The sequence below is a fragment of the Emydura macquarii genome, unplaced genomic scaffold, assembly GCF_026122565.2.
Source record: "Emydura macquarii macquarii isolate MOO-44397 ecotype Brisbane River unplaced genomic scaffold, CSIRO-AGI_Emac_v2 contig_1644, whole genome shotgun sequence".
Taxonomy (NCBI): domain Eukaryota; kingdom Metazoa; phylum Chordata; order Testudines; family Chelidae; genus Emydura; species Emydura macquarii.
In genome coordinates this window covers 9,315,295-9,603,652 of record NW_027131781.1, presented here as the reverse complement: position 1 = coordinate 9,603,652, position 288,358 = coordinate 9,315,295, and the positions used below count along the sequence as shown (strand labels likewise).

The following is a 288,358-nucleotide window of genomic DNA, read 5'->3' as shown; positions in this document are numbered from 1 at the left end:
GTGAAATCAAGGCCAGTCTCTTATTGAGCAGATGAAATAAAGTGGGCGCTAATTAAGATATATATAATATAGATACAAGGGAAATATCTTTAACACATAGGGTATAACAAGTAACTGCCCAGCTATAGAGGTGTTCCAAGACATGGTACAAGCTAATTCATGATAGAAAAAAAAGAAAACAAAAGAAAAAGCTAGAAAAACAAAGTTTTATAATATTTACCAATGGCCAGGTTGCTCCACCCTTCCCTACACTGATGAACCTTCACACAAGTAATCTGACTTCCATTAGTGAGTGAGTGCTCTCCAAAGTGCCAAAGAGTTGCTTAATTTACAGGCCAGATTCTGCACAATAAGCAATTCTTTAGTTTACCGGTAGTCCTGTTGATTTCAGAGGGAACAGTCATGAAGTAAGAGGCCAGTCAGTGTTTGTAAGGGTCAAAAAATCTAGCTCTAAATGAATTGCTCCTTTTTGGGCACTGAGATGAATTGTTTGGAAGAAAAATGTATCCTGAAATGCTAAACCTAACATTTGCAAACCTGGGTGCCTAAAGCTAGGCTCTCAAATAAAAGTAATTTAGGAGTCAACAGGAAAATTTAGCTGCAGTAAATTAAATAAAAATAAAAAAAATGCTGTTAGATTGGTAATTCCCCCTGGTGTCCCCAAGGAGTGGAAGCCTAGGGAAGTGTAGCTGGTTGTCTCTTCTATGTCTCCTTTACCTGTTTGTGCCTTAGATACAGCTCACGTTCATTGAGTACAAGCCTTTATTGGAATGCATTAAAAATTATATTAAGGGAAAAATTATATTTCAACATGGAATTGAAAGATGTCAACATGTTTTCTTACAGAGGGTCATAATGCTGTGAATGTCTACTAGAAACTAAAAGACGGTTTCAGATCTGGTGTGTAAATTGCTACGGTGGGACCTTACACAGATTCAATTTGACTTTTCAATTGCTTATTTAAAACTTCATTTTTTATACCAGGGTCTACGTTTTACTCCATAAAATATTTTCTTTGTTTCAAAAATAAATAAATATCCATCTTAGTCCCATTTGTAGAATACCCACTCGTCGGCTTGCTGCTCTTTCACAGCCAATAAATCTGGCAGTAGAATATGAACGATTTGAAAAAAACACACACAATGATTTATATTTATGCTTACAATGCTGATGTCATTTTACAGTCAGGACAGAGTACATACACTGCACTACACTGCTGTAAGTACTAGCTTGGTATAGTAAACTCAAAAGAGCACACGGGGGGTTAACAGTTACAGCTGAAAGTGAAAATCAAGAAACAGCAGTGGCACAGCTTTTGTCTTCAGAATGCTCTTCAAGATGTGAGAGGCTCCAGTGGGTGGGAGACCTGCACACCACCACCTCTCAATTCTGGGGATAACCCCGGCAGTTATGCTTTACAATTACCTTTTCTTAAAATACCAATTAACCCTTTCAGTGTTTTATGGCATACTGTGAGCAGGCAGGAGAGGGGCACTCATTTATCCCTTATATTGAACATCGTAACCAATTACTAGGGGGTTGAGAGCATGAGGAACAGGTCTCTCGCTACTGTAGATGTCTCTGGAGTGCTTCATGGGCTTATCGTTTTGGTGCTTAACGTCTGATGGGGGTTGGTTGGCTTTATTTTTGGTTTGTTTTAAAATCAAGAATAAAACAAATGTATCAAAATCTTGACTCGCTGGTAAACATAACAAAGACCTGCAAGACACAGATCTTATTCTTGAGAACGGAAACAGACAATGGACTTTAAATATTTGTTTGACAATTTTGCTTATATTTAGTGCATCTCACCAACTCACAAAACGGCTCTGTTTTTAGTTTTGCCACAATGTTCCAAGTGTTAAAAAATGTAGTTTCCTCAGAAAAGGTAGCCAGCGGCACAAACTCAGCCTTGATACTAGCACAGTAATTAATACCAGGCTATTTGGAGATTCAGATTTGTAATAAGCAATTTAAAATAATCAAAAATACTAGAGGTTCTTATGGGAGCTCGAATGTTACTGAGTTTGCAGTGTCTTCATTCAAAACCTGCAATGGCATTAATTAGCCTAAAGGTGAACTAAGACCACTGAAATGTACGCTGCATGTCACTTGGGATCTGATTCTTCAACCTTCCCTCACACTGAGTAATACTCACTCATGTGTAGAATCCCATTTAAGTAAGTGCTACTCAGAGAGGCTAAAGGTTGCAGAAACAGGCCCTTAGAGGGGAGACAGTGGGGGGAAAAGGTAAAAAATAGGTTGGCCAAAGCTTGGAGTTTGGTCACACCCATAGGAGGTGTGCCCCAGCATATTCTGGGTTTAGTTTAGTTTATTTTATCTAAATGCCTTTGATTTGTAAATTGCACTGGGCATCTTGTGAAATCAAGTTGTTGCTTACTGCAGATTGTAAATTAGATGGGAAGGGTGAGACAGAAGAAGGGAAGAGGTGCTACAATCTATTGAACAGATTTTTAATACATCAGCGTGGAGTAGTTCTAAAGGGCATTTTAGCTTCCCTGATCCTCATCAGTAGTAATTGCCCTTGAGAGTCTTCTACACCCTGTCTTCTTAGGTGATGAGTAGGGCCCTGGTACTCTGATCACACCTGCATGCCCATCTCCCCACCCCCCACCCACCTTCTCCAACCTGTGGGTGAAATTCCACTGTAACGCTACAACTGCTAACTCCAGAGTTCAGGGTGCACGTTTTACCAGATTGTATGTTTATTCATGGGAGTCTAAAACATAGCACACATGCCTTAAATTAAAGGCCAGGATGTGACTGCTCCTGGCTAGCCAAGGCAAATGGTGTAGAAGTACCATGGAGGAGGCAGGCCCAGAGCTCCCCATGCGTGAAAACAATGCTTAAAGCTCGCACTGGGACAGGAGGATCCGCTGCACTCTCAGCACATGCCAGTGTCACAACTGAGCCCTATGACTTCCACATGCTCACCCCACACACCCAATTTTTTTATTTGTGACAGATGCCACCAAAGTTCTTTACCAAATGTAATGGACAAAAATCACCCCTGCTCCAAGCAGGTGCAACTCCATTGAAGTTAGTGGATCTACTTCAGGAATAAATTGGACCCAAAGTGGTAAAATTAGCACGGACCAGGTCTACACTACAAACATACATCGGTATAACTACATTGCTCAAGAGTGTGAAAAATCCAAACCCCTGAGTGACAAAGTTATACTGACTGAACCCCTGCTTCTCTCATCAACATAGCAACCGCCTCTTGCAGAGGTGGATTAACTAAACCCGTCAGCTCTCCCACTGGCATAGTAGTGTCTTCACTAAAGTGTGACAGCTGTGCCTCTGCAGGACCGTACGTGTAGATAAGCCCTCAGTCTGGGCAAGTGCACGAACTTGTGTCTTATGTCCTTACTTCAACTCAAAATTTAATGAGGAATATTTGCCAGTCTCTATGGACGTGCAATGTCTGGGGAGGAAGGGCCCTAAAATGCCATACAGACAAACTTACCCCCTGTCTTTGCAAGGATGGGTTCTCCAAGATGAGATGGAGGCACTGGTAAGCTACAAATACCAAAACAATACCCTCATCTATCTCAAAAATGTTAATAAATTTAAGTTGCCCAGGTCGATGATTATACCATTCTTTATGTGAGGGCAAACGCTGAACACAGTGAAAGGAAAATTTCCATTATAAAGTTTTTATAATCAGCAATCACAGAGTACTTGACAACGAATGAGAAACATTTGCTTTGTCAGCTTAGAATATAAAGGAAAGGTAAAATGATTATGCAACCTTTCCCCAAATATATGGCTGTGTACCTCATGTTTAAAATACACAATAAAATAGCCACGATAAAGCCAAAAGCTATGTTTGTGGTGCACACATTTTGAGAAAGCACAGTACCTATTGAATTGGAGAATTTTAAAAGCATTTAAATATTTTATTGAAAAAAGCAGAGATATATATATAAAGGTCTTGATTGCTAGGAAAAAAATTGTTTACTGTAGGCACCATTCTTACTCTGAAAGAAAGCAGTGGATTTAATACAAAAAAAGAAGGGGGGGAGAAGTGATATTAATAGTCTGACAAAAGGAATCAAGTGGAGTCTACCACTGTCCTAATTCATCCCCGAATGTCCAGCTATAACACACCTTCTGAACACTAGGTGATCATACATGCCATCTATTGTGCAATACTAAGGTAGAGCAAGGTGAATGAAGAGCAGGGTTGGCATACTGTGTCAATTTAGATAGAAAGTTCGGGCCTACCACAATGACTCCCTATGGAGATGTATGCCAATTGAAGGGGAGAAAAAAATCTCTGAAGGAAATTTGTATTTTATTCTTGTGCTGGCATCAACGTTTCATCTCAGTTCTCAAGAAAATAGCAGGGAGGTACATATATATGTCTGCATGCACACTCACATATACACACACATATATATATATATACACACACACATACATGAATTTTTCTACTGCATACTATATAATAATATCTGGGCTTTTCATCACCTGGGGTTATAATGGAATCTCTTCGGACAGACAGAGCCCAGGGAGATGAAATGTTTGGGGTCATGTCTCCTAGAGGAAGGGGGAGATTCTGAAAATGGTGATTCTGCAAGATTGAATAGAATAAACATAATTATAGGGTGGGAGCATTGCTGTAGCATTTTGGAACATTACTGATCGGACACTCTTGCAGGTTAACCAGAAGATGAAAAGAATTAGGTAACACTTGCCACTGTGCCATTAGCAGTGATATACTGACTAATTGATATATTTAAATAGGCACAATAGAGTGTGCATTTCCATATTTCAAACTCTATCTATTCAGTATTTCCCATATGCATTATTGTTTTCCAGTTCTACATCATGTTGTTTGTATAGTTTCCTATCTTCATATAGTCACCATGTATATTATTAAGCAGAAAAGAGCTCTGCACTTTTTAGGTACTGCCAGCTTTTTAATATGTTTTATTGTGTATTTGATTGCATTAATTGTATTTTACATTATTGTGCGCTGCAGAGGAAAGGCGAAGACTGTATAAATAAAATGATTAGACTCACTCTTTAGTTAACCCATATACTAAAAATAAAATGCAAATCTATAGCACAGACCATGGCATAAATCCTATCGCTGTTCAAACTGTCTATATCTTCTTTAATGATTTCAATTTAAACAGTTAGCAAAATACAATTATCTCCTTGTTAAAATAAACAAAGTCTTCAGTGGCAGCAAACATAAAAGGGCTACTGAATTCATACATATTTTAAAAAACATAAAACACATGTGGTAATAAAACCACTTTAAAGAGAAAACATCAACCTGTCATATAAATTATGATTCTCTCCTATTCTGTCTGTCCCCCCCCCTTCCATTCTGCCTTCCTAAATCACCCATAAGTAGAGACTAATCTTGGGTGGAAAAGTTGGGGGGAGGCAAGGTTTCCCTTTTTGGCTTGCAAAAGGTTTATACAGTATTAATGAAAGATTGTCTCTTCTGGGGAAAAAAGAATACTGATGTGATTTTTTTTCTCTTTCTCTGCACAGTCACACATTAGAGATGGATGTAGCACTGTGGGTGCAAGCTGCAATAGGTGGATGGATATTTACCCAAGAAAATTTGAGCCATGCCCTTTCATTTTCAGAGAGCCGCTACCTAATCTCAGTGTAGCATCAAGACAAAGGACACCTCATTCTGCTAGCGCCTGCCCTCAAAAAAAAAAAAAAAAAAAAAACAACCCCCCCCTCCAACCCTTTGTGAACCACCTAAGCTATTAGAATAATGGGCTGGGGGGAAAAAAGAAGAAGATAAAATACAAATTTCACTCCGATCTGGGTTGGATTACTTCCCCGTGCCCCTGCCTTTATTGAGCGATTTGGTGTTTCATTAGAATTCAGAATTCCTGTGGAAAGAAAAACCACAGTGGCACGGACTTCTCTTTCAAGGGGATTGCAGGCTGACCCATCAAAATGAAAAGGCTCAATGTTTTGCTGACAGGTCCCTGAGCAGGCCTGAATGACAGCTTCATTTCAGCACTTCTCAGATGAGATTTGAATTGGAGGGTGGAGGAGGTAGTAGTAGAGAGACTTTGTTCCCTAAAAAGTGTCAGTGTCAAACTCTGCAGTTCAAGTTCTAGTGTCTGAGGTACGAAATCTAAGTCAGAAATCAGTTTAGACTTGCCGACTTCCAACTTTATTATTAATGTCTCTCTAATATTAGCACACACGAGGCTTCATTTAAAATGTAGAGTTCATGCCTGGTGTGTATGCTTCCTTTTATTGAAAATAAAAAGAAAAAAATCTGCATTTTGAATGAAAGAGATTAAAGGTACAGTGCAGCAGTTGCATGTTATCTATGTTAAAGTGTAGTTAACAAGTTATTTTTCTTTTACTAAATACTACATCACAAAACCGACATAAAAACACATATATAATCTGATGGTCTGCTCCTTCCCCCAGTCGAATCAATGGGAAGTGAGCAAGTCCCTTGTTATAGACTGAATCAGTTTCTCCTACCTGTAAGAGAAATGTGTGAACTATAATACTAAAGGCGTTCTCAAACTTTGTTGTATGCAAAAAGTACCAAAGCTTTTGCGTGTCTGCTTGTTTATGGACTCAACTACCAGTTCTTTATTGCTTATCTCAACAGTGGAAAAAATTGAAAAGTTATCAAGCTGCATCTACCATGCAGACAGTGGAAATATAGAGGCATCCTGGGCCTATTCCTGTGAGACTTATTCAGGCAAAACTCTTATTCACTACATGTTTGTTTAGATACAGAAGCCTGATTAGATGTGAGCAACAACAGCAGATTTTCAGAAGGTGGCTTCCAATTTTCCAAGCACCAGTAATTTTGAGTGCTGTTATTTCCATCCACAATTTAGACCACTTAGATGTTCTTTCTTTTCCCCCTCCAACTTGCTGATGCAATGAAGGACTTAAACATCTAACAGTGGCTGCAAATAATTGCTGGTTCACATTTCACCTTCAGTGGCTTATGCTAAAAATTTTGGGCCTCCAGAAAAAGAGATCTAGATAAGGCCAGGATGAAAATCAGGCTGGAAAATTTAGACCAACAAAGTAACATTTACCCTCCTTGTGCTGTGGTGCCCCAACTGAGAACTGAATTACACAATAAGGAAAAGTGAAGCTGCCCATAGTCCAACACAACCCTCATCCCGTTACACTCATCTTTTGCGTGTTTTTTTTAATCTCCCACGTATTGGATAATTTCTAGAAGGAGAAAGGGAAAAGATTTTTAGAAGAACAGCATGTTTTTAAAATCAAGCTTTAGAAACTCTGAAAACCCTATGTACTGAGAGGCAGCTAGATATAACTCTGTAGATCCCATTTTATGTACTGTGTGCTCTTTGAGCCAAATTTTGCCCTGAGTTGCATTGATGTAAATTTGGAGTAATTTCAATGCAGCTCCTCTGGATTTGCACCTGTGGAAATAAGTGGAGAATTTGGATCATGACATTTCCAGGGGGTGGGTGCTCCTTTAGCTCTGATTCTCATGTATATGTGATGAACAGTGCCAGATTGCTGTGGTTGTAGTATAAGTGTTTTTATTGAGTACTACTGCCAATTGTGACATAAAATCTATGTAAATGGTCAGAGTGCATGATAGGGCCATCCTCAGGAAGCTTCATCTTATAAACTTTTCCTTTGCCTAATTGTTTATGGTTTGCTCCTCACCCACCCCCTATGGGTTTGTGAATTTTGCACAGGGAAAATAATTTATTAAGAAAAATAGATAAATAAAAAAGCCTCCTTTCGCCACTTGACTCCTTCCCCGCCTTTAGAATATCTTATTATTTTCTGGGTGCTTTAGATTATTAAGTATACAGCAAAAAGTTCAGATTTGAAACAAATATACTAAAACCTCACATAAGTGGTGTATGCATTTTTTATGAATCAGGAAATCATAGTTTCCTCTGATCTTAAGGAATCTTAGCCTATATAACTTCTGCTTTCACAATGGACTTTTACAATCAGCCTTTTAACTTCATAATTACAAAGATGTAGTCGGGGGGGGGGGGGGGGGGAATTTGGGTGGGAAGGTGGTCAGTCATCAAATTAAGGTGTGGCACCAGCAGGCTCAACAACTGTGAGAATTTAACTCAAAATGTTTTAAAAATTCAGCTGCGGTATGTTTTTCAGATTAACCATACAAGAAAAATATTGTTCCAAGGCTAGCAATGTATTTCTCCCATTGAAATCAATGGGAGGGTTCACAATGACCTTGGGGAAAACCAGGAACGGGTTCTGTTATTTTTCAATTTAAAAATATTGAGGTGGGGGGATAATTACACTTCTATAATGGATTATTCAAGAATCTCAAATGCTTTGTAAGTATTGAGAATGAGGAGACGATGCCAACAAGGGTTGCTGAAATATTTAAGGTGAAACATGGGGTTTGAAGGAGGAATAATGGACTGAAATGTAGGCCAAATAGACAGTCGGCAGGCAGTTAGCATTAGACTGTGGAATACTCTCCTGGGGAAGACAGTGGAAGAACCCACTGTTTGGATCTTTTATAATTAGTATGGACAAAACTCTAGCAAATCTACAGTAAGGAACAATTCTGTGCTGGCAGAGAAATGGACTGTGTGGACTATTAGGTGGTTTCCCGTCTCTAACTTCTATATTAACTAAAGCTCATACCGACTCAGTGAGATAGCTAAGTAATCATTTAACAGCTGTGTAAATTGAGGCACAAAAGGGTTGCGATTTGTCCAAGCTCAGATCGCAAATCAATAGCATAGCTGGGAGTAGAACCCAGCTCAAATCACAAGGCTATAGTTGCTCTCATGATATCTAAGATTGGCATAATCATCTGGTAATCCTACTTTTCACTGAGAGACTTGTAGACATTAGGTTATATTCCAGGCCCATCTCTTTGCCGGCAGTCCTGTCCAATTCTCTATGGCTGATATAGAGCACTGAACTATCAAAGGTTATGACAATACGTGCCTTATGCCCACCCCCCAAAAAACAGGCTGGGAGAAGGCTGGATTAAAGAAATAGAGTTAAATCCTCACCTGCACTACAGCAGAGCTTGGAGCAACTGAATGCAAGGGAGCTGAGGTACAGGTGTCTCAAGCCACCTTTCTGAAACTCCTCCTTGTTCTCTTCCCCCTTCTCCCCATTCCAATCCTGGATGTGGCTGGAGGTTGAATCAATGCCAAGTGCATGTTACAGTAGCTTAATCCTGCTTGCTTTACTCCCGCAATTAGTCTCTTTCATTTCTGTGTCAGAACTCGTAAGGCTTAAAAGTTTGCCTGCTATGATACTACAGTATAGTATTAGTTGATTTATTTTTAGACATAACTGTCTACACTAACAGCAGATGACTAACACATAGCTATTTATTGCTTGCTCCTTTCCCTGATATTAAATCTTTCTTTTCCTCCAACCCCAAGGAAGTGTCTTATTTGCCTTCAGAATTTTGATCCACTCTGTTTTTACTGACAAGTTTGTTCCTGATTGGAAATGGTGATTATGCCATAAGCAAGTTCTTGTTTATGTTCAGAGAAGGGATATTTAATAAGAGAAGAAGCTCGAGTATTACAAGTGTTATATGAAGAATCTCTAGGATGGCTTCAGATTTTCCAGATCAAGTATAGAGAAGAATTGAGGAAGCAATTGCTTGGATAGAAGTTGCTCAGCTGGTTCCCTTAGAACTCTAAGGTGATGACGTACAGTATACAGAAGAACAGTTTCTTAATTCTGAGAGTTAAAAATAGTCTTTTATCAAAAGTAAATGATGTAAAAAAATGCTCCATGGATTTTGATAGGGTGTACTGTTAATCTATATAGACATGTTGGCCCCAATTCAGGTAAGTACTTATGCACACCTGCTTTAACTTTAAGCATGTGCCAAAGTGCTTTGCAGAATAAGGATATTTTCCTGCACCAGAGCCATCCAGAGCTTCAGGGTTTAAGCATCCAGCTTCTTTTGAGAATGTACTGGATCTGAATGCAGAACAAGCCCATGGTCCTCTGGCAATCATTTCAGCAAAGCGGGTAGCAATGACCAGCACAGCTTGGCATCTCAGCATGTGACGTAATGCACAGACAAAAACCTGGATCCGGTTTTGCCCTGTCTTCAGTTTTATTTGCGCTCCATTATTCATAAAGCTCCAAAATGTAACTCTTTCAATAGAACTCTTTTGCTGAGTTCAATGTGATAATGAATGTGAAGGGTCCATATGAAGGAGGCAAAACTTTGTGTGGGTTTTTTTTTTTTTTTCACGTTCGCACCAGATAAGCATTTTTTACAGCCTGAAAGGGGATGTTTTCTTTTGTTAATGGCTTACAATCAGATGAAAGGACTCATCACTCTATTTTAGTGCTCCACCACATGGCGTGTATCTTTTATAAATTACAGGCTGGCGTTGTGTGCACTGGGGGAGAGAAAGGTTGGTTTTCTTGCTGTGAGCCATCCTGCCTAATTGTCGTATGCAAATAAAAGCAATTATAAGGCTTTTAGGGTGAAAGGATGACAGCTGAGTTTAGCAGTTGAGGAGGCCTCACCCACCTTGTTGTCATAGCAACAGGGAGGAAAAGGACAAAATGGTGTGTATACAGTGGAAACATTTATTTTGGTTAAAGAACTTAAAATATATACCAATGTTATCATGAAATGTCAATATGTGTAATGAATGGCTTTGTTTAAAACATTACAGAAATTAAACTGTATTTATTCCTTGGCCTTTCAAGTGATCCTTGTCATCTAACTACCATTTACAAGCCATCACTTGTGATTTTATCTGCTACTTTTAAAGTTATGAGCGGATCATAACAATCCATTCAGTTATTAGGAGATTATAAATTCCTGTTATTTAGCAACCTATTTAAATGTTACTAGCCTCAGAGTTTTGCAAAGGAGAGGGATATTTAATTGTGTGTGGGGGAAAACGGGTTAGTGAAAAATAACCTATTAGCAGTCCATAAAGTTCAATATAAAAAAAAAAATGTTTGTGCTAAAGTGTTAAACAAGTAGAACAAATAGCATGCTACTAGCATACAAAATTAAAATGAGTCACAAATGGATATTTTCTATGGCAATTTATTTCACAATTACTCTTGTGGAAGCTTTCATGAATTAAATATGAGTTCTATCTTGAAATTAGGTGTTATAAGGCTAAATTACAAGAGGCAGCCAGTAATTGAGGTGGCTGAAACACGGGGTCTAGTGAACTAATCTCTTGCTATGTCACATGGCTAACCTTCAACCAATGAGAAACCTCCCCATCACAAAAACAGAGGCAGCTGAGAAAAATTGATTTCTCATCTGAGCCATATTTGATAGCTTTTGAAATCGAAAATTGAAATTAACTAACCTAAGCCCCATCGTAACAAAAGAGCAAATTAAATATGCAACATGGTTTCCTACTGGAATCAAGGGGGCCTGCCAAAGTAAATTTGTAAATAGAGTTTAAGATGCAATTCTGTTCGCTCTCCCTCTCTCTTTCTCAGTGTAAAAATATAAGTGTGCAGTGGCTTTATAAATTATTTATACAAAAAAAAAATCATCAGCTGCAAATGGCCACTGTGGTTAAGGTCCTCCATGGAGAAAATCATTGCATTAGAAGAGCTCATTGAATGAATCAGAATTAAAATCATCCACAATGATTCTTAAGCCTAAAATAAACCTTATTTAAAGGGACTTTATACTGTGGCTTGTTTTATCCTAAAGAAAAGTTTTATGGATGGAAGTTTATCCTTTTAAAAAAAGATCAAATCAGTGCTAATAGTTTGCAAATAAACAAAGCTCAAATATAGGTATTAATTAATTTCTTCTTTGCATGCCACCCCAAACATTAATGGCTCTTTGAGACTGGTGAAGTATGCCGTGCTTGCCTTTTGTCTTTCTTTTATGAATGATTCTAACCATGAGTGCTAATGATTCTAAAGATGCTTCTGCAGAGATGTGGATTTACTGTTGGATTCCCTGAAATGGAGGCAGCCTATAAAATCAGTGATGTTAAGCTTTAAATACTGTTTTCGGTCTTAAAAATACAAAAAGAAGAAAGAAAAAAATACAACCAAGACATCTGACTTCAGTAGTTCTCAGTTTTAGGATCTTTGCCTTTATCTGCCCAAATTTGTATGAATTAATTCCCTATTCTTGAACAGAAGTAGGTATAAAAATATGGAGCCAGATTTACCCAGCAGGTGTAAATCAGTGTAGCTACTTTGACTTCAATGGATCTGTGGTGCTTTACACCACAGTGGATATGGCCCTTGAAATTGAACCACTTTCCTGACTGCACTGTTCAGATCTGAACTGTATAAAATCCAATGACAACTGTAATAGAGGATATTACACTTAGCCTGTCTGTCATTCCAGGGATCTTGTAAAATCATTTTCTGTTCTAATTTATTACTTTTAGTGTCAATCAGATGCTGACTAGCTGAGTAACATCATTAGGCATCGAGTTCAACTACTCAGCACTTTTTAAATGCAGTTTAAGTAGTTGTCTCATTATCTGGAGTAGGACAGAAAGCCAAGGTTCAAGGAGGTTTATTTTATTTTTATTTTTTTGGAGGCAGAGATACTGTCGAAGTCTGTTGCACTATTTTGAAGGGAAAAATCACAAGAAAATAGGTCTTTTAAAAAAAAAAAAAGAATTTGAAAGAACTAAAAAAGGGCCATAAATTACACTGACTCCTTCCGCTTAGAAACTTTGGTCCTGATTCTCCATTGCTTTATTCCACTTTTACCCCAGTGTAATTGTTGAACTCAAAGGAGTTGAAAGGTGTAGTGCTGGAATATAGCAATGGTAGGTCAGGCCTTTTGTATACTGTGGAATTCACTTAAGGCAGCACATCTTCATATAGCTGCAAGCCCAAACATGAATTGATAAAAGAAGGGGGGATGCCTCTCCAATCAGAACCTTCTGTAGTGCACAGATGCCACAATCATGGGCATGATATAAGAATGTTGACTGGTTAAAATAAATAAAGCATGCACCAGTACTGTAATCAGAGAAGGTTTAAATAACGTGTGGAATGATCCCCATTGATTTCAATGGGTTTTGGATGAGGCCCGTGGGGCATGCTGCTGGCCTTTCCTACGCCAGTTCAAATCATAATTAACTCCACGGAAGTGGGTTCAGCGACACTGGCATGAAACTGGTGTAAGCAGGATAGGACTCAGCTCCAAGGGTATTTTTCAAAAAAGTAAAGCAGCTGTACTAGAAATGTCAGTGCATAAGTGACAGGAACACCTTCGGGGTAAGTAAAAGCCCAGCTCCCTCTCCCACCAGAACCTCAAGGGAGTTGGAATATCCAAAGCCCTTTCTCCAGGCAACATCTTCAAGAAGGAAATAGTCATGAGGCTCTTCAGAAGCCTCCACTTCTCTCAGACCTACCCTGGCAGCAGTAGATGTGAGGGGACAACCGCTTCTCTGTCATTCTTGCTGTTCCTGCTCTATTTGAATATGTTGTAGCTCTGGCCATGTTAAAAAATGGCACCAGTTGAAGGTTTACTGACTCCAGGGCACTCATGACGGCGGCTGCACTTTTGGGAGCCACTAAAACAAAGACCAGCAACAAGTCCAAAGGAAAGAATATGATACCTGCTGGACGATTACGGTCTAAGCGTGAGATTCACCTTTTTGCAAAGAGCCAGTGCCCGGCCTATTTTTGTCTCACGTAAACCTTCCAAGTAGGGATATATGGTACAAAGTCCTTGCGCTGTCCGTCTGCACAGGGCTGTATTCATCACAAGTTAGGGAGAGAAAAGGGTCTCATGCCTTGCCATGACAAGTGGGACAGCAGAAAGAGGGCCAGGTTTCAAGAGGGAGACCTAGTTTGGTGTGGATCCCAGAGGTTCTGCCTGTGTACCACATCACTTATTGCTCATGAAATACTGGGGAAGTAGCGCTTCCAAGGTTGGTATCTTCTTTTTCTAGAATTTAGGCTGATGGAGCATTCTTTGTGAGGCCTCCGGGACTCTGAAACTTGCTACTCCCCCTTGGTTCAAAAATAGTTGAGATTTGGGGATCTTCCAGGCATGCTGCGAAATACTTCTTTGATAGGATTTCTGAGGTTATGCTTCCTAGATGATGAGGGGGCAGAAAGAAGTATTTTTTGTAGGTGGCTGGTTGGCTGAGTTCCTGCTGAAGTGATCAGTTGATCACAGTTGCTGAGATTTAATTGTATTGTTAATACTGTCTTAGGGTGCTAGAGCCTCAGAGAAGCATCTTTTTCGTTTTGATTTACATCAAAATTAATAAAGTATGGATGTAGTTTATCCAATCTGAAACAAACCTTATGAAATGCAATGATTCCTAATTACTATCAGTATAAAAGTATGTGTGTGTGATATAACATTTCTGTTAAGTATTATAAATACCATAATTGAGGAAAGTAATATGAAAAAATATAATAACCAGTTCACTTCCAAATTGTGATTGGTTTAAAGTTATTTTCTATATATATAAAACTGCTTTACATGTCATTCTGTGAGCAGCTTTCATGGTATCCATCCAACAGGATATTGTAATCAGAGTGCCAGTAATACTGGGAAGCATAAAAAAAATGTTTTAGAGGATGTTTAGTCAGAAGAAAATCACAGCAGAGGCAAATGGAAAAATTCCTGCAGAACTGTAAAACAAATTCTGCAAATAATTGCACCTACTGGACAAGTTAGATAAGGATGCAATACACACTTTAAAATAGTAATCTTGAAATTACATATGTGGGTGCACAGTGAACATGGGTGCGTTTTGCTGTAATTAGTGCCTTTTGTATTACATGTGGATTGCCCATTTACCTTTAAAGATTCCCCTTTTTAAAAATCATTTGAATTAAGGAACTATTAACATAGTGTGAAAACAGTTATATTAGAGAAAGATGTAATTGTTTCTGTATCCACAAAGTAATTCCTCTAATATCTTTCATCCTACAGGCCCCCCAATATTCAGATTAATATAGATTAGATTGTGAATTCTAGATTAGACCTCGATCCAGTCCACACTTTCCACATGTAGTTAATCTTAAACATTTGACTTCAATAGGACTTAATTATGTACATAAAGATATGCAGGTGAGTAAATCTTTACTGAATCAGGGCCCCAGGATCTTCAACTGGGACTGTTTCTTTGCTTTGTGTTTTGTACAGCACCAAGGGTTTGATAAAGCAGTTGAGCATGTGCTTAAAATTAAGCATGTGGTGAAGAGCTGTGCTGAACAGGGGTCTAAATACTGTGTAGGGCACATAAAAAAATAGATAAATTTAGGTTGAAATTTGCCCTATGCTACATACCTGTGCTTGCGGCAGAACAGGCTATTGGAGGCTTCTCTCCCCAGCACATGCAAGAAGGGCAAGATCACAACCTGACATTCAAGAGAGCATGAGGCAGAGGGGAACAGGCTTCTGTGACAACCAGTGCTCTGAGAGGGCATGATCTGCTTACTAGAGGCCTTGGACAGGTCCCCAGCTGGCTGTCACACATGCTTCATTTTGAAACAAGCACTAGCCTGGGGTGAATGCTGCTGCTTTTCAAAGGAGAGAGAGTTCATACACACTCCGTGTGGTGTGGTTGCAAGGCCTGCACAAGCAGGGTGTCTCTTGTACAAATAGATGAACACTGCCACGTTCCTTCTCTCCCCTCACCTCATCCCGGCAGGAGAGGAACACAGCAGGATTTGGCCTTTATTTTGCAATGGGACCCACTTTTGCATACTCTGATGCAGAATTTGAGCACACATCTTTCCTTTTTAGGCTTTGGTCCTGTAAGCTGCTACACGTGGGGGACTCCTGTGTTTGGGCTGGCCCATATGCCCCCAGAGCCACACAGGATTCACTGGGGTTCCATTTGAGTGCATTGGGGTCTGATGGCATTGGTATCTTCTATGACTGGGGCCTTGGGCCTCTAATTTGTTGAAAACTGGAAGCCACACTACTAATGGAGAAGCACAAAAAAAAGGAGGGGAAAAAAAAGGAGTTTGTTTGGAGAGCAGCTGGCAGTTTGGATGCTTTTCTGGGGGAGTCTGGAAATTGGGCTTGAAAACTTTTATGAAAAGAGATTTTTGGTATTTTGGTATTTCTTTTGCCAAAACAAGAAAGTGCAGAGATGTGCTAGTGCAATACTGAATTCCCACACAATCTACTGTTGGGCCGATAAAAGATATTACCTCACCCACCTTGTCACTTTACAATATATTGAGTTAGTTATATCGCCCTCCATGTTGGAGAAAGTTAAGCACAGAGAAAGCTATAAAGAGCAGCAGAGATAAGGGTGAGGTGAAGTTACATGGAAAGCAGATAAAATATGCACTTAGATAAAAGTCTTTAAAATACATAAGATACCTACTTAGAGCATACTGAACCTCTTAAAACTTTTTTATTCTCTTTGCTTTCTTACCCCACTCTAAATCTTGGTTTCTCTTGGTAAGGAAAAAACCAGCTTTTTCAGACTCAGGAACTATCATATACTAGAAAAGAGGAACACATCATGTGCTGTCATTGCAGTCTCATCCTTTACAGTACCACCCACAATGGAAGTCTAGTTGCAGGCTAGACTTATACAATATCACAGAGGAAAATTAAGCATTACATTTATTGTGGTTGCTGGAAGGCAGTATTATTGCTATTTCAGTAGGAGATTTATAGCAATACTTAATGAATGCTATGAGTTTTGTTATCAGTCAGTAACCATACACATGTTGTGCATATGGTAAGATTAAATTAAGTCTTTATAATAATCTTACAAAAGTTGAACATTAGTGTTTGGCTGTAGCAAATATAGCGATATAATAAAAACATGTTGGTATAATGGCATGCTATTGTTATATTGGACATATATTGTTGGTCAAAATATAGGCAAAATTAGCCTTTTCCTTTTTAGGCATTTTCCTAATGAAGAAATTTATCATGATCTATCTTTAGGAATGCATGGAATAGTTATCTGCCTCGGGCTATTTATGAAAATACCATAGGTCAGAAACAGTTCAGGTACTAAATGCAAATTTAAAAAAAATACAGATTTTAATGATATTTTCCAGTTTAGCTATATCTGAATCATTTGATCAAGATCAGTAAATTAGGAACTGTTACAGCAGATCAAAAGTATGTGAAATTTAGGAGTTCCTAGAATTATTATTTTTTTTAATCAGGTTAGTTTCCTAATATCTAGTCTCAGTTTCAAGGCAGTCAACAGATATAATGAGAGACTGAAGAGGAATAATACAGGCAACTGACTGTCACTGAAGAAAAGATTCATTAGCCTAGAGAGGACATAAAAAAAATCTTATTTCAGTTCTCCTTGTTATAACATTTAGCCGGTGATCAGATTATGTATATGTACATTAAATGAAATATATTATTATTATGCACAAAACACTGCATGTTAAATATACACTTCTGCAAGGGTCTAATTAAGCTTAAGTGAAATTTTCACTAACACTTATCATAGCTAAATTATGGGGCCCGGGAGCGGCTCTTGATGCCGCAGTGCAACATATCTAGGTTCATGACTGATAGGGTCATTCTCTCAAACAATACTGGTAGATGCAGCCTTTTTCTTCTTCAGAAAAGGAGTTTATTACAAGAGCCTGCTACTGAAGCTTCATTCAGGATGAGGTGTAAACTACAGGCCACAGAGGAATCTCCTACTTTGGATGTTCTAGATGATTAAGAGCAATAAAAGGAGACCAGATGTGAAGCATATTTGCTACAGACAGTGTATCCTTGCTAGCGCAACAAGATTTCTAAGGTGATGTTCCTAGTACATATGGTTTTCCTCTCTCTTCTTTCTTAAAAGAAAGAGCAATCTGGCTACTTCTTACCTTTATCTGCATTGTAGGTAAACATGTGGCCACTAACCAAGTCACTTTTTTCTCCCTTTATCAAGTGTTAATTCCATAAGATTTATCAGGCTTTCACAGATGTTGGTAGTTTGTGATAACTATTATTTTCATAGATGTGTGCTAAAATTTGGATAAAAGAAACCAACTGTATCATGGAATCATTAAAGAGAGTATATGAGTAAGTACATTAATTTAAACTGTTGTTGAATAAACAGCATTCTGTTCATTCTGTTGAACTCGGATCACCTTTATCTAAGTGACAGTGCAGTAGTAATTAAAAAGGGTTAATTACATATTATTTTAAGCACACATTTGCTTATAATTTTTAAATTAATTTTCTAAAATGCATGCATATTTTTCTGTCAGTCAATTTATTGGCCAGATTCTTTGTTCTGGATGAGCTGTGTGGAGTGCAAGACTGGGCATGGGGAGAAGTGTAAAGGTGTTTTTTATTTTCCCAGAATAAATTAGAGCAACCTTCAGGCTGCTCTAAACTCTACTGGTTGCCAACACATTCAGCTGAGATTGGGTTCACTGAGATGTCCCAAATTTATTGATGTTCCCCACTCCCTATCCTTTAACCTGTTTTCCTTTTCAGCAACAAACTGTAACCAAATCTTTTGATGGTTCAGATATGTTCAACGTGTTTCCCTATCCCTTTTGGCTTCTAATCAAGGTTTGAAATCTTGTAGTTTTCCTTGCCATAGATTGAAGAGGTTTGGAAGCTCAAATAAGCATCCAAAATTTTGGATGCTTATTTGAACTGAATCCAAACTCTGAACCTTTGGACGTTTGCTCTTCATTAATTTTCACAGTAGAAATAGGCGTGAGCTTACAAAATTCAGATCTGGGCTCAGAAATATCTGGGACATGTCCATGTGTCATATCGGCACCTCTCTGAAGATTCTATCTTGTTTCCAGGATCTCAGCTTTTATTTAAAAAAAAAAACAACCCAAAACATAAAATAATCAGTTTCTAATTGTTATGGTTGTGAAGAAAACCTAAAAAATGTGAACTGAGATCTTGGAGTCATTGTGGATAGTTCTCTGAAAACATCCACTCAATGTGCAGTGGCAGTTAAAAAAGCTAACAGAATGTTGAGAATCATTAGGAAAGGGATAGATAATAAGACAGAAAATATCATATTTCCTCTTTATAAATCCATAGTATGCCCACATCTTGAATACTGCATGCAGATCTGGTCTCCCCATCTCAAAAAAGGTATATTGGAATTGGAAAAGGTACCAAAAAGGGCAACAAAAATGACTAGGGATATAGAAAAGCTTCCATATGAGAAGAGATTAATAAGACTGGGACTTTTCAGCTTAGAAAAGAGACAACTAAAGGGTGTTAAGATAGAAGTCTATAAAATCATGACTGGTGTGGAGAAAGAAAATAAGGAAGTGTTATTTCCTCCTTCTCATGACACAAGAACTAGAAGTCACAAAATGAAATTAATAGGCAGGAGGTTTAAAATGAACAAAAGGAAGTATTTCTTCACAGTCAACCTGTTGAACTCCTTGCCAGAGGATGCTGTGAAGGCCAAGATTATAATGGGATTCAAAAAAGAACTAGATAAGTTCATGGAGGATAGGTCCATCAATGGCTATTAGCCAGATGGACAGAGATTGCTGGTGCAGGGATTGCACCTGGCTTTGGCCACCGTTGGAAGACAGGATAGTGGGCTAGATGGTCCATTGGTCTGACCCAGCATGGTCATTCTTATGTTCTATTTGGAATTGTAACTTTTGTGGAGAGAGAGGGCAAAATAAAACAAACCAGATGCAAGAAATGTTGTATCCTTTAAAAACATTTCTATTAATTCACCTGCTGAATATCTTTTAAAATATGTGTATGCATGCCATATGCAAGCATTCTCAACAGCAAAAGTTAGTTATATGTGTGTATTCTGTTGCTATTTAGCTATTTACAATATTGTGTAGGTAGATAGATATTTCCATTTATTTAACTTTATTATCAGTAATCAGTAAAGTACATTTTGCAAAATTTAATTTAAATATGGTACATGCAGGAATACTGCTTATGTTTTCGTTTTACTTAATAGAAATGCAAGTCACCTAGTTAAATCTTAAATAATGTATTATTTAAGATTTAATTTTTATTTTAAAGCTTCCCAATACAAATAACATAAGACTATTATGTTAAGTAAAAGTTTCTATTGGGAATAATGTTGATGTTATTGACAAAGTCAATTATACACCCTTCTTGAATATTTTGGTGCCTATGATTTTTATATTTCTATTTTGCCCATCTGAAGAGCTAAAGTAACTATTGCAGTGGATGACTCACAATAAATAGCAGAAAATGCATTCTAACCTCTGACTCTGTGACGAACAGCATGGGTACTATCTGCGGCTCTGGTTTTAATTTCAATGGCATCAAAGGAAAACTCAAGAGCTTCAGAAAATAACTCTAGCACCATGGCTCTGATAAAATAAAATGCTTACCCACAGACATAAATTACCATGGGAATAAAAAGACTACACCAAAATTACATAGTTTCATAATGCTCTGAAATCAAAGTCCTCACAAATTGTGACAGTCACCCTACTTGATGAGCAGTCTTTTCTGGCACTAACTAACCTAACAGGTTTCTTCAGATGGTGATATTTGGTGATACTGTATATATTTGGACTGTTTGGGGCATGCAGGAGGGTAACAGAGGTAATTTCAGTAGCAGTAGTGTCCCAGTTGGATCCTGCCAAAGCTGAACTCCAGTATGTTTTTTGTTTTCCGTGTGGTTGCATGGATGTTGAGGCCAATAGAATTTAGCTCATTATTTAGTGCCATTATAACCCCTGATGAGACAATTGCTGCAGTGATGAAGTGTAGGTTTATTATGATGAGAAGGATTACCCTCTTGTGAAAACTAATTTCCCAGCATGCATGTTAGAAAACATTTTTCCATAGTCCTGACTGCAACACTGCACTACATAAGAACATAAGAATGGACATACTGGATCAGACGAATGGTCCATCAAGCCCAGTATCCTGCCACTGACAGTGACTAGTGCCAGATCGTTCAGAGGGAATGGATAGAATAAAGCAACTTTGTGTGATTCCCATGTCATCCAGTCCTAGCTTCTGGTAGTTGGAGGTTTAGGGACCAACAGAGCATGGGGTTGCATCCTGGACCATCTTGGATAATAGCCACTGATGGACTTACCCTCCATGAATTTATCTAATTAGTTTTTGAACCCAGTTATACTTTTGGCCTTCACAACATCCCATGACAATGAATTCCACAGGTTCCAAAGTACTTCCTTTCTTTTTGTTTTAAACCTACTGTCTATTAATTTCATTGAGTGATCCCTAGCTCTTGTCTTATGTGAAAGGGTAAATAACTCTCCTCTATTCACTTTCTCCATACCAGATGAACATATGTCCCTATAAACATGACGCTTAGTTGGCATTGCCACTGAACTCATTGACGTCGAAGCTGCATGTAATCACTTTACACTGTAGTAAGCTGTGCTCTCGTTACTCGTGATGACAATCCCCGGGTGCATCTACACTGAAAAAAAACCTCCCACCTGTGGCAGCAAGTCTGAGTGCCTGCGTCTGACTCGGACTCACGGGGCTGATGCTACGGAGATGAAAATAGCAGGGTAGGTGTTCCTGCTTAAGGTGGAGTGGGGTGGGTCTTAGAGCCCAGGTTCCTCCCCGAACAGGAACATCTACACTGCTAATTTTAGCCCTGTAGCATGAGCCAGAGTCAGTTGACCCGGGCTCTGAGATTCACTGCTGCTGGGTATTTTTTTCAGAGCCAAAGCCAGCAGATTGCTCCCAGGAACTGTAAACCTGAAACCCTGGCCACAGCATTTATTGCAAGAGGAGTCACATGTCCTGGACCAGTTCTAATGTGTGTGCTTACTGTACAATCTGTTTATCTAATTTACTTGTAACTGGATAAACTGTGTTTTGATTCTTTTCCTAATCCCACCTATTTCCTGTTGCTGTGGCAGCATGTATCCTCTGGGTGTGTCTTCATTGCGGAATTAGCCCAGGCTTTTCCGCTGGTATTGCCTCATGTCCCACTCATCTACAAACACAAACTTTCACCCTTTAGTGGTGCTTTTAACTTGGGCTAGGTGGCCTGGCTGAGGGGTGGGTGTGTTACAGCCCATGTTCTGCTTTCACCGGGGCTGGTAACCCACCCACTTTGTATTGAGGATGCCGGCTAAATCACTCAAATGCTGATAGTCCTCCAATGCCTTTTCGTGATTCCCCATGTGTTCCCAGAAGGGCAGATAAGTTCTCCCACAATTCACTGGGAAAAAATGATAGAGCAGCTTAGCTTACTGCAACCCTGGAACGTGCCCCCAGCAGTCCTAGCAATACACATTGGGTCGGGCAGCAACAGTGAGGATGCAGTAACTCAAATAGGGCTTCGTAGTGTGGCTGGTCACACCTGGGTTTGGCTAATCTAGGTGCTCAAGCTAAGCCTGCAATGAAGACATACCCTATATGGTTACATTCCAGTGACCAGGGGAAGGTGAGTCTTTAACCATACTGTGCTATATCTATAAATAATCAGTAATCAATTGACGACAATCTTCATCAACTCAATATTGTTGGTAACCTCTGATGAGAGTTATTTCAGAGGTAACTGAGGAGTATTGAGCCTTTTCCATTCTTCCATATATTCTATTTGTAACCCCTAAAACCACATTTAACCCAGCTATCAATGGAAGTTTAAAATGTCATTGTACTGCTCAGAAACTTTAACCAAATTCCACGCCACTTCGGTCGCCAGATGAAAGCAATTAAATATATGCTTAACTTTAATCAGCTGTCTAAGTCCATCCCTGTTCAGCAAACAGAGTACTTAAACATGCTTAAGTCCCACTGAAGTCAATTTAAACTGTCAGGCTGTTTTTTGTTGTTTGTGTAAACTATAATTGTAAACATAATTTAAATGCTTAGTATTTGCAATGCATTACTTTATAAAACCATGTATAGGGTGAATCAATTGTTCTTGCTTGGTGTTCATTGCCTCTACAAGCTAAAGTTGAGCCACCATACTTGAGATTTTGAGAATCAAGTGGCTCAAAAGAGGCTTTCATTAGTTTAGTAAGGACCAACTCAATATCTCATAACACAGACTGTTTCATAATAAGGGATTTTGAGTGCCTTGCCTAATAACTACAGGCTAAGAAGAAATCAGTTTGCTTTCCACTAACTCTTAAAAACAGCTCTGATTGCCAGATAAACTTAAAAGGAAGTGATCAGTGAACTTGACTCTGACAAATGTAAAAGGTTCTTAAGCAGGTATTGTGTGTAATTTCTACAGACTGATTCTTATGCAGAACAGCAAAAAAAATGCATCCCTTTAAGTCCACCTAGTGGAATTCTTTTAAGAAGTAAGTAGGAGGATTTCTGGTACCTTTTTCTTTTTAAGGGGGAAAAAAAGACTCATGTGTTTGATCTTTATTTCTATCAGAAATTGTGTCCCCAGAGAAGTGGTGGGGGGAGAGGAGCAGAGGGAGAAAGAGAAAAAAAAAGAAATAACTTGGTTTTCTTTTCTTTAATGAAAGACCATCATCATCTTGTTTTGAGTACTGCAGCTTAATATACGGTTCCTGCCCCACTTAAAGAAAATTGAATATCTAATTCTTTTTGACTGACTATAGAGAGAGGGGTCCTTTGGAGAATAGTTCGGCCCACTTGTTTTAGAATATTGTCCTTTCCAGAAAGAACTTATTTAGAAGAAAAATGAATGTCATATTTTTCTAGATTTTTGGTCAAATCCTAGTGCATGGCTGGTCTTCAGAGTTCACAGCTTGGGGAAGGAAGTATACGCTCAGGTCAGTTAAAGCTCCCATTTGCACTCCTCTGAGGAGTAGACTCAGAGCTGCTCTGACTTACACCAGCTCCAAAGGGACATCTTGGCTATGCCTCCTCTTCCATGCCCATTGGGGAGCAACATAAGGCTTGGTCTACACTTACCCGGCGATTTGGAAGCAGTCGACAGGAGTTACGCAAGCTACACAGAGTAGTTTGCGTAACTCCCGTTGACTACTGTGCTTCTCTTCTGTGCGCCGTCTTCACTCCACTGCGCTGATGGGAACTGTGTTCCCATCGACGCAGCGCTACGCTACTTGAGGGGGTGGATTAACAGCGTCGATTTCTGGATCGATTGAGCGGGTCTTCACTGACCGCTCAATCGATCCAGATAAGTTAGTCTGATGGCGGCGACTTTGTCGCCATCAGTGTAGATGTAGTCTACATCAGATCCAACACACTTACATTAGGGTTATCCTCCATGAGTCAGTGAAACCCGTGTTATGGCCAGCTTACAAAATACACGCTTCACTAGTGGATCTGGCTTTTTGAGAGCTTAATGACTGGGGAGTCTGCTAGTTTGTGGTACATAAAATTATAGTTTCATTGTCCATTATAATATTATATTTTTTACATCTCTAAAGCACTTTTAGATTCTCCATCGTATAAGATATTTGTGTGTAATGTGTTTGTCTGCAGACTCAAGGTTCTTACCTTATTTTGGAAGCTTCCAATCTTTGGTCATATGTAGATTGTGCTTATTTGAATAAATTTTCCCCAAGATGATGCAGGTAGGTGCAAATTATATATTGTATAGTAACTACATACAATAGTCACTACATAGATTAGAAATTGTTCCATCCTTCACATGATGAGAAGGGGAAAGGTAGCACTGTATCCCTTTTGCCAGTGGGAAATATTAGACAAAAGATAGTAGAGTATGTGATCCACATGTATCAAAAAGGGAGCAATTGCTCCCATACACAGAGCTGATGATGTTTTTCGTTTTGCATTTGTAGCACTTCCAGGACAATGTATCCAACCTGAATTCAATTGTTTTGCAAAAGCAGACACAAACCCATGCAGACTCCCATGTGCAGTAATTTCTTCCAGAGACAGCAATCACCTGTTTGGTCCGGGAATGTCCACATTAAAACACTCTGCGCCCCAGCCTGGAAAGCATCTCCTTTTCAGCTCCCAGTACAGAGGTCCTTTTGGATCAACTCCGTGGGTCCAGGCAGGCTAGTGGTGAAGAGAACTACAGTCATGTGCCACAGCTGGTCCAGTTAACTTCATGCCACGTCACATAACAAAGCACACCCCTATGAATGATGTGATCGTATTTCAAAGGGAGTCCTTCTCACTGTCTTCCCCATCTTCCCTTCTCTCACTAGTATGAATTAGTGACATAATTAAGGGGTGTTTTTTTTTAACCTGTTAGTTGTGTACACACAGCTATTCCATGTAACCATGTTTTACTGTTCCACTCACCTGTGTCCCCTCTGCCCAATTTCCTCGCATTGTCTATATCACCAACATGCCATCCTCTCAACCTGACTTTGTTTCTCACTTTCCCGTCCCCCATACAGTTTCCTCCTCCTTACCAGGCATTGACTATTGACGTCTTTTTTGGATTGGATGGTTGGATCACTCCTCCCTTCTTTTAGCAGCTGGTAATTCTATTCCCCCTCCCCCGAGTTATATTTAGGGAAGCAGATGGGCCTGCCTGACCCCATCCTGTACCAGCAATGAGGCTGCAACACTATTTCTCTGTCTGCTGGAGTTTTAGTTCTGGGGCTGAGAAGGTCCTTCGTGTGCGTGAGATGGGACGCTCACGTGTATGACCCTTTGCACCAAGTGGCACCACATCTCCCTGCTGCAAGGATCATAGCCTGATCTCGCAGCTTTTGAAATCAATGCCATTCAGCAGGATCAAGATCAAGACTTGCACTGTGTTTTATCCCAGTGTAACTCAGTTGGCCTCAGTGGATTTACACTGGTATCAGCCAGAGGGAGGATCAGGCAAATGAGCAAACAATTCCATGGAATCCGCTGGACATTTGGTAATGCTGGCCGTTACCAAAAATATCTAAGCTAATTGAGAAGTGTTTGCCTAGAATAGTGATGGGCACTGCAGAGGGCCCATAGATGGACGTTAAGGATAGAACACTTCTGCTTGCCAATCCAGACACTTTTTTATTATTTTAATTTATTTTCTTAGGTCTAGACTTTATCTTTTGTACGAAAACATAGCGTGTAACTGTGCCACACCAGGAGCATCTCAGAGAAGGAAATTCCCTCCCTGCTTCCCCCATCACTCCCAGGAAGTAATAATTTACTGCTGGCCTATACCACTGTCCTGACTCATCTGCACTGGCCAATGAGCAGGGGAATGTGGTGTTAAGGCTTTGCCCATATCACCACCTACGTCCTCTGGGGACGGAGTAAACAGGCACTTAGTCCTGTATACGCCACTGCGCCTGAACCCAAGATACAGATGTGCCATGTAGGTCAGTTCATATTCCTGTATGTAGTCCAAGTTGCAAGCTAACCCTCATGTATCATCTGTAACAAACGGCCAGTGAACAATGGGATAAGACAAGAAGCAATGGGATTAAATTGCAGCAAGGGAGGTTTAGGTTGGACATTAGGAAAAATGTCCTAACTGTCAGGGTAGTTAAGCTTTAGAACAAATTGCAAATGGAGGTTCTGGAAACTCTGCCATTGGAGTTTTTAAAGAGCAGGTTAGACAAACACCTGTCAGGTATGGTCTAGTTATTACTTAGTCCTGTCTTGAGTGCATGGGATTAGACTAGATGACCTCTCGAGGTCCTTCCAGTCCTTCACTTCTTTGATCATGATTCTAATAATTATTAAAAACCTTTGAGGGGCAGGGTGAAATTTTGATCCTTAAAACTGCTGGTAATTTGTAATCTGGAACTGTAAAATAATTATGCACAGCCCCATTTACTCTGCGTTTTTCATAGTTTGATTGGTGGGTCTTATCACACTGCTCTGAAGACATTAAGAACTTGTTATCTGATTGGTTAGCATGCTTCTGTGAGGGTTAAAGTTTAATGCCCGTTTCTTACTCTGCAGGATAAATTGGCGTTAAAAGGAAGATGAGAGGGTTGTGGGGAGTTTTTTATTTTTATTTTTAAATTTAAATAAGAATCTGAATTATCATAACATAATATAAAGGGACCAATATCAAACAGCTTTGATTTTTATATCCATGCATGTTTAAAAAAAAAAAGGAAAGAAAAAGAAAACCAAACGTGTGCTGCCTTTTAATAAAGATCATATTAAAAATTCAGTAAATAGCAATATCTCTGATCTTTTAACAAAAGCGGCTGGTGTACAGGAAATTAAATGAAAAAAAAAACTTGTTAATCCTTTTTGATTTCTGTACATGGTTGCTAGAAGCAGAATTCTTTAATTCGCAGAATTCCTCTCTCTTCCACCCCCTCTGTTACATTTCTTCTTCTTCTTTCTTTCTTTATTTATTTAATCTTCTTCAGCACAAACGTTGTCTGGGTAACCTCGGTGTAAATACAGCCTGTTCCTCTGATACCTTTAAAAATAAATAATAAAAGAATAAGAATAAGAATAATAAAAAAAGCAGTCGTGTCATTGTCTCATCCCTGTGGCCTTGCTGTGAGGAATCTGTCTCGAACCAGGTGATAACCTGATAGACTTTATCTTGTCTTTTCTAGGCCTCCCTGAAGCCTGCCAACACTTCGACTGGCTGTTAGGCATTTTAAATATCCCCCATGAGCCCTAACCTTACCCCTTTTCTCTTCTTGTCAGCTGGAATGTCTCAGAGCTGTCAGAGGCTTGTTGCTTATTGATGTTTCCGTGTGTTTTATGTCTTGTCTGAGATATGACAGCCCCTGACACAGTGCTGATTTCAATCAGCCTGCTTCTGGAGAGGCCTAAGATTTTTTTACTCACACAGTCCCAGCCTCTAGCATACTTCAGAGGCCTCCATCTAATGAAAATGTTTCAGTAGGCTGAAATAAATGCCCATTGCAACAAACTGCAGTTGATGAATTCACAAGATGGGGGTGGGGGTGGGAGGGAAGAGAGGGAGAAAGAAACAAAACAAAAAACCCCTCTGCTTTTGTTATAAGAAAAGCAAGAAGACAGAGTGACCTCATGAGCCAAAGGTTCTGACACTGAATCAAATCCCTTTAGGCCTGAACTGGCAGGCTGGGCCTGGCTGTAGATTACTTCATCATATCTTAGAACCAGGCGTGTATGTATCTCAGGATACCCTACATGTAAAAAGCTGGATATGTTACCCCTGCTGCCCATTACGTCAAGTCTCAGCGTCTTGCAGAAAATGAAGGTCTGTCTCGGGGAGCATTAAAAGAAAGCTGAAGGAGAAAGAAACATGTAGTTATCAGAGCCAGAGATCTCAATTATTTGCATTTAAAAACCTATCTTGAAAGAAAGAGGATAGTCACTTTTACGCTAGGTCAGTACAAGAGAACAAGTATTTTTATTTACAATTTACAGGGGGAAAAGCCATTAACATAAATCTTTGGAACACATGGTATATTTGCTTACTAAGGGGTCCATTGTGCCTTTAAGGCATAGCCATGCACTGGGGGTTGTGGAGAGCTGCTGTTTAAACCACATCTGCTCATGGGTGCACGAGGGGGCACAGCTATGGCGCTGCCCGTTGCCATTCCATTTGCAGAGGTGAAAATGGCTGTATGTCCCAGCCTCACAGGTATGCAGAGGTCATGCAAAGCCAGCAGATGTCCTTCGCCCCTGTGTGGGGGATACCAAAAAGGAGGCTCTTTGCATTCTCTTTTGATGTGCACCCACATGATCCTCTCTGGCTTAAAACACCCAGTTGTAACCACCTCCACCCCTATATTATAGATGAAAATGTTTTTGTGTTTGGTGCTATTGTTATTCATTATTTGAGTATTATTATGGTAGTATCCAACAGCCTCAGAAATAGACCTACTGCCCCATTGTGCTGGGCACTGTACATACACAGAGGAAAAAGCAGTCCCTACCCAGGGAGTTGACTGAGCTTTGAATTATGCTCATACCAACACTATGGCTTTTCCCTGCCTGATTTAGAGACTCATCCTGCAACTCTTATTCACATGGAGTAGCCCAGTGACTTCACTGGGGCTGCTTACAGAAATGGAGCTGCAGGATCGAGCCCCTTGATGAATGGTACCTATACACATTCACATTTAGTTCTCTTAATGCAGGTATTAAATTTGTTTTTCTCTTATATTCTTGCCTTCAGGAAGAACAATAAAAAAAAAATCCTCTACCTAACTTTTGAACATCAATGACATTCATAAGCAGAATGACTCAGATGGTTTTGTCTGTAACAGAGAGAACTCTGGGTATAGCCTTATTCTGTCCTTCAGATGGGAGACTTTAATCCTGAGACTTATTTTCACAGATCTCAGCGCCTAGTTTTGAGCAACAAATTATATCCGTGCCTCCAAGCCAAACAAGGAGTGAAAATTTCTATTTAAAAGAAAGTCGAGAGGAGGAAATAATACTGTCCATCTACCTACAGTACAATTCCATTTTTTAAACTGCTTTGATATTTTTAACAATATTAATATAATAGCAGCAGCATGTGCCTATTGGGTTAGTCTGTATTTTATAACTTAGTATCCAATTTCTCCTTTGTTTCCTGCAGGACTGTCACTATTAATTACTGCTCCCATTTTTTCCATCAGTGTGAACATTGTCATTGGACTATAGTTTGTAAGTGATAAGCGGCCCCGAGTATTATTATTATTATTTCACTGCTGCTTATCAAATGTCAACAAATTGACCAAAAGTATTAAAAATTTGGTGTCAGTTTAACTCTCTCTTAGCCAGATATTACCCTCACACCCATCCCCGAGAATGTGGTTGCTGCTGTAGTCTCTAGGAATAGAAAAATAGGAAACGAGTCGAAAGGAAAACTGTCACAAGCAAAAAAAAATATCTCAGGGGGTAAAGAATGCTTTCACAGTACAGCTTTAAGATTTTAATTTATATTGGTCCTGACTCATGACACAGTCTGAGCATGCCAGGGCCTGGGAGTCAGGTCTCCCACTGACCCTTGCATACACTGGTTGAGAGAAAGATGTCAGCTGAAAACTCCCAGGGATCATGGGCCTGCCAAACGCTTTGAAAATGACTGCCAATTTGGCCTAGTCTCAGCTGAATGTATGCCCAAGAGGAAGGGGAATGGCAGTAATAAAGCAGTTTAGTGGGGAAAGATATTGCTTTCACGCTCCCGAACCCTACCAGTCTATTTTATGACAATATTACACACACACACCATTTTTTGAAAGGCATGACAGAGGACAATTCTCACTGACACCCCCTTCTTCTCTCAAAGAATCCAACCTACCAAACAACCCCCGCAAAAAAACTTTAAAGCCCTTGAAACAAATCAACCTAAAACAACAAGTAAATGAATGAAATCTAAAACCCAAAACCAGAGATCCTATCCCAAGCACAGCTTTTAGCCTGAAAATATCTCTGTGCAAGAGACTCAATGAAGTTCACTAAGGTCTTTCCTATTGCTATCTGTTTTATGTGGAAGGAGCTCAGATACTACAGTGATGGGCTGCAGTGTAAAAATCATATGGAGATGGATGATGCTTAGTATCGAAAGCTTTTTCTCCAAATCAAGCAGGTATTTTTTTAAAGTGATATTGTTGATAAGTATTCCAAATAAAACAAGCGTGCAGTGTTTTCACTGCTAATGTTAACTAATGCAATGGAAACACTAGCTTTCATTTAATTATACTGTAATCAATTTCACTTCCATTTTAGTATATTCCCCCATGAGGTATCAAGGGTAAGACAGAAGCTTTGTTGTGAAATGGATCAAAGGTGATAGGGCTCCTCAGATCACTCTGGCCTGACACTCTATTCCTTACTCACATGATTAGTGCCACTGAAGTTAGTGAGATTACACGTGTGAGTAAAGGCTGTGGGATCAAGGGCTAGAAAGAAAAAAAAAAAAGACAGAAACCAGTATTTGCTAGTATCATAATGTATCCTGCATATGTTCTACCAGAAGTAAGAACTACTTAGTGCACTTAAGTGTTTAAGAACCCTTAGATACCAACAACACCAAAAAAAGAAAGAAAGAAAAGTACTATTTGTCAGACACTTTCATCTGCTGCAGCATCGGCCTCCAATATGCCACATACCTGCATAGATACATTTGGGAAATGAAAGGTAAGAAGAATTTATCAAAGGATTAGCGAGAACCGACGCTACCATTCACAACTGTTACAGATATAAATTGTCTTAATCACATCATTTTCTCCTCAATTTAATTTTTGTCAGAATGTCTTTTGTTTGAACTGCCAATATGTAATCTAAAATGAAACCAGTTACTTGTGCTGGGTTTTTTTTGTTTTTTGTTTTTGGTCTTCCTTTAAAATACCTCCAGTGAAAATGACATGATACATTTGTTTATACGCTGGTAGAAACTTAATGTAACAACCCCGCTCCAAATAAAGAACAAAACCAAACCCCCGCTTTTAGAATTGAATAGGGGCAAAGACAATAGTTTCAGTAAAAAAATGACTCTAACCAGCCTATAGAATCCATAGAACGCAGTAGGATTTTTTAACCATCCTATCTGATCGCAGAAAAGGGATAGAATTCTGTATTCAGTTATTTAGGATGGTTCATAAAAACCCATAGGAAAGATAGCATTTTGTTTTAAATTCTATAGCACTTTTCCATAAAAGCAATTCACAACTCCATTTCAAAGAAACGCACTAACCCCCTTCAAAGTCCTTCAGTAGGATCTTCATCCTGTCATGTCTTGAGAACTAAGGTCTGGATCTATCAAAGTCATTAAGAACCTGCTTATCTTTAAGAATGCAAGTATTCCCATTAAAGTTGTTTACAGTTTAGTACATGTTTATAGACATTGCTGGATTGGGGCCTCAGTGCTACAAAATCTCTCTCCAGATTCTATCAGGAAATAGCATAACCATTTTATTTTATTCTTCAGACTTTGAAAATAAATTCATTCTTAAAGTGTATTCCACCATTCACATACTGTACACAAATATATCGATCTGTACATGTTATACACAGAGGGTCAAATTCTGCTTTCGGTTATACTGCTATTAAAAAAAATACCTCACACACACACACAGAAACTAGTTGAATGTGTATCCACCACTGAACCATTATGAAGTTAAACTCCCTCACTGATGTGAGAGGAAAAGCCCAGTCCATATCAGGAGGTCTACAGAGAGAAACGACTATTAGACTATTAGAATCTTGATGAGCTGAGGCTTTTTCCAAATGGAGACAAAAGGACTAGCTAGAAAAAGGAAACTGACAGCACCTTTATATACACGTGGCTTTTTCTGTAGGCCTAACCATCAGATACAAAATCTTTGGCTCTATTATAGATGATTTATAAAATAATTTAATGCAAAATGAACTGTTTGTATCTCAGTGGACCTAGTAGTTACTCAGATACACACGTAAGTGTGTGGCCTGACTGCCATGGAGAGTATTTTTGAGAAATGGTCAAGAGACCATTGACCAGAAATATTTTTGTTATAGTGCTTTCAGGGTGGGATGGCTGGAGGCCAGTAAAATGGATAGCTCAAGAAGATCTGAAGTGCACCCCAGATCACTTCTATCCTAGGATTTTGTTCCTCTTCTCAATGACATTCTATTTAGATATGGAAATTTTGGGCAAGATTGTGTCCAGTGTTACACACCCACACAGAGGAACAAAGAGGGTGTAAGGCATCCTTTTATGCTTCATTGTTGGTCCCAATGCTGAAAGAGAGCAGCATCCAGGGAGCAGCTGTTCCCCTTCTTGTGGAGGTTGGTGTGGAGTAGCTGGACCCTTGATTTAGTGGAGGGAAGAGCGATCTGTGCCAGCTATAGGGTTGATGCAGGTTACTTTGCTCCTGAAGCAGTGGGGGAACCAGGGACTTAAGTCACAATATTGCCCCAGGTCTGCTCCTTGGGCAGGGCAACTACATGCTGCCCCTTACTCTGAGTTTGTGACAAAGTCAATAATCCAGACCTTTAGTAAGAAACTAGTAAGAAACTATTCAAAAGAGGCAACTGTGGTGGGGTGGAGTTAATTCCCAAACAATGCATACAAGACATGCAATTGAACCATTAGCCATTCATCTATGATAGGAGAACTCTTCTGTAAAGAGCCCTTTCCTCCTTCACTACTCTTGAAAGGAGCCAGATCCCCAAATGGTTAGCTGTAGTTCTGGAAGCATCATTAGTTCTTCCCTTCAGGTTAGCCATCTACCTTTAGAGACCACGTCAAAGCCTGTTAATCCCTTTCGAGTTATTAAAACTAGGAGGAAAGTACATCCTTTGTTCTTATAGCAACTCGTTCACAATCATATTTAGTTTTTCATACCATTTTACATTGAAATGAGTAATTTCAGGCCCAAAACTGAGTGCCTGTTATTTTAATTTTAACAGGACATTATTGTGCAAAACCAAGTAACAGAAGAAAATCATTTGCTTATGTAATGTGCATCTAGACATAGGCCTGGTCTATGCTGCTGGCGTCATCGGCAGGAGATATGCAAGCTACATACTGAAGCTTGCATATCTCCCATTGACTTACTAACTTTCACTTACGGTGGCATCTTCACTGCGCTGCATCAACGGGAAATGCCCTCCAGTTAATGCAGCATTACCCTTTTTGGGGGGAGAGAGGGAATGGATTTACTGCGTTGGCCGGATAGCACTTCCATGATCGATTGTGCGGATCTCCACTGCCCGCTCAATCAATCCTGCTGCATTGATCTCTGGAGCCCAACGCAGCATCCACAGTTTAGAGATACCCATACAACTAATATGCATTGTCATAGGAAGTAATCAGAAATGTATGAAACGCACATGAATATTTCCATATTGCCTTGTGAATTCAGAACTGGTCTAGGTTTTACAAAATTTGGTGAAATATTACTTTCATCGAAAATGGGCCCCTTTTCAGCTGGTGTTTGAAAATCTGGCCCTAAAATAGATTTTTAAAATAATATATTTTAAAATATTTTTTCTTGCACCTGCCTACTGATTTTTTCCCTTGATCTATTGATTCCACATCATCTCTGCAGAAACACATAAAATAACACAGTGTAGGAAATTGCTTCTGGCTGTTATCACCCAGTGGAAGAATAATATGTAATTCTGAAAATTCTGAAAATAATATTTGGAATTCTGAGAACTGTGTCTGTTTATTTAAAAACTTTTGAAATAGTACAAATGTACCCATAAATTCTAGATAATATATAACATGTATAATGCATTGATATTTTACCACAGTTTTTATTCACAAAAGTGCTTATCTATGTAGACACTTGAGTGCTGAAAAAAGCCTAAGGACCTGACATGACCTATCTGCTAAACTGGAGATTCAACATGGCAAAACTCCAGGTCTGGCTCAAGTTTTCTGCTCTTTAACACAGATCGTAGTGTAATTTGGACTAATGTAATGTCATACAGTTTTGGCTTCTCCAAGTCAGCAACACATCAGTTCCTTTATAGCTCTTTACTTTGAATGTAAAGTTGTAAATGACTTCTGCAATCAGATTTGGGCCTTCATCCAAGAGACATTGGGCCAAATATATCATGGGTGTAAGTCTGTTGAGTTCAGCTGGCATCCACCAGGGATAAATTTGAACCACAGACTGCAAAATGCTGAGGCATTAGTCACTGACATAGAATCTTGCTACTAAAAGCAACAGACATTTTGCTGCCCATAGCTCATAGGGCCTATTGAGTGAAATCAGGACACTTCTGATCCCAGTTTTATACGGTGATTCGTCTAAGTTGTTAATGAACAGGCTATTGTTATTTTTAACTATTTGTTTTATTTTTATTTGTAATTACATATATATAGATATATTCATAGATGTACATTACACAGATAAGTGCCTACTCTTTTGGAGCTTATTGCTTTTGGTTTAAGCAGGATAAATTAAAGGATAAAGGCAGGAACAGTTTACTCTTTTGTTATTATTTATTTCCAGTAGCATCCATAATGTGCTGGGCACTTTCCAAACAGAAAAGAAGTCTCTGCCCAGGAGAACTTGTAATCTAAAAGCAGGCATCCAGAAAGAAGAAAGAGGTGCAATGTGTCCATAGAGTGCTGAAGGCGTGACACAAAAGAAAAATGGTTTAGCTGTAGCATTTTAGACAGATTGGTGAGGTGAGAGGCTCAGGAAAGATGTTACCACGGTCAAGGTGAGAAATGACCAGGTAATGGACCAGAGTTATGATAAATGAAAGAGAGAAGAAAGGGTGGATTTTGAAGGTATTATACCAGGTCACAGGGCTTCAAGAATTCCTGAGTACTTGTGTACCCAACTGTGCTCGCCTGAAATCCTTTGATATCTTATTGAAGGGATACTTATAAGGCTGCTGAGAAGACTCCAAGCGGTATTATATTATTATCAATAATAGCTATATCATGATTACAGCTCAGCAGTGGTAGCCTTATGCTGTGCTTACCCAGTGGGCTTTGTGCACACATATAGATCCAACCCAAAAAACTAAAAAGCCAAGAAAAGGATTTTCTCAGCTCCAGTTGTTATCTTGGGCAGTCCCTGTTTCAGTTGTTCTGTCATCCATTTCTCCTCTCATCTCTCCACTAGTTCTGATATCTGTCAGTTCTCTTCTCATCTCATTCTAGTCCAAGTTCTTGAATTTATTTCCCTGCTCTTGCCTTTCCCCCCAATCTCTTTCTAGTAGTATCAATAGTAGTAGTAGTATAGTGCATACATTGTAGTAGTATCAATATAGTAGTAATATAGTGCATACATTGCAGGAAGCCAGAGAGGTTCATAACCAAGAATTCACAACCTGGAGTGTTCACAGGCAGAGAAGAATCAACTTCTGTGTGATGGTGGGAGGAGACAGATGGACCTTCTGCCTGACTTTCTTAGCACAGGGCCATACAAAACCTAGGGCTTGCTTTACCCCTTTTAGTAATTTACAATAAATGGCTTTTCAAAACAAAATTTGAAGTGAATATTTACAGAAATACTCTTTAAATATTTTATTCCTAATATTATTACAACAAAAAATGACACTGAACTTAGAAGGGGGTTTATAGAAGCCATTCTTTCCTGGAAAGTATAGTAGTCTTATTTATGGTAGACGTTTCAGTTCTCTGAATGATGAAGTCAGAAGCTATCATAGTTTTGCCATCACTGACTTCTCAACAATGCTGACCAAGAAGGGAAAGTTGGAGAAAGGGAAGTAGCTGTCAAGATCATCTGCTTTGTGATTTGGCTACTTGAGATCAGGTTGGAATGTATATCTGCAGTGACTGGATGGCAGGTGACCATCCTTAATGGGATATTGATTATCTCAGTCACCAAAGAACAGAGAAAACAGGCACTTCTCATAGCTTGTTCACCAGGTAAGAGAGGCAATGGTAGAGAAAGATATTCTATTCTATATAGGTTCTCATACCACACTCATCTCTATAGTACCTGAGCGCCTTCCAGTAGTGCAATAAGCAACATGACTAACATCTGTCATGTGTTTGTTTTTTCATCCTCTCATCAGGGGAAAAAGTACATGAAGTGATGTGGCTTTTGTTTTGGATGTTTTTATAATATAAATATTTTATGTTAGAGAAGACAAGGCTGAAGAATTTTTCCTTGCACTTACAGAAGAAGATGGTGAGGTTTACAAAGGCCCTTAGCTCTTTAGGATTTCCTTCCACAATCTTGGGCCAGTCCCTAGATTGTACATAGCACAGTCTCTGATTCATCAGAGACAGAAAAACTTGTTTCATATTTGGTTGTTTTTTCCTGATGAGTTACTCAGAGTTACTAAAGACTCTCTTGCTTGCTGTCCAACCAAAATTTTGCAGACAAATGGTCCGAGACAGAGATCTCTTGGCCTCTCTCAGAGACAGTGTATGAGGGTTAGATTCCAGACCACCTTTTGCGCCACTGTCACCTCTAAATCATGCCTTTGCATTTAAACTGACATAGGTCATCAGCAGAGACCTAAGGCAGTCTGTGAGGGTGAGTTAGGTAAGACAGGACATTTAGTAGGCAAATGTCTCAGTGGTTGTATGTAACCAAACTGCCAACATACTGGGGCAGCATTCTCTGCTAAAGTGTTGTGGAAACATATTGGATACATGAGTCTTTGGTGACCAACCACTAGGACTGGTCCACATACCAGACAGGAGGACGTAGAGAGGTAATGATCAGAGCAAGATAAAGGTGTTTTATGTGTCTGAATGTAAACATGGGGCCAGTAACAACCTGGAAGAATATGAAAGTGGTCTTGATAGAAATGAGATGCTGAACCAGTATGATAGAGGTATGTCCTGCATTAGTCCCAACGTATGATGGGTGTTGGATCCTCTAGTAGCAAACTGGCTGGATGGTCACTTGTCCAGTTCTCAAAAACCAGCAGAGCTGTGGCGTGGTCTATATACCAGTAAGAATCCTACTTTGGCCTTGCCTCTGGATTTACACATCAGACAGTTATATCCCAATTAATTTATCTCAGAGGTTGTGTCCCTTCTTCATCTGACATTGGATGTATACAGCACGGCTACACCACTTCCTTACATAATCCCAACACCCTGTTTGGGATTATGCTATGCTAAATAGCCCCCAAAGCAGATTGTGTTAGCATGTGCCAGCTAGGGTCTGTCACTGTATCATGCTTCTAAAGTAAACACCCTTTAGAAATGTTTGCTACATTGATTACCCTCACTATGTATCCTTGCCTGGGATGTACAGTAATTGTGTCGTGTCAGCGTCTAACTGACTGCCCACCCTAAATGCCTATTATTAATGATTCTTTACATTGTTGTCTGTGATAATCCGATGCCTGTATAATTCTAGAGAGCAACCTTTTCAATATGATGAATGGAAACTTATTGAAAAAGAGTGTCTCCGTTATCAACATTTCACATTGGCAATGCAGTAAATGCTAACAAACTCAGCAGCATGTCAGGCTCTCTGTGGAAATGTCACACTCCTACCTCTACATATTTGGACAGATCTGTCAATTCTTACCTATGGACTATGGATTGGCGCCTTCTCAATTATAAAGTGCACACTGTGGGTCATTCTCAGAAAAGTGACTGCCATGCACACTTAATTGAAAAAAATTAGCAACCATAAACATTTGAGCTTAATAAAGGGTAATCTCTTCCCATGTTGCCTGGTAGGGAGAACGCTGATCTCTCCAGCATAGTGCAGTTACAAGAAGAGTCACAGGGAGCGGTGACTAGGAGAGAAGCTTGCCATATCAATGTCTGCCTAGCAACTGAAAGGTGACACATGGAGCCTCCTTTTCAATCCATTTCCTCTTGATGAGAGGAAGGGATCCTCCTGTGAGTTATTACCTGAAATAATACCATATGGTAAAATGTAAACAACATCTGCATATTCATGTAATAATTTCATCTGTTTAATTAGTTCCAGCAAAGCAGTTTACCCTCTGAGGCCCTCGCTGTCAGCTCTGCGCTCATACATCCATGCCCTGCTGTCGAGCCTGACAGCCGTCTATTGTTCATTCACTGCTTCCACCTCACCACTTAATGTAAGTGAATCTTCTGAGGGGTGGAGAACCTGTCCCTATTCATCCAGATGTAGAGGGGGGAGGAAAGGGTAAATATCTGTCAGCCTGGCATAGGGATACTAAGGATAGACTTGACAGATCAGGTGGCTTTGTGAGGGTTTTTTTGGATGTATTTTAAGTGCTAATCAGAACGAGGGAGGATAGTGGGTTCCACTGTATACAGTTGTTAATTCTTTTCTGTCAGGCCAAAACGAGACACTTCCAAAGCAGACTAAAATGAAACCAGAGCCCCTTTTCCTATAGTCAGCCATATCTCAGTTCCAAACTAATAACAGCATACTTCTACTCATGCAGCAAAACACAGGGCCCTAGAGGGCTGTACGAATTGGCCAAACAGGTTTTTGAAAGTGCATTTAAACAAACACGGTGGAGGACAAACCACGAATGTAAAAGCTTAAGTAGGTTTAACTGGAAGGGTCCCTAGACTGTATTTTTAGAGTCACCTGAATCTTCTGGACCACGCAAATAAATCATATAGTGGCATGTTGTTCAACATGCCACTCAACTCACCTTCAAAAGGAAACATTTACATTACGGGAATATAAACACTTCATGATGATATTACATCCTAAGTAGTGGAAAGTACTGCAGTTTGACATGGCAAAGTCAATATCATAATAAGGCAATAATAATAATACTTAGCACTTATATAGCCTTTTACAGACTTGTGCAAACACTAACTGATTAGTCCTCACAACACCCTGGCCAGTAAGTAGGTAAGATTTATTATCCTGTTGTAAAAAATAAATTGTTATCTCCTCATGCGCCCATCACCATGGTATCTGCTCAAACAATTGGTTTGAAGGATTATATTCTTGCTATAGCCTCAAGAGGCAGTGATTAAGCACATATGGTGATAGAGAGGCTATTTAAGGAAAGTTCAGGTAAAGAGAAGGATCTTATATTTTGTTCAGAAGAAGGTAAGATCTATGTTCATTCGAGTATCTCGCAGAAGTAATTTCCAGAGGTTGGAAGCAGTGGACAAGAAAGTCCAATGCCCTGCTGCATTTGTGAGCTTCCCCTTAGACAAAGTCAACTACACTGTCCCTGAAGTGTTCAGCTGTCATGGTAGAGCATGGCTATGGCAATATTCTGGGTCCAGTCCATTAGAAGTGACAATATATTGCAGTGGCTGAACTGGGAGATGATTAATATGTGACTTACTGGGGCTAGAAAGGGGTGCAGCCTCCTCACTACCTGAACAGGATGAAAAATATCACTAGCTAATACTAGTGGCATTTGGTTGTCAAAGAGAAATGAAGAGTCCTGGAAGATCCAGAAACTGCATGCTACTTTGACATTCAGAATGCTACAGATTTCTGCAGTAGCAATCCAGAACATAGTGATTTAATTATTCTATTCATGGTCTTAATACTGTAGAAATAATGCAGTGCCTATTTGACAGATGAGGAAACTTGAGGGACACAGAAGACAGAAGTCCACATAAGTTTTAAGGAAATATAGCCTAGACAAATTGACCATAAAGTAGGTGCACAAGTAGTTGAAAAACTATACTCAGAGAATAGTTCCAGAGGGGTAGCTGTGTTAGTCTGTATACAGCAAAAACAACGAGAGTTCTGTGGCACTTTAAAGACTAACAAATTTAATATTTGCAGGCATAAGCTTTCGAGAGACTTCAGCCACAGAACTCTCATTGTTTTTGCTGTACTCAGAGAGTAGATATCAATGGTTCACAGTTATGCTGGAACGGCATACGTAGTGAGTCCCACAAGGATCTGTCCTGCATCTGGTTCTATTCAATATCTTCATAAATAATTTTGTTAATGACAAAAAACGTGCACTTACAAAGTTTTCAGAGGATACCAAACTGGGAGGGTTTGCAAGTGCGTTGGAGGACAAGATTAGAATTCAAAATGATCTTGACAAACTGAAGAAATAGTCTGAAATAAATAGGATGAAATTCAATAAGGACAAATGCAAAGTACTATACTTAGGAAGGAATACTCATTTGCATGAATAAATAGGAAACGGCCATGTAGGAAGGAGTACTGCAGAAAAGGATTTGGGCAAACTAAATATGAGTCAACAATGTATTACCATCATTCTGGGATGTATTAGCAGGAGGGTAGTAAGCAAGATATGAGAAGTAATTCTTCCATTCTACTCAGCGCTGACAAGGACTCAGCTGGAGTACTGTGTCCAGTTCTGGGAACCACACTTCAGGAAAGATGTGGACAAACTGGAGAAAGCCCAGAGAACACCAACAAAAATGTTTAAAAGTCTAGAAAACATGACCTATGAGGAAAGATTGAAAAAATTGGGCTTGTTTAGTCTGGAGAAGAGATGATCAAAGGGGGACACAAGAGTAAAAGATTGCTATAAAGAGGAGGAGGATAAATTGTTCTTTTTATCTACTGAGGACAGGAGAAGAAGTAATGGATTTAAATTGCGACAAGAGAGATTTAGCTTAGACATTAGGAAAAACTTCCTAACTGCAAGGGCAGTTAAGCCCTGGAAGAAATTACTTTTTGAGGTTGTGGAATCTCAATCATTGTAGGTTTTTCAGAACAAGATAGACAAACACCTGTCAGGAATACTTAGAAAACACTTAGTCCTGCCTCAGTTCAAGGGACTGGACTACATGACCTATCAAGGTCCTTTCCAGGTCTACATTTCCAAAGTAAGTCAATGGCAGAGCAGAGATGAGAACTAAGAAATATCTGTCTTCCAAAACTGTGATCATTTCTTCACTGTAGAACCTTCCCTATTTATTTGTTTATTTGTGATGTTATTTCACATTTGTGATAGTAATATTTTCCCCAGACTTCAACTAACTTAGTTTCCTCCTCAAGACTAAACATCATACAGTTTTTGCAAAAAAGTGAAGTAACTTTGAGTTCAAACATATTAAAGTAGTTTATTATACCAAAGATAATGGGATATTGATATAAATGGTACCTTTACATTTTATTTTAACCATGTTTTAGAATACCTTGCATGCACATAATACCAAGAACATATCTTTGGAAGCTCTTCAAAGGAAAGAGAATTCAATCAGAAATAAATTGTTTGACATAATACAAAACTCCAATAAATAAAAGAAGTCATTTATAAAAACGATATAGACTACAGGAAGAAACTAACATAGTGCTCGTGGTAGATTGACTAGCCTAATAATTTGAGTACCTTTATCCATGAAACAGGTACTGCACACATCCTCATTAATATGACACCAAACTTACTTGAAGGGACCACCTTTAGGGGTGAGAGGTGTGTCTAGATTCCATGTCCATTAGATATGCTGCTGAAACAACATAGAAGGATTCCAGAGGTGTTGGCAGGTTGTTTTTCATGTTGTTGTTTTATTTTGTGGGTTGTGACATAGTTATGTAAATTTGACATAGATCACTCAACAGCCATTGGACATCACTGAACAAAAGAATGGTAATTTTGTCAAACATTTGTGCTAGGACAAAAAAGATTTGGGTTTGATTCTAAGGGTACATCTACACTACGGAGTGAAGTTGATTTAATTTGAATTTGAATGAGCATGATCATTGCATTGGGGGATTGCGTCCCCACCATCCACGCTTACATCGGCAATCAAAGCAGTGCACCATGGGTAGCTATCCCACAGTGCAACTACCCACAGGGGTGTTTGGGAAGGTTTTCATCCTCCCATGTTGCAACATCCTCCCTCCCTTCTTGCCACAGTCCAAACGGACAATCTCCTTTTCACGCCATTTGTTCAAACTCTTCACTCTCTGCCACATGCACACCATTGCCTGAGAGGAATAGAACTCACTCAGCTCTTCACTATTATTGTGAGCATCAAAAATACCTCGTGACTTATTCTATAGTATTTTCAGGGGCAAGACAGGAGCCACAGTGCTGAAAATTGTGATGTTGCTGAGGCCACCTTGCTACAAGCCATAGAATGAAACAATTCCCATTTGCTGCAGGCTGTCACTCATCATCTGCAGTTGGTGGAGCACCACTTCTGGTCCCAGGAAACAAGCAGTGACTGGTGGGAATCGCATCGTTATGAAGGTGTGGGATGATGAGTAGTGGCTGCAGAACTTTCGTATGCCAAAGGCCACTTTCTTGGAATTTTGCAGACAGTGAAGAGAGTGGCCATTGCTCTGTGGAAGCTAGCAACACCAGACTGCTACCGGTCAATTTGGAATCAATTCGGAGTCAGTAAATCCACCGTAGGAGCAGCTGTGATACAAGTGTGCTGTGCCATTAATAGACTTCTGCTAAGAAGGGTAGTGACTTTGGGAAATGTGGAGGACATAGTGGAAGGCTTTTCCACAGTGGGGTTCCCTAACTGTGGGGTGGCCATAGATGACATGCACATCTCTATCTTAGCACTGAACCATCTTACCACAGAGTACATAAATCGAAAGGGATACTTCTCAATGGTGTTGCAGGCCCTTGTGGATCACAGGGGATGTTTCAGCGACATCAGTGTGGGGTGGTCTGGAAAGGTGCATGATGTGTGCACCTTTAGGAACTCAGGTCTGTTAAAAATTATGCAGGCAGGCACTTTCTTCCCTGACCAAAAAATAATTATTGGCGATGTTGAAATGTCAATAGTGATCCCAGGGAATCCTGCCTACCCCTTGCTCCCCTGGCTAATGAAGCTGTACACTGGGCACCTGGACAGTGAGAAGGAGCATTTCAATAATAGGCACAGCAAGTGCAGAATGGTGGTGGAATGTGCATTTGGATGTTTAAAGACACGCTGACGCAGTTTGCTCACTGGGTTAGACCTCAGTGAAAGAAACATCCCAATAGTTACCTCTGCCTGCTGTGCGCTCCATAATGTATGTGAGACAAAGGGGGAGAAGTTCCCATTGGGTTGGGTTGTGGAGGCAGATAGGCTGACTGCCAATTTTGAGCAGCCAGATGCCATTGCAAAGCTGAGAGCCAATCGTGGAGTGCTGTGCCTCAGGGAAGCATTGAAAAAATGCTTTTGCAACGAGACACAACAGTAATGTGTGTCACTTATCTCTACTGTGCTTTCACTTCATATCCCCTACCCATCCCCCACCAATAGTTTCCCCCTCTCTCTGCCTTTATTCCCTTCTTATCAATAAATAAACAGTAATGAATTGTAAATTAGTACTATTTTATTGGTGATCCTTCACAGGGGGAAAAAGGAAGATAATTTAACGTTCTGCATGCATTGTCTGGGCACTGAAAGGGGATACAGAGCCCAGTTTCGCTATGCACACAGGGAAGAATCACACATTCCCACTCCCTAAAGGGGCCATCGCCTCTTTCTGCTCCCCTCAACTGGTGATGAGTGGAGCACGTACTGCACCCTCCTCAGCCTCCTCCTAGACCACTTGGGGGTGGGGGCTAGAAAAGAGTGCATTAGCTCAGAGTTTTATAGGGGCTGCAGAGGGAATCTCTCCTGCTGCTGAGCTTCCTGAAGCTCAGCCAGATGCCTCAACATGTCTGACTGACCATGCATTATACGCAGCACCTCATCTCGTGTTGAACCCTCATACTCCTGTGTTGCCTTCCTGTTGTCCATATCCAAGTTCAGTTTGTCTGATAATGAAATCCTTCATGCTCTTAGCTCTGTGTCAGCAGCCACGGAGGTGTTCATTATCACATTGAACATGTCGTCTCGAGTTTTTTTTCTCCTTCTTATCTGTGACAGGCACTCTGCAGGAGTATGAGACGGTGTGTTGAAGGCCATGTTGTCCACTGTAAGGGAAACAAAGCACAAGGTACCCTTTGTTAACTCATCCCATGGATGAAAAGCAATGTTATAATGTAAAAATAACTTCTCAGAACACTCCCAAGGGAAGGCTAGAACCACATACCATTATGTAACTATTGCAGGGGTCAGAGTGCAGTTCCAGCCATGATAAGTAAGGGCTACTGCAACTAGTTTAGGGAAATCCCTGGTGCCCATGCTGCAAAAGTCCATGCTTCCAAGAGCAACATGGATTTTGGGCTCCCATTGTCCTCCTTAAATCAGGTTTTTAAGAGGCAGTGGAAAGGGTGTGGGTGAGTAGTGGTTAACCATCTCTGGAGGAAAAAAATGGGCACCTGTTTGCGGATTCCCAAGTCCCATGGCAAACAACGTCCTGCTTACAGACGTGTGGTGTGCTGAAACCACCCATGGCTACGGAATAACACATATTTAAAAAAAAATGCCCTGGGCAGGTAATGTTAATGTACGCCATCTTCCCTAGCTAACCACGAGTGATATGAATCTGCTGAGGGTCACCCAGGTGGAAAGGGAGGATTTGTTGCAAGCATCTGGCTGCAGGCCTGGCCCTTATGCCGCTATGCTGAGTTCTGCAATGATGCCTGCACAAATAATAACAGAGTGAAAGTGTCCTATCAAGGTGGAAGAAATAAGGCTGCCCTCCCAAGAAACCTTCTGCAAAGGATTGCAGAATACCTACATGAAAGCTTCCTGGAGATATCCATGGAGGATTCTCGAAGAGTCCCTATGCACATAAATAATCTTTTCCAGGGTGAAACCAATGCTTAAGCACACCAGTTATGAGGAAGCACTGCCCCACCACCACACGCAACACTTTTTTCTGCTAGTACAAGATTCTGGACTGGGGATATAATCAAAGAAATGCAATTTGCAGTACATACTCACCGATGTGCCTTCCCCAGCATCCTGGTCAGTCACGGTTTCCTGCATCCGGCTAGGCTTCTCTTGTGTAGCAAACAGCTCCTGGTTTTCATGGGGAAGGATACCCCACTTGCCTGCACTCTGTTCTCCTCTTCCTCCTCCTCCTCGTCCACAGACTCATCCTCATTCATCCTGGCCTCGGATTTCCCCGAGGTATCTACGCTGCGTGGGGGCATAGTGGTTGGGTCTTTGCCGAGAATCGCATGCAGCTCCTCGTAAAAAGTGGCATGTTTTAGGTAATGGACCAGAATGTCTGTTAGCTTCCCTAGTTTTCTGATATGTCTGCCAGAGCTCTTTGATCTTAATGTGGCACCGCTGCGCGTCCCTGTTGTGTCCCTTCTCCAACATGCTGCAAAATATCTTTTCGTAGATATGCAAATTTCTTTTGCTGGCTTGGAGCTGAGTCAGAACAGACTCTTCGCCCACAGACCAATGAGATCCAAGACCTCAAGTCAACTCCAGGCTGGAGCGCATTTGGGATGGGCAGTTGCCATGATCAGTTGTGCTGGAAGCTCTGTCCATGCTGACCTAACCGGAAATGGGAATTCAAAATTTCATGGGGCTTGAGAGGATGAGCTGTTTCCTGTTTACATGGCCACAGTGCAGCAGAGTGCGAATGTCCAGAGCGATCACAACAGAGCATTATGGGATAGCTCCCGGAGGCCAATGACATTGATTTACATTGTGCTTTGCCTACACTGACACTTATTCGACTCATACAATTCGACTTCAGGACTACGCCACTTGCAGAGGTGGTTTTATTAAGTTGAATTTTACCATGATTTAGGTCGGCGGAACTGATATGCCAGTGGAGATGCATACTTTATGTGGACGGAAGCCACATTCTGTCGACCTACATTGTCAGTATAGACCAGGCCTTAGTATTGCCACAGACTTCAGACATCTTGTGTGACCTTAGACAAGTCACTGAGCCTCTCTGCATTTCAGTTTCCTCAATTATAGTACTTTACCTCACAGGGTTGCTGTGAAACTAAAGTCATAGGTAAGCATCATAGATAAATCTACAAATAAAATAAAATTCATTGCTTTGAATTTATTTTGAAGCAGTGATCTAGAAGTGAAAAGCTCTGTATCCACCTATCAATGCAGTGCACCATGTGGCCACACAATGTACTGTTATTACTTGTTGTGTCAAAACAGTTCCGTTAGAAAAGGACTTTAATGAGTGCCCCTCTCAAAAAATTGTTCTGTTGATAGCAGTATTGTATGTACTGTACCCCCAAACTAACAAAGTTGTGGCACAGATGGTTTTATATCCATGCCAGTTTCAGCAGAGATGCTTTACATTAGTAGTCCTAGAAAGAAACTCTACAATTAATGGATACCTTTTTTTTTCTTTAAGTACAATAGAATCGTTCTTTTCAGTTTTTTCTCCATTAAATGGCTCATATGCAGCAATTTTATGCAGCTTTCAAAGTGCGGTCTAAATTAGCCCTAAAAAAAAAGTCAATTATACTTTTAAGTCTATAATTTTTTATGGTCTTCTTGTGCTCAGGTCCCAAATTGTTTCTAATGGACATTTCAGGGCAGGAGGGTTAATGGTGTTCTCCTTAGGTAAAACTGCTGGACAAAGCAGGGTTAATTATCAAAATAACTTCGCATATTGTTGTCTCAAAGCAAATGCTCCACTTCCTAAATTTCCTTATCCGGTGGCTATTTTAACAGGATTATAAAAGCACTTGGCATGTCCAAGATGCTTTTGTATTTTTATTTTTAATAAGGAAGTTAGATTATCTGGGTACTATTCCCTGAAGACTGGCCTTAATGACCTTTCTTGTACATTTCTTTTCACAGATTATTGCGATAAGGAAATCCTTGTGTCGTGACCCACTGGCGTCTGGGTAATCCAATGGTATTCATCACCACATTGTCCATGATCAATAACTAATTATCAAAGTGGCATTTCTTTTCAAGCACTCCTTGTTAAAAAAATGGCTTTTGGCTGAGAGCGGAGGAAAAAGGTCGCCACTTTGACATGGTTGCAAGTCTTTCAAAATCCAGTGGGCCGTCCGATTGAATTACTGTCCCAAACTAATTGATATAAATTTGAACAGAAGAATGCTTGTTACTACAGAATGTCATAATGATATCCTTGGCAAGAGCATGTGAGTGGGAAAAAAAAAAAAAAGCCAGACCCCAGTTACAAAGCATCCAGACAAGACTCAGCACAAGCAGATTATTAAAAAATTTAACGGGAACAAAATTCTTGCACCAGTTTCTTCTTCCCATTTGGGCCAATCAGACATGCACATTCCAAAAGGAAAAACATTAAGCATTAACATCGCTTTTCTTCTTCATCGTTTTTTCAAACAATTTTTTTTAAAAACTACTAAAAGTAATTGTAATATTGAAAGAAATGAAAACCCAACACTCAGCTGCTGAAGTTCCATTGACCCCAATGGGGAGCATGACACCAATGGAAGCGGTTCCCTTGCTGTTTCAATTCTGCCCAGCTCAGTCTTCAGAGTAGCAGAATCACAGTGGTATAATTTGGCATGTTTTTTGCTTGAGAGAGGATCAGATCTGAGCAGATTTTAAAATTGTACCTCCCATCTATGATGAACCTTCCCTAAGGAAAGTGGACTATGAGTAAATATGCCACATGATCAATTTATACTGGGAAAAAACTTAGAATCCAATATGAAGAACCACAGGCACCAATAAGGACAGGCAAGATGGTGCGGTATCTTAAGTGCCTACAGGGCTCAATTCAGCACCCACTGATGTAATTGGAAGTCTTCTCACTGAATTCAAATGGGATCAGACCCACAATGCTATAATGATCCATGCTGTAGAATTAACAGGGCCCTGCCTCAGAGAACTCAAACGCACTAGGACGAGTGAATACAATAGAGTTTGATGCACAAAGTTACTGAAAGGACTATGGTCATTATCACTGGAATGCTTTATAGAATTAGGGGGGTGCTTTAGAACATTGTTGGAGGAGGATATGAAGGAAACTTGGCATAAAAACACTCAGGAGGTATTTCAGGCCTATATTGTATAAAGGCAAAGCTGTTGAGAGGTGTAAGCAGGAGAACTGTGAGAAGCTGGCCTCAGTAGCTCAGAAATCTTCTTCCTCATTTTGCATAGCAAGGCAAGCATGCTTGTCTATTATCTGTTTTCTGTATTAGACATGATCAAATAATTGGTGACGGCTGTCTTTCCAAAAGTTGAGAAGTTTTGGGTGATAATCTGAATTTAGCCCAAAAGTTCAGATGCCCATGCAGGCTGTCTTTGAATGAATCAACTGAGTTTAAACAAATTGCCTGGCAAACTCATGAGAATCAGTGTTCTCAAAAGATTTACTCTACTTTCTGCTACCAGCTGGACTCAGTAGCAGTCAAGGTCATCATATTGTTCACCAAAGAAAAACAGCAAAGGAAAAAACAGGAATCCCTGCTTTACTGGAAACAATGAGTTTGTGTACATTTTAATGCCATAATTTAAAAATTTCCCTTCCCATCTGGAGTTAAATAATGAATATCTTTCCTGATAACATGCTGTTTATCATTCCATAATGATGGAAGAGTAGGGAAGGGAATCAACAAAGTGTGAGAGAGACTTTCATCTCTACAATAGGTTTGTATGTAATCAGTCTAGGTCCCCGATGAACAAAAGTTTTTACTCTTTGACAGTTATTTAATAGTCTATGTGAAATGAGTTTGCCAAAACACACCACCACCACTGTTTGGCATTCTCAGTAGAGCAGCCAGTGAACAAATGGATCACAGAGACTGAACTACATTTTCATCTTTGGAGATAGTCATGTTCAGATCAGGATTGATCAGATCAGGATTGTTATCTTTTAGATAACAAAGCAATGTGCACTTTAAAATATCATAAATTAGATAAATGGATAGATGACAGGTTATTTCTTATGATGTACCAGTTGTAGGGATATTTAAAGAACTTCAAGCCCTGATTCTTCCTAATATCCATGCTACATAGTAGAGATAAGCAGCCACAGAGATTTAAAGGTTCAGAGCTACCTGGCCCTACACAGGGGAAGGCCTAACTTACATCATCAGTGGAAGATTGAGTGTAGTGTAGTTCCATTCCACCATACTCATTCTCCTTCTACACAGGCCCCATCCCGGAACACGCCCTTTACTTTGGGGATGGGGCTGCTAGTTTTACATCAATGGAGAACCCTCCTGTACATAGGGAATCTCCTACTGTCCATCTGTGGCTGCTTTAAGGACACTTTGTACTGCTTACTGCTCTTAGCAAACTGGAGATTCCAGTCGTTCAGTCTCTAGGCCTGTCAGTATGGAACCTTACTTGCTCAATCTTGGCACCAAGATATAGTTTTGGTTTTGCATCCCTGCCCATCCTGACTAATAGCCATTGGTGGACCTATCCTCCATGAACTTATCTAGTTCTTTTTTTGAATCCTGTTATAGTCTTGGCCTTCACAACATCCTCTGGCAACGAGTTCCACAGGTTGACTGTGCATTGTGTGAAGAAATATTTCCTTTTGCTCGTTTTAAAACTGCTGCCTATTAGTTTCATTTGGTGATCCCTAGTTTTTGTGTTATGAGAAGGTCTAACTAACACTTCCTTATGTACTTTCTCCACACCAGTAATGATTTTATAGACCTCTATCATATCCCCCTTTAGTCATCTCTTTTCCAAGCTGAAAAGTCCCAATCTTATTAATCTCTTCTCATATGGAAGCTGTTACATACCCTAATAATTTTTGTTGCCCTTTTCTGTACCTTTTTCAATTCCAATATATCTTTTTTGAGATGTGGTGACCATATCTGCACTCAGTACTCAAGATGTGCACATACCATGGATTTATAAAGAGGCAATATAATATTTTCTGTCTTATCATAAAAGTACTAGAAAAAGATATTTAAATATAATTAGTTGTGAAGTAATGGGATTAGTATTTAATACTTTAATTGACAGCCTTTCTCTACCTCCTGTGTACATTATCTGCAAGAGGATCCATCGGTACTACTACACAGCACTACACATACATCAGTTCATAATGCGAAATAGAAGTGGAAAAACACTGCACATGTATTTTCAGTAACTAAATGGACTTACTTACTGGGAGAGTGAGTTGTGTCTAGTTCTGTGTGGGTACAGGGTAGTGAGAGCATATATAAGGATCAAGTCCAGGCCCGGTTGAAGCACTGCTCCTGTCTAGCTATGATAACAGTAGGAAGGAACAAGTAATCAATTCCCAAATTAATCACTCAATATAATTTTTTGATGAGATTACACATTTGGTTGATAAAGGTGACTGTGTTGCATTTAACTTAGTCCTGCATGGCATTCTGATTTTTTTTTTTTTTAAAGCAACATTCAAAATCAATGTAATTCATATTAAATGGAATAAAAACTGCCAAACTGATAGTAATTATAAATAGGAAATCAGGGTGTTTCTAGTGGTGTGTCACAAAGATCTGTTCTTGACCTAATGCTATTCAATATGTTTATCAATGATTTGGAAGAAAATATAAAATCATTGCTGGTAAAATTTTCAGATGATAGAAAAACTGGTGGAGTGGTAAATAATGATGGAAATAGGTTAGTTATTCAGATGACCCAGATCATTTGGTAAGGTGGGCTCATCTGAGCAATATACACTATAATACAGTCAAATACAAGGTCATGTATCCAGGAGCAAAGAACGTAGGTCACATTTTTAAGATGGGGGATTGTATCCTGAAAAGAAGTAACTCTGAAAGAGATTTATGGGTTATGGCAGATTAACCAATTGCACATGACTACCCAGTGCAATGTTGTAGCTAAGAGGGTGAACACAATCCTTGGATATATAACCAAAGGAGTATCAAATAGGAATAGGGAAATGGTATGATCTCTGCAAATGGCATTGGTGAGACCATTAATGGAATACTGTGTCCAGTAAGGTAACCACACCTTAAAAATGATATTGAAAAATTGGAAAGGGTTCGGAAAAGAGCTACAACAATGATTTTGAGCTCTGGAAAACATATCTTCTAGTCAGAGACTAAAGAAGATCAATCTACCTAGTTTATTCAAGGGACTCTTCTACCATCAGAAATCTTGATCATGGTCTACAAGTTTCAATATGGGGAAGAGATTTCTGATGGTGGTAGGGTCTTTAAACTAGTTGAAAAAGGCATAATGAGATCCAAAGGTTTGAAGATGCAGCTAGTTAAATTCGGACTAGAAAAGTGAGACATTTTTTAAACAGTGAAGGTAATTAACCTGTGGAACAACTTACTTACAGACAGGGTCCAAGCATAATTTTTTCGGTCCCAGGACAAACTTATAACACGAGCCCCCTCCCACACACATAATACAATCCCGAACCTCATCTTTTCATGTTCAGGAAGTTTAGTATATAGTTTACACCATTTTTTCAGAATTGGTGAATACCTTTCATTTTTTGCCAGCATACTGCGTTTAAGCCTCCCTTCAGGAAACAGCCAACATGGAAAACAATACACTGCTTGGTTGGTAGCACTCCAAACAAACCAATCTCTTGGTATCTTTTCTCTCTTGTTGGAAGTCTTACATTTGAGAAGAAATTCAGGAAAATTATGCCCATCAACATCTTTTGGCATTGATTTTGCTAGCTTTCGCATTTCTTCAAAAGTCAGGATACCAAACAGAACAATTTTTTGATGGATAGAATCCGTTATGTTTTCAGGCCACAAGCCTTGATCTTTGAAAAGACAAGGGTCAGATAGTGTAGCACTACTCTCTCCTGTTTCTTGTAAACCTTCTGAATGTGGTGGTGATAGTGGTGATACTACCTGACTATCTTCAAGCATTAGATTGGAGTCACATGATGCATGTTCTGGCAGCTTTGCTTTGTCATCAGTTGCCAGTGCCAAGACACAGTCTCTATATTGAAATCATTTTCATCTTGATTTTGTTCATCTGCTTCCCTAGTTAGTATATTGCCTGACTGCAGAAAGGCCTTGTCTGATTTGAAAAACTGGAGGATAGATTGGTGTCCTTTAGCTTCTTTTAGTTTCCCTTTCTTTTACCTCCTTATGTTTCTGGCTGCCTGATTTGTATTTATAGCCACCCCCACACATGGCAGTATGGGGTGTGTGTGTAACTGTGAGTAAATTAGACACTTACTCACATAAATTTTGGGCCTGCAAATCCCACCAGAAGAAGAAGCAGCACTGGCTCCCACTATCTTATGGTGCTTTGCTTTGCCCCTCCCACCAGCTGTCCTTCCCTCCTGCTTATGCACAAGGAACTCTGGGACTGGTAGTTCTTGATCTTGATATGATAGACCATGTCACAGAGAGGAGCACAAAATCTCTCTGTCTCTCAGTTTCAAACTACAAGTCCTAGTTTAACTGCACAAGCACACACTCTCTATTCTAAAGAAAGGCCTGGGCTGGGCCAGCAGGCCCAGCAACTCACTGTTCCGAATGTTGCTTGAGACTGCTGTAACACTGCTTCTGATTGGCTCCAGCAAATCTCACAAGATCTGGACAATAGATACATAGATACAAGGAAATAAATTTCTATAAATATCCTCAGGCATGATCTACAATTTAGCCTCATTTTTTTCCTCATGGTAATGGGGGTTGCAGCCTTGGCTGGGCCTCCCAGTGCCTCCGGGCCCTGGTAAAGTGTACCCTTTCCTTCCCCATGTGAGGGTCCTGCTTATGGACATTGTGGATTCTCCTTCACTTGCCATTTTTAAATCAAGACTGGTATCTTTATAAAATGTATGCTATAGTCAAACAGAATGTACGGCCTGATGCAGAAGTGATGGGATGAGTTTATATGGCCTGTGTTATGCAGGAGGTCAGACTAAATGGTCATGAGAGTCCTAGACTTAAATTTTTTGAATCTAGAGTTGATTGAAAAATTATGAAATTCAGAATTTTTTGAGAAAAAAAGTCAGGGACAAATTTCTCATGAAAGCTGTGTCCCATTTTTAATGAGCTCAATAGCTGGTCAAAAGTTACATTTTTAATGGGGAGGGGAAAGGGCTAAATTACAAAAACGTTTGCCAGATTTTTTCCCATTTTCCAATCATCTCTATTGGTTATGACTTAGGTGCACTAACACCTAACATTACCTGACATTTTACAGCACATTCCAGTGAATTAAATACTTGCCACTGTTCAAATTATTTAGTAGGGTAAGTCTTTATAAAACATATCATAGGGTTCAAGTCATTGTCCTAGAATAGTTATTGGATAATCAGCAATAAATATGTCATGCCTACAAGTAATATCTATTGATTAACCCTTGTGTTTCTCTTTTCTTTCTTTCTTTCTGGCATAGGGCCAGAGTAAGGGGATGTGCCACCCTGGGAGCATCCCCCAAAAGGAAATATGACTTAGTCATAATTACTCCCTTGTTTTCCTTCAAAGGGTGCAGCTTACTTTCCTTCTTGGCTCTGACCAGCTCCAGCTCCAGTTCCATCCATTCCCTGCCTCTCTCCACTCACTTTCTCACAGAAAGGAGTATCAGGAGAGCAACACTTGTATTTCAGAACAGACCAGACCGAAAATCTAACTTGGTTAAGGAGGTAGGATGATATTATTGACAAACTTCACTTTGCTTCCTGCATGACTGCGTAAAAGTAGGGTATAATCTAGCCCTTAAGGTTATGTACTGTGGCCATCACTACAATAACTGAGCACCTCCCAAGTTAAATGACTGGCACAGAAAGGTCCTTAGTGAACGTCATGAAGTCTTCTGCTCTTCTTCCTTCTCCGGTTATAGAACTCTTTGCGTGGAGTTGGTGAAGGTGGGTGGCGAGAGGGCAGCAGTCGTATACATCATCTTAGTTATCTTAGTTATTCTATATTTAGATTATACCAGATTTTATATGTAAAAATCTTTCCCGTTCTCTTAATTTATATTCATGCATGTGTAATGGATTCATATTTATCTATAGTTTTCCATTCCTTTGCAATCCATTTTTATATTATGATAGAAAACAATAAACATAACACTGGGTTATCACCTAAGTTAAAACATTTGAATAAAAAAATGTAAAAACCAAATGACCCCAAACTAGCAAAATACTAAATTACGAGAATAGCTAGATTAATTTAAATATAAATACCCATAAGTACCCATATATGCTGAGTTATGAGTTACGAGTTACATGAAATTTGAAAACTTGCAATGAAAATGACTATATGAGTTTATAACATTATTCATTCAAGAAAAGTGTAGATATAGACTAAGTTGCTTTAAAACAGAATGAAGAATAATCCTATAGCTATTTCTGTACGGAACACACCTACATGTGACTTTTCTAATTTTTCTAGAAACTGTGAACTAGCTAAGAAAGCCCAGCATGGTGAATTTCTTTCATTTATGTACATTATTGATCTGTGACTTCTTTTTCCATCTAAGCCAGAGTGACAAAAACTTCTCCAAAGTGAAACAGGTTGAAGCAGTTTCAGCCTGGTTCCCATTAAACGTCATAAGAACATTGCAATCTGACATTTATCTGGCAGCCTCAAATGTGAAAGACCTGTGTAGCTAGTACACTGAGAATGGAAAGGCCGCTTTGGCACCACTGGGGATGCTTTTACCAGGTTAGGGTCAGGTGCAATGACAGCAGAGTGGAAAGAGAAAGTCTCACTTCACTGCAGATTTGAACTATGTTTGACCTTCAGGTTTCTAATGACTTACTTGGAGATTGCAAGAATTGGTATTGCCCTTTATAGAATAATAATTCCTTGCCATTCAAAAAAAAGTTTAATTAAAAATACCATATCTGATGTAACCTGATGAAACAGATTCAGGGATCATCCTGTCGCAGTATCTATAAAAAGTAACTTTATCTTAAACAATGGTTGGTCGCTGCTATTTGAATTTAGACCATGAAGAATCACGATTCCAAACTTCTTGGTGCCCTTTCCCCATCAATCAAAAAGAGTCATATGAAATAATTATTAGGCTACATAATTATTTTACAAAATAGAAGCTGTTTTTACTGCACATTTACATTTCAGTACCAATCATTACTTCCCTGAATACTAATAGCAGTGTTAAGCATTAATAGCTTGTTTTAAGGTAAAGGGTCAATAGACTAAGACCTATGGAGGAACTCTTAGCATTTGCAATGTAAAAGAAACCTTTCACGGAAAAGTGTTAAATAATAAATGCATTCCTGGAGGAAATATTATATTGTAGTCCATTTGGAGAGAAAGATGACAAAATTTATAGGACATCATTCAACTGCCTCTTTTAAAAATATCCTTAAAAGGCTACCACTTTGCACTTACATACACCCATTCTTCTGCAAAGCTTAGAGCCCTTTGCAAAGGTTCATAGGGGAAACTGAGGCGCAGAGCTGGTAAGAGACTTGAGTGTGTGGAAGAATGGGCATTTGAACAGATAATACAGTCCTGCGCTCTAATTGCCAGGCTATATTGCCTTCCGTTATTTCTAGTTAACAGCCTATCTTATAACGGTTCTTGTAAAGGTATGAACTGCTTTTAGGGTTCAGATGAAATAGAAGCTTTCCCAAACCCTTTGCCCATGGCTCAAACTGAACCTGAACTGAATCTTTTTTGAGGTTTGAAAATGTTTCACCTTTTGCGTTACTGGTTTTTTTTTTGTTTTTTTTTTTTGGTGCTGTGTCTCATTTATTGGTTCTGTCTGGGACCAGAAGGATAGAAATCCCACAGTTTTTGCTTTATTTCCAACCAGAACGGTAAACAGCAAGTGAAGAAATCTCCAAACCCCATTGAAGTCAGTGAAAAGACTCCAATTGACTCCAGTGGATATTGGATCAGGCCCTATAAGAGGTTCTAACAGTTCAAGTTCAAAGGCGCCTCTGAATTTATAGGTGTATATATATAAATTACTCTGAAATGTTCTGAGGTTCACTACATTCTTATGAAGAACAAGCAGGGGTAGATTAAGGCTAAATAAGCTTCCAATGTACTAGCCTTCTTAGACCACAAAATCTTCATGGCCCCCTTGATGTATTCTTTCTACTAGCACCTCAGATGGACTTCTATCCTCTCCCATTCCTGAGTTCTTAGCCCTTCCTCCTGTGTGAGGCAGCCCAATTCACCTCAGCAATAGCATGTCTGCAGTAATCATTTGTATGCTGCAGTAATGTTTGTTGTTCTGCTTTTAACTCACTGCTCCACCCAGGCTGCTTATGACCCTGGGGGCCAGATACCAAGAGCCCAGAGATCCTGCCTTAAACCACAGTTGGGAATGAGCAGACAAGTTGGGATAAAATACGGACTGATTCAAAGCTTCATTCAGTTCTTGAACTGCAACAAATACATTTTTTCTGAGGTTTACAACATCATTTTTTCCCTTGACAAGCTCTGATGCATTTCCTGCTTTCTGCCCTAACCTGACAGGCAAAATCTATGCTGTTTCCAGACCAGCTGAAACCCATGAATAATCTTGCAACAGGGCCCATTCTTTTTCCAACCCAATCAATTGATAAAAAAGTTTCAGATGCGTATCCAAACTACTCAGGGCTCTTTCAAATTGAAATTAGCCGTGAGGGTTTAATCTTGCTTTCCTTAACAATCCAGAATTCCCATGTAAGTCAGAGTTGCGTATTGCTAATATTTAAAGGGCTGATTTTTAGCAGGCAGCTTCCACTTTTCATTGGCACATGCCCGGGCACTCTCCTATCGGAGCACACAGGTGACAAATACTATTTCCTGCATGTGTTAATGCACCAATTGCGTGCATGCAGCTGTGTGTGCACCAAAAGTTGTATATGCAAAAGTAAAGGCCAGACTGAAAAATCAGGCTCACGGTATAACAAAGCAAGATTTTCAGTTGTCAGCCTTAGGAATGACAGAGTTCAGCCACTCCTATGACCAATTTCTTGCACTCAAAAGTATGGTTCTGACAGCTATTGAGTTATTATCTGAAGGAAGCATTACCTGTGGCAGAACTATACTATAATTTGATATTTGTTAATTAATTTGTTAATTAATTTGATATTTGTTAATCCGTTCATCACTATTCCTGGAAAAGTATTAGTAAGATCAGAAAGCTGGTCTGATAGCAAACCATACTTATTTTGCATAACACTATAAACTACATATCTGACTGTTAAAGAGTTAAAGGGGAAAAAATGAATCAAGTAAAAAATCAGGCCATCCGTATAGTGCCTTCTCATTGCTATAATGATATCAGTTGCAACAAGTCCAATAGCTGACCTCATTACAAGGGTTTAATTGCATTGTTACACAGTTTCACTTCTTCTCTCTGGCCTCTTTCTCTTTATGACAGCTTTAGAAAGGAATTTCAGCTTGAGGTCAAAGGAAATTAATTACTGCTTTCTTAATCTGTGCTCATCTACATTTAGAAAACTTGGGGCTTTTCACTACCATATTTGTCTCATTTTGGTGCCGACCCAAAGTTATCAGACTTCTGTCCTTTTGTTGAAAGCACATGAATAGTATTTTTCATATCAGAGGCCAGATTTTTCATCTCATCTGCACTGGTGTAAATATGGAGTAACTCCACTGATACCAAGGGAATGACTGCATATGCACACAGTGTGATTGAGGTCAGGATCTATCCCTGTAAATGTAACACAGACTCCAAGAAGATTCCAGGTATAAAAACATAGTCTGTGAGGATGGTCAGTCTTTATCATCGTTGACAATTGGTATATGTAGAAAACTGGACACAAAAATATGAGGCTGAATGATATCAGTTATTGACTTTTAAAATTATTTTACAATACCCAAATTTGTTCCAGATAAAAGGCACATAATCCATGCCTCAAAGAGCTTGCAGTGAAAATTGCACATGATTCAACGTATTTGTCACAAGATACTAGGCTAGAGATGGGGGAGGACAGAAAATGGTCATTGGTTATTCAGCAAAGGCATGCTCAAAGCATGGCTGAATTTTGTTGTAACTAAAAATAAAAACAAATGTTGTCTTATAAACTATGGCCCCAATTCTGCAATCAGATCCATACAGGTGATCCTTTTTACTCACACAAATCCCCATTGACTTCATCTTCATGGATCCAGTTTTAAGATAGGAGCCTAAAATAGTGAAATTTAGAGAGAATTATTCAGTTGATTCACTTTTTAAAGGAGCCATTATAAAAATGAGCCTTACATAGAGATTTGAATGAGAGATAATTATGATTTGATGAACCAGTTCTGGGAGGTATTCCATGTACAGGGGAAAATCTAATTGAGAGACACTTTGGAAGACATATCATCTAACAAGCAAGGAACTAGAATGTAGTATTATGTCCTATGTGCATGAAAACCGAAATGTGGAAAATGTAGTTTTTCAGGAAAATACAGAAAAATTCCTACATGCACATGTGATATCTGAATGAAAACCTCAGAATTTACATTCGCTCTCGGGGAAACTATTTCCGGCATCCAGGCATTGCATGCTCATTTTTCCCTCAATGAATTTTGTAGCAAATTTTGTCAGTTTACAGGTCAAAAAGATGCAGATTCATGGATTTTTAAGGCCAAAGGGGACCATTGTCATTATCTAGGCTGATGTTCTGCATAACATAGGCTATAGAATCTAACCCAGTGATTCTTGCATCGAGCTTGTAACATGTAGTTGAGGATTATTTATCCTTCCAACTTCCAGTGCTGCCAAATCAACCTGAGATCTGTAAATCCCACTTTAAGGTTCCTTCTTCTTACACCATTGCCAGTAGTAATGATCCTACTGTCTGAAAAGAACTGACAGTTTTGCTGAAGAAGCAGAATAGAATCCATTTTGCTCTCCCCTGACTGTTGGTTTTTCAGACATAACAGGAATAAACTTGTTTTTGTAAGGAAAGTAATCCGGGAGTAGAGAAAGTTTCATAGAGCTACACTCCCTCCTGCTAGAAATGATCAACATTTTTCAAACTTTTTTAATCAAATTGATGAATTGTAGAAATTGTCAAAATATTTCATTTTTGTTACAAAATAATGTTATTACACTTTAAATCACAATTGTTCTCAAAGTGTTTATGGAAAACATGCCTCCTTACAAATGTTAGCAAAATGGTTATTGACTTTTGTTCACTGGAAACCTGGGTTTTGATAACAAAAATGTTGATAACTGTTTCGACAATGTTTTTAATAAAAATACAGATTTTAAAAAAACATGGAAATTTTTTTTAAAAGAAAAAATTGATCTATTTGGACCCTTTGAAATGTAAACAATATAGAGATTTTCCACAAAACTCCTTTTTTCACTTCTTGCCTAGCTTACCACCTGCTGAAATTCCTTCTGCCAAAATTGTGTGTGTTCATACTAGTTGATTAGCTACCACAGTCTCCCCACAAGGGGAGTAGGCTTTTCAGCCACAAAACTGAACCTGCAAAAGGGAGGTCAGGTCACTGAAAATTTTGCCGTTCTTTTCTCTTGATGAAATTCAGCTCAATGCAAAAAGTCTGCAGAAAGGCCTATGCATTATCCAAGTCTCACATAAGCCCTTAACGCATGGCACCCTACGATGGAGTGAATTTCACTCTTCCTTGAAGTTGCCCTGTGTTTGAAATGAGTTTAATAATACACTTCTATGTCACTGTGATATTGTAAGGCTAATGTTTGCCAAATCTGAGCACTTCTCATGGCAAGTCCTATATAAATATAAAATGTTAGGCCATATCAGGAGTTTTCAACTGATTTAGCAGCACTTTGTCAGCCCAGTGGACACTCTGTAAACAGGTAAAACACACAATACATGAGCTTCTTCTCTCAGAGGGTGTGGACTGAGTCATTCAATAACAGCCTATGAATTATTTCACTCTTTGGGACCAGTAGTTTTGGGGCATCAATTTTCCACAATGGATGTCACATGGAGATGCAAAAGGATTAAGTTGGAAGACCTAGTTAACATAGATCTAGTTCTGGTGACAGAATTAAGTGCTAATGATATATAACAAAATGCTATTACATGAAATAGGATCTTTTTCACCCAGTTTTTCGATTTTGTCTGATAGAACTGGCAGAACAAAATGAAAAACTATTCATCAATCAGAGGTCTGGCTAGGTCAGACACTTTGGTCAAGCAATGTGAGTAATTCCACCTACCTGCACTGTAATTTATTGCAAAATTAATGCTGTAACATGCAAAGCCATTGTCAGATAAAAGTAATTCTTAACCCCAGGAAAAAGAAAGCAAAATTTATTTTTTTTGCTAACCTGACAAGATTAAACATTTTTAATAAGTGTGTTTGGGGGGGGCGGGGAGGGAGAGGGGGGGTTAAAGATGATTCACTTCTAACGATTGAAAAAGAACCTTGAGCAGAGCTTGATAGACTTCCTCAATCATTGACTAAACCAAGATGTATTAAAAAAGGGAACAAAAGAGACCACAGGGTATTCATTTTTGTTAAAGTTCTCTTGCTTCATTACAACTGAATGAAATCAAGTCAGAATTTCTTAGTGGGAAGAACAAGCTTTTATATACTGTACTTTCCACAAGAGTTTTTAGAATAGTATATTCTTCATTGGATTTTTTTTTTAAAGAAAGTATTCACAAACTCACAATCTTAATTATATTGTTGAGAGCCAGTAAAATAAATAGCACATTGTGATGTTAACAAGACACCCAAGCAAATTCTACCATATTTGTTTAAATCAGGCTAGCTGTTTAAAAGGGCCATTAGTGCTTGATGTTTAATAGGCCTGGGGTGCCTCTGAAAGCTACGTTGTTACACCGACTGCATAGTAGCTGAGGATTTCTCAGGCTGTTTCTAGGTTTCCATCAAATATTATCAGTGGCATGAAAGTACAAGAATTTGAAAGAATTTTTTAAATCAATATTACTTAGTGCTTTACTTGTTCAAAGCTCTGTGATTGATTCTCACAACACCACTGTTCACACGTAGGTAAGCATGATTACATCCATTCTATGGCAGGGGAAACTGAGGCAGAGAAAGTGGCTTGCCTCAGGCTATTCAGTAAATCAGTGACACAACCGGGATTAGAATTCCTGATGTCTGCCCCTGTGCTGATTCCCATACCCCACACTGACTCTCTACAACTGAAATCTCAGTGAGCTTTATTCTACAATATAAAGTGGAGGAGAGCAAACCTGCTGCAATCATAGAAAAACTGGGGCAAGAAAAGGGGGAAGCCTCCTCTCCCTTTCTGACTGTCTCCTCCATGGCTACCCCAGCAGGGTGCAGAAGCAGGAAGAGAGATGCTCTCAACATTGTCCTTTCTCCAGCCCACCATTATTCCCCAGAACTCTAAATAGCAAGTCCAACTTGCCCCTTTTGCAGACACGTAGTGGAGCCTTGGCATACCTGGGGGTGGAGTGTAGGATGGTGACAGCCAGCTTAAGCATTGGGTTTGAACACATTGTGTACTGACTGGGGCTTTCCTCATGCCAGCTTGCAGGTGGGTTTAAGAGGTGGAACCTCTGAATCCTTGATCAAGTGGACCCAAAGACCCAGTAAGAGGCATGGAGCAGCTGTCAAGGTTCAGTGTTACCAGTAGAGTAGTTCCACTGCTGCACTACTATCTAAGATTCAGGATTTCTTCCCTTGTGGAATCCATTGGCTCTCCCAGGTATTCAGACCGTGTGCAGGGACAAAGCTTTCCCCCTTTAGCTCAAGACCTATCTGCCTCATTGTAAAAAGGACTGGAGTCCTTTCTGCAGCACGAACCTTTGTGAGGTTAGTTTGTGTATTGTTGGTTTAAGAACTAGAGTGATGCCTTTAGAAACTTAATAAGAAATGATGTTGTAAACACCAAATAGTGTTCCAGTAAAAGAAACAATGGTAGATACAAATATTAATGTGAAACTAGACAAACTCTGAATTCATTTATAATAGCACATACATTACTTATTGCAGAGTGGGTGAAGCAACTATAAATAGTTAGCAAAGAAATGTCATTTATATCTAGAATATTTTATTATATAAAAACAATTACAAATGGAGAGATTGCAAGTTCATTGGCCCTGCCAAATTGTCATATATATAAGACTATATATATATATATATATATAAGACTTCTGAGTCTTACATTAAAGGGTTGCAGACTGCAATATATGATGTGGCCTGCATGAACTTGTACAACAGCAGCTACTGTGGTGTTATGATTCTGTTATCTAGAATTCACATCTTACCTGCTGGGAACTTCCAAGACATGATATTATAATGCAAGTGGTGCAGCTTTCCTTTTTGTGTTATGGCTTACCTATAAACACTAAAGAGTGATCTTCAACACTTGAACTCCTCTTGCGTGTAGGTGTTGGAATTGTGCATCTGAACTTCACGTGTTGTAGACACTTCCATCTGGCTTCGTAGGGGCCAAATCTTAGCTGCATATGCATATCCATGGGAGTTAAAGGGCTTGTGCAAATCTTAGCATTTGTACAGCTGTTTGTAGGTGCTATGTTCAGGTGTGATTTTGTGTACTTGCAAAGTGGTGCGCTGTTTGAAAATCTCCAAAATTCTGATGAGGGTGTTCTAGGAAACACACAAAATAAACATTACATTGCCCCCAAAAGGTAAGTAAAGGTACAGGTGGCAGAAATACACATTCTACTTGTTATACCAATGGGTACTCACTCCCTAAGCCTAAAGGGGTCCAAACTTTGGCATTGGAATCTCCAGAATCTCTTTCAAAAACATTCTTGTAGTTTGCATTGCAGAGAGAGAAGGTTCTACTTTTAGTAATGCCTATTTCATGTGTTGTAAAGATAATAATAATAATAAAATAAATAAAATAAAATAAAAAAGGCCTGGCTTTATCCACCTATCCATGAAAGCCTAGCAACCAGGGGTATTATCTTTATTCGGAAGAAGTATAGCTCTTTTAAGGTTCAGAAACATATATAAAAATTGGGTTCAGAAATGGTCATTTTTCCCCTCAGCTATGCCATTATAACGATCAGCCAGGCTTCTGCAAGGTAAATACTTTTGGAAAATAAGTGGAAATTTGCTGCAAATCAGTCCCTTTTGTGCCTGGCCGCAGGAGCATGTTGAAATGTTTGGACACTAATACCCATTCATTTTCTTGGCTCCATAAATAAAAGCCGCCAGCTATGTGGCGGCCGTGAAATGGTATTCTTCAGGGCCCAGCAGGAAACCCCATCCCTATTACCACTGCAGGGGGCAGGACAGGCCCAAAATAGCAAGACAACTAAATCAAGACATTTTCAATGTCTAGCAAAATGACTGTGGTTTAGAGAGAAGCAAAAGGTTGGAAAAAATTGGGCAGCTTTTATACTTTGCATAATACCTTTGTTAAAAGAGTTCAGATAAGAAAATAGAATCTTTTAAAAAAATGTATAAGCATATTTCTGAATATCATTTAAAATATGTAAGGATCTTATGCAACCATAAAGCTTATGCACTGATATCATGAAAGGGTGTCACACAGGAGGCATATTTTACCTATAAGGCAACCATATCATAGATTATAACGTCCTTTCAAAGGGGAAAGTGTGCCAATTTTATTGTGTTTGTTGGTTTTTGTTGGAATCAGAAGGCCTTAGAAAGGGTCAAGAGGAGCTTTTGAATAAAATTAGGATGTCGTCTTGGCCTGCAAACCACTGAAAATTAAGAATATTTTTGTGAAGAAGAGACCCTTAGAGTAACACACTGGATCGTTAGCGGGTTTTTTGTAATTACATATACTTAGTAATTCAGGAAAACCTTACCCTAGATTTTGCCCTAACATGACATATTAAAGGGCAGTTTTAATGTTGAGGATTCATGAGTGAATCACATGTTGCAGTTGCTAATGAAACCATTGCAAACCCTATGTAAATGCAAGATATTGTTACATATAGTTGAAACTGCTTATCTGAAGAAGATGAAAGTAAATTTGGATAAATGGTCTGTCAGGTAAACTGGGCTACTTTTAAATGTAGCTATTACACTTCAGGGAACATGGCCTACTTTAAGATAATCAGGGTTCAGATTAAAAGAGTTTTAATGCATTAATAATTCATCACAGCATTCCAATAATACATATCACTTCCAGCCTATTGGAACACACCTGAAAATGTATAAAAGGCCAAATTTTGATGTCTTTACTCAGTTATCACTCAGGCAAAGCTCGCATTGATTCTGATTATAATTTTGCATGAACAAAGATTTGACCCATACAGGTTAAAATTAGAGCAGGTTAAGAAAAAAAATTCACAAGCATATCATTTTTAATTTTTATTTATTTATATTTTGTGAAAATGATACTAGCCAACTCTACTAATTTTTTTCTAATCACATGTTTGCTAATTTTACTCTGTCTTGTATTGTGTAGAAACTTGTAAGAAAAAATTCAACAAAAATCTGAATTCAAACAGTTGTTACTTTGTGTTGTAGATCAATATGGGAATATTTAACAATAAACACAAAAGTCTATCAGAATGGAAAGGTGAAACTGCAATGAATAAATGTATTTCCATTGCTATAACTCTACAAATGTGCACACTGAAATACGCAAAAGAGATAGTTGATGGGCTATGCATAAAAATAGTTGCAAAGCTTGCAAAATATGAACTCTTATAAATAACTATATTTTCTAGTCCAACAGTCCCTTGACTTTCCTATAATGAACAAAGGAAACATTAAGGAGACAATCCTATATGGGCCAGCACAGGGCATGGAGGGGCTTGAAGAGCACATTATGGACACAAAAGCCAACTAATATCCAGACTGGTCAGTCTCTATCCTGTAAAAATCTCTGTGTTGCATAGTTTCTTATGCTCTCTACACAGCACAAGTTTTGCAAAGGGGGCTAGTTTGGGCAGAGTGATGGTGAGCCTTAAACCTAATTCCCAGAACATATACGTCAGCACTGTTTCACTTCCCATTAACTCAGCTCACACTGTAAGGAGCTGGCAGAGACCAGAATGGGTTGTAAGTCTGTCTGCTTCCCATCTGTGTGTTACTCCCTCTCTTGGAACCTACACATCACCCCTTAATTTGGCCGACCGCAGGATCAGCTCTAACTAACAACCTACAAAAACAAAATATAGTAAAGGAAACATTGCTGTTAGGACTATCATTCTCATAATTAACGTTCCTAAAGTAATTCTGTAATCTTTGGTATTAGAAACTACTCTATTTAAAAGTTACAATGCCAAATTCACTGAAACCAATGCAGATGCACCCACTTACACATCTGAATTAGGCCCACCGCCTCAGTGAAAAAAAAACATTGCCAAATATTTTTGAAAATTTACATTTGCAATTTGACATCTTAAAAACTTAACCCTGAAAACAGGATTTAACAAACCTATATTTGACATGCAGAGGGAGTAACACCAACCTGCAACATCTTATGTTCAGCCTTTTATGACTCGGAATTTAATGATCGCAATAAACATTAGCTTACCTAATAAAAACTCCAGTATTTCAGAGCTGGCACGCAGTATGTTAACTGCATCTGGTGTCATCTGGAGCTAATTAATATTTTTATAGGTGTCTTCCATCCACTATAGTTTAAACAGAAATATTCTGGGGTGCTTACATCAAAGCCTGAGGCAATTGAGAGCTGTTGCTTGATTTCCAGTCTGAACTGATATCAAGTAGACCAATTTTTATAGGATTGTAAAAGCTAAACGTGGCTATGGTTCATGCAGAGAAGCACTATCCTCTGTAGCTCTCACAATTCAGTGCTAATGTTCATAGCTTGTTTGCTATGGGGTAGCTAGAGAGATAGTCGGAGGGACAGGCAGACAGATAAACTGGCAAATAGCTATGCTTATAGTTAGACAAAGCACACAGTGACCCAGACAGACCGTGTCTCCCCCCCCCCCCACCCCAACGCTTTAAAAATGTGCTCTATCAAGCATTTGCTTGTGGCGCAGATAAGATTTATCTAACAAGACTGGGCTAAAATTAAAAAGAGAGATGAAATAGCACAAGTGGTGCTAATATGTGTTTTGAAGCGTACCAATCGGCCTAGTGCAATGTCACAGCCCTAGGCTAAATTTGCAAGTGGTCGAGCATCTCCTTTTTAAAAGGTTAACCTACAAAGAGCACACAAGCTCCTCTCTATGAATATGGGCAAACACCCAGGGAGCGCCACAACAATAAGAAAATAATGACATCAACCTGACCATGCTTAAGTACATAACATGCTGAAGGTTCACGGATGTGTGGTCTGGAACAATAAAGGAAAAATAAAGAAGCCTGCTTGGTAGGCCCCAGCTGTTATTAGCCATGCTGTGAGATCAAGGGAAGGTATGATATGGGCTGCCATTTCAATTGGGACCAGGTTAATCTCTCAATTTGTGGAAAAGAAAAACTTAAAAAATAAATCCCAGCATACTTCACTACACAGTGCTACGTATAGGACAAATGAAAATATGCCTATTTACATAATCTGTCTTTAACCCTTTCCTAATAGACGTTTAATTTCCTAGGAGTCACATACTGCAAATTTAATTTCCTTGCCCACTGAAATGAACTATCATAACATATCTGTTAATCATTTCACATCTGTGCAGTTAATGATATTAGCAAAAATCAAAGGTAAGCTCAGTTTAATCAGGAAGACAGTGCTGGCTAGTAATGACAGCATGAGACAGAGGTCAAGAGATCCGGCTCCTCGTATCAGCTCTGCCACTCATTTGCTGGGTAGCATCAGGCAAGTCTCTTAATCTGTGTGCCATCTTTTACATATATGTAATGTGAGCAAATCGTATCAAGCAATCTCACAGAGAGATTGTGTGCCTGCCTATTTGTTGCTCTACATTTTCCTCCATTATGCTGATGTTTTGGGGAAAGTTTCAACAAAAGCGGTTCAGCAGATTCTGAAAATGATCTTAGGCAAAAGTAAGTTGTTTCACCTATGCTAAAAAAAATTCTCACAGCTGTTTTGTTAAGAAGCTGTAGCATCTTCATGCTTTGCAGCAGATGCTGGAATTTCAGCAAAGGGGTTACCCCATCCAACCAGTGCACTGAATTTGGCAGATTCTTATGGAAAAATAGTATGTGATCATGTAATTAAAGGCTGTATTATATTGCATACACACAAGGTGCAGAATTAAGATTGCATGGGCCACTTTAATTCTGGTGTTTCCTAAATGTTGAATGTTTGACTTTGCAACCGTAATATTCTTTTAATGTATTTTTGTATGTAATATGCTGTTTATAAGCATATTTCTGTGTGTGCATACATCATATAAATACACACATACTCTTATATTAGAAATGTTCTCTCTCTTCCCTTTTTCTACCTTTTTGCCATCCTCACAGGGAATAAAAAATATGATCCCTATAGTACTCAAGTTCTAGCCAAATGCTAGACTCCAAAATGAGTTCTCCCGCTCCGTTTTCCAATGCTGTCACACAATTTAACACCTTTTCTAATCATTCAGCTCCCTATATAGACAAGTGAGGTGCTCTGGTTTCAATGACCATATACCCCACTGAGATCATAGAATCATAGAAGATTAGGATTAGTCCAACCCTCTGCTCAAACAAGATCAATCCCAACTATCCGAGTTGATACCTGTTCATATTCAAGTGTGGGGGTTTTTTTGGTTTTGTTTTGGTTTTTGAATTGTACTCATGCCTTTAGGGACTGATTCAAAGCCAATTGAATTCAGTGAAAAGATTCCTATTGACTTCAATAGGCTTTGTATCAAATTCTTACCCTCTGTCTTGCAAACAATTACAAGCATGCTTAACTTTTTTAATCATATGAGTTGTCCTACTGATTTAAAATTAAGCACATGTGTAAAAGTTTGCAAGATCAAAGCCTTAGTCAATAAACTCCTTGAGCAGAAATTATGTTCCAATTTGGCATACTGGCCCGTTGTAAAGTGCCATGCACAATTTCATTACACTATACAAAACCTACATTATATAACACTCTACATAGGTATTATCTAATAAGAGCTGTAGAGTCACTTACAAATAAAAAATAAATATAAATAAGAAATAAATATTAATTATCCTCAGGAAGCCACTAATAACTTCCAAAATACCTACATATTTATGTAATCACCTTCCATAATTCAACTCTTGTGTTTGTGTAATAGCTGGACATGTTCCAGGAGACTATTTATATCCTGAGCTGAAACAAACAATGGACCTGATCTTTTAGCTGACATCTGCAGTGCACTTGCTTGGGATGACTGAGGTTCTAATCCCAGCTCTAGCTCTGAAAATTAATTTATTAATATGCACAAATGCCTGCATATTTAACGAGCTATGTGGTGTGGTGGTCTCTGCTGGTGTATGTATGCATGGCAAATGTCATCACCTGCTAGGGCTGAGTTTTGCACTGTTATACTAATCAATATGTTTACTTAGATTGTTTCTTTTGAGCCATTTTGATACGTATATTATATAAATAAAATTCATTTGTGTATTTCTGAGAGGCTTCATAGAGGTGGAGGGGCTCCTGTACTGCTAGAGGGACTTGTGCTTGCAGAGTAGAGTATTTGGCACCTTCCCAGTAATATATTATAAAATAAAATAAACCCTGGCTTTCCCCTACAAGGGGGGATTGGGCAGCATATATCTGGAACACTGACTGAGGCTAACTGCCCTGTATTGATGTTCTTCATGGAAATTCTCTAGCACATTAATTTTGCCTGAGACCAGGGACTACATTGGAAACTTTAAAAATAAATCTTTTCACTTACATTCATAGATTATATTAGTTTTCACTTTGGATGTATGTTTTTCTGCTTAGCATCAAATGTCTTTTGTGTTTAAATAATGACATACAAATGGATCAAAAGCAGATGTTTGGTTCAATTTGCTTTATTATATCAGAATTGTTTCTTAAAGCCAAGATCCTGATTTCCCAAGGCCAAGGTGGCCAAATGTTGGTGGCTATTGAGGGTAGAATCCACTTAAGAACCTACGTCTCAAGTTTAGGCACCTAAGTTCCAGTTATGTCTCCACTGCAATCCACAAAACTCCTGCTTAACCTGTAGATGCTTAAATTCACTTGGAACCTATATTTTCAGGGTAAGAGTTAATTCTGTGCCTATGTTTCTGCCTCCGAGCATATGTACTGCTGCCACCCGCTAGGCATCTGGATATCTATCTCCTGCCTAAACCTCAGAGCAAATCACAAACCGAGACACGGCAAGTGTTTAGCTGCCTACTTCCTATGTAGGGCTCAATCTGGAAAGCAGCCTCTGAGCACGCCAACCAAATCGGGTCTTATTCAAAATCTAAATCGTAAGGAGATGGTGGCAGTACCCACCATATAATTTTTAGTCCCATGGTTCAATCACTCAGGGCTGTATTATCCATTAGGCACAATAGGCACAGTACCTAGAGCCTACGAAACTTTCAGGGCCTACGAAAAATATTTTTATATATAATTTTTTATTTTTATTTAAAAAACTATTTATTAATAGCTTAAAATCAAATTAGTTATTTCGGTCGGGGGGCCTATGAAGGCAAGTGTGCCTAGGGCCTACGAAGGTCTTAAAACAGCCCTGAAAGCACTTACCTGGAAGGTGGGACACTCAGGTTCAATTTTCCCCTTTTTGCCTTTCCCACCTCTTAGGAGAGTGTTTTAACTACTAAGCTATGAGATATTCTGATGTGGAGCTCCCCCAATCCTTCCCGTTGAAGCTTTTCTATTGCGATTAACTAACGAAAGGGCAATTGGAGCATGGGGACCAGACCTGGGGTCTCTGTCCTCCCCAGTGGATGCTCTAACCACTGGACTACGGAGTCATTCACTCTCACAACCCAATCACTATTTAACTTCCATTAACATTGCTGGGAGTAGGTGCTAGCCCTATATTAGGAATTTATCTACAGATGATTGTAAAGAAGTATCTCTTTTGTTCCATTGACAAATAACTGTTAACAAACACTAAATCGTATCTTGTTTTATTACATAATACTCAACTGCAGTGAAGCCAGGTGTCAAATAATGATGTAGGCACATCAAAAGATTTGGCGGTTTATTTCAGAGAATCATCCAAAAATTCAGTACTTATCTTCAACCCAGCCAAACCACTGTTGTCTGGAAACTGAATTCAAAATCTCATAAAAAACAGCTTTGTTTTGAGCTTTCTTGTACTATTTTTGAAGGCACCCTAAGGTCTACATTTTTGAATGCCCATAAATTAACACATTACTTACTATTTATTATGCTGGGTTTTCAAAGGTGTCTAAGGAAGCTAAACATCCACTTCCCATTAACTTTTGATTCATAATGTCCTTGTATATCTTATTTTAAATGAGGTCATAGGTACTGCAAGAAAAAAATAACTTTCTGGTATTTTTATTTTTTTTAAATATCCTGGCTCAAATCAAACAGAAAGCCACACAGTATTTCTTATTAAAGTACTTACTTCAACTGTTCTTAACTTCAATCAGTCTATTTTTATTCTTGTAAACTTTTTATATATGCTAATATAACAGCTGTTAAAATCAGATAGGACAATGAACTAACAAATTTATCATAGGGATCAATCTTGCCTTGGCAGGCAAAATGCACTACTGGTGATGACATAGCAGAATTTTTCATTTTTCATTTCTATAATTCTAGCTAGAGCTGGATGAATGTTTTCCAACAGAATAGTTGTCCATTGGAAAATGTTGATTTTACAAAATCAGTTTTTTTCATGGTAACCTCCCCATTGTGTCTAAATTTGTACAGGAAATCATCAAAATGTTTGTTACAATTTAATATATTTGAAATAATAAAGTTGAAATTAAGTTTTTGTTAAGGTCTAAATGAAATATTTACAGAATATTTCCTTTTTGAAAGATTCCAACATTTTGATATTTTTGGCCCAATTCAGGATGAAACCAAATTTTGAAATTTCAACATTTCCTGCAGGATGGAAATTCTGAATTTTGACCAGCTCTGATTCTAGCCATTACTTTTATGTTAGGTTTTTGGATTGGATTGAGAATCAGACTAAAGTTCATTCCAGTTTTCCTGATTTTTTTATAGACATCAAGTTTTTATTTTAGTTTCCTTATCACTGCTCCTTTAAAATACCATTTATGGCCGATCTTTAGTGTTTGTTTTAGATAAAATTTGTAAGGGTTGACTCTCATTTTAAAAATAACAATAATATAAGTTATGCAGGGTCTCCCATCTGAGGATCTCAAATTTACTTTTGTGTTAACCACTTATACTACAGATACAGATACTATTTTACAGATGAAGAAACTAAGGAAGAGAGTAAGGCTAAATTTTTCAACAGTGGCCAGTGATTTGAGGTTCCTTTATTTTAGGGTACCCATATAGACCTTCTTTTGAATGGTACTGAGTGCCTACAGCTCCTGTTAAAATCAATTGAAGCTATGGGGTCTCAGAACTTCTTAAATAAATGTTGTCTCAAGATTTGGTTGTCACCCAAAACCAGTGGTCACTTTTGAGAACTTTAGCCTAGGGTCACAGAGTTATTCTGTGATGGTGTTCAGAATAGAATCCAGCTGTTCTAACTGATGACATTATGCTTTAATCACAAGACTGTCTTTTGGCCTGCATTCCCTTTAAAGAGAATGTTGTGCTTGTAGCCTGACAGTATTACTCACTCAGGGTGAAATCCAAACACTATTGAACTCCATGGGACTTTGCCGTTGATTTCAGTGAGGCCAAGGTTTCACGTTGAAATACTCTATTTGTCTACAGAGTGTAGTGTCACTGAATGTTTTCTTTTAACTACCAAACTACAATAACGTGTCAAATCCATGAAAAAAGGGGCATGGGCTGGTGGTTTAATTTACGCTGCCCATTTTCTCCTTGGATTTAATGTAGAATATCACAGATAAAGTACAGTTAGTGCTGCTATTTGTAATGTAGACAGACACCATTCCACTAGGATTTGGTCTGAGACCACCAACTAATTTTGCATAGGCCACCAAACAGCTAGATGAGATGTGCTTTATGGGGGTGATCTCTTTGACAATAAACAGGAGTCCCAACTCTATCCTTGGCTGCAACTCAAAAAATTACCATGGAATCCTGCACCCTTTATGTATATGAATACAAGCAACTGCACAGTCTCATACAGCAAGCTTGCAATCACAGTTATTAACATTTTTAAATGAATAAATGCAAATAAAATGACTGAGTAATACATGTTACGTTGAGATCAGCTATATGAAAAGCAGAAAGATTAAAAGTTAATTTCATCCTTTTTAATTTCAGGGACATATAAATGGCATTATGGGTAGAGTCAGCTCCTCTTTTATCAGTCCTTTGATGCTGCTTTCTCACTGATTCAGAGTTGTTCACATGCTACCTTCATAATAAAATCCTGAGTTAATTTACTAAGATTTTACACCAGTGCAAATGAAAGAAAGAAAAGTGCTAAACAAGGCAATTAGCACTCTGTTTAGTGCACTCCCAAAATAAATGTAGGCAATTTACAATTTGGCAAATGACACTCTATCCATATCCAGCTCATTTGTGCCTAAGGGGTTGGTACAGATCATGGCGGGGAATGGTTTTTTAAAATACATTTAAATATAATATTATTGAGACCCAACCCATTTTGTACGACAGTAATAGATGTGACTCCTCCTGAGGTTATTAGGATTTCCTATAGAAAAATGTCAAACTATAATGCTTTCAAATAAATGGTCCTGATATACTACCTCAGCTCCGGAGTATTAGTGGCTAGTGATAATACCCTTTCCAAGATGGGGAGACTCCAAAATTAGTAATCACTGATAACCTTCTTTGTGGCTGTCTTGCTACAGAACATTCTGAGTGTTTATACATTTATTATCGCTGGAGCCGTTCAGATCAGATCCATCAACCTGGAAATGTCCTGAGTGAAATGATAAGATAAAGCACTCTGCAACTACAACTGACTCTCTTTTTAATTGACAGGAAGACTGTACTATGACTTCCATGTTTATTTTTGTAAGCTCCTTATGAATGCAAAAATAATAGCTATTATTAATGCAGGATCACAGCCAGCATTAATTTTTAAGATGTAAGAATGAAGGAGGTTAAGCATGTGTTTATATTAGTTTTAAACAAAAGCTTTACAAAACAGTTGAGGCAAGTAATGATGGCCAAAATCAGAGTGGTTGTGTGCCAACTACCTGCTATGCTTCGGTGTTTAAATATACATTTTTAGTGATTTGATTAGCCTGCTCTTTTTACATCACATTGTCTTTCTGAATTGTCACTGCCTATTGAGAACTAGGACAGAAAAGAACATCCTAAACAAAATATGTGATATACTAAAAATCAGTATTGAATTTTTGTTTGTTCAGACTGTAGAACTGCTTTATAGGATAGAATATAAGGTAAACGTATTCTTTTGTGCCCTCTAGCTGCTGGTTGCACAAATGGAACAAAAATTAAAGCCAACAAAACACAACCACACTGATTATTAAATTCTCCCCTTAGAGTTAAGTACCCTGCCTAATAAAGATCTTTCACAAGGATAAAGTTTCTTTCTTAGCAGTGTCACATCCATTTAAGTAAAACTGTGTGGTTTATTTCAGAGAATCAAACTATTATCTTTACACAAGGCATATGCACCAGTTCTTTGCATTGTATTTATACCTAATGGTACATAGACATTTCTATAGCACAGTAGGGCCCAATCCTGACCTCCCTACTCAGTGGATGGTTTGCCTAAGCAAGGAATGCTGTTTGTCTTTTAACTTAATGGGGAAAAAAAAGCCTTTAAGTACAGAGGTTGCTGTCTATCAATATAAAAATGCAATAGTTATTTGCTACCAGAGAATTAAATATGTTATTTCAACTTATGACACATTTGTGGAATATATTTATAAAGCCTGACTCTGAAAGATGCTAAGCAACCTCTGTGTCTTTTGGCTTCAGCATCTCTTGAAGATCTGGTCCTTAATATGTACATGAAATTTCTAAAGATGCTAGTTTTGTGCTAGTGCCACATTTGTAGCTGGGCTCTCCTGAAGGTGTGCATAACTTTTTGCTCATAAGTGTTTAGTTCTTTTTGCACAGACATTCTACCGATACATATGCTGACACAAATAATGAAGTTGCTGTAATGCTAGCAAATTAAAAATCAGGATGGTATTTTCTTAACTGTTTTAAAAACATCCTCATCACCTAAAACCTTGAGTAAACATTTACAGATTTAGAAATGCAGCATGGGCTAAAATATCAGCTGGGCCTCTTCGTGAACTCCATTTGTGTGTGTGTGCAGATGCAGGAGGTGCAGTCACCTGTGAGAATGCCTGAACTGTGCACATGCCATAGATGGAACTATTTTCTTGCCCCGAGAAGGTGCCTATGTTTTTTGGGCAGTTTGTAACTACAGCCCATGCCACAGCTATTCAGTGGAATAAACAGAGGTTTATCAGCTTCCAGGGCTGCCCAGCTGGCACTTATTTCCACTCGCCCTAAATTCATTTATCCTTCTCCCACTGGGATGGACTTCTCCAATGTCAGGGCAGGCTCATCACATGGTATAAACTGAATTAAGCTGCACTGGTCTGTGTACGACATAGTAACATTAAAACATATCTTAATCAGACTTGTTATCTCAACAATAAAAGAAAATCATATTCCTTGGCATCAAACGTTAGACTAAGTTTTCCTTTACGAGCCATCCAAACTCATTGAAGGCAAAGAGATTGCAGAGGCATGCTTGGATACTCTCGCTGTCCTCTTATATATAAATGTGCATGAATCTTTTGTGTCCCTGATTACAGATTAAATAAAACTAGGAAAGGATTATGCAAGAGAAAGAGGAGGAAGATAACATTTAAAGAAATCGTCTTGTGCTCATTGGGATTTTCCCAATATCTTCAGTTCTTTGTTTTGATTACCTTTCTTTTCCCTTTATGGGAACAGAGTTTATGCTCCAAGACAGCCTTGTATTACAGCTTCTTTACCTTTGTCTGCCTAGCTCAGCTGGTATTTAATTGGTCAGCAATAGGAGAGAAGTCTCCTTTGAGGTAATGAATATTGACTGTTTATGTTGAAATGTCACTGTGAAAAGAAAACCCTGCACCAAAAAGGCAGAACTCAGTGTGAGAGTTTCAGACACAAAGGAGACACCAGCAAAGCATAGTCATTGAAAAGCAAAGCAGCTGAAATTCAAAGAAAAGATGAAACAGAAATGGTCTACATGTGTGGGAATTTTAAGCTGGCAGTTGTCAGGTGAAAAAGTCATTATTCTACCTGTTAGAAGCAAATGTAATTGCTTGTTTTTGCTAAAATGACACAGAGGCTGTGACTCATATAAATGTTTTAATTGAGAATTCATTCTAACTTATTTGCAAGTACTCTACTTTTTTCTTTCAAGGTAGCCAGGCTAAAATTAATCAGCCAATTACTATACCTGTGGAAGACAGGAAACATAGGATTTGTGATATTGCATAAGACAATTAGCCCATCAAATCTGGTAGTGGACTATCCCAGGGACCCCTCCATCTTGGAATGCAACTGGCCTTGTGTAAAATGTTATACATCTGAACCCTGTGTCAATAAAATGATATCATGAACTGTGAGATTTGATACTGGACTAAATAGATCTCTGGCATAACCCTCTGATTTTCTATGTGAATGTGGCTTGTTATCATTTATAACCACAAATATAATTGATTATAAAATTATCCATCCCTTTTTTGGATCCATCTCCTATACAGCATTTTATTCGGTGGCCTCCTGTGTTAAAGAATTCTACAAAGCATCTTAAACAAAGCAAATGTAAACAAAAACCAGGGAAACAAAAAAAATCTGTGTTATAAAGTGTCAGTGTGTAGTTTGTAACATATGGACACACAATATACTAGAGTTGCATTTCTGCTTTTTCCAAGAAAGAGCTTTCAAAACTTTCAATCAAGATAGTTAAAATAAACCTGTACATAAAACATAAATTGCTTGCTTGCTCAAACAGCCCAGATTTTCAAGCAGACATGCACAGGAGTATGCATGTATATTTCCAAGCATTCCTTTGAAAATCTGAGCCTGTATTTCCAAATGTCTACTTTTTCCCCCCCCACTTAAAATATTCATGTGGTATTTTTAAAATGTTTCCTGCATCAGTCAGGCATTTCAATCTAGTAGGCTTTTTTATTATTTATTTTCTCTTGGTGAATCATTGAACAGGTTTTGCATGAGTTTTAATCTGGGCCCATTCACACAAAGTGTGCAACTCAGGCATCCCTACAGTGCTACAAACAGTGGGCTGCGTTTGATACAAGAGTGTCACTAGGAACTGGATTGTAAAAAAAGTATTTCTGAATGATTTAAACATGTAGGAAACAACTGCAAAGTGACAAGTTAAGTTTTTTCCATCAGTGCTGTTTCTTTTCAGTTTGTGAAGCCTTCACAAGTTAATGTTTACCACACTAGATTAGGTTTCTTGAAATGATAACACCCTTTTCCTCTTAAATATGGGTGGAGCTTTCAAATTGCAATGCAAATCTGAATATCTCAGTAGCTAAATTTATGCTTTTCATGGCCTTTTAATAGCTTTAGGGAACCTTTGGTGGGTCTGAAATAAAGTGATCTCTGGTCTCTTCATGGTATTTCAACCATCTAGGAAGTGAAATATCAAAATGTAAGACCAGATCTCTTCCCATTTGCAGTAAAGAACAGATCTCAGATTATTTTAGCTTCTTGCATTAAAAAAAAAGCTTCTGAATAATCTAAATGCAAAGTAACACACACCTGGTGACAAAAGTAAATACTTTTTACAAACTGTTACATGCTGTAGCTAAGCACAAAACTCAGAAATTTTTGGATTCATTTTCCAGCCTCAATGAATAGGCAGTTGGTACTTATATTCACTTTGCTGCACAAAAGGAGCAGATTACATTCTTAAACTTGTCTTAATTATGGTTCCCAAACAACGGAATTCTGAAGTAAAGTGTCATTGCACATCATTCTGCGTCTTTCCAAAATACCGAGATTTAGACGCATATTCCTGTGTTTGAACTGGGCATCTCTCAATTATATTCTTTGTACAAATAGATGATAAAATCTTCAGTCACGATTCTGTGTTATGCTTGAACTCTAACCTGTGACATTCAGTTAACTTGATCTAACAAGCTTTGTGCTCCCTGTCCAGATGAAGAGTGATACTTCTTCATTAGCAAGATCAGTTTCACCTTTAAAAACCCTTTGCTTCCCATTTGCATTAAGCCAGATTGAGACATCTTGGGTCATAATGACATTTTCGGCAGTACTCAGAGGCAAAAGAGGAAGTCATTACATCTGCAGTTCACCTGCAAAGAAGATGTCATTAAAAAAGGAAGCAAAATGAACCCCTGTCAACTTGTTAGGGCCCAAAAGGTAATTCTGCCATCAAATATGGAGTGGGGTTGGATATAGAATCCTATTATTACTGACACCAAATAACTTGCTGGTGTAAAAGCTTCTCTTTTCTAGAAAAGTTCAGGTGTTTCTCAATTCATTAATGTGTCAGTTTGAGGAGACGTGATGTCATGTCTGTTGTCTGAGGGGATGAAAACTGGACTCCCCTTGCTCCTGTCAACACACTATCATCTTAATTTCTTTTACTGTGCACCTTCTTGCCATCTGTAGAGGAGAGCAGGAGGTGGCGGGTGAAGTGTCGTGGGAAATGTCTTTTTCTAAAAGAGCTACTACTATTTGACATTCATCATTTTAACCTGCCTTTTTCCAAAACGCTAATTTGATTACATCAGCATTTCTTGTGAACAATTGGCCTGATCCTTCCAATGCCTCCCTCACATAAATAATGCCCTTATGTGAGAATGAGGGTTTGCTGAATTTGATCCACGTAGTCCCAAATTCAGAAAATATATCCCAAACACAGCTTTCTTTCCCTGTTTATTCCGACAAACACATCCCACTCTAACATAATTATCAGGCAGTTTAAAAGGAGCCATATATACAGGTAGAATACAAGGCTATATATAGAAAAACAGTTGAAGCCAAATCTAGAGTAAATGAAGCTACACTGATTTACACCAGATAGAGGTATGAACTGTGATCATCATTTTATAGCTACTATTTTTTAAATAAAAAACACATGCTCTCTGTCTTCTTATAAGCCTCCAACACTGTTGCAACCTAAGCGATATATTTGTGAATCTTATATTAGTAAGGGAATCACTTCTCAGTTGTGTTGCATTTCTTCCTTTAGATTTTTCTCACCATCATTTTAGATGTAGAGTTCAATTGAAAGAACGTAATATGGACTATGTTAATGAGGATGAGCTAACTAAATGGAGCATTTTCTAGGTGAAAATACTTTTATGTTGCCCACTAAATGCAATCTGGATTTTTTTTGTCTGAACATCCTAATAATAGTAAATATTTTCTTTTGATACCAAGGTGTCACTGATTGCTTCTGTGCTTCATATTTCAATATGGATATTGTAACAACATGTCTGACGCTCATCTTAATGGAATTTTGAACTGCTAATATTTCAGATTTGAACTGCATGTCCTTGAATTGATGATTTGAGCATTCCACAAATCCAAGAACTAGATTGTTTACTGCCATAGAGTTGACTGATATCTGATAATGAAGAAAACACCTGGAAAAATAATAAAGCACTTACTAATTGGTGTAACTTAGGTCAGGCACTTCATATTTTATAAATGAAGGAACTTTTATAGTATTTCATCTAGAAGCCATCTGCTAACTAAATAACAATGAGTGATAATCATAAGGCTGCACATACATCTTGCATAAAGTATCACCAGAAAAAACAAGCTATGTTCTAAGAAGTTCAGAGCAACTTAGGAAATCAGGTTACAAGTTTCCAGCTATTTCCTAAGCAATATAAAGTGTTAGTCAGATTGCTTTAAACAAGCTTGTCAGCAATTCTGGATCCCATCGTTGTATATGAAAAAGACTACCTGTGGTCACTTTTAAAAAGCTGCTGATTTTCAGTTCTTTCTGGGACATCTGAAGCTTCTACTCCCTCCTCCATCACCATACCCTCCTTCATACACTCAAACTATTTCAGTCTGGGAGAAGTCCAGAATGTGTGTATTTCTCTTGCAATGAATATTTTTGCAATTCATTAAACCTTTGTTTCTTGTCTTTCCCTAACCCACTCAGAAACTGATCTAAACAATTCTCAAAGGAAGACTAGTCAATCATGAAAGAGACAGCCTCAGCTCCAATGTCTGAAAACATATTTCTAAAAAAAGAAATACGAGCATTGAAAAGTTTAATCAGACCCTGTTTCATGCATGCCAAGGCAACTTGAATCTCGATCCTCCAAGGACTTACATACATGCTTAATTTTATACATTTAAAGTATTTGAGGCTACTCACCTGCATAAAGTTAAGCACATGCATAAATATTTCAGCTACATTCCAATATTAGCAGTCATGCATAAATACGGTAACATGAGAAGAAATATAAAAAAATGGAAAGTAAAACTAAAAACATGAACAAAATCTATTCGCTGTTCTCCAAGGTAAATCATGGAAATGGCATCCTTATAATACAAGGCCCACATAGTTTCCTACTCTGGAAGACTTGATAAAATCAAGATTCCACTATCTGGTGAACAAATATTTTCTCTGTGGGTTGGGAGGGGTTTGTCTGATTGACTGAAAATAAGCCCATGCAATTTATTTTGTTCAAACCAGGAAGAAGTAGCTTAGGTCAATTCCCATGTGTTTTGGCCGCACAGGAAAGGAGAATTTCTTTTGCTCCCAGGTACAACAGGAGCGTAGGGCATGTGAGTTTTCTGTGCGGATGGAATTTACCCCTGGGCAATGGGCCAGCATGAGGCCCGTACACCATCAAAGTTCCAATTATATCCTATTTTGAGGGCTTCAGTGGGGCACAGACCTTGCTCTGGCCCTCTGCTCAGAAGTGAATTTAGACATACTCCTTGGCACACCCCTCCCTGTGCAGAGAACTAAGCTGAAGTTCAGAAGGCAGCAGAAATGTAACCTCTCTGGAACAATTATTCCAGACTATGGCTGATTCCCCCAGCATGATATTAGAAAGGGTTATATGGTGTCAGTGGTCTCTCTCCACAGAGTGTTTCCAGTGTTTCACTCCCTGATGGCATTTATGGAACTCAGTCACAGCCTCCCTTACTGATATGCGGGGGGTGTTAAGACCTATCTCTTGCTGTTGCTGTTTGCCTCTGATCTCCCTTACACAGGAGATGAAGGATGGTCCAATAGTTAGGTCACTTGCCTAAGATTTGGGAGAGCTGGCTTCAACTCACTGCTCTACCATCAACATCCTGTGTGACCTTGGGCAAGTCCTTTAGCCTTTTGGTCCCTCCATTTCCTGTCTGTAAAATGGAGATAACAGCACTTCCCTATCCCACAGCGGTGAGAGAGGACAAAGATATTAAAGATTGTGAAGTGCTCAGATGCTATGGTGATGGAGGCCATATAAGTACCTATGAGAGCTAAATCTGCTCCGCTGAAGTGTCATGAGTAGGAGTGGAGTTCAAAGAAAATTTTGTAGATCACTCAGATTGTCGGGCATATAAACTGAAGAGGAAATGATCCTCATCTGTGATCCATCATCATAATATTTAGCACCGGTAAAGTGCTTTTCATCTTCAAAACTCTGTACAAGCATTGTACAACTCTGCACCAGCATTAAGGGCCTGACTGTACTCCTTAAATACCCCCATCGAAAACTGGGAAATGACTCGTGATTAAGGTGCTATCCTACATCAGTAAAAGTCTAATATAAAACCATAAACATTTGTATCAAATAATCCTTAAAAATAGTGAGTAAAGATGATCCTTAGTTTACACAAAATGCAGGCCCCGATCCTGCAATGGGTACAGAGCTCATTGCAGGATTGAGGTCTTAATGCACTTGATTTTGGAAGCTTTTTGGAATAAATGAGAGTTCCACATGCAGAGGGCTAATAGGATGTGGCCGACTGATTTTTTTTTTTCCCAATCAGATTTTTTTTAAAACCATGTATTCCCTTTCTAAGTAGCAGGCAGCACATCCAGCACAATAAGTATGCAATTTGTTATGTTTTACAACTATATTCTCTTTATTTTTAAAGTAGAAAATATTTTTAGAGGCTCAGTTAAATATAAACCAGAAGAAGTCATCTTAAAGACAGAAGAATGTGCCTATTAAAAAAAAAAGAGGAGCCCCTATATGAAAGCTGCCTTTGTGTCAACAAAATACATCTTGAGGGTCTAAAAATATTTTGACACATTTTACTTTTCAATCCTTACAAAGGAATATTTTTTGTACATATTCTCATTGTGTCTTCATTTCCAGAATTATTCTCAATTAAAAAAATTGTTTGTTATAACTAATGATTTCAACCCAAAAATATCCTATTGTGCTTGCTATCAAAACAAACAGGTGCGCACAGCATCATGCACGGTATGCAATGCAATTGAGCAAACAGTTTGTATAAAGATTTAAGCCCATTCAAACAACGTGAGTTCAAGTGATATGAACTGAAGCCAAGTGTTCTGGATTGAGGGCCCACTTCTGCTGGGTGCTGAGTGGTGCCTCAAACCTGTTGATATCAGTCAGGGGCTCTGCACCATGGAGGCACAGCATCTGGCAGGATGAGTCCTGCAATTTGGAATCTCTATGAAATCTGTATTCATGCAAAAGCTACTTTTCTCTTGAAACAGGCTCTCCCCTACCAGCTCTTTTTACTATGATTTCAGTAAATAGTAGGTCACTGTTCTAGTCCCCAGGTCTTTTTCTCACAGTATTTTTTTTCCATGCTCAGACCTCAGAAATGTGGGGATGGGGGGGACCATACAGAATTGTACAATCTTCCTCAACAAAAGGCTGTCAGGTTCAGAGAACCCCTAAATGTTCTTCTGTGCAGACTATTCAGTATATGTTGTGTGGCTGTTTTCCCTGAGCCTTTCATTAATGCTGAGCTGGTGCTACTGATTCAGAAATGCCCAGATTCCCTACCCATGCATGTAACTGTCTGCCTTTATTTCCTTTTACTCTGCTGTGACCTCTTCATTCAGCTCAAGTGAGTCATCTGGAAGGCTCCTTTGTGTCTTCTCACTCCCACCTTCAGGCTTTCTTTCACGCTGCTCAAGTGCCTGGAACTCATTTAGGCCCTGATCCTGCAACAGGTCCCATTGCACACTCAGAACCTTAGATTTTAAATGCTTTGGCACAGGGCACGGTCATTGTTTTGTCTTCTGTAAAGCATGTGTTATAAAATAGTAAATAATAGCAGTTACTCCTTCTCTGACACTGTTTGCTATGTTTCATCCCTTTCCTCTTTTAAGTACTTTCTTAAAAGTCTGAACACATGCACTAGCCTCCAAGTGTCTTTGTAACCCTTACCTTCACCATATTCCTTCCTTGCCTCTCCCTGTGTTATCATCTAATGTAGCTCTGGTTTTAACTTAGAAGACAAGCTTTTCTGGGCAGGGCATCTGCTTTATCTATTCTATGAAGTGTCATTTACACCTATGGCACTACATAAATATTAATAATACTTAATTCTGGAAACATCAAGCCCCAGAATGAAGTCAGAAGTCACATGTAGAACTGGGTGGCGCCTGCTTGCATCCTGCAGATGCTAAATGGTGGATTGAGCAGGCAGCCTGCTCTCTTGAAGATATTTTGGGGGCTAAAGACTGTGGGTTTAATTTGCCAACCCTTCAAAGAAGAAGATGGAGGACCAAATTGCTCAGCTGTCCTTGAACTTCTGGATTAATAAAGAATTAAAAGAGGGTAATGTAATTAATGTAAAACAACATGGGTTTATAGACAATAGACCCTGTCATACTAACTTGATATCTTTTTTTAATGAGATTTCAAGTTTGGTTGATGAAATAGACTTCTGTCAGGCATGTAATTTCGTATCACATAACATTTTGATTTAAAAACTAGAATAATATAAAACGAACACGGCACACATTAAATGGATTTAAAACTGGCTAATAGGTAGGTCTCAAAATATAATTGTAAATGGGAGATCGAAATCGAGCAGTTGTGTCCCAATGGGGTCCCACAGGAATTGGTTCTTAGCCCTATGCTATTTAACATATTTATCAATGACTTAGAAGAAAACATAAAATCATTATTGATAAGCTTTGCAGATGACATAAAAATTGAGGAAATGGTAAATAATGAAGAGGACAAGCCACCGATTCAGAGCTATCTGTATCACTTGGTAAACTTGACACAAGCAAACAATATGCATATTAGTAAGGCTAAGTGTAGAAGTATAAATCTAGGAACAAAGTGTGTAGGCCATACCTACAGGACGGAGAACTTTATCTGGGAAAGCAGTGACTCTGAAAAAGATTTGGTCATCATGGACAATCAGTTGAACATGAGTTCCCAATGTGACACTGTTACCAAAAGAGCTAATGTGATCCTGAAGTATATAAACAGGAGAATCTCAAGTAGGAGTAGAGAAGTTATTTTACTCTATATGTAGCACTAGTGCGACCATTGCTGGAATACTGTGTTCAGTTCTGGTGCCCACAATTCAAGAGGATATTGATAAACTGGAGGGGGTTCAGAGAAAAGCCACAAGAATGAATAAATGATTAGAAAACGTGCCTTATGGTCATAGACTCAAGGAGCTCAGTCTATTTAGCTTAGCAGAGAGAAGGTGATGGCATGACTTGATTACAGTCAGTAAGTATGTACTTGGGGAACAAATATTTAGTAATGGACTTTTCACTCTAAAAAGGTATAACATGATCTGAAATCTGGAAGTTTAAGTTAAACAAATTCAGACTAGAAATAAAGTGTAAATTTTGTACAGTGAGGACGATTAACTATTGGAACAATTTACTAAGGGCTGTGGTGAAGTCTCCATCACTGACAATTTTTTAATCAAGATAGGATTTTTTTTTCTAAAATATATGCTCTAGGAATTATTTGGGGGAAGTTCTTTGCCCTGTGTTATACAGGAGGACAGACTAGATGATCACAACAGTCCATTCTGGCAATGGAATCTATGAATGAAGATGGAACCAGCTAATCATCCACTGAAGTTATTGTAGTCAAGAGTTACAGGAAGCCAAGCTCTTCTCCCTCCAAAGATGACAAAAGATGAGGATAGCCCAGGCCTGGTAGATGAGGGATGCACTGGGAGGAGTTTTGGCTTATGGTGAAATATAGCAGCTTCACATGGTTAAGACCCCAAATTATTCAAAAATCTGTAGATCTGGTTAAGATTTTATTGATTTTTTTCAAGACTTTTTAAATCCCTGAAACTCAAGATGAATTCAGGGAGTACAAACCCACCCATACTGACGTGAAAAAATTGTTTGTATACCATGACTTCTAATTCCATACGATTACTGTCACTACTTCAGTATATGTACCTGAGGATGACCATTAAAAGCATCTTACATGTTCTTATATGCTAAAATACCTAACCACCAAAATATAGCCATTGACTTGAACAAGGATAAAGCACATCTGCTAGATTGATCTGTTCCCAGTAACTAGACAGCAGATGATGGCTTGATAAGTCATTCTATCACATGTTGTCTCTTAATTCTACATAATAATAAATATTTGCACACACACACATACACATACAATATTTTGGAAGGATTGGAGGATTGGTCTCTCAGTTTTATGCGCATATACACTTATTATCTGTAGGTGTATCAATATAGACAGTAATACGTAAACAGACATTTATATATGCACATGTATATTATATGTAAAGGGGATCTATCTATCTATCTATCTATCTATCTTATACTCTGTGTATAAATAGGAAACCTCTTTCCAAAGAGGTACAAGTAAAGAGAGGTTTTTCTTGAAGAAGTATATTAACAGATGCAAGTTTTACTATATAAATTTAATATCACAGACATTTTGTGAATAATTCTCCATGGGCAGGTTCCTTCTGAGTCCTTGGTTTTACTTCCAATATTAACAGTATTAATAGGGTTAAAGGTGCTGGCATGATGAATTTATGGTTGACATCTCACAGTCCGTTAAAGCAGGATCACTAATGGGTGACCTTGAGGTTTGACCGTTCCAGACTCAGGAAGATCAAGTCTCAGCCCCCTCCTGAAAGTGCTCTGACCCTTCTATTCTCACTATCTATGGCCTAACCTTTAACTCACTGATCTTTGACCAAATTATTAAGCAAACACCTGCTTAGGTCTCTGACCAAAGACTGTAGACCTGGAGAGCTACCATAATTTCATGTGAATTAGCTGTAATAACAACAAAAGCAGCCTAAGGAGAAAATCAGAGGGTAGGTTTACAGTAAATAATCATGCTGCTATTGAGCATATACAGAATGGACCCCTCAACAGCCCTTACCTACAGTAAATCAATGTTAATTTAGTAGACTGTGATAATAATGGCTCGTCAGCAGATATAGTTTCTTTTATTTGACTTGACTAGGACAATGACTAGGTAACATTTATTTCCTATTACTAAAACATAGACAAAGACTAAAATTAATCCTTTGATGCCAGGGATTTCCTGTTGATAATAATGTGCAAACTACATTAGTACTTAACACAGTTGCCAAGAGTAACTAGGATGCAAAAGGCTGAAAAAAAATCTGGTGATGGCAAATACGATGCCTGTGTAATGTTATCTGAATGACACATGAAAAGAATGATCTGAATTTCCTCAGATTTTCTTGTGTTGCCTGTTCCTCTCTGAGCTCTTGTAATGTGATGTAAATCTGCATCATTTGAGATTAACTTAAACCTGAGTAGCGGTAACATATTTATTCTTAAGTAAATTGGTTACAAATTATTTAAATCCTTAATCACAAAATGTAGCAGAATATAAATTATTGGACAATACTAGCCAATTCATATAAGAGAAAAACTTGAACAGCATAAATTTACCAGACCAAGAGGTATGGGCCAGATTTTCAAATTATGTGCACACAATCATGAGCATATATTTGCATTTACCTAACCTGATATGTCTACCTAACTGGCCATATATGCATGCAGAGACCTCATTTGAAGATTCCTATTGGACATTTGCCTATGTAAATTAGACATACACAAGTGTAAGTGTAAAGTTGTGTGCTCCAAAGTCTTTATTTTTTAAAAAGCCTCAACGGTGCAGAAAATTATGAGTGGCTAATGATTCCATAAGGGGAAGTGTTTTAATCAATAGTACCTCTGATTTGCTGGAAGGGGAGGTGGAATGGCTGAAATTTAGTTATAATGAAGGGAATTGCATTTTTATGTTTGTCAAGAGTGCTCCGGGTGAATGGATAGGCACTTTACATTTACATGGATTAATCTAAATAAATAAGACAATTATGTGCCACTATCTTTGAAAACTCTTGCCAGTTATCACCCTGATGCAAAACCCATTGAAGCCAATGGGAGTTTTTCTACTGAGTTCTAAGGGCTTTGGCTCATGCCTTATAATATTATCTCCATGTATGGGGAATTACTAAAAAAAATCCTCATCTGATAAATGAGAAAATGCCCTTAATATAGTATCTGAAATAACAATCAAGGATTACATTATCATGGAGCTAAATAACATTTTCAAAATTAACTGATAGTTGTATTTCAGTCAACTTTCTTTATTGATTATTGGCACCGCTTCCTCTCTGTATTTCTCTGTGCTATCTGTTTTTGTAGTGTAACGTATTGGCTGTTGTTCCATAAATACCAATATAGTTATATCATTCATTACTAGAATAAGGGTTACCTAAAAATATTCTGAATGAAATTAAAGGCAACTTAATACAAAAGGAATTCCCCTTCATTGACTGTCACATGTTTAGTATTAAATGTTTGTTTGATCAATATACTATCTTTCCTGTGTGGAATGTTATTCTGACTGACCAAGCTTAAAGTGGTTTACATAGATTAGTCTGAGCATGGGAAAGATCAGATCTGTTGGTCAAGATTCAGTTGCAGGAATCACCTCTGCTGAATTTAAAGAAACAAAGAGAAACTAGACATCTATGTTAGTCTATTACAGTTGATTAAATATAGGAGTCCAGAATGGCCCATGGATATTTTACAAAGTGACTAGGGAAAAGCTAATTTAAAGGTAGCTAGGAGACCCTGGCTAAAGAGACTGACTAACAGGTAGAATTTACTGTAAAAGTGATATGCTTATTTTCTGGAGTGAATGTCAAAACTGCTCACAGCAAAGTCCTGGTTGGAGGAAGAACACAAGATAAAAAGTTAATCAATACGTAGTAAAAAATCACCAGACAAGAACGGTAAACAGTAAATGGATTTAAAGCTAAGGTTTTTCTGAGTAAATGTTCTTGCTGAACACTGTCATTAACTAGTGAAATTCAAGAGCAGACTATTGTAATTGTTTAGGTAAACACTTCGGCATTTTGCCTACAACTTCACCTGCCTATCAGTCGACTAGGTCAAATTTTACCCTCCTTTACACAGAGGCAACTTTCACTGAAGTCATTTTCTGCCTTTAGTTACACCACCAGCCCCACTGAAGATGAATTGTTCTGTTCCTTGAAAGAATACAGATGATCAAGGAATGGTTTACGGGCACGATCCAAAGCACATTGAAATCAGTGGGAGTCTTTCCTTTGACTTCAATGGGCTTTGGATCAGGCTGCATATGATTGTGACATATAAATAATACACTGGCCACACATCAATTTGTGCTATGACATAGCTGCCTTAATATTTTATTAATATAAAACTTGTTTACTGCAATCTTTTGTTTTGCACTTATTGGCAGAAAACTGTGTCAAAAAATACTTGATTGATTTACAGGTCAAAGTCAGCAAGTAATAATGCCAATGGGGCCACAGAGTTGTAAAGGATGGCAAAATTTACCCATAAAGCTGTCAGGTATTTTAATACACTTTGTACTCCATTGATTGTACAAAATTAGACATCAATGGCAAGTTTTATATAAAAAATTAAAGAAGTCAAGTCATATCACTGTTTGATTAGTTGATACGATTTTTAATGTTTGTTTTGCTGTCATATGCGCCTATTTTTTTTTGTTTTTTTTTGGTTGTTTATATTTTGTAATGAATAAAATAGCTTAATCCATATATTAGCTAGATAATTGATTTTTCAAAAGTTTACTTTTGGATGAGAAAGAAAAATGAAAAGCTTTTCTTTTTGTTGCAGAATTACTCCTGATAGTTAAAAGATTACCGTCGTTAAACTTTGAAATTATACTAGGAAATAAGTAATTACAATGTGAGTTTAGGTCCAAAAAATCCTGTGTTTTCTTACGAATTGTAGGAGCGGAAAATAATAGTAAAAATACTATTTTAGGTAGTTTCAAAAGAAAATTAAACACTATGGTATATGAAAGACTGGAAAAAGAACACCCCTGAATGAGGAATATACATCAGTCACAAGCATCAATAAATAAAGCTCTTTTTCATATGCTAATGGGAATTTCTAAAGTAAAGAAGGCATTGTTTTATAAATAGTGAGATAATATTCTTGAAAAAGGTTACTAGTGATTACATAAGTTATCTCTTCCATAAAGAAATTTAGAGCTCACAGTTGCTCTTTTCATTAAAAAAGCTTTTCATCTAGTCTCATAGAGACAGCCAAACTCTGCATTTTAATTAGAGATAATAAATAATTATATCACTTAGGAAACTGAAACTATTAAAGTGTCCTCGTGATGCTGTACACAGTATAGCTATATGTCTTTCACTGTATATGGATATGTGTTCAGCTTTTGATTCACAGATCACGTTAAAAAAAACAATACATTTGCTAAGTAAATACGAACAATATACAGGGCCTGATTCTTATTTAAACTAAGGCCCCCAGATACTATCCAGGTCATGTAAAGGGCCTTAAATTGATTAATATAGACAGTTTACAGCTAGAACAATATAAAGAAGCTTTACTGAAAATGAGTATTATACGCATAATGTTGAACAGAAAGGATCAAAATGATTAAAACAAGAAAAATAGGCGACTGGCTAGCACTGATGGACCTGATTCAAACCCCACCGAGGTTAAAGGAAAGGTTCCCATTGACTTAAGTGAGCTTTCGATCAGCTGCTGGCAGATCAAATTTGAATGCAGCTACGTTAGCACTGAAAGCTGAAAAAATAACTCAAAATGTGACTTTCAGATGTATTTTGGCTTAAACCAGGAAGTGAAATATCTTGTATTTATGATCACTCATAGGGGCATCTTCTTTACATGAAATTACTGCACCAGAGTCAAGGGCAGAAAAAAAATGTAGAGACAGACTTGCCCAACTTATATACCCCCCGGGGACCAGCTGACGTTGAAAAAGCAGAGAAGTGAGCCATTAAAGTACGGTTTGGGATTGACACTGACCTAGGTCTGCCATTCTCCATTGTCCCGCCATCTGCACAGACGTGAACTTTGCTTCGAAAACTTGGCTTCTCAATTAATATGTCCAGCTGGAGGGAGAATTCCGTCATTTGCCTAATATCATCATTGAGCTGCTGCTCTGACATATTAATATTAAAAATATATGTGAACAGATACAGGATTTGCTTAAGCATTTCTCTTTTTATTTCACATAATAGGCAGGAGGTGAAAGTAGATACAATATCATTTGAAAAGCATAACCCTGAATAGGCAGTGATAGGTACACAGCTATAGCTTACATTTAAAAACCTTTTCATTATTAACACTGCCTGTCAAATCCAATTCTTTTCTTTCTTTCTTTCTTTCTTTCTTTCTTTCTTTCTTTCTTTCTTTTTCACTATTCTGCAGAGTAGATGTGAGGTAGAGTGATGTTTTGAGATTTCAGAAAACAGTAAATGGATTTAAATGCCTAGTTCTGTATAGTTGCATTTTTCATATGTGTGAATATTATATCATTTGCCTTATCAAGGAGTTTGCAGAAAAGGTATTTTTAGCAAGATATTTTTCCCCAGCTGATGTTCCTTTTTAATTGGTGATTTTGTTGAAACTACAATATAGACTTGAGTTGCGCAGTTTAGATTCAGATCAGGGTTGTATGCACCTGAAGTAGCAAAAAATAAATAATATAATGGTATATAAAGGACTACACTCTATACCATTGAAAATAATGACTTCATTGGGAACAGAATCGGTCCCCCAAAACCACGACCAGACTTTTAGTGGTTGGGGGCAATTGTCCCCATTCCAAGATTCCAGAGGTATGATGTGTTTGTAGAACCCTCTTTCAAATAATTAGTAATAGCAGGTTATTTACTATTTAATTAATATTTCTTTCCAGGTCCAGTTGAAGAAAATGAGGTCTAGTCAGGAGTTTCCACCACAATCCCCGCAATACGCTGTATGCAGCTCTACAGTATTTTGGAAAATGCTTTGAACAAGGGACAAGTCACCGTGACACTATTTGTATACTGCCTGGGGCTGAGTTCTGTAATGTGCTGTCTTAGTCCCTGACCCTGTAAACATGCAGTGCCTTAACTTTATGCACGTGGGTAGCCCTATTGAACTTTCTGTAGGACAACTGAAATTCATAAAGCTAAGCCTGTCTGTAAGTGAGCACGTCTGCGAGACGCCCATAAACGCCTTTGAAAATCCAGCCCTCAGGTATTTTTAAAAAGTGGAGTTTTCAAAAGCACCTAGGTTGTTTAGGAGCACACGCCCCACTGACTTTTAATAGGATCTGTGCTCCTAAATCACCTGGACTCATTAGAAATCTCACCCAAAATACACTTAGTAATGTAATGCAATGGTTTTCCTGTCTTTTCTCGTGGTTCCTAAAGTCATGGAATATGTCATCACATAGGAATTCTCAAAGCTACTGTAGCCAGTCTTTAGTGGTGCTAGACAACAGCTGCTTAGGAAGCTAACTTTGTTACTGCTCTGTCTGAGTTTGCTGCTTTCTTTGCAGTATAAGCGCTAATAGGAGTCTTACCATTGACTCTAACTGGCTTTGGATCATACCCTTAATCAGTAACTATGCTAAGGCATTGATGAGGAGTAAGACTTCTCTTAATAAAGGGCATGCAGGTGAAAGGTGTTTCCTTTAAATGTATTGTGTGTTTATTGTCCCAAAAAACAAAACAAGTGTGGGACACTTTTACCTGATTTCATCTTAAATGACGGGAAGCCTATGGCCTTAGAAACTGCTAGGTATAATGGAAACTCTACCAATGGAAAACTCATCTACCTGCTATGACTGTGGCAACTTCGTCAGCTTTTCAGGTGGGGATTGTCTCTTATAGTATGTATGTGCTACATCTAACACAATATGGCCCCAGTCTCAGGTGGGACCTTGAGGTGCTATTGTAATACAAATAATAATTTGGCACATACATCTGTATATATCTAGGCATCATTTTGATTTACAGATATTGTATATAAATGGGGGTGCCTTATTGGAAATCAGCTAGTTTGTTTTGATTCCAGTGCAAGCTTTGGCTCAAATTTATGGATAATTACTTCAGTTAGATTATTTACATCCTCATGATGTTCTTCGATTAGACAAACTCAGACATGCTAGTTGGCCATCAAAAATAATCTGTCTCCAAGCAGGGAATCCAGGTGGTTACTTTCTTTTCCCAATCAGTTGTTCAACTTTTGCATTCACATTCACAATATTGGCATTACATAGTATGAATGAACATGAACATGTTTATTTGCTCTTCCCATTTCTGAGAGTTTTCTTTATTAGTGGAAGCCTACATCTGGCCCTTGTAACTAGTATAATATTCAGCTAGTGTTTTATAGTATTGTCTAGGAGAGTGATCTTAGAATGGATAAAGTGAAATTCCTTCTCGAAGCTTCATCTGCAATTACAGTCTTCCTATCTAAGAGTAGTCATTTGATAGAAAAGTTAGCACCTATGTGCTGCTATATTTTGCCATATTTCTTCATTTTCACCTTTTTCTTTCTCTCACAGACATAACGTGAGATACAATGTGAGGAACTTTTAAATTATTTGCTAATCAGTTGGATTTTACTACTTACAAATATGAAATAGATTTTGCTTTCATATGGTTCAAATAAAGAAATCTGACCCTGAATGCATCAATTATAATAAAATGCTAACTAATTGCAATTATGTCTGTTTTCACTTGTTAGTTGAATTCTGCTGCTAACATCTTTATTCATCTGTATATTTGTAAACTGAGAAGGCCACATGGAAATATAAAGTTTTCTCCTTTTTATACTGTAGTTTATTGCCATTATTTAATAATGAGTTAGTCATGTGAGAGTTTTATGCTGCCACTTTAGTTCAATATCATTTCTTGTTAAGAAATTGACTCGTCACCATAGAGGCAGTATGATCTACTGCACAGAGAGCTAGACTGGGAGTCAGGAGACAGGCTTTCCATTCATAGTTCTGCCAGTGACTTACTCTGTGACCAGGGCAAGCCTCTTAATTTCTCTGTGTCTCTGTTTTCCTTCCAACTTCTTTTTCCGCATTGTTTACTTAGATCATAAGTAGGGCTGATTGAAAACAAAATTAATCTAATTTTTTTTCAATTAAAAATGCCTTTTGAAACAATATGAAAAAAATTCACATTGTTCAGAATTTTCCATTTCTTGATCATTTGATTTAAGAACCCCAAAAATGTGTACCTGGGACAAAAACAGATCTTAGAAATATTAATATTAAATTTCCACACAACTCTTCTAGGTTCCTCTAGCAGTATGTGGAAAGTGCTGCCGGATTACTTGACACAGAAAAGAATTATCTCTTGAAAGTGCTCACGTGTGAGAAGTTCTTGCTTTTTCTTCTCCGACAAACAAACCACAGTGAAAAAAGGCAAACGCTATTGATAAAATAAAATATCATTTTGTTTTCTGCAAGAATCCAAATACTAAAAGGGGAGTGTAGCAGACTGGCAGTCCTTTTAAGAGCCTGGGGTGTCCACAAGCAATAAGTCCCGACCTAACGAGAAACCCAGCAGGTGGATGTTGGGTACCAGCTGAGCAGCAGCTAACGACTGGCTCTGATTCCCAGATGGAAGATATAAGTGAGAATTTACAGGTATAAGGGGGTATCAGGTGAGAGGAGCAGGACTAGGATGAGGATGGAACTGTGGATTGGTGTCCCACCTATGCTATGGGAAGGCTGTGATCCTTGAGCTATTGGGAAGTAGAGGCCTTCGCAGTTTCAATCCAGGTCAGCACTATCACTTTTGTTACTTTTCCATATTTCTTGCCTTTGTGTGGCAGAAGAATAAAAGCTGTGCAGAAGGCTAAAACAGAGTTGGGTGTGGCTGACTGCTTTGCTGCCCGGCTAGTGGACAGGCCTACAAGACTACAGGGAGAAAAAAAAAAGGTGACGATGTGAGGTGTTCTCGCAAACACAATTCCAGTGATAGTTTGATTTCTAAAATCCTTACTTTTAACTTTTCGGCAGCGAAGTACCCACAGTGAGCAAGTTTCTGGTGGATGAATAAGGTGCTGGAAAAGTGGAATATTTAAGCATGCATTCTGATTACTAACTCAGATCTAGAGCAAGCAGATTACTATTATGTATATTACACTATTGCCTAGAAGCCATAACTTAGATCAGGGACCCATTCTTTTGGATAGTGTAGATACACATTGTAAGAGACAAAGATTTAGAGAAGAAAGAGAGGCACAGAGAGCTGACATGACTTGTCCAAGGTCACTAGTAGAGCCAGGAATAGAGTCTAGATTTTCACTCCTGTGCCCTCTCTAATACACCACACTGATCTGATCTCCCAACATACTGATCATGAACTGAAATATTAAGCAATTTATTGGAAAAGTAGTTAAGAACAGACAAACATAGAATATTGCAAAACTCAGTCAGAACAGTTTGTCTATCTAGACCACTATCCTGTCTCTGACCATGGTCAGTACCAGCATCTTCAGAGGAAGCAACCCTGTATTATGAAGTTATAGAGCAGCCTGCCCCCAGGAAAAGAAATTTCCTCACCCACGAAAGTTTGACGCTGGTTTATGCCTGAAGCTTGAGTATTTACATCCATCCAGAGATCACGCTTATTTAATTTTAATATATTTTCTACTTTAACTCTGGATATTCTTCTTATCCATATAGAAGTCTAATCCTTTTTTGAATGCTGCTAAGCACTGCCTCAGTGATACCTAGTGGCAATGAGTTCTATGGATTAATTATATTATTTCACCCCTTTTTGGTTGGGGAATTGAGGCACAGAGGAATGAAGTGACTTGCCTAAGGTCACATAGGAGATTTCTGTATTTGAACCCAGGTCTCCTGTGTCTCCGTTTTGTGTCTTCACCCCCAAGTCCAGTGCCTTAATAAGCCCTGTACCTTTATCTCAATGAATGGTTCCTTTTCCATTGCAAGGTCTGGAACAGAGTCAAAAAGACAAAACCCTGGCAGAAAGCAAGCCTAATCCTTCTTCTTTACATTCCAAGCCAACACCATATTGCTGGGGTTCCAAAGGGTGTTGCTGGGCACATCGGGCTAGAGATTGTGTATGGAACCAAGAGCAACTAATTTTTTGGGGGGATACTCTCCCAACAACTCAGTGGACAGCTCTAGGGATGTTACCATTGACTGCTTTAAATTCTGCTCTGCAGATTTGCCCCCTTGCACAGGATTAGCAGGTAGGCACATGACTAGTCAGCAAGCCTAGGGAGAAGGGGACAAGGAGCAGCTCAGAAATCCTGACATCTGTGAGGATAGTCCCTGATTTCTCCACAGGTCTGTAGGCTGACAATGCCATGAGGCCATGCCCCTTCCCTTCCCCTCCTCAGTGGGAAGAGAATGTAAGCATGCAGAATTCCTGCCAATCTGGCAGAGTTTGGAAGTTCTTTTTCCCCCCCTCCAGCGTTGTTTTTCCTTCGGAGGCGAAAGATCTCTGTTGGGTTTTTTGCTCCTTTTTGTGAAGAGTAAATCTGTTTTCAGAAATGCTTCAAGTATTTTGCTTTGAGCTGTCTTGTGCCCCAAAGGCATTTTCAGCGGAGTCTGTTTTAGGATTTTGAAGAAGGACATTGGAAATGTTGATATGCAGTGTAACATGTGCATTATGTAACATTAGCTTATGCATATGCTAAAAATGGATTATATCTTTTATTTTTTCCCTATGGGTGAATATAATTTTCATCTAAGTATGGACTTGAGTATGGTGTAGCTGTTAGAAGCAAAGATTTGAATCCTGGCTTCTCTTCCTGACTGCTGTTGACTGGCTGTGTGACTCCAGTCATGTCACTACAGCCCACCACACATATTGCTGAGTACTGCAAAATGGCTCAGCTCACTGGAGGTCTTCATGCTTTGAACATCGCTGATAAGAACACTGTGGCTTGGCTTGACTGGAGTGCATATGCTAAATAATAAACTACGGCCCACATTTTCAAAAGCCTTCATTAATGTCGGAATCCTTATTTCCTGGGTACCCCATTTGAGTCCGCTGGCCTCTGATATTCAGAGGTGCTGAGTATCCGCAAATGCTACTGAAATCAATAGGAGCACAATAATCATTACCTACATGGATGTGGTGAGCCTTAAAATAATTAATATTGATAAAGTACTTAAATCTTTGCATGAACGAGCCAGAGAAATACAAAGTTGCCAGGCTCCAATGCCTCTAAACTTGCATAACTCTGGCACCAATAAAGCATAACGTTAAGCACGTAAGTAGTTGCACTGGGGTAATGCTAAGCCCAGGCTTCAGGCTGAACTGAGGCCTCTATGAATTCTGCTTTTTCAGTATCCATTGTAGAATGAGCTACCAACTTTTTTCTTTAGATATTTATGCTAAAACCTCTGGGATGTGGCAGAACAATGTTGTAGCCAAGCAACACAATAATGATAACAACATATGCATAGAAAATGAGACCTTGAAAAAATTAATGAAAATTACATACAGAAATAAGTTATACCAAATTCATGTCTGGAGTATCTCATCTGAATTAGATCCCTGGATTTACAACAGGGTGCTCTGACATGCATAATGTATATCTCACACGTACTGATGTGTATGAAGCCAGGCCTTTTTTATTTTATTTACATCCACTCTATTAGCCAGTATGTCTTAGCAACAATTACACGGTTTCATAGTTGTACTTATTCGTATCACACTTCAACAGTTTCAAAGGCTGCAACTTCATTTCTTCTTTCTTAACCCGGGAAGTAATATTATTTTTAGTGGAATGCTATATGACTAGAGCAAGGAGACTCAGACTGAAACTGGACCAGAAACATTAACCAGCTCAAATGAGAAATACAAACTAAAAAGCCGTCTGACCATTTTGGAAACATGCAGATAATGTGTATGTCACTTGAAATTCACATGCATTTGGGATCCGCAAAGAAAAGTAATATACAGCAATGATATCTTTGATCATCGAAAGAACTCAGAAACATAGGAGCTGTGTCGAGTGTAGTTATCATCAACCCATTTTCTATTCCCAGTGCACAAATCATTTCATGCATTCTACAACCCAAGCCACGATGCTGGGCTTCAAAAGCAATTTCAGCAGCAAAATAAGGTGCTTTTCTTCAATTTTCAGGCCATTTGTACGAGGTTAGTGTTGTTTACCCACCTGGTACACTGATATTTACATACCCCTTTAAAGAAAATTGGTAGGTATGATTTATGGAGTACTGTAAGAGCACAATTTTCCATGTAGTGCACCTAATCTGAAAGGGCACTTCCAAAGGTCACCCTGGCCATACAAATACCAAGTCTTCTCTTTGGAATAAGTTAGGATATTCATTTTTCTTGGAAAATGTCAGCAGTACCCTACTCCAGGGGTTAGTTTATGCAGATAAATGCGTAAGCCTTTAATCTTAAGGCAAAAATACTCTATACCAATGCAAGAGAAGTCCATCTATCACTGTTAAGACCTGTAATTTGTTTTTATTTAAATCCCAAGCCAGGGCAGCCTGGGCAACAAAATTGTTAACATGGTAGCTCACATCTGAGCCAAGATTAAAGCAAATAAACATGCATCTGCTTTCAACCTGGGTGACCAATACACCATGTCTTCTAAAAGCCATAATCTGGATTTCAGACATCTTCAGTATCTGCTCTTGTTGCGCTGCTATTTAGTTTCAATGTGCCTGACCCTAGCATGTTAAATTGTCTAAAAAGTGCAATGTACATTTCCAGCATTTTATCTTTCAATGAACAACAGTGACTAATGTTCTTATAGTAAACACTCCATAACTTAAAAACAAAATTCATTTTCCATCTTTGCACAAAAAGGACATAAACTGAAGAATTGTTTTAAGTATTTCCAGTGCTATTTTTCATAAGGAATATTGATTTTATTTTTATGTGGGAATGCTTCATGCTTTACTGTTATGATAAATCGAAAAAAATCTTCATAATTACTGGAAGTTGTTATTGACAGCAAGCAACAGATCCTTCTTGATTGTTAATCATATCCATGAGGGGAGATGTTTTTATAGATAGATTTCCATGCCTTGTTTTAAATCATGTTTCAGGGGATTTTATAAAGACGGGCTCAGGTTTATCCCAAGCTCTTCTTGAAACAGGAAACAAAGAATACAATGCTAATTAGGTCTAGGAGATTTTAAAAGGGAAATCTTATTGAAGTGTCTTTTAAAAGGGACAGTTTACATGTCTAAAAGCAGAGAAACATATAATTTTTATAGGGAGGGGGTGGAAAGATGATGTCATGTATTGTTGAATTTTGCCATCCAGTCTACCCAATCTAAAGATCAAACTGTGCATTTAAATCTAGTTTTGTGTAAGGATGATGCATACGCTGGGGTGGAGTCAAGTCTCTATGTATTCTCCTCCCACTCAATCACCACTTATTCGCTCAGGGATGGGTCTTGGATACTCGGTCCCTGCTTCTCCTTATGCCACAAAGCTGGACCACAGCACTTCCCTAGAGAGGACCTTCTAACAAAGTCCTGATCTAGATCTGGACATTTTGTGATTTGCTATATAGTGCAAGAGATGGATGTGGCACTTTGCAAATGGGGAAAAAAGAAAAAAAAATGCACAGTAGTTTGGTGGCCCCTGGAAGTCGGCAGCCAGGTTCCTTAAAACAGGGCATCAACCTGAAAGGTGGGGAGAGATTGAAGCAGAGACTGCTGGGGAGGAGTCTGATACCGGAACTCCAGAATAAGGTTGCCACCTGGTTGGTTATTAAAATGCCTGTTTCTTCTACAACCTTGCTGGTTGCTAGTGAAAATGTGCCTTCCCTCCCCCCCCCAGACACACACTTGTAAGCTGTGTGCATACACAATGCCACTAATAGTCATGCCGCAATCTTGCACGTCATGCATGTCACTTGGCTGGGAGTGCTGCTCCCGGTACACACAGGTCCTGCTCCGGGTTCCAGGCTCTCAACATGCTGGAACCATGGCGGCTGAGGTTCCTGGGAGAGGGTGGGTGTAAGGGCTCATGGGTTGTGGGGATCATGCTGGCTGGAGGGAGGTGTACACATGAGTAGAAGAGGAGGGTTAGGCTGCTGGGTGTCTGGGGAGGGGGTAGACAGTGTCTGGTGTGTTTTTTTTCTGCATCTCAGAGGTGACAACCCTACTCCAGAGGTTGAGAGCCGGGGGTAAGATAGGCCTGCCTAGGACTATAGGTAACATAGACCTTTTATTGTTTTCAGCTCTTTTTTTCTCTTATGTTATGCTTTCCTCCTGCTGCTGAAATGAAAACACCTTGTTCTGAGAGAATTGTCTGGTCCTCTGTTTTATCCACTGGTCAGAAGCTCCGAAAGGGAAGGCTTGCAGGTGCTGAACCCAGTCGGGCCTGCTAAGTAATCATGGTTGGTACTTAGGCTGTTGTAACCTGGGATCCAGTCTAAGAGCGAAAGAACTGCGGGATTCCACTCTGAGAAAGGCTAACACCTGAAGGAATGCACACAGAGAAGGGTCCCAGTGGCAGCTAGCTTCATAATTCTGACAGACAGTAACAGTAATTAGCAATGAGTGAATTTGGTCTGGCTAAAATAAGAACCAGCCTGAATGTTAGCCATAAAGTCAAACAAAATGAAACCCAAAACTTCGCCTGAAAATGAATCCAATCCAATCCAATCTCCATTCGATGACCACACTTTGGAATGAAGCAAAGAGCTGAAGTTAATGAAAAACACTGAGCTAAACCATTGTTTTATTTAAAATGTTCAAACACCCTAATGATCTTTCCTGGGATTTGAAAGGTGACATTTCTCAGCTTTTTTTTTTTTTTTTTAAATGAATCTGTTGAATTCTGTAGCTCATTAAAATGAATGCTAATACAGGGAAATGAATTCCTTCCACAAGAGAATATGATGCTGGGAAACAAACAGTTTAATTTTCTCCTTACTAATAGTTACCAAAAGTGAAATAAAAAAATAATTTTTGTCAGAACATCTAAAAGTTTTACTACCGACCATGTCAGGCATCTCCTTATACAACCGCTCCATATTGCCATTAAAATAAAAAGTAGCATAAACTGGATGAGATTCTAAACAGGCTATTAGTTTGCCATTGAAGCATAACCAATGCCTCAACTAAAACAAGCAAACAAGCAGTCGAACATGTTAACATAATTTTCTATCATTTCTTTTTGATGCGGATTGGATGGAAAAATCTGGGATGCAAGCCATGATGTAGATTTTCAAAATTGATTAGCATTTTTGGACACTGGCAGCAATTGATGTGGTGGTGTAATTTATTTTAAGCTAAAATTGATTAGTGCTTTTTTGAAAAAACGTGTACCAAAATTGCTATGCAAATCAAAGTAAATGAGGCCATGAAATGATGGTAGGAAGGGGGAGTACAGTCAAATATTAGATCAGTCCAATGAAAGCCAGTCGATATTGTGGTATATGTAATATGGCTGTGAATGATTTTTCTTGTTTTTAGATTAGCTATTTGTAATTGTCAAACACTTGTTACAGGGTGTAAAGTGGTTAGCATGTTTGTGGAAGAAATGTTGTTTTGTTCATTGTCATAACATTAATCATGGATAAACTCATTTAAGTTCTAATGTGGATGTAATATATAATTCCACAGAAATTCCATTGTAGCTTAATGTTAATGTTCACTTACTTTAATGTTTCAATGACTTTAAGAATTGTCATTGCAAATATTCAGTCAATCCCAGATGACTGCTAGTGTAAATGGATTGTATTTTTACAGTTCTTTGACTTCCTCTCTATTTCCAACACACAAAAACAATCCTTACAGCCACTATGTTCCTTTGGTGTTATCAAACACAAACAGAAAGTTAAGGAGTGAGTCATACCAGGGCAACTCTCAAAGGAATGAGATCCTTCAAAGGTCAGCCTTTCTTGCTCGTCAATTGTTGACATTTAAGCTTTTATTTCAGTCACTGATAATATTTTCTGAGATAGTAGGGAAGAATTGCTGTGGTGGTATGCAATTATGGACATAATGAGATGCAAAAATGCAAATAAGGTGGCATGTGCCAGTTCTTTGGAGTGCCTTTTGTCAGAATTGCAGGCACCATGAGACTTTGATAGATACCATGTTAGTACTCGTAGTTAGAGCTCTGATATCTTTTTTTAAAAAGCATCTATAATATGCTATCTCTGGATGCTAATTAGAAGTAACCTTTGAAGAAGAAAAATCCAGAGGTCTTTTTTATTGGTAAATTCTTAAAACAGCATTGAACTAATTGTGACACTATCACTCCACTGCAGAAGCAGACAATATCACTCTCTATGCCACATTTATCTATTAGTGCTGTTATAGCTGTTTCAATAGTATTTACTACACCTTGTGTCCCAGAGACATTTTTACATGCTGCTGTTTGTTAATTATTTTATTTTTAATTGCATGGTTAAAAGTAAGAGTTTATAAAACATAATGAAAATGGGAGAATAATATTTCCGCATATTTTTTCACAAAATTAAAAATTACGTAAGATCTCTGCAACTTGAGTCTCTACCTTGACATCAGGAAAAGTGGTAAGAAATATGATTCTTCCACAATCGTGTCAAATATCTGATGTGCAACCTTTCCCTCCCAAATCTAAATATATATTACACAATACGTGATATCGGGCTTGATCTTGCAAGATGCTAATCACTCTAGCCCTGATCCAGCAAAACACTTAAGTACATGCTTAAAGTTAAGCACTTGTGTCATTCCACTGACTTTAATGAAACGACACATGAATAAAATTAAGCACTCACTTATTGTTGGTTTGGGGCCAGAATGTACTGCTCATTGCAGGATCGAATCCATAATTCCCAGACCCAACTACGTCCCAATTTCTATATAATAATTCCACATAAAAAACCTAATGCAGCTAATTATTGTGCTTTTTGGTAGCTCAAAGTCAGGATGATTTATAAATAATGGTGTCTGCAGAGATGTACATGTCACAGATGTGGAACTCAAGCACATGAAATGTTCAGAATTCTGTCTTGACCTCAGCCGGCTGGATTCACTGTTATAAATTCAAAACATGCTCACGTGTCAGACTCAGTGCAGGATCCGCAGGTAGATATGAAACAGATAGGTTAAAACAAAAGGAGAAGGAACTTATAAACAGAGGCTCTGACTCAGCATTTCCTTACACCAATTCTACGCTGCTCTAACTCCATTGAAATAAATAATGAATCAGGCCCAGTGATCGTTTGCAAGAGAATTCTTCCAATGTTGTTTGAGTGTTTCTAAGAAACAGAAGATTCCAAAGGCAAGAATAGCTGTTCAGCCGCCAGGGAAAAAAGGGGGCACATCTGAGTTTAATTGCATGGAATAGCTACAGCTGTCAATACTTTCCCCTCCTTTGCAGTATCTAACATAATCAGATTTTAAATTTCTGACATGGAAACCTTAAAACAATTAGATTAATTTCTGTGTGTTTGTGGGGTGTTTTGCATGCAATATGCATTAGCTTTGATGTTACTTCACTAGGGAGTTGGTTGTCAATTCTTGCATACAGTATACTCCACAACTTCTTTGTGGTTTTCTTTCATGATGCTCTCTCAGATATAAAGCTACTGTACTTTGGCTACCAACTTAATCAATCCTCATTATAATTATACTCAGCACATTAACAACTTTGTATTACACTCAAAAATACTTAGCCCTGCAGAATGGTGTTAATAAGTAGACGACACATATTTCAGGCAAAAACTACTGTCTCTTGTATTCCTTGCAGATTTAAATTTCAGATGGCTATCTTTGCTTCTGAAATAAAGTAGATGATAGATTTTGAAGTCTCCCCTCTTGTGCATGTGCTCGCATGCTCTCTCTATCTCTTTTTTAAGAGGAGGCTTAGGTAAATGATTTCTTAATGTAAAGCTCCATTCAAGCTGGAATGATAGGCAACCCTTAGATGTGTATAAGCCAAAGAATAGTTCTGAACCATACTGTTCTAGAAGCTGAAAGTTGGCTACAGAATAGAAAATTATTATTTATTATTTGTATTATCTTAGCACCTAAGAGGCCCAGTTGTGGACCAGGACCAAGGATAGATGTTGTCAAACACAGAACAAATAAAATCCCTGCCTCAAAGAGCTTACAACCTAAGTATAAGACAAGAGACAACAGATGGATACAGACAGAGCAATGGGAGAGTATAAGGAAATAATGAAACAATAGTGGTCATCAAGATAGGGTATGGCTGTAGTCTATTTTATATTTATCCATTATATGGGGAGCCAAAAATGAAGTTGGAAGCCTCCATGATAAGACTTCTTGCTCCTTCTAGTCTTTGCAGCATGTCAATAAGCTCTGAGCTATAGGGCAGAAAACTTGAAACAAAAGAGCTGGGATGAAATCTTGTTTTCACTGAAGTCAATGGGAAAACTCCCATTGACTTCAGCAGGGGACAGGATTTTACCAACTATGCAGCAAAGAACCATGTACCTCAACATCGGGCTTACAAGGACTGATTAAGTTGCAAAAGGAATGTTTTGGAAGTTACCGACAGCCAAGGGCTGGGTTAGTGAAGTCACGGAACATAAAACTACAAGCCCTATTCAAGGATAGGCACCTGTATGCATGTTTCTGGTTGGCACTTCTTTATCTTGCTTCACACCCCGGGCCATAGGGCATCCACCAGTCTCTCCTATTTATTTTGGTCTTGTGCTGGCTTCTGGGTGTCATGTTGATGGATTTGGCTTCTTTCGCTATTCATCAAAATGTTTCTGCAGGTTACTCCCTTTTTCTCTTTCCAGGTTGTGTCCATATTATCACTTGCAGTGGAAGTCATATTGTTAGCATTCTTAAAGCATGTCATAAATATGTCTATCGTTGTCATTTTATTGTATTTGGTGCTTTAAATTGGTTTCCTCTCCATAGAAGTTCTAATAGTCCAATAAACTCTTTCCAGTGTACTCTGAAGATCCTCTGCATCTATTTACTTTGGAATGAGTGAGGTTATGAATTTCTATTGTAGATTTCCATGACTCACCTCCATAAAGATGGATAGACATGATGCAGGTATTAAAAATTTGTATCAGTGCCAATCATGCTACTTTTCCAAATCTTGTTGGACACATGCTCATAAAAACATAACTGGTGGTTATTTCTGCTATGCTATTGTCTAGTCTTTGGTCTAATGATTCAGTTAATGAGTTCATCCTGATTGCACTGAAATCAATGGGAACTTTGCTGTTGATATCAGTGCCTTCCCAGCAAGCTAGTCTGATAGTTTGATTTGGAAGTGGGAGTCTGCACAAATTGCAAATGGCGTTTTCTGAAGGGAGTCCCTTCTCTGTGGAAGCATTTAAAACATGGGAAAAGCACAATTTGTTTCAGCTGATAACTGCTGAGACTACAGGAGTCTTTCATGATCCTGCTACCGACACACAGTATGCATCAGGTCTGAGATCAGATTGAGACAATCTTGTAACCCAAGCACATCACAACATGAGACCTTTTCTACCTTCTCTCTCACAACTGCACCTGTGTGCTGTGTCCCCACAGCCCTCTCTGTCATGGAAGCACCAGAGGGACCTCTTAGAGAGGCTCCATTGAATCCCCCAGGAGAAACAATGGTTCCCTCTTCCCCTGGGTTATGCAGGAGTGGCCTCAGGGGGCACCCAGTACATACTGTAGCATCTGGAGTGTATCTACTTGGATGGGTGGGTGCGACTAAACTCTACTGTCACACACAGAGTACTCTACAGGGTATTATTAGCGGGGCCTTAGCAGGGCCCAAGAATAATTTTTCATGCCCAGTACAAACTTGTAATAGGACCCCCTCCCACACACATGATGGTGGTTGCAGCTTGGGCCGGGCCCAAGTAAAGTGTATCCTTTCCCCCCCCCCCCCCCATGTGGGGGCCCTGGGTCCAAGAGCAATCTGGTCTTGGAGTGAACACTTCACTAACACACTTGGAGCAGTTCTCCTCTCTCACAGCTACTGTTTTAGGCTCCCTGAAACACTCCACCATCAGTTACATTTGTCGCATTTTTCTTCACAATCATTTGGGCTAGAAACTTAATTTTTTTCCAAATGCAGGCTAAGATTCTTCCCTTTTAATGTGCCTCCAGGAGCTGAGGCCCTTAAGCATGGGCTTGTACTGCCTATGTTTTAATATGGCCTTGATCACATTGAGTATAATAGCATAGGTTTATATATATATATATATATATATATATATGCAAGGGAATACAAATAGTCAGCTGTTGTGACATGACCAATGGACAAAAGTAACTTCTTGCATATAGATTTTATGTTCCCTAAGAGCTGCCAGCCAACCAGGTTGTGTTTCAGTGGGTGCCTGGGAAACATATATATTTTGACACCCTTAGAAATAAGATAAGACTGCACATCACAGATGTGAGTGAAGCCGTAACATGAAAGTTTCATAGGAAGGGAAATCAAGGTAATGGAGCCTATAACACCAGTAGTTCAGCCACCCTGTGCATTACACAATCAGCAGCTTGGACTTCTTCTTTACTTTTGGTATGAGTGTAATGTTGGCTGCTAGTGGATGGAACCACATAGATAGTGAGCTACCAAACACTAAGATATGTTTCAGCAGTTCTACTTTAGCTCAAGTGGCAAGGACCTGTGCATTTTGGCGCTTAAAAGTCTAGGGTTCTAGTCTAGTGTGTATGTCTATGATAGGCTTTTACATAATAATTACATCTAATGTCTGGAGCTCTGCTGTTGAATTTGGATTACTGTGAACCTTAAATGCTTAGGGCAAATGTTTTTCTAATCAAGGTGGGTGTATGTGCAATACTTTTCTGGCTTTATGTAGAGGAGTGGTTGCTTTAACTTCTACCTCTTGCCCCTCTGAACTAGATTATGTGAGGGGATTGGAAAACAGGATAAATTACACCAAGCTCAACTCCCTCTAAACTTTCTTTCACAGTTTGACATCAGCCCCCTCCCTCAGCAATGAAGCAACAGAAGTGCCACAGCACAAACTGACATAATCTGACTTTTGCTGACTCTTTCCTGCACAAAAACTGTTAAAATGCAAGAGTAACTATTAAATTACAAAGAATTTAAGAACAAAGTGATATCTTTGAGCACTGTAGTAGGATGTGAGACGCTGGTAGATTTCTGTGAGGAACCAGGCAGGTTTTCTATATAGATTTCCCTTTAAAAAAAAAATTACAAGAGGAAGTTAGCAAAATATACCAGAAAGCTGCCACAACCCAACTTAAGAAGATCCTGATCAACTGCCCTGTAACTACACCCCAGAATCCATCACTCCCAGTTCATGGCTAAAAGCAATTTTCTAACTGTACGTCTTCGCTACTGATCTAGAGCTCGGAGAATGTGGGTTCAATTCTACAGCGGTTCAGTTCAGACCGTTTTTAAAGAGGAGTTTGCTCATAATCCTTCACCTAAAAAAGGTAAGAGCTACTTCTTTTTTCAGAAAGGGAAGAAAATATTAATGTATGATGCAAACTGACCAAGTAACACAGCACTACACAAAAATAAGTTGTATTCTTTAATTTAACCAAGATGCCTCAAAATGGCCGTCTGACTCCTAAACTACATTTCCCAGAATACCACAGACCCAGAGGTCAGAGGGCACACCTTCTTCCTAGGTATATAAACCGCAGGTTCCGGGTCATTCTTCAGCAAAAAGGATACCCACGTTTGGTAGCAGTGGTTCAGTTCTTTCAAATCATCTAGGATAGAAATAAGTAATTGACTTCAACAGCTCCACATTAAGGTATCTTTTTGACAATTGATACATGGGTTGCATAATGTCTAATTGGCCTCTGAAATGTTTACTCTTCCCAGAGATAATTCCTTGCTACATCCTTGTGACAACTCCTTGTAATATCCAGAAAAATGCAGGTCTTATTAAAAATAATCCTGTCTCTTCACCACTCTAGCTCTGTGGCTTGGGGCGAGATTTGCATGTGTCAGTATTATCCCTGCTCATACCAAAACAAAGTCAATAGCACGCTTGGCTAAGAATGCTGCTGGTGGCAATAAAACCACACCCATGTTTTTTATACATGTACTGGCCATGACCTGTGTTTCTTGGGCCGGGTATCTACACCCCATGGCCGAGGTAGTTACTGAACATTGTAATTACAATAAGCTGTTGCAGCCCAATAAATATGAGGTTATTAGCCAATTAGTCTCTGATGCCTCCTGAAGGCATCTTTCTGTTCCCAGTGATAGCGAAGGTCAGAGTAGCTCCAGGGATGTGAGAGGAGGAGCAGCAGATCTTAGAAAAGTGTAGCCTGCTTCATAGTGGGTCCTTCCCATGCTGCCTTGCAAATGCTGGGAAGGACTGAGGGCATGATCCCATGCTTTTGTTCAAACGTGCCCTGGCTAGCCCAGCTAATGCTACTGGCACAGCTAGAGAGTCTCTGTGTACTCCCCAGCATTTTCAGCCTGTTTATGGCTGCCTCTTCTAAAGATAAGCTAGAGAGAAGCAGCTCCTAGTGCCCTCTCTGCCCTGTGAAGAACCTGACTTAATTTGGCCTATAGGGATTAGATCCTGCCTCTGTGTCCTAAAATGAAAAGGCAGGTGTTGATGACTACCAGCCTTATAAAGTAAATGAGCTCTGCTCTCTTTGATGCTGTACAGTGTGCTTAAAATAAAATCCTCATTAATGAAGATCAGATAAAGAGCTTCGTGCACTGTACACCACAGCCATACATGTAGTACTCCTCTACTTTATTAGCCGACTTGCAGTATCTCACCAGTGATCTCAGCCTGCTGAGCTGGACTGCCCATTTGCTCACCAGGAGTGAAGGATAATTAGTTCTTCATGTTGACTGTGTCCTGAGCCTCTTCTGAGTAGAGGTTGACAGCCATGTGTAGCATTGTGATGTGGAATACTGGTCATTAGGGACAGAGCTGAGATTACCTATCTTATTTCCTGTATGACCTAAGGTCAGAACTGAAGCATGGTCCCTAAAGTGAAAGGCTTTTGCTTTGTACCTAATGCTAGTATGCTAAGTAGCTGCTTCAGAGCTGGCACCTCAAAGAGCCTGAAAATCTAAAATAAACATCATCATTAACACGGGCAATATGAATAAAATGGTCCTCTACGTATAAAGCATGCTTTGTTTGTTTATGAGCAGTGTTACTAAGGAAGCCAGGAGAGATTTGATTTTGAAGCATCCCTAAAAAATGTTATTAATCCAATAGCCACCCAGCTGGTAATGGATTGTTGGTGTCATTTGAAAGCGGAAGATTAAAATTTGTGACATTTAGGGACAGGAGACCAGGTCCTTATGGCAAAGGGGCTAAGGGAGCCCATGTAATGGACACACAGGATTTCCCTCATGTAGGGAATCCCTGAGCATGACAGAACCAGTGTAGGACATCATGGGGGGCCAGAACTTCATCCATAAAAGCATGGTTTGTGAAAAGCGTGTGTGTGTATATAAATGTATACACATGCACCTGTGTATATATGCACACAACACAAACATGCAATCAATCACCAGTGTAGGACAGTAATGTCTATGGAGCATGGTTCCTGTTTGGCATACCAGCTCTTTGGGATCATGTCTAGCTGGCATACTCTGAAGGAACCCTCACTCCAGGACTGGAAAGCTGCAATGGGCTCCCTGATGACTCTTTTCTTTGGCTGCACCCAGCATTTACTGAGACCAACTAGGGATGCAATACAACATCTAATCATTCAATTCCATTGTTAGCCAGAGGCTTGGAGGATCTGAATCTCCAGTTTTATTCTATTAAGACAAACCTACATTATATTAAGAAATTCACACTCACTGTTCCTTTCATAATAGTTTGATTTTGTTTGTCTTTGTATGTATGATATATACATTTTAAGTATATGTATTATATGTCTAATGTGTGTGTTTATATAAATTATGCATGTCTGTGTAAATTATTTGATCCCTTTTAAAAAATCATTAAACTGCCATTAGGAATATGTTGGTTTTACTAAAAATGTATCAACAAATCTTTACATAATAGAATAGATGTATACTTAATTAGCTAACACTGGTTTAAATTCTTCATGGTATTCACTGATTTCATAGCAGTGACTATTTTGTCACAATCCAGTATGTTATTTTTCAGCTAGCTTCTATCACTGCTGGTAGGTAACTATGTGATATATAACTTGCAAGCAGTCCTGCTGTTTGTTACTGGCAATTAATTTCTCTGCTGCCTTTCTTCCATTCAAACCAAGCCTTTATGCTCTAAATCCAGCTATTCTAATACTCCCCACTTCTGCTGTGTAGAAAAGACTCAGACTGACAGATTATCGCAGGGCAGTTAAGCATGTAATTGCTCAAATGAGTTAAAATCCCTTCAAATATCTGTCTTTGTACCTCATCACACCACTTCATGGACTCAAATATTTGACAATTGATGAAGATAAACTAAAGGGATCTTCATTAGCTACCAACCACCGTGACAAGCTTCTTTCAGCTAAAGGCTGGTGAATTTTGGGACTTATTATCTACTTAAAAACTGCAGGAAAGCAGAAAAATACTTCAGTGTACTTTAAACTAGAGAAAACTAGGAGCTTACATGGTAGTTAGGGTCAAACAAAACTGCAGTTTGCTAATCTAGAGCTGTTCTTGTCAAAAGTGGGCAGTAAGACACTCAAGGAATCTGACTTAATAAAAACTTAAGGGAATTATATCAAAGTTCTGATGGCAGCAGTGATCAAGGCCTTCTGGTTAATGGCAAAATACCATGATCGTATTTATTACAACATCAGGGAGCAGCAGAAATCCATTTGCCAAATGACGCTCTTTTATTAGCACATAGCAGCTACAGTGGTGTGAAATAATAACTTCTCACCCACTTAGTTTTGATGTCAGGACCCAGGTCCAAATTGAGGAACAGTGGTGGTGAGCTGCACCAGAAACCTTCATGTATCTTTAGGGCTCTGAATGAACTGTGAAGAGTTAAATTAGATGAGCATGGAGGACACATCAAGCCTCCCTCTATTTTGATATCCCACCAATCAAATGAGTAGACGTGCCCATTAATGGCAGGGAGTTGGAAGGTGGTCACAAAAGTAGTGCCAAAAAAAGTGTGTGTGTGTGTGTGTGTGTGTGTGTGTGTGTGTGTAATCATGGCCTCACTGAAGTTAATGGCCAGAATTTCATCTGTTATTGGGGAAAATCATGGTTTTGTGAAAAGTGTGTGTGCTTGCATACGTGTGTATATATGCAAGTGTGTGTGTGTGTGTGTGTGTGTGTGTGTGTGTATACATAATTTTATTGCTTTGCATTTTTCACTTTTTTCTGCAAAAAATGACATACAGTTTTTGTAAGTGGAAATAAATATCATTTTGCCTGAACAGGGTCAAAATTTTACCATTTTGATCAGTAAGCAAGGGGCCAGTCAGGCCATTATGCAGTGACACCAGTTGGGGAGTTAAATTCTAATAACAACAACATCCTTTTTTATTGTTTCCTCATTCAAGGATCTCAAAGTACTTTACAAACTTTAATTAAAACCTATCCCTCTTGTGAGGCATATATGGAATCATTTCAACCACCACCAAAACATCGCCCTATCTAAGGTGTTACACCACATCTGTCTCTAAAAGCACATAGGAACACAACATAAGAGAAGATATTTATGTGAGCCCAGAACACCAAGATAACAGCCTCACTTATATAAAAAAAATGCCTTGGGATTTGATCTTTAATGACTAGAATTATTCAGATGTTTGCTTGATGTCTCATCCTAGAGCAGCATAATGCATTTAATTCTGTACTGGGCTATTAGCTGAATACTGACATGCCTTCTGCCAACCGTCAAATCCCCAACATTATTTTCTGATGTATCTGGGTTTTCCTTGAAAACTCCCCTCCTCCCCCCACTTAAAGTAGTGGCCCAACATAGCTTTGATCAGGTTGTGACACTGCACAAGATCACAGCACTAGGAGATGTGATCACAAGCTGCAAACAATGGAGGCATATGATCATGGCCCTATGACCCAAACTGACTTCTTTTTTTTTTTTTTCATCAGCAGGTGGATTAACCTTAAAAAAAAAAAAAAATCAGATGATGGTTCTTTTCGCCTTTTGAAATTTGAGAGTGTTTGGGAAGGGTGGAGGAAATGCTTTTTAAAATTAATATACTAGATCCAGGTTGCAAATAAACGATTCAGGCTTGACTTCAAAATGAGTTTTGCCAAAGTGAGCATGTGAGAACATAATGCATTTAGCATGGACTGTCTATTGTTCTGTGTTTGCACAGTTCCTATTTTTTGTGCTGTGTTTGTACAGCACAACGGGGTCCCGGCACATAACAACTACCGCAATATAAATAATAGAATTGGGCCCACGCTACTCCAATGAATACTGTATAGTAAAGATTGTTTGCTCTTTTGGGGATAAATCCTGATCCTTGAGTTTCCTGTCAGTTTTATGTTGATCTTCCTTTTTCTAACTTTGTGCTGGAGCCGCACACATTACTGTAGTTCTATGGAAATATCCACACCTTGGACTTTCTCTAGGAGAGAATAGAAATAGCAGAGTAAGGACTCATTTTACATATGGAAACAACAATAAAATCCTGCATTGTCTAAAATATTGGCTGTGTGTGATATCACATGTGGCCTCACCTTATACATGATGATTAAGAGATTTGTCCATTAGCACAAGTGGTGGAGTCTTTCTTTCTTTCTTTCTTTCTTGTAGCTGAAGGAACAGGATACCAGTCCTGAGACTGTGTGTGTGCATGTACAAAAGTGGTGCAGTAACTGAACCTGTTAAGGTCTCACTTCTGTTATCTGCAAGCGCAAGGATTCTGTACAGTCTCTGGAGGGTGGGAAATAGTAAGTGCACACTGCTTGTTGGTTATGTATGCAGGGGAGCAGCATGGGCAATATAATGTGACCAGAGTGGGGCATCACTGGGAGAAGCAGCTGTGCGGGAAAATGCTTTATGTATGGAGAAGACAGGATTCTTGAACTCAATGAGGTGACATCACACAAAACTCAGCTCCACTTTATTAATGGCCCATTGTTTCTTTTGATAGGTAGCTTAGTGGGTGAGGCACTGGACTGCAAGTCAGAACACCAGGGTTCTACTCCTGGCTCAGTAAATGACCTGCTTGACACAACTTTGGCCGTTCTCCCCTTCCACCTTTTGTTTGCCATGTCTCTGTACACTGTAAGCTCTGCAGGGCAGGATCTCTCTCTTACTATGTGTTCATACACTGCCTACCACAATGGGACCCTGATCTGCCTTGTCTATTGTGGGGTTTTATACTGCTGCCCACACCATGGTATCTGAGCTCAGCTGAAGCCTCCAGGCACTAAATATAATACATGCAAATTGTAAATCCACAGAAATGAACTAATTTGACTCTGGAGAGAGTGTCAATGTGCTGCAGAGATACAGAGGGACATTGTGCTGAGCAGGCTGTTGCTGTTCATCTGGCAGTAGGAGCAGTAGGCTGATTAGGTATTCGAATGTGCAATAGAAAATAGCCAAAGTAGGGCATTACTGCAGGAAGATGAGGCGTGTGAGGCACTGTCAGTAAATTTGTGGATGCCTAAGACAAATGGAACAGCTAAATCCAAACTCTCTGCTAGTATAAAGTCAATGAAGCTGTGTCCATTTATGCCAGCAGAGAATTTGGCCTAGTGCATTTTATTCACAAAATGTAATTATTATGTAATAATAAGTTTTCCATTAACTTTTCAAACATGTTTGTTAAAAAACCAAAAGTTTTAAGCCTGAAAAAAGAATGCTGTCTTTTTCATTGGTATTGAATTCTGATTTAATACTGATACCCAAAATGTTTTTAAAACCTCCATCTTTTTTATCTGCTTAGGTCCTGTTGGGGCCTAGAGGTCTGGAAATGACCAGTGTAAATACATCCACTAATCTTATTCCCCTGTGCTGACATCAAGGCTGAAGTATTCTGCAAAGAAGAACTGTGCTTGATTCCCTCTGCTCACAGTAAGTTGAACTTTAAACTTCCTACTGAAGTTAATCACACTTGCTCTCATGAGTAAAAATATTTTTAATATGAAACAATACTCCAATGAGGTTTGACCAACTATATTTTCATTGTAATTGATTTATACCAAAAGATAAAATGAGTTAATTAGGGCATGCTATCAGAATTAGTGGCCAGGGAAATACTCTATACAACTAGCAGGCATGGGATAGGAGATGATTTTTTTAAAAAGGGACTAGAACACTAGCATTTTTTATCCTCCAAGGACTGAATTCAGTAATGAAAATATGTCTGTTGTGCACAAATCCAGTAGGTGCATCTTCCATATTCTGAAATCTAGATGGAGTCTGAATCCAGTCCAAAGCAATTTAACCAGTTCTGAGTTCCTGGCACTTCACTACAGCCTGCGGTTGGCATGGTAATATTACAGTGTTTCTAGAAATATACATGTCTCTCTTATCAGACTCAAAGTTTCTTCAGAGTGGTGGTGTACAATACACATTTAGGGCCCAATTCTGTAACTTTTACTCATATTACGTAGTGAATTCAATGGGTATCACTCATCTAAGTACCACTCAACATGAGTAAGGTTTAGACATTCAGTCCCTTAGTTACTGGTATAGCTTCTGGTCATAGTGACACATTCAGTTTTGAGCTGTTACGAGCAGGTGGGGGTTTAGACAGCTTGACAGTGGAATGCAATGTATCATCATTAGGGCTGTAATTGGGTCATGGTAAATTATAGGAAAAATCCAGTTGCCATGGTGGAAGCATCAGAAGGGCTTATTTTGTGGTCATCAAACAATTGTCTTACGGAAACTTGTCGTGGTGGAGACGTAAGTCTTGAGAATGTACTAAAAATTAGTTAGACTCATGTTTGGTAGTAAGCAAAAAGCTCTAAAGGCCTACATCTGCATAGACAATCACTGGGAGGTGCTCTGTGCATAAGGCTGTGTCAGCATTTTTAGGATAAACACTGTTTTTTCAAAGATTTCCAATTTGGGCATAACAATAATTACTCTTTTACAAAATAGGACATATACATTGATTGCCTGAAAGTGACCATTGATTTTAATTACAGCACATTTTTGTTTAAATTTGAGTGGTATATTTTCACGGTAGAGACAATGCTTAAAAACTGCAAAGGTTGTTTCATGAACTGTCTTCCCATGTGTCTCATTTGCCAAAACATCTGGAATCCTCAAAGCCAGATTTTGCCTAGACCTTCTGGGAGCAATGGGTAGCCCTGTCCCTGGGGTCATGCAAGTGGAGAGAACTCCCTCTGTGCCATCAAAATCAGTATGTTATTCCTCCAACCTTCCCTGAACCTTGCAGAGACACCTTCTCAGGGTCTCTGCAGGTCTGGGATCCACGTACGGAAAACAGATGGGCTGCTGTTATAGTCATAGAGGAGGCAGCATTTCCCTCCAATCCCATGGAACTTTTGAGTATAATTTACACACCTTTCCCTTCTGTGTTGTGAGATCCCTTTAGAGATGCTTAGATACCATGGTTATGGACCTGGTTCAAGGACCGGAATAGGTTATGGACAGAGGATGTTCTGAGGTCAAAATGGGACCTTTCCTCTCCTAAGACCTGCATATAATGGGGGTCCTGTGATGTTACAAGAAACTTTCCCCAGATCATGGAAATACGTGGAATCACTGTTCAGAAGAAACAAGGTCCAAATACTGTACCAATCTTGAACTTTAGGAATGAGTTTGCTGGGAGATTTGCATAACACTGCATTTTGTTTAAGATAAAAACGTCTTGTGACCCGATAGTATTAGAGGGCTGCTGACACCTCAGAGTTACATTGATCTTCGTGGGCTTTACTATTACAAAAGTAGAATAAAGGATATGTGCTGGACATCAAAGAATGAATACAGTGATGCTGTCAAAACATAGTGTAATCAACTATATTTCACCTCTGTCCTTCTCATCCTTTTGCTGGAGTCCTTTTCACTGTTACTATCATCCTTCTCCTGAATGACAGGTGAGGTCGGATGCAGGATAGTCAATAAAGTCTCTCATGTATATTTCAAAGAGCAGGAGTCAATTAACCTTGAGAGAGTTAGACATTCTCTTGTCTATAACAACAGTCCAACATACTAAATGCAGTCAGGCTATGTGTAGGTTCTTGACGATAGTGAGCAGCTCAGATGCTAATGAGGAAGTCAGACTAAGGTCCTCTCCTCTCTTGGTTGAAAGGTCTTTTCTTTTTTTTTAAAATAGTGTTTGTAATACATCAGTAGCAGGGCATGTTCTCAGTTAAAATGAATTTTTAGTATTAATTGTTTATAAGTAGCACCATAGTTGGGCATGTTCCTTTACGAGTAAATAGAGAGACATGAAAGACAAACAGCCAAAGAAAACACGAGGGTACAAGAACAAGTGGAAGTATAAAGGGACATTGTACCAAACAAAGGTCCTTGTTAACTTTTATAATGATACATTCTAAATGTTTAAATTTACCACCTTCCACAAAATATTTACAAACATGAACCAAATAATCTGGTAACCCCTTTATAAGGCAGGGGAATGATGCTGGAGGAGGGAATTTTTCTCCCTAGGACTTGTGTATGAAGAATGCCTCTCAGGCAGATCTACCCATATCCCATGTGGAAGGGACTGAGAGGGAATCACGATGTGGAATTTTAACTTTTGAGTTGTTTTTTTCCCACACACACACACAGAGTTCCAAAACATCATCGGCCTGAAAATTGTCACACATGCACTAAACTGATGTCTGTGTAGGTTACTGGCTTCCTATAGGCTAGAAGAGCTTGGGAACAGTAAAAGATGATACGTTGTAGGGGCTCACTGGGGCAGAGCCCCATTGGCTATGTCTACACTGCAACTGGAAGGAGTGATTCTCAGAGTAGGTTGACACACTGGTGCTAACTCAGCTGGAGTTAGTGCACTGAAAATAACACTGGTGGTGGCTCTGACCAGCCATCCAAGCTTGGACCCAGGGGGTTGGGTGAGCTTGGACTTCAGTGGCCATACTGATCAGGTTTCAGGGTCCCTGATGTCAGTGGGACTACTCGTGATTAAAGTTAAGCAGGTTTAGTGGTGATATTTTCAAATGCTGAGTTAGGACCACATGTTCAATTGAAAGTCATTGGGACTTTCACTCCTAAATCACTGAGGTGCTTTGAAAACCCCACTCAGAATCTCTCTCTTGGAATCAACTGAGTATCCCTACTCACTCTAGAGATATATCCATTTTCTTTTCTTTTTTTAGTTGGAATATTCACATTCCCAGATTGTAACAAGTGTTAGCACAGTTAATTATAAGATATTGCAGAGGGAAAAATAGTTGTAATGATTATTGCCTAGTTTTTTTCTTTAACGCGTAGACCCAGGGAATATTAAAATAAGGCATGTTGTTCAGTTTTAGAAAATATTCTTCTTCTTGGGTATTTAGGTAGATTTTTTTTGTGTGTGTAATACATTTTATATGCAGACAGGATCACACAAAAGTGGCAGAATGGAAATTTATTTTTCTTATCTATTAGAAAGAAACCCCTGTAGACGCTACTACCCTTGGAAGGACTCATCTTCACCTTCTATAAGGACTCATTCATCTATTCATTTTAAATTGGTTGCAAAACACAATTATACATAAAGAAACAGTAAAGAGCTCTGTCAAATGCACTAGAGCAGTAAATACTGTTTTCAATTAAACATTAATCTAAAGGATATTATTTCACTGTCTGAGCCATAACAGATTTACTTTTTAAGCAAACATATTTTAATTACTAAAATTTCATTTGGTGGCTCAGAAAGTTCGTTCCTTTAATGAAGATGATATTTTGTAGTTACTTACTGTACTAACTCACTAAGGGTCTCCTCCTGCATTTCATTAAGTACCCCAAAACTCTTTGAAGTCACTCCTTTTCTGTGTAAACATAATCAGGCCCAAAGTTAAGACAGTTACTCAGAGGCACTGGGGCCAGACCCCCAAAAGCAAATCAGCATAGCTTCATCGATTTCAGGGAATCTACACTGATTTATGTCAGATAGCACTTTGGACCACTTGATTTTAATGTCTAAAGATGTAGTTTGAGACTGATTATAAATATGTGAAAAGCATATTGCTTCAAATTCTTGTCTTGTCTTAGCTCTAGTTCTAGATATAGCAGTTAACAAAAGACTGAGTATTGCTTTTCTTCCAACTCTTTGTCTTATATTGTAGCTATATTGGTGCAATACTGATTATCCTATATTTTGATTGAACAGTTGCATGATAATCAGATTCCACTGTAAAGTAGGACTGGAAAAAACAGTTGCATGATAATCAGAATTCTGTTCTCACTTAATTTCACTGCTACATGCATACATCCCTTCCCCACAGGTCAATTTTTAGGTAACCAGAAGTGGAAAGATAACAGACTGCTACTCACCTACACAATTTACATGAAATGGGTATTAAGCTAAATGGGTTGCTTGCAGTACAAAGTAGCAATTGCTCAGGAAATACTGAGCAGGGGATATGCACAAGTTGAGTTGGGAGATAAAAAAGAACAAAGAAAGTTTTGGATAAATTAGTCTGAAGTTTAATGCTGCTCCAAGGTATTTTAAGTCACCAGCTGGCATTTATATGGCAGGTGATCTATGCAGATACTGACCTTGTCAATATTACAGGGTAATCAATAAGTGCTCAATTCAATATTAACTGATAGCCTCTTGGGCTCTGCAGTGTCAGTTAATTCTGATTCATAAAGGTAAATTTCTCTACCTTCTGCACTGCTGCTGAGAAAGTAGGGTAAGTCTCCACCCGGAAGACTACTGAAGATAATTTTAAAGGATTAAATTCAGCTATTGAGTGCATGGAACACAGTGGAATGTTAGAGAAAAGCAATGGCCTTCATCCTTATTTATTCCACCATTTGGACTGTATTTCTTTAATTCTTTCTTGGCCTACAAAATTAAGAATGTGTTTCTCAACTGGACTTCAGTGAGTTTGTGACAGCATCAGCAGTTATGGAATCAACAGAGTTTGGAGCATTAGAAGTCTCCGATCCTGGACATCAGCATATCTCCTTGTTCTAATAAGTTTGCTACAGATTTGTGGTGTATTTTACTTATAAGTCCATTACTTGTTTGCTTTAGTACCATCCAAAGCTGTAAGCATTTTGCTATTTATTCACAGAGGGGAGAAGAGTCGCATGTGGGCAAGGATTGCCTGGTGCTCTTTGTTGCAGCTTTTGGGATTAATGTTCTACTGGCTTGTCATATCACTTAGATCTGATCTTGGTGACAGTAGTGTCAAAAATTCTGGATTCAGAAGGCATGCGGGTTAGCAAGTAGCCAATGTTCTAGCAAAGTCTGGAGAATATTATATGTAGGGGTTCCATCAAAACACTTAAGCATGTACTTTGCGGGGACCAAATTCTGTCCACTCCCAACTAGTCCCATCCAGCTCTATTCTTGGTCCCTTCCCTCAGTGATGAAGGCAAGTGCATAGGGGCACTCTGTAGACAAGTAGCGGGTCCAGTTTTTAAGAGGACAACCAGAAAGTTGTCCCTATTCCTTTGCCGAAATGTGATCCCTTTGAATGTGTGTGTTAATATATTTATTGTTAGCCATCTAGATCTAGAATGATCTATATCAAAGAAATATTTATAAAAACTTTAATAATGCAAAGTCTTGTTAGGTCACATATAACACTTCCAAATATTCTGCTTTCTTTGAGATTATCTAGGAAGCATATTATTTAAAACCATTGATAGCCAAATGTTAGGTTTTTTTTTTAATTGCATATCGGACTTAAACAATTCATTGTAAAAAAATCATTAGTGCCCTTTTTCTAGCAAATTTCACTTTACCACTACTTTTACCATAAAGTGTCTGTTGCACAGCCCCTTCCTGCTTAAACACATTTCCAAATTAAAAGCTATCAAAGTGCAATTAGAAAATGCCTGAAAACAGCTTGTTGCAGAAAATGTAAACTAATCACACTGAGTAGTGAAAGAAAGAGGAGTGGAAAGGTGGTGTGCATGTAATCTACTGCTCCGGGTGTGTGGCATATCCCCCTTGGGTGCCCAGTCCACACAGGCTATGAATCTGATATAGTCCCCAACCCTTTAGCTCAAGCTGTAGAGACTCATGCTCCTGGCTCTAGGAGTTTAATCTCCAGTGTGGGCCAGATTAGAGGTCGTTACATATAGATTTGCTCTTTTTACTGGGCTCACTTTGGGGCTGATTCTGCAAGACGATGAGGCTCAGCTCCTGAAAGGCATTTCGGTGGCTAACTCCTAGAGGTGCCTGAATACCTTTGAGAGCCCTCAACTTCCATCAGCAAATTGGGCTTGGTGCGGTTTGATTTTGTCGGTCAGCCATATCTGCTAGTTTGGAGCACAACCCCTCCTTTTTCTCTCCCTGCTCACATGATGTGCGTTACTGCAGGACACTAACTCTTTTGGTTGTTTGCTGTTTTTATGCAGTTTTAGAGGCTGTGTTTGAATGAACTGGCTACTAAAAAGATATAAATATTATAGAGGGAAAGAGTTGGCTGGTCTAATGGCCCAGTGGCAGAATTTCACCTGTGTTAGCACATAAGATTGTAGTTCAAGTGCACCATTTTGCTGATCTCACCCACGCTCCCTGGACCACTGTCTTGGAAGTCCAGCTGAGGATGTGCAACCTTGTATAGAATGGAAGGTGAATTGAATAGAAACAGTGACCTCTGATGGTTTACATTGAGGAAATGATGCTCTGGGCAGGGCTGCGATTTTCAAAGGCCCTTGAATGAGGTGTCCAATTTCCATTAAAACTCAGTAGAATTTGTGTGCCTAATTCCCTAGTCCGTTGAAAGTCCTCGCCCTAGAACGTAGCGCATCTGATCATCTAGTTCAAGAGCACTTCACTTCTTCATAGTGAAAAGTCTTTCAGATCTCTTTGGTCTTTCTTGAGTAGAATTGTACCAGATTCTTTTATGAGGTGAATCGCCCTCACCCCTATTCACCACCACACACACACACAATGTTCTAACACAATTGCCCTAGACTAATTATACATAAACCGATAGTAGACATCCAGATTTCAGATAACACCTTTACCATAATCCAATAATGTCCACTTGCATAAGTTTTATAATGATTTCTCTCTCAGATTCTTTCATCATTCAGGATGATGACCTCAGGAACACCAGTGAGCTCCACATAAAAGATTACTAGGGTAAAATTAAAACGTGTAAGAAACTTGTTAAATGTTGTCAGGGTTTATAATTTAAAACTGCTATGTTATTAGATATCGGAACAGTACAAAAGGTAACTCGTGCAGAGGTTTTAACCTCTGGCCCTGTCTATACCAATTAAAATATAATGTGTAATGAAATTTTAATCTCATATAATTAAACATGGTATTAATTTTGTAAAACTAGAAAGGCTTTTTAACCTGAATTAATCAGCCTTTTTTGAAGAAAATAACTGTGTTTCTTGCAAGTTGTGTTTTTCCTCTTTAATTAAAGGAATGAATTGAATTTCTATGTTTATGTAAGTTCATATGAACTTAAAAATATTTTTCCCTCTACCTATTTACATTAGTTTAAATGTCCGAAGCATATTTTTTTTAAATGCATTGTAAAATACCATGGCTTCCTAAGATAGGCTGATATACTTTGCAAATTTAATTAGACCATATTTATATTGTAAAACGGTGAACTAATATCTCTTCAAATCCTTTCCTCATTCCCCACCAAGGAATATCTATCTCAAAAATTAAGTATTAAGGTGTTTTCATCTTCATCTTGTCATCCATTAATTTTTTGTAACAAAACTCTTGTAGTATATCTGAGGGCCAGTTTTTGGTTAATTTTCTAGTTTCACAAGACTTTGCATAGATCTTTATTTCAAAGGGCTTAAATGTTTAGTAGGGTCAATTCCTTCTTATGTGGTCATTGGAAGTGTTGCCATTGACTTCCAGGGGAGCAGGGTGGACCCTTACTTGACCAAAGCAGCTGTTCCCATTTCAGACATGCTAAAATGGCTCAGATGGCCCTAAGAAAATTACCTTGGTCTAACAACTCCCTACTTTGGAAAGTTAAGCAGAAAGAACATGGAGCTGGAAATGTATGTATATCATAAATGCTGGAAAAGATTCCAGAGAAGAACAAAGATGATTGTCACATATAACATCAAAAAGCCAGAAATGGATGAAATTCTCTAGTATAAGCAGCTAGAGCAGAGCAGATAGTTTGGACTCTTTATTTATGACCTTTGAATCTACCGTGTATGTGAAGCTGCAGATAGTACAAGTTGTGTTCAAATCAAACCATGCTTCGGTTTTCATGGATAAGTATCATGCTGTAAATGATGACAATACAGCGAGATGATATGGGACTAGTGTGGAATGACCGTGTTAATGCTTGCGTAGAGCCTATATGCATGTCAGTTGTGAACTAGAATCCTAATTCTCCTTTGTTCTGTACCTTGTGTAGTCATTTGCAACAGGACAAAGTGCTTGTAAGGTGCTGCCATTCTGAACTGGTGGCCTTTTGTACCCACGTTGCATTCACTTTTCCCTGAGATTAATGACTACACAAGGTGCAGTGCAGTGTCGAATCAGGCCCTCAATTCTTCCTGAAGCCTGAGGAGTCTGATATTAGCCCATGTAATCAATAAATGTGTTATGCCTTCTCTCTGAACAACTTGTCTATGGGGGCTTACTGAGCATTACAAGTTGTTACAAACTTTCCTTGAGCAAATTAGGAGAGAATATGAAGAGAAAGTCTATAATACAATTATTACCATGGCAAAGGATATGTTCCTACAGCTCCTGGGTTTTAGAATACTTGAGACTTGGAACGAAACATTGGCAATATTTCTAGCTTCCTATTTAAAACTGAGGACAACACAGAGCATTGGAAGAATGTTATGGTACAAGAGAGAGAAAACAGACAAGTTTCTCTAAAGCAGATGACGGCAGAAGGCACAAAAGTCATGTATGGAAGAGGAGTTATTAGAGTGTGTTTTAAGTGCAAACAGCACTTATTAAACTTTGTCTCAAAATTCTCTCCCAGCATCAGCTGCTAATGACTGGGCATGTCTGTGGGCTTAAACTTGTCTGAAACAATATGACTGCAACAACCTGCATGGAACTTGGAGGGGAGCACAGCTTGCAAGAGGAAAGAGTTTTGGAAGAGGCACCACAAAGCCAATTTCTGTGCACGTGGTTTGAACACTAGCTGCAGTTGCTGCCTCCCTGTAAATCATTCTCTTGTAAAACTAACCTGGCTTATTTAAAGCATGGAGTCCTTTCCTAGTATTATCCAGCCTGCAGTACATGTCTCAGTGTCCATACCATGCAGGCCCGCAGACAGCATTTGTTGGCCCCAGGGCAGAACAGTCCGTCCCGCCTCTTTTGCCCATGGCCCCGCCCACCGTCCACCCTCACTCTGCCCCAGGCCCTGCCCCTGCTTCAACCCAGGCCCTCTCCCCCCCCCTCCCACCATGCTCAGCCCATAGGGGGGAAACGGAGAGGGGGAGGAGCGACACAGTGAGCGCAGCTGAAACTGCGTGGGGCTTGGGATGGAGTGGCGGTGGAGTATGGCCAGGGCCATGGGCAGAAGAGACCTGGGCCAGCCTGGGGCCCCCAGCTGCTGCTGCCTCAGGTGCCTCCCCCAGGGAGGTACCTGCGGTGGTGGGCGGGGGCCCTTTTAAATTGTCCGGGTCTCTGGGCCATTGCCCCCATCCCCTCCATCAGCGGGCCTGATGGCATGGTATGAGAGCACTGTCCAGCTAAGTCTGTTGACGACTGATTGCTAATAATAATGACAATCCAGAAATACTTCAGCAGTCAATGTGACAGGCTTGACAAGAAATGAAGAGAAACCTAGTCTGATTTGGCACAGTTTACCACTATAGTATGCACATAAATTGAACATCAGGATGCCACTTTAGAATAGCTGTGGTTATGGCTGAGGAATGGAGACGACACCTAAATAGAGCTCATGAGAATCTAATGCGTATCAAGAAGATCTTACAAGAGTCTATGCCATGCAAGCCTGACTCCTGAAGTCACTTGATGAAGATCAGCTTGCCTAGGCAATGAAACACAGAATGAAGATTAAGCCTTTTTCTACAACCCCCAGGTTAGAATACCCAGGTTGGTTCAGAGAGGTGTAAATTACAAATCTGGATCTGGGCTGGCATCTAGTACCACACGGGAAGATCCACCGAGAATGGAGATTCTGCCAGCATCAGCTTATATTTGATGCTCCCTGCAAGCACTCCAGCAGCGACTACTGAGGATTTGTAAGGAATCCAGCAGGCCATGCCCCTTTTAGGAAGGTTTAATTCTTGAGCTGGACTCAGCCCAACAAGCCCTTCACATTCTGCTACTGCATCCTGCCATCATGGTGAACTCTCTGGTGTCTGGGCTCTCTGCCACAATCTTTGCTGGCATAGAAACTGTGGTGAATTTGGCCTACTGGCAAGAAGCAGGGTCTAGAAGGAAGGAGGACAAAATCAACTGTGCGTTTGAGTCGGGGAGGAAAACCAAAAATCAGGTCAGGAGTAGATATATAACTAGTATAAACCACAGGGGTATGGAAGCCATTGAGTTAACCATTGTTTCAGTTTTCCGATCGAAAAAATGTTTACATTTTTTCAAGGCAAGCAGACAATTTCTGCAAAATCTTTCATTGTCTGGAAAACCCCGTTTTCCATCAAAGAAAGTGTCAATGGGACATTTTCAACTAGCTCTAATCTTTCTAGCATAGAGCAGCATCATTCGTTCTGCCCAATAGGCTGCCGTAGAATGACGTCAACACATCCATGGATAGAATTTGGCCCTACAAAACACTTGGTTGTGTAAAATGTACACCACTATTTTCCCTCCTTCCAAACCATGGACCCAGTCATGCTAGAGCTGGAGTTGGTGCAAGAAAGATTGGGCTCTAGCAAGATGATGAGTACAAGCTAGCATGTCTGAGGCTACGTCTACACTTAGGTGGAGGGTAGAGTACTGGCACTACACGTGTCGCTATCTGCATCAGTGAAAGGCTCTGGCAGAGGGGACTCAGTGAGCAGCTGTCTCTCTGTTGCCGGAGCCTATCACTGTGGCAGTGAGATGCCAAATTGTGAAAAATAGATGTGGGAGGCGCTGTTTGGGCATGTGAAGAGCCAATGTAGGGTACACACCTGGGAGACCTGACATATAGGGCACTCTACTTACTCACTAAACTGTGCCTCACTCCCTACACTGGTATTTATACCAGTGCTAGCTGGGCGTGCAGTGTCTGAACTCTACACGCAGCCATAAGTGAAGACATACCTTGTGATATATGCATTGTTGTAAGGGCTCAACCCTGTGAGTTACTCAGCATCCTCCGAAGAGTACAGCTCCCTCACCACCGCTAGGTAATACTTAGTTCAGCCTTGAATGCAGGGGACTAGACTAGAAGACCTCTCAAGCTCCCTTCCAGTCCTACACTTCTGTGACTCTATCAGCGCCTCATATGACACACACTCAATCTACATACCATATAAAACCATTTTTTTTCTGTGATGTGGTTAGACATAAGAATATTCACAGCCTAATTAAGAAGCAAAATGTGGTGTTTAAAAGCATTTCTCTAAGTTCCCCAGACTCACAAGGGTGAGCTTATTTAAAACAAACAGAGGAATTGGAAACCATGGAAGCAAAAAGAATGGAAAACAATTTAGGGCAATCGGGTGGAGGGGGGAGTAAATAATATTAAAATAAAAAGCTCTTGCACTAGACAAGTTTTCCCCAGCTTGCCTGGCTTTAATATTAAATTACTGTTTTCTGGCAAGATCATCTGCAAAACTCTGATTTTGTTTCTTCCTCTGTTCATAGCCTGATAATTGAGGCTGAATTCCCTGGTCTTTAATATGCCATATATTTTCCACCTGGCAAAGGAATCAGACAGATACAGATAAATACCCTGTAGACATACAGACAGAGAAACTGCTGTAATTGCTTTCATAATGACTCTCAGACATCAAAGGAAGGCAAATAATGGTATTTAACACTGTTTCCATTCTTTAGCTGAAATGTAATTTTATAGAGTTATTGTCAGGCAGTACAGTGAATGTACAAGTGCAACTGTCATATTCTACTCATATTAATTAGCTGCCCACAAGAGGTCCAGGATAGTAATGGCAAAGTTCTCCTCATTTCAGATGGTCTGATATTCAGACAGAACCATAAGTACAATAGCTTGATTAACATAGTTGCTTAGATCAGGTTTTCCCTGGGAGTATGTCAATTGGCATTTTGAAGAATCAATTAATTAGCACTCCAAATAATCCATTCTTGGGTTAATGAAAGTATTTTGTACAGCTGCAAAAACTTATGTGAAATAACACCCAAGCCTTTCCAAAGTGCCAAGGTGAAAGATTTATAATTTGGCGAATGCTGTACACTCTATCGTCAATTTCACAATAAGAAGTTTAGCAAGAGATTCAGTTGGCCAGGGCTTATCAAAATATTTGAAAGGTTATTTGGGGGAGGTGGGAAAGGAAGAGAAAAGGATCTAGGGAATTTCATGGTCACATAGAAATTAGAACTTTACTATGCAGTCATGTGATTAAAATAGCAGATTAATTAGGGTGCCCAGACATCAACATTTTGCATAATGTTATCTTTCATTTTCAAAAGTTAGCTTTTGAAGGCAATTTAGTCGATTTAGATCCTGCAAAGCTTTCCTCATGTGAGTAATCTATACCCACATGAAGATCCCATTGAGATCAGTGAATAATGGCTGCTTGTAAATAAGGCTTTGAAATTAATGAGACTACTTACCTGGGTAACGATTACTCATGAGAAGAAAGGCTCTGCAGGCTACTAGTTTCCTAACCTGATGCTGAAAAACTCAGGAACAGAATCTTGTACAAGTGAGAATTATAAATTGGAGATGTGATTTGCTGTAAAAGAAACTCCACCTCGGAGAGCACAGCGCTTCTTGAAAGAAACGTGACCTTCATTCTAAGACACCGTGTCATATTTTAAAGTTTGTTGTGTTATAGATGATTTTCAGTGTTTTCTATTATGTTTTCTCTTCTTTTTTGGTTGATTTGTCCCTTCCTCATCTTGAGCTTCATGTTCATATCAGTGATGGGCCAAAGCCAGAATTTTATATAAAATTGTGTCCAGGTTTTTTGGTAATGTGAATATAATGAAACCTGGGTATGAACCACCCTGGATTGCAGGCCTGATTTTGCAAAACAAGATACATTGTCATGAGAAAGACAGAGAGTGATTGTAGCAGCAATTAGATATGGCTCACTGATATAATGGACAAGCATGATGATAGGCTCAAAGTTAAATGAGGCCATCACATTTCTTTACCCAAACTAGCAACCAAACCCAAATCAAACATTTTTCCTGTGGTGTGCACAGAGTCTGTCTGTGTGAATGCTCTGCAATTGTCTTTGCTCTGAGGATGTGGGGTACTGCTGCATTGCAAGTCTTCTAATGGCCATTAGCATCACTGGTGAATTTCACCCAACATGAATAATTAATACAGAACTAAGATCAAAGACCAAGATCCACCAACCCCATCCCTCTTCCTTCCCATCCCTACAATTGGAGGAGACTGTGCAACATCCCTGCCTCATCCTATCAGAACCCTACTCAGTGCTCTCAAATAGCTCCCCAGAAATTAGAATCCACTTTGAGCTTTCTCTTTATAAGATATTTTATGGTACAGTAAACAGTTTTGTTAATCTAGCCCATTTAACAAGTGCAATCAGTCCTGACATTGTTACAATCACCACATCAAAAGCTTGCAACTGGAATAAAGGATAAACAAAGCATTAGCTTCACTGAACTGATTCCTGTAATTGCTAAATCCAGATGACTTGAAACTGACAAATGGAAGAAGAGGGCAACAGACTGGAACACAGAATATCTGACTTTACTTCCTGGTTCTGCCACAGACTTCCTGCATGACATGGAGCAAGTCACTGTGCCTCAGTTCCCAATCTGTAAAATGAAGCTAAAACTTCCTTCTGTCTGCATTGTCTATTTAGAGTTTAAGCTTTATTAATGCAGGGACTGATTTTTAGTATGGACAGCACCTAACACAGTAGCATCTCAATCCTGGGGTCTATAGGTATTACTGTAATATAAATAAATAATAAACAAACAAAAAATCCCAAAACTTTGCAATGGTTCAAGCAATTTTTCAGGGAGAAAAGTCTTTATTGTTCAGGGTCTTTGCTAAGGAATCTTGAATATGATTTTATTTCTAAATCCCCCTCTCGTCTTGTGTAGGCATTTTTGGGTGCTTTACTACATTATGCAAACAATTTTAAATGCAATTATAAACAGCAAAATAAAAGACTACCTTTTAAAAATTCAAACAAACAGCATCACATTGAGTAATGTTGGCCTTTTTCCAACTTTTCTAGAAAACCCATCATGTTATGAGAGCTCTGTATTACGCTTTGACTAGAGACAATGCTCATGGAACTGGTTAAGGTCCGTTTATTCCTCATTTGTAGGTCTCTTTTGTTTAAAATGCGTAATTGTAAATTTAGTTGTTGGTGCTTGTTATAGACTTACGCCAGAAGTGAGATCTTCCTTATTTTGCTAATCAGGTTCCTCCATATCTGCATGCTCATTTTCTGATATCTGATGAGGCGACAAGGTCATTGGACGTACAAGTACTTATTTAAAAACCGACATGAGAGTGAGATAGAGGTTAGTTGGGTCTATCAGAGCTGTCAATCAATTAATGAATATTATTGAGCAAGGACACTGTGGGAGAAGCGAACAGAAGGAATGAAAATGACCATGGAGATACAACATAGGGAAAACGACAGGACTGACTAAATGAGCTCACGTGAGTGATAAAACCAGACATGCTCAGATCACCAATGAAAGAAAACACTGAGAGACAGTAGGGCCAGAATATATGCCATTCTATAGGCCAGAAGACTGACAGATTACTTCAGCCTTTTGTCCAAAAGCACAATATTGAATGCTGCATTTGCGGAGAATAAAGTTGTGAAATCCCCAATGCATTCTGAATGGCTTTTATTAAGATGCTACAGACTATTGTAAATGTATAGAATTTTTTTTTAAAATGCATGGGTCTAAGCTAAACTTTACTGCTACAGAAGCCTGGAATTTGAAATTAGACAAGGGGAAATAGACTAGATTCTTACCTGTAAATAAACGGCAGATATAAATAGCAAAATAGGGCAGCACTAACAGAGCTACACAAAAGCGCACTTAAAAGCTGCACTATCACTACAGTACATGGTGTACTGGCACAAGACAAGAGTATACTGTTTATCAGTACAAAAAAGAAATAATTTATAATTTGATCCTTGGGGGGGAAATGGAGAAATAAAAAATAGACAAAAAAGAAACAGGAGAGGAGAAAAATTGCCAATATGTTTGTGTGAATGAAAGATAGCGAGGGGGAAAAATGAAAAAACAGCGAAGTCAGAAGCAGGGAGATACTGACACCAAATCTCTGCAAAGCGTTCAAAATTCTCCAGCTGCCACGCTTTTAATTTGCTACCATTCTAATTAAAATGCAAATTAAATTTATAATTAGCATCAGCGTTTTCTAAAGAAACCTCCTTGCGAGCAGCACAAACATATGGGACGATGGTATAGTGTAAAGTTTAAAAACTGAAGAAGACAAATGGAAGGATAGAAATGTTGCTGGAAAATAAGTATGGGGAATGGGAGGGTTAAGGTGGCGAAGTGGGGCAGAATGAAGTTGATTTTAAGGAATGGAAGTGGATAAGCATCCCAGTGTAACAAAGAGATTGCTGAATATGAAAGATCTGTCTGGGAGTTACTTTTAGTTGAATCAGGTGTCAGGGGTCACTGGTGTTGTATAGAGTATGCCAAAAAGGGTCACAGCTTCTAATCAAAAAGTCTATGGCCAAAAATTAACCGCTGCTTGCTTCCAGATAATTAATTTAAAAATTGATGGGGAACAAAGTACTAACATCATGTCATGATTCAAGCATATCTACCATTTTAAAGGTAAACTAGTTCCCTGAGTGAGAATCAAACAAGAGAGGTCAGTCAGACTCAAAGAAAGGAGAAATGCAAAACTTATGCCCCTTAATTTATGTATGCACATTTGCTATATGAAGGTTTCATGTTACTAAAAGCTTTTATTTAAAAATAAAGTTTCTCTATAAATGACTTGTAGAATAAAAGATAAAAACAAAATAGAAAGTATAATCCAGAATTGCAGCATAAAACAGAATTATACCTGGATGAATACTACCCCTCCCCTCCCCCCAAACACACAACCCAAAAAAACACTTTTACAAGTAGTTATCTAGATGTTGGAATTAATTTGCTGTGGTTAAACACATGCCAGCATTTGAATAATTGAGTTTTAGTGGCACAAATATTTGCAGAAATATGGCCAAATTACAGTTGCAGTTGTGCATATTCACAGATATTTCATTTAAGATTTGCACACGGAGGTATTTGCACCAGAAGTACATGTGAATCATCTAGTCAAGGAGCAGAAACAACATCATGTGACTTATCTGATCGATCACCACTAATCAATCCAGCTTGAATTCCAAATATTAATTACTTGCAGCAAACTGTGATCAATCCACACACTACCTTTCTTTCTTTCTTTCTTTCTTTCTTGTCACATTTGTGAAAATCCAGATCAGCTTTTGACTATTTCATGAGCAGAAAGAGGCTACCTTAATCTGATAAATGATTTGCTGCAAATTATTCCTTCATCTTTATTGAGAAAAGAGTCTGGATGAGAATGGTTTTCCATCGCTACATCTACTGTATATTAAGCAGCTAATGTGGTATTAAAGGTTTGATAAAACTACTATAGGACAAAATTGGTTTTATTGTAATAGTGTTTTGTTGCAAGAGTGTCTTTATGAGTTCTAGAAGGGGAAAAAAAATAAGTCTGATCACAAGAGTAGTAATTTCTTTGCTTTCCACTGAGGAACCTTGCGGAAAGCCTGAGTGCTTTTAATATTCTAGGCATTCTGCTTTATCTATTAACCAGGCTCTTCATCAGATATTTTAAAATTTGAATGTAACAGGAATGAATATTTCATAGATGTGTGTTAAGCTGTTATTAAACTGCAATGTAAAGCAGGATTGTAGGAATATTTTTATAAGTCAAGAAGTCAATTAAAAATGATAAGCCTGCAATATCGCTATTGTAGCGCTGTACAAAAATTCATTTTGCATGTGCTTTCTTGGCTTTGAAGAGGAATTGTGACACATTCAGAGAGGGTGGTATAGTTAAATGCCATTAATATTTAGAGAGACAAGGTCCAATAAAAGATAATACCGCACCCAGCTTGTCTCTCTAATATCCTGGGACCCACACAGCTACAACCACCCTCCAAACAACAATTAATATTTAGATTTATTTTTAGACTGAGATGAAGAGGTAGAGCTTCTCTGGGGCCAGATCTTTAGCTTGTGCAAGTTGATGTAGTTACACTGGCTTCAGTGGAGCTACACTGGTTTACCCCAGCTGAATCCCTTTATCTTTCTATAAACATTGAGAAATCGCACCAGCCTATTTCAATATTCATATATTTTAAAAAGCATGTGTAACAATGATTGAATGGATAGCGTGCATTAAAGTATTTATTTTATTTTGCAATCAGATGTTTATCTTTGGAACTGAATTCCAGAACGCCTGTTTTTTACAAACTTGATTTTCAGAAGTGCTGAGTGCCTGCAGTTCCCATGATTTCCAATGGTGTAGTGGTTGCTCAGTAGCTCTGAAAATCAGGCCTTGAAACACAGCACCCATACAGAACATCATCATCATCTCCATGGCAACACATGGTTTTATCGAAAATAACATGGAAAACAATTACCTGAATTAAATGGGGGAAAATCATGGTCCTTCTAAAAGAAGTATGTATAGAAAAGAAAATGTATTGTCAGAACCTGTTTAGCAAATTTGCTCCTTTATTGGGATGTTGTGGAAATTAGTGATCTGTTATAAAAGGACTGCTGAAATCATAGGATTTGGGTCCACCATCAGCTTGCAGGAAGGAACGGTATTTGAACTTTGTAGTAATATTGTTGGGGATTGAAGAAAATATTCAAACAATAGCCTACTGCTCTAGATCAATTTTAAGAAGTGAATGAACAATAAGCAACCATAATTACGTCCCACTAGTAATGGTTTGCTTTCGGATGTTTAAACTTGTCATCTATGACTACAACCCTGAGCCCAGGTTCTGCAGTTTTTCCTCATGCTGAATAGTAGCCAGGTGGACTTCAATACAGCTACACAGGTGAGCGCTATTCATTTGTGTATAAAAGTTGCACATGTGGGCCTGAGGAGAACAGAATGTCACTGAATTACCGGAGCTGAATGTTTCAATTGCATAATTTAGGGCCTGATCCCATTACTTAAACGGGAATTGAGGGTGCTCAGCACCTTGTGAGATTGGGCTTTTACTGGCTTAATAATTCCCTGAGTAAAATGGTGAGCTATCAAAATTATGCATCTTGAAATGAATTCTGCCTCTGGTGGTGATAACTTTAAAAAAACTAGATTTAAAAAAGCTTGTCAGGTTTATGGAAACTGACAACGTGCAATTAATCAAGACTCTTTTCAACAACAGCAAAATAGTTCTACCAAAACAAGTAGCTGGGAAGTCTTGTCTTCTGCACAGAATTCAAGTTCCTGGTGTTCGTGATGAGAGGCAGTGAGTCTAAATAAAGTCTTCTGTGTGATGGACAAAGGGGTGAAAAATGAAGGCATAAAAGGATTGCTTTGTTTAATTTCTAATTGTTGTCCTTTTCTTATTCAGTAAATGAAGTCACCTTTGTAGTGGCTTCATGAACCGCTGGGTAATCAAAATTATTATGCCGCCACCTGTTGTCCGTTAATTATTCTGAGAAGATACTCATAAATCATAACAGTGGACAATAAATCAAACTGTCAGGACCCAGGTCAAAGGTTATGCATGAAAAGTTATAGGTCACCAACAGGGTGTGAAAGATCAGGGTTTTGGAGCATCACTCATTGTCAAGTAATGTTGGGAGAAGTGCCATTAGAACAAAAGAAAAACTAAAATACAGAAGAATTTAGGCCCAAGGATAGGCTCTGAGCTCATGCACAAAAGAAATCAAATTGACATGTCATTACACTGCAGATCTGACAACCAGCAAGATTGTCTAGCAATGCCCTGACTCAAATACTTTTGTCTAGTCTGATTTTTTGTTTTTAAGCCAAGGTTCCTTTTGAAATGGTTCATGTATCTGGGCCAGATCCTGCTTCCATAGGAGTCAACAACTGTTTTGCCCTCTCTGTATTTGGAATTTAAAGTAACTAACTTTTTCACGCTTGCTGAAGAAGCGTGAGGCACTCTGCATTCATCAAGGGTAACATTTTTTAAACTTGTCCAATGCCTGAGTAATTGGGTTTCATGCAGCTGTTCTGCACAGTGTTTGCCAGGTTTAAATCACCCCCTCAATTGGAGGGCAAATGCTCTGCTACAGCACAAGTTCTTATTCCAGCCCATAGTCCCGTGGTCCCTCAATACGGTGGGCATGAGCAGATAAACTGCACAGAGTTTAGTGGGCTCCAAACTCACTCCGAACAGGCCAATGCAGAGAGAAGAATCATGGGATGGACTGTTGTCAGGATCACTTGGCTCAGTGGTCTCACTGGTCTGCTTATGCTAAGAGACCACAGCAACTTCTGGGAGGATTGATAACGGAATATGTCTCACCTTTCCCCTCTATTTTAATAGCTCTTTTAATCCCCTCTTTTAATAGCTTTGTCAAGGCTGAACTAACCTATTCTTACTTCTTCCCTCCTGATCTTTCCCCCAGTTTGTCTTAAGCGGTTGCCCCATTGCCCATGCATAAGGAGCACAGATATGCCTTTTAGAATGAAGTGGCAGGAACTAGCCAGAGGATGCATTGACTTGCAGCACCATCTTGTCTACCCCAATGGTTGCAGCAGACATTTCCAAAGTTCAGATCCAGCAGACTACCCCCAAACCCATCCGTAATGTTATCTTCCATAGGAAAAAGCCCACTTCCTCAATAGAAAGAAGGTGCAGGGGACCCCAGAAGAGCAGGTCTATCCATGCCTCCTTCCCATGACACAAGAAGAAATCAAGACTTCTGCATCATGGAGGGCTTTGTGGGCCCTGAGCCAATGCGTGGCTGTATATGTATTTGATACAGAAAAACAAAAAGTTTCAGCGAGTTTACTTAGCACACTGACCTGCTCTGAAGTGAGTGTTGTTCTCATGGAGTATGTTCTCGCTCAAGAACTTGAGCTGCATTTAATATCTTTTAACTCATTTATAGTGAACGGCCTGTGTTTAAAATAAAATGGTCATTTAGAAGCAAATAAGCACTGATAGAAAGTCACTGATTTAAAACCTGGCTGGGGTAAATTGCATCTGATGTGAAGAAAGTAACTTCAGGATAAAAACATGATGATGAGTAGGCTGCTGGAAATAGCGCCGATGTTCATAGATGTGATGTACTGTCTACTGCCTGCTGTCTGAGCTAACTTGCTGTTAGAATGATCTGCTGTAGGATTTGCAGCTTTAATTTAAAAAATGATTTATTCCCTAGACGTATCGTGGCTTTGACTTATTTTAATTGAGTATTTTCTGATTAGTGAACCAGGATTTCCTTTTTTTGAATAGGGATCCAAAGCCATGATGAACCTTGGCCGTGACTAGGCTCCCAACAGTCTATGAGCAACACAGTGGCAGAACCCGGCCCAGCACTCCTCATGAGCTCAGGCAGGCCCTTGCAGAATTGGGCCCCAGATCTTGCTAAATACAGTGGAAAGCTGTTATGAAAACAGCAGGCTTTCCATTAGGCCTGTCCATGCCTCATTATTGTTCACTGCTCCTGAACATTCACACAAGCAAAGTTTTGTTCAAACAAGTGTCTAGGATGCCTGTAGCGGAAATTCCTTTGGAGGGAAGCAGAATTTGTTTGATTAATAAAAGCATGGGGGTGAAAAACTAGCTCTATTGAAGTGAATGGGAGCATTGCCATTATTGAGTTCAGTTGGTCCAGGATTTCACCACAGGTGTCTACTGGTAGACACAAGTAAATTTATAAACACTTTAAACAAAAATCCTACGCCAAGCAGAGCTTTCACCCTGAAAAGGTACAAAAGCTAGAGACTTCACAAATTCTTCACTATGGATTTCACTGTTGATATTGACTTTATATGGAAGATTCACCTTTGAGGGGCAGCCGTGTAAAAGTACTAACATAGAAAAATGAAAGGAAATTTGGCTTGAGCGAAAAAGGAAGTAATTTATGGAGGTCTGATCATCTGTTCAGGAAAAGAAACAGAAACATGTGACTTAATTACAAGTCATGCAGCTCAAATCCTGAACTCTGAATATTGGGTGCCTGTCATGGAACTTTTGAAGAAAATGCAAGGCTCAAACAGAACGAAAAGCAACTTAAGGAATTATGATTAATGGATAAATAGATCAAAATTGTGATCTGTACACAGACAATTCACAAACAAGGAGAGAGGAAAACCCCAAAACCAAAATACCACTCAATGTATTCAATACATGGTTTGCAACAAATAGTTCTTCTAGAATATATAGTGACTTGAACTATGAGGCCAACCACTTGCGTATATAAGCACTACTTGTGCATGTAAAGATTTGAAAGATCAGCCTTTATGTGAGAAATTAAGTACCACTCTTACCAGCAACAGAAACTGAATGTAAGGAGTACTAATCATTGGTACTTAATAATTTATTCCTCCTTGTCTCAGTTACTTCAAACTCAAGCTCCCATTGGACTTCACTGGTACTTGTGCCTGAGCGAAGACGACCTGGTCTGTGAAGTTTTCTAATCTAATTACTCTCACTTCGCAAACAAAAAAAGAATCCTTTTAACCTAGTTTGGAGATACTCAGAACTAAAATATAAGATACGTCTCCTTACTTTCTCATTTCAGCAGGACATTGAATATTATTGCATGACATTTTATATACATGTATCTAACAGATTGATATGACTTAGAACAGGCACTGAATGATGCTGCCTTTGGGCTGCATTAACTTATGGTTTATGGTGACTGAAACCAAAAGAGAGAGGGTCTCCTGAGACAGCCCATCTACAAGCAGAGAGGAGCCACCACAACTTCCCTTTCATTGTGAAGCCACAGGAAACCAAAACCAAACCCAAAAGTGTGTGGCAGTAATTGGACACATGATTGGAGAGCATACAAGATTCAGCATATCACTGTTATAGCGTCAGGTCAACAGCGTACTAGGGAGTTCCTGGTGGAATGTCAATCTTTCCTCCCTGAAGCACAGAGGAGGAAAGTAAAATAACTGCAATTATTCTTCTGTACCTTTTGGTTCAGCGTAAATATTATTTGATTTTTATGAACTAGGCCCATTAATTGAGAAACATGGGTGGAATTACATGAACACAAGAATAATCATGCATTTTTTTTTTTTCCAAACTGGCATTTATTGTCTTACAGGTTAGTTGTAGATTGTCTTTATGGGCATCTATTTTATTTTACACTTGTGTTCATTGAAATAGACTAACAAACAATTTAGAACCACCTATATTGCTTTCATTTTACATAAAAGCGATTTGTGGCAAGGTAATGTAGGTCAGTGTGTAATGTCCAAGGCCTTGATCCTGATCCACTTATGGACCTGAGTAACTTGACCTCATAAGTGTTGGCAGGATCAGGCATCTGTATTTGCAGGATTGGGCCCTAAGTGCTTAATTAGTGATCATGTGACTATTTTCTTATGCTCTGTCATGCAAGGATATCTTTACTTTAGAGGGGACCTTTTTTGTTTTTAAAAAAATGTGGGGTTTGTGATTAAAAAGGATTGAAATTAAAACTTGGAAAAGTTGTTTGCAAAATGACATTTAATTTTGATGGAGAGGCAATGAGGCAGAACGTTTTGCATGTTTGCAAAATAACCTTCATTTTTGATGCATTTGGCTTTACTGATTATATTAATTAACTTAACAGCAAGTGTGAAGATTATTTATGATGCATTAAAAATGATTAGACCTTAATGGCTTCCCTGTAAGAACAAGGAAGTTGAATTTCAGGGGCCAGGTTGTAGAGAACTCCACTCACTGTGATTCTTCCTATGATTTTTACAAATGTCCTTTAAAAGCAAAGCAATTATAATAAAACTAAACTTACCACTGTGCTGAAATCCGTGAGCCGAATTATTGTCGTCAACACAAACCTGAGACTACTCTGGCCAAGCAAAATGAGTTTGCTTTGCTAATCCATTACTGTACCAAGATTCCACTTTTTAATTCAACCACATAATCTAACTCCATAGAATCCTCTTTAGAGAGGTACATCTTGCCAAAATGAGAAATCTTGATGATCAGTATTATTTTTGACACCCCAGTCGCGTCCCTTGGTCCTGGAACAGTATATTCCTAAAGGGTGTGTATTATAGAAATTCTGGGCTTCACAGTTACCTCTGGCCATTTCCGCTGAGAGACACGAGCAATGAAACCTCTTTGAGATTACTTACTGTACATTTGGGTTTTTTTCTTGCATCTGGTTCGGCTCTGAATTGACAGGTACAACTGTGCAAAATTATTTGGCTCTGAATTACTGAATTCCTTCCATTCAAATTAGTTATCTCTATGGAACTGCACCTGTCAGTTACCAGAAGTGAATTTAATTTGGGGAAATCAGACTTCTTGCATCAAGGGGTTAATGAGCAAAGTTTCTATAATATTGTATCATATCTACAATAAGTGGTTACAGGACACAGCTGTTCAAAACACTATGATTCTGTCTGAATAATTTAGAGGTGCTGGTTTTACCACATATAAATAAAGTAACGAGCGAAATTAGTTTATTTTGCTCTCAGATCTTTTATTCAAGACTCTCTACTTTACTTAGTATGAAGTAGGTACAGTATTGGACCTAAAGTAAGAAAGATCAGCATCCTAAGCAACGTGTTTTAACAAACAGAGATACTTCAGATTATAATTATTATAGCCACACAAAAGCAGGTTTACTGATACCTTTTTGTCCTTAATGCATTTAAAATTGTATAGTAGATATTGTAGTTGGTATGAGTCCCTGTGTAATATCTGTCTGATAAGTGTCTTCTCACACCCTGAGGTCTTTTATAGGCAATTTGCATTCTACAATGAGAGAAATCAGCTGGAGAGAGTTTGTTTTGTATAAGAGAAAAGAGTGTGAAAATATTCGAGCCTTACAGATGGCATTGCTCGTTAGCCCTGAACATATATATGTGGAAGTATTGTTTTTCTCTTAACAAATAAAGTCACATACAGAAAAAAATCTATTTATAGAGGTGAAGTCACAGTTTGGTTGGACTGTAATAATTAGTAGTTCTCTAAAGAGAAAGAAATAGGATAATGTCCTTTTTTGAACTAAGTGGTTTAGAAATGTTAGAAAGGAAATGTATCCTTTTCATTGGTCTCTTAAGACAGTCACCTGTAATAAGGCTATAATAAAATCTGTTCTTTTTCATAGACAAAAAGGGAAAGCAACTAGACTTTTAGCAAATGAGATTACTTTACTGCTGTATGAGAAACTTTCCTTTGCTGAACACAGACCGGCAGCTGTAGTGTCTGTGGAGTGTCCGTCTCAAATTTGGCATACATGGACATTTCAGTAGATTGTGCCTTCAAAAAACTGAAGATCTTGTACTGAGAGTTCACTGTAAGCGCGATCCAAAGACCATTAAAGTCAATGAGATTTCTTTCAGTGTCTTCAGATGGTTTTCTTTTAGTCAGTAGAAAGATTCTCATTGGCTTTAATGGCCTTTGGATCAGGACCTAAAAGTGCTAAGTTTGGCTTAAAATAAATTGTTCATTCAGCAAGAGCAGCCAGTGGGATTGCATCAGGCTCTGATCTTTATTAATGAGGACACCCCACTCAGTAAATATTATGGTGTGTCCAAATTAAATCAAAACCTTTTAGAAAACTGCCAACTCCATGCCTCAGCTGTAAGGAAGAAAGCCAAGAACCCCATTCTCAGCATGACCTGTTGCCAGGCCCCTCCAGTTTAAACCAGAGGGTGTTTAGTTGAAAGCCTCAGCTAAAAGCAAATACCATGGTATTGCATGAGGATGGAAGGAAAGATGATTCTAACTTTCCTGTGCTTTCTGGTTTCAGCCATGCTGTAAATATTGTGAGAACAACCCCCTTTTTGTGTGATTTCAGTTTCTGCTTCTGAATTTAGTCCAAACCAGTTACAATTCTGAGTAGAAAAATAGTAGTACAAAGTGACAGAGATCTGGGATATTTTATTAAAATTACTTCCATTTAAACTTAAATATACAGTTTTCAGAAATTGTGAACTGTCATGTTTTTTATAACAATAGATATTGAGCTGAACTGACCCGGGATTTATAGTGCTCTCTGCAGTGAACCTAGGCTTTGGTCCCCAGTCATGGAAAGTCTTCTGGGGAATATTACTGTGATGCAAAAGTGGTCACAATGCGTCCCCCTAAATTAGCATGTTTCTTAGAAAGTCAACATCTTGGAACATAAAAAAGTTAATGGAACTTTTTATTCAGTGGTCAAACAAAAAAGTTAAGGCTCCCAATGAAAATTTCAGCTCACTTCTTATTTTCTCAAATCCAAAATCCGCCATACATCTGCATTTCTGCATCCACATTGCTGTGTCCCTGTCCATTTCCTTTTAATCAATGGGATGGAGCTGGTATAGATGTACATACACACATGTAACTTTGGACTTCATAATTAAATGGGATAATCTGAAGTGTTCAGATGCTATGTCAATACATGGTAGAAGAACCTAGATAGAGCCTCCCTTTTTCATGATCCTCTGGGTCTTTAAGTATACTATGTTGAGTAAGATGTACACTATAGTGCTTTGTATCTCCTGAAATAGGAAGTAATCTAAAAAGTGCCATGGCAGAGAAATTAAAAGGAATCAATCTTGCAACTCAAAGATATTTGAATGAAACAACGTTTTCCAGGGGAAGGGGCAGATAGAGTAAAACCCCTCTGAATTATGGTGCCCTTAAGTTAATTTAGCCTTTGGAAAGATACTATTATTGAATCATAGATAAGCAATAATATTAATATCATAGCATTGACTCACTCGATATGTATTATTGAAAAGAATGCCAACAAATACTGTATGTGACTCCTAAATACATCAAAGAATAGTGCATATATTTATCTAATTTGCTTCCTTGATAAAACTCCACATTTAATGGGAGACTGCATGAATTTTTGATGCCCACTAAGTATAGCTCATCAAGAGACATGAGTGCAGGAGTTCACCAAGCATTTGCTCTATAAAACTAGAAAAAAAGCTGTTCATATGAAAGGCTTTTGATTATAAATATCAAACCGTCTTCTTTCCCTCTTTTTTGTATGCTTTGTTTGATACATAAAAGTTCTATATGAGACAAGTCCATGTCTCTTCCCAAAGTCCCACTTTTTACATTTTTGAGTATGCCCCCTACATTCTCTGTCCTGGTTTCTTCCCCCACCTTCCCAATTTTTATTCAGTTGTCACTGGGCCACTCTTTTCTCTTGATTGGCATCCCCAACAATGGAATCCTCCATTTTATTAACGAATATAATTATGGTACAGTAGTGGCAGTTTCCAAGTAAGCTTCCCAGCCTACCTTAGCAAAGTGCCTTCACCTGGCCCTTGAGTGCAAAGCTCCATGGGTGAGTCTACATTTCAGTTTAATTCCTGGCCTGTTGACTGAGATTGTCACTGAAGGTACAAGAATGATGGGATTTCTGATGTTGATTACTGTCTAGTAGGAGCTAATAAGGATCCTAATAAAGACACTGGAATTATGGCTTATTACAACAATGTGTAACCCACTAACCCTCACTCCTGTTTGCTCTATGATCGCAGGGGTGCTAATGGACCACTTTACCTTGTATCATCCCTTAAAATACATATTAACTACTTATGCTAAACAATGGGTTCCACCTTGTATTTAGCTATGACACTGAATGTCTTTCCCAGACCTGCAGAAGAGCTCCAGGAAGCTTGAAAGCATGTCTCTTTCACCAACAGAAGTTGGTTCAATAAAAGATAGCCCATCTAGCTATTACAAGACAGACAAGGTGGATGAGGTAATAAAGCCTCATTTCATCGAGGCTGCTCTCAGTTGGTACCATCTGTCACACGTTCCAGTCATTACCATTTGGTCCTAGCACTTCGTACATTTCTGTTAGATTTTTTTTTTTAAATTAAGTCTAATTTGGTTGGGGGTTGTTATCCTTATCTAGGATTCATATTTTCATAGATGTGGATGACTCTTTAAGGAAGATGGGTGTTAAGTTCATAGCATGCACACAGGAAAGTTAGATAAAAATACAAATACTCTTGCTTGAAGGCTGACGTGTAACACTACTTTATTTCTTAGAATTTAGCATGATTACACACAAGAACCCAAAACCAGGGAGAACAACTGCTCCCTAAGGCAGAGAGAGACAGCTCATCCCATAGGTGCCGACTCCTGGTTTTGCAGGTGGTATTGGCCAGGGTGGACCTTAGGGGCAAAAGGGTGTGAAGAGGCAGGGCGGGGAGGGCCTCCGGGGAAGAGGAGGAGCAGGGGCAAGAAGAGGAGGGGTGAGGACGGGAACAGGAGGAGCGGGGGCAGGGCCACAGTCAGGGCTGGCCCTGATCAGCTGATCTCCAGTGCCACCCATCAGCTGATTGCCACCACTGAACAGCTGATCCGCGGCACCGGATCGCTGGCCTGCCCCGGTAGGTGTTGAACACCCTCTATTTTTTTCTGTGGGTACTCCATCCCTGGAGCACGTACGGAGTCAGTGCCTATGGCTCATCCCACCTTGCTTTAAGCTGGCCCTTTCCTTACTGATTCTGATCACATGCTTTCCTAGAGTGTACCCTCCTCTGCAAGCATGACCAGAAAACACCTCCCTCTTAAAGCGATAACTTGCAATTCCAACACAGTCCTCAGTACACCCAAGTGGATTTAGCCCTACCTGCAACTGATTAGCTCCCTCCCAGGCAATGGGTCTTAGATCAAAGACTAACCGACAGCTCAGTTGGGAGAGATTGCTGAAGAGAACACACACAGTCCATCAGGAGACTCTGGGCCTGGGGAAAAAGAACATGGTAAGGGTCTGGCAACAAGTTATTTAATTTATGTTGGGCTGTTTTAGTTTTTGAGAAATAAATCCATCTGTGAAGAAAGGGGCTGAAATTCTTCTGCTTTTGGGAGCTTCGTATTCTGCCCTGGGGGATGCATTGGCCCCACCAGCTTAGACAGTTCATCAGGTGTTCAATAGGAAAAGTAAAGTTAATTTGAAATATGTACTCCCAAAACAGTTTAGCGTTTGTTTGTCATTTCAGTTTATTCCAGCACAGTTCAAATGTAAACTTCAGTTGTCTTTTATCTACGTCCTTTTAAACAAATGGCGCAAGTAAGCATCATCTCTGAACGGTGTAATGAATCTGAAATGGAGATGTAAGTCTCCACGCACACCAGCTGCTGTTGATGAGCTGTAATAAAACACCATGTCAATCTGTACTGAGTTTTGAGCAGCCACCCACCCTTTGCCTTATTTAAATTGGGTTAAAAGGTAAAAAATTCACCTGACTTTACTGTAAAACTGGAGAGCACGGGTGAATTCAACAGGGTCCCAAAGTTATAGACTGTAGAAGGGGTGGTTGCTAGCATATGGGGCAATGCTGGCTAGTGAGGGACCCTGGCTGAATAGAACTTAGGGGGTGCCAAAAAAAAGAACAAGCCCATTGACAACTTGGAAACAGATATATGGAAACTAGGTGAAAGATGGTGGTGTAAATTCCACCTACCTACACTCTCTTGGAGTGAATTAGCCCTGTATACTCCTTGAAATGCCCAAAAGAGGATTGCCAGACCTATAATTTACAAAAGCATATATTTCCTCTGAAAGTTCGTCTAAAATTTGTGACCATATTTTTCTGCTGTAGAATTAATTCAATACCAAGATTCAGGTTGTTCCGGCTCTGAGTGCACACAGGTGTGTGAAACTATGGACATCTAAGATTTGTAGAAGCTAATAAAATAGAGACATATAGAAGAGCTTCCCATCCTCATGTTTCAAGGCAGAAGGGGATCATCAGATGGGAACAGGAACATGACATAGTATAGTACAGTTGACTAGATGTTTTGGGGGCATGTAGCTATTCCCCTTAAATACCTGGCATAGGTCACTGCTAGCGGCAGGACATGGAACTAATTGGTCTGTTAATCTACTCTGGAATCACAGTTCCTATTGTGTATTTCTGTAGGAAAATCACTCTACTTAATAACCTTCAATGGCTGGTGGTTCATCAAGATATTGATTATAAAGTTTTATTGATTGTTTATAAAACACCGCACAGCACCTACTGAGCTATTTAAGTGACTTGTTTGTCCCATATGTTCTAGGTGACGAGGCTATTGATAATCTCTGTGCAGATTCACTCTGCTGGTGCTCAGACACTGCACTTTATTAGTCTTCTCTTGGCAGAATTCCCCCTGCTCTGGAGATTCAAAACGTGAAGCACCTTGCTATTGCAAAGTCTTATACAGGGCATTTGTCTTGTTTATGCTCATAACTGGATAACTACTTCGCTACCTGAAACACTTTGGCATGTGTGCACAGAGGGTGTGTGTGTCATAGTGACTGATAATTTTAGCTCAGGAATAGTTATGGTGAATTGAAAGTTTACTACCATTTATTACTTTTTACCAGGCTATAGAGACCTAGATTGACCCCCCAGGCTTCTGTGGCTCTGATGAGTTCCCAGGCTGAAGCAGACACAATGAGCTCTCTCCTCTTTATATACAGACTTCTGAAAAGGGGCAAGATTTCACATGGACGCAGTTTTGACCAGAGTAGAGGGTTTTGTCTTTGTAGACCAGTTTGTTCATCCCTCTTGGCAACAGCCAGTGTCTTTAAAAAAAAAAATACAAACCCCTCGCTCAAAGGTTCCAATTTCCAAAGTCTATGAAATTGTAAGGTTGGGATTTTCAAAGATTCCTAAGGGAGTTAGGTGCCTGATTCCCATTGAATTCCAATAGGATTTGGGTGTTCAGCTCTCTGTGGGGCACAGTATTGCCAGCCCTAAGCACTGAAAAAAACATAAGTCAGGCCCCTCAAAACCACAAAATTGGCTTAATAATCATGAGATTTCTTTTAAAAAAAAATAGACGTTGGGTTCTTTTTATTGGCTTTCTGGTTTCTTAGCTTTTAGGTTACATTCAGATCATATTTTCATGCTTTTTTCCCACAGCCATGAGGACTAGAAATGTTCTTTTTCTAAAAATGAACTCTGAGATTCTCTTGCATTCATATCACTCCAGGAGGTGGGACTTTAATTAAAATACCAAATATTCTGAGACTCACAATAAAATCAAGAGAGCTGGTATCTCTCTCTCAAAATATCAGAATCACAGACTTTCCAGTGCTTAGTAAATTAGCCTAATGAAACCAACAGATGATTGTGTCAAAAATTGCATCAAATCTTGAAGCAGACTATGAATTAAATGAAATATACCAGTTTGCACTAAACATGTGTAACCAGTCTAAGAATAAAAATCATCCTTTGCTTCTGTCACATCTAGATTTCACACAATAATCTTAATCAATTCTGGGAGAGAGAAAAGGGAATTAAATATGGTATAAAATGGGTTTTTATTTTGTGCTATCCCCTTTAATTGCAAAGGGATTTAAAAATCCTGACACAAACTGTTTTGTGAAGGGATCTGAAATTCTGGAAAAAATATTTGTTGATCAATGAAATATCAGAATCATTTATCTGCTAACTTCTAGCGACTAATGCAATATATTTAGCACTTTATAATCCTTACACATTCCACAGTCCTTGCTATCTGAAGGTCAGACCTAGGGGATACACTTCAGAAAAGTTACATAAACAACTCTGAACCCTCGGTAGAGAAAATGTATACTTTGAACATGTTGAAACTATCCATATTAAGTCAGTTTAGCACTTTGATTAAAGAGTTTAATCAATCACCATCCTAAGCTGTTTATTAATCACTTTATCAAGCAGTTGATGCATTGCTGGTTTTAATAGAATCCATTTATTTTGATTTCTACCTACTTCATCTTTCCAAAGGGCTTTCTGAATCAGCTGTGATAAAAAAAAAAAAAAAAAAAAAAGAAAGAAAGCTTAGTTGCATCTAAACACTAGGACGAAAGCTCAGACCTCACTTGCACATGCTTCATTATCAACACTCTGCACCGACTTAGCCAATTTATTAAGGGTAAAAAAAAACCTGCTTGGAGTGAGTCTTTTGGTGAACCTCACGGTTTACCTCAGATAAACAGAGACCATTCGTTTGCTTTCACACCTGACAACCTCATGATATACGATCCTAATAAGATTAATCTTTTTTCCCCCCCTTTTGTTTTGTTTAGTGGTCCTAGTTTGTGATCTTCTTTCTTTCCTCTTGCTGGCCACTTTCAACACCTTTGGTTAAGGTCGGTGGTTAGAAGTTTTTAAAAAAGTCACTTTCTCATTACAGGGAAATGAGATTTATATATAGAACAAGTGATATATATATATAAACATTTGTTACTCAACTAAAACAGTATTCTGAGATTATGCACTGTCCAAGTAGTGGGGAAATTCCCATTCTTTACAATTTGGTATCAAAAGCCAGCAGAGCTTGGAAATCCACATAATCAAATATGTACTTTGTAAATTTGGGGAGGGGGGTGAACGACTGGGGCTACAGCTGACTTTTGCTGTCTTTTGCTGTCTTTCATGAGGTTTAATTTAACTATTTTCCTGTGTATGGCACCGTGAACCTCAGAAATCTAAGGGGAAGCATATCTAACAAACTTGTCAGGTTCTACTTTCATTTATAAACATTAACATATAGGCTTTGTTACATGCTATTCATTAGCACCTACACCTATTTTCTATTTTGTGAGTATGTTTTAGTTTTATCAGTGGCATGTTTCATTCTAAACCACCAAAAAAAGACTGTGTGTTTTGTTGCTGCTCGTTTGTTTCTTTTGCTTTGCTGTTGTTGTTGTTGGTCCAAGACGGGTGATAAGAGGGTCATTAGAAATATGAATAATTTTGACAGGTAAACCAAAACATGCACCTATTTTAAAATCCCTTTGTGTCATTTTTCCCTCACAGAATTTACAAAACATTTATATGAGCACATAAGAGCCAGGTCCCAGAATCCAAGGTTTCATAATTTAGCATTGTAAACTTTTTTCTCACCCTGTCAAACATGGCTATTTCTTAGTATGAGCTTTATCACTCTAAATAAAGCTAAGAGGGTCTATTCTCTCCATGGGAGACTAACTCCCCTGTTTGTTACCTGAACAGATCTGATATATAATATGATATATTACAATATTATATATATAATATGTTATTATAGAAATAGACAGTGACTAGTTGTGAGTTGTAGTAACTGTGTAACCTCTTTTCTAAAGCAGATTTTCAGGCTGACATGGTATTATACAGTGCATTGCAGAAAACCTAACTTGGTTCCTATTGAAGGGAAAAGGAAAATTTCATTCGACATCAACAGGAGCAGGAGCAGAGCAGATCTCAGGTTTGGAGCTCTGAACTGTTCAGCTTGCCGTCAGCGAAATGTGAAACAGGTTAAACTGATGAGTCTCAAAAAATCCTCACTCTGTGGCTGGACAAGGAAGAGTTAAGAATTGCCCATGTTTAAAGCCTTGCCCTGGCCCGTAAGATGACGGTGATACTGAACGGGTGAGATATAGTTTCCTACAGCAGCAGTGCAGCCACTTTACATAGAGCAGGTTTAAAGCCTAGCTGGAAACTGTTCCAACTGGTTATCAAGTGAAACAGAATGGCCACCAAGCTGACTTGCGGTGGTTCCAGAAATATTAATTATGCCTGTAAACAGTGCTGCAAAATTAGCAATACTGCAGCCTCCCTGGGCATTGGATGGGCAGCCCAGCTGTGAAAACCACTTCTAGTCAGCTGTCAATTGAGATGGAATGGCCATCCAGCTGAATTACAGTGTTTCCAAAAATGTTAATTAAGAGTGGGACACTGCTGCTAAGCAGCAGATCTGCAACCCCTGCAGGAAGCTGTAACGCGGCAGTTAAACATTTTGTACTCTCGTATATGTGAAACTGTCATTAATGCCATAGGCCAAATCCTCCTTGCCTGTCCCACAGAAACAGAGCCGGTGTTGCCAATAAGTCTGCTCAAGGGATGAATCCAGCAGTCCTTACCCTGGAATCTTGGAAGCTTGGTCCTGGAATCTTTACTCATAGGATTAGTTTTCACACAATCGGTCCCACGGAGGTCACCACCACAACTTGTCTAATGTACATGTGGCAAAATTGGGCCCTCCGTTTTCACTCAGTCCTGAGGCAAAAATCCCGTTGACTTCACGAAAGACTAAGTAGCATTTTAGGAACCGCAGGAGTTTGTTCTGTATCACCTCTTCCAGTGTATGGGCCCCAATCCCGTAGTGCAGTCCACGAGTGAGAACTCCCCTGTACCTGTGCAGGGTTCCCCTGAAGTTGGTGAGCACAGGGACAGCCGATTCCATTGCAAGATCAGGAGGCTGAAGCTCTACTTTGAGGAGTTTATCAAATGCACGCAAGAAGTGGCTTCAAGGCTGAAATTTGACTCTGACACTTGGAAGAAACCTCTTTTTTTAAAAAAACAAAACATTGAATCAAAATCAGTTACATATATTTGTGTCATTAAAAATAGACAAAAATCAGATTTTTTTTTTTTTGTGCTCTTCTAGCAGAAGAGTTTGGTTTGTAAACAAATATGTATAAGCAAAAATTATTTAATATGGACAGATGCCTTTTGACAGTTTGGAACTAATCAATGAAAGTAGACGTGAGAGATTAACAATCAAAATATGACCAGGCATGTGCAATAACCACTTGAATATTCCGCTGAATCAAGAGTTTAACCTCATGAATGCAAGAAGAACCATAGCACCTATTTGCAGAGAGGCAGTGTTGCCTAGTGTGCAGAGCACTAAAGGAGTCAGGAGACCTGGGTTTTCTTCCTGACTCTGTGTGACCTTGGACAATACATATCACCACACTATGCTGCCCTTTGCCATCTTGTCTAGCTAGTGCCTGACCTGAAGATAGTCTATCTTTTACTATGTATTTGGACAGTTCTTAACACCATAAGGACCAAACTTAGGTTTGGGCATCTAAGCCCAACAGTAATATAAATAATATGTGCTTATATTGTGACCCAACCAGTTCACTGCCTAAGCATCCAGAATTTAAATAGACTCAGATTTGTATCAAATGTGCATTTTGACTAGATCTGCTTCAAAGAAACAGCATACAGAAAACGATTAAAACAAATTTTCCGATTGTTCTGACTGGGAATGAATTAATCTTAAAATTAAAGTGATAATGGATCTTTTAGATGGCCACTCAAAACGTACCCAGTTTTCTTTGGGAAAGCTTGGAAATATTGTGAAATCAGGCTTTCTTGCATAATTGCTGATATTATTTGATTCAGTGGCATATAGGCAGAACAGCCATCATGTTATAGTGGCTCCCAAAGCAATATGGAGATGCTCATTTATTCTGACCTTACCATTTCCACATTTGGATAATTTGTATGTGAATATTTCATACCGTTCTAGTAGTGCTTATATGAAACAGGTGGTAATACCAAAAAAGAGAACTCTCTCAATTCTAGTGTACAGTCTTGGATTTTAAACTGGGACTTAAGTGAGTTTTCAGCAAGTAGTGGGAAAAAGAAAGAATAGCAAGTATTAATTTTGTTTGCTGAAATCTTTTCTAGGAAGCAAAAAAGGAGAACATATCTGAGAAAATGTTGGTAGGCACTATAAAAGAAAACAAATATGTGACAGCATAAAACTTCCCAAATGAAACAATCCATGGGAGATAAATTGAAAACTCTGAAGGGTGGGGGGGGGGGGTCTCATTTGTCTTTTAGGTCTGTCTTTCAGTGACTGAGCAAAAAAATCATCATTAAAAGCTCATTTGAGAGCTCCACTTCTCTTCCCCTTTTCCCTTCAAGGTATTTGGCACATAATTTTGTACAATGCCGAGGAGTAATTACTGAGAAAAAGGAAGATGCCAATGATACTGACCAACTATATACCTCTTCCATAGGATGCTTATTGTGATTTCCTGAAAGAGAACAATGTGACTTGTCAAACATACAAACTCAATTGCTGCTTCATCCAGTATTCCAGTCTAAATTATACATCACTGGAATGAACATGAGTACATAAACATGCTAGAACTCTCCCAGTATCCTGCTATCCTAAGAGTCCTGTGTAGGTTGGAATCAACTATTGATTGTACAGATATTGAATGTGGAAAATGGTATTTTAGGCGAGAAAGGAAATATTATTATTAATTTGGGTCACAGTGTGAAAATGGGGTACGTTGAAAAGTCAACAATCCTGAAAAAGAGGCTTATTTGGTCCCAAATAGTACATGTTGTCATTTGGGGTGACAGTTATAAAAGAGTCCAGAAGTGAATTAGAAAATTAGTAACTACTGTATTTAAAACTAGCAATAATGATATGAGCACAATAGCTGGAAGATTCTGTGAGCAAAAGAGACAAATTCAGACCAAAACTAGTTGAAAATCCTGAGGCAAAAACTCTGAAACATTTCATCCCCCTTCCCCCCCCCACCCCTCCCCACCCCAGTTTTTTTATCAAAATTTGAAATGTCATTGACACTTTGAAATTCAAAAAATTCCAACTAGATCTACAATTGGCTGGAGAAAGAGGAAAAAGAAATAACGAACATGTCAGTTTTGTCTGTATTTTTCATTCATTTCAAAATCTGAATAATGTTAACAGCTTTAATTCACATCAGTTTTACAGAAACTCCATCCACACAACTTTCTCAGAAGGGTATTGCAACACTTTCACTGAGTGAAACACAAGATAGATGCATTATATCAATAAAACTCTCATTGGTTTATAATGATCCCTAAGATAGAACTGGTTTATCAGCCAGCTGCTGAGAGCTGATTAATCCTTTCTTGAGTATCACATATACCATATTTTTGTCTCACAACATATAGAAGACTAACTTCTGCTCTTTGTTACATTTGTGTGAATCCAGAGTTAACTTCATTGACTTCATTGAAGTTTCTCTGGATTTAGCCTGATACTCACACTGGCGTCAGTGCGTATTATATCTCCATTGACTTCAGGACCATGCCCTTAAACTGAACAAACTCTCAGCAATTTTTGTTCAGAATTTTAAAGATTTGAGTTATATATATGATAGCTTTGAAACACGTGGTTAGAGTTTTTGTGACACGCAGCACCAGCTGTTTCTCTGAATTACGGTGCATGGAGTTATAACTGCATCCTATGGAAAGCAAAAGCTGGAAGCACCCCTCACCAGATAATCTCTGAGCAAGGTAGCCCATGGCAGGGTCAGAACACCATTGCAGAAATCATCTCTGAGAAGTTTTCTTCAGTCCTTGTATTTTCTGACACTTAATGAGGCATACAAGTCCATATATCCAACAAAAGTGTTGTTTTTGCAAAAATCTGAGGGAAACGTGTGTATGTGTGTGAGAGAGAGAGATTGACTCATTACTAGGGCTGGGGAAACATACATTTTCACTTATGACTTTTTTCCAGTGGAAAAGACCTTTTTGAATAAAAAAAAATTGAAAAAATTTCATTTTGATTTTGATTTTATTTTTGGAAGAAAATGTCTTGTTACAAAACTTTCCTTGTGGTGGGGAGGGGCAGATAGGAGGGGGAACACTTTAGCCTTTTCTCCTCTTGCCCTTGGCGGAAAAAATAAAAACGCATGTGATTACTTGCCCCATCAAACCAAAATAAAAGTTTTCATTTAAAAAAATAGAAAATTTCAAACAAAACCACAAATTTTCATTTTTTCCCTACATTTTTCTTCAAATAGTTTCACCTTTTTTTGACCAGATCTATTCATTACCTCAAATATTCTAGGTTTCTGAAGTTCGATAAGTAATGCACCAAACAACAACTAGGGGATCTAGTCTCATCTTCAGGAGACAGAGGTTACATGCATAAATTCATGTGCCTCGTGGCACGAATATATTATTTTGTTTATCCAGTAGCCTGCGTAAGCAGAATATACTTGCAGCTGAGACGCAGCGTTGTGTGCCATTCTCACTTCTGGGTGGAGGTTTAAATGCATCAAACCACACAGCTCACACATCCACTGCAGTGTGAGTTTATTTGCATCTGAAAAGAGGCTTCAGCAGGTCGAGGGCCTGGTTTGCACTTGCCTGTGTGCAACTTTGCAAACACGGGGTCTTGTGTGCATACTTTGTGAGCACTATCACCAGCTCATGTGAGTCAATGAATTTAGTGTACATGAGTAAAACCTATGGATCTGATCTAACTTCCTTTGAAAAGGCTCCTATTGACATCTTTGGGAGTGGGAACCTTCTCTGTTGAGGTAAATGGGTTTTGTGCATGTAAACTGTTCCGTTTGTTCATGTTCAAGTGGAAGTCTCTCCTTGAAACTGTGGCTTCAATCCTATCAACGGCATTTCAGTTACAATACTGCAACAACTCTCCAGTTTACTTTTTCTGCTTCTCAATGGAAGTGGGCAGAATATTAGAAATAGGTACTTGCATACTTGCATTTAATTTGAACCATAGTTCTCCATATTACAGAAAGTAGATGAGAACCAGTGGGCAGAATGGATGGACAGTGGAGGATTCCTTCACGTGGAATAGCTGGAAGAGTTGGAATAAAGATGTTTTTCTTGTTGTTTTTTGAGGTAAGGAATGGAGTAGGGGGGAAACAATTATCCTTCTCCTCATGCTGCTTTTACAAGATGTTACTCAGTGGAATTCAGTGAAGTTTTCCCTGATTCACACTGGTGTGAATGAGGAGAATAAGGAACAGAGATCTAACTGTCCCAGTATAGAATAAGTGTTGGTCTGACAGATTGCATCTTATCCAGACCCATTTTTTCCTGTGTGTTTTAAATAAACAGATATTAGTTGTATTGTAATGATTCCTTAACAGGTGTCATGCACCCACATTTTTGTTAGGGTACAGCTGAACTCATCAGTCTGACTGGATAGTAATCATGTTTGTTTAAAATGCAGGCCCATTTCTGAAGTTGCATGAGCTATGATGAGAAAGCCTGTCATGGACATCTAGTAATGTCAATAAAGGGAATGGTGACATCAGTTTCATGCTGGGGTATAATGAATTTGAATAGTCACACTTCCTCCCCATCCCCCTCCCCCCAAAAATGTAAAAAAATATATAAACTAGCAGATCTCTTACACAAACATTCCGTCCTACCACCTCAAACTGATATATATATTTATATATATATATATATATATATATGGCTCACTACATTTAAAATGAAAAGTCCTCAGACAATCCTAATCATATCGTCAATCAGATAGTCATCTTCTGAAAGGGGATCCTTCACCTTTAAGAATGCATGTACAATAGTGATATGTAAGCAACTCAAAGACTCAGTACTCCTTTTTTCTGCAAAGCAAGGCTGGGTTAGGAAAAAATCAATATGTTGGAAGTAAAGGTCATACAAGGAAAAGTGACATGAAACAATCTTCATGAAGGATATTGTTCCCTTAGTTCTATTTGAAGTTTCCTTTACCCTGGTGCTAGCCTCAGAACAAAAAATATTCTATCTTCGAATAAAAGCTGATATACCTGTCCCTCCCCTCCCCCCCCCCTTTCAAAAGCCACATTTTAAATATTTGTCTTTTTAAGCAATATTCATATTTTATAGTGTTTAATGTCATGTGGGCTAAATAATTCTGGGAGAGAGAATACTGTGTATGTGACATCCTAGTTTGTTTGCTGGCCAGGGTTCCTTTCGAAATACAAGTATATAATGCACACAAATGTATTTGCCTATCTTTTTATCCGTTCTCAATTTACTTTTCAAGTGGGCCAGATGCACTACTATAGCTCTTCAAAGGGTCAGGAATATCTCCTTATTTCACCACTCTCTGTGCTTATTGCTTGGGTATAGTTTTAAAGGAGTCCATGAACCCTTTTCACCCTTGCAACACATTTAACCACAATTAACAATCAAGCCATCCTTACTTCATTCAGGCTCCCATTCTCTCTCTGCCTCATTTTCCCTGCCTCTCTCTTGATCTGCCATTGTGCTGAAAGCTGTTTGTGCCATCGCAATCTGCCCTCCTTACTAGCCGCACAAGGATTGGGAGGGGGGAAGAGAAAAAGCACACAGCATTCAGGCACTGAATAGCAAATTGCTCTTGAGTGTCCTTGCTTCCCCCATTTCTCCCCCTTCCTTCAGAAGGACAAGGGGGGCCCTGAAAGCAACTATACATTTTGCTTAGTGCTCTTGAAAACAAGCGTTTCACACCTGAAGCCTTTCACAGCAGCCCAGAAGCACCCCTTCAAACCACTTAATTGCCAATTGCTTGTGAGCTTGTTGTAAAAGTCCATTATGTCAGCCAGCTCTATGGCGAGTGACAAAGTATGGGAAATGAAAGAGTCTTCCTTCCAGGGCCAATGCAGCATTAAAAATCCCCAGATCACTGGCTTGCTTGTTGTTAACAGACAATTATTGGCTACAGTCAAAGGTATGCACAAAACCCCCATCTTTTGTACTTTTTTTTTTCTTAATGGAAGATGCTATTTTCCATATGTTCTTTCACACACACACACACACACACACACACACACACACACAGATTCCAAATGGAGTCAGGAAAGATATCTTAACACAGACCTCAGCTGTTTTCAGGAGCTTTGGATAGTATCGTCGCTGCTATTGTTCTGCTTATGCATTTTTTTCGTTAGGTGAAATTAAAAAAAACCAGTGTTGTGATGATTTTCAAGGTTAAGAGACTGTATCACTCAGGTTCTAGTAAACGAGCACTCAGATATTCTGTTAAAAAAAGAAAGGAGATTGTCTTGAAGAGAAACGAAATAGATTTAAAGTTTCAGTTGTGGGGAAATCATTTGGACATATATTCTTACCTTGCAAGTGAAGGGTTGTGAGCATTAGTTGTTTGTACTGGGCTTTAGGAGTGTGTATGTGCGAGCGCATGCACACTCTGGTGTCTATATAACATTAGGAGAGCCAGGTGCATGTTCAAACGTTTCACGTTTGTATGTGAATATTCATGTGAATTTATAAATGAATTTGCTTTTGGAGCTCAGTCCTGCATCTACTGACATCATTGGGTGCTTTGCCAATAACATCTAAAGACTGGACCCTCACTGGGTTCTTGTCTCTCTTCTATTCACTTCTGACAAATATTCCAGTGAACCAGTTTCCTGGTGAGATCATTCAATGAAATTCAGGCTACTAATAGAGCATATTTGTGAAAAGCAAACTTTGAATACATAAACTTCAATATTTACAGCACAAATCTGATTCTAAAAGTTTCTTTTTATCCAATGAGGGAACAGGAACAACACCATCTGGTCTGCGCACCCAATCAAAATAAACCAATACATCTCAAATTCTGAATATTGAATACGCACAGCTAACAGATGACTAATGAGTTTGCAGATCAAGATAAATTATCTGAATAATTTTTCAATAACAAGTAAGTTCAAGAAATCCGCTGTCACTACAAAGACAATTCATAAATAGAAAAAGAGGTGATGTTCATTGAGTAAACTGTTGATTAGGAATTATTTACCCAGCTTTAATTAACACCTTTTAGTTGATTTAAAAGAAAAATAACTTCAAAGTCCTATTGCCCAGGTCCCACATATCACACAATACAATACCAGTTCTAAAAGATCTCTGTGCTTCTAGTTAGTAGTAAGAGAGTATGAGCACGTCAGCTTTTTTTCATCAAAGGCTGTATCATTTCACTCTTTTTTTTTCCCCTCCAAGGAAGTGTTACGTTTTGTAAAGAAATCAGAGGAATTTCTCAAGCCTCCCTCCTGTCCCAAAGCGCAAAACTGAAGGGAAACATATCATTTGATTTCCAAACAAACTTGATTTCTCAGGCAGAATATCTCCCTTGGCTGCAAGAATAAGCATAAATTTGTCACCCACTCCCTTCCTTCCTTCTCTTTACAGGAATATACTATCCACCATATATTTTGCGTCGGTATGTAATAATTTCTGACAACTCATCATCCACCTCTTTGACTCCTACTCTTGGAGGCTGCCTCTTGTTTTCTTGTTGTGCTTTTTTTCCCCAGGAGAGGTGGGCAGATGTTACCATGGACACCCAGGGGCTGTCAGTCATGTTCAAAAGATATCCAGTAATAGAGCAGTGTTCTTACCCCTCCACCCACCTGTGATTTTTTTTTCTCTCCCAATTTTCCTCAACTCCCTGTAATTAACAGGTGTTTCTTCTCAGTCACCTCCCCTTCATCCAGCCCATCTGTCAGATCCTACAGGAAAGATTAATGGGACACAATTCATGTCACCTCCTGGTTTCTAACAGATCTCAGAGTGGATGGGTAGTGAGAATTCTATCCAATTTTAGATGGAAGTTTCATGTGGAGACCTGGAGGTATTATGGCAACAGCACGTTTGGGAGAGTTCATAGTGTTGGTATGTTTCCAAGGTATTTCACAGACCCATTTTTGAATGTCACCATAAGAATGTTATTTTAGTTTCTCCTAAATAGTAAAACTATTTTTATTGGGAAGTTTTAGTTGGGAAGTGGTTCTGTGTTCTCACAAACGCAGCAGGTTTACTTATGAAGAAGATTTGACGTGCTGATACGATGCACTGGGTGTTCTCTTGATCAATGACATTCAGTTTAAAACTGATCTTGCTCATGCAGTTTCATAGTTATCTTAAAGAAAGCTAAAATACCGTACCAATCCGTGTCAGGAATATGCACGTCCACACAATTGAGATCAACAATGCTCCTTTCAAGTCCACAGAGAAATTCTGTTACTTAGAAACCATGCTGTCATAGAATGTCACAATTGATGAGATCACCCATTGTATAGCCCAGATAAGCTCTGCATTGGAATGTCGTCACACCGCCTATGGAATGATCGGGGCCTTAGAATAAGCACTAAACGAAATGTCCATCAGGCAGTTGTGCTAACAGTTCTATATGGTTGTGAGACATGAACAACATATCGCTGCCATATCAGGAAATTTGGATCAGTTCCATATGGGCTGTCTGCGTTCAAATGGTGGGACAAGCTTCCTAACACCAAAAGTTTTAATCATTGGATGTCCAGCATTGAAAGCATGCTCATAACAGCTCAGCAGAGTTGGTCTGTGCACCTCATGCATATGGCCAACTTGAGAATACCCAAGGCCATATTTTTATGGTCCATTAAAGCCAGGCACCCACTCTCACGGTGGTCAGTATGAATTATATAAAGATACGTTGAAGTCAAACCTGAAAGCATGTCAGGTCAATCCCAGTAACTGGGAACCAAAGCAACAGCCCTTGACAAAGCAAAGTGGGAACAGATTTGTCATGTTGCCATTAACCTCTTTGAAGTAAGACCGTCAGCATCTTATGCAAACGACGAGAGCAGCACAAAGCAAGGATACAACCACCTGCAATGGTCCTGGTCAGTTTTTTGTGCAACCGTGTTTGACCTGCCGTATATATTCATTTAGAGTGTTTGCTGAGTCCTTATAGGCCAACAGTGACATAAAGCTCCATCATCGTCAAATAGTTTTATCTTATACTTCTCTCTCAAGCTGTCCATTTCTAATATTCACACTGCTGGGGCATCTTGATTCCATGTACATAGCTATGGATAACATCCTTTCTGTTTCATAAAGGACTAAATTCCCTCCTTCCCTTATTTAGGCAGCTTTCCCAAGTGGGAGTTAGTTCAGTTGGAAACAATTTTTTATTTTTCGCCAAGTACTCTGTCTATATTAAAAGCCTTCTCTCTTCCTCTCACTCTCTTCTGCAGATTTCTCTTTCTGTTACAAACCCAAAACACTAGGACCTTTGCTTATAACTTTTGTCAGCCTTATATCTATTGAGTAGTATCTTTGCTTCTGGCTCCATTGAAATCAATGGGGATACTAAGGTATTTCTAAATAGGAGTGGATCTGGCAGTATATAACCCTATATTTGCTTCTGAACATATGCATCTTCCTTCTCTCCCAAGCCTCTCCTACAGGCCTTTCCACTAATCCAGTCATGTTATTTAATATTTATAATGCCGTATATCACCTGAAGGTCACAACCAGGTTGGGCCCCACTGTGCTAGGTGCTGTATAGACATACAATAAATGACAGACTCTGTCCCAAAGAGCATACTATCTAGGTTTTTATGTTCTCCTCCTGACAGCAGACCATTGGATTTTAGAGTTATTTTGTGCACGTGTATGTCAAAGGGGTGAGTTATGTAGTTTGGTCCTGAGACTGGTCTTTTCTCTCCAAATGCTTTCACTAACGGAGAGAGAGAAGTTCACTGAAACTGACAGCATGGCATAGAAATTTTGATACTAAGAATCAGGGCGTTTTTTTTCTTTTAAAAAATGCACTCGTGAACATACCATATTTTTGCATCCATGAAAAGTGCACAATTGCCAGCGTGGGTACCCGAGTGCTCACTCTTGAGGATGCACATGTATTGTGTGGGTGTAGCTATTTGGCCCATCTTTTGAATGATGAGGCCTTCGAAGTTCTGTTCCACCTGGCAAAGCCTGAGTAGGTGTAACGTTCCTCTCCATACCTTTGGTAGCTTTGCATGTGCTGAAGGAATGTGCCCACGTACATATTCTGACATCTTCTGAAATTCCTTTGGCTCTAACAGAGTACTGCACAGTGTGTAAGTCTGTGCAAAATTTGTCATTAATACTATGGGGCAGATCATGCCCACTGGTTCTGTCACTGAGCCAGTGATAGAAAGATGCCCCAGTATGTCATCTGGGGATTCTCCCTAACAGGTAATCCCTGGATAGTGCAATATCAACGCAGTGTGCATTCCTGCAGGGCTGCGGTAATGACTGGGTGAGAAAGTATGACTAGTGATTCCCAACCACTGGAGTAGTTTCTATAGGCCCATTCTAGCTGTTATATTCTTGAACAGCCTCAAGGCTGCTCTAAATTACACTGACGGCTGGTTTAACAGTCTAGTCAGTCTCAGGAAAACATAAAGATGGCTTAGAGCTACTTTTCCCCTTCAAATCACAGAGGACACAGGGATCTGATCCTCTGTGAGGAATAAGGAAAGAACTGATGTGTACACAGATACATATCTTTAGGATCACCTGAATGATTTTCATCTTTCTGAATGTTGACTGTGTTACACAGTAATCATTTGGGTGACCCGTTTCTTAATATACAAACCAGTTGCAAAACTTTCAAAATGTATTTTCTCCTCCAAATAATGCCTAAATACAGAGTAATTTCATGTAGCACCAACGGAGCATGCAAGAAGTGGGGATTTTTTAGGGGGAGACAGAGTGCTCTCTACTTTAGTGGCAGATAGCCCCGATGACAAACTTAGTGTTTTTTAATTCCCTTTTATTAAGTGATTGAGAGCTTGCAGCACTTGCTGCACATAATGTACAGTACATTGCTGCAGAAACACAGGCCGTTGTGAATGTGGTACAGCAACAAAAAATGGGGGAACATACAGCATTGTGTGTTGTGGCTGGGAGGATGGCTGTACTGGCATCTCATCCTCTTGTGACATTGCCTAAAATAATTTCAGCAGCAGTACTGTGCAGAATGCTTTCCCTCTCCCTCACCCCCCAAATAATTTTTCCACACATTGGTGGCCTTTCAAACATTTCCTTGTGGCTAAAGAAGTACAGAGAAGGCATTCCATACCTTTTGTGCTTTTTTCCTCAACATGGGCTTTTGCTTCATCATGCCCACTTAGCAGTGACATTTCTCAATTAAAAAACAAAAAGAGCATTTGACTCCTGCCAGAAACTGGGAATCCCTGAATCCTATCAGGGTCCTCGTGTTACTGGACTACTGGAAAAATAGGCTTGTATTATACACTATCCCCTATATAAGCAGCCTAAAAATGGATATTCCTGAAATGCCCAAACTGTAAGATTCAGAATACACTCAGGGAATTTTCAAAGGCACAAGGTTGGGTGCCCAGTTCCCACTGTAAGTATCTAATTCCTCTTTGTGCTTTTTAAAATCTCCCCACAAAGTACCAGTTCTCCCATCTATGTCTCTATGAAGCAGTGAACTTCACCCAAGTGAAAGGATTCCTAAAACACCTGTTACAGATGGCCTGATTTTAAAAAATGTGCAACCCCTAAAGAGTTGTTACTTTAAGAGTAGCAGGAGTTGTTGAGTATTGAACACTTTTGAAAATCAGGCTTTAAATAGTGTCCACCCATAAATATTAAACACACACAAGTGCTGGCAGGAAACTAACTGAAACTTTCTTTCTTGGCTCCTGTCACATGCTCTGGGTTGGGGTACAAAGGTCACATGTTCTGGAGGAGTTTGTCATAACTGCACTGGATACTGTTACATCCAGCACTGTTGCTGGGACCAGGTTGTGGGATGGAGTTAGGATAGTCACTAAAAAGCCCTTTTCTGATGAAAATACAGACTGTGGTTTTGCAAAGCTACTGTGTTATCAGAAATGTCCAGTTCTGGGTTGACCATTTATCTTTCATTTTGAATCAAAGGAACACAAAGGGGTAATTAATGGGATTTTTGCAACTGACTCCAGTGGAAATGGTATCAGGCCCTGGAAACCTTTGTTTTAAAGAACTTTGCCGGGTGCTTTTTGTTTTGTGTTGTAATGTTTGAGGATATTGGTATTGGGGAGAATAGTGAAGGAAATGGGCTTACGCTGAGTTTGGCAAATTGAGCTTCCATTGATCATTTTATCACTGTAAGGTACCAGGACATAAGAGAAGAATAAGGTCTGTACTTCTACCTCCCTTGGGTGAGGTATGTCAACCTTGCATAAGTCCAGTGGATCCAGTCTGCTGGCTGCACATCTGTCACACACATTAACTCATGGAAGAGAATCCTCATTGCTTCCTTATGTTTAGTGTATTACAGTAATGGTTTCCAATACAAGAAACCTGATCCTGCAATCCTTGCACAGTGTGTGACAGGATCATTCAAGTCTTCTATGCCCCCTACTGGAGCACTGCTGACCTGACAGTCCCCACCCAAGGAAAATCCACTCAGACTGGGTGACCAACAAGAGAGTCCTCCAGAGGCCTAGAAGGGCCAGGAGAACATAGTGACCAATCAAGAATCACCAGGCCAGTTAAGAAGCATTGCTCGCTTTCGCTCAGGGGCAGTGCTGAGTGAGACTGGGAGAGAGGAGGAGCTCCTCAGGGCTAACCTAAGCCCAGATAAGGGCCTTGCCCAACTCAGTGCTTGCATTTGAAGGATTTTTTTCTCGTTGTTTAAAGGTGCAGACAGCCAGATCTTGAGCTGCTATTTTGTTAATTCGTTGTGTAGAGACTGATGCCAACTCATGGGCTACATAGCACAGGTGACCCTGCCCCAAGCAGCAGCCAAACCATGAAGACTAAAGCTGGGAGCACCTTCAGTACCACACATAGCCCTGAAGCAGTCCCACCTTCTACACGCAGGCAAAGCTCCTGTTGATTTGAGTGGGAATTTTCCCCTAGAAAAACCTACAGGATCTGGCCCTTAATTATTAGTGGGGTGAAATAATATGACATAAAACAGAAATTCAGTAGGATTCTGAAATAAGAAGAGAATAACTTGCATTTGTTTTTCTATTAGAAAATAAGAATATAATAAATATACAGTGGGCCCACATAAAGGTACATTTCAGTTTCTAGAGAAAACATTTGTTCTAGTGGTTATAAATTTCCCATTTTAAGTACAGAGAACAGCACTGAAACTGGTAAAATCTCTAAGATCAGAATGAACTTTTTAGCAGTCCTCTGTACTGGTACATGCACCTTTTCTAGTAGGGCCAACCCCAGAGGTTCAAAACTCATGAGTCAGGGTCCAAAAATCATTAGACTGGCTTAAAAAAATCAAGACATTAAAAAAAAATCCTACATTTAAGGTTCTTTTTCTTCATCTTTTGGCTTTTGAGTTTTTATGATTCACTCGGGCCACATTTCAAGCTTTTTCTTCAGAATCACGAGGGCTAGAATCTCATTTTAAAAAAAAAACAACTGGGATTCTAGTGTTACCTCCAGGAACCGGGCCGTTAAATAAAACATCAAATATTATGAATCTCATGATAAAATCCTGCGAGTTGGCAACAGTGCATCCCTCCTAAAGAAAAATAGTCACATTTTACACAAGTCTACTGCTTTCCCATCTGAGGATCTCAAAGCAGTGTACAGGTATTAATGAACAACACCGTGGTGAGTTAACAACTGTTATCTCCCAGTCAGCACTCGGAGGCACACTACTCTGTATGGCTTCACTGCAAAAAAAGACGTGTTCTTAACTCTGGTTAGCGAACGCTATTTAAAATAGCAGTGAAGACACAGGACCGAGGCTTTTAACTCAGTTAGTAGCTCAGTTAAAGCCTATAGGGAAGCTGGGGGTTGTACTCAAGATGCTAACCCGAATTTAAAAACTAAACTGATGTGTCTTCACTGCTTTTTAAATCTGAGTTAGCTAACCTGAGTTATGAACTAACACTTAAAAAAAAAAAGAAAAGCAGTGAAGACATACTGTGTGTGTATTAGCCAAAGGTGCTAAGCAGCACTGTGCCAGAGCTTGGAAAAGAATCCAGATTGCCTAACTCTGGTTCAGTAGCTAAACCCAAGACTATCCTGTCTGTCTTCTTAAGAGTCGGAGTTGCTCCATGACAAAAGTTTATTTGGCCAGATTTTCAAACCCAACATGCTGAGTTATTTGGAAAATCTGACCCTCATTTTGGTGCCTCTATGGTTGCTGCTGAGCCCTGCTGAAACTCTGGCCCGTTGTAACTGAGCTTATGTATAAATTAAAATACTGTGACTTATACCAGCATGTTAAAATATTTATAGAAAGTGGGCCAAATTCTATTTATACCTGTGTAATTCAGTTGGCTTCAGTGGAGTTATTTCAGATTTACACCAGTGAAAAAAGAAATGACAAATTCTTATTAGACTCTAATGTGGATGTTTATCTTTGTGAAAACCTACTGAAATGCCCTAAGCCGTACAAGTCTGTGAAAATACAACCCTGAAATACACGACAGCTAGTAATGGGTCCTAAAAATGTCCGGGAAGAGATTCAGTTTTCTGGAGGATTTTATTGCTTTTCCTCTTTGAAATCTACAGTATAGCGAGCTTTTAACACAAGACTTTGGGGTTGGTGTTTGTGGTTTTGCATGTTTACTTACTGTGTCTTCCCTGATAAAGTTCTACATGTAGAATTTCACTACGTACTGCAGATCTTTGGTAAAATGAATATGAAGAAAATAGTTTTCAAAGTGAAATATCATGGCTATAGTCAGACTTTAGCTTATCCTGGGTAAGTGAGTTTGCTCCATCTTTAACCTAACCTGTATCCATCTCTCCAAAACTTGACCGTTTGTTCTGTTTGACAATGTGGCTTTCTATACAACATGCTCCTTAATCTAAACCTGTTCTATAACTTTTCCTTCTGTGGGAAACATGCATCAATTTCCTCCAGTGAAAACTATAAAACCTAGCAAATGCTTTAACCAGCACGTTACTGGCAATTAAAATATTTGGAGTACAGGAACTCAAGAGGGAATAATGAGGTAAAATTGTGCAAAACTTTTTAGGCAGTTTGCATGAGTTAGGGGAAAGCACTGGATATTTTCCTTAAGGGTTTTTTTGTTTGTTTTCAGCCTGAAATTCCTGGACAAGGGCATACATAATTTATCTTTTTCTTCATTCTCCACCCATCAATTTTTCTCCTCCCCCCCTTTAAAAAAAAAAAAAAATCTGAGGTCAACTTCTATCTGTGTTGTTCAGCCTTCTCTGACCTAAGCAGTGGCTCAGAAGGGGTGGCACAGGCTTCTTAATGTTCTGCAGGAGAAAATGTAATCAAAAAAATAATTGTCTCCATTGCGACGGAGGGGGACAAATGGGGATCAGCATGCCTGATGGAACATGCATGGACCACCAGAAAAGTGCAGTGGAGTTGGAAGGTGGAACTCCTTTTAGAACCATCTGCTCTGATGGCGTACCTCTGAAAAGAAAAGGAATCCAAAAAGAGTGCTGAAGTGCCAGAATGCACCAGCTAATAACTTTAAATAGTTCATTGAGTCTTCCGGAATTTTTTTTGTTCTTCTTCAGGAATAATCTGCTTACATCGTTAAGACCTTCAGCTAAACTCAGTAACACAAATTACCAGATGTTGTATCCCCTTGTTTTTTCCATCAAAAGACCAACCACCAAGCTTGTTGAAAGAGAGAGGTCATTGTCCCTCCCTGGCAATAAAACTATTTTTGCAATTCCTAACAAATGAAATAAGAATACTTTTCAGCTGTAGAGGGGATCCTATCTCCTACTTCTTCCAAGTCCCCCTGTTTGGCTTTGTTATTTTCTAATAATGCACTCATGTGTAAGCTAATAATGTGAACAGAGGGAAAATGAAGAGACTAAAAAAAAAAGCAGACTGAATGAGGGCAATTGAGGTCGCTCTCTTTCATTTTTGCTGGAAGGATTGTAGCCCTAGTTTTTACCTTATCGCTTATTACACAATTTGTGATAAAATGAGATGTGATTCCATTCTTATTGTTGTGCTATAGCCTATTGAACATGCATATATAGAATTCATTTCAAATTTAAACACTATCTTAATTATAAATTGAATAAAATGGACAACCTATCAGGTTCTCTAAATTGCATTCTAACAAATAATTTCACTTTCCATTACTTTTCCACCAGTGATATATTGGGCATAACAATGTTGAGCATACATCCTGTTCCTTTACCTTAATTGTGCCAGAGATTTTACTGTATGACAACTACTTCTCTGTGTGCATTTGTGTTGTTTACCACCTGTGTTCCATAAACTCTGTGTTGCAGATTTTCAGTACAGACACTCAAAACCGCTGGGAAATATTTCTATAAACACTGCTGCTGTTGTTTTTAAATCTTAATCCACCATAAATTACACATTCTGTGGGTATAAATTAAATATAGAACCTGGTTCTGATCTTATTTTACACCAGTTCTACAACTGTGTGACTCCACTGGCATCACTGAATCTGATTTATGCTGGGTTTGAGATCAGAATCAGGCCCAGAAACTATTAGGATTGGAAAGACATGTGAATAAAATAGATGTTTTAAAAAACCTAATAGAAGAGATCTAAAAAGATGTATCAGTCCAATCCAAGTGTATTTTTATAAAAACAATTTGGATTTTATATGATACTGTGCAAAACAAATTGAAAAAGAGTTTACTGAAGTTAGCCACTAACTTCCTGGTAGCACTCTAAAAATATGATTGGTGCTAAAAGAGATGAATAAACGAGAAATTAACTAGCAGGGTAAAGAACCAGAATGTAAAGAATGAAGAAAGATAATGTTGTTGGTTTATATTTAAAGACTGAGTTTTTGTTCCTAAAATACAAACCTAGGTTCAGATTCTACGCTTACTTCATCCATTGCCTGCCCAGTGGTTTCACTGGGACTGCACTGGTGAAACACAGAGCAGATTTTGAATCTTTTTGCTTATATTGTTCTTTCTAGAAAAAAGTGAATTTATATTGTGCTTTTAAGTATGATTTGTTCCAAATGTAACTTCTGTAGAACATGATTTTACATTTGATACAAAATACAGATTATATTAAAAATACAAGTCACACAGGCTTACATACATCTAACTTTTACATGTAATCTGTTATTTATTTAGATTTGAGGTATATGTTTCAGTGGGCTAGAAAGGCACACATGTTACCTTATAAAGTCTTTGCTACGTTATTGAACTAGTTTTTAAAAACAAATCTGGAAAAATCAATTGTAGTTTTCATACTGTTTAATATTATAAAACTTCAAATGTAATCAAGGTATGTTACATTTAGGCTGTCATCTAACATTCCAGTGCTTCGTTTTTTGAATCAGAACAAAGTTAACCCATTTGAACAAACACTGAACCTTTTTCAAAAGAAAAACTTAACAATTGTATAATTAACAAATAGTCACATTATTATTTTAGCACATTTTCTGTAAGTGATCAGTATTGAAAAGACTGTCTTTAAATCCATAGTCCTCTCCCTTCCTACTGTTCTGTTTATATTTATTTTTGGTTTAACTGCATTGGTTTTTCTTTATCATAACTTACTTACAGTTCTGCATGGTATTAAACTAGCAAACAAGTAAATACTTGTTGCACCTAAAAGAACAGCTTTTTTTCTTCTGAAGTTTGCAAATAGGCCATGCAATCTAATAGTCTCTCAGAAATTCTAGGAGCATGCTGCCACAATCCAGCAATGTAGCTCTGAAGACACTTCTGAGCATTACAAATGAAACTATTCCTTTTTATTTTAGTTTCCTTTAAGCAGAGAGTTGTCCAACACACACAAAAAAATACAATTTTAGTCAATTTTTTTCCCCAATTGAAATGATTTGCTATCATGGTTACTCCATCTTTTATCTCCCAAATAGTTTCAACTCTGTTAATGTGTGAGTGTACTCTTTTTTTTCTTATCAGGCTCTTGGCAGCATTTGTGATTCATAGCAGTCATCAAAGTGATAATAAACTCATTCACAATACTAACAAACATGGGGCTCCCAGTTATTTACGAGGCAAATTCACTGCAATGCTGGGCAGTGGAACAGGGGAGAATCAAGATGGTGTTGATTGATAAATTGACAGGTTAATTTACAAGTGGATAATAGGAGTTAGACCCAGGGGGAGTGAATGCAGGCCTATATTCTAGTTTGGTTGCACTGCCATCTGTCTTATGCTTGGAAATCTGCAGGAGCAATGCTAGTCAAGATCAATTGCACACACATTCTTCCTAAATTAAAGACAAAGACCCCTATTTACTGCAATTTTAATTCGTTCGCTGGATTGGCACAGCGTACAATGGATCCTCAAATACCATATACCTAAACAAATTCTCAGAATTTCTCTTCATGTAACATTTTAGCTGGTTCTGTTGGAATACTTGTGTATGTGTGTCGTTTTAGCTGGGACATAAAAGAATATTTTTGCAGATTATAGTAGAATATTTGTATTCCTGCTATTCTATTGTTCAATATGTGAATGTTGTCTTTGTTTTCTATTTAATATGCATCTGTGCTGTACTTATAAAGGTTATAGATTACGCAAGACTCGGTTCACTTTTTTTTCCAGCTGATAAACCTGTTCTTGAAAATTCATGTTGTTTTTCCAGTACCTGTACTGCTAACAGGAATTTAGCTTTATATGCACAGAATTTATTGTGCTGGGTGTAGAACCCTGTGCAGCTTTTGTCAGTCTTCCTAGTTTTGTAATCCATTTTTAAGGCATTCAGTCATTGGTTTTATGTCACTAACCATTGAACTAAATTGGTCATTGCCTTTCCCAAGCTGACCTGAAATTTGATGGCATTCAAGATCAAAGAACTATTGCATTATGGAACTTAGAAGTTAATAAATTCCACTCTTGCATTAAAGAAGTTCTATTCAGAAAAAAATTGAGGTAGGAAAAGAATTAGTTTTCCTCCTTGCATTTTAAAATATAAACTTTAAAAAACAAAACATTATTTTTATCAGTAACATTGTCTCCTTGCAAGCTGCGAAGTTTTCAGCTGTTGTACTATAACTCCAGAACAGATCCGTTAGCACTGGTTCTTTAAAATCAGGGAATATTTTACCATCCTCTTCATAAGCAACAGTGCGTTATGCTTATTCTCTACCAAAACCCTAAGAGCTTGAGGTCTGGAATATCTGGTCAGATCATGAACTCTAGGCTCACATTTTGTAGCACACAATTTTAGTGGGATAAAAGTACTGGTAAATCAAATTGCTGGGTTTATATTATACTAACTGTGCATCAAATTAAGAAATGTGTCAAGCATCAATTAAGGCCAGATTCTGCCCTGACTGTTACTCCATGTGCCCCAGTGGGGGAATGGAAGTCAGTGAGATTGTACAGCAAATGTAAATCAGAGCAGCCTCTCTGTCATGATCACTCTGAGTCATAACATTCTAAATGAAGCTGTGAAGGCATTCAGGGCAAATCCTGTCCTTCGTGCCTAGGCCAGATACGGGGGCTTGACACAGGGGAACTCTGCAGGGGTCAGGAGCAGGAATCATCCTTCACCTCATAGGCCACAGACCTGCTCTGTTGTGACGGCTGTAGCCTCCGAGCTCCAGGAACCTCCTCTGTGGTTGTGCCCGTCCATCACTGGGGTAAATAGCTGGTGGAGCTGTATAATAACAAAGGTATTGGTCTTGTGGTAGCTCACGTCAGCATATAGGACTTGCTACATGCTCTTCCTGCATAGTCACAGTATCATGCCCCAACTACTCGATGAAGTCACATAGTTTGCTGACCCTACACCGGTCAATTATTTAATTCTTTCTGTTACATGAAATAGGGTGAATTGTTAAGAGACTACATGTGCAGCAAAACTAACGATGGCATTTGCTTTTGCAAAGCTTTAAAATTGCTCCTGAAAAAGGACGAAAGCTGTTACTTCCTAGGTACCTAAAATAAAACACAATGAGAAGTTGGGCTTTCAAAGGAACGCACCTTTTAAATCTTTCATTCTCCCCCTCGTACATAACTGATTCAGGAAGCCATAGTGGGCTATGTATCCAAACACTATGGGCCAGACATCTTCCTAGTGTAGCACTCTTGAAGTGGAAATTAAATCGGTGGCGATGCACCAAAAATGAATATCTATTTATGCATCAGCCTCATCAGTATATTATCTGAGCACCTATACTTAACTAATTTTCGCCCTTCTGTGTGCACACGCTTTTGTAGAGAAAGTTGGGTGCCTCTGAACATGTAAAAATGCACATTTTTTTCCATTTTTCTTGTGATTGCCAATTTTTATTTTAAATTGTATGTGGTTTTCCCAATTAGATTTATTCCTTGGCTCTTTCAAAGGTGTTAGAAAATCTCCTACGCATTCCACTGAAAATTAGAAATGATTTGATAAGTATTTCAGAAGAATATTTGGATTCATACTAGCATTAAAAAGTTAGGCTTTTTTTTTTTTAAAGGAGATAAATAGACACACATAAATAGATATATAAATGTAACGGCTGAAGGATTTTAGCAAGGTGTTGTCACTGATCCTTTAATTTCTTGAACACAGGAGTAGTTTGGAAACCTACATGGTCAGCATGAGTAGATTTTTCCCCTTCAAACTGAGAACATCATCATAAAAAAAAATAATTTGTGTAAAGGGATGAGAAGTTGAAAAGTACAATAAGGGACCTACTGCACTTTCATCCTGGGGCCAAATTCATGGCTGGTGTATGCTAATATAGGTAGAAGCCCCTAGGCATGGTGAATATTCAGGCTTCTACAACTTTCTGCTTCTCTCCTGTAAATGGAAGTTGTAGATTCCAACTGACCAACATGTGGTGCAGGCAGTAGCAATGTAGCAGTTCCCCTCGAAGGTCCCCACCGGCAGAACTTATGTCAATTATGGCCACAATCACAGTTGCCCACCCTGGCAGTATCCTGGGTAAAGGATAGAGGTTGGTAATGGTGCGGAATCCCACTCACCACCCCATAGACTGAGCTATGCATTGGTATGGACTTAACAGCTTCTTTTGTTTGCATCTCTATATTTGGCTCTATATTTTGTAGAGGCTGATACAGATCTACTGTTGTGCTTGATTGTGGAGTTTGTCTTGTCTATTTTCAAGACCTTGTAAGGTCTTTGGTGCAGAGACTTTTTTTCTGGTTACACACTGCTTAGCACAATGGGGCCCAGATTGTGACCGGCACCTCTAGAAAACACAATAGTAGTAATAATAACCACAACATAATACCACCTAGTACTTATATAAAGCTTCATATCAAAGCACTTTACAAAGGAGCTCAGTTTCATTGTCTCGATTTTACAGAGGGGGAAACTGAGGCTCAAGGAGGGAAGTGACTTGCCCAAGGTCACCCAGCAGACTCAGTGGCACAGCCAAGAATTGAACCTTGGTTTCCTGAGTCCCAGTCCAGTGCCCTATCCATCTCAGTTACACTCACGCACACGCATGCACACACACATGAGAATTTCTTTTTGAATGTTTGTGCTTTTCAATTGAGTTCAACTGACACTGAATTTTTTTTGGAGATGTTGTATAGCACTGTAGATAACATGAATTAAACAAGAAGGTGCAGTTGGGGGAAAAAACACAACCATAGGGACTGACTGGTGAGTTAAAAGCAGAGAATATTTAGACTCATTGATTTTCATTATTATTTTCTTCTGATTCAATATGTCACATCAGGCATGATGATATTCTGCTTGGAAAGGAGATCAATGCAAGTAGATAGTACTGATTCTTGCTATGCAAGAGGAGTTTCCAAAGTCAGCTGGTGATTCAGAAGAAAGTGACCCTGGATTTGCCGTTACTCTGTATTTTTTTCTAAGTTCAGCCAGATGGAATTTTACTTCACAAAGAAAAAAAAAAAAAAAAAAAGAGAAAAGAAAGAGAGAGACTCTAGCCTCATACAAAACTATTCTTTCTTAATTGAAGCCTGTTTAAAAACTTAGATGTTCTTTCTAACCATCATACTTCAAGATTGTCTTAGCTCCTCTTTATTATTCAGAATCGTTTCAAATAAAAGTGCACATCTCTTCTCAGTAAACATATTTTATGAATCAATCCATGCAAATAATGCTTTCTTCAACTGTGCACTTCCTAAAATAACATGTTGACATCAAATCATCCTGTTTTGAAGAGTTTGTAATAATAAATAATGATCAATGCTGCAGACTGAAGGATGCATCAATTATATTTATTTTACCCACAATCGAGCTTCTTTCTCTGTTGTGAATTTTTTCTCAGTAATTTTGCATATTTTGTTGCAAAGTGTACTTCAGTCTAATTGGTGATGTGGTTACTGACTGCTGATTGAGACAAAATTGCACTTTGCCTGAAACAAAAATTGAGTTCTATTATATGAAATCTAAAATATTGCCATAGTCCTGCTGGTCTGTTCAAGGATGCTGTTTATCAGGGATGAAGGAGAATTGAAGAACAGGTAGCACAAGGAAATAGAACTTGATGATGCAGAAATTGGGAAATGTGGCTTGGAATCAGAGTCAAATCACCAGGGAAGAAGAATACAATCCAAATTCAGGAGCTAATAAGCCTGTTTTAAATGAAACTGGAAATTCAGGAGATTATGAGCCTGTTTCAAATTAAACTGGCTTTGAAAGGAGTGTTTGTGGATTGTTTTAGCAACTAATATTTTTTTTTAATCTGCATTTTTGTGTGTGAGTGGTACAGGCTGAGAATTGTAAGTTATTCGGGAGTAGAGATTCTGGGCACTGCTGAACTAGAATGATGAGTGCTGGAGAAAAGCATGGAGTTCTTGCTTCTATGTATGTCTGAAGCAGATGTTGAATCAGGTATCACAGAAGAGGGGCTGCAGATATAATAGACATAGCCTCAATTATAAAAATTTTCCAGGGACATTGTGAGGGGAGAAAAGATCACAGATGTCATTCTAAGTGAACACAGAAATTCCCTTTCAGAGAGTATAAAATTCCCCTCCAGCCAGTGTCCTATTTTGAGCCTTTAAGAAATAGTATTTGAGCCCATGGGGAGAGAGCGCTTACTAACTTGTAATTTCATATGATTTGAAATGTGGCACCTGCAGGCCTCGTATGTGGCATCACTTAGGAGAAACAGTGAATATCTGCAAGACTGGGTTGTCTAGCCAGTCATCTTGAGCAAAAATCCCCCTTTGCATTTTTTGTCTTGCATATGAAAAATACATATTGGTTTATTTTAGCAGTGGCTGCTTATATGTAGATGTAACTTTGGTAAATGTTTCTTCTCTTCTTAGGGAAGGCAAAGTTCCTACAGCAGCTTTATTCAATTAACGTAAATGTTCAAGATATGTTCCAAGGAAAAAGCTTTTCAGCCTGTATAAGCTGGTAAACAGTTTCAAGAAGCTGAGCGAGAAATGATGTAAAATAAATGACCAAATGAAACACCCTGCAAAGGGATCTAATTAGAACATGGTTGCTGGGGTCCGAGAACTCCAATTAAGTTATAAACAATAGGGAAGATGAGGTGGTAGAGTGAATGAATGTACTAGCCATTCATCTTCAAGTTCAAAGATGCATCCTACAGAATCAGATCTTTCAGATCCTCCAGCAGTCCTATAGCTATAGATCATAAGTGAAAATGGGTTTGGTGGTGTCATCCTAGGCACCATATGTGAACATAAAACCACCCTGCAAAACAGCATGGCTGGTTCTCTTTGCTTAAGTCCTCAATAGGACTCCGCATTCACTATTGGCTTGTCTAGACAGAAACTGGAACCAAAATAAGTAGGATGGTTGTGATTCAGACCTTTAGTTATTTTGGTTCAATTGTGTATGGAAACTCTTATTTTGGACTAAGAATGTCCTATTTCCATGTAACCTCAATCCATTTTTAAGAACTTGTTTAAACAGAGGACAAAAACCCAAGATGTGAATTATCATGGATTTAGTTATTTTGGTTCCAGTTTCTGTGTAGAGCAGCCCTGAAACACATTCATCATACTGTGTCCTCTGCAGCACATGCCAAGAACTTTTTTGTTTTGTTCTCAGTTTGTTCACTGATGGATTTTGTGTTTTAAAGGGGAACCTTGGTCTTGTGAGAAAAGGACAGGAATGGGAGTTAGGATTTTTGTGGTTCAGTTCTCCCACCAACTTATTATGTGACCCTGGACGAGTCCCTTAACCTCCCTGTGCCTCAGTAAAATGAGGATAATAATCTTCCAGTCCACGGGATGTATCGCACTCTTATTGCCTGAAATAATTTGGGCCAGATTTTGCCACCTTTACTCATGCTAGGTAATACCTTGCTCTGCAAACTATACCACTGATTTCAGTGGGACATCTTTCACAGCAGGAGAATTCTCAACATGGTAGGGGCAGAACGTGGCCCTTATACTTCATTCCTGGTCTCACATGCCAGGTTTAGGTTCAAGACTTGGTTCATGGAGATGCCAAATGACTTTTGTCTGGTGCAGAGCCATTGACTTTACTTGGACATCAAGGCACTCAGCACTCTGTAGGGTGGGCACACATTCAACTACAGGGCGCAGAGTGTAGATACCCGACAATGAAAAGACCTGTGTGACTCCAGTGTTACTTTAAAAATGATTTCTGCCCCCTGGAATCTGCCAACATGACAAGCTTGAAACGTTGCAACTTAAGGTAAAGAATATTTGTTTCATGTAACAGTTCCTTCTCATCCCCCTTTCCTTCCTCCCCCCAAATCAGATTGGTCCTATCCAAGTCCTTTTATCATTTTCTTATTATTAGTTTTTGGCAGTCTGCTGATGGGGATCTTTGTGGAGAGGAAAGTCACCTCTCTATCACTTACAGTGCTCGCTCCATTCCTTTTAAGGAGTTAGTACACTGTCGGTTATAAGGAACAAAGTCTTGAGGATGAGTGGGTTTCTATCATCTAAAACCCTTTTACCCATTATTTTGTAGAACAAAATTAGATATTCGTTCTTTTTCCATTTTTTTTTCTCGCTCTCAAGTTATTTACCCAATCACCACGGTGCCTGGGTACTATATTTAAGGCAATAAATCCTGCCCTCTGTGGACAGATAGAATTGAACAGGGACTGGAAGCAGAAGTTTCTAACTCATGTTGCATGCCTAAGTTGTTTAGCCCTAGCTATTCGCACAGCCTCTCTAGGGTCATGTTCTGGAAAGGCAGGATCTGGGTGATACTCAGATCATCCTGAAGATGTAGGGCCAAATTCTCTGTTGGTGTAAATAAACACTGTCCATAGGCTTCAATGGAATTGTTTCCATTTACACAAAAAGAGAATTTGGCCCATAAATGGCTTTTCTCTGTTGGTCTGATTCATCATCCAGCAGAGACAGTGGCAAAGCTTCTATCCACTTCAGTGGAGCAGGAGCAGGCCCTATACCAGGCAATGCTTGATGACACATATGCTATTCCCATTTTCAGGGTAACTCCCCCTTTCTGCAAACCCATGAATGGTAGGCGATGAAAACAAATCCCAGATTGGGAGGTGAATATCATCCTCCTATTGTGCTCAAATAGCGGCATTTAGGCATTGTGCAGGCAGGGGAAAGCACACCAGAGAGAAGTATAGTGCAATAAAGGTGTGACCCACAAGAATCGCAGAGGTAAGAGACTGGTCTTCTGGTATTGGGACAGTATCTGTTAACTCCAGTGCCTACTTACTCTTCCTGCACATTCAGTATTTATAATAGAGAGATAAAGTCGAAGGTTGAACAGGAAGCAGCATTGAATTAGGGTAAGTGCACAGGGCAAAAGAAAAGGTATGTTTTGTGGTTTCCTTTGAGCTGAGGTAAAGGCAAAGAGGAGACTTAGCATTTGTTTCTTGTGGCAGAAAATCATCCCTGATTGTTTTCAGGATAGAGGCATGTAAGTGTCAAACAGATACAGCAGATCTACAAAGATCAATCCTGACCTGTTTGCCTGCTGGATGCACATGTCATGGCTGTAATTTTGTCATGGTAAAAATGTCAAAAGTCATGAAGATCTAGTAAAAATGAAAGAGAAAAGTCACGGACAAGTTTTGAAGTAATCAAATGACCCTTGAGGGCCTGGATCCCCTAATATAATTTTCTTGTGGTTTAAGGAGTGGCTCCTGCTCCTTCTACTAGCCACTACCTAACCCTTAACTCATAGTCCCCAGGCACTCTGGGCTTTTGAAAAGCTCTTCATGGGGAGGATTTTATACTGTGCTGCTTCTAGATCTGGTAATGGCAGCATGTGCAAATGGCACCCATTCCTGACCTTGCTTGTCTGGTTCTGATTAACCCCATAATCTTGTCACAATTTACTCAGCTCTTCACCTACAAACTCACTTTCTGTCTCTGGCATACACAGAAACCTGCATCCGTGTCCTGGTCACATCTTTTATCTGCAAAGGACTTTTTCCCCCCTCAGAAGCCTTTTATACTGCAGTGCATATAATGCGAGCCCTGATCTTTACTGCTTTATTCCTATTTTCCACAATTAGGCCAGGAATCAGATCAAATGCTCCATCCCTGGGGCAAAGCACCTGGGTTATGTCACACAATGAAAGAAACAGACAGTGACTGTCCATACACGATCAAAAGATCTCTCTTTAAAGGAAAAAGAAGAGGAATCTGTCACCTAAAACTAATGGCCTTGTAGCCTTGATAAATTAGATCTTACTCTTGGACAACAGATACTACAGCATGTCAGTTCCTGACTAGAATACACCAGAACCGTCCTTCATCCTCCTTATCTGAACTAAACTGACCATTTTTCAGATTCAGATTGGATTAGATCAATCTTCCCTCCAAACACGCTCCACAGCTCCTCCTGTGCCCCACAGCTTCCCCTGCATTCAAAGATCAGGTGGCTGGCCCTTGGCATGGCCTAGCTGCTGCTTATCTCAAAGTTTACACTTGCTCTGAGCTTCCCCATTAGTCTTGCCCAAGAAAGCATGGCTTGCTGCTGCCAGAGAGGCCCAAAGCCATCCAAATCTATGTAAACTCGAAAGTCTCAGAGCACCCGGGGCTCTAGCGTAACTAACAGGGAAGTCCTGAGGTGACATGAGAGTTCAATATAACGATGGCAGCCGGGGGGGCCCAAGCCAGCGTTTTTTTCATTATAGTTCCTCCCCATGCTGCTGCTGCCACTGCTGGAATCAAGGAGTGGACTCTGAAGCCTCAGACGGAAGGCAATGAGTGAAATCCGGCCCCAGTGAAGTTGATGGCAAAATTCTCATTGGCATCAATGTAGGGCCAGGATTGTTTTGAGGATAGGAGAGAGGAGAAGGGATAATGCTTGACTACACTCAAAAGTGGTCTGGGAATTTTGCCTTCTGCTCTGAAGGGGGAAACCCAACTCACCTAACAGGAAGCATGCCAGGGGGTTAGCCTGTACAGGGCTACCCTAAGTGTGGAATATCTCCCCCTGGCGGAGCATGAAAAGCCAGCTGAGGGGGACAAAACCAGGGACCTGCAAGTTTCCCCGATGCTGTTCTGATAACATGGTAGGATGCAAGGGGGAGATGATTGGCTTTATTTTCCTGAAGGGGGGTGGGGCTCAGCCTTCAAAAGTTTGGAAAATGCTGCCCTAAGGGGATTTTAAATAGAGAAAAAACATTATTTTACTCAACAGCACAAGCCTTGTGCAGTCCCTGGGGTAATCAGCTTGGGTGAGTATGCTGTCCAGAGTAATGGGGTTGCTGGAGAGTGTCAGGCCCAGGTGTTAAGGTTATAACATATTGGGGCATATTGAAAACTCTGTTAAAATTGTAGACCATCACCTTAAAGTTCAGGAAGGTTTCCTGGCCCTGCATGTTGGCGGGGTAGCTTTGTAGGGAAGTGGGCCATCTGGGCTTAGCAGCCATTTGTCAGCAGCCAGTCAGCCTAGAGCAAGATGGGGTGAGTTGTGCCTCTCTGTTTTGGGAGAAGCCTGCTTTGTCTCTCTCTGCTTTGGGGTTCTTGTATGTTACGGTTCGGAATTCTAAGAAATAAAGTAGTGTTACATTGCAACCTTCCAGCAATACTTGTATGGTTTTATCTACCTTCTCTCTGTGTGTGCAGTGACCATAATCATTACAGCAAGAGGAGGGGAGAGAGGAAGAAGAGAATTTGTTTGGATGGTTGCAGGGAAAAGGATCTTTGATGAGTTAGGAAGCACATCCAAACTGAATTGGGCTTGCAAAACTGCTTCTGTCTCATATTCAAAATTAATGTGGCAAGAAAGGAAAATACTGTAAAATGGAAAAAAAAAAGTTTCTCAAACATTTGATCTGATTTCATGCAAACTTTCCTTTTGCACAACTAAGCTATTATTTTTAACCCTGGAGCCTACTCAGTAATCTGTAGCCCGTTAAGCAAAAAATGGTGTGAACCAGGGAAAGGGAAATTTGCTTTTTCTCCCCAGGAGCACTAAACAATTTTTCATTTAAAATAAATAAAAAAAAAAAGACCACCTTGAGCTTGAATGCTAAATTTCAGCCTGATGTGCTGAAACAGTCAAAACAGGAAAAAAGCCCATCTAACCTTTCACCAGAGTAATAAAATTCTCTGCCACTATAATGAGTAATATAATTATAGCTTCAATTAATTATTCACACACACATACACATACACAGTGCTGTACTGTTTGTGGCCTAATTCTTATTTCATGCTGGTTAGGAAACTCCAATGACTTAGTGGATTTACTTTTGATTTGCACAATGGCGGTGGGGGCAGAATCACACGCTTTGCAGTAAAGTATATTTAAAGGACTTTCATACTGGGCCTGACTTGGAAAAGAGGTAAGGGTTCTACAAAACGCAGATAGCCAGACTTTCTCATTTCCCTTTCATGAAATTTGCTTTTTTGAAGGAGTTTTACCTCATATCATCTCTTTCTGTTCAGTCTTGTAGTCATAATTCTACACCTTTGACCTCACTCACTTGCCATGGAAGTGTTATGGATGTATTGCTTGCAGAATCCAGATTGAGCCAAATCATCCAGTCAGTTGTGGGTTTTTTTGTTTTGGGTTTTTTTTTTTTTTCATTTGGAGGTGATTAAAACAATGGAAATTCTAGTGAATTAATCCATTTTATATGGATGGGTGAGTGGATATCAAGCCTAAACCCCATGTCCCTCAATTCCCCTGCATCTATAGAAACCTCTCATGCATATTGGAGGCTACACACTTTTGAGGGATCAAGTGTTGCTGTGCTGTACGTGAGAGCTAAGGCACTGGTTACTTTTCGTGACCACCTCCTCCTCCTTTCCCCCTCAAACCTCTAGGGATTTCACCACCCGAGCAGTGCTGTAGTTTTGTAGGCAGTCAGCAGTCTGTGGGAACATGGTTCCTAAGGAATCATGTTGTCATGAAGGAAACAGGGAATCAGAGAGACCAGGGAATAGTGCAGAAGCACCTATGTCTTTGAGCTGATGTCCCAAGATCTGACATTCTCTGGAAATGCTGGAGGTGCATGCTTCTTCTGTTCCATGGTGAGATAGCTATACCCGAGACTCCCAGCAGAATGACTCTACATAAACTCCATGAGCTTCAAATCTTGACTTAACGTGAGCTTTTCTTCATAGAAAGGAAATGATGTTTTTCATTGCTGAGGGAGAAAGCTTCTGCTTAAACAGGAGGACATAAATTCTGTGCTTTCTTACGCTCGGGCAACCTCTCATCATTCAAAACAGGGTTTCAGAAGTGTAAGTGAGGGCAGAATTTAGCACAAAGGATTTAGGGTGGGGGGTGGAACTTAAAAAAAAAATGTCTGCACAAAACTCTGCAAATCCAAACCAGTGAGCATTGTTCAACTTTAGAGAATGCCCAGCCAAAACCTGAAGGGGAAAATGACAGAGGCTCTTTGTCTCCATTAGGCTGCCTTAACAATTCTGCCAGAGCTCCCTTACTTAGGTGAATTAACTGGGGAAGAAAGGAGCCTGCTTTATAGGGTTCTTGAGCTCACCCATAAATCCTTCCACCAATCATTCCATAGCCCTCTGTCTGCTGACCTGCTTTCCAAATGGCTTCTTTCCCACTAGATCAAAATCTTTTCCCAGGTGCAGATCCATCAGAATCACCAGTAAACACAAACCACATGCCAAGGAAACTGGAAGAGTTCAATATTTAACACCTTTCAGGCTCTCATGTCAAAGGCCATACTACAGCATGGTCTTGCTGCTGCCGACCTCCATTCCTGCTCTGATTCCCACCCTATAAACTAGATTCATTCCAGATGAATCCCAGCCAAGGGATGGAGATAAAGGACAAATAATGCTGCTGGAGTGATTGAGTGAGTCAAGGAATGGTTAGGTTACATAGAGTGAAAACCATCTACCAGCCTTCTATTCCAGCCAAGCTCCCACTTACTGGAGTTAAAGGGCCCTCACCATCTTATTACCTTGTCCCTCTCCTGAAAGTGGAAAAGTTTCCTCTGCTCATGAAAGAATCTAGTGCCGTGTTCTGTTACCCAAGGTCAATTAAAAATGGTAAATATATATGGCTGCAGGGACAGGTACCATCTCCGACGACACAAATTATCTCACTTTCATTCTATTGTAGACATCTCTATTTGGTCCCTACTACAAATTCCTGCCCCCAGAGATAGTACCTGAAACTCTCCAAAGTCCATTTGATGGAAAGCCATTCTTTTTCAGTCCTTAAATAACGAGTCTCTTGGGAGAAAAGTTTCACACTAGTGAAGTCAATCGTGTGTTCTTGACCATTCTCTTGCTGCGGTAAAACTATATTTCTCTTTATTAAAGAGGCTTGCCACTAACTTTAAGGGCCTTTTCAAAGTCTGGATTAATTGAGAGGACATTTATGTAAATAGACCTTATGATACAGGAATAATTTCTCGGATTCCTCATTCTATACAGTATTTGAAACCTTGGGTACTGAGATGGTGTCAAATTATGGTATAAATCTGCAGTACTATCCTGTTGAACTAAGGAGACAATGGATTTGTTTCTTGGTAGCTTATTTTAGGCAATCCTAAATTGCTCTGAATTTTCCACTTGTGCACAATTCTTGCCACTTTCAAGAAGATACATCAAGTGCCTGGGATATCTCTGGGCCAATGTAAATTTCTTTCATTTTTAGGCCTGTCTCCAGAGTTTTAAAAAAAATACATTTATCACATAAATAAAAGGTTTTCCTTACCAATATGCTGTTCATCTCAGAGGTAACATAGGGCCCTTTTGACTAAACAGGTTGCTGCTGTTTTGATCCATCGCTGAGTTAAAAATGAAAAGAAAATCTGGATTCCTACTCAGGCTCAGAGCGATCATTACATTTCATGATGCAGAAGACATGGAATCATAGAGGCTAGAGACAGAAAAGCCTTATTAAGTCATCTACCTTTCCTCCATAGTCCAACTCCATGCCACTGCAAAATTGTTCTCTGCACTAGTGTTTTTTGTCCAGATTGATTTCAAATATCCCAAACAATAGATTTCCACTTTTTCTCCTAGAGGATAATTCCACAGCCTGCTGGATCTCACCAGGTTAGGTCGTGTCTTTTTTTTTTAAGCAGAACTCCCTGCTGACTTCATTGAGTACCGTCTGTTTAACTATCGATATTATATGGCCCAGTTGGGAACACCAATATTTATCTCTTTCTTAATTTCATCTTCTTGTTCCTAGTTCTTTCCCTTCCCTTCATTAAGTAACTCCTCTACATCTTTCACATATTTGCAGACTGGTGTCATGGCCTCCCTTATTAATCATTTAACCAGATTACACATCTTGATCTCTTTTCATGTTTCCTCATAGGTCAGTGGTCTAGATTTTAGGATGCAGCTGAAATGCAGCAAGTCAAGGGGTGCCAGGGTGTCTTAATGTGTACCTTTACACTGCCCTGACCCTGCTATCACTGCATCCCCGGAGCAGGGCCTGTCTCTTGAGCTAACTGCAAATGGTTACCATGGGCCAAAATATGCATCCTAAGAATGATATGGTGTAAGATCATCTTGGCCACGTCCACTTATCCCCACTATGTCAGCAGCAGGTTGGGTAAGTGGCGTAAGGGCCCCATGTAAGGTCTAAGCCACCAGAGTATTATCCTTACACTGGTTTGATTCTACCTGGGTCAGCTGAGGGCCAGATTTTGCCAGTGGGGTCATGCAAATAGCCACCATGGAGAATCTGGCCCATTCTTTCCAGCCCTTTGGTCATTTTCACTGAATCAGATCCTAAATTTGAAGAAATTCACTATAGCAATATACAGGATTCAATCCTATGAGGTTCTGAGCTAACTAGATATTACCTCTCAAAATTATATTCCTGGATGGGTACATTTAAAAAAATATATATGCAAGTTAAGGTCCTTATTTGTTATATTCCAAAAGATTCCCTACTCAAGAACTCTGAGATGTAATCATGACCACTTGGCAGCAATAGTTCAAGCCTGAGTGGGCAATGCACGCATCTCTCTGACTCCTAATGTTCGACTTTCTGGCTTTGTACTTGAGCTGTGTGTCGACGATATTCATTTTGCACAATTCAGGGATCCTCCAAATGTTACTCAAGTTAACAGCTCCACAGACCTCAAACTTGAACTCAGCTGGGTAGCTTATATAAATAAGTTTCAGGGTTGGCTTGATATTTGCAAGACATGCCTTCTTCTTTTCATGTTACCTGGGTTCATGCTATTAATTTTTTTTTAATTTAAAGGAAAAGTATTATTTCCTTAAATTATGGACACGTTTGATGTAACTTTTTTCTTGAACAATTTAAAATAAATGTTTCATATCACATAATACTGAGCAATCTTAATTCCCTTTTAGTACACTGATATCTGCTCAGCAGCTTTTAATGCTACTGTTGAAAGAACATTTAAAAAGGACAGAAGAAATAAATGATTCAGTTTGATTAACCCAAACAGGGGGTGCGTACCACCTGACATATGATTGCTAAAAACACGTGGTGGAATAAATATAATTTCTTTTTACAGGTAAATTCTGCTAAATTAATAAAACAGTCCTCTGTGTGTGTGTGTGTGTGTGTGCGTGTGTAATGTTGTTTAAACATCATCTAGAATATGATAAGCAGTGAATAAATTAAGAACCTGTTTGTTAAATTATGTATAGATTTAAACACATAATTATTAAGTCATGTATATTTGCTGAGATTAAATATGGAAATTTATTTTTCAAATAAACATAGGTCCCCTCCCCTCCCCCACCTCTCTTCTGCGGGCTTCATGTTTCAATGCAATCTTTCTAATGCTGAATTTTTTCTTCCCCCATTGACATTTCTTGTAGAAAAAAATGGATACTTGTCCATGTCTATACCCTCTTGTCGTGTACCTTCACTTCTGGGTTCTGTTTAGCTTCTTACCTATAGCCTCAGGCATTGCTGTCTGCTCAATAGTTTCCAACCCCTATAAAGAAGAAACAAGATGACGTATTACTTTTTAAACATAAACTACACATGACTAAGACCCAATAATTCACTCGCTCCCACTAGAATCCTGAATGATTAAGTCTGACATCAGTCAGTGCCGGTAGTGTATTTTTGATAAACCACAGTTGTCTGTTGTATACTCTAACATCTGTATTTTTCACACCAGAGGCATCTGTCTTGTTCAAGAAAATGAGACATGTAGCACACTGCTTGTGCAAGTAGTAAAACTGATAGAAACTATACCAGTTATCATTCTAAATATAATTCCTTTCCATATTGATGGCAAATGACACATTTGGACCACTTTTTATCGAAACCATTCCAAGGAACACACTCCTATACCCTATCAGGAAACATCTGGGGTCACTATTCTCACAGGCAATACCATCTAGCACAGAAATAGGTGAGGGGGGGGACTAAGACTTAACTAACTTTGCCATAACTATTTACATCATCCTTAATAATCATTTTTAAAGGTTTCACTCTTTCTGTGCTACAGTATTACAATCTCTTTAGTTTGTCAAATTTACCCTCCTCCTGGAAGGTCTTGAAATTCCTGCATAGAAGCTGCATAAAAAGACTTACTGGGTTTGTTATGTGTCATATAACCTCCATTTTACCACTAAGTATTCATAAAGAATGAATTTGACCCTCACGCTACGCCCACTGTAGATTTGGCCCAGTATTCTTATTGAAATTAAATATTCTAATGATTAGATTATACATCTGGAATTTAAGCCATTTAGTTTATAAACCGTACATTCTTCTTTTTTTGCTTTCTGTATCTCCTTAGCCTAAATGTCATATCATGGACCATTGTAGTTTTATTTGTTTAATTCACTTAACTAGAAAGTTGCCCTGTGAGAAATGTTATTCCTTTATCCACGCAGTAGCGGGTAATTATTATTTACAGGACAGCCGCTTTGCTGTGTCAGATTCACTAACAAAGCTGTTGCTGCCTTTATAAAAAAGCATAAATTCCCAAATCAAGTTAATGTAAACCATGTGCCCAGATTTGAACTTCTAAAGTAAAGGTGTGAAAGAAAAGGAATTATTCCCAAGCCCCTCTGATAGCAAAGTCAGGGTAGCAAAGGTACTTTTAATACTAATTTGAAATAACTTAAAAGTGATCATGTTCTAGCTTAGCAATGTTACCTCTAACAGTGCACTTGCAGTAGACATCTAATAGCATTCATGGTCTACTTATAAGTTTAAAGGAGATTGCAGAAAAAACAAAAGTCAACGATTTAAATTTTTGCAATGAAGGGAATGTAGACTTTGATCACAGTTAAAATGACAGCCCACTCAACAGACAGATAGTTAGAAATGGCAACTGCTTTGGAGCATGTCTTTTAAACTGCCATGGATCAGTTAATTCTCGAGAATATTTATCAGGGGAAGTCCTAAAAGGGTTAAGAAGCTGCTGTAAGGAAGGCTAAAAATGATAGACTGGAAGAAAAAGAGGTAGTAAAAATTGAAGGATATAAAAAAAGCAGAGGAATGTGGCTGGGGAATAATAAAATAAGAGAGAGAAGTTAAACCAGTGACCCTTGTCGGCAGTGAGAAGCGGGAGATTAGAAAATGTTTCATGCTAATTTCCATGGAGATTTCTTTAATTTATCGAAAATTACTTTCTTCTGCTTTGATTTGCCCAACTGCCTGCCCCCTCACAGCTTTTTCGGGGTGGTCCTACCTGTCACGCCATGCTGAATATGGGCCTCATTTGCCCCCACACTGGGCCAAAGCGTCATGAGATTACTGAAGCGGCTCTGACGTCTCTATCAGCTTGTGCCACCACAATGCCCTCTTCCCTTTTTTCCCCCTCTCATTCCTCTCTCTTTCCCTTTCACAGCAGAGTCTTAGGATTCCTGTCACATGATGGCTTCATTGGAGGCCCCTTGCTGAAGCGCTTTCACTTTCCTTCTGATCCGTTCAGCTTGGTTCTCTCTGCTGCCTGGCATATCAAAGGAGATTTGTGGGTCACTGAGCCATGGACACAGAATATAAAGTCATCAGCCTGCTTGGCAGAATCAAAACAAAACAAAAATCAGTCATCATTTACCATCTTCATCCTTCAAGTGGCAGGAGATCATTAGCCTCTTTTATGAATGTATATTGAAAGCATTTAATATTTAAAGGATAATCAGGATGTAGAGGTACCAGCTAAAAGACCTTAAATATTACAGCTTCTTACAGGGTCTATTGGATTATAGTGTGATGTAGGTAGCAAAAAGAAGCTGTTTCTATCTCTGATTTTAAAGGGACAGGGTGATATTAATGATACAAAATTATATTTTTAGCTATCAGACTTGTGTTTATACAGAAAAACGCAGTCTTTGCTTATAGTCTTCAGCCTGGCTCTGGACAGTCAACGAACGGGTTTGTTTATGGGCATCAGAGCCTGATCAGTCGTTGGTGCAAATACCCTGATACACACCAAGTGAGGATCTGGCCCCATCTCTATTTGAGGAGAGAGGTTGATGGTAATTCTTCGAAAGGAGCTGTTATCACTTGTCACAGTTAGAGTTGTCTACGACAAACTCCACTCAGTGCATTTTGCTTATTTAAAACTTGAACAAGTACTTGGATTAAAAGAGGGAAGGCCCGATCCTGCGATGTATTGAGCATCTTCAACTCCAATTGACTTTGCAGGGAGTAGCTCATAGCCAGCACCTTGGAAGAGATACTCTGCACCACACAGAAGTGGGCCTAGCCACACCAGGACTGAAATGTCCCTGATATGTTCGTTAGAAACATTGCTGAATGCCTGTGGACCCGTTTGAAGTCATCTGGAGCTGTAGGTGCCCAGCACCAATGAAAACTGGGCTCGTTAGTCTCTTCAAAACCAAACTTTAAGCTTAGCCCTCGTCTTAAATGACTCTCTCAACTCTCAGTCCACAGCAAACTTGCAGAGTGTAACCTAGCATCACCCCAAACTCCCGTGTTTGCTGCTCGGTTTTGAGTCTGACTGCAGGATGGTTCAGCTAGACTGTTCGATTGGGAGGCAATGTGGACAGGGGCCTATTTAAAATTCATAGGTGCTGTCACTCAATCCACTGGAGCTTGGATTAGCAGGTGGAAGATGCCTCCAGAGATCCTGGGTCAGCTTTGCAATGCAGTACTTCCACTGAGTCTGTCCTGAAACACAGAGTGTCATCTTGCAGATAAGCTAATGATGTGATTTAATAATACTTTGTCTCAGTGCAGTTAGAAATATTCAAAAAACAGCGAAAAAACAGGTTCCCATTATCATATGGAAAATGGGATCTGGGATTACAGCCACCCATACGTTAACTAACAGTCTTTATTGATCTCCACAAAAATAAGATAGAGGAGATTCTTTACATTCTTCTTATTCTAACTAGGGAACAAATCCTTGCCTAAAAGCCTTACACTGTCAAAATGCCTTTGGATCTCAGTAGGAACTGAATTAAGGAACTGCGGATTTGGCCCTTTGGTATAGAAATACATATGTCACTCTAGTGGATGACTGTGGATAGAACCTGGCACTAAGATGATTCTTCTGTCTGTCTGGGTTTTTACATCACACCCATAACTGTCGTGCCTGAGTGTTGCCGAAGAACGTGTTCTTTGGTCAAGACAATACAGATCTGCAAATATGGTGTGTGCTGGTCCTCCGGAAATGATCTCTGGGGGGAAGGCAGGTAATGAATTAACTCACAAATCTTGTAGAAAAGGCAAAATGATACCAGGAAATTTACCAAGGCCAATGTAATTATGAAGGCTAAGGAAACCAAGTGACCAGGATGTAACCCCACAACTAACAAACCTGCTGCAGAGGTGTCACTCTCTAACCATTTGATTATAACCGGCAGGATGCTTATCAATACAGGACTTCTCCAAATGGTTTCAAAGCAGAGAGACAGGCCAACCCCCTCCCCCCCGCCCTGGACAACATCCCATATGTTTAAGGCCATGAATTACCCAGCAAAACGACTCAGAACAAAAAACGTCAGTGGGCCAGATCTTTGCTGTATCCACACTGTGATTGGAGCAGGGTATGAGGTAAAAAGGGCAAAACTGGCTTAAATCCATTATTGTGCTGCCTCAGTCTTGAGGGCAGCTGAGAGCTAATTCAGCTACTGGTGTAAACTAGAACAGCCCCAGGGCATATAACTATCTGTGTATTCCTCACCCTCATTAAAAGTTATCTGACATGTAGTGATATACGTTTATCCTCATCTGAATAAATGTCCGTCTGCTATCTACCCGTGTTGGCTTCTTCATACACAGTTTAGTCCGTCATGTAATATATTCATGCTTCTCTTTCTAACACTCACCATCTCAGTTTCCTCTTGTATTTAAATCTTGGCTACATAAATGATTTCCAATTCCCTCATGATCAAACATGATCATGCAGAGCTTGAAGTTAGAGAGAATGTTAAGTGTTCTCTAATTAATTGCATAAATGTGGAATGCAAAAATTAAGTGTTAACTGGTCATATCTGTGTGCAGTAGGTTCTCTCAATATGTGCCAGATTATGATAATTTACCATGTGCCTGAGATATTAGCGATTAACAATTTGTATGAAAATTATTTTCCAAAGGTTCTGGTGATTCTTTCTTACCTTTATTTAAATGGCTATAAGGATTGTTAATACAGTAATGGAGGAATAGAAGAAAGAAGAATATATAGCATGCCATTATCTCAAACCCTCTAGCTACGTTTTTATTTCTTACAGTACGCCCATCACTATAATATTTATGTGCCACATAAAATAAAATAGAGCTACTAAATAAGTGAAATTTACACAATTGTGGTTCATTAACTAATTGATTGATGATGTACACTTTTTAATGGCAGGTGAGAACAGCTGCCTTTAGAAAAATTACATCTATTCACGCCCCCTTCATTTGGGGCCGACCATTATACGACTCTTGTATTTGATTTTGAAAGACAAACTTCTAGTATGTGTCAGTTTATAACTTGGAGAGGAATATTTTAATGCCTTTAGAAGTTAACCTTAAAAAGGAAACATCTACTTTACTGTGATATTGACCTTGTTCTGGTAAATTGTTGTATTTTCCTTTACTTACTTTGCACTGTTAGGGTGAGATGTTTATATCAAGGTCAAGTTTAAATGTTTCCTTTTCGAGGTCACCCACTGTAGCTATTTCTATGTATATTGTGGGGGCAAAAATGAAGCAATTGCATTAACTACAAAGCATCTTGCTAGTGCGGTGTGAAACTCACCTGTTTCACTATATAGGTGTTAATTTCACTTTGAGTTTCTTGCTAGATGAACCCAAAAACTCAAAGCAAAACTCAGTTAAAACCATTGAGTTTTGCATCAAAACTTTGTGAAACCACAAACTGTATACTATTTGGATGTGAAAAGGTAGCCTGTCCCAGATTCAAAACTTTCATAATGTAACCAGTCTTTCAAGAAATCTAGTCTCAGTTTCAAGTTTGTAATGAAACCTCAAACTAGTAATTCATGTAATTTTTCATGTACATTTACAAAAACACATCTTTGATTCCAAGCTGTGCTGATCCTGGACAACAACAGAAACTAGAGCTAGTGGAAAAATACGTTGTGAAAAGTTTTGTGGAAAAAAAAATTATCCCCTTTGTCATTGAAAATTTTTTTAATTTGAAATTTTATCAGCTCTGAGAGAAACATAACTGGACAACTGTAGTGGGTGTTGTGGTAGCAGAGAGGCAACATAACTAGACAATAGGTGTGGTTATGCTAATTGAATCATCCATCTTCTGCAAGTCTCTCATCACCATTATTAATATTTATTGTTATGGCTAGTCAAAGTTTTTAGAAAATAGGCATTATGGTGAAAATTCAAATTTTGCTATTTTCCCCATTTTTATCAGCTTTAATTATTATTTTTTATTGTAGCTTCAGTGAAGATCAGGGGCCCTTGCGCTTGGCACTCATCAAATATTAATGAAACCTAGTTCTCTATTATCACTACAGCTCTGTTGAAATCCCATAGGAAAAGATTTTTAACTGACTTTATTCTCTCCAATATGAGAGAGTGGAGGAAAAAATATATAGCAGGTTGTGCATAAAGGTGTCTTGCAACATGCACATACCCAGTCATATTTTATTCTGTATACAATGATGGCTGGCATAAACACAATTAAATATTGTCCTCTCTTCCTTGGGGATCTCAGCATAGCAGCAGTGATAATAGAGCTCTATGTTTCATTAAAGTTCTGGATCCGATGCTGGGAAACTTGGATAATAGACTATGAAGTGAAATAGCCAGGAGAAACATTGAATAGAAACAATATCAGCTGGTAGCTGTAGCTCTGTGTATTTGGTTGTGGAATATGCGTAATCATTCAATCCAATTGTTGCTAATTTTATCAATGAGCAGAGGGGGTTTTTTATTGTTTGTTTTTGAGAGGCAGTGTTAGCTGCTGCTTTGTACTCTTACCTATCAGCAGCTCAGGTTTGAGACTTGGGATGGCATGTAAGAAGGAAATGTATATTAAAATTCAATATCTTCCTGTATGGTCTGAATCTGCCCTGGCCCTTTCCATCTGATTGGCACATATGGCTGGAAAGGGAGGAGAACCATTGCAATTCTGATGTGGGGAGAGACGAGAGTGAATGTGGAGAATCTGTGCATGCCAAAGAGCATTGCTTTTCAGGGGGATTGAATCACGATAGCCCAGAGTGTGGAGGCCCGGCAGGGCAGGGTAAATGTAGGTAAATAACAAGTGGATCTGCAGCAAGCTTCTTTCCCCAGATGACCAGCTGCCCTCAAACTCAGCTGCAGGAGTTACTGCAGCAGCAGTCAAGAAGCAGATCTGCTGTAGGGAAGGGTGAGGTCTTCACATCTGGAATTCCTCTGTGCTAATCCTGTTTACTTGGGCTTTACAGAAGGGAAAGATTTGGACTGCACAGTTGTTCAGCTGGGAATCATAGAAGGTGAACATGAATGTTCCATTAAAAACAAATGCCACTAGCATAGCTGAATTCAAACAGAAACATCTCTTTCTTAGACAGGAAGATTATACTTCTGACAAGTAAAGAGCGCATAGAGTTTGTTCTAATAATTCTGAAAAAAATGTTGGGACAGTAGAAGAGGGTAAATGCAGCGTCTATGAAAAGCTTTGTAAGGGAACACTGTATGACATTTTCTTAGCTCTTTGGCAAAATACATAGGGTCAAACCTTGGTCCCATTGAAATCAATGGGAGTTTTGCCCTTCACTTCCACTGGATCCATATTTGGCCCATCCATAAAATGGGATAATGTGTTAAGGGCCTGATTCTGAGCTTCATACCAGTGCAACCTCATCTACAGAGCAGCGCCTGATTTATGCTGATTTAAATGAGATCAGAATCAGGGCCAAGGACTACAGTCCAGCAAAGCACTGGTGCATGTGCTTAATTTTCAGCACATGAGTAGTTCCACTGATTTGAGAGTTAGGTATGTGCTTTGTTGAATTGGGATTCAAGACTGGCTTCATTTTAATTACCTGATTCCTTTAGAGACATTGGAAAATAACTAAAGCAGCATTGTTTACAGGACAGTAAATTAGATACTGCATAGTACTCAGTTTGGCAGAAGCAAGCTTTCATTATGTCAGATTGTAATGACAAGTGCCAATCACTCAGCACTACCTAGAGGTTTTAGGATTGTATTATCATTAGTAATATTAAATGAAATTAATATGCTATCAGTGACAGTTTTTTATTATGTCTTATTTGCTGTTGCCTAGTATTTATAATTCTAAGATATAATATTTTTTCTCCAAATTGTTGGAAAATTGGAAGAACAGAAGCATAACCTAATAATTTATTATTTTGATGTTGTACCAAGTATTTTGTGTTTGTATTTAGGATGAGAGGGCAGGAAGATGATTGAAAACAAAAAACAAGTGGATATGAAACTATTTATAAAACTTCATTTCATTCATTTCACTTAATTTGTGCTGATAAATGTGAGATTCCTTTGTCACACTGATGTAAATCTGGAGTGACTCCAGTGAAGTCAGAGAAGCTGCACTGGATTGACACAGGTGCAAATGAGAGTAGGATCTAGTCCAGCATTATTTGGAAAGAATAAAATTAACATTGTTTTCAATTTAAGGCATCATATCTGAGCATATTAATATGGTGTGGTTTGGAGCAGGGGGTGTCTGTTCTTTTATTTCCCCCCTTGCTTTGTGTCAGGGTGAGTGGTGTCTGCCTGCTGAAGACAGAGAAATATCCTTTTTTTACATACTCAAATATTCAAAGTATTAATAACAAAACAAATTAGAGTGGTTCCGTCTACAGTGAGATTGCTGAGTGCACCGAGGGAGGCAGAGTAACATGACAAAACTGGCAAGCTGCTGGGGCGGAAGAGAGATTCTAAAATCCCTGAAGAAAATTTGTAAAAAGGTTGAAGTTACTCCAGCTGCAAAGCCTGATTCTAGAAAACTGGGGCAGCATATTCCTTAAGCACTCCTCTTGGACTAGCCACGGAAACTTGAGATTTATTATTTTGAACTTTCACATTGTTCAGATGGTGCTCTCTGTCCCTGCCTAGGTGAGTGGAGGGCATAGTCATAAATCAGATCTTACTTATAAAATGTGTAGTGTCATGAACCTTACTCGACACAGTGAACTCTACTCTAGCGCTAACTTTCCAGTGCTCTTACATAGCTGGCCCGTCTTATAGCCTCGGTAGAGATCACTTGTATATAGAGAGGGAATCTGGCAGAAACTCAATCCTTTTCAGCAGAGTTTTCATGATATGTTATTATCCATAAGGGAACTTCAATTCCTTTACTAGAAGAGTCCAGCATCTCATTTTATTCAGTTCCTGTCTTCATTCTATCCTCTCTCTTCCTATTTTCATATGCTATTGTTTCTCAGCCTTCATGGGAAGATTGCTGTTTCAGAAGATTAAAATGAATCTAATTTTATGTTTCAAATCCACATAAACCATGGATAGTTATGGATGCTTGGACTCATTGTGACAGCAAATTCAGCCTCGAATGCCCTGCAGGGAATTATGTCTTAACATGTTGTATCTCTTTTTCAGTGCCTGCAAGGCTGTTTCTTCATCACCCTGTAAACTGCATGGTGGGGAATGCCAACAAAAAATAAGACACATTGGAACATAAAAATTCAGTGTAAATAAGGTGTAAGATACACAGTAAAGCTACAAATGGCTTGTTCTATTTAAACCCACTGTGTAGAAAACAGAAATGGGAGATGCCTTTTCTGATTATCTCAAGAACTAAGAAAGCTTCTGTATATTTCTAGAAAGAAACTTATTTTGCTGAATTAGCATTGCACATTGGTGTCTAATTGGTTGCATGCATAAAAATGCATAACACATAACATGGCTTTGCATTTGTATTTGCTATCATCAATGGTAAATGTTTGTTTCTGCCATGATCTACCTCCCCTGAGCCCTGTTTTGGGGGGGAAGGGAAAGGGGCATTTAATTGAGCTTTTTCATCTGCAGCAATTACTAATTTCAGATGAGTTGTTAGACCACACGTGAATAACTTTCCTAAACAATGGCTTCAATTAGTGGTCAGATATAGCTTGCTGGAGTGTTAGGCTATTTTCTCACCCTGGGCCATACAATAGACATTTTGCAGATGTCATGCAGGGTTTTCACAACAGCTGTGTAAGATTTCCTTCTGAAGAAAATGTTTTAAAAGGGAGGTTGGGGGCTCGTGTGAAGAAATGGATGCCTATATTTCAGTGTTTAATTACAGTGATTGCTGGTGTTATTGCTACTACTTAGCACTCATATAGAGAACTGAGGGAGTAGTGGGGAAATGCATGGTGAACTTGTTTGTTAAATTCAGCTTGTGATTCATTTTGGCTATGATTATTCATAAAGCTGGTCAAGAAACAAATTTCTTTTCCACAAATATTGAGGGGTTTTAGTTTTTTTCAAAAACAAACAAACAAACAACTACCTAAAACATTTTTAGATTTAAAATGCCCTTTTTTCATGTTTCAGGCTTTCCATTTTTCAATGCAAATCAGAATATTTTTACTGAACACAATTTTTTTTCAGTGAAAAATTCCATTGCTGACAAAACCCCATTTATGATTAAAAAATTTTTGTCAAAGTTTCAACAAGTTTTAATTATTTACTTTTTAAATTGTTTTTCCACTGATGTCTGGCAGCTGGTTTTTGTTCATATAAACGTGTGGGGTAGGGGTTATTCACATGGATCTGAGTATTTGTGCTTGAGTTAGTGTATTTGAAGGAACAAGTGTCTTTGTGGTGGAATCCTATATATACACAATTATTCGGTAGGAATGTGACATGAGAAAACTGAATATAAAATCTAATAGACAACCAGTAAAGCTGATTTATATCCTTCTGTCTACCTAATCAGGAAAGAATTAAACTATTTTTAAGTATGTCCAATTACACAGTGAAATAATTCCCTTTCTTTCAGAAAAGTGCCAGGAGAAGATTTTAAGGGTCAGAGCCTCAGCTAATGTAAATTGGGGAACTATGCCGATTTGTACCAGTTTAGGATCTGGCCATAGCTGTTCTAAAAATCCCTAGACTTGTCTGTTTCCTGCTCTGTCTCACTAAAGTGATCACCCTCCACAGACTCCATGCTCCTGAGATTTCTTCAGGTATAGCACATGTTCTACAAAGATTAATTTGCCCAATCAGGTAGTAGAAAATATACCATGTGATTTAGGGAACCAATCAGGCTCTCAGATCTAAGGCGATGGATGCCATTCTAAGACCCTAGCTTGATTCAAGTAGGTTGATAAAATTTAGATGACATATGTTGAACACTTGTGGTTGTGAATGATTCTTTGAAATGTCTCATAACACCCTTATCTTCATCTCCGTCCTACCATGCAACCCATATTCGCGTGGAATGCTGAGGATCACTATCCTAAGGGTATAGCTTTTGTAGATACTGGAAGCAAGGCATTCTTATTAGTGGTCCTATGCCTTTGAAATTGAGTCCCTTTGTAAATACACTAAAGTATGCCTCCGGACCCTGATTGAACTTTGGAATTTCGTTTTCCTTGCAACCAGAAGTGGGGAGACTTGTTTAATCTCTCTCATTAAAACAATTCTCTCAGGTTAGGGGACCAGATGCCATAGTGATAAGTGCCCTACACTTAGCACTTAATTTTTGTTTTTCTTAATTCCTTCTGCAGTTTCAGTTGGATATAACAAGAACTGGAAATATTACAAGTCAGCCTACTCTGACAGGATTTCTTGACCAAAGAGGCTGGGACAAACTGTTCTGAGCATCAAAGAATCATCTGAATCTGTCCAAATTCTCCTATCACTATTGAAAATCTGTCTCATTCTCTGTCTGACTGAGCCTGTTTGAAATGTTCCAGTTGAAGGAGCTCAGCTTATTGTCTTCCTGGTTTTTATCCAGTTAAACAAGTCATCCTGAAATGCTGACAATGTTACCAACACGAGTCCCCTTCGAGGGTGAAATTCACCTCTGTGCAGAGGCCTAGCAAAAGACCCAAGTCCCATTAAAACCATACGGAGATGGCGGGGCAGAACTTAGGTAGCACAAAAGTAATTTCTTTGGGTACATCTGGCCTGGCCTTTTCAGCAGAGGGGGTTCTGGGTGGGCTGGGATTTGGAGTTGGCAGTCTTGGCTGGTAGAACACAGCACAAGTGAGAGTATCCCTGAGGACAAGAAGCAATTAAGCCCCAGAGCAAGCCCCTATGGTCAGTTAGGGGGGTAAAAAGGTGGCGGAGAGCCACCTGTGCCCTCCCTTCCCGGATGTGATGAGCTCTGCTTTTGGAGTACCTGGGAATCTGGCCCAGATGTTTCCAGGCCTACTGAGACCATCAAGGTGAAAACTGGCTTGTTGGGTGTCAAGAATTTCTCCAAAATGTTATGAACTTACAAAAATGTTTGACATCCGTTCAGTTCAAGAGATGAGCTGGGTTTATACCAATTGTTATAAAGCAGTTTGTCGCCTCTAAAATTAACATTGTTTTGTATCTCAAGTGTAGGAAATTAGACTTTCAGCTGATAAACACCCATAGTTTTGTTTGCCCAGCTTACTCGCGCTCTTACAAAACACCACTAATAGTGATGCTCTATGTACACAAAGACAGGATATGGTTTTTCCATACTTTTAGCAAGTGGCACTTAAAGTTTTGTAGATGGAGCTGGAGCCATCGTGTCTAGGAGACCAAACATTCTGACAATCTTGCTTAAGTGCAGCCATTCAGGTTTCATAACTAGCTACCCCAGGGGCCAGTACACTAACAGCATCTTCCTACGTCAGCGCTATATGTTAGGAAAGTCAGAGGAAGTCCAAATTAAATGGCTTAATACCCATGTGCCTTGGTCCTGCATGGGGGCATCAGGGCAGAAAACAACAACAATAATAATAATAATAATAATAATGTGCCATCCCCAGTGAACCGAACAGTCAGTAAGGAACAGGATCTGTGCTGAACTAATTGTATCCATAGTAAGATTTTGTCTACTTTAAGTATCAGTCTTATTAATAGTTTTATGAATAGACACAATTTTAACTTTACATTGGCATTAATGTTAATGAAGGAGTGTATCAATCAAAAAGTCAAATAAAGATGTTAGCTATTGTTTTCACAATCTATATCTTTATTAAGTTAACGCAACACAATTATTCTCAGTTAAAACTTGTGTTTTGAAACAAGGTAGTAAGCTTATACTTGAGTCTCCCCATCACCTTTTAAACAGCCCTGTTTCATGAGGTGCCAAGAATCCCTCAACTCCCATTGATTTCTATAAATAGACATGGCTGTAATTTCCACTGAAACCAATGAGAGTTGAGAGTGCTCAGCTCTTCACAGGATTGGAACTAAGTGTGCATGTGTGTGTAAATGCAACATCAGAAGACCTTGATCCTAGAAACACTTACACGTGTGAGTAACTTCACTGAATTTAGCTCAGTGGCAGTACTAGAAGGGCCTGATCTGCTTGTGCTTAACACTGAAGTGAAATACACACATATACTCCCACATTGAATCATTAGGAATCTAAAAAAGTAGTTCTAAACACTGTGTGTGTATATATGCATGTGTGTATATGTAATATATTTTTAAAGGAGATCCATGTATGCACATATATGTTTCAAGATGGGTTGCTGGTCTTGTTGCCACAACATACTAAACAAAAAAACATTAGAAGTTATTACAAGGGACCAGGAGGTCAACCTGCCTCTCCCCAAAAATCTATATTTTGAATTGTTTTTGTCTATTAACTAGAATGTAATGAATAATTATTACAAATTCTAATTTTTTTCCCATCAGTGACTTGCACATTTATACATGTTCCTGAAGCTATATATATATATTTGGTGCATATATAGCATCTTGAAGATACGATGTTAGATATCAATCACAGCAGATCTTTATCTTTCCAAAAATGTTTAGGGCCCAATTTTGGCTTTGTCATTGTCACATGCCCTGAATAACGAGTAGTGCATAATTGTGTTGCCCCAGGAAAATGTCAAGAACCAGGTTTTTATTTGGAAAGTTGCAATCTGGCTTCTGGTTCCCACCTTGTTCCAAGGTGAGAAGCAGAGGGGTGCATCAGTTCTGCACATGGCACTGATTACTTGCCCTAGTATGCTGGTTTAGTTGTGTTAGTCCAGGTCATTCGGGATGGAGCCAAGGCTTCATCCACTCCCCAGCCCTCCCCACTCCTCACCTACATGTATAAAGTCCCTGCACAAATTGTGCTCTCAAACCTTGCTGCTACCACAATGTGGTTAGCTCTCGTATAAGAGTAAGTGCCTCCTTACTCCCTCTTAGCTACACTGTGCAGTAGTATAGCCATGGTCACAATCTAGCCCTTCTAATTTATAGATAGATGTACATCTATTTTCCTACATAGCCCAGAAGTCAAAACACATTTGTCTTCCTTTCACAGTCTTGCAACAAGTTAGCAGTCAGAAGACTCACATAAAACATTTCTACAGCAATATTAGGGTTCCCGGGCTCATAAGCTCCTATGTAGATAGTGCTGAAATTACATTTGGATTGTCTGTGTATTTGAGACCACTTATTGTCAACAAAACTCTACAGCTCCTGGGCAGGCGTAGTTCTGGCGAGGCATTTGCCTGCATTGGGATGAAAATAGCTAATATGGTTGAGTGGAGAGGTGATCATACATTCATCAGAATATTTATTACAAGATCACACTCTTTCTGCTTTTGCATTCATGGGGACCGTGCATCGCACAGAATGCTGCTTTAGGAATATGTATTGAATTTGAATTTGCCACTCTGGGGCACAACCCAAGGGGGCCGGATCCAAAGCCTGTTAATGTCAATGTGACTCACTACAATGGGCTTTGATCAGGCCTGTGTTCTCAAGACCTACAACACCCCCTGTTTCTGGTGCCATTTTTTTGTTGGGTGGGGTTTTTTTGTTGTTTGGTGGGAGTGTTCTGTGTGAACTTTTCTAATCCAAATCTTCCACTGAATATACTCTTATTATTTGGGTTCATTAGAACACAGGTCCTCAAAGTGAAATTCAGAGAGTGCAAATCCATAAAAACTGAATCTAGAAGAGAATGATGGGTTTGGTTTTTTTTACCCCCTCCTGCAAACCAAAGCCACACGGTCTCACATTGCACTACACACGATTTTATCTATCTATTATCTATTTTAAGGAAGACATTAGGAGGCTATTTAAATGAAAGGGAAATAGAAGACAATGGAATTTGGTTTTAGATGTTGTACACACTGAATCATCTGGATACTTTTATGTTAGATTTCAGAGTTACACCAATCAATGAAATTGGCCTGTGCTTTTCTCTCCCTTTCTTCATTTAAACGTCAAGGTGAAATTCAAAGGCTTGTGCAGAGCTACTTGAGTCATTCAGAAGATCACTGCCCTACTGGGGATTCTCTTTGTTTCAGCACTTGAACACTATTGGTTTTATTATCTCCATTCAGGTTTTGTGATTATTCTCATCTCAGCATCTCCTAATAGTCGTTAGGAGATGCAGAGTGAATTCTGCCTTTGCGTTGTCTGAATAAATGTAAATACCAACTAAGATATTTTGTGCCTCGTTGACAGTACCTGTCAGAGTATTATAGCATGTCTCAGCATACTCTGGGCATCAAGGGCCTGATCCTGTCTGGTAATGAGCACTCTCCACCCCTATTGGTTTTATTGGAAGTTGAGTGTGCTAAACGCCATATGGTTGCTCAGCACCTCCAGAGAACTGGATCCATATTTATAATAATGACAGGGGAATGTATAAATCTCAACCCCACAACAGGCAACTATTTAGTTTATTTAGTTAGGTACTAAGATCATCTAAGAAGAAGGCCAATGCCTGCTTAGAGAAGCCTTAAAGCGTATTTAGTTTGCAACCTTCATTTAATTGTACTGATACTTTCTTTATTAACAACAACAATAATAATAAATAAGTAATAAAAGCCCTGAATAAATCCAACACAGGAAGCGTACCCAGGAATCCTGTGTTAATGTCGCTCCTCGCTAAGAACTGATCAATAGCCCACTGTGGTTATCAGGAAGAATCTCATCAACTCCAGTGGGCTTTGGATCCAGCACTAAGTAGGGCTGAGTTGCCTGTAAATTAAGGATGAGGAACTGATTCAGGACAACAAAATGTAGTCCAACATCACACAGCTCTCAGACCAAATCAAACTCAAATCTTATTTTAAGGTTTTATAAAGCTCTTTCTGTGCACTTGTGCAGTTTGTGTGGCTCAGAATCTGTGTGAGTGCAAATGTGAACCACTTCAAATATCACTTGTTGCTGTAGTGATTTGCAAAGGCGGGCTGGGAACTTGGGATTCATATGTCACCACGCAAACTGGCTCCTATTGGTTCAATTGCAGGTCATAGGGAAAACCAGAAAGTGACTATTTCTGGATCCCTTCAAGATGGGAGTCTTGCAAATTCAATACAAACTGATAATTCCCCTTAAAGTCAAAAGAGTTACTCAGGATTTACACCAGTAAATCTATTCATCTGAGACATTCATCACCATAGTATCTAAGTGCTGAAATGTGAATTGTTTGCGTGGAAAATTTAAAATGATAGGTTTTATGCCCTTCCTCTTAGTACATGGGCACATAACCTTACTTCCCTGCTTAGGCATATCAAATAAGTAATAATCTCACCCATATTTATCAATGGACAGAAAGTTTAGAAATAACAGCTCAGCAATAGTGAAAATTCTAGTTTAACACCTTAACTACTAAGGTTTATATTTTTTCAGCAGTACAACACTAAGATTCACTCACAGTTAATTTAAATTCAGACAAGTGCTGTTGTCAATACAGCTATTATGTTTTTGGGTTTTCCAGTTCAAATTTCCTTGGTAATATCAAACTGAAATACAATAGCCATTAACCCTCATTAACCCGCTAGAATCACATGATAAGGAGAGGTGTTCCCAATAGGAGAAAGTAGACAGAGGTCCTAAGGAAGAGAACAGAGTGTAAATTGAAGATGCCCTCAAAATAATCTTAAAGATGGAACAAAAATATATAAAGAAAAAAAAAACCACACAAAAAAGAAGGAAAGAAACTATGGTAGTGCTGAGGCAAGCAGTAATTTATTAATGTTTGTCTGCAGAAAAGTAAAGAAACTCTGCATATCTGTTTTGCTTAATTATCAGGTTGACCTCAGTAAAAAGAAAAGCTGAAGTTAAATGCATAACATTTTTCTTTACAACATTTCCCCCCCAGTTCTTTTCTTATGAGTATCCCTGTGGTTTCTGTATTTCTGAGCAGAGTGATAGCTCTGGTCATTTTAATAACCTCTGAGAAAGTGCTTCAGGACATATTTGCAGAGCTGAGGTTGCCATGCCACAGCCTTGTCTCCTTATCATGCTCCAGATATTGAAACTTCCCGTAACTACAATTACAACATAAACCACAAAATGTAGATTTACAGATTGTTTTCAGCAACACCCATTCAAATTTACTTATATTTACACTAGAAAAATTAGGGTAAGTGCTATTGTGACCAGAGACATAGACCAAGATCAATAACCAACCAATTCTTGGCTAATAAAGCACTTCTCTAAGGTCTATGGTTGCTTTATTCTGACTTTGAGGTTGGCCTCTAATGTCTTATCCATTGACTTTTCCCGTAAATATGTCTAATAGAGACCAGGCTGAACCCTGAGAAGGAAAGATACACTTTGTTTGGTAAGAATTGCTAATTAACTAAGTATGTAAAACCTGTAGCTACTTACTGCTCTCAGCATTTCTTCTGAGGATAACATGGACCTAAAAGTCAAACGTTAATTCCTGTTTTATATGCAGAGATTTTCCTGCAGGTCTAAACAGTTCAAAATCTACATTAATATTTCGTATTCTTCTTTCTAGTAAGAGCATTTTAAAATAATGAAGGGAATGGTATTAGCTATTGCTGGATACATTTGCAGCAGAGCAATAGGGTCCTTTTGTCATGTTCTTCAGCCACATATTTTTAAATATAGTGATTAAAGGGTAGAAAGATAGATATAATTTCATTCTTTGTGTTCAATATGGTGTTGCACTGCTGGTACATGCAGGCCATTGTCTAACTAAATTCAGGGCCTGTGTGGTCAGTCCACCTTCAACTCCTATTTGACTCTAGTGGGAGTTGTGGGTGTTCCGCACAATTTATTATCAGATCTTTAAGACCCAGCCCTCCAAGCGGCTGCACATTCTGGCCCTGATCCAGCAAAGCACCTTTAGCATGTGCTTCATTTTAAGGATCAGGAAGAGTTAAGTGAATTCCCATTACACATCCCTGCTTCTCTTCTTCACTGGGGTAGGAGAGAAAGTTGAACTGAGAGAAACCTCCATTACTTTCCAGTGGGGCGGTGGGGGGGAGAAGGGGAAGGAAGCAGATCTATGGGAGGTGACCCTGTCACACCCCTCACAGAGAAGTCTGGCTAGAAGAGACGATATAAGGGATTGATTGTGTTTGCCTTTCTCACCATATTGAATGTAGTGTGGAAGCACTCACTTTGACTTCCTTGAGATTTGGATCTGGCCCTGTATTAGCATCCTCACAAATTAACCTAATATGATAGGATATCATGATTATATAGGGGAATCAGTTAGCATTGGAGAAAGTGTCCCTCCATCTTGTATAGTGAAAGATGGTCTTTTTTGTTTGGCTTTTTACCATCACTGTAATATAGACATCGACCTGTAACAATCATTGTAAACCTCTTATTTACACATTGGCTTACTATGTATATATAACACACTGGTCTAATGCATATGTGTACATAGTATATTCTTGGTTCATAATCTTTAATTGGTCTTGAAAATAATTAAAGTTAGGGGTTTTTTGGGGAACATTTCTGAAATTTTTCAGGAAAAAAAATCTGTCAAAATTTTTGAAGTTTCCAACTGCTCTAGAATTGTCTTGTAAAAAGAGCAGCATGTCCATGTTGCAGTAAATGGATTGCATTCAGCTGTGGTGTAAGTGAACACAACAAAATTGGAGTCCTGACCTGAAATGGAAGTCTTTTTCTATACAGGTAATCTTGGACATGGCTAACACAATGATGGTCAAGTTCATTATTGAAAAGCACTTTTTCCCTGACACGCAGACAGATTTTTTCCTTCCTGGAATATTTTAGCTACATGTTGAAAAAGTCTCAGGCTGTAGCATAGATCATGGAAATAATGCAAATACCTTGCTTGCCACACTTAGTCAAGGGTGGACTAATTTATGTGCACTTGTGGATCTATGAAATGTGTTCATTGGAGCTGATAGAGTGGAGATGAGCTGACCTCCAACTGTTTTTTGTGCTTTCAGGCTGAGAACAGTAGGAGGAAGCTCAAAGATCATGAACAATAAGTGCAAGTCTCTGTAATATTGTCCTAGTCTGCTGGGATATTTCAGCAGGAGCAGTCTGCATGTTAACTGGAAGTGAGTTTCCCGTCAGAAAACAGGTAAGATCACTTACCATTCTTTGAAGGGTGCCTGATGTTTTGACGTGTAAGCAGGTACTTGGCAAGGTTCCATTATCCGATGTGATGATACGATGTGTTCAAGTGGCAAATCACCAGTTTCCCTCACTGAAAATTTTAAATGGTACGCAACAAAGTTTGCTGTCATATGAGCAAGTCACTCTCAGTTCAAACACATGATTTCCTGATTTCTTCCTAATCCTCCTCATATCCATTGGAGAAACTATTTGTCTATGTTAGAGGTAGGGGAAATCCACCCATCTGGTTTGCTTACATACCTCCTCAGGACATGCAAACCTATTAAGGCTGTTCACTACTCTATTGTCGTACAGTGGCTAGAGCAATGGGGCCCCCGTTGTGATTTAGTCCCTGGGCACTGCCATAATATATTCATAAAATGGTCAATAATAATTCTTTTAACTTTTCATCTTCAAAAAATACCTCCAAAAATCCACATAAGGATTACCATCTCCATTTTACCGAGAGGTAGAGAGATGCATTGTACTCTTGGCTGTCAGGCCTGTACTGAGACCAAGGGTGATCATTCCTGTGACTCAAAGGTAAGGAATGGCAAGGCACCTACCAATGTGTTGCTGATGCTAACAAGCTAGTGTCATGTAACCAGTGTAATACCAAAAAAAAAAAAAGTTTTGAGGGAGATAAAAGCTCATACTTCGGGGCTTAAATTAATCTTGATTAAGAGTTAGGATGAGGCTTTCACAAGGGCCTGATTGTAGTCCTTATGCCTACTGTGGGAATTCCTGTATTTTCCTCTGAAGCACCTGGTGATGGCACTGCCAGACAAAAATACTAGACTAGATGACCCCCAGGTCTGATCCAGAGTGATCATTCCGGGAATGTCTACACTTCACGCTGGGGGTGTAATTCCCAACTTGAGAAGACCTATCTCCCCTAGATATGATCAAGTTAGAGAGCGAAAAATAGAGTGCAGCTGTGGTGGTGTAAATGGCAGGACGGGAGATCCACCCTGAGTACAAGCCTGTCCAAGATGGGTTAGCAAGAGTATGTCTCCTCGAGATGGGAATTACATCCCCCAGCTTGACATGTAGGCACATCTTCTGTGGCTCTGAGAAGAACCTAACTGAAGTCAATAGCATTTACACTAGCTGAGGATCTAACCCTATTTTCTTGTTTCCTTCCACTTTACTTAATCAGACCCCACCATTTGTTAGGAACAGGATGCTTTTTGTAGAGTTACAGGTGAATGTGTTCAGCTCAAATGCATCCAGATTAGCTACCAAGAGGTTCTTTTTCCAGCTATGTTCATGTCCATTTTGGGCCCGGAAGTCTTTCCAACTGGTGTCGCTCTGAGAGAACTGGTCATGTTTGCGTTAGTGTTTCCCTGCATTGTTACAATGAACAAAGCAATTAATATGTCTTTAATTTGTACCTAACAAAACAAAAAGGATGCGTTTTATTCTATGTGACATGTAGACAATTTTTTCTTTAAAAACAAAGTTTCATGCTGTGACTACAATTAGCGTAATTGTCAGCTCTTCTCTAAAAACAAATATGTATTAAGAGAAAAGCCAGTATTGTGCCCTCCTCTGGTGTGAAAATGAGACAATCAAAATCTATTGTAATTACCTCAGTGATATTATAATTAGCAACGATTAAGTTATTCCATGCTGCTTTTTTCCTCTTGGCTACAATTAAAAAAGTATATATCTTTCTGCTGCACATTACTGCTGATCATTTTACCTCCATACATGTCTGGTACGCGGATAAATTAGAAGTAATTTTAAAGCACAACTCCATTAAAACATATATCTTTCTATTTAACTGCTTTAACCCTTTGTGTGTTTCCTACATCTCTTAACATCTGTGTAAAATAAATAGTTGTTGGGTTTTTGTTTTGCTGGCTTTTAATACTGGGCCTCTAAACCAAGCTGCAAAAAAAAGAAAAAGGGGGGGTAGGGAGGGATAAAGAATGCCCTATCTATTTATAATATATATGGTCTAGGTTTTCAAATGCTGCTAGTGATCTTGACTGCCCAGCTAGAGACATGTGAAGTGGCTTTCTTTTCATAGGAGAATGCTCAGCCATAGGCACTCAGCTACTGCCATGATGAGCATGGTATAAAAACGTATAGAATAGCAAAGCACTTTTTGAATACTATGCCCCTGTAAGGTGTCTCAGATTGGGCTCCCTAAACCTGAGACATCCCAAAATGACTTTTGAAAATGTAGACCTAAGACCCCAATCCTTCATGCACTTAAATACACACTTTGCTCTGTGTACATGATGAGAGCTGTTGAGGTCAGGAATTGAGCACATGTATAATTATTTTAAGCATCAGAACCTAGCTTCTAGGGACCTTCAACATAACTTTTTAAAACATCACACACCATACTTCTCAATTCACACCAGATGAGTAGATTGTGGACCTCTGAAAGATATCATTAGCCATCCAATAATAATGCACAGTGGAATCCCTCTTATACAAACCTTGGCTATTCAGGAAAAAAAAATTGGGAATGAGTATCAGTTGCACCCCCCCCCCCCCCCACCACCACCACCAAAGGACTGAAGAAAATTCCATTTTACTCAAATAAATGGGGTTGCACAGCAGTTGTGTTTCAGTTGCAAGACTCCTGTGTTGAACATGAATGATAGCTTTATGCACAAAGGCACTTTAAAATCCAAAAGTACATGCAGCCAATCTAAATAATTTTACCATTTTCTTTTTGCTTCCAAATACACTTGATCCATGTTTTTAAATGTGACGATCGGGTTTGCTTTTGGAGCACTTAAAACAGGTAACTACCAGGAGTATATGCTAATTTTGTTTCCCATTTAAAAAAAAAAATGCCATCAGTCACATCTCCCCCTCTAAATAGATAACTGTATTCATCAAAAACCAGCAAACTCAGAGTCAGAATTATGTGAATTGAAGTTCCAATATATACCATATACACATGCCCTGCAAGTTCTAGGAAGGAAGTGTCTTGGTATTCTTGGAAAACAAGGATTCGTAGTTTTCCAACAGTATACAAGAGTTCACTATTAGCCCCAATGCTATCAGACTTTAAGTCTCTCCCTGATCCTCTACTCTAGCTATGCCTATTTTGACAACATTCCAGGACTAAATATGGTAAGTGCGGGACCTCGGACCAGTATAATTTTCATTCCCCGCTAAGTGCCTACATTTTTAACCACACAGAGGCAGAGCTCTGAGCCCCTGGTTTCCTTTGTGTGCATGTCAGTGATGTTAATAATGTCTCCATTGGTATTTTGTCTATGAAGTGAACTCCTAAGGCTTTCATTTTGTGAATGGAAATCCTTTCTAAAAAGGTTTCCATCTCTGACTTCATATGGGGCACCACAATCTTGTCTCCTTAGAGGCTTGGAAAACTCTCAGGCCAGCCATGATCAGACAACAGGAAACATTACTTTCTCCAAATTTACCACCAAAAAGAAATCCAGGATTTACTTTTTTTCTCACTCTTTAGGCTGGATGATCTTACAATAAAGGAAGATGTATAGGTCAATATCCTGTGACATACAGAACACAGTTAACTCCCATAGGCCTCAGTGGGAGGTTAGAGGACTTGGCACTTCACAGGATGAACAATGACAGTGCTGGAAACGGAATTCCGAGTATACAGGGAGACCAGATGTGGCCCCACCAGCTGCAGTGCAGTTCTCCAAAACCACTTTATTGCATCTCTCAACCGTGGTGCGAGGTGGGATCTCTTCTAAAGGAGAGCTTGACCTGCTACACTTCTGGATGGTGGCTTCACAATGTCCGATGCTATCCACACAGTTGTGAGACAGCTCGAAGCATTTGCTTGAACTTAGAAAGCAATTTTAACTGATTCAGTGGGGGGTTCTCCCCCGCCATTTGTTCCATTGTCCTAGATCTCACTCTTTCATCTCTGCAGTTTATGTTCAGAGTAGATTGCCACAAGTGTTCTTACCTACGTGGATGCTTCTGGATATGGAAGGAGAAAACAAAAAACAGGGTAGTGAATGGATAGGTTTCTAACTTGCGAAACTGATGAATTTGTACTGTAATACTAATGATTTTTTTTTAAAGTCACATATTGATTGAAACACACTCCTTGGAAATAATCAGCTTCAGTTGTGACATGTGGGGGCTGGAAAGCACCTGTACGCTGCAGGGAGCCTTTTAATGCCTTTGTTTACACTGCAGCTCTCTCATAAATAAGCTCATGCTTGACTGGGTCTGGATGCATTGGTTTTCACACCCTCTTCCCCTTTATACACCTCCCTCCTATTGGTATGTGATTTTTATTTTTAAATACTACTTATTTATTAGCATGCTGACAGCTTTATTTAACGGATATTACTTTGCAAGAGAAATGCTGGAGTCTTGATGTTTCTACCATTCAGGGATTTTGAAGCAGTAATTCCAGGCGATTAGAGAACCATGCTTCCCACAGCAGCCAGGCTGACACACATGTTGTTAGTCAGAGTTACTTATAATTGGTGTTTTAAAACCAATATGTATGCTCATCCTTATGACACACCAAGATTACTTCATAAACAAACACTAGGGAGTAAAAAAAACAAAGTTGCATTAAATCAAAATATTGGTCCTTGTAACTTTCTTAGAACAAACACACTTTGCTGGGATAGATCCTTGTTCCTTTAAATCTTTTGCTTTGTGAGAAACTCTAAATAATCCTGTAATACAGATCTGTTTTCTCTAAAAGATTTAGTTTAAGAGCAGGATAGCTCATCGCTATAGGATTGGGACTTGGGCGACTGGGGTTTTTATCCCAGATGTTCAGTGGACTTTTTATGAGGTAACTATGAGCAAGTATCATAACCGCTCTTGGTCAGTTTCCCTGTCTGCAGAATGGAGATACCAATATTAACCACGCAGATATCAAGTCTGGACATTTTACTAACACTTACCAATGTTTAACTCCTCAGATGGAAGGCTCCATAGAAATGCAACATATTATTATAAAATAGGAGGTCATATTTTTAAAGGTTTCTATTCTATAAATGGGCAAATTGAAGCGGATGAAATTAAGAACCAAATGAAAACATCACCTAAAATTAAAACTGAACTGTTTGTGAAGTCTGAAAAAGTTTCATGTAATTTTGTTTTATTTCCATTTTCCCACTGCGGTTCCAGGTACAGAAGCAGAAACACGAGGAGAAAGGCTGTTGTCATGCTTTTTCCAGCCTTGCTGAATCATCATGTATTAGCACTCTCAAGAGAGAATCTCACATTATTTACAGAGCAAAGCATTTTGCATCCTAATGTTTGGGGTTTGTCTGAGCTGAAAAGTACCTGTTCCAATTGCAATCCCTTTGGTTCATTATCACCTATATTTCCCCTGGCTGGAGATGGGCAGCTCCCATCCGTGTAAGAGAGAGGTAGATACAAACACTGGAGAATATCCTGCACGGCCTTCAGAAATACACTGGTGCATAAGGGGAATGGGATTTTGAGAGCCCACAGAGGGAGTTTTCATCCTTGTGTGCTCTGTGGAGGTTCCCCCCAATCCTCATGTTGAGGAGTGACAGGGGGCATCGGGAATAGATGAAAATTTTAGTGAAGACCCAACCTAAACTCATTCCATCTTTCTGGCACTAAAACAGAATTAATGAGCTAATCCGATTCCTCCCTGATGATCGAAAATAAGGCCTAGTTAAATGAGAAAAAGATGCAGGGACAGAGAGGCAAAAATAAACCAAGGATACAGCTTGTTACTGTCCCATATTTCTAATGAAGTGCTCTGTGCAACCGCAGCAATAAGAAGTGAAGTTAGAATGAGCAGCTTCCCATTAGAATGAATGTGGCCCATGTTGTTATAATAAGGAAATGATCTTAAATCGACTGAGCTGTGCTGCCTTTTGTACACAAGAAAGGCTAATCCCATTAAAAGTAATGGTCTGAGATTGCTCACTCCAAGTGCTGATAATGAGTTAAGTTTGTGCTGTCTGTAATGAGTCTTCAGCGTTCTTTATGTTCTCGTTCTTGAACTGCGTAGCATGAGCCATCACAGGCTTAATTATGAAAATTTCTCAGAGTGAAAATTATCTTTTTAGGAAGCAGCTGTAAATAAATACCACTGGGGGCCTCATTCTGCATGGGGCTGAGGGCCCTCAGCTCTCATTCATTTTCCTGGTCGTTGCAGCTGCTCGTCAATGATCAGTATATAAGCCCCTGTAATATGAGTCGTGTATTGTTAAACCAGAAAAATCATATATAAAATGTTGTAGGAACAATTGTTCCCGTTTCAGCACATGGAGACTTGTGTGGGAAATCATCAGATGTGCAGTTTTTACAAGGCAGGCCTATTTCTTTCAATCTGGTTAGGGTTTTTAAAGCTATCAAACTGTTGCATTACATTGTGGACCCCTATCACCCATCATTTCATATGGCTGTATGGTCTGAAGCTATTCTAAAGCTTCTAAACTCTCACTTCCAGCTCCAATTAGATATATTATCTCCCATGTCCTTGAAAAACCAACTCCTTGGCAATTTTTGGTCTATATGACCTGATATAAAGACCACTGAAGTCAACGCAAAGATGCCCATTGACTTCAGTGGGTTTTGGATTGCTTGTGAGCGTTATATGTATCTTCCTTTGATTATCATGGTAAGAAGAATTGTGTTAATAATAAAGTGTTCAGAAAATCCTATAGCTTTCTATGCTGCAGAAATAGGCATGAATAATTTTATTCACGTGACTAGACTCATTAAACTCACACGTTGCAAATTACACATATAAGTGTCTCCATGATCAGGCCCTAAATTAGGTTGCATCATTATGTAACACTTTTTCACAACATACAAATACTGAAAATAATCACATTGCTTAGGGCACATTGGAGGAGACTGAGACATATCTTATCCATATGTAGCAATGTAACAGAAGTCAGTAAAAGCAATTATTCTGGAAGTCTCGATTTTTTGTTTTGTTTTTTTGTTTCAATCACTATTTACATTTAGATTTTCCTTCCTTTTATAATATTGAGCTGGAACATTCAATGCTAGTTGGCCTGGACTATTAATTGTATACCTCCCAACTTATGGCCATCAGATGTGCACACAAATGTTGTAGTATCTGGCCACAAAATTTGGGCAAAAAAAATTGTAACATGCATTACCTTTTTCCCCTCTATTAAAAATGTGCATTATTGATCATTTCATTTGTTGAGTAGATGATTAAATATAAACTCGTCTTTGATATAGAAGGGCTCTGATTCAATAAAAAAAAAAGGAATTATGAACAGTGACATTAATAAACCCAGTTCCTAGCTCAGAACTTGTTATCCAAATCAGCCTCCAGCACAATATCAATATATCCATGAAAAGGCAGAGGAAAAATGCCAGTGCTTTTATTCTATATCCCTATCCAGCTCCTTTGCTAATGGCAGCCACTTTAAAGCTGGAAGAGAATTGAACTATTTTTTGTTTTTTAATAAACCAGGTTTTCAAACCACCAAGTTGGTTTTACTGATTGAAATGAGGTTTTCAATACCTTGAGACCTGATTTTGATCAGGAAAAAGATCAGATCTCTGGAACTGGGACTCCAGATCCCAAACCCCTTATGTTTGATGGAAAACTCAGATACAAACACTGCCAACATCCCTTAATTATCACAAGCTCCAGGCAAATGGACCCACTCCTGAATTCTGTTACTCACTTGAGTAGTCTTTACACGTGTGAATTGTTGCAGACTTAAGCCTTTGCCTCCATGCGGCTATGCAGAACATCTGCATGAGCACAAATGTCCAACTGTCCAGATCTGATTGTAGGATCAATGCCTTAAATAGTACTGCACGCATAAAAAAGGTTTTCAAGATCAGGCCCTATATACAGTGTTTTTAATCATTGTACTGACTGAACTCTGCTCCATTTATCATGTTTACCAGATGCGAAACCAGGCTTCTCACACGTTTAGGACTAAATCCACTACTGTACAAAGAGTGACTAAAATTATCACACAGCAACACAGCAGTACTTGGCTTCCCAGACATCTTTTAACTTGAAGTGCTGTATTCCCTTTGAGTTTCTGTTAATTCAATTATTGTGAAAAATACAGTCAGAGCAACACGATAGTCTAATATTTTCCTGTTATCTTTGCACTGCACTATTGCAACAAAAACAACCCCACTGGTTTGAGTTTGCAGTACTACTCATTAGACTGTAAAGATCCCCAGACTGCTAATGGTATTTCTGTCATGCACGTTGCCTTCAACAACACAGAATTTGATATTTTCCACTGCATTTTGCTGCTAAGCTCTCTGTCTTATTTCCTTTAAATTCAGATGATTGGGAGGTACGAAGTCAGGAAGTGTAGATGTTGAAAGGTCTCTGAAGGCAATAGGTGTTGAACAAGTTGTTAAACAAGAGAATTGGAACTCTTTTGTCATCATTCCCAATGTAGCATTGATTGATTGGAGTCTGAATAGGTATTGGTTTTAGATAAACAAGACAAAGTGAAAGATCAACAACAACCAGATGGGGTTTAGAAAAGGATGGGAAAGATAATATTTTGCACTGATCAGATTTGGCCAGATTCTGCTCTCTGTTACACCAAAGTAAATCTGAAGTCACTCCATTGACTTCAGTATAGTGGCTTCAGATTTTATACACTGGTATAACAGAAAGCAGAATTTAGTCAGAGAGGTTCAGTATGTTTTGTTCACAAATGGAGATGCTGAAGGCAGATTGAATTTAAGGAGTGGAACTTTAATTAACCCTGGGGACTGCTCTATCCATGTGGCTGAGTTGTTTCTAGCCTAACGCACTGCGTTCCCTTTTCCTGTGATGTCCCATTAATAACACTCCCTCCGGGGAACAGGACCCTCTGACTCCAGTTCCCCTGATCATGATATACATTAAATCCAACTCTAGATAATCCTAAGTGATGGAATGGCCTGAAAATCAGCAATTTTGGTTTCCAGGGATTCATTTGCCCTTTTTAAAGTGCAATTGCTTTTGTACCCTCATCTCATGCCTTCTGCCCCATGTCTCTGTTTCAAATGAACCCAAATATTTTAAATTGGAACTCACCTGAAATGGTTAGGTTTTGCATGGTTTCTGCCCATCAGCTAAGACCATCACTACAATCCACAGACTGGGCTGCTCCACCATTCTACCCCCATGCCACACCATCATCACAAGACTTTCGAAGTGTGTTACAAATATGAATTAAGCCTCCCAACAGACTTGTGAAAGAGGGACCATGCTCACATACCGAGAGAGGTAAGCTGCTTGCCCAAGGTGATGGAATAAGTCGGTGGCAGAGCTGGGAGCAGAGCCCAGGATCCCTGAGTCCCAATGCCCTGTCCTAACCACTAGACAAAACTCAATCCATGTTATAATATACCATTTTTTAAAATAAGGTATAGCTAAGTATTTAACCAAGAGATTGGCAATGTGCCTAATACCCATTATTTTAAATGCCTAAATACTTCATAGCTATTGAAGACACAAGTTTCATGTAAGTAATAAAATTTGTGTGAACGGGGGAGACCTTTTTAATTGTTTATAATCTGTTTAGGTGATTAAGACTTGTATGCACACTGCCCCGCTTCTTCTTCAATTTCAATGGGGGAATCCTGGTGCTATAATAATAATAATAATTAGAAGAAGTGCAGAGGTCATTCACCCTCACAGTCAGACCAGGTGTATATTTCCAGAGAAAAAAAAATCCCAGTGGTCTCTCTGAGGCAAAAGAGATCAAGGGCTAGGGGCTGGAGGTCCTGCAGGGATAAACTTTAAGAACAGTCAGCTCTGAAAGAAGTACAATCCTGCTTTATAAGACTTTAAGCAAACCCCAGGAAGTGAGATAGAGATAAGATTTCTGATCTCACCTGTTTACACTGTGGTTGGATAATATTTACATTCTGAAATAAACGACAAGTCAGTAGGGTCTGTTCTCCTTTCCCTCGGAGACTTGGAATTAATCATCCCAGGCTATTGAGAAATGGGGCAGGCACCTGGTCCGGATTCTGAATTTACCTGTGCTGGTAAAATTAAGGAGCAGCTCAACAGATAACAATGGAGTTAAACTGGTGTGAGACCAGAAACATGCCCTCCAGCTCCAGCCATCTTTCCTTTTGGTTTACCTTAAGCTGAAGACCGATTGTTGAGCTCTAACTTTGAAGGTTCCTTCTTTCACTGTATCATGTCCCAGCCTTTAATGTTACAAGAACTACCTCCTATGTTTAAGTATTTAATTTAATTGAATCCTGCAAATTATGTTTAGCTGAGCAGTACTGTTTAATTGATTAATACATTACCATTGACTGTCAGTGTTTTTGGATTTCCTCTCTGTGATATTGGACGCATAGTTGACAGTAATTAAATAATCATTTCATCACCAGCAGTGATTGAGTTTATCTAATTCAGTGGGTCTCTTATGTAACTAATACTGAAGTTCGAACTCTTATAGGATTATATTGATTGATGGATGAAGACCAGAGAGATAGATATCACATTTTGCACCTTGCACTCAGAAGAATCAGTAAGAAGGATTGCCCTGGTGGGTTATCTTAAACATGAGCAAATAGTCCCTGTTTTTTGTTTTTGGGGGGTTTTTTTGGAGGTGAGGAGGGTTTGTACCTTGGAATCTTCTGTAGCATAACTTGGCACATTTAAAGTTCAGTTCACAGCACCCAGTGTTTGAGAACACTATTTGGTGTTCTCACTCATTTGTAGTAATGTGCAATAAAAGAGATTGCTATTCAGGTAAAAGAGAGAGAGAAATCTAACCTTACTGTGTCAATTTACTTTAAAAGTTTTGCTTAGGAATTAATAGTGTGTGTGTGTGTGTGTGTGTGTGTGTGTGTGTGTGTGTGTGCGTGCGTGCCCCTACTGTGAGAGTGTTTGTGTGTGTGCGCACGTGGATGTGTGCTACACCAGCTAAATGATAATGGGCTAAATTAACATCATCTCATTCACTCATTCTTCCAACTCCCGTTCTATAACCCCCATACATTAAACTCTGATTCCAGTTACAGTGGTGTAAATCCATTCAAGTCAATGCCGTTACTCTGGCTTGACACAAATGTAACTGAGATCACCCTTCTGGTCTAATAACTGTAAGGAGAGTTATGAAATGCGACAGGTGGCAGAAGAAGCTTGTGAAATGGTCTTCAAAGGAGTGACCAAGGCACAATTCAACCCCCACTGGTCATGGATGGTTTTAGGATAATGAAATTAATCCTGCCATAATGGTGGGGGATAGATGAGATGACCTGCTAGAAGTTCCTGCCCACCCAGGTGCTCAGTCTTGCAAATCCTCCCTAAGGGAATACTTGCCTTCAAAGCCTAAGGGTACTTTTGCACAATTAAGGATTTAGAGGATCTGGATGAAAATTTGCCCTTGGATGTGTGTATGTACAACAACCATTGATGGTTATGGTTATTGGAGGGGGTAAAATCTGAGTGGTATGTGAGTGTTGTGGATGGCCAATTACAGGCATCCCCAATGTCCTTTTATGTATTTAAAGGTGTTTAATAGACTTTGTACCAGCTGCCAGTCTTCCATTCTTAAGGAAGTCCTCAATATCCTACTTAATCAAAATAGAAAACCCATTTCTGCACTGCAAAAATCCATGCAAAGCAACAGAGGCCATTAAAAATGAAGGGCCCTGATCACCCTTTCAGGACGCACGCATGGAGAGGGAACCTCTGGTCTAGCTACATGGAATCACTAGTGAAAGCCATAGCTGATCAGTGGTTTAGCATTTCAAACTGTTGGAAATAAAGAATAAAATACCCTTTAAACATACAGATGAAATTCCGTCACAGCCCCAGTGAGAGTGATTAACTATCTGAGTTTTGCACTCTTGCTTTGATATGCCACTGTCACCCCCTCAGTGGAAAGGTAGCCTTATTATGTACAGCAGGGTGTACTTTATTCTATATATTCTAAATCATTTGCCTATTTTCGATCTCCATTAATGTCAAATTACAATGAAACTCTTAGGGAAGTATCTGCAATGGCTTTATGAACACTGAAAGAATTAATTATGATTGATTTTATTAATTAAGTTCTGTAGCTAATGTCTTTTCAGTAATGGCATGCTTAAGATACAAGAGTCAGGATGAAGTGTCACACCTAGAGATTAGTTGAACAGGTTCAGCACAATGTGGGTAGCTACATTCAAGTAGAAAGATTTGACTTTCACAAAGGGACCCCATGAATTCAGCTCTGGTTCACATGTCACAGAAACTGCTTGATTGATAAACATTTTACAGAAGTACCCCCCTTCCTTTTATGTATAGTGTATTAAACACATTGTTTTAAGTAGATGGGTCACATTCCCACCAGCCCTGTTACCTCCTTAATTCTGAGCCATCTCCAGGACTGACACTTTCTGATCCAGTCTTGTTTTTTCTGGTGCATATTGTCACTTTCTTTGCCTTCACCTTTCCAATCATTACCTCATCTTCCTTCTCCATCTGTTTGACCCTCCCCAGGGTTACTGAGTCCTCTCCAATCACTTTTGGCCTCTCCAAACCATTTTGCCTGTCTGATATGTTTTCAGCCTTCCCACATGCTCTCCTGGCCCTCCAGGCTGTCATCTTAGCTACTCATTCACTGGTTTTTTTACTGTATCCATACAGTATATTAGAATGACAGTGTTCATATAAGCACTTGATCGTCTGCTAGTCCTTCCTCTCATGCTACTCTAGTAGCAGTGGAAGTTTTCTAAAGGACTCCGACAACTTAGAAGAATCATCATTTCGCCTTCATAAATGCCACTTGTGGCTAGAGATAAGTAGCCTAATTGACCATTTGTGTACACACATTCCTGATTTGCAGCAACAATCACAGTAATTGACCAGGTAGTTTACAATATGCATGCAATCACAGAAGCAGTCATTGGCTTCTCAGGGTTTTTAAAATCAGGCTCCATATTATTTTCAGCAGTTATTGATTGTTTTGCACCAGAATCTAGCTTTATATAGCACCTTTCATACTTAATGTATTAAAGTGTCTGATACTAGTAGTGTAGTTCCCGTGTATACAAATCCATCCATGCTCCCATGTTCAGCAACAGAGCACACAGAACATTAGAACCAATTTAGTTAAGAAAGGGAATATCCTACGCTTTTTATGAAAAATATCATGTGATTCTTAACTTCATTGTGGATAAACAAGGACCTTAGTTTATTGACTTATCTGAATGATGTCACTGTCAATTCCTGACTAAAGCGCACAATTTTTTATCCCAAGATTTCAGCAACAAAATAGCTTTATTCTAGAGTACCTTCCATATGAGTATGTCAGTGTGCTTTGCAAACATGCTTGAATCAACCCTCACAACACTACTGTGTGTTAGGCAAGTATTATCCTCATATTGCAGACAGGAGAACTGAAGCACCAACCAATTAAAAGGCTTGCCAGAAGACACCCCAGAAATCTGTAGCAGAGTCCAGAATATAAACCATGTTTCAGGATTCTTGTGCTTTAACCAGAAAACCGTCCTTTCTCCCCAAGAAGGCTACTAACTGATCCACGCAAACCAGCAACCCTACCATGATCTGTATAAAGAAAAAGGAAAGTATTGAGCTGGGACTGAGGTCTAAGTTCATTTCCTGGCTTTACCACAGACTTCCTGTGTGACCTTTGGCAACTCATTTAATTTCTCTGCGGCTCAGGTCCATGTCTGTAAAATGGACATAACATTGCGAATGATATTACCTCCTCTGTCCCACCCTTTTGTCTGTCTTGTCTATTGAGCTTGTAAGCTCTTTGATGCTGAGACTGTCTCTTACTACGTAGATGTACAACATGTAACACAATGGAGTCCTGATCTCAGTTTGGTTGGGTCCTCTAGAAACTGTTGTCACACAGTAATAACTTGTGATCAATCAAAACTAACAAACACCAGTTCTGAATAGCAAATATTTTAGCAGAGAGCTGCCCATGAACGTTCTACCAAACAAGAATTATTTTGCAGAAATTCAGTGATTCTTTATGAAAACCAAAGCTCTTCTAAAATTTCTTGCAGACAATTTGTGAATAAGAAGAGGCTAAATCCATCCAATAGGTTCCTTCATTTTGTTTGTGTGAGAGAGGGGGGAGAGAAAATATGAATTTTTAACTTATTTTGCTCCACTAACACATTATCAGTTTAGAGTTAATAGGATTGTACAGCTGATGGTGTTAGCTGACTTTGTCCTTATGACAAACATGCTTGAGATAAAATGCTTCAACACGTAGATGCTCCTGATGCATTATGTATTGTCTTGCAGAGCCGTCATGATGCCTGGTACAAATAACATGGCCTTGAGAATTTTTAGAGCTGAGGATATTTTGTTTTAAAAGAAAGCTGCCCCTTCTTGCCTCTGTACCATTGCAGAAGCTTGGTGAAAAAGGTTTCCCTTTTTTTTCCTGCAGAATTATTTGTTTTTCCTGACACAAAGGAGAGTGCTTTGTCATTGTTTTCTGTATAACATTGATGGATTTCATGTTGAATGGGTATTGGGTTTTAGTTAAACATGACAGGGGAAGAGATTTATAGGCAGTGGCCACAGAGGTTGTTTGAAAGGCCCAATAATGCTTCAGTGCACAGATGTGTTTTCAGTGTTCTCTGATGGTAAAGAACCAACCAGCTCATATACACTCCACCCTCATTATGGAGCTATCCTTGAAAAGCCGAGTGTTAACAACTATATAGGTTTTCTTTCTTTGGAGTTTCAAAGTAAACAGGATTCAAGGAGCAGTCTTATGTCAGGAATGCTGTACTAATGAGGACAAATTATATTCTAATCAGGTTTCTCCATTATTAATTCGCTCTTATTCTGTTCTCTTTTTTTTTTTCCTCCTCCTCTTTGTGTCCAATTTAAAGTTGCAGAAGAAACATGGGGTGGAGTGTTTTTCTTCTAGTGCTGTTATTCATATTAAGTAGCCTATTCTCCCCTTGGTGTGGTGGTGGGTGTTAAGAGTTTAAATCTCTCCCTAATGCATTGATGGGATAATATAAATCACCACCCAGAAAAATCCTACATGGACCTCAACAGTGCAGTGACACTAGGATAATTGAGCATATTTCCACACACAAAATACAAGTCCCTCTTTGGCTTGAGACACTCCTAGATGTTTTAAGGATTTGCCTAGAGAGTTGTTTCTGTTTCTTTCTGCGGGGAAAATTGAATAAACAATCTGTACGGCATAATGCATGGTGTAATTGCATTGTTCCGCTATGTTATCCACATGTTTTCTTAATAACTATTGACTAAAACTAACTTTTTAAAAATTATACAAAGGCCCCACTGAAATAGAAACAAAATAAAGTAAATTCAAGAGAGTGCTGTTTTATTGTATTGTATTTTTACTCTCTTTGGTCAGGACAACTTGCCATTAGGCATCCCAGCAGAAAATGCACACCAGCTCAACTCTAAAAGTAATGAAGAATAGTTAGTGAACCGTACTAAATACCAGCTCACAGATCATGTACTCATTCGGTTTCCACCACAGTCACTTTGCCATGAATCTTTACTAGCTACAGCAGGTTTTGCGGCACTGTGGGCCTCGTTAGCAACTTACCAGGAGCTGGAAAGCTGCAGCTAATATGTCTCTATATATCTGAATTGATTTTTTAAAAATAATAAACTCACACAGCCATATTATCTGCTTGTGCTCCCATTTTCTTTGAGAGATGAATAATAATTGCTTGCTAGTTGAGATCACCTGGATGAAAAAAATATACACCAAAGCTTTCATAAAGAAGCAGAGTAGTAGACTTTGGCCCAGTTTTTTAAACAAGTTGGTGTGTAATTGCATGCCTATTTTGTATGCCCAATAGCCACAATTGCACATACAAATAATTAGGTGCATTAGCTCACAATTAGTCAACTTGCAGATGTAGCTGCAATGAGTACATGTGCAAGTTAAGTGCTCAAGTACTCTTTTTGTGCTTGAGGCAGAGGGGGAGACAATTGTTCCAGGCTCCACGGCATCTATAACTTCTGGGTAAATAAAATGAAAGAGAGGGGGTGGAGCCATAGATATATATGATGTACTAGGGCCCAAATTTCTCTGACAGGTCTACATAAAGCCACATGTAAAATTTATTTTATAATCTGTCCATTGGACTCAGGCTTTCTAGAACCAGCCTCACCATGAGTCAGTCTGCTTTTGGTTGGTTTGTCAGATGTCTGTCTGTGCCTCAGTTCCCTCATCATCCTCCTTCAATGTCTCTGGCATAATCACGGGCCACCCAACCAGAGTTCCCCCCTGCACACACAAAAATCCCCTTCTGAGGTCTGGTTTATTAATAGACCAATTAAATTCCATTACTTGCACAGGAAATGCCCCTCCCATTCTTGAGTATGCCCCTCCCATTCTGTGAGTAGTGCTTCACTTCTGACCATTGGACAGCGCTTCAAAACAGCCACAGATGTTCCCCTTCAGGTTGTCCAGGGGAGAGACTTCCTACTCACCCTCAGATCTCTCAGAATGAATAGCACGGCCTGTCTTTTATTTCCTGACTCTTCTCCCCAGCAGGCTTTGCGCTCAGCCTAGTCACATGATCAGTTTCAGGGCATGCCTGTCCTTGAAGGAGCTGAGGCCTTGTCACAGTCATGCTGGGCCCCATCAGTCCTCAAAGTGCCAGCATGATCGACAGACCCCGCCATCCGGCAATGCAAGCCCAGAGGGCTGCCCACATGGAGCGCCTTGCACCATTAAGGCCTACATCTAAGATATAGCAGAATAGAGCTATATCTGCATGTAGTGCTTTGGGCTGGACTCTGTGCATCCTGAGTCTCTAGTAATAATAGTATACGGGATAATATTTTACACATTCAGGACCCAGTCCTTCTGCCATTGTCTTGAATGTCATAAATATTTAAATATTTGTATTACTATTACTGTTCCATAATATTATTTATTAAATATTATAGTTTAGAGCAATTTACCATCTGACTAAAAATAGTACATTTCATTTAAAGTCCAGCTCATGTGGCAAAGTATCAGTATAACACACTGTGTTCACAATGGTTTTTTAATGCTTTCTTCCCTCTCAAATTGGATGCCTGCTTTCAATTTGAATATTGAGTTACCTGAACTGAATTATTTATCAACTTTAATTGGATTTGCAGACACATCATATTTGCACATCTTTTCTAGGAAAAAATGGAATTCTTTCTGGGAACTTTTTAAAGCTCCAGGTTGAGGATACAAAGCTAATTAGCTTCACATTTCCTGTCAAGATCTTTCTTTTTTTTTTTTTTTTTTTTTTTTTTTTGGTTCGTTCGTTTGTTTGTTTGTTTGGAAAATTCTCAGTGACTGGAAATGAGGTTGTAGTTTTCTAAGATCCACTGATTATAAAATAAAATGTATATTACAGCATACATCTTTAATCTATATCTGAGTTTTGATTATTATGATTAATTATTTGTAATGTGGTAGCATCTAGTGGCTCCCACTGAGATCCAGGTCCATTATGTGAAGCACTGAACAAGCACAGAGTAACAAGCCCCGCCTCAAAGAGCTTACCATCTAAATAGAAAAGACAGAGAGAAAAGAGTTGTTATTGCCCCTTCTTGCACCTGGGGAACTAAGGCAGAGAGAGAGATTGAGTGACCTGCCCCAGAGGAAGGCAATGGCAGAACGGACATTTCCTGACACGTGGACTAGTACTTAACCACAAGACCATCCTTTGACTGGTACTACTGGTTGTCAGCCCCTTCTTATGATCAGCATATGAAGCCAAAATCCTTATTGCTTTCCACTACTGCTGTGATTGTGATTTATGTAAGGTAAAAACAGGTGTGAAGAAGAGTAAGATACAAAATGTGACAAGCGCTGGCTGACAAACGGGATGAATTTGCTGAGGAAATGTTCATGAAAAATGTGATCCTATCTTTCATCAAGAAAATGTGAATGTTCAAAAACATCGACCAGCTGTAAAAGTGACCGAGGTACAGCAGATCAAGGATCGGATCCTTGGTGGTGCTGATCACCACTGACGCCTGCTGAAGCAGCTCCTATTAGAACGTCAGGAATTGAGAAATTGGTGGGAGTTTCGCATCTTGAGGGGTTGAGGCCTGTAACAGGGTGATCCGGCTCTTTAAGGGTCAGGAGGCCTTCAGCCAATCAACCCTTTTCAGTTAGTCCCGCCTCAGTACTGCAGGACTTAAAAGGAGGAAAGCCCAGCAGTTGAGTGCTAGGTGGGGAGAAGAGTGCCCAGGCTGCTTCTATGTGAAGCAAGAAGCTGGCCCTTGTTCAGAGGTTCGACCTGACCCTGACGGTTGGGTTAATTGTAGGTCAAAAGCTGGTGGTTAGATAGTGAGATAGGCCATTGCTGTAATTGCTGTAAGGCTGAGTCCAGCGAATCCAAAGACTCTTGTGCTGTGATGTTAGTTTGGATTTTGACTACAGGACTCTGTTACCCTGGAAGAGGTTGGATGCTTTAAAGTGGCTTGGCTGGGAGGGCCAAGCACCTCTACAGCAGGAGTAGGCCAAAGATTGGTGTGGAGAAACTGAGGTGGAAGTGCTGCAGCTCTGTGTCTCTCAGCGAGGGTGAGTCTTCTACCAAGGCCCATTAAGGACTGCAGTATGGTCTGAAGAAAATGAATGGACATGAATGGGAAATTTTGAGGGTGTACAACATTTTTCAGGGTTTCCATAGGACAAAGGTAGCTCTTGCCGTCCATTTTACAAAGCTTTTCAGTGCGAATTGCCATAAGTTTGCCACGCTTCTAGCTGCCCACACAAACTCTGTGCGCATGCATCGAAATCCTCTGCAACATGGAATTACCCTTTCTCCTCCCAACTCTAATCAAAAGTGTGAATATTCTATTTTGGAGTTGGGTGGCGAGCTGCAGAGAATGGAGGAGGTATGTTTGGCGTTCATTGCTGCTGGCTGTCTCCCTAGGCATCTGTTGCAACACAGCTAGCTGGTAAGTTAGAGCAGCTGCTAGGGCTACTGTAATTTTGCTCCGCACTGCACAAGTTCCTGGCCATCTCATGAATCTGGGTGGTACAAAGTTTATGCAAAGCCACCTTTGCATACCCCGCCCCCCACAACAGACTCCCCACGCTCAGAGTGGCCAACGTCCAGGATCAGGACCAATATTTCCAGCTATTCATTTAAATGGAGGTCCACTATAAATATGTGCCTGGCTTCTGCATTGTGCATGCTAAAGGTGCAGAAAATCAGTCCAAACAGGGACTGAACCTTTCAGTAATCTTTACATAAGTTCATAGTAGTGGGTGGAGAGCTCTCTTGTAATAAAACCTATCCTTGTAGAATCTCTTACAGTTGCACTTAAATATTAAACGTGATTCCCTTTAAAAGAAAAGAATAAGTATGGAGGTGAGGCTTTAAATGCTATTTTCAGTGGGGAATGTTTATAACCAATTTGCCAAGACAACCTCCCCTCCCCCCAACAGGCTAAAATTTATTATTTAGTCATAAAAATATTAACACTTTAATTTCACAGAGCATCAATGTCATGCAATTACTCCTTAAATTACCTGGTAACTTTATAGGGTAGGTTACATGTAACTACATAGTAATTACAGGCTCCTGCAAATTACTGTGTAATTATATTTAGTAGATTCCAAAAGCAATTACCGTGTAACCTAAACTCTTATATAGAGACCTAAAATGAGCATGGATTAGACTGTAAAAGTGGGGTAAACACCACGTTTATCCCAGGATACTAGATCTCTGGAGATAGACTGGGAAGTCCAATCATCTGGGATGTTTAAAAGCAGCCTGGGCAAAGCATTAAATAATATATTGTAGAGGCTGTTCTGTTTGGGCAGAGAGGATGGATGAGGTAATAGGCCTTTGCTATCTCTGCTGTTGATTCAGTGACTCACTCTGTGGTAATTAGGATAATCAGGCACCATATATGTCTGGGGTATTTACTGACATATTAGTGCTCTGTAAATTTAAAATTTAAGCACCCATAGCCTCTGTGGGCAGGCGTCTCCCCATAAAATCAGGAAAGAACAGCTGCTCCCATGTGTATATTGGGCTTTCACACAGGCCAACTAGGAATACCTCCAGTCCTAGGCCAGAATGATGGGAGCTGCAATGGGAACCTGAGGGTTGTTCTCACTTGTGCTGCCTGGCAACGGTCTCTATGACTGAGGTCGTTACAGCAGTTGAGGGTTGCCGCTGTGCAGCAACAATCCCGTCAATCCATCCAATGACCATGCCTTCTGAGCCATCCTCAGACACAATGGGAGGGATGCAGCAACTTTCCCCCTCCTGAAGAGTCCACCTGAAGCAAGAGATACTGACTTCAGGGCAGCTTTGTTCCAGCAGAATAGTGCAAAGCGGCTCTAATGCAGAGCAGGATCTGAAGTAAATAATGTGACATGCAATTGCTTAATTAAAAACAAAAATCTGTAAGATCACTTTGATCCCAAGCGTAATTTTTGATGTTTTCATTTCTATATGCTCACGTTGATCTTTCTGTAGGGCATTGCCTCTCAAGTGCGGGGGTTTCTTCTATGGCCTTCCTCTATGTGAGGTTGAATAAAAGTTTGCATTTCACTGACCTGCTTTATGGATTTCAATCATCTGCTGATGCCTGAAACATTTATAAATGACTTGAAAGATGGCCATTGATATTTCTGACCGCTCTACAACAGATCTCAGCACGATACAAATGTCTTGCATAGCTCCTTTGTGCAAATTATATCCACAAAACAGAAGGAAAGAATAACTGTGAGGTGTTCGCAAGGGGGAAGTTCTGAATTCAGATTTTAAATGAGATATGGAGAGTCCAAGAGGAGAGAGAGATGGGAATCTTCTTTTAGATGGCAGAAGCTGTAGTAGAGACTCTCCGGCCAGAGAGAGAAGGTGGTATAAAATGTCTGAGAAGTGACTAGGGCTGGATTAGCAGAGGAGTTAGCTAGGAGACGAGACAGACAGACAAACTCCATGCTGGAGCAAGACCAATGATGGTTTATAAACCAAACAAAACAAAATAAGGAAGGCAACTTGGAACTAGATCATGAAATCTAGGAATCTGGGAAGCAGTGACTTTGAAAAAGATTTGGAGGTTATTATGGATAATCAGCTGAACATAACTCCCAGTGTGATGCTGTAGGCAAAAAAGCTAATTCGATCCTGGGATGCTTAAACAGGGGAATCTCAAGTAGTAGTAGTAGAGAGGTTATTTTACTTCTATATTTGACACTGATTTTATTGCTGCTGGAATATTGAGTCCAGATCTGATGCCTAGAATGTTGATAAATCGGAGAAGATTCAGAGAAGAGCCACAAAAATGAATAAAAGATTAGAAAACATGCCATATAATGATAGACTCAAAAAACTCAATCTATTTTGCTTAACAAAGAGAAAGATAAGTGGTGACTTGACTAGTCTATAAGTATCTACATGGGGAACTAATATTTAATAATGGGCTCTTCAGTCTAGCAGAGAAAGGTATAACATGATCCAACAGCTGGAAGTTGAAGCTAGACAAATTCAGACTGGAAATAAGGCACAATTTTTTTAAGTGAGAGTAATTAACCATTGGAACAATTTACCAAGGTCTGGTGGATTCTCCGTCACTCACAAATTTTAAATCAAGATTGGATGTTTCTCTAAAAGAGATGTGCTAGGAATTATTTTGGGGACACTCTGTGCCCTGAGTTATACAGGAGGCAGGACTAGATGATCACAATGGTATCTTCTGGCCTTGGAATCTATGAATGGGGAGTTAGTGGATCCTGGTCACACTTTATATGATTCATGGATTCCAAGGAGGAGGTTGTATGATTTGATTGAGGAGATGGGCTGTGACCTTCTGCACATACTGGACCATGGAAAGATGGGATGTTCACATTGTTATACACATCAATGATGTGTTGTCTTTACTAGCTTTTACCGAAATTTCAGGAGTTAAAAATGCAGTAGATTGATTTGACTGTTACACCAGGTAGATATTTCTACCACCAGCTATTGATGGAGGTGCAACAAAGAGCAAGTCCATTAACTCACAGGGTATGGAGTTTTCCTTTTGGAAAAAACACCTTTATCCGAATCAGTGTAACTTTGAGTTCCACTGTGATTCATAGGATTCACTAAGTTCCTTAACACATAGAAATACTTGCTTAACCCCAGGCTTGACCTCCTATGAATGTGTGTGGTTCCAGAAGGTACAGCACCAATCACAAAAGGTATTGATATCCTGGGAAACTATCCTGGCTGTGAACACTGATCCGTGGCTATATGCAGTGCACCTACATTTGAAAAGATTCCTTTTTCAGTAGAATAGGAAACCAGCCATAGTATATGTGGTTATATTTAGCAGCTATTGATGCAGCTCTATGGGGAATTAATCCTTCACTGTTAACAATCCACAGCAAAATTCTCCTTGTATGATAGATTGTATTTGCATATGGTATTTTGGGAGTTCTCCAAATACACTTAGGCCCAGATTTTTCAAGGTATTTAAGTGCCTAAACAAGTCACTTTTGAAAATGAGACTTAGGCTTCTAAGTCAGTTATACTTGCAATGCTGAGTGGAGAAATGGCTAACTACCTTTAAAAGTCTGGGTCCTAGGATTTACCTTTGGTGTTTGATTGTAGTGGGTATTCATCTTTAAAATGAAAAATCTGTTTGAGTCCTCTGTTTGTTTGGTAATGTTAGTTGCCTTGGGAGCTAAAAAGATGATACCAGAACAATGGTTCCCAACCTGTGGCCCGTGGGCCAAAAGTGGCCCATGTGTTTTTTCAGAGTGGACCGCGGCGCCCCTCCCACTGGCTGCAGAAGGGAGCCACTGCCTAAGTACCCAGGCAGAGTGTGTGGCCAGTGCAGGCTCCTTGCTGCAGCCAAGGGGACAGGAGATCAGAGCTCCCCTCCCCTTGGCACTAGCAGGGAGCATGGCAAAGCGCTCCACCTGGGTCCCTAGGTGCTGGGTGGAGGAGAGCACTGATCTCTTGTCCCCCTGGCTGCAGAAGGGAACCACTGCCAAGGGACCCAGGTGGAGCGCACAGTTTCCCTGCTGCGGCCAGGCAGACAGGAGATCCTCCTTGCTGAACTCCTTCCCTCTGGCTGCAGGAAGGAGGGGTGGGACAGCAGCTGCTGGCAGAGATTGGTGGCCCTTCAGGTTGTAAAAATTGTATTTGTGGCCCTCGAGCCAAAAAGGTTGGGAAGCACTGTATTAGAATATACTTATGAGTAGCTGTAATTATGTGACTTGTGGATGAGAAGTTGCCGGTATAAACAGTCTGTTAACTTTATGGTGTTGTTATGAAATACAGCAATAGCCGTAGTAGACTATTAGTAGTTAATAAGGAATCTTAAATAGAAGTTTTAGTGAAAATCAAATATCACCAAATAGGTCAGCTCTTTATGTCCAGTACAAACCTTGCCATGTGACTTTGAGAAGGAATGGAGAACCAGCATAGTTTGCATCCATCAAAGGGGTCTGGCTTTCCCTCAATATACCCTCTAAGTGCTGAAACACGAATAGAAGCGGAGATGCCTGAAAGTGTGAAGAACTGTACAGAGACACAATATATTGTGACAATGCATACAATGATGAAGCTTTTAATATTCTGATCATAGACCTAATATATTTAAGGTGTATCTAGTCAGGGTGTAGCGTAGAACACTCGCTGGCATGACTAATATCTCCACTGGAATCATAAAAGTGTATGATGTCAATGTGTGCTGTTAGAAAGCCCTTAATCCTTGGACCATTAACACCATCTGACATAATGGTATCACATCAAGACATAATACTGACTGTGTCCAACAGTCATCATTAGAGTCATAAAACACAAAGTCCTAATGATGCTTTGCAAATTATCATCCTCCTGATCTGATGACACTCAGGTGTTATTGTATAAACTTTAAATACGGTAAAGTAGTGGCACCACATGCGCAAGTGTACAGCTAGATTGTGAAACGCTTACACTGGTGAGAGCTTACACTAGTAAATCCACTGACTTCAGTAGCATGGCTCACGTGAGCATGTGCTCACCAACATGAGTAAGGTTTTCACATGCTAGACCATCATTTCCAATGAATACTTATATCCTATTGCCACAAGAAGACCAAAATTGCCTAATCTACACTATGAATTATAAAGCGATTGAAAAGAATTAATTTTAAATAAATTCAATCAGAGTCCCTACAGGATGAGAACGTATATATTAAATTTTGCATGGCTCTGTGAAGTCTTCCTCATCATCCTTGTCAAAAAAAAAACCCCAAAACAGTAAATTTTGACCAAATCCTAAACTATAAGACTAAGCGAGTGCACAATGCTAAGTGCTCTGGTCCACATTTATGGCCTTTATGCACAAAACACATATTAATATGTGTCCAGATCCTTAGCTGGTGTAAATTCCCACAGCAATGAAAGGACAATGATCCACACGAGCTGAGGGTCTTGATCGAAGTATCTGACTTCTGAATACTGAGCACCTGCTATTGTCCTCGTCTGGAGGGTTAGGGTGCACAACACTTATATAAATCAGGCACTCAGTGTGTTTATGCTTCATTGTTCTTCATGACTTTATCCCTCAGTTACACAGTGTAAATTTGGAGTAACTCCATTAGCTTCAGTGCAGTTGCTCTAGATTTGTACCCATATAAATGTGCCATATTTGCTTATTGTCTCTAGAATATGTTGTTTCCATTTCATAGCAAACCTCATTTTATATTCCTCTATGTGATTTTATCAGTTAATCCAGTAATATTGTTTTTCTGTGTAATAAATTGATTTTTGGTGCTTGACCAGTCTAAGGGATATTGCATCCTTTAGGCATCACGTATAGACGAGAAGATATAAATGAGAGTTAATAACCATCAAATGTGTCTATTTCCTTTTCCTATAAATTAGAGCATGCTTTACTACTGAATTTTTCAAGAAGGAAAACAGACTCCCTCCTGCTGATGTGGGGAAGTGATGCTAAATCTCCCTAAAGATTCACTCTGGCTTCTTACAGCTGTACGTTAGTACCTTTTTATATGCAATTTTACTTCATTTAGTCTTTAAGGTTGTGCCTGAGGTTAGTTTAAAAGGTTAGTTAAATGTTAATGGATGTTAATGCTGCAATTAAATTGTTAAATCAATTGAAAACTGTGGCTCCATCTCTATCTGTGTTAGTGCCGGCCTGAGTTGCATTGGCGTATAAATTAAAAGCTGTAAATCTAGTGAAGTCTAATTAGAGACCAAATTTCTCATTTATCTTATTTTCACAGGACTGTAAGCACTGCTAGATAATCAACGAAGGGCTAAAACTTTTTAACATTAAAAAACTATTTTATCTATTTCAGGACTCAGGTGACTGATTATAATTCAGATCCAATTACTGTAAAAGGTCATATGTGAAATGAAGTTCTTACAGACACTACAAATTTTATTTTACAAGTTTGCGTACAACCCAGCAGCATCTCCACCCCAAAAGCAAATTGTAAACACATTATACAAGACCACATAAAAGGAATCTTCAACTAACCTTCCACACTTAACACTTTATATTCGGTCCTTAATACACTTGTGCACCTAGGCTGTAATACTTAAGTACGTGCCTAACTTTAAGCACAACAGCAGTAGGACTGCTGATATGCTTAAAGTTAGGCATGTGTTTAAGTGCCTCAGTGAATCCTGGCTTTAATAATGCAGAAAAGATTAGCAAAGCACTTGAATACAATTGCAACAGATCCTCTGTCATAAATGACTAAAATGATAATTTCCTGTCGTTGTGTTGAACTGGTCATTGCTATCTGCCATTTCAAAATAAAATAAAATAAAATAATATGCAGGCTATTGTGTGTCTATAAAGAGTTTAAACAAAAGAATTTGCCAATATTAATTCCTCTTCCAGACAGTGTAATGGTTTTCGGGGCACCCTCATCAGATAAAAATGCATATTTCTTTATCGTAGTTCCTCAAAATGTAAAAGTGAAATTTGATCATGTTGCTTCTGTAAGTATCTTTCTCTAACACCCCCTGCTAGTATCCAAAGTGTAGATGTGAAACTGAAAAGAGGCCAACAACAGATTGTGATATAAGCACAGGAAACAACATCAAGACTCTTTAATTTACAAATAAGCTGCAAGACTAATGTTTATATGTTCCAAATTACAGTTCTAAATTGCAGCCGCTTGGTCATGTGGGATGATCAGAAGTGTTACTGGTATACATGTTGCTTTTTTGTGATTCTTTGAGAAGCACTGGGGAGAAATGCCTTGCTTTGAGGAAAAAAAAAATCCTCTGTCTTAATCAATTATGACTTTATTGGAAGAAGTCATAAACTAGTGTTCAGCTAGAAGGCCTTGTTCCGAAGAAGCAGCAGCTCACTTTTTGGAGATGTTTATTAAAACACAAAAGGAGATCAAATCTGATAATGAACTGCTGAGTGGCTTGAATGTTCTGAACTTCTCTCTCTCTCAATTTTGTCATGAATTCAGATCTTCTAAGAACATCTTGATCTCAGACTCTGTAGGAAAAATGCCACATTAGGTTATATGTCCCCTGAAGCAAATAAAAAAATGTTTTGTTTTTTATTCTACAAGGCACACAGATTACCTGACAGCATTTTCTCCCTTATTTACATCAGTTTCAGTGCTCAGAGACTTGATTTAGCAAGTTGTGCAAAAAAAAAAAAAAAAAAAAAAGGGGGGGGGGGTTGGGGGGAAATATCCAATACAGTTATAAATTAATGACAAAAAATCAAATGTATTTGATGCTACAGATGGAGATAATGGGGTTGTTTATTTCCTGGTTACATAGCACTTTTCCAATGGATTCTGGTCCCTGATTATTCATTTTCCATTAGAGAAAATTAATTATGCATTTTAGTATCACAGGGACACAATATCTTCAAAAGATAACAATAGCATGGGCTGTGATGTAAATGCTGGTTTAGAGGTCATGATTCATAGATATATAGGTCAGGAACAGTCTTTGATAGGTCATCTAATCCAGTCCTCCGCACAGAGGAAGAACTAAGTATTATCTAGACCATGCCTGACAAGTGTGTCTAACCTGTTCTTAAAAACCTCCAGTGATGGAGATTCCACAGCCTCCCAAGGTAATCTGTCACAGTACTTACCTGCCCTTATGGTTAGGAAGTTTTTCCTAATGTCTAATCTAAATTGCTCTTGTTGCAATTTAAGCTCATTATTTTTGTCCTGTCCTCAGTGGATAAGGAAAACAGTTTATCACCCTCCACTTTATAACAACCTTACGTACTTGAAGACTATTATTATGTCCCCCTCAGTCTTCTCTTCTCCAGACTAAACAAACCCAATTTTTTCAATCTTTCCTTGTAGGTCATGTTTTCTAGACCTTTCATCATTTTTGTTGCTCTCCTCTGCACTTTCTCCAATTTGTCCACATCTTTTCTGAAGTGTGGTACTCCAGTTGAGGCCTTATCAGTGCTGAGTAGAGTGGAAAAATCACTTCTTGTGTCTTGTGCTTACAACACTCCTGCTAATAAATCCAGAGTAATGTTTTCTTTTGGGGGGTTTGTTTTTTGTTTTTTTTGCAACGGTTTTACATCGTTGACTCATATTTAGTTTGTGATCCACTATCACCACCAGATCCTTTTCTGCAATACTCCTTGCCAAGCAATCATTTCCCATTTTGTATTTGTGAATTGATTATTCCTTCCTAAGTGTAGTACTTTGCATTTGTTCTTATTGAATTTCATCCTATTTATTTCAGACTATTCTCCAGTTTGTCAAGATCATTCTGAATTCTAATCCTAGCCTCGAAAGTGCTTGCAACTCCTTCCAATCTGGTATCATCCACAAACTTTAAGTGTACTCTCTATGCCATGATCCAAATCATTTTTGAAGATATCAAATAGAACTGGACTCAAGACAGATCCCTGCAGAACCCCCATGATATGCACTTCCAGCTTAGCTGAACTATGGATAATTACTCTCTGAGTGAGGTTTTCCAACCAGTTGTATACCCACCTTATAATAGGTTAATCTAGGCAATATTTCCCTCGTTTGCTTATGAGAAGTTCATGTGAGGCATGGTAGAAGATATCCAGGTCTCTCTCTGCAGATTAATATTGCAATAAATTAAAGGGATAATGCAATGGTACTAAGCAGCAATCTTTCTGGAAGGTTAAGGGAAGACACTGATAAAATGTGAATGAAATCCTTGGTCAGAAAGATAGTCACCTAAGGGTGATGGGTAAAATGAAGAACATTGAGGGGCCCATGGGACTTCAGCTGGAACTTGGACTGTTGTTTTCCCCCAGACATCCAGAGAGGTGTCATAGGGTGTGCTTGCCCTGTACCACCCCTGCGAGTTAGTGTGGCATCACACATACTCCCCACTTCAGTTTCCCTTCTCAGGAAGTCAATAACTCCACTTCAGGAATTCTTGACGTTTGCCTTAGTAATACCATCCGTGGGGCTTGTTTATTACAAAGCCTCATACAAAAGGATCCATGACAAAAAGTCCCAAATAAACAAAAGTTGATTCTGGCTTTTAGGGTTCCTCTGAAGCCTGCCCCCTAACCTCTGTTCCTAGTTCCCTCTGGCTTATCTTCTCTGTGCCTTCTCCTTGTGGCAGGAGCTGCAGCGACTTCTTGCAGTTTGTATCTTCCAGGTGGTCCCAGAGACGACGCCTGGAAAAGGCACACAGGGTCAAATGCTGTCCCCCACGATTTCTGCCAGGGTGGGAGTCGAGCTGAGCATGGCTGAGGGTGAAATGCCTGGGAAAGGCACCGACACCTAACGCTCCCACTGAGCCCTGCTAGGAGGTGCCCGCAGCAGGGAACCTGCTGCCTGTCAGTGCAGCTCCACCAGAGGGGTTGTGGGGAAGCCACTGAGTCCTGTCTCTTCTTCACAGGCAGCTGCAGTTACCTGCTCAGCAGTAGGTATCCAGAGCCCGCCCACAGCAGGGAGGCGATGGGAGAAGTAAGCGGGGAAGGAGCTGTGAGGGGAGTGGAGGCAAGGTGGTGCCAGCTTGGAGTGGGTGTGGGAGGCGCAGCATGAGTGGGAAAGGGGCCAGAGGTGACGTGGTGTGGTCATGGCCCCCTGGAACCTTTAAATTGTACCCCCCGCCCCATCAAGAGTTACGGGTTATCTCTGGGTGGCTGAGGGTTGCCAGGTGTCCGATTTCTGACTGGAAAGTCTGGGCGAAAAGGAGACTTAGCAGTGACACAGAAGTCTAGCTACCTGGGGTGGTGGGGGGCATTGGGTCATCAACCCGCAACAGCCCCTGCTCAGCTGAGGCCACCTCTTACCTGCATCTCATGGGCAGCCAGGCAGGCTCCAGCTTCAGGCTGCAGTTCCTGTCCCAGCCCTGGCGCAGAGGGAGTCCAGCTGAGGCGGAGAAGGAGGTGGAGAGAATTGAGCGACAAGGAAGGGGGAGGGAGGAGAGTAGCAGGTGATGGGGGGAGCAGGGGAGAGAAGTGAGAAGGGGGTGGGGCCTTGAGAGAAGAGGCAGAGAATAGGGGCAGGGCCTGGGGGAAAAGGCGGGATGGGGCGGGGCATTGGGAGAAGAGATGGGGAAGGGGGCAAGGCCTCAGAGGAAGAGGCGGGGCAAGAGGGGTCCAGTTTTCAGCAGTTAACAAATTGGCAACCCTTAGTGTCTAGCAGACTAGTGAATTTAAGGTCCAGGATCAACTCTTGAAAGTGTTGCGCAGGTTTCCGTTGAGGATGAGGACTGATTGGTCCGATATAGAGTGATAGCTCTGTGAAAAGTGTGTCACCCACAAGTGAGAGAACGTTTTCCTGTGTGAGTTCTTTCAAGGGCATTGTGATTGGTTTCACTCATATAGTTATTAGGGCATTTAGTGCCCTGGATGAGGTATAGTGCATGGATCTTGAAAGGCATGTTGTGGGGCGTGCTGATCACTGTAGCAGTGGAGATACGTCTGCAGGTTTTGCATCTGTTGTTCTGGTGGGATCTGGTGCTGCTTTCAGTTGATATGTCCTGGCCTGTGGGGAGCTTGGTTCTGATGACGGGAGTGGAGAGGTTGAGGGGTTGTTTGAAGGCCAGAAGTGGGATTTCAGGAAATATTTCTTTCAGGCTGGGGTCCCCATCCAGTATGGGTTGTAGTTGTTGGATGATACCCTGTATGGGTTCCAGTGTTAGGTGGTAGGTGACAAATAGAGGTGTGCAGTTCAGCTCGAACGCTCGTTTCTCTCACCAACAGAAGTTGGTCTCGTAAAAGATATTACCTCACCCGTCTTGTCTCTTTAATATCCTGGGACTGACACAGCTTCTACTACACTGCAGCTTCTACTACGCTGTCAGCTTCATCGAAACTCAGGTAACGTGGTGATGGAGCACAGAACTAATCTATACCTAGACAGAGAGGAAGCACTGGAATAGCAGATCAGTTCTGATGTACATTAATAAAATTACTATCTGAAGGAAACTTGGATAGAGTCTGCCTGGAAAAATCTGACACTAGCCAGCATGGTCAGTAAGTATCTCATTTTCATAAGAACCAAATATTAATTTTAAAAAATGCACCAAACAAAAGAAATAAATGCATTTTGAAGCCCAACCTACTGAGCAATGAATTTGTCCTAGTGACAGTAGTGATGGGGCTTAGCTGGAACTCCAATACTTGTATTGTTTTGCTTCAGCAATTATATGACACTGGCGAGGACAAACTGTGTTGAAAACAAAAAGCAAAGCACAGTGATGATGAACATCCATCAGGAACAGCTATTGGAGTGGCTCTTGGGAGAGGTTGCTGCTTGTGAGTATCCGACTACTAAACCGTGATGCTGAACAATAGAAACTCAAAGCAAGGCAAGTGGCATCATTTTCATCTCCTGCACACATGGCCGATCCTGGAGACATGAGCTCCACATAAAAGTCAGCTGGTTGTTTCCCCCACCTTCCAGGAAATACTGTAGATCATCAGTTCCGTCAAAGAGGATTTCTCCTCTCCTCTTTTCTCTCTCTCTCTCTCTCTTTTTTTTGGGGTGTGTGTGTGTGGGGGGGGGAGGTTAAGAGTGGGGGTTGTTGTTTAATAAGAGACATTCACAATAAAATATTCAGGATTCCTCTATCTCCCCTTCTTCATTCCAACACTGTGGAAGCAGGAATCCCTCATCATGGCAACATGGACCAAGTTTGTTTGCAGCAGAGACACTCAAATGTTTGTGAGATCTGGCTGTTTTCAAACAGTCTAGGCTTCTGTGAGCCTTACCAGCTGTGACTAATAGTGAAAGGAAGGGGGAAAGAAAGCTTCTAGGGCCTTCAGGCTTCAGACAGGCAGGCTCTAGGGGAAACAAGAGAAAGCCATTAACTAACCACAGTATTATCTTGATTCTCTCAGAGAAACGAGCTAGGGACAGCTAATGAACTAGCCTTAACGTTTCAAAAACTGAATGCACCTCTGGGAGCTCTGCTAGAACAAACAGTGTGACAGATCAATGCCTGATGCCTATATCAAGAGAAAAGGTTATTTGCTTCTCTGAGGAATTATAGGATTAGTATATCGCTATGATACACTTTCTATCCTTTCAAAAATACCATTTTACTTGTTCTTATTTTCTTGTCGTAAAGCTCATTAGCATGAAAGCTGACAATGAAGAATATTGAAATTCCTTCCCCCAGCCCCTCTCTTACCTCACTCAGGGTTGCTTATGTATGGGAGTAAAAGCATGTATGTGCAGTGCCATTTACACCATGGTACACTCTTTGCCCTATAAGGGAATTTCCTTTATGTCCAAGACTTGGATTCACATTCAGTTTAGAGCACTGTTGGAAGCAAAACTGAGCCTAGGTTTTATGGGACCTGGTGCAAAGTGAGAACTTAAGGTAGGCTTCCAATAGGAAGGATGGTCTTGTGGTTAAGGTGCTGGCCAATCCTTCAGTTGGAATCTCAGTTCAATTCCTGGTGCTTCTGTAAACTTCCTGAGTGATCTTGGGCAAGTCAATATCAACAAGCCTCAGCTCCCCATCTGTAAAATGGGGATAATAATATTTCCTTTGTCTTATCTACTTAGACTATCAGCTCTTCGGGCATTTTTCCAGGTGCTTGTACAGCACCTAGAACAATGGGGCCCTGGTCTTCGTGGCTGACTTTAGACACGACAGTAATACAAATGATACATTGTAATTGTAATGGAGGAGGCAAGGGGTGGGTTTAGGTCTGAAAACCAGATGGGAGGAGATTACTGTGGGGAATGAGGTTGGAAGGATTTTGTGGGCTCGGAAAGTGTCATAACTTCTGACTGACTTGGCAGCCCACTCCTCACCCTATGTCCTTAAGATGGAGTTTGGTTTTCCCAACTATGAAGATCCCTGTTGATGTGTGTTCTGTTCATGTGCTGAGAGACGGTCCTGTCATAGAAATGTTTTTTTCCTCCCAAAGACTCTAAGGAACCATAAGGAATGAAGAAAGGGACTATTTTTAATCAAGGAAATATTGAAACAAAATACACTGGCCAGTGATCTACTTGATCCGTTTTTTGTTTGTTTGGTTGGTTTTTTTAATCCCATAGTCTCGTGCTCCCCACCCCCTTTGGTAATAAGAAGCGATGGGAGAATTTTGCTCTTGAATCACTAATAGGAATTAGTTAAAATTAGAATACTCTGTGAAAGTGCTTAAAATGTCAGCCCATAACCCCTGAAAGTGCTTAAAATGTCAGCCCACAACCCCTTGAAAGCTGGTAGGGGGTTGTGGGTGGCTGCTGTACATTATTTCACCAAATTTGTCTACACAGTTACAAGTGACTGTTTTTAAAGCTAAGGCCCATGAAAATAATTTTGACCTAATTCAGGAAACTGCTACTTCTGACTGTTCCCATTCTCCAAAGCTTCAGATGAAAGAAAAGTGCACGCAGAGGCATACACACATCAGATCTCTCAAATTAAGGGCCTAATTCCAGTTCCACTCTGGTCAACAGGAGTTTTTCACACTGAAGTCAGTAGGATCAGGATTTGGCCAAATCTCCATAGAGATTAATGTTGATTTACATCTTTACATAATGATTCATTTGTTTCATTCTTACTTTATTTATTTTTGTAACCACTAACAAACTTTATTCAGACAGGGAAACTCCCTTCACAGCAAAAAGCCTTTTTTTTTTTTTTTGGTCTTACAAAAGTGATGAAATATCTCTACCAATATAGCAAATTTCCATTTTGAGCAAATTTACAGTTTTGCCAAACAGTTCGAATTTGGGCACTTTTTTAACATGAAAACCTATATTCAGTAAACTTACCTCACCTCAAACACACAAAATATCAGTTTTAACCTAGGGCAAAAGTTTAGCCATTTAGCATGGCATTATAAAGCATTTTGATACATTATTTTTCTGTCTGTGGGCTTGGTTTAGACAGGGTCAGCCCCGAAGTCCTTGTTTATATATTTTTCAAGGAAAGATTACCATGGTCTCATCTTACTTCTAAGTGTGTGACGCTGCTAGAGAAAGGGTACCCCGTGAGATCATTGCTGTATGGCTGAACTTGTAGATGCGGGCATATCAGGGAACTTCTAAAGGAAATATTATATGGTCCATCAAGGCAGTCTCAAATTTCCTGATTGCATATATTTAAAAAGGATAAGCTCCGATTACCTAAGTGCTTGCGTAGTTCGTAATGGAAAATAGGAGACTAATGTGGACTCTAATCTGTCCAAGTAGCCCCAGCCCATCAAGGTATATGAAAATAAGTCTAAATATCTATTATTAGAACAGGGGCACAGGGTGACAAATCAAGCCCATGTGGTTATGGGTGGGAAGGAATGCTCAGCTGCATTCGGTTTAAGGTTATATTTGTTCACTGAATGCATCCGTCTGGGACTTGCAGCACTCGGTTTTGTATTTCTTCTTCCTCATGATACTCCAGATAAGAAGTGGTAACTAAGTCTGAATGGTTTTAAAACTTTCTATCGGTAACCATAAAGTGACCATTTACAAATTGGAATGCATTGTTGAGTGGAGATTCAGTTCCTTCTTACCAGACCTGTCAATACCGGTAGATCTTCCAGTTAAGACAACAGCAGACGGCTGAAAAGTTTGGTTTTTTTTAACAATAGGTATGTTAGGAGTTTTACCAGAAGACAGCTGCTTAGAACAGCTGTCTGCTTATACACCTATCTTAGGAGAGAATGATTAATGAATTCACTTGGGCAGTGAGAAACTCGGTTCACTGATCCATAGTTTCAGCACAGGTATTGATGTGAAACTAATGAGAAATTTGATGCTCAAATTTGAATGTTTATTCCAATTACCAAACAACAGATCTAAATTAAAAAAATAGCTTGAAGCCTGAACCTTTTATTAGTAATGTAGAAAGCTGAACTGTTGGTTTGCATCACATGTTGCCTCGGAAAACTAGAAGCACTGCTACCTCTGCTGTTTTGGGAAAGGGGCAGAGAATGCCCTTTCTTGATTGACTTTGCTCCTACTGTCTGATAATTGGAATCTCTTCCTCTTCTCATCCCTCCCATCCCACATATATTTTTACCCAGAATGAAACAGCTCCTCTCGGAGCTGAGCTACAGGCATCTGTGGCAGGACCATAACACTATTGCATTTATTAAGCTGTCAGAGCAATTGCTATTATTTATTATTTGCATTCTGGTAGCGTCTGGAAGCCCCCATTGTGGTAGGTGATGTAAAAATGCAGACTAAGAGTCAGGCTCTGCCTTAAAGATCTTACAGTCTAAATAGACAAGGCAGACAAATGGCAGAAAAGAAGCAGTATTAGCTTCATTTTATAAGTAGGAAACTGATGCACAGGGAGGTTAAGTGACTTGCCCAAGGTTGCACAGGAATTCTGTGCCAGAGCTGAGAATTGACCCCTGATCCAGATTCTAAGTTCAATGAATAAATACAAGACCATACTTCCTCACAATCAGCTTTATACAAATTTGCTAATAGAAAAGCCCAGCCAGCAAGAATTCTGAAATGGGATTGAGCAAGTTCAAGAGGTCATTTCTGCAAAATGCTGAAGCATCTTTGTGAGGGAGGAGTGTCTTCAAATCCCATTTAAGTCTATGGAACCTTTAGGAGCTGAGCATCTTGCAGGATCAGGTTCCTTAAAACAGAACATTCTGAGGAAGAGATGCTACGGTAAATTGGAATTATTATTTATACACATCCTACACTGAGGTAAGAATTTCTCCTGGAGCCTTGAATATTGACTGTGCATAAGGCTGAGCCTGGGATCTCAACACACTTTGTTGTTTTATATATATCTGTATCTATATACAGAGAGAGAGAGAGAGAAGTAATGCTAGATTTTTCTTAGTTCGTGTAAGCATACAGAAAGACAAATTGCTTGACAGAAATTGATTAGCCTTTGAAAATGAGTAAGGACACTGAAAATCTGCAGGAAATATAACCAAATTCGGCATAATAGGCCCTCAAATGCCTTTTAAAGACTTTATGAGACTTTCCACTGCATCTAGGAGGGACTGGAACAGCCCCCCCCCGGTGTGGAAAATATGTGGGATTTTTGTATGGCAAATCCATTCAAAGCGTGTGAAAACACTAATACATTGCTGAGTCAATGAGATGTGTCTGTGAGTAACTTTCAATGAAAAGTGATTGTACAATACTATATTATAGGGTTTATGTTTATACTTAAGTTATTGACACATATTTTAAACTTTAACTGCAGAGTAACCAAGTTATTGGTTTTTTAAATTTCTTTTCCTCCTCCTGCCCCCCTTTATGTTGTTTAAATGTTTATGGTACACAGAGAGAGAAGGATTAAGGAGCTCTACAGTTAGGAAAGCCAATGAAAAGAAACTTCATGTGGTCCCTGGCTCCCCTGCTGCCTAGCCACCTACTGCCTCTTTATAATAATAATGAATTCCCCTGTGGGATCTTTCCCTGTTGTGATTTATTTGCAAAGAGAAAGCACTTCTGTTTTGTGTTTAATTTCCTCCCTTTTCAGGTGTGTAGGTTTCCTCTTTGAAGGTTTGTAGCCATTTGAGCTATTGGGGAGGAAAGAAAATCTTAAAGCCTTCGTAAAGCAAAGAAAACTTTGAAAGGAAATGACTCAGTCCCCTCTTTGGTTCACACCTATCTGGTCAAAAAGTTCAGGTCTCTGTGGAGTCTCCTAAACCTAACAGCAGTCATGCGGAACCTGTTTGTTGGCTTTCAGGCTCTGCACTTTCCAGGGTGCCCCATCTCAACACAGCTGACATTCCTGGCCTAGCAGTCAAAAGGAATAAAACCTTTGGGGAGTACCTGAAAGTAAATGACTCCTTTTGGTCAGATCAAGGTTGTTCACTTCAGTAACTCTGTTACAACTCTGCCCTCATCTCCTTTAGTGACCATGCAGATGCTTTTGCACGCACACACACACACACAACTTCCCTTTAGGGGCTTTAAATATTTGTTCCTGATTTTTTTCTTAGACTGTGAAGACTAAGAAAATGTTTCCTATTTTTAAAGAAGAAAAAAAGCAAGTCTGTTAGCATTTCTGTATGGTGATAAGAGAATAGTATTTGCACACTTTCCTCTGTCGATTACATGAGCAGTAGAGCATTCACTCTTCACTAGTATAAAGTTGATACCCCTCCACCTTTTTTAAAAAAAATTAAGAACAAGAGGATGTCCTGCTCTGTGTCTTCAGGTTTTGCAAATCTCTCTGACTTTTGGGGTGATTACAAAGCTAGTTTGTCTTTATGAACCTTCCAGCTCAATAAGACCTCCTTCATTACCCTGTAATTTACATCTGGGTTTCTATCTGGGGGATTTCCAGCTGAAGGAACATTTGGGCTATGTGGTCCCAGTTCAGCAAGGTATTTAATATGAGCTTCATTAATCGACTTCAGGGGCACTACTCATATATTAAGTTAGGCGTATACTTAAGCACCTTCCTGAACTGGCACCTAATTTAGGATTAGAAGAAACAACTCATGATAAAGCTTGCGCAAGTGGCTACTCTAAATACCCATATACAGTATGATACTTTTGTTTTCCCTAGTGTTTTTCTCTACTCTTTCTTTTTCCACAGCTGGCCTTTATTTTTCTCTCTGCCTCTTGGCTTCATTTTCACCTTTTTCTTGCCTCCACCAGATTATTTTTTCCTGTATCTCTTTGTCCTCCGTGAATTCTCCAAAGTAGAAATGTACCCAGTAATGTGGGCATTCAAATTAAATTTTCAAACTCTGCTCACATATTTTCATCATGAGGCTGAATGAGTTGGCCCATCCCTGGTTTTCATGGGCCTTTTCTGGATCCCTGCCTGTTTGACAATATGGTATAAAAAACTAGAGACTGTTACAATTGAAAAGAGAAAGGACCTGACGTGATGAAACAACGATCGCGGTAAGGTAGTCAGCCAACCCGCTTGTCTGCTGCTGTCCAGCCTGCTGTTAATCAATTCTCTTAGCCATGTGTGCCATGGATATTTGAGTTACTAATGGCTGACCAATTCAACACACAGAGAGCTTAAGGAGAAAACCATGCCTAGCTGATTTTCTCCCAAACCCTCAGCTGCTCTGCAGACTCCTCTATGTGGATTCTAGAGCAGGAAAAATGAGAAGACAATCATAGTCTAGGGGCAACTGGAGACTCTGACTGGTCCCTGATTACCCCAAAGGCTCACCAACTTGGCCCCAGCCCATTTAGAACAGAGTTCTTGAGAGCTGAGTTCATTAGTCAGTGGTCTTTTATCTACTCTCCTCTGACATTCGACTCCCTTTCCCATTCTGAGTCTTCAGAGTGCAAAGGTTGAGGAGTAAGATAGGTCCACTCCTCTTTCCATGCAGAAACATCTTCAAAGGAGCACCCCTGCAGGTTCCACTAGGGTGGAAATATTTCTGCTGCTATTATTTTCATTGGACCCTTAACTGAATACAGTTTACTCACTCATCCTTGATAAATTAAAGGGATATGACAACAGTGTGCACATGCTTGAGAAGTATTAGTAGGTGGGTGGGAAAGGACTGTGTTTCCTCAGGAGGGCTTAAGGGAGAGGAATGATCTAAAAATAAAAATGGAAACATTCACATTGAACACAAGGAGGAAAAAAAAAACCCTCCTTAACCATAAGAGCAATTAGAGATAGGCAGTAGAATAAGCTGTCTAGTGAGGAAGCTGAGTCACCATCATTAGAGGTGTTCAGAAAATAGGCTAGATAAAATCCTTGAGAGGGTCAGAGTGTATGGGAAAATCTTGCTTGATAGAGGGAAATGACCTGGATAACCCAGAAGGTCTGCTGCTTCAGTGACTCTTTATTTAAAAACAATGTTGAGTTCAGGGAGAAAAAGAGTGTGTTAGGATCTGGTAAATGTTTATATTTTTTCTCAAATATGAAAGTTACAGAAATCAATCAATCAATGCGTGTCTGCTGTTTTCATGAGACATACAGTGAAAGATCAATGGGCTGCTTAGCAGAAATATGTAGCATATTTTATCATGCTGGGGGGATGCTGTAGGCTCAAGCTCACAAATTACACACCAGAACTATGGTGGTTCTCAGTTAAATGGGTGGTGGTCTTCAGCTTTGTGCATTGATATAAAGAAGGAAGTCATGGTTCCCAAGATGAAGGTCTAGAGATATTCTAAGACACAGTCAGGAATCGATAGGTGAAATTCTATGGTCCATGCAATACGGGAGGTCTGGATGGATGATCATAATGGTTCCTTCTGGCCTGGGCATTTATGAATCTATGAAAATCTTCAATTTTAAGGCATTAAAATCAGATTGAGGTGCATAGTGGAGAATCTATCCTTAACTTCCTGGAAATTTGAAACAAATGTGGAACAAACAACAAAAATCATCACTTAAGTATTTGGTTGCCATTTGATGAGATTTCAGAAATTTTATAATGATATTATTTTAGGATAACATAAAAGAGAAACTGTTCTCAGTGTTCTGTGTGCAATACACAGAGGGGGGGAGGAATGTGAGGTTTTCCCTCATTTTTGTCCCGTCTGTCCCTTAAAAGCAATACATGTTCTTCACCAGACTCTCTCCACAATGTAAACACTGAGTGCATTGAGGACTGTGTTGGAATTGTGAGCTATTACTTTAAGTGTATGTGCGGGGGAAAGGGGATCAGGGTTCCTGGTCTTCTCTTGCTTGAAGGCTAGAAGGCTCTGTAGGGAAATATGCAATCAGAGGCTGTGTGGAAAGAACCAGCCTAGAAAAAGGTGGGGTGAGTTGTGTCTTGGGCTTAGGGAGCAGCCTGCTTTCTCTCTCTCTCTCTCTCTCTCTCTGGTTATGTATCATTCTGCATTATTGTATAAGAATAGAAGTAGTTGCAATCTTCCAGCAAGAGTATTTGATGTTTTTAATTTAACTTCTCTGTTTGTATGCTGTGAACATAACAAATGCAGTCTGTTACCAGAGTGTTTACCAGAGTTGCTGTGCATGGACGTTCTATGATATTGTGTACTTACTAACGCGTGTATATCGTGGTAATCCAGAAGGATGCTCTCATTCTTATCCCCAGCCCAGATGTATACTTAAGTCATCATTACACTGATTCTTTTACTCTTCACAGTAGTCTCTGACCTTTCCTTGGGAGGACATGATTGTCATTGGGAATACTGTTTTGGCATCGTCTTTCATTATGCAAAGTGTATTTCCAAAGAACAGTCTAGCAGCCATATAAGGTCAAAACTTTGGCAAGGAAATAAGACGTTAAAAAGAAATCTTGGTCGGTACTCAGAGGTCAGGTTCTCTTATGAGATGCCTCAGGTTGGACGGTTAAATTGTATTCTTCATACCAGCTCTGAACAAAGTATGTGTGCCCTGCAGAGGGGTTGTTCCATTGAGAAACGATGCTTTAAATGACCTTTAATCATCCCCTTTTGGCAGGGGGTATTCCAATCATGATAAATACAGACATGTGTCTAGCACTTGTGGGGGAGAGATCTTAGACCTGAAGGTGGATACTCTGCCAAATTCCTTTGGCATGTAACTGAGAAGAGAATTTGGCCCAATATCTCTTCCATGTTCCTTTTTTGCCAAGTACTTTCCTCCTCATTCTCTGCTGTTTTGTGAAGATTTCCTCTTCTCACTCTAAGCAGTGAGCGGAGTAATATTGTGTGAGCGAAATCTCTGAACTCTGCTTAAGAGTTCTTTTCTTTGCATCCGTTAAAGTCTTGATGGAGCTGAACCCCCAGTTCTGATAGCATTACTTCCATTTTATAGTACTTTATAGGACTAACTGTTCTAGCTGATGGCTAAAAATCGCACTAGGTTCTGCATTTCCATACGCACACATTTGTGATGTTTTCCAGTTTGAACATGAAAAACTGGCCTCCTCAGTTTTGAGGCTTTGCTTAAAATCTCCCACCTACTGTCTTAAAATCTCCCACCTACTGTCTTTTCCTGTGTCTGCAGCTTGCAACTGCACTTGAACATGGCACAACTGGGAGAAAGAACATCTCATTAGGGGACTTCAGTTTTCTTTTGAATGTACTTACAGGCATAATTTTCCTTGTTCTGTACTCATAAAACCCACTGATATTAACTTGACTTTTGCAGGAGAACATGGACCTTGGGGTTGAGCAAGAGCAGAGGTGCTTTCTCGTCAATAACCCATTGTTTGATCTGTTTAGGCCCATGTAATTCTTAGATTCAACAGATGTTGAATAGAATAAAAGGTGTGAGTATATTTTTTAGTGTTCACTAAAATCCAGATACATTCATCATTCTCCGCATTGCCCTCAAGTGCAGAATAAGAAATGGAAGGGAAACATTTCCAATACATGTATTGTTAAATACAGAACTTTATTGTGATTTGTTTTATGGCAGCCTCTAAAAGCCTCTACTGAGACTGGAGCACATTTGTGCTAGACACGGCACAAACATATCATGAAATATTGTCCTTACCCCCCAAAAAAAAGCTTTCAGCGGATCAGTGACAGATCTGGGAATAGAACCCAACTTTCCTTGTCCACTAGGCTAAACTGCCTTTCTACGACAAAAAGAGCTGCTCTGGAGTGAACGCTATGCCAGCTGAATGTTTATAACCCGTATGAGCTGTGTGGTTTGAGCTGTGCCGTTTTGCAACAGTTTGCTTTCAGGGCTGATGGCCTCCAGTCAGTGTTTATCAGTAAGCTACTTCTCAGGAACTGGGCCAGATCAATACTGTATTCTTTCAGACCTCTCTAAACCCAGCAGGGAAGGCAATCACAGTGGTACAGAACTCTGCACCTTCTGGAACAGATCAATACCCTGACAGTACTAAGCTTTGTTCCTTCACCAGCTTTAAGATGTTCTGCATGCTCTACATGATTGCTTAAAGGTTTGTTTTCTCTTCTTCCTATATGACAACACTGCTCCCTCCCTGATCTTTCCTAATAGCATCACTGTAATTGCCTTGACATGAAATAGCAGCACAAACACAGAGGCTTTGCTTTGAGGTGTTTTGTCTTTTTTGAACATCTCTATTAGTAAAGGGTGTTGATTTGGCTTTAATGTGGAGTCAGAGTTTTAATGTGCATCTCTGCTTATTTACACTGGTTTACTAAACTTGCCAAACTGATTTTGCCTATGGGAGTCATATATAGGAGTGTGTTGCAGCGTGAAAAAGATATAATAATCATTACTAAGCAAAGAAAATTAGCTTAAACTTCGTGCTTCTGAAGCCTATTATAATCTGTTCCATTTTGCCACATCATCTTGTTTGTTTTAGAAGTACCTCAGGGCATATTTACCTTTTAACTAGTGCTAGGTGGAATGAAATCATATTTATTTTATTGTTTTCAAGTAGAATCTAGAACTCCTAGCAACCCCAATTTCTCTTTTATGTTACCCGCCATGATGAGTGGTTTAGATGGCCTGAAGCAGCGCAAAGTGCAATTGTTTTCCTTCAAATCCATTTTTGTTTTTACTCTATTTGGAAAATGATTGAGCATTACGTGGTGTTAGCCATTTTAAAAGCTTCTACCACACCCCTTTGAAATGATCACATTTTCCCCTTTGGACACAGAAAAAGATGTCTGTGCTAACCGGGCGGTGCCTGTTGGAAAGTGTTGAATTTTTAATGACCAGTGTGCCTGTATATACCATAATTATCTAATCTATATTATACATTTTCCAATGACAGAATTAAGGAACTTGCAGCTGAAGTGGGAGAGGCACAACATGGCTCTAAATGCGAGTTAGAGCAGCTATGGGGCTGTTCAGATTTAAACAGGCTGCCAAAGTTCTCTAGGGACCATTCCATCAGCCAGAAGTCACTGGAACATGGCCCTGTCCACACCCAGCCATGTGGCAGAAATTCCCTGCTGCCCTGTAAGGACATCTCTAAGTCCAATGGAATCTGAGCCAAGGATCTGGCACAAGGTGTTTTAGAGCCTCCCTCATTTAAATCTCTGAAAATTTTTCCAGTGACTTCCAGTGGAAGCAAGATAGGGCTGTTAATTTGCAGCTCCTTTTGTCAGCACCTGTGAAGGATATTCTCTGTCCAAAGCGCCTCAGATATTTTGAGCTGAATTACTACTTCACCACATGAAGAATGTCAGTGCTTAAGACTGGGCCACAGGGATGTTGCTGATTTTCTTTGGTAGTTGACTTCCACTCCATTTACCACTAAAAGTCTTAATCACAGCCCTCTCCTCACTCTAAAAGTCTTTAGCTGCAACTCTGTGTTATGCTTTGAATCATGTTTTGTAAGAAGTACAAATTCCAGGTGTATCACCTTCAAAACAACTGCTGCCCACTTCTGGATATGTGTAAAGCTGGATCAGATCTGCAATTTGTAGGTACTAGGGTTAATGGTTTATGAAGAAGATACAGTATTTCTCTACATTTGTGAAAAACATTCATGCAATTCAACTAGATCATTTTTTGCAATATATGGTTCACTGAATCGGATGTATATTTTTTTCAAATCCGATATAAAGGTAAATCCTTTTCATCTGCATAATGAAGTTCCATGAACCAGGTTACCTGAATTAATCATAGATATTTAAGCACATTAGGTTTTTTTCTGTACTATTAGCTAACAGTCCTAGATGGTGGATAAGATTCTCATAAACTATTGGCCAAATCCTTTAGTCTGTCAGGCTTTCCTCCCTTTCCAAAATCAGTTTTGCCTTAATAACAACTTCTGGATTTAGCCTCAATATTTTCTTATGTTCATATAACTTCTACATACAAAGGGGTCGTGTGGGTCAGTTTTATATACTATTCAAAACAAAGTGATAAACATTTTAAACAATACATTAATGGCATTTTAAACCTACTAATAAACAAACATTTACATTACAGTGTATTTCATGGAGGCTCAGTTTTAATTAACACACATTAGTAGATAGAGCTGCGTTGCTTTGAACTAAAGAACACATTAAATCGTGCAATGTGGAGTGTTGGCCAATATTTTCTCGTGGTAAGAAAGAGCATTTGCATGGAATCATTCTCCTGCATTATACCACTTCACTTCCCAGAGGGCTCACAGTTTCATCTAGCTTTTAGAAAGCAGTGAGCAGTAGTCAGCCAACCTATTCTACTGATAAAAGTATTGGGGAATGTTCCTTTTTTTTTTTTTTTTTTTTTTTTTTTGCCCTAATCAGACACTGTAGATGCATCATGTCAAGGGAATGCACCCCATCCTCAAAAATCAAAGAAAAGTGACATCCAGGAGGACAGCTGCTGATGACCCTGCACCAAACCCCACAGGCAGGTCTGTCATTAAAGCCAAGAAGGAGACTAGGAAAGATGAGCTGACACCCAATGACACTGCTGCAGAGATTCATCCTGGAGCTGGGCATCTGGGTCCTTTAGCCGCCAAGGCCATACCAGCCGTCAGCTCCTGTGCTGCAGGAGAGAGAGCACAAAGAATGAAATGTTTCATATCACTCAGAACAATGAGGGAGGGAAACTTACATGAGAGTAATATTTACAAAGGACTTGGCATAGTGTGTGTCTGGAAGTGAGTGAGGGTTCGGTCCTGCTAGGAATTTGAAAGTAGAAGTATCTATTTCCTACCCAGTTCAGGGGCTACTTCTGGCATTCTTCCCCTCCATTGTTATTCAGTCAAGACTCCCATTGGTTTCAGTGGCAGCATCTTGTGATATGGCTGCGTAGATACGCGTGGACTCATTTTTTTCAAAGCTGTCAGAATTTCAAGCTGTGTTTAAAAAATAATTATATATACTGTCAAATCTTTCTGTCCTTACTCAGGCAAAACTCCCATTGATTTCAATGGGATTCCCACTGGTAATTACTAGCAACCCACATGGATTGTGGACATGCTGCTCCTGCAGAGAAAAGCCATAAGAAGCATCCTGCAGCGTAGAATAACACGAATGGATATGGGATCCTGACCTGACTCAGAAGGATTTTACTTGTGTCCAGTATCAGGGCTTCCCGGGGTCCATCTGTGCAGACTTTTGCTAGACCTGCCAGCATATGCCCATATATATTTATCATTTAGGAACGTCTGCAGTTCATAATACAGGATAGCACTAGCAGTTGTGGAATGCAGTGCAATTATTCCAGGCCTCTTGTGTTTACGATCCAACCAGATTCTATCCAATTCAGTTCTGTCATTCTTAAACGTATGCCATCTAATGATTTAACAAGGAATTGCAAGTTATTTGTAAAGGGCCACATTTTCTACTGCTGGACTATTCCCATCCAAGGACATTCTGTGTTTGGATTTATCAAGTTTCTTCCTAATTTTGCTTTGGCCCATATGAAGGAGGAGACAAGTGAAGATGAGCAGACACCCAATGATATTGCTGCAGAGATTTATCTTGAAGCTAGACATCTGGGTCCTTCAGCTTCCAGCATCATACAAACAATGAGCTCTGGTGCTGTAGAAGTGGCAAGCAGTTCAGTAAACAGAATCAGCACATTGGTGGGAGATCAGGGTTATTACACTGGGGTTTTGTATGCCTCCACCCCACCTCCTGGCTTCTATATTCCCATGGGCTACCACATCAGCAGGTTGTTTATCCAAACAGATCAATTCCTGCTCGGTATTACAGAGATGAAAATGAAAAAGAAAACAACATGGCCTTAGTCTTTTGACAAAGCCTACTTGTATCAATTTTATAATCTCTCCTGGGTAAATATCTTACACTGACAATGTGAGCATGGACTTGATCAACATTTCCATATCTTGATCCTAATTTTATTATTTGCAGATTATTTTGTTTTCAGAGATATTTTAGGTTTTGCCAAGATTTAAAAAAAAAAAAAATTAAAGCCCAGGATTTTGGTTTGTGTTCTCCAGCCCAGTGTTAAAGACTATGTGGTTATCTGGTGATTGATTCTGTTTTGAATAGTGAGCTAGAAACTCTCCAGTGAAGAGGGAAAGTGAGTTACCTCAACAATATCTCTGGTCACTATGAAATTAAATCTGTAGCACTAGATAAAAACCAGCAAATAGATGTCAACATCAAATTTTGAAATTAAATTAACCAGCTGGAATATCTGCTATCCTGGTAACACCATCAGCCATATCAAAGGTAATCACTGCTTTTATTTCTGTGAGCACAGGATGTGGTTGGAAGTAAAACTTCATATGATCAGATCTCAATTTATTAAATTTCAACTTACAGATCAGAGATCTGAGTCGTCAAAAGGGATATTTAAAAAGAGATCAGGCCTTTTGAAGTGATAACAAACAGAAGCCCTGTGTGTTATAGTCAAAAAACTTCTGTGCACTGTGTATACTAAAACCACAGAAATGTCTGCTACTTTTACGAAAAAACAAAAAACAAAAGAAACAACCACCACCAACAAACCCACATTTCTGGGGCTGTTCTGTTCAAAATGTAGTTTAGCAGAGTCCAGAATCAACCTTATTATCTGCTCTATTTTATTCTTCTATGTAAAGTTTTTCCTGGAATACAAAGGTTCAGATGAAGCAGAAGTTCCAGTTACTAATTATCTCCATTCTCATCATGCTGGACTTTAAGTTTAGGGTTCTGCTCTAATTTGTGTGATTGGGAATCACCACAAACTTTGAAAAAACGGCTGTTAACATGACGGAGAGATGCTGTGAAATACACACACAGCTGATGTTAGAGCAGCCACCTAAGGATGAAAGTCACTTAGCCCCTGATTCAGCCAGGTTCTTATGCATGTGAGAAGTCCCACCCGTACTTAAAATGAGGCACATGTTTAAAGTGCCTCCCTGAATTGATGCTTTGGGGCAAATAGCCTGTGCAAAGCTTCTGTGTTGTTTAAGCCCCGCAATAGGCTTGCATGTGGGAGCTGCTGATGGATTTCTATGTAGATGGGGCCTATCCCCTCTGCAGGCCCCAGAAGACATGGTTGTGGCTTGCCTTACAAAGGAAGGCAAAGGGAGAAGGCTAAAAGCATGCCAGGAGAGGGGCTACTGCATATATAATCATGGGACTCCAATGGCCCTGGCATCCATACAGGTAAAGCAGAGAGGCTGCAGCCACTGTTTGAGACACACATGAAATAGGTACCCAGTGAGGGGAAGTGGGATGGTCTGCAGCCCCCAGGCCTCAGTTGGAGGGTGAAATCTACCCCTATAATCCCTAAACTTGAATAGATGGACTTGCTGCGGTGGAGGTGAATTTCTCTCTTTGATAATTGACTGGGGAGCATAGTTTAAGATGCTATGTCGTCAAGCTGCCAGGCCTGAAAATACACACTGTGTCCAAGGAGTGAACCGAAGTGTTGAGCGCAGCCTTGTACACTGTAATAAACTGCTGAAAATAAGTGCCCATCTCATTTTTAAGTATAGTGTTGCTGCCACGGTGCTATAATATGGAGCATCACACTCTAGTACAGACAGCTAGCTGCTGTCCAGGGACAAGGGATAAGTTAGCAACTGCTTGTTCAGAAACAAAACCAAACCAGCTGATTTTGATAGGCAGGCCAGAGTTCTGGCAAAAATGCTTGTAAAACCCACTTCTTCTGAATTGCTGGGGTACTGAAAAATAAGTTAGATAAGAATCGGTGATTGAACAGCTGTTTTTCTTAGGTTTCTTTGTATCAATTTGTAATCTCAAAGGCTTGTTTGGACCCCGAGAAGAAGCTCTCTGAAACACAGGGAGAGCATACAGAAGAAAAGCTACTTTTACTTTTCTACTAAAGGAATAAAATTCTGAAGGGTGATCTGATCAGGTATGACCCACAGGTCATTCCTGGACCTGATGCATTGATCCCTCGCAGCAAGTGAAAACCAGATTAAGAGTTCCTCCCTTCACTCATCTCTGTTGCTTCTTCCCCATTGAGCCACCTTGTTCCCCAGCTTTGTCATCTCTTCCTCCAAAAGCAGGATCCACATTTCTGCTCTGATGTAAGAGGTTAGTATTTTTGGTTCCCAGACATGCCTCAGAATCCTCTCTTTACTGGCACTTCAAAGGTGTCCCCTTGGCAAGGGTAACATGAAACTCCTTGGGTGCATCTGAAACCCGAAGTCTTCTGATCACGTATGAATCAGTGGAGACTGTACACATCATAGAGGGGAGCATAAGATGGCACAAAGCCAGGAGAATCAATTAGGAACTGGTTTGTTGGTGAGTAACCCCATACTAGAATCCATGAAGATCCTTACTAGCCCAGAGACTCAGATTTTTTCCTGGATAATGTGGGGCTGGATCCTTACAGAGCAGGTTAAAGGAAAGAGTCAATATCCTTATCTTTCAGCTATGAAGGACCTGTTCTGATTCCCATTGACTTCAGTGGATGCTGGAAGTCCTAGTTCTTAGATACAGTTCTTACATCTGAAGCTGGGCATGTATTCTCTTCTATATCCCCATGAGAAAGAAATAATTTACTTGACTAGGGTCTAAATTCTAATCCTTCCACAAGGCAAAGCACAGCTAAGCAATCTTTGTGTCAGAGCCCTCGTGACTTTGGAGAACACAACCCAGGCATGGAGCCTGTAGTTTTCTATTTGTAGTAGCAGTCATGTCTCCATCTGTTTGCGGTGTCCCTAAATGGTTTTATGTCCCCCCCACTGGCAACTCCACTGCCCTTCCCAGAAACAGACTTGCACTTGGGCGAATGCTAGGAAGGATATATACAAAAAAGTTGCAAACTTGAAGAACAGACATTTCCTTTCTAATTTACCCAAATGTTCCTGAATAGCTTTTCCCATTATTTGCCTGCCTTTAGATGGGCATTTTGCCAGAGGATTAGGTCCCAGTCTCTATTTGCATGTTATTCTCAAGTGGCCCTTTGTGCCCCTGAATTTAATGGAAGAGCCAGGCAGGAAACTTTCTTGCTAAATGTGAGCAGCAAGAGTCCGTATTCACAGATATACAAAATGGTTCTTATGAAAGGAAGTGGATTGCCAAGTTGGCTGTCTAAAATTTTAGATGGCTGAGAAAGAAGCATTGAGTTTTGCCTGAGGAAGGGCTTCCAGAATGGGCCCTTATATGCATTCAGGTTACATATTTGCTATCAGTGTCTGCACTTGTGTCAGACAAGCAGAACGCTCCCTCAACCTGACAATTCACTTGGAATAATGGCCAGAATAATCTGATCAGGTTTGCTTTGCTGTTTCCACTGGAAGTGGACAATGGCTTTTCCCCTGTTAAAAAGGTGACACAATGAGCCAAATGTGTGATTATGAATCCATTTATGTCATTTGAGTAACATAAGATAGCCCAGTGCAATGTGAGTAACATGAGTTCACCACCCTTTGAATCTATCTGGGGGTGATTGGCATATCTGTGCATTTTAACTTGTCTGGGAGACTCTTATCTACTGACTGCACAGCATCAGTTGCAAATTTTAAACCTCTCAGCTCAACTTTGTTTATCAATATGTTATTCCCCCCCCCCCCCCCTCCTTTCTAAGACTCTTAGCAGGAAGCTCTTCTTTGTTGCTTGGTTTGTTTTAGGTAAACCCAGTGACTCCTTTAAAATAGCTAAACCAAGGGTAAGCAGATAATGCAGCATCACAGACAGGTGATCCTGATAACACTCTCTGGTGCCTGATAGACTGCCCTGAAACATCTGAGCCATTCACATGGTTGTACGCTGTTAACACTGGTTCTCTGCTACTGAGCAAGTCATTACTTTCTATCCCTGACTCATTAAAGCTCAGTTTAATCTCAGTTATGGCTTTCAGGTACTCCGTGGGGTAAGAGGTTGAGGATGAGGAGAGCCACCGGTAGGTAGTGCTGAAAGCACGGTGCCTTTAGGAGTGCATGGAGAATATCACTAGTGTGGCAACCTGGGACGGGTTATACTGCCAAAACAGTCCATATGCTGCCTGTGCCCCCCTTTGAAAAGATTCTATTAAAGCAATCTTGGGAATAGTCTTTCCTTTACCAGTAATACATGGTAGGAGCACACCTTGAATACAGTGTGCACTTCTGGTTGCCCCATCTAAAAAAAGATACATTAGAATTGGAAAAGATGAAGAGAAGGGCAACAAAAATGATAAGGGGGATGGAACAGCTTCCGTACAAGGAGAGATTAGAAAAACCGGGACTGTTCAGATTAGAAAAGAGATGACTAAGTGGGGATATGACAGAGGTCTATAAAATCATGAAGGGTGTGGAAAAAATGAATAGGGAAGCATTATTCACCCCTTCACGTAACACAAATAATAGAGGTTGCCTGATGAAAATAGTAGGCAGCAGGTTTAAAACAAACGAAAGGAAGTACTTCTTCACACAACACATAATCAATCTGTGGAACTCATAGCCAGGGGAAGTTGTGAAAGACAAAAGAATAACTGGGTCCAAAAAAGAATTAGATAAGTTTGTGGAGGATAGGTCCATCAATGGCTATTAGGCAAGATGATCAATAATGCAACCTCATGCTTCAGGTATCCCTAAACCTCCAACTTCCAGAGCTGAGACTGGATGACAGTGGATGGATCACTCAAAAATAGCTTGTTCTGTTCATTCCCTCTGAAGTATCTGACATTGGCCACCGTCAGAGACAAGATATTGGGCTAGATCAGCAATTCTCAAACTATGGGGAATGCCTCATAAGGGAGGCACTGGGACATGTCAAGGGAGGCGCAAGCTGTGTGCTCTTCTTTTTTTTTTTAAGAGCTCCAGCTGTCATCCCCGGCAGCTGGGGCTTGTGCAGAAGGGCCGAGCACACCTGGGAGTTGGGGGCAGGGGATAAAGGGGGACAGCCAGAGCCCTCCCACACTCACAGCTGACAGCTGGAACCCCGCCTGGGCTCTCCTCCAACCCAATCCCTCACCGGGAGGCAGCCTGGGCTCCGGCTTTCCTTCCCCATCTCCTCCAATCCCACACCTGGATGTGGTGGTGGGGCTCCAGCCCAGGGGCGGCAGTAGCAGCACAGAAGTAGGGTTGGCAATGAGGTGCTGTCTGCTGTGAAAAGTGTTGTTGAGAAATATCACTTTCCACATTACCACCCTTACTTCTGCGCTGCTGCTGGCATGGCGTTGCCTTCTGAGCTGGGTGTCTGTCCAGCATCCGCTGCTCTACACTCTGCCTTCAGAGCTGGGGGGTGATATATGTACATGTGTGGTGTTGGGGGTGTAAATGACTAAAGACACAAAGAAGGGGGGGGTCCCGATAAAATTAGTTTGAGAACCACAGGGCTAGATGGACCGTTGGTCTGACCTCTGTGGCCATTCTTATGTTCTCATTGCATTATACATAGCGGGATCATAAGATTCACAAATGAGAAATAACTTGAGAGTATTGTGATTAAAAACATACACTGCATAACTTTACTGATTGTGTTGTGCAAAGTTCTTTGCTAATTTAATTGCAAAGCATATTGATTAAATGCGTTTTACCACTTCAGTGTATACTGGAAAATCCAATTAATAAGAAGAAAAAGAATGAAAACATCCAAGTCACTGAACTCTGGATCATAAATATTAATCCATCCTGCAGTATCTCTATAACAGAACACTTACTAATTTTCTCTCAATGTTATGGAACAGATTTTGCTGAAATAGTTGGTATTTGGTAACATTGGAATTTGCCATTTGGTATTTTCATGTGCCCCTCCTCTGTTCAATCTTTTTAAATTGAATTTTGCACTTGCATAGCAACTTCCAGTCCAGGATCTCCTTTACCAAGGTGACAGGATGTTATTTTAAATGCCAAAAAATTCAGATCCACGTTTTGAACACCTCGTAAGTCTGAACATTTTGTTTAGTCCATTATAAAGACAGGACCATTTGCAAAATTCAAGTCTTGCTTCAGCTTTCTGAATTACCTCCAAAGGTTAAGGATGATCAGATATAGGATTTTGATTTGGCAGTGCATGTACTCATGTTAAAATGGCTGGGAAAAGCAATGAGTCAAAAGACCTGTACTCTCTTGGACTGTGGCGGATTGCCACGGGCCCTCCCCCGTCTCTCTGGGTGGTCACTCCTCCTCTGGAACAAACAGGACTTGCAGGCTTCACCTGTGCAATCACCTGTGCTTGTTTATTTATAGTGTACAGATGCAAACCCTCAGCCAGAAAGCAAGGGGCCAGGAACAACCAAAGCTAGGTACCCAGCTAGGGGCAAGCAGCCCAGAAAGAGTAATCCCTAGGTGATGGCAGGAAGCATCTAGATCCCCCTCTAAGAAGCTAGGGCAAGCAGGAGCCCTAGCTACCCAACCACAGCTTTCTACCCAGCCCAAGACGAGAAGCAACCAGTAACAGAGTCTCAAAGAGCAGCCAGAGTTACCTAGACACCAGCTCAGATACGGTGCAAGAGCCAGTCAGGAGCATATCAATTCCTGAGTCCATAAAGTCAATTCCATGCGGCAGCCTTGTGGAGGCTGAATTCTGGTAAACAGGATATTTGTTGCCATGTATGTAAAGAAGGTACATCTATATTCATCTTATATGTAAATTAGGGCATTAAGTAACAGTATAAAATCTCCAGATTTCTGAACCTTCAGCCTTAACATGTATTCGAGTGTTGTAAAAGGAACGGCCAAGGATCAAGGACTTTAGCACCTAGCCTCTTTAGTGAGACACTGAATAAGTAAACGAGTTGTGCTGGTGGCTTCTGTGATGAGAAAACCTCTCCAGTGAACTGATACCTCCAAAGGATTGAAATTGCTTTAGAGGATGGTTAAAGTGGAAAACCTAGGAATTTAAGGTTCCCAGTGCTGTTCAACTCTTAACAATCAGTGAGCATCAATGAAATAACAATAGATGTGTGCTGAATAAGAAAACGGCATATGGAAATATTTCCACATTGTGTTTTTATAATTTTAATATTACAGCATTCATAAGGGAGTTATTAGATGTGTTATTGTCAAAATGAATATTGTTAAAAATTCATCCCTTTTGCAACGGCATGTGCGGAAAGACATGTGTAGATGTCTTTATTAGTTTCATGTCTAAGTGACTTCCCTGGAGGGTACGCTAGCTGGTGGATATTAGCAGTTTCATACAAAATCTGTGAGGCAACCCATGTGCTCTTAACACTTTTCTTTGTGGGTGGTCTCAAAAAGGGAGAGGGGGAAGGAACTGAAATACACACCATACAAAATGAAATATTGCTCCCAAACAGCCATTTTTCAGAGCATTTTAATAAGCATGTTTTCCCTGTCACACAAGTCAGAATTTACAAGGTCATCCTATTGGAAGTCTAATGAATTTTATCATAATTTATCTTTTATCTTAAATACGTATATTCAGGTAAAGCAGAAATACTAATTTATAGTATTTGTATAAATTTGACTCCTAGAGTAGTACTGATCTCTCTCTCTCTCTCTCTCTCTCTCTCTCTCTATATATATATATATATATATATAAAATGCCAAATGCTGTTGCCCTTACTCCTGCTACATAGTACCTTATTCCATGAATATTCCCATTAATTTTAGTTACTATACAACATGAGTAAAGATCTCAGAGTCTGGCCCATAAGGTTTATTACTAGTATTCTTTCTTCCCTATGTGGCTTTCCGTTGTAGACTGTATGCATGTGAAACTATTACTTACTGTATTTTGCACCCAGTGTACCATGTTCATGTGCAACATAAATGCTCTATGGTGCAAATCTTGTGGAAATACCTCTCAAGACCGTTAAATATTCAGGGTAAAATCCTGGCTCTATTGAAATCAATGGTAAAATTCCCATTGACTTCAATGGGATCAGGATTTTCCCCCTCTAGGGAAAACTGGGGCAGGGGAGGGGAGGCTGATGATGTTTCACTAGGTGGTTCTCCTCCTTGTTAGTCAATACTAAACAAGTGCTTCAATACTGGGGTGGGGGAGGGATTATATTCTGGAAGATGCCATCTTTCAGATGAGATGTAAAACCAAGCACTAGTTACTGTAGCCATTTGAAATACGCATGGTATTTTCTCACTAGAATGAACTTCAGAATATGCTTATTGCTGTGAGCAACATCAATAAGAAATACAGACTGATAATCAATAATTAGGAAGACAAAAAGTATGATAATAGGTAAATACATTGATGCACAAGGTAGGCAACATCTATATCTTGAATGTTGGGTAGTGGAACAAATGTATAGATTCCCCTATTTAGGGAGTCAAATATCATCAGATGGAAGATGTGATGAAGGAATGAAGAGAAAAATACAGCTTGCAAACAATGTATTCACCAACTTCCAAAGGCTTCTGTGTTGTTGCAAGTTAAAATTACACATCCACATTAGAATGCTGAAGTGCTACATAAGATCAGATCTCCTGTATAGATGCGAGCACTGGACATTTAAAAAGGACACTGAGAGACGACTCAGAGCATTCACGTTTTGGTGTTATAGAAAAATGTTAAAAATTAGCTGGATAACTAGCAATAAATGAAGAGGTGATGAGAAGAGTGGATTTTAAAAGAGCACAATTATTTGAGACCCTAGGTAAAAGAATAACATATTTTTATGGACACATAGCTCACTGATCACAGAGGATCTTGCTTCCAGCACTCAGATTATCAGGCAAGATCACAGGCAAACCAGGAAGAGGAAGAAAGAGAGCTAGTTATGTTAGAAATATTATCAGATGAACTGGTATCCAAAGGAGAGCGGAAGTTTTACAACTCTGTCGTGACTGCGAAAGATGAAAGATGGTGATCGACAGTCTCTGCATCAGAGACATCAGTTGAAGAAGAAAAAGGGGTATGAATCCTGGTTTCCTGGCCAGCTTTCCACTTTTATGTAGACAGATGAACTTACTCCAAGTCCACATTCCAATTGATTAAATACACTATTTTCACTTCATATACTCTGTGTAAGGTTGCCTTGAGCTGTTTCAAAGTTGAATTTTTCGTATCCAAGGTAGCTGCATTCTGCTTAGTCTTAAAGAAGTGGAAAAGACCTATTAGGTTACCCAATCCATCTTTTTTTGGTGCAGATCTCTGCATGGTAACTGATGGCAAATGTTCACTTTTTAATGGCGACCACGGAGAGTCACATTTGTGATGATCTGAGCATGGGATGGAAGTTACAGTGGTGATGTAGATGAGGGCTGAGATGTTTTCTGGGTTTGCATGAATGGAACTGAAATAGTTATAGCTAGCTAAAGCCATCAATATCATTAAAGCCTCTGAACTTCATAGGTACTTACTAGATATACATAGCTTTATCAATCCTTTGAAAAAATTGGACAATTAAGATTATTGGACCAATGTATACATTTCACTAAAAAAGCTTTTGAGTATGAAAACATCCGAACTTCTCTATTGCACTAAACTTCAGTAAATCCCTTTTGAGGAAGAAAATAAAGTACCATTTAAAAAGTTGGAGTAGATTTAACCATCCTACAGGCATTAGGACATGCTTTAGAACAGATGTAGTATATCAACTACCTTTGCTTTTGGCGATTTTCTAGCAAAAACTTCTTTTTGTTTGTTTGTTTTTTGTTTGTTTTCCACTGAAGAGGAAGTGCTCTTAGTGGAAAAGGTTGATTATTTACCAAAAAAAAAAACCCAACAACAAGAAAACCCACAGTGCTTAAGGGGCAAAGAGTAAAGTTATTTTTCCCTCCTCCTAAATAAACATTTATGTTTTTCTGTGTGCATTGTGAAACAATTGCCACATTTCACCACAAAGAGTGATTTGGCTGATGGGTGAAATGATTCTTGTATATAAGTGTGAGTGTAAATAATGTATTTGTTTATGTTGTGTGTGTGTGTGTTTATATACATACACATGCTGTTTATACACACCCATTCACACTTCACCCGACAGTGAAAGGCAGCCACGATTTGTATGAAATCTGGCAGCTATTTAACATTATATATTTTTATAGTGTGTATGTGTGAGTATGTACGAGAGTGTGTATATATATGTGTGTGTGTGTATATATAGTTATAACATAATATATAGTTCATCTTTTTATATATATAGACAGAAAATACAAAAAAAAAAAAATACCTGTGACATTCAGGTTAAAATTTTAAATACTCAAGTCAAGCGTACCAAAGATGTGATTTTCATAGTATCCTTCACGTGTTTTGAATGCACACATAGAATCTAATTTTACTCTCTGATAAATCATGAAGAGTTACATGTCTGAGAGAGTGGAAATGAAGTGGCAGTATATTAAGAGTATTGCAAAGAATCTGAAACATTCCATGTGTGTAATGTGGGGGAGTTGAGGTTAGTCTACAAACCTTAACTTCCGTGTTTCCTGACTTTTTTTACTGTTTAAAGTACATCTACTTGCTGTTTAACAAGAGTTCAATTAATTTCCTCTTTGTTAGCTTAGCCCCGTACTGCACTGCATAACACTGCATTACAGTAACCTGTTAACAGTCAGATAAATTGATATTCTCTCAGTCCCACCAGTGACTCGGAAACAGATTGCGTTACTGTCTCATACTAACATAACATGCTAAATTGATGAAGTTATAGAGCCAGATCCTCAGTTGCTAAAAATTGGTGTATTTCAGTGGAGCTACACTGAGTTACACTAGGCGAGAATCAGCCCATGCAACTTGTATTCCACAACAGTAATACAGATCAAGAAATCTTATTTTATGTTAGTTTTGAAACAGTGACCTCCACATTCATTTCTCTTATTCTGAGAGGACCGTAGCAGTTGCATATGTGATATTCCGTTGATTCCAGTCCTAGAAAGCATCCATACATCTATGAGCACTTTGCAAGTACTATAAAAAAAATGTAACCCTCATTATCTGTAAAGAAAAAGCTATTGGTGAGACCAAATCAGGTTATTCCAACATGCTTTCTTCCACTAACAGCTGAGTCCAGCCCCCACCCCCTGCCCAAGGAGAATTATTAGCTCATTTCAATTGTTCATTGAAAGTTCCTATTCAGTATGGGAAATATCTGTCTGCAGTTGTAAGGTCTGATCCTGCTGCTCCCACACACACTCAACATACACCGCCTAAAATAGGAGATATTGAAGAGATTTTGATTAATATTTTCTTTTTAATCCATTTATTTTTTTAATTGTTGAGGTTTGAAAATATCCAGTGAGATTTGGTTCTTATTTCTTGAGTTTTAGGATCAGTGTGATAATATTAAAGGTATCATGTTGTTGGCACGGTGGAGTGTAGAACTACATACATATATGCGTCATATCTCCTAGGCTGCTTCCTCTTACCATTTATCTGGCAAAATAAACAATATAAATTGAGAAGAGGCAAAGATGATATGGAAACTTATCATTTAAAAAAATAATTTGAATCACACATTTCCATGATAACTACTAACATAATACAATTATAATAATAATTAATCATAAACAAATCCGGAAGTCTTGACGCCATTTTTTAATCATTCCTTCTTTTGGGGAAAATTACCATGGAAAGGTTACTAAACACTTCTTGGTTTACAGATCATTGGTGGGTGCATTTCAATGAAGGATGAAGGGACTGTTATTTGTGTCTTACCTACCCTCATGCGGATTTCATAAGACTCAATGAATGAATGTTTTTAAAGTGTTCTGAATTCTGAAAAGTGCTAACTCAATGGGACTTTTGCCTAAATAAGGACCCAGTAAGAACTTAAGGAATTGGCCTAGTGGTGATATCTTCTTTCTAATATATGATTGCCCAAAGAACTCATAGCACCTTGCAAACATTCATTCACTGACCCTCACAGTACCCTGAAGAGGTGGCTACAGGATATAGGAATCACTCCAACCTCTAGTGACACACAGCTGCATCTGAGGAATAGAGTTACTGTTTTACAGGAACACTGCTCGACAGTTTAGGACAAGAAGTGAGAAATACAACATTTATTTGAAACTTCTTTTAGGAATTAAGATTGGTAGAATGTTATTACATGATTAGAAACACTGGAGTCAGCTTTCCCGTGGTAAGGAAAAATGGCACAGGCACAAATATTTAGAACCTTTATTTCATGGCTTATCAAAAACATTTTGTACAAGTGTCATGAGGAAGCACTGTCTCAGGAGTTAGCTCTGAACCACCAAAGATATAACATCGTGGATAAATACTGTGTTGTTGCAGGTTCCACTTACTCAAAGGAAAGAGTGCCTCTTGTTGATTTTTTGACACCCCAGCGTTCCACGTACCTCCCATCCAAATACTGCCCGAGATCGATGTTAGCTTGCTTAGTTTGTGAGATTTGACAGGATTATAGCCCACGTGTTTGTCTGTGAGCACAGTTTTCTTTTAATAAAGCTGTTCGGCATTTTATATTAACTGAGAAGCTTATGCAATCAATGCCGTGCTTCCTTTGATAACTCATTCAGTGTCAGCTATCACCATTTTTCTTTTAATGGACACAGAACCTCTTTGGTTTGTTTTTTTTTTTCTGGGGTGGGGGGGAGGAGGAAGGGAGGAGACTTTTGATGTCAACTTGATAAGCCCGTGAAATAGAATGGATACAAATAATGCCACTTTATCCTAACAATTGACAGTGAGGCAGTGAAGCAGAACCTCCAGAAAAGCAACCCAGTTATGCTTGTGTAACCACGCAAGAGCCCTGCAACCGGTCGCCAGTCCCACCTAATGCCGCTGCTTCATGACATCTGAACAAATAACAGGCAGAGAGTGTGAGTTTGTGAAAGTAATTATATAAAGCTTAGAGCAGGAGACAAAAAGAGAGAGAGAAAGAGAAATCTTTCACCACTTTGAGAATATCCACATCTGTGATGTCATCGACACAAAGATGATAATAAAATTTCTCCAGTGTGGTGTCAACTACACCTTGCTCCTTTTGTCTTTTCCCTCATATAATTTTGTATCCATGTGTGAATCGGCTCATTAGTGGAGGAGAGTGAAAATTGAGGTCAGGGTATTTAAACCTGACCTGTGCAAAGGCCATGCAACGCCTAAGCCCACCGGGGGTTTCACTTCAGAGCCCTGGACCACCCTTGAAGGTGACACCAATTCAAGCCTCATTTTATAAAGGCCTTATTAATTATTGTCTTTATAAGAAGGAGAAGAAGCCATATAAAGAAATGTGTCATTCTTAGAGTAGGAGTAGGCAAGGAAAAAAAGAGAGAGAGAGAGAAAGAAACAGAAGATCAAAAGAGAGCTTTTTTTTTTTTTTTTTTCCCTTTTGCTTTTCATGCCTCAGAACCTCAAAGGAGGTCGAGGAACAATCAGGCTTAGGGGTCTCGTGTGCTTTCTGGCAATTAGACTCAGCTGATGGGCTGAAAGGGATTGAATGGCAGGGTTCAAGGCCCTTCTCCAGAGCTTCAGACAACAGGCTTTTCCAAAGCAGCAGAGCAGCAGACACCACTGAAATCATTTCAAATGGAGACTTACAGCCAGGGATTCATTAATTCACCGGCCTAAACAATTACTGGAACATATAATGTCTCTATATACACTTTGATAAAGACTGTCATCCTAGACCTTCATTTCCCCCATTTTATTAGAGATTTTTAATGTCAGGTTTGAAAGAAGCCTTTTATTTCCGCAATTATCAAATTAAACCTTTTATTTTTTTTCCAAGGGGAGGGGAAATATAAATCCCAGAATTTTTTTTTTATGTGTACAATAGATTTGAATTACAAGAGGGGTGAGAGAAAGTTTTGGAAAGCATCCTGAAACCTTGAGTCATAAATAAAATGAGAGTCTAAGCAGCAAAAGAACCCATCCTCCCTCTTCCCTTTCTTAAAGAGTGTGGCCTGGGAGAAAAAAGATTTAAATGAGTCTGAGGCGAGAATGTTAGATAATAAGGGACATGCAGTAGAGAGCCCAACAGACATGGGAGAAATTGGCATAATTTCAGAATTGTCCGAATTGAGCTCATTTATTTACTTCACATTATAAATGCTAGTACAGTTAAGGAGAGAGAAAAAAAAAGAGGTGGTCCAATATGAAATTATCTAAATACCACTACTAGAAGATTAAATTCACCCAGAGGCAGAGAGGACATGATGAACTTCAGTGCAGCAGGAGAGTGGTGATGGTTGTGGAGCAAGTGTATAGTGCATTTTTGCACCCCCATACAGAGCAAAGCTAAACTCAGTGATAGCAGCATGTAAACCTCTTCTGGGAAGAGGCTGGTGGTCAGGAGAAGAAGCATGGCCATTGTGTCCATGGTCACGTAGACAGTGTGGCCATTGAACCCTGCATGAGGAGCACATTGCTCAGGGAGATACAACTGCCTTTTGAGGCTGGTCAAAGCTGTTTTTCAACGGAAAATTGTGCTTTTAGCTAAATGACTTTTTTTGCTGAAAAATGCTTGCTTTCTGAAGAAATTTGGAGTCTTTGTTTTAAAAAAAAACAAAACCTAATAAATGCACCCAAACCAGAATATTTACTGACTATGCTCAAAACCAGATTAAAGTAACCTAGGTCCCATGGCAAACCACAAATGAGTGTCCTCCATTGTTCTGCCGTGTAGTCCCACCCTCATTCAGTGGCCCTGCCCTGGTTCTGTAGCCCTGCCCACCACTTGAAGTGGGAACACAACCCTTCCCATCCAGAGTGATAGGAGACTGCAGCAAGGAAGCATACTAATTAGCTGGTGTTTCTGCCGGGATGGGTATGGCCTGGCTCACTCTCACTCTTCTCCTGCCACACACAATCCTCTGTTTGAGAGGTGTTGGCAGGGTCTCCCAGAGCAGAGAGTCTAGAGTTAACACCCCATTCAGGTGAATGGTGCAGCTCACATTTCGGAGAGCTATTGTTTCAGGACCTCTGCATACTCAGGAAGTTGTCACTGCATTGATTTACACTTGGTTCACATTTTCAATCTTTTATTTTTTTTCTTATTCTCCTTTCAATCTTTTATTTCCTCCCTTCCCTCCCCCCCCCCCCCCTTTCTTTAAATGAAAGCTGAGATTCTGATATCAACATATAACTCCAAGCACTGAGATCCTATTCACATGCCTGTAGTGCCTATGTCTTAATCTAGCCATGGCTGTGCTGGTTTTTTTTTTGTTGTTTTTAGCTGTACAAAGAATGGCTAAAGCAAAACATATAGACCAGACTGATGGCCATGTGTGGTGTGGGTTATAATAAGTCTTGACTGAAACTGTAATACTGAACTCAGCTCAGAAAAATTTGATTTTCTTTGACCGTAGAAGTTAAACCAAAAAGGATGCAAGGAACTGCGGACGAAGCAAGGCCTGTGAGTCATATAATATGGTTTAATAAAGCAGTATAAAAGTGCAAAACTCCCTTACTATAACCTCTTTTCAAAGTATGGAATGATGGGAAGAGAGGGAAATGGTCTTTTCACACACAGCTTTGGGAAAATCCAAACACCAAAGGCTAGATCCTATTTAGCACTTATGTGAGTGCATAGTAAAGATGGAAATGGGGGTTGTGGGTTTAGGAATGAAGGAGTCTCTCCTTACTGGTAAAGTTTGCAGAAGGCTCAGGCACAACTATAGTCCTCATACTCAGGACAGCACAGGAACTGCTTCCTAATCAATCTCCTGGTTGCACATGGCAGTCCAAAGTGGGTGGAGTTGGCAGAGAGAAGGCGGTGCCATGGTTTCCTCCCCCAACCATTGTCTGCCAGCCATTTTGGTAAGCAGAACTGGTTGACGTTTTTTCAAATTTCAATGAAAAGTGAAAACGTCAAAAATTTTGAAATTCACTCAAAAAGGGGTTGCGGGGACGGGATTTTGACAAAAATTCCCCACAATCTTTTTTGACCAATTCTAGAGCTGTCCAAACTTTTCAAATTGTTATGAATTTTGAAATGGCATAAAATAAAAAAATAAATAACATTAAAAAGGGAAGAATTTCAGGATTATTTCTCAACCAGCTCTAATGGGGAGTATAAGACACCCCTTAAAAAGCTACAGCAACATGTGCACTCCCTTTTGAGTAGTGTCACAGCTGGACCAAAGTCCATCTAGGACTGGCCTCCATTAGGGGCTGTCCATACTTTCTGTATCACATTTTTTGGCCATTTTTCAGACCCACCCAGCTTATAACACTTTGTGACATTGAAACATCACACAAAAATAAGGACCCTCCACCTAATGCATTGCATAATGGATGGACAGCCCCTTAGACTAGATGCTGAAAGAAGGAGAAGGAAATGAGACGTTCAACTCTAGAAGCAAAGTGTTTAAGATGACTCACTATAATTTTGATTTCTTACCAGGAGGGAGCGGGACTGATGGTCTGTCTTTTCCACTTGGGTTGGGGAAAGGGCAGGTCTTATCACCCAAGAAAGTTGTGATGGAAATCTGTTAGATAATTACTACTACTGTATCTAAACTTGAGTATCTACACCTGGAGATGCTATATTAAGTGGGCTATTCTAGAGTCCTTTGTCTGTTCTAGTGCAAGAGGAGAAATTAAGAAGGAAGGTGGACTAATGTGAGCCATTGCAACGGGGTGGTGAATAAATGCCCTTTCCCGTATAAGAAATGGGTATTATCTTGAGATTCATTGAGGGAAGTTGTAGCTTTATTGCACCCCCAGGCTTTCTTCTTAGATGAAGGATAACTAGACTAGAGATTAGAACTGTTTGTTTTGTATGGTAACCATGCCAAAGAATCGCCTTCCCCAGCACTCTTCCTATTTTGGATTTACAGTGTTAGCCTTATTGTCTCAGTAGCAGACTAAACCTATTCTTATTTATATTTTGTAATTGGAGAGTCTCGTACCGATTGGGCAAAGCTTTTGTCTGGATTTTGGGTAGAGTAACGATGTGCAGCATTAGAATTAAAAGAGATTAGATGCTATTAATTTATCTCTGTAAGACTCTTCCACTTTGGCTAGATTATCATATTTCTCTGCATGCCTTTGAGCCGGTTACCTGTTGAACTTGATGTAGTGAACTTTGCTCAGCCTCTTTTTTCTGAGTACATTCTCTCTCTGATAGCCTTGTAATGAGACTGCAGCATGGTCATCGTCTCCCTGTGTTATGCCAACTCCTGTCCCGAGTATCTGAAATATTAATGCCCAGTGTTTGTTCAAGACCACAGGACAGCACACTGCCATAATAAGAGAATTTTGCATTCATTTGCTGTTTCCTTCTGGCATATTTCATCCTTGTGGTTTACATTTTGGTTTTAATATAAAATAATCAGCATACTAATTCAAAGTTTAAAGACGCTCACTAAGCAGAAGACTATAAAATAAGGTTAAGCTACACCTCTTCAGCAATTTACTGGTCTTATGTGATATAAATCTTATCAGTAGACATTTGGCACTACCATTCTTCTCCCAGTCTGTCTGTCTCACAGCTGGAAACATGAGTGAAATTTTCTTCACTGAAATGTCTCTTCCTGCAGTTTTAGAGACTATTCTTTCCACCCGGAACACCAGCTACCTTCAGCTGTAATCTGTCTCTTCCCCACCATTCTGCCTCATTCCCAAAAGCAAGCCCCTTTGTCCTTGCCCATTGCCCATTTATACCATTCTCAATCAATCTTCATTGAATGCAGCAGTACATCATTAACTCGTCTTCCGGCAAGCCACTTAACCCCCTAAGCCCTGGAGCAGATTCATTACGCTGCCTTCTTCCAGTGAACGGTCACATCCACAGTTGTCTTAGGCTATTACTCAGTCACACGATTCATCATCCACATGGGTGGTTTTCTGTTCCTGATCAAATTGCTGTGCCACTATCAAATGTGTATTACCAGGAGATTTTTGACCAACAAAAATGTCCCATTCTGCAAGTTTGCCCAAATCTGCAACTCTGACTGAACTCTCCCTGCTCTGTTATGACCTGCAAAGGGAATATGCCACAAGGAGACTCTTCTTCTCATAAGGTCTGGGTAGCTCCCCAGTTCCAATGGTCAAGATATCATCGTCAACTAGCACCAAAAAAAAATCTGTAATATGAATAGATTAATATTTCCATTAGCAACTTGGATGTTGTATCACATATCCCCCGGATGTCCCAGTTGTTTATTACTGTTTATAATTATCATATTTTGACTCATATAACACCTTTCCAAGGCTCAAAAAACACTTGACAAAATGAAGACAGGTGCCTAGAAATATGCAAATGTTACAAGGTGCATTTTTGTGAATAACAAAAAAATATAATTTCAGTTTGGGAACATTCCCTAAACTAGGGCTAAACTCTTTGTAATAAGCAGATCCCAGTTTCTAGTTTCAGATTCTAGTCTCAAGTGAATTCTTGGTACTATATGAACTTTCAGCCCTATTCTCAGAGCTACATTATCATTCTCACTTTAATAGGTGAGGAAACTATGACAAAGAGATTTTTGTGACTGACCCAAGCTTACACAATGTATCAGTAGCAGAACTGGAGATGGAATCCAGGAGTCCCAACTTCCAGTTCTCTGCTCTAATAATTGCTAGACAATTCTTTTCTTTCATTGGTTTGATAGCCCAATTTTATTTACCTTTTGCTTTTTTCTTTCTTCTCAGTTTTGAGGGTTTCCTTGCTTTTGTTGAAGGGAGTAACATGCAGTATTGTTGTAGCCATATTGGTCTCAGGATATTAGAGAGAGAAGGTGGGTGAAGTTATCACTTTTACTGGACCATTTTCTGTTGGAGAGACAGTCAAACTTTTGCTCTACATAGGGTGTAACTCAAAAGTTCATCTCTCTCACCAACAGAAGTTGGTCCAGTAAAAGAGATCACCTCCCCACCTTATCTCTTTGAAGGAAGTAGGGCAGCTGAGATGGTGTCTTTATTGCTGAAAAACTTTATAATTCTGAGTTTATAAACCATAGTAAAATTGCCAGTCATAGTTTAGCATATCACAGTATGATTACTAAGAAATAACTGTAGATTGATTTGTCAAATCCCAAAGTTCTAATTGGCTAATAATGACTGTAGGACAGTCAGAGTACAATGATTCATATCATGTGTGTCAAAAAATAACCATAAAGTTACTATGTAAATCAGACATGTAACAACCAGTCAGAACTGAAAGCTTTGTTTAGAGAGCGAGACTCTATGGTAATGCGTCAGAAACTCTAAAACGTCCTGGTGCTCTGATAGATAAAGGCAGTTCCATTTCAAGTGAAATATACAGTATATAGGGATAAACGAGTTGGGATCATTTCATTCTCTCCAGTCAGATGTTATTTGTGCCACTCTTCTCTGGATAAGTATAAAAATAGCTATTATTTTTAAAATTTGGTTGTTTAGACTGATAGACCAATGGGAAAAGAAGCATTATATCTGTAGAACAAGGACTATAAAGAGATAATTCAGCCTGGCCATTCTTTTGTGTACAAGACTCAGTGTCACAGCCAAAATTATTCACTTCTAAAAGAGCTCTTCATTAGTAACCTTTGGGGGAAAAAAGCTTCTCATTACCTTTTCTCCTGCCATGTTATTAGAGGGCCTCTGGGCTGTCTTTGTAAGTTCTGTGTGGTAATTCTTATTAGCTCTGAATTTTTTAAGAAGAATTCTGGCACAGGATATAGATTCTGCTTAAAAACAACCCCTCTTCTCTTTTCCCCCACAAACATCACCTGACTCTAATGGGACACTGCCAAAGCTGGTTGGGACAATTTTGTATTAATTGTTTGAAAAATTTTATGAATTATTATCATCATTTATCTGAGTTACAGAGTCACTAGTCTATATTTTTCTTAGAGTAAAAGAGTGTCATCAGCCCACTGTAAGGGACAGCTCTAAAATAACAAACCATCTGACCTTGAAAACATTTAATCGCAATCATTTTCAGTGGCACAACATGGGAGAGTAATTGTGGACTTCATCCAGCATCACAGAGCTGTTGACCATCCCGTTCACAGAGAGGACTGAGATGTGTTATATGAGGGGCTATGGATGAAGGCATGGTTTGAATCCCACTTGTTAACACTATGTTGTGTCTGAGCAGAACAGTCACCATGTGCTTCAGCAGAGAACTAAGAATGACCTTCTACCCAGAAGTCTCTCATGCTTAAGTCCCTCCCACAACCCATTCTGGTCCTTTCTATAAATAAAGAGCCAAGAAGTGTATTATGACAACTCCACAATAGCTGTTTATAGGATCAGTCCCCAAATCCAAGTCCAAACTCATAGTAATAAATAAGATATGCAGTTAAAAGAGCAGATCAGCTTGCAGAGGAAGTTGACAAACACTGGAATGAATCTGACATCTGATGGGTGTGGGGAAATGGAGCATGGGGGCAAATGGAAGAAACCAAAAAGGCTAAAAAGGGGAAGAAGAGGGCAAGAACTATGGGATATGGTGGGAGGACAGACGAAATGGGGAGGGAGAAAGAGAACTGGAGGATATGAAGGATAGTAAGGGTAAAGGGATCAGGAAAAGACTTGAAGAGAGTAAGAAAGTACCGAAGAGGCAGAGAGAAGAAAGAGTGGGGAATGGGAAGGGAAAAAAGGAATAAAGGGGATTGAGGAGAGGGGACACAGAGACTGCTGCAAAGCCCTTTGCACTCATTGAAGAGACTCCCATTGATTCCAGTGTGCCTTTTATCAGAAACAGTCCAATATTTTGTTTTAATTAGAAAGTTTGTTTTACCCAGTCTTTGAGCCTGTGCTTTAATTGTATTTATATTATGAAACCTTTTTTTTTCTTTACTGCTGACAATCTTCAGCGGACTGAGGCCATGGAAATACCCACTTCCCTGGATCCAACAAATTTTGGATATCATTTACCACCTACATTTCTGTTTGGAAACGTTTGCATGTATGCAGTGGAGATCAGTGATGTTTGCACAACACATCTCAGTCCCAGTAAGAAGAAGATGGAAGGCAGGAGGCAGAAATGATATAGGCGGAAAGGCTGGAGTGAGAAGAGTAAAAAGAGAACTAGATCTGAGATCAGGCCACTTTTGAGCCACTTGCTATAAGAATATAGTTTTGCCCTGGCATCATAGACCCAAATTTGCCCCCACTCCCTCCCCTGCGCACACACTGCCAGGAAGTGTTGCTACGTGTCAGCTCACTGCAGTCAAAAGTGGTTGCGTTTCAGTGGTGCTGTGCGTATCGAGTTTGTAAAGCATTTGACTATCTTTCTGGATGAAAGGTAGTGTTTCAATTATTATGATGTCTTCAGATTGTCAGTTACAATACCATCTAACCTGTGGATGAGCCACGTTAAAAATTTTCAGCCACATTTAAAATCAGAGTAAAACCTGATTGTTCTGTCTTATTAGCCATGTCTTGTTTGATGTCGCATGTTTTTTTTTTAACCCAGTATCACCTCCATCTCAACCCACACCACAGAGAACACAAAGGTTTCAGTATTGAAGTTGAAGGAGCACTGAAGGGCATCTTACAAATGCTACTTTGTCACCTAGCAGGAGTTCTTGGAAATTTTTCAATGTTTTTCTTTTCTTTTGTGAACCGACATAAAGTGCCTCTTTCAAACGCAGCTAGGGTTTCATTCCTGCCTCTGTAACTCTCTGAGGTGCATTAGTCGAGGCTGGCAAACTTTTGGACTCCCGGGAACACAAAGCAAGATAATCAGTGCAAACTCAGTCCTTGCGGCAACTCTGTTTGGGTGGCTGAGTTTCCTGCTGAAGGGGATAGAGCTTGTACAAGGGGTTTGGAATGGTGAGGTTAAAATGAGATGAAATCCTTCATTTCTCAATCCAAAAAAAAAGAAGGGAATTGATCCAGAGCCATTCACAAAACTCTGACAGGAGCTGAGAAGCACACTTTATTTATGCAGGTTTGCTTCCCAGATTTCACTTCACTCTAAACTTTTATTTATGCCCCTTTTCCTGTGCCACTTTTACCAATGTTTCTCGACAACTCATTAACTTCCCTCCCGGTACAATAATCGACTCCAATCTGCTATTATCACGGAAATAGAAGAGGTAAAGTGCCTGTAATAGGATCCAAATCAAATCACTTTCACTTCACCCAGCTTTTGCTGCGAAGCCGAAGATTCCCTTGGGAGATTCAATACAGAGAAACACCTGCAGACACAGGCTGAGGCCGGGAGATTATATAGAACACGACAGGCCCCGCTTTGCACTAGCATTTCCTTAGTTACAAGATGGTCGCATCGGCAGTAATAACCAGAGGCAGGACCTGATAAAGTTGTGACTCATTGGCAAAGCCAGGGTCTGACTTTCGGCTGATTTGACCTATCCTGAAGCAACGCATCAGTTGACAATTTACTACAGAAACAGCTATATTTAAATTTTCTTTCCTGAAGCATTTGCCTTAGTCTTGGATGGTTTTGCATGAATCCCTGGTTGCGTTTAAGTGCGCTCTAGCCTGAAGAGAGAAAATATATCATTCTCCCCTAGCGGCTAGGAAAGGCCAAAGTAAATTGAATTTAATAAGGTTCAGGCTTAAGGGAAAAAATCCTAGAAACTTTCCTCTGGCACAGAAGATATTACAAGTCTGCATGGGTCGAAGCAAGGCTCAGAATACCCAGTTGCAACCTGCCCCTGTTGTAGGCTACAATTCTGGTGCCTTGCTCCTGGTGTACGTGGTTTATTAATTCATAAAATTTTCCCCATAAATTGCACTTTGATTCTAGTTCATTTAGGAAATACCAGGCTGGTCTCACATTAATGTTAGTCTTACTGTGATTCAAAGAAAACTGGAATGGCTTTAGAATGAATGTCAAGCATGATGGCCTGGAGATTTGAGGGACTTGGCTCATTGGTGCCCAGCTTCCATTAAAATTCAGTGGGAATTGTATGCCTAGCTCCCATTTGCGCCTTTGAAAATCTCTCCCTATTGATTCACGATAAACATGCTGCTGTTGTGCAGAGCACAAATTGTGTTAGGTTCCTTAATGATGTAGGACCCTGGAAGCGCGTGCACACAAACACACACAACACCTACTCCAAAATTTTAAAACCTTGAAATAACAGGGGGAAAACAACAAGAAAAAACAGCCACCCTGGGAAAAATAGATGCAAGTCAGGGGGAAGAGAAGGGGTATTGAATGTATCTGGGTTGGAGATAACAATTTGAGCAAGAGCCTTTGCAGTCAAGACAAAAAGAAAAGGTCTGATCTTAAACCTATCCTATATAGGTTTTTATACTATCCTCCTCACCCTAGCATTTGAGTGCCTTCCAATGGGCAACGACACCTGTCACGTGTGGTTTATTCCCTCTCTCATCCTCTCCTCAGAGGGAAAATTGGATGTGGAGAGGAGTGTTTGTTTTTTGTTTCTGTGTATATTAGAAAGCCAATATTTATCAGGGAGGGACCAAAGAAATAGCCCTCCTCGCTCATGCTATCTTCACTCACTACTTTTCTTGTCAGACTTTTACTAAAATAATAAGTGTGTTTTTTCAACAGTAACTTTAGAAAGAAGAAGATCTGGAATTGTCTTGGATATTCAGCATCAGTAAATTACAGCTGCCTGAATATAACTGGGACACTTGTTTAGATTAAAGGACACGGGTTGAATAGTAAACCTGGGTTGAACAATCCTGCAGTCAGAGGTACAGGAGTGATATTGTCCTCTCAGCTCACATGTAAATTAATATTATTTAAATATGGGCCTGAACCAAAATCCCAGGCACCTTTGTAATCGGATATTGGAAATCCAGGTCCTAATTTTTCAGCTTCATTGCAGCTCCAATGTTAGTGGGAGTTGGACAGGCCCAATGATCTAGAAGGAGCAAAGCATTTTAATGTGGTGCATCCAAGTCTGATCCTGTGCTCCTAGTCCAACAGATAGCTTAAACTGGAGCCACCCTTCTGGCCTGCACAAGTGCTCTTATGTCCAGTAGCAAACAGAGATATCTCGCCCCCTCTCCCTCCTGAAATGCGACTACGTGGGGCATTTGAGGGCAGAGGAAGAAAAGGGGAATTGGATCATGGGAATACTTAGTACCTGTTTAATGGAAGGGAATTAAATGTTAACTAGATTTACCATATCCATGTATTTCATGTGGAGAGCAGGCAACTGATCCAAAGCCCTGACCCTAAATCCACTGAAGCTAATAAAGGTCTTTCCATTGACTTTTGTGGACTTCAGATCAGACCCTATGTAGAGGCAATGGCCCTATGAAAGGACTGAACTGTAGATGCACACATCCATTGGGAGTTCAGCATGCACATCTGAGGAGAGAATTTGGTCTTGTGTCTGTGTATTGGGGAATCGGGAAATCAGAGGTATAAATAACTAGTCACGTCCTGTCGGAAATAATAAGTTCTGATTATAATATGCTGTATCTATCGTACAGAGTCTAATAACTGGCATTATATACATGAGAAATAATAAATATGCACTGTGTCATGCAGACGTTTACTACCATGTGTATTAAGTGCAGTATGTTCTGTGCTTGGGAGCAGTTGCAGGATCGAGCCCTATATTGGCCATAATACTGTGTTAAAAAAAATCACACCAAGTTCTACTGGCCAAGAAAATAACACAAACACTATTTGTTCCCCTCCCCCACCAAAAAAAAGCGATATATATATTTTAGTCCTGTATATATTTTAAAGGCAGCAGCAGCAATGGCATTACTTTGGGTCTTTTTCAGAGGTTTAGAGGCTAAAGCCTATAGGATTTGAAACTGTGATCTCTGACATTGCATTCGAGAAATGTAGAGGCCTCTTTCTCTTGTGTTTCCAGGTGTAGATGTGCCTCAGGTGTTAGTTCATCAATTTCATTTATAGGAAGCTTCAGGGTTGAATGTGAGGAGAATAAAAATGCTTCTTGCTGCCTGACGAAAAAGTTACACTCACATTTCTTGGACTTTCCAGTCCACACAACCCTTAGCGATTTGCTTAAGCAGCGAAGGAGAGGATGATTTGTTCTATGTGTCCATGTGATAGATTGAAAACAAAATTCTAGTTCACCTATAAAAACAATAATAAAGGTGCTTCATCTTTATACACAGTAGGCTTCATTTCAAGCATCTTGTGAATTTCATTCTGGAACTTCTTTTTGGACAAATAGTTGAGTCTCCTCGCATTGCATTGCCCAACACAGCATTTATATCATTAGAAAATTAAACCAGTGACTGAGAGATTTTGACTAATTAGGTTTCTTGGATAATAAGAGCTTTTTAATAAGGTACATATCACTTACAATATTGCTAATGAAATGTGAAAGCGATTCAGTACTGTGTAAGATAATGGCTAACTTGTTTAATTGTTAACATTTTTTCTTGCCTGCAATGACACAGTCATTATTTCGCAGTCACCACTTATCGTGAAATCCAAGAGGATTAATGGTTTCACTTATACCAGCGAAAATGTTTAAGCTGTCCCGATTATCAGTGCAGTTGGAAAGAATAATGGTTATTTGTCATTGCGTTTAGCCATAGAATGAATTGTTCTCCAGCCAACGGTACCATTAACCCTTTGAGGGACAGTAATAGACTTTTACAATTAAAAGCAAGGAAGCAAAGATTTATAGTGGATTTTTTTTCCCCTGGAGGCAATTTATTAACTTATGAGTCCCCCTAAAAGCTAAGTGTATTTTCCTGGCAAATAAAAATGCACAATATATCTTAGTTATTCTTTCTTACAATATTTCTTCTCACTGTGGATCTAGATTGTACCCATACATTCTTCTGTCGAATGAACAAATCTCCCAGTTAACCTGAAAAAGTAAAAGGGTGAACATGCATTCTGAAAAGGATTGACCCAGCTTGTTTTGTTTTTTCCTTTCAGGTTTTCTGTACTTTTAAATGCTACATTTAAAGGTGTGCTTAGCCTATAGGTGCCCTAAAATCTTTAATGCATTTGAGTAGCTTTTAAATAACAATGTTTAAACAAGATGATTTGGCTCATATGAAAGAAGTCTGAAATTGCATTGTCTCAGTGAAAGAGGAATGTCGAGGTTCTGTACAGGACACCAGCTCTGTGGTTTCAACGCTAAAAAAGGGGCTGAAATGCTAAAAGCTTTAAACAAACAAATAATTCAGTTATTAAAGTTTTTTGGCATAAAAAATTAATTTAAAAAAGAGAAAATAAGTGTTACTTAGGAAGTTATTTTAAGTCAAAGGAGAAGATGATGTGCCCCATGGAGCTATTAAATTATGCTGATTTTTTAGGCTGTTGTAACCTATTTATAAATTCACATATGCTAAGAATTATGTCCTAAAAAGATTCTTAGGCAGTTGTTAGATGAGCTCCTCAACTGGTGTAAATCAGAGTTGCTCCATTGACTTTAGTGAAGCAATGCTGATTTACAGGAGCTTAGGATCTCACTTGTAGTGAAGAGCAAGGAAAGGTTACTGTTTAATGCTTGCTGCTTCCTTTCTGGGCCCATCCTGGAAGGTGCTGGATGCCCTCAGATCCACGACAGGTCAGTCGGAATTGAAGATGACCAGCACTTCACTGGAAATGCTCAGCCCCTTGAAGAATTAGGACCAATTATTTTCTGCCCACCCTAATAGATATATTAAAGCGGCTATTATTCACACACACAAAATGAAAAGCCAGTACAGAACATGTGTGCTTCTCGGTAGGTCATTCCCAGGCACAGCTGTCAAAATGGTTGTGAGGGCAACAGCTAGAAAAAATAAAATTCACTGTAGAATATGCAGGTTTTTTGCTGCCTTATCTTGTTGCTGAGAGAAGGGCGGTGGGGGAAGCTGTTCTATAATGTCTTGGTGCTATTTTGCGCCTAAGGGCCTAATCCCAAGGCTGCTGAAATCAATGCTGGTCTTTCCATTGACTTGAATGGATTTTGGATCAAGCCCTCTGACTGTAGAAAATACGGTGGCCTTACAAAGTTCAGTGCCTGGACCGTGTCTACAGATTTCACTTGCTTTCCTGAAAAGTAATGTTCTCAAATATTTTGAAAGGCCTTTTCTAAAAAGGAAAGGCCAGCTACTCCCTTCAGCTGTAATAATACATATTAATGGACTCTAGTCTGTAAAGAAAGCTCTCGGTCCACTGGAAATACCATATTAATGAAGCTGGTAGTGAGAGCCATGGGAAGTGTACCTCCGCACAGGTAGCTGAGGCATGAATAGAAATGATGTTATTCCACAATTTTGTTCTTAAATCTACGTTTCCTCAGGTGTTTCTAGGGCTGGCATTGTGCTGATCAGTGCAGGTAGGCTTCGGTCATGATCACTATCATTATTATGTGTGATTGGTCGACAAAACCACGGCTTCTTTGAGATGGTAAACAACACTGTTTCTACAGAAGCCCCATGAGGTATGCTGGAACTGCACACCCCAGCAGTTTTAGATGGGAGAGGTCAGACGAAACAGCTGCCACCAGACAAAAAGACAGAACGCACGCACGCAAAAATAAATAAATAATCCCCAAAGTGCACAATACCACTGTAAGGGGTAAGGGTATGTGCGTGTATAATCTAGATAATAGATATTGCAGTGAAAATATCTAGATATTGTAAATGTGGATGATGGAATTCTGACCCAGTTTGGAATTTCCGATTGACATGTTTGAGAGAAGATTATCATCGGTCCCTATGGATTTAATGAAAATTGGTAATGGGATCATAGGCTTCGCTCCCCTAGCACTGCTTTCTTGGTTTCCTTTTGCAGTAATACTTGTGCATTTGGGTGTATATATAAGCCTCCCAAAATGCTGAAAATGGTAGCTATTTCTGGGAAGACAGATGAAATGGACTGAAAGAATTTTCCCTACTCCCAGAGTTAGGGTTCAGTGTTTTTCTAAGATGTGAAGCAAAAGCGCTACTGTATCTTCTTCGCTGGTCAGATGCTTTTTGTTGGGTCCAGCTGAAATTTAACACTAGCCACAGGCTAAGCCAGAGAGTAAACTTTATTCCTGCCTCTGAATGTTTCAATAACAAATAAAGTAGCTCACAAAAACACACAATACTCAAGTAGCAGTGAAAAGTATGTAAACCAGAGACAGATAAGGTTAAAAAGGGAAAGGAGTAGGCAGTGGATAACCTTTAATCAAGCAAAAAGGAGTTTGTTAGGATTAATTTTTTCTTCTATGTTAATTCATTTCAGAATAATCTCTGATTTCGATCTACTAGGACACAGTTAAAAACAGGCAGGTATAATTTTAGTAGTAATAGTTTGTATCCAATAAGGCAAAACTGTTATCGTAGCTCTGATCTTTCTATGTCTGTGAAGAGACTTGGGGGGAAATCCTGGACTGCTGAAGTTAATGGCGAAACTCTGATCAGCTCCAGTGGGGTTGGGATCTCATGCCTGCTGAATTTTATTTTCTAAGATGAAAGAAATGGAGAAAGAGAACAAAGAGCAGAAAGTGAAAAGTGGATCAGAGTCTTAATTTTGGAGTAATAGTTGTAATAATCTAAGATGTCATTAGGGACACAGATGAATACTTTTTGTTTATAATATATGTTGATCAATTAAGCTATCATGTTTAGGAAGTGGCTGTTTATCTTCATATGTTAGAAGCAAATCAAGGTCTCAAAGGATAGAGGAGGGCTGTTTTTTCTTGTATGGTATGAGAGAAACAAGGGTTTAAAACAGCTACACATTTAGAACATCTGACTTAGAGGAATTAAATGGTTAGCAGAGGGGCAGTAGGGGGCTGCCTTTACTGAAATGGTGCCTAATTCCAGTTTTTTATTTCTCTAAATTATAACCTACCTTAATATGCCAGCTGGAAACCAATATTCTGATTTTATTCCCAGTATTTAATAGCCTGGATTTTGTAGCCTCTCTCCCCCTCTTCTAAAAGGCTAAAAATTTAATTGACACATTCCTGGAAATGTATTAGGTCAATTTAGAGTAAAATATGCCAGTTTCACAGTATGTGGAGTCCTAGTTCTTGTATGAAATACTGTTCTTAATTGATTATCATGTGCATGAATTTTCTGCATCATTTACACTTATAAATGTGCAATGCATGAAAAACCAATCAATCTCATAGGTTTGAATGTCAACATCATCATCTTCCCCATGTGTGAACTAGGGAAAGCTAAGTGCCAGATCCTGAAAACCTTTGCTCACGTGAACATCCTTTGCTCATACAAATAGCGCTTTCAATCGAAGAAAATGAATAGTGTCAATAGGAAAACTCATATGAGGGTTGGCTAGTCACATTTGTGGGAGCAGGCCAAAAGCTTGTAGAAAGAGGGTGAAAAAAGATCCTTTTCTCCCTGCACAAGCAGCAGGACAGGATCCTTCCCTAGCACTCAAGATCATTCTGGGAGTATGCCAGTGTAGGGCACTGGCTCTGCAATTACATCCCCAAGGGAGCAGGCTCTATGGCTCCTCCAATCCCCAGCCATATGTGTCAAGTAGAGAAAGGTATAGCACGATCCAATGGCTGGAAGTTGAAACATGACAAATTCAGACTGTAAATAAGGTGTCAATATTTAACAGTGAGAGTGATTAACCATTGTAACAACATGCTGAAAGCCATGGTGGATTCTTCACTCACAATTTTAAAATCAAGATTGGAGTTATAAAAAAAAAAAAAAAAAAAAAGAATCTGTTCTAGGAATTATTTTGGGGAAGTTTTGTTATACGGGAGGTCAGACTAGATGATCCCAGTGGTCCCTCCGGACCTTGAAATCTATGAATCTATCAGTCACACTCAGTCAGGTACACATGGTACTCCTGTTGGGTGCTTTGCAGAAGTTATCCTAAGCCATCCTGCAGTTGTCGATGTGGCTGGTGTTCCAGCCTATCTTCCCTACTTCTCTGAAACAGCGTCTTATAAGGGCAGGCCTCTCCCTTTTTTGATCACTGCTCTGTGCAAACCTAACCCTAAACAAATCCATGATATCCTACAGTGCTGTGATGACAGGCGCGTCTTGTATGGATTGATGAATACTCTATTGTGTTACATTACAGATTTAAGACAGCATGTCTCCCAGGGAAGGGCTGGTTAGGGGCAGCTTTAACTTGCCTCTTGGCTGATATAACATAGCTTTTCAACTGGCACTTCATCCACAGAAATTCCTGCGTCATATGGTGGAATGATACAGCTTTGTAAATATCACTCCTACATTACCATGTGCCATAGCTTCTCCTCCCCCGCCCATTTCAGCCCCATTTCTGCATGCTGTAGAAAGCCTTCCTTGCCTCCTTTATAGCAATGTCCTTTTCAAAATCAAAATGGGGGTGTTGGTGGCAGGGATAATATAGGGAGCTGGAAAGAGGCACTTTCGTGCCCGAAGTGAGCAAGCACATTTGCATCCCCTTCTCGTTTTCTTGGTTATTTTCCCGCCCCCCTAGCTATGCACCTTGGGCAGCTGCCCCATTCATCCCTTCTGCCCCCTCTCCGGTTACATCTCTAGGAAGGATGAAAAGATGAGAGTAATGGGTGCACAGGAAAACTGCTGTGCACAAGTCAATTCCATTATTACTCTACTGGGAGGAAAAAAAGACTTCAGCTATAAACTGGGAGCTTTTTATATCTTATCCCAAAACACTGCACTTATTCTAATTGTGCTCGGTCCCTCTGGGTATATCTACACTGCAATAAAACACCCGCCGCTGACCCATGTCAGTTGAATTGGTATCTCAGGGTTCGGGCTGTGGGATCCTTCAAGAGGGGATGGTCCCAGAGCCCAAGCTCCAGCCCAAGCCTGAACATCTACATTCCAGTTCTATAGCCCCACAGCCTCAGCTCCACAAGCCAGAGTCAGCTGACCTGAGCCAGCCAGGGTGTTTTCATAGAATCATAGAATCATAGAATATTAGAGTTGGAAGGGACCTCAGGAGGTCATCTAGTCCAACCCCCTGCTCAAAGCAGGACTAACCTCTGCTATATCATCCCAACCAGGGCTTTGTCAAGCCGCAGCTTAAAAACCTCTAAGGATGGAGATTCCACCACCTCCCTAGGTAACCCATTCCAGTGCTTCACAAGTAAAAAACTTTTTCCTAATGTCCAACCTAGACCTCCCTCCATGCAACTTGAGACCGTTGCTCCTTGTTCTGTCATCTGCCACCACCGAGAACAGCCTAGCCCCATCCTCCCTAGAACCCCCTTTCAGGTAGTTAAAGGCCGCTATCAAATCCCCCCTCACTCTTCTCTTTTGCAGACTAAACAAGCCCAGTTCCCTCAGCCTCTCCTCATAAGTCCTGTGCTCCAGCCCCTAATCATTTTTGTTGCCCTCCGCTGGACTCTCTCCAACTTGTCCACATCCTTTTTGTATTGGGGGGCCCAATTTTTATTGTAGTGTAGACATATTCTAGCTGTACAAGATACTGAATTTCATGCACTATTTGTAACGGGTATAAGTGTTTTTCACTGCCCATCTTAAACTGTTCCACTGCGTTCTACATTTCTGTATGCTGCTGCTGTGCTATACACAAATCTGGTGTATTTTGCTTCAGTGGTTGCTGCATTTCAGTAGTGGGTGAAGTGATTCGTCCTGCATACGTCTAGTTTTTATTGCAAAGGGCAGGCGATTAGTATAGGAAGTGGGTATTTACGTAACGTGCTCATAGACCATTTAAGATCCGAGTGTAATTTGCTGTAATTATTTTCTCCGTATTAAACTACTGCACACTGACTCAGCCTCGGAACCAATTTTTGTTTCATAAAGTCTAAAAGAAAAAGGAAACAAACCCTGCTTGCTAGTTTTTAGGTTAAAGCAACACAAGCAAAATCTAAATCAGTGCATTAGGATGTTCTCTGGTGTTTGTGCCCCACTACAGTCCGAAAACTTGTGTGCATATCAGAAACATTAATGGGAATGTGGAATTATGGATGTCTATGGAGGGGAGTATAATGTGCCCTCTTAGAAAGAATGTTTGCTTATGATCACTGCAATATGATTTACTGGGAATGTGGCCAAAGGAAGGAAAGAATATGGTTGACATTCACAGCTATCATAAGTGTTGCCAAAATAGGCAACTGGATTGAATCATCAATGATCTATGTGGTAATGTTGAACGTGGTATCAGAGATGGTGACATCATCAGCCAATGGTTTGCAATGACAACCAAAGTAAGACAATGGAGTATTATGTCCCCACTATTGTTTGCACTGGTCATTGACTAGGCCACAAGGAAAGTAACTACAGAAGGCAATGAAGGAATTTTATGCACTAATGTTAAAGCACAATTGGGTGACCTTGTTGTAGCTGATGATATTGTCCTGCTAAGTTCAATGTATCAGTTAATGGAAGAAAAGACCTAACTTTTGACAGATACAGCAAAACAAGGTGGTTTGTCCATCAATAAGGGGAAGACAAAATATATGGCTATTAATGTCCCAAAAGAAACCATTAGAATGGATGAAGAAACTGTAGAAAAAGTAAGGTATTTTACCTATCTAAGATGTGCAATAATGATAACACCATGCTATATATCAGGTAAGGAATATCAAAAGCAGCAAACAACTTTCATAAACTTGAAAAGATTTGGAAAAGTAGCATGATTAGCACTGACACAAAAATACAAAATTTTAACCCGGGCATCATGTCTGTCCTCCTTTAGGAGAAAAGTCATAGAAATCTACAACAGAAATTGTACCCCATACTCCAGGTGTCCCTGAACCTCCAATTGCAGAAGCTGGGACTGGACAAAAGGGGATGGATCACTGTTTTGTTCATTCCCTCTGAACCATCTGGCACTGGCCACTATCAGAAGGCAGAATACTGGACTAGATGCATTGGTCTGGCCCAGTATGGCTTTACTTATGTCCTTAAATTGATAAGAAGATCAATTCATTCCAAAGTAAATGCCTGCAGAATATCTTCAGAGACATTGGAAAGAATTTCATGCAACATCAGAAATTCTAAGTAAAACAAACTAATATAAAGCATCAAATATGGTAAAAAAGATGGTAGACATATTTAGGACTTGCATGAAGTTCACCAGCAACACAAGTTCCATGGTAAGTGACGATACAGACACCACCTGGAAACAGAAGAAGAAGGCAGTCTCAGGAAATAAGATGCGGAACAAATGAGAAAGAAGCCCAATCGATCATCATGACTCTCAGAAGCCTTTGTCTTCAATGCATTATGGATTCTCAACAAACACTGCAGCCCTTGCAGTCACATTCTTGTATGTGCTATACTGTGGTACATTCATGGGTTAACTAACTACCGTAGAACATGGGAATTGCTACTGGATCAGACCAGTGGTCTATCTAGTGCAGTACTATGTCTCTGAGAGTGATATACTATTGCAGATCTAGCATCAGTCATTCAGGGCCTGATTGCACAACATTTACTCAAGTGAAGTGGTGCTTATATAAATAGTCCCAGTGATTTGAAGCATGAGTACTTGTGTAAGCACTAGACACTGTAAGGGTTGCAGAATTGGGTCCTCTGTGGGTGCTATGCTTTGAATCAGATGTTAAATCCAAATTAATTTTGCTTACTCTTGATGAGTGAATTGTAAAGGAGATGGAATCTCATAAAATGGTGTATGGGTTTGTTAGACAAGCTCTTCATCTCCAGACAGCAAGGTTCAGATCTGTGTTTAGTGGCCTCAGGCTAGTCACCGGCGGGCAGTTGCCCACATTGCAAAACATCACACAATTTAGCTGAAACCAGAACAATAGACAGCTTCTTCTCAAGAGATGCTGTAGACTCATTACAGGAACCGAAGGGGTATAGAAGGTCAGAAATGAAGTGCATTGGCAGATCTGTGTGTGGGAAGTTTGCACAGCACTGTGCGGTAGGCCAGATGGTGCCATTAGTGTCTCACTTTCATGAGTACTAAAATTCACCAAATATCCCTCTCACCCCAAAACAAACACTTACGCACACACATGCATATACTTACACACACACACAATCCCACACAGTTTAGAGCAGTCGATGTCCCTAACATCCTTACCAACATTTCTATTCATTTAACACCACCACAGACTAGAGGACATCGTAATGTAACACTCTCAGCTATTTACTGAATGTTGCTCATAGCGATTGACACATATGCCTGCATACAGTCTTTGAATTACATGTTGGTTGGGTTTTTTTTTTCTTCATTGTCCTTTAAAATGCTTTGAGATACAACATATGGCAAGTGCCAATGCACTATGATGCAGTTTAATTTAGTCCAATATCAGACATATAGACAGTGAAAATGGAAAGCAGACAAAATATCTGATCCAAGTGCCTACTGGTGTAATTGACTCAGCAGAGCCAGCCTGTGTCATTAGTCCTATAAACAGTTGCATTTACATCCATAAAACTGAAAAGCATGGAAATTAAAGCTGTTAGGATTTTCTCTTGTGTGCATTTATCTGCATGAAGGGTGTATACTCCCTGTACAAATTTGTAATGTGTTTGGTAAAGTGGTGTTACAGTAACCTGTGTCAGCCCTGTGCTGTATATCAAACAACTATCAACCTGAAAAGGAGGAATAATTTAACTACCGCATGTACTGGCTTGTATACCAGTTCAGTTACCAGTCTCACACACTGTAGGGTCACAAATTGCAGGTTTCTGAACAGAACAAAATCAAGTGTCTCTTATGCTTGTTATAGGTCGAGTTTTTTTTTTTTAAGACAACATACAAATTATTGGAAACGAACTTGGGGAGACGGTGGGGGACCAGTTTCCAGAACCAGGCAATCAGATTGCAAATATTTTTGTTTGGTTGTGTCTGTATTGAGTGGCCACGGCATTTGATGGACAAGTGTACCCCAACAATGTTTCACCTATTAAAGAAGACTTGTCAAACAAGCTGAAAGCTGTGCATATAAGCGACCTTTCTGTTCACCTCCCATTGCAATGAAGATTTGAGCATTCCTTTTGAGTATTCCAGTGTCGACATTAAAGAATCAGAGTGTCTTTCCATCTCTGCTGATGTGCCGCTAGACCACTTAACAGAAAATTGAGAGAGTATATTATAGGGTGAAAGAGCAGAGTTCAGGGGTCACTATCATTCTCATTAAGAGATGTTTCTATGCAGTGCCCATAGGTGGATAAATCAATACTTTCTGTCTGAAAATGATCAGGCTTGGTAAAGAGTGCTTTAATTGGGCTGATCCTGTTTATGGAGAGTGAGTATTTATGGGTTTTCATGACAATAAACAGTAGAACGGATGATGGCTTCTGTGCTCCTTTGCGGGATGTGATATGACAAGTGAGATGACAGAAGATTTTGACATTTCAGACCTCCCTTGAGTGAAAGGAGTGCAAAGTCTTAACAATTGGCCAGGAACTCCCAGAGTCCCAAACTGGGATCCATTGTTTGATGCGCATGTTGTTTGAAGCAGACAGCGTTTGTTCCAGGTAGCTTTCTAAATGTTACGCCTTAAAGAGGCTAAACATTAATGGCCTGATAGCTGAAGACAACCAATATTTACCCCCACCAGTGTCAAGAATGCCTTCTCCTTTGCTGTCAAAATGGAGACGGAAGGAGGCAAAGGTTAAAAGGAAAAGGGAAGGTCAACATCTCCGCTTCTCTAAATAAACCAGGCTAAAACCAAAAGCTTTGCTTATTTCAGTGGACAGAGACGATAAAGAAAGCTTAATGCCGCTTCATGCAGAATTTCTGCAGTGGCCTTTCTAACAACACTAAAAATATATTGTGTGATCCAAAAGAAAACATATACACAAACACGTGATAGTTGGATGGGGGGGAGAGGGAGATTGGACGTTTCAGCCAAATTAATTGATACTGACAGAAGAAGTGTAAAAACAATCTCAGCAGTGTATGTGTGGTGTACGCGTCCTGACAGTTATTTACTTTGAAAATGTTTTCGTCAAGATTTATGAATGTATTGACGGCCTCAATATGTTGTGTCCTGTTGCATTTCTATTTTGAAACGTATATATTGTAAAACTTTTCTGAGAGATCCCGGGCATCTGAAATAATCCAGGCTGTTTTGTGCTGGGAAAACCTGGGAATATCCCACACGCATGTCTCTGAAAATGCAGACCAGCGATCAGAATTTCAGCTGGGCCACAGATGAATAATTATGAATGCTATTTACAGGGCATAGCAGCTTTTGTTCCAAAAGTTCCCAATGTGCTTTACAAGGTATTTCCCTTTTGATGAAAGCATGTAGTCCCCGTTATTGACTTCAGTTCGAGCACTGCATGTGTAGAATTTAGAGACAAAGACAGAGAGAGTACCTGCCCCGAAAAGTCTGCAATCAGGTTGCAGTTCTGCACATTTATTAACATAGGTACTCATGGAGAGCCTGACTGGTATAAGGGCATAAGGATCACCTGTGCCAATCAGCTTGCAAAATCAGGCCTAAAAGAGCAACATTTAGAATTCAGGACACAGAGAGAATCCAAAGGAGGAAATAGTTTTAAGATTTTTGGTTTGAATTGAGGAATTTTATACCAATGTTATATCAAACTCCAGTATAATCGGCAGGTGGATATGTTAATGAGCAAATAAACATAAATTCACAACCATCAGCACTAACACACTACATAGCATTGCTTTCTATTCCCTGTGGTTGTCTGATCTTGTTTGAGTAACTTTAGCTCCATGTTGCTTCACTGACTCTTTTACGGCCACGAATAAAAGGTCAGATGTGTGCAGGCATATTTGGTGCTGGAGGTCATACTGAGTGCACGAGCTGGATTATTGGCTCCTAAAGAATCTTTGTCTGATGCTGCAGTTTAGGTGTTGCAGTACAACTTATGAGCCAACACATTTTGCTTCAAATGCCGATTTGTAATCAAACTGAAATGCTGATATTTCCAAATTTCCTAAAAATAGAAAAGGAACCTAGTCAGCTAGTCTTGTGCTCTTTATATCTTTTATTATAGCAGAAATGGACTAATAATTGCAGGGCCTTGCTTTTAAAAGTCCATTTTGAATAGAAGTATATTTCCAGTGGCGTGTACTATGTTTTGTAAACTATATACAAATGAAGAGAGGGTTTCTTTGAAAATGTGTGTCCTTTGGGGGGGGGGAAACAATCTTATACTTAGCTCCCGTTTTGATAGAAAAATCTTATTTATGGTCATTGTTTCTTCAATAATCCTTAATAACTCCAAGGAAACTGCTACAGTCTGTCATTTTATGGACAGCTTAAAAAAAAATAAAGATTATAGACCTGGTAGGCCTTAAGGGAACCTTTGAATACGTGCTACCCTATTTCTGCAAAAGATATTTTCCTTGATAACTGAAAATTAAGCTTGCCTGGAAGAAATGTAAATATCTCAAATTTGCATTCTGAATTACCATTAAAAATGATGTGCACATACAATCATATCAAACCTTTCACAGCTCAGAAGCCATGATAACACTTGGCACTTACAACTCGGTTTCTAGCACCTTTCATCTTCCCAGCACTTGACAAATATTACTCGTGTATCCTCCCGTTTCCCTGTGCTGTTATCCCTACTTTACAGATGGGGACACTGAAGCATTGAGGTTGAGTGACTAGCCCGAGGCCACCCTGGGGGTGAGTGGAAGAGCTGGGATTAGAATTCAGGAATTCATGGCTTCCAGGTCTGTGATCAGACCACTGCACTACCAGCAATGCCATTTAATAGCAGAGATAGAAAAGCATTTATGGGTACTGACAACAGGGCCATGAACATGATATCACTGAATAGCTATTTTACCTCCAAGTGTATGTAAAATATAGCCACCAGACATATACTAGATTTTTTGCTTACATTATAAGAGTGATGGGAAAACTTGGAATGTTCCAACATATGTGCAAGTAAGTTGTTTGAATTAAAACCAGAGTGATGCATGGCTTTAAATGTAAACAGGATAAATCAAAGCATGTTTCCTACATACCAAACTCATTTACTTTAGATTTTGCTCTTAACATGCTCATTATTGTTCTTATTGCAGCAGGAGAAAAAGGCTGGGTAAAGGATAAGTACTATAGAGATTCAGCTAAAATTGACCCTGACAACAGTAAATCTAAAGGAAAAGCATTTGGTGCAGCTAACCCCTTGGCATATTGGATCTTTGAGAATTCCCTGGTGCTAAACTGCATTCATAGGAAACATTTGATCACACATTTATTAACTGGAGAAATTCTCTATGAGATAGACAGTCTTCTTGCACTTAGGGCCTGCCCCTCTTTCTCCTGAAGTCAGGAAGGGAGTTCTGGGGTCTCACCATGGCAAGCCAGAATATGGGCTTGTCAAAATCACTCACCATTGCCTAAACTCTAGACTTTGACCAGTGCTGAATACTTTTGAAACTCACCTCCTCAAGGTCTTAGTCATGAAGAACTCAGACCCACTTATGTCTGAACTAGATAAGCTTCAAAGAAATATATGTAATATCTATGCCTGCCCCGAATTCCTGAACCCTTTAGCAGAGCTGTTTGTGGAGCTAGCTGTGAAGGCACAATGGGAAATGGGCCAGATGAAGTGGTTGTTCAGTTCACTAACACGGTAGTAGTCAGTGGAGGAGTTGCGGGCCTGCCCACTCCCTATATCCAGTCTTCTACGAAGCAACCTCAACCGCATGCAACATGTCCTTTTTAGACCCCAAAAGGGTGACGTTAACCGTTGTACAACTGGATCATGGCTAAGCCATTCCTCACAAGGCCCTCCAAGAAAAAAACAATTCTGATCGCCAGATGGAGAGATCTGTGGTAACTGTTCCCCCTCTCTGTGAGTGAAAAGGGTCCATGCCTAGTTCTGCTGCTTGGGGAAAATGGTGAGCTACTGGGAGCCCATGCAGGGGTCCTGCTTCTCCTTCTGGCCAGGCTCCCTTAACATGGCCATGTATGTGGGACAGGCTCATCTGTAATGTTATGGATCCATTTCTGCTTCCCACATAGTGGCAGGGGAGCAGCATCAGTAGGAGATCTAGTGAAGCTCTCAGGCTGGCACAGCTGCCTCCAAGTGAATTTCTTCCTGCCAGGACCCAAATATGCCTCTAGACTAGAGTACAACCTGGATATTTAGGCTGTGACCTGGAAACAGGATTTATACCTAGGAAAGTCTGGCCATAGCATGTTGCATAGGTTCTAATCTAAACCATGGGATCACAAACAAGTATAAGGGAGTCACCCCACTGCCTTGCCCTACTCAGATTGCTAAATGGGAGAGAGTCCTGCCTAACAAGATGGAAAGGTATGGAAAAGACAGCTGCCAAATGGAAAAATTTGAGAACACCTGTCAAATGGTTTTAGCAGTATAATGCATAGGAAAGAGACTGACAATAGTGCATATTAAAAGGTGTACTTACTAATAAAACATTTTTAAACACTCTTAAATCAGGAAAATACATGAACCTCAAACTGAGCTCAACCCTCACATGACCAGTGTTAAAATGCAATCAAAGAGAGTTTCTTTGGTAAAAGTTGCACAACTTAGCCCAAGCAGCGCTTATCAATGCATAGCGGGTAATAATCAATAAATTGTATTGGGCTGTTGTAAATTCCATCTGTCATCTCCAAATGACTGGACTCCCAGAGATCTGAGGCTCTTGTTCAGAAGAAACAGTGCTACAATTGCTTATAAACACAGTCTCGGGGTTATACCAAAAAGCGACTCCCTTTGTATTTTGAACCTTTCACTTTCTTCCTTCTTACGACTCAGACACATGAGTTTCTTTCAAAAGTCAGTCACATATGGAAAGTAATAACCAAGCTCCCACAGCTCTGAGGTGAAATTCTGGCTCCATTGAAGTCAATGGCAAATCTTCCATTGACTTCTGGGGAAGAGGGAGGATTTCCCTTCTGCTAGATCTAAAGATGTTTCTGTCAACCAGCAAGGACGTAGAAACCTTTAGCTGTTTGGTTTTCAGGAAAATACCTCCAAAATGTGGTGAGGATGTTGGGTTTCTTTTAGTGTATATTAATCAATCACACAAAGAATTTATTTCTGCTCTTATTCATTTTTTAATGTATATTAATCAAAATATGGCTCAGTCATACACAAAATTTATTTCTGCTCTTACTCCGCAGATGACATTGTCAGCTCCCCATTTTATGCCAGGAGGAGGGAAAATTTTAGTAAATGTTTGATTTATTAGAAAGTGAATGATTCTTTGCAGTCATGTGGGGCTAACCCATGTTTCAATAAGACAAATTGTATTGTAGCGTTCCTGTGGCAGCCAATGATAACTCATGATCCAGACAGACTGGGTTATACCAGAATGGATGAAAAACAAGAGCAAAAGGCCAGGTGGCTGAAAAACAATTGTTCAGAGAATCGTGGTTTGTTTGTTTGTTCCACCAAACATTGTTTTAGATGTTACTTTAAAATATTTCCATGACGATTCCGTGGTGTTGCAAACGGTATATGGCAGATTAGAGAGGAGAGCATGTTTTCTCTTTCCAAGTAGTAAATTATCATTTTTATACTCAAGAATATGCCATCATAAATTTTAGTCGGTTGTGTAACTGAAAACAAGTAAATGATCTAGTGAACTAAAACCTACTGCGGATATATGTTAAAAAGCTGTAGAGGAGAATGATGCAAGTTTAAAATGAAATAATGTCAACCGTAAAAAACAAAACCTAAAACAACTAAACAGAATTGGTTTTGACCTTTTGTTAATATTAATATTGTGTCACTAGAGAACTCATTGATTTTTTTTTTCCAATTCATTTCTGATTAACACTTCAAAATAGGTCTGAATGTTTTAAGATTTCAAGCATATGTGTTGGGTTTCCACCATGACAGATTACTTTTAAATGTTTCTCTATTTCCGTATGATTTAGTGCTTCTGTTTAAGTGGGTGACCCTACAATAACAGACCCCATGGTGATGGGTTGCTTCATGATTGCCAATATGCGTGTCATGAAGTGTTCCACTCTGCCCGTCTGCTCCATTCTTGTAAATGCACTGAGCAGGCAGGATATTGAAATATACAAGAGTCTTGCTCCCAGCGAGCTGACAGGCAGACCTGAGGGACCATGCAAAGTGCATACCTGGTAGGTCTAATTTTAGGCCTGCCAGCCCGGCCAGTGTCCCTAGAAAGAAATCTATACTAATTTCTGTCTGACGTTCAGAGCTGTAAACTGCAGCATTCTTTTATCCCACTATTAAATTGTTCATGTGCATTTTTTCAGTATTATTTAAGAAAAACGTCAAGCCTTCAGTATGTTGAAATAAAGGTACACTCATATTTAAGTAATATAATTGAGCAGGTTCTTGAGATCCCAGCCAGAAGGAGAATTATGGTGCGCATTCAAGAGTGTACTGTCTGTAGTTTTCATTTCAAGTTTGTGGTCTTTCATATTCTCTTAATCAGGCTCATAATCTACACAAATCTAGGAGATAGAAGTGTTCAAACTGAAACACTTCATTTAAGTTTATGGTACTATAATTTCATTTTTGTGGTGTTTTCCCAGGGTGCAATTTCAGCAAGTTTATGTGTGAATTCATGGCCACTGATAAACTGAATCTGACTATCACTTACATAACACTGATTTTCTAATATTAGCATCTACTTCTACAGTTCACATCAACTAAGGCCTTCACTGAAAGTTTCAGCAGGGAGGCCAAGTACAACACAGCTGTGAAAACTTAACAGTTATACTCTGCTGGTAGCTGTCCCATCTCAGAATTGAGGCAAATTGGCAAAAGAGAAGGCTTGCACTACTGCCACCTTTAGTATATCTGTTCTGTACAAGATTTTATGACTTCATTTTAAAGTTCTATTGGTCTGGTCTTTTTTAAAAGTCTGTTTCTGCAACAGGGAATAATCTATGTCAAGAAAATGCTGACCTAAGTAACTCGGAAAGCAGCAAAAGAAATATCATAGACGATCAACATAATAGTTTTGCTATTAATGCAATAATATTTACTGCTTATGCTTTATAACACTTCATTGCTTTAAAGAGCAGAACAAAAATTCTTTAGGATCTATTGTATTCTATTCAGGATAGCACCATCATTGTGACATCTTAGCCATACATGTAAGTGTTTGCAAGACTGGTCCCTAAATCATTAAAGGTGACTATCTCATGGGTGCTAATGTTTTTCTCATCAGTATTTCCAATATACTCAGTCAGTAAAAGTTATCCACCTGTATAAGTATGTGCAGGAGCAAGCATTTAAACCAATACATCTGAGCTCCACTTCCTCTAGAAATTTCTTCCCTGGACTTTTTTTCCACCAGATATTCTCATCTCTCTTAATCTAGTCCACTCCAGTTCCATTTCACACGGGATTAAAAGTAGTCAGGTGCAAAATTGATGTAATTTGTAGGCTTCATAAACATTGTTCTAGAGATTGGTTGATGTCTTTTTTTGTGTTCTACTCAAACTTTTTCAGAATCCAACTTCATATGCTGAGGGTTCATCAAACGTCTTGCATCTGACTGACACACCTTATAAACTGACACCACCAATTCACTCTGCAGAAGGGAGCCTAAATTACTACTGCTACATGTAGACTGATAGTAGTGCAACCACTGCAGCTGCATGCTTGGATGAAGCACTTAGTTCCCAGGCACCTCAATTAATTTTGTACAGAAGGAGAGCCCAAAAGTGAGTAAGAATTGTTCCTGAAGAAACACACTTCTGATGAGACAGTGTATATACAGTAGATTCTTATATTCTCAGTACATGTAAGAACCTAGTTTCCCCCTAACATAGTCACAACTAATTGCAGTCCAAATTAGATCTATTACCTAACTTTCATTATGTAATTTCACTGGATTTTTGCCTCTTGGACCCTGTGGAAATGCTCATCTAAATAACCTTCAAAAAAACACCAGGCAGATTTAGTTTCACTTTCTGTGTGCTTACCTCAAATCTTGCTTATCAGTAAGCTGTGGGCAAAGAGTATTGCTCTCCTAGGGGTGCTGCTACTTGTAACTTCTCCGGGAGAGCAGGGAAAGCAGCAACAAGAATAATGATAATGATCATGCTGATCAAACCCTAACCATCTCCATGGTTCAGTTTTTCGATGCTTACCCATGTTATTTTTATAACTAGAGTGTTGACTGCTGGGGTAGAATCAGCCTGGTCTGTTTTACCCATTTCTGCAACTTAACAACACGTAGAGTGCATGTGCCTCTCTACCTGGCTGTTTGATCAAGGCTTTTATTTATGATGGGACAGAATGAACCCTACTGGGTCTAAAAGTCACTAGAATTGCTGATAAATTACCCCTGATTTCACCTAATTACCACCTAGACACCACCTCTCTTCTACCATCCAGGGAGGAGACTTGACAAGGAAAAACACAGAGAGAGGCTGTGTGTTTCACACAGGGTCAGGACAACGTGAACTGATGATGTGAACTGAGGAGCCTAGTTTTTAACATTTGGAAACAAGGGTTGAGAGTCATACAGTTCAGGAATAATGTGCTTTGCTGTGATGCATTATCCCCAATTGCCATTACCCTTTGTTGCTTGTTCTCTGTGCAATCTTAAGAACTACTATTATTAATTTTACTGCATAGAGCTGGATGGGAACTGGAGTTTTCGTTTTGTGGGAAAGCTTGTGATTTCGATTTTTTTTTTCTATTCTGAAATGGAATGAAAGCAAAAGAAAAAAAAATTAAATTTTTCTGTAAAATGAAATTTAAAAAAAAATGATTGGATTGATTGAAACATTTTGTTTAGATACAATTGAAAGATTTTGTTCCGATTTTGAGTTTGTAAATTGTTAGTGTAATATAAATTGAAAAAAAAGGGAAATAAAAAGTAATTTCAAAACATAAAATGGAAACATTCTGTTTGGAAAACACTTTCTTCGATTTTTCTTTCTAAATGAAATGTCATCGAAATTGACACGTTTCGGCAAAATGTTTTGCTTTTGGCAAATCAGCAATTTCCATCAGAAAATTTCACACCCACTCTATTATTGAATCTTATTGACAATTCAGGAAATAGCTCATTATAGAATTTCTGGACTTTTTCTTTAAAAAGTAAGGGCTGAAATGCACAATACTTTGAAATATGCGGACAATATTATGGCTGGAATTCTCAGAAAAGCCTAATGAAATTAGGTGCCTCACTCCTATTCTCAATTCTCGGTACTCACTCACTCAATATTTTGCCCTTACTATTTTTTTAGGACAATTTATGGGTCCATGAGCCTGGAAAGAGTTCTTTTAGGAGTATTTATGATGCTTTTGTGCTGAGCCAAAGTGAGTGGTTTTTGCTTCGCAAGGACTGGTGAAAAATATTCTTCAGCTTTAATTCATGCAAATTCACACACTCAAAGCTATCAGAGTTGTACACTGATTTAAAAAAAAAACAACTCAGAAATCTCAAATGTAAATGAAGTTGAAAGGCCTGTCTGGCTTTCTGTCAAAACTTTATGAAACCGCAAAATTCACATGCTTTCAGTGCAAAGGACTAATTTGGCTCAGGTTCGCTCAAAAAGAACCCTGGCTTTGAATGATCCATGAACTAAAGCAACTTTTTGATGAGCCTTGGTTGAATTTTAAGCATCTAACAAATCCCCAGAGCAGGCAAGTTTGATGTGATTTTCATTGGGAATATTTCACATTGCTATGCACCTGGTTCTGCTCTCACTTACAAATCAGAAATAAATTTGTTTTAAGTCACTGGAGGTAAACCAGAGTAAAACTTGTGCAAGTGAAATCAGAATTACACCTTCTAAATCCAATTTAACAAATTAGGATACACTAGTTTTTGGCAACTGTCTACTAGATAAATAAACCTATATATACTACCCCCTTGCATACACAAAAGTTTGAGGAGAAGAAAGATAGCAAACACTCCATTTTCACTACAGTTTCCTTACTATAACATTTCCAAGTATACACTTCCCCTGCTTACTTCCTCAAACTTTTCACATGCTGTGTTCTGCACTGAAATCTGCTTTCTTAAAAAATGTAGGGTAAATACTTAGGTTGTCAACCAGCTCCTATTAAAGTCAATACGAAGAGTTCCATGGACTTCACCTGGATTTGGATCAGGCTCTCAGACCAATGGAAAAAAGACAAGAGTCAGAGCTGATCTGACCTCTGGGTAGTTGGTGAGAGCAAAATCTCATCCTTCTGCACCCAGATGATGCTCTCTGTTCTTGCTTCCCAACAACTGTTTTAGTAGTATCGTCTCTCTCTCTCTTTATACACCGTACAACAAATGCTCACTGCTGACACTGAATAGACCAGGAAGGCTTCCCTACCGTAAGCTACGTGTTTTGTCTAGCATCATTCCCTTGCCATTTCCAAGGATGCATACCTCATCTTTTTTGTGGGAGGCATGTGTCACTTTAATTCCGTTCCGTAAATCCATGTTCCCATGTGTCCCCACCGCCTTCTGATTAGTTTAAATTGACCATAATATAATTCCCAGATTTTTTTTGCTTGGTAGTGATTACTTCATTTAAAAAAAAAATCATTTCAAGTAAACTTTTATTTCACTGCCTACTGCATTTGCAAGTAATCCCTGTGGGTTTTTATTACTTTCTCTCTCTCTCTCTCTCTCTCTGTCTGCCAAAAGACTAACAGAGACTAGTCTCCTTTCATCAGCCTCCCTTCTTCCGAATTTTTTCTTCCTTATACAAAATGCCTGCCCCTACCTTTAACACCTGACTCTGTCTGGAGTGATAATTACTTTCATTTGACGCAGCTGGTGCATTGAGAGACATGTGGGTTCTGTAAATTGGGAATGGGCAACATGGGTGGGATGTCTGGAAAATGTACAGATCTGTTCTCAAAAATCAGAAACCACAATAAAAAAATTCAGATTCTTTTTTGAAGTTTAATCTTGCTTTACATTTAATTAGTCTACCTGATTTATTTATATGGAGTTCTCTGAGGAATACTGCAAGATTTGCATAGCAATAACAGAAAGGAAAAGTCTGTCTGTGCAGACCCAAATGGGGGAGACAGAACCAGAACAAAGGACAAGGGAAAGTAATAGTGCACGGACTTTGTCCGCCCGCCTATCTACCTTGTACTCACTTAAACCCCAGTCCAGAAACAACACGCACATGGGTGCAGTAAATTACAGGATCAAGGGCTAGTATGGGCCCATCACCATGCTGTTGGAG

General features: G+C 39.4%; 1 long non-coding RNA gene across 1 annotated transcript; it reads left to right on the top strand.

Moving 5' to 3' along the window:
* Nucleotides 1-105,558: 105,558 nt before the first annotated feature.
* Nucleotides 105,559-222,799, top strand: LOC137158318 (uncharacterized). The gene is made up of 4 exons (XR_010921366.1): nt 105,559-105,636; nt 111,713-111,840; nt 197,455-197,591; nt 222,412-222,799. It is a non-coding gene; the product is annotated as an uncharacterized lncRNA (long non-coding RNA).
* Nucleotides 222,800-288,358: the final 65,559 nt, after the last annotated feature.